Source organism: Poecilia reticulata, chromosome 6, assembly GCF_904066995.2.
Source record: "Poecilia reticulata chromosome 6, P_reticulata-male-v2, whole genome shotgun sequence".
Classification (NCBI taxonomy): Eukaryota; Metazoa; Chordata; class Actinopteri; order Cyprinodontiformes; family Poeciliidae; genus Poecilia; species Poecilia reticulata.
Window position 1 is genome coordinate 5,119,196 of NC_088835.1, and position 232,680 is coordinate 5,351,875.

The 232,680-nt window shown below is 40.0% G+C and overlaps 7 protein-coding genes and 1 long non-coding RNA gene across 23 annotated transcripts; 3 read left to right on the plus strand and 5 right to left on the minus strand.

Annotated features, from left to right (window-relative positions):
- Positions 1-3,970: 3,970 nt before the first annotated feature.
- On the minus strand, positions 3,971-13,812 carry alx1 (ALX homeobox 1). The gene is made up of 4 exons (XM_008410869.3): positions 11,561-13,812; positions 11,052-11,356; positions 10,713-10,841; positions 3,971-6,673 (listed from the first exon to the last, which is right to left on the minus strand). Exons 1-4 carry the CDS (start codon positions 11,748-11,750, stop codon positions 6,326-6,328), a joined length of 972 nt encoding a protein of 323 aa, XP_008409091.1. The 5' UTR covers positions 11,751-13,812; the 3' UTR covers positions 3,971-6,325.
- A 4,375-nt stretch (positions 13,813-18,187) lies between these two features.
- On the minus strand, positions 18,188-63,166 carry lrriq1 (leucine-rich repeats and IQ motif containing 1). 6 transcript variants are annotated; one of them, XM_008410866.3, is made up of 25 exons: positions 62,912-63,166; positions 62,299-62,389; positions 60,870-61,030; positions 60,624-60,698; positions 58,991-60,472; positions 58,708-58,860; positions 58,472-58,622; positions 58,142-58,335; positions 56,828-56,955; positions 56,598-56,671; positions 56,226-56,319; positions 51,210-51,365; positions 47,093-47,515; positions 44,512-44,671; positions 42,592-42,717; positions 41,488-41,577; positions 40,398-40,489; positions 39,016-39,099; positions 38,820-38,908; positions 37,836-37,925; positions 26,661-26,775; positions 25,411-25,471; positions 25,184-25,280; positions 20,739-20,868; positions 18,188-20,552 (listed from the first exon to the last, which is right to left on the minus strand). In XM_008410866.3, exons 1-25 carry the CDS (start codon positions 63,002-63,004, stop codon positions 20,546-20,548), a joined length of 4,416 nt encoding a protein of 1,471 aa, XP_008409088.2. In that variant the 5' UTR covers positions 63,005-63,166; the 3' UTR covers positions 18,188-20,545. The 6 variants fall into 6 exon arrangements, with proteins under 6 accessions (XP_008409088.2, XP_008409086.2, XP_008409089.2 ...); XM_008410864.3 differs by having other exon boundaries at positions 18,189-20,552; positions 39,016-39,102; XM_008410867.2 differs by lacking the exon at positions 18,188-20,552 and having other exon boundaries at positions 20,611-20,868.
- An 8,598-nt stretch (positions 63,167-71,764) lies between these two features.
- LOC103465742 (serine/threonine-protein kinase pim-1-like) lies at positions 71,765-83,586 on the minus strand. The gene is made up of 8 exons (XM_008410863.3): positions 83,284-83,586; positions 78,197-78,634; positions 75,872-75,966; positions 75,733-75,780; positions 75,439-75,645; positions 74,016-74,193; positions 72,026-72,196; positions 71,765-71,948 (listed from the first exon to the last, which is right to left on the minus strand). The coding sequence occupies exons 1-8, from the start codon at positions 83,402-83,404 to the stop codon at positions 71,803-71,805; spliced, it is 1,404 nt and encodes a 467-aa protein (XP_008409085.3). The 5' UTR covers positions 83,405-83,586; the 3' UTR covers positions 71,765-71,802.
- Positions 83,587-86,805: 3,219 nt separating this feature from the next.
- slc6a15 (solute carrier family 6 member 15) lies at positions 86,806-115,725 on the plus strand. The gene is made up of 12 exons (XM_008410862.3): positions 86,806-86,941; positions 90,866-91,397; positions 101,551-101,708; positions 102,544-102,670; positions 103,539-103,720; positions 108,345-108,455; positions 109,628-109,869; positions 109,980-110,178; positions 111,434-111,626; positions 112,979-113,138; positions 113,251-113,413; positions 114,522-115,725. The coding sequence occupies exons 2-12, from the start codon at positions 91,097-91,099 to the stop codon at positions 114,903-114,905; spliced, it is 2,220 nt and encodes a 739-aa protein (XP_008409084.1). The 5' UTR covers positions 86,806-86,941; positions 90,866-91,096; the 3' UTR covers positions 114,906-115,725.
- Positions 115,726-116,222: 497 nt separating this feature from the next.
- Positions 116,223-155,282, minus strand: lrrk2 (leucine-rich repeat kinase 2). The gene is made up of 52 exons (XM_008410860.3): positions 154,624-155,282; positions 152,967-153,052; positions 152,476-152,585; positions 150,218-150,306; positions 148,849-148,983; positions 148,451-148,585; positions 146,857-146,988; positions 146,215-146,334; positions 145,509-145,657; positions 145,351-145,430; positions 145,162-145,268; positions 144,194-144,323; positions 141,070-141,194; positions 138,878-139,005; positions 138,608-138,752; positions 137,895-138,034; positions 137,422-137,547; positions 136,709-136,879; positions 136,344-136,605; positions 136,030-136,218; positions 135,212-135,327; positions 135,036-135,105; positions 133,762-133,958; positions 133,419-133,669; positions 132,747-132,895; positions 131,828-131,921; positions 131,547-131,733; positions 131,291-131,472; positions 130,182-130,396; positions 129,095-129,222; positions 128,792-129,010; positions 127,989-128,190; positions 127,715-127,803; positions 126,620-126,807; positions 126,379-126,533; positions 125,616-125,762; positions 125,228-125,419; positions 124,890-125,036; positions 124,688-124,800; positions 124,323-124,513; positions 122,956-123,116; positions 122,700-122,870; positions 122,490-122,590; positions 121,156-121,380; positions 120,874-121,067; positions 120,004-120,076; positions 119,739-119,929; positions 119,260-119,412; positions 118,988-119,193; positions 118,039-118,107; positions 117,781-117,912; positions 116,223-116,938 (listed from the first exon to the last, which is right to left on the minus strand). Exons 1-51 carry the CDS (start codon positions 154,757-154,759, stop codon positions 117,788-117,790), a joined length of 7,596 nt encoding a protein of 2,531 aa, XP_008409082.1. The 5' UTR covers positions 154,760-155,282; the 3' UTR covers positions 116,223-116,938; positions 117,781-117,787.
- Positions 155,283-156,878: 1,596 nt separating this feature from the next.
- On the minus strand, positions 156,879-158,124 carry LOC103465737 (uncharacterized). The gene is made up of 2 exons (XR_533835.2): positions 158,034-158,124; positions 156,879-157,138 (listed from the first exon to the last, which is right to left on the minus strand). It is a non-coding gene; the product is annotated as an uncharacterized LOC103465737 (long non-coding RNA).
- Positions 157,019-166,958, plus strand: slc2a13b (solute carrier family 2 member 13b). Of its 6 annotated transcripts, none has more exons than XR_533837.3 (13): positions 157,019-157,147; positions 158,325-158,784; positions 159,468-159,627; positions 159,713-159,921; positions 161,008-161,116; positions 161,198-161,361; positions 161,953-162,067; positions 163,371-163,496; positions 163,598-163,716; positions 164,613-164,765; positions 164,961-166,233; positions 166,325-166,393; positions 166,479-166,958. XR_533837.3 is itself a non-coding variant. In XM_081607701.1 (13 exons), exons 2-13 carry the CDS (start codon positions 158,340-158,342, stop codon positions 166,485-166,487), a joined length of 1,851 nt encoding a protein of 616 aa, XP_081463827.1. In that variant the 5' UTR covers positions 157,019-157,147; positions 158,325-158,339; the 3' UTR covers positions 166,488-166,958. The 6 variants fall into 6 exon arrangements, 4 of the variants coding, with proteins under 4 accessions (XP_081463827.1, XP_008409081.1, XP_017161029.1 ...); XR_533838.3 differs by having other exon boundaries at positions 166,328-166,393; XM_081607701.1 differs by having other exon boundaries at positions 164,961-165,133.
- Positions 166,959-168,952: 1,994 nt separating this feature from the next.
- Positions 168,953-226,246, plus strand: kif21a (kinesin family member 21A). 6 transcript variants are annotated; one of them, XM_008410847.3, is made up of 35 exons: positions 168,953-169,417; positions 190,469-190,691; positions 193,089-193,271; positions 194,387-194,527; positions 195,089-195,220; positions 195,342-195,512; positions 196,829-196,944; positions 197,640-197,835; positions 197,919-198,108; positions 198,182-198,248; positions 199,043-199,246; positions 200,171-200,239; positions 201,749-201,824; positions 201,916-202,030; positions 203,184-203,372; positions 204,296-204,495; positions 204,571-204,678; positions 204,798-204,866; positions 207,714-207,859; positions 208,153-208,297; positions 209,317-209,511; positions 209,717-209,818; positions 210,204-210,369; positions 210,800-210,820; positions 213,245-213,302; positions 213,560-213,614; positions 213,699-213,901; positions 215,345-215,470; positions 218,236-218,372; positions 218,796-218,970; positions 219,840-220,004; positions 221,257-221,374; positions 221,523-221,693; positions 221,813-222,012; positions 222,758-226,246. In XM_008410847.3, the coding sequence occupies exons 1-35, from the start codon at positions 169,374-169,376 to the stop codon at positions 222,846-222,848; spliced, it is 4,767 nt and encodes a 1,588-aa protein (XP_008409069.1). In that variant the 5' UTR covers positions 168,953-169,373; the 3' UTR covers positions 222,849-226,246. The 6 variants fall into 6 exon arrangements, with proteins under 6 accessions (XP_008409069.1, XP_008409074.1, XP_008409070.1 ...); XM_008410852.3 differs by lacking the exon at positions 215,345-215,470; XM_008410848.3 differs by lacking the exon at positions 210,800-210,820.
- The last annotated feature ends 6,434 nt before the right edge of the window (positions 226,247-232,680 follow it).

Here is a 232,680-nt window from a genome sequence, read left to right on the forward strand (position 1 = left end):
TTTTTCACCAGTTTTTCGCAAACAGAAGATTCTAAATCTGATTCTAAATTACTGCTTACTTGGGTCTGTTGTTCATAAATTTGTCTTTGCCAAAGTGGGAACAAGTCCTGTAATAGATGGCCATTTAATAAAAGTGACATGCCTGTGAAGCAGAGAGAAATGGTGAAGGCTTGTGAGAAATGTCTGCTTTCATAGCTGCCGGCTCCATTCCAGAGCAGAGGAAGAAGCGGAACATCGGCGGTGAGTGATTAGAATAACAAGGCCGCGCGGACACCGAGCGTAGATCTCCACCGTGGAACGCACGTGACCGTCGACACCATTTTTCAGGCTCCTGGTCAGCAGGACGTTTGATCTACTTCTATTTCTTCCTCGTGAATGGCAGTGTTTGTGTGTGTGTGTGTGTGTGTGTGTGTGTGTGTGTGTGTGTGTGTGTGTGTGTGTGTGTGTGTGTGTGTGTGTGCGTGCGTGCATGTGCGTGTGTGTGTGTGTGTGCGCGCGTGCTCACTCACTCCCCCACGTGAGGGTTGTGTGGGAAGTAGGGAGGCGAAGGAGGGAATCTCTTGTATTAATGGTTGCGGTTAACCTGGAGGGGTCAAACCCATTGGAGTTGTTGATGGATCTGGTCTGCAGGAGCTCTCACTCTTTCCCTTTCTCTTACACACACACACACACGCATATGCACACACTGCAGACCTGGCTGCACAATCACCATTCGGACTGCGATGATCCTGGCCGGGCAGAGATAAAGGATGATCCAGAGGAGCAGGGAGCAGGAACGAAGAGGGCGGGGGAGAAGACGTGATGCATGGAGGAGAAGATCAGACCGGACCTTAAAGTTCCAGCTGTCTGACAGAGATTGAAGAGATCTGAAGAAGTGAGAAAGCTGGAGTCTCTTCTCTGAGGTAACAGAAAAAAATGTAGCACATAACATGGTATTTTAGTGGCAACCAGGTGATTCCCAAAAAGCCGTTAGCTAACAACGTTTCATAAAGTAAATAATTCATCGGGGCGTGGTATATAGGCAGTATAGGGAAATGCTGAGGGCGCCAGCTGTCCAGGGGCGCCATAATAGGGAGGAGCGAAAAGTACATTTATTCTTTTAAAATCTTGCAGGTAAAAATATAACTTTTTAAAATCAAAGATTCCACAGTAGCCTAGTTGCACAGGAAATAACATTAAATGCTACATTTAAAAATAATAAAATCACCTCCACTGGTATAGGGTTCATACCTTCATGCCTGATCAGATCAGAGTATTTTCAACATTTTCTGAGTATTTATAACTTATGCTTAGGTGAACAAATGGTTTCCTAAACTGAAAAAAAGTATTTAGTGTAGGCCTAAGTAAATTGGTGATATAATGGGGCAGGCACTAATTACAATCTCGCAGAGAGCCCCAAAGTTGCTAGGGCCGGCCCTGTAATCAACTGACCATAATGGACCTGGATTTTATTATTATTATTGTTGTTGTTGTTGTTGCTATTATTTCTTACCTGCAGTGCCAAACCAATATATTCATGTCTCTTGAACCTTTTACACACGATAATATGCAGCAGCCATAAACTTCAACATATTTATTTGGCACTGCTTGAGTCATCATGCGTAAACGGGAAAAATGTAACCAATAAAACATGGGCATCCACCTGAATGGACTGGCTGGACATGGAGAGCATTATTTAGGTCTGGTCTTTATGAAAGAATAGCAGTAGAAAAAGTCATTGTTGAAAGGAAGCAACAGAAAGTTTGCTACAGGGAACATTTGCCCTGACACCACCCCTGAACACACCGTCTCCACTGTAAGAGTGATGGCAGCATCATGTTGTGGGTAAATTGATTGGAGTTGAAGATGGATGGAGAAAAAAAATCCAGGAAGGCTGCCAGAAAACACGGGATTCAGCTTCCTCTTATGACCAGAGCGACACTGGATCGGTTAAAATCCAAGCATGGTCATGTGTTGCATGGCCCAGTCAAAGTCCAGGCCTAAATTCAATTGAGAATTCTGCCCATCCGTTGTCTAAGTCTGCGCTGACATTTTCTGTCTGCAGATATACAAAGCTTGTAAAGAAACATCCACAAAGAATCACAACTTCAAAGCAGCATAACGCAGTTCTACAAAGAAAAGGCTTAGGAAATTATCACAGATGCATGCCACACATTTCAGATTTGTATAAAGACAAAAACTGTGGACCTTTTCATTCGGCCTTCTGATTATCCTCATAGTTATTACTTTGTGTTGGTCTGCCATTAAAATACCCTGAAGTTTATGGTTACAATGTGTCAAAAAGTGAAAATATTCAAGGGGATTGAATACTTTTCTGCATGGCACTTTGTTTTACACAGCGCTGTACATTGTCCAAATAAAATAAAAAGTCATCAGATTTTTTATTTTAGAACTGTAAAACTCAGAACTCACTGCATGCATGAGTGAGTTGAAAAGGACAGAGTGTAATGGAAGGATCAATCACTTATAAAGGCGTCTTGACGTTTATAACCCTTTCACAGATTAAATTAAGCTATCCACCAAACTGTACAATTTTCTCCAAGTCAACTATTTTAATGGCGAAGCTAAATTCAAAATGTCCACTGAGAAATCCTCACATTGCTGTTGTGGGTTTGTGTTGACCAGAACCCGTTCTGCCCCGGTTCCACCGGAACGTCCCGATCAAAGCCCGAGTGTTGTGATGCATGCAGATGGAGCGCCTGGTGTTGCGGGTTAAAATGGCAGCAAGCAGGAAGAACCTAAGGAAACAAGGTCGTCTCCAATCCGAGGCATCTGATCCAAGTTACGGCACTAATTGAATCAAGCCCGTCGCTTCCACGGACAGGGTTTCCCTCATAGTGCTTTCCTCTGAGACAAAAGCATGACGTCAGAGAAGACAGGCAAGGAGACGTGCTCTCAATTACAGGGCAACGTGATCAACTGCAGAACCCGAACAGCAGTTTCTATCAGAGACGACACTTCATAAGACTGACTGTTTAAATGCTTCCATTTCCAATATATTCAGTCTTTTCTACGTTGCTGCACGCCGCTGGGCAGTGAGAGTCTGTACAGTTTCACTCCACACTTTTACAAAACTTCAAAAAAATATTACAAACAGTGTAGTACGTATTGACAAAACTACCCATTAATAAACTGTCTTGATATTAATAGATATCTGCCTCTGGGTTCCATGAGTACTCCTTTAAATTAATTAATATTGAACACATTTTCAAGTGGAAAACTCCTTTGATTTGATTGATAAAATGGTTTATTTTGAAATTTATGTTCACATAAGTTTTATGTGGCCCTCTAGACAAATAAGCATACATTTATTTGTCCAAATGCCCCCCAGGCCTTGAGTTTGACACATGGTATAACGTTTTAAAAGATTTTATTATAGTATTATTATTATTATTATTATTATTAACAAAGCAAACACCTTTTTTGACCTGATCACATAATCGAAGGGTATGGGGTTTTGGTCGTCACTTGGTTTTGTATGTGGATTATTTTGTGTTGCTGATTCTTGTCGTTAATGTTGTTCCGTACATGGTTAACCTGCTTTGTTCAGATTGTGCCCGGTTCTTTGTGTGCTAGTTTAGATTCTCATTCTCATGTTAGTTTTTAGATTTTATTTCAGTTTGACCCTTTTTCATCCTCACTAATCAAAACTTCTGACCGATCCCATCATTTAAAAAATGAAGAGTTATGAAAACATGTCAGCTGTTTTTATTTGATAGCAATTGTGGCTAACTCTTCTTCTTTGATTGTTTCTTAATGTAGTATTTTCTCCCCTATTATAAAATATATATCACCTGCGTGTAATTTTTAATATCAGTCAACCCTTGAGCCTGTTTAGTCCAGAAAAATGCAAATGTTTTTTTCTAAGCCCTTATGTTATTTAGCCTTTTCTGTCCATTTTTGTGGTTTAATTTATTTCAGCTTGTGGAAATTTGTATCCTTTAAAACAAAAAAAAGAACAGTTCCAACATGTAGTGACATTCATTTATTACACCTCCACAAACATATTAAACACAAATACAGTTCCAGAACCTGCCTGCGTGGCCTGCACTGCGCCATGCAGACCGAAGGCAGACGATAGGGATTCAGAGCTTTGCTACAAAGCACACAGACACGTTAGTACGAACAGTCGGTTCGCTTCGCTCCCAGTCCGGACCTCAGAGTCAAACAGGAACTCATAAGAAAGCTCTGGAAAGTTTCGGAAAGTTTTTCAGTCCGGGTCCAAAAAGCGATCGAATGCTCACAAATTCTTTAAAGAGCCTTTGGGATTTTGTTTCTCTTTTTTACTGCTTCCTGTCGTCCTTCTTTACGTGTCGGTCGTGAGGAAGTGACTCCATGACCTCGGCGGAGGAAGACTTCACAGCGGCTCTCACCTCTGCAGATCACGAGAGGGCAAGAAATGTTTGTTCTGACCGGGAACTCAAACACGGACAGAACATTAACACGGGAACCGTTGAAAAAGAAAAAAAATATCCATGCCTGTTGAGCTTTTTCACATTTTTTCCCCCACAAGAACATCAACAAACTTCAATGTTTTCCACTGGGGATTTTATGTGATAGACCAACACAAAGTGGTGATGTGTCCGTAGACTGTCTCCACATTTTTCCCAAATGAAACGATCGGAAAGGTGTGTGTTTGTGTTCTGCCCCTTTAACTCGATAACCCTAAATAGAATCCAGTGCACCCAATGTTTAGAAGACCTGAAATAATGAAAGAAAGTGGCAACAAAACCTGCAGATGCAGTGACATCAAAGAGGGCGATGTGGTAAAATGAAACTAAAACTCACAACATGCAAAATCACTTTTTAAAGTTTTAGATCTACAATGAATATTATAACACCCAAACTGTTAAGAAAGAATTATTAATATTTATCTAATTATTATTGGACAAGTCTTAATATTTTTCAAGTCTTGAAGAAAACTTAATTTTCAAAGAGAAGGTCTCCTCACCCCACAGCATGCCTTATAAAAAGCCTAAACTGTTTCATATGGTTTAATAAAATGTGGAATTAATAATTATATGAAAACCCTAACCACAATAACAGATATGAAAATAGCATCAGGTAAGATAGTGGTGTTCTAACTTTTTGGCCAAATTTGTCACCTTGAAATCACAAAAATAATTTCTTGTGACCTTTTTTTATTGCACTGCAGGTCCGATTGATTCCTTCACCCAAATCTACAGTAAAACTTGCTGGATGTTTATGGTTAGATTTACTGCATAATCAAGATGAACGCATAAACTTTAAATAAATAATAATAATAATAATAATCAATTTTATTTATCATGTGTGAAAATTGTTGTTTTTGCTGCAGTGTGAACATTCGGTGACCCAATGTCATGTCTGCCTCTGCTTTCCCAACCCTCCATTCTTTTAAACGTTTCTGCTGAACACATAAACATCCCAAAGATTTTCTTTAAAAAGTTGTTATCTCTCCACTTTAGAAAATGCATGACTTGGTGTTGATCTGTCACATGGAATTACGGTAAAATGCATCAGAGTTTAAGGTTCAGATGGAAGAAAATGTGAAAAAGATCAAGGTTGTGTATGTATGGTCTCTTTAAAGGGGCAGTATTATGTGCTTTCCAGGCACATAGTCACATTTTATAGCACAATCGAGTAACTATCTTGCCTTCAGTTGTCATAAATTGCTATATTTATGAAATATGACTTGAAATTTGACATTATATTTTAATGCCTTGAAAATGAGCTTCTGTCTCTTTAAAAACTCCTCTTTCTGAAACATAACCTTCAGGAAGTCATCAGAACATGGCTCCTCTATTAACCCCTTAAGCAACGTTTTTACCAGCATTGCACTGAGAGAAAGCTTATATAATGAGCTCAGCAGATGCTCAATTCCACGAGGTGTTTACTAATTGCTGCTGACTAGTCTGAAGGAGCTGAGTGAGGGAGGGCTGATCTGTGAGGCAGAAGCTCGGAAAACTGCGGCTCAGAGGAGGAGCTTCGTCTAGAAGGCATTGCTAGGTCCACCCAGGCATTCTGCACAGCTCAATGGTTGCTACGGTGACTAAAGGATTCCTCAAACACACATGTAAGAATCAAAGCAATACTCCAGGTATGTCATTATAACATGAAGTAAAGCTCAAAAAAGTCAATGTTACATAATACTGCCCCTTTAAACAGTCCTTCTGTCGTTTGCTAACAACTTTCCTCGTTGCCATTTCCTCTTCAGTCAAACTTGAGCTGAAGTTTCGCCCATGAGTTAAGGCGTATTTTCCACGTTCTTCGGGAAGCTGGAAACTCCAGAAACAGTCCGTACCCTGCCTCTGCAGGCGTTCCGGTTTCAGAACGTCCGGCAGGTTCACATGGCCCAGGAGATGTTGGCCGCGTGCTCCTTGGCCTTCATGCGCAGCACGGCGATGCTGGACGAGCGCCTCTCGAACTCGGGCTTGGCCTCGAAGGCTGGGTGGCCGTTGGTGGCCGGCGTGAGGAGGGAGTCGGCGCCGAAGAAGTTGTTGAGGGAGACGTGTCCGAACTGGTTCTGCTGGCCGGCGAAGCCCACGTAGCCGTGGTCGGCGGCGGTAGAGGCGGCGGCGGCGCGGGGGGAGTGGGAGTAGGAGGTGACACACGGAGGGGACCCCCGGGGCAGCATGCAGGAGGACACCACGGAGCCGCCGGGGGCCGCGCTCGGCCACAGGTTGTTGGGGATCTGATGGGAACAGTTTCACATTAAATCCACTCAATGTTGACCCTTTTTCTAAGGACAACAAAACAAAAAAATATGCTAAATTGGAAAAATTACAGCTTTTCAAACACTTAAAGTTCAAAAAACACAAACTATATTTTTAGTTTATTTTAATCTGAGATCTTTACATATAAAAATCCACACTGCAATAAAAACATGTTCAATGATGAAGTTTGAGACTTTTGTTGTTAAAGAAGAACTAGGGGAGCACTGGTAAGTTGGAGCGGATCTTTCCTTAGCAAAATTCTAAAAATGAAGCACCGTCCTCTGCTGCTCTGCATTAACAGATGTCTGACTGACCACCAGACAGATGTCAGACATGACCGCCCACCAGGTCATGGCTGCACATATGCAGTTAACAAAAGTCACCCCACGGTTACCAACTCAACGATTTTCTTGCTATATTTAGCAACATTTCAGACAAAAAAATTGGTATTGGTTAGAATCAGAATCAGCAGGTCAGGCTTTTTAAAGATCAGTGATCAGCAATCGGCCAAAAAACTGTGTGAACCTCTTAGAAAAACCAAGAGCAATTCATTAAGAAAAACGGTGATATTTGGTCATTTGGTCCAAGTTCGATGTTGACATTCCTCATTTTTATTTCACATTTCCTAATACAAACAGGAAAATCTTAAAAGTTTTAAAATGCTATTCACTTATTTACATTTTCCACTTAATATGTGTGAATTTACCACAAAAATGCTGTTTAAGTGGAGAGTTGTAATCTTTTTTTATTATCTTTTTTGAGTGCAAACATTTATTTTTTAATTTATTTATTTATTTTGTAGGAATATGACGAGAAATAAAATGACTGAATCCTTGTATTTTCACAAAACTGTGAAAATATGTTTTAAATCTGGTCTCTACAGGCCAGGATGATGAAATGTATGAAGATGAGATCTTGAAAAGTTCCAGTTATTAACAGATATGTTAAAAGTCTTAAAATTAACTCATATATTGTAGCAGCAGCTCAATCTTACATTGTTACAAAATATTTATTTGAGAACATTTCTTAAGAAAAGGAAACAAAATCTATGTTCAGCATTACCTTCCTTTTTTTATTATTAAATCTCAGATTTCTTTAACTCCTATAAGATAAAAGAAACCGCAGCATTTTTAAACCCATCCCTAACAAAGGTTGATCAGTGTTGAAGAGTTTTAATAAGTAATCAGTGGCATCCTAAAGTATTAATATAAAATACAATCCTGAGGGTGATTTAATCTAACCATGTTTTAAAACGGGAAATTCAGAAGAATATGCTATTTAGTTAAGGGACCTGCTTCTTTATCTGCAGAAAGATGGGAAGCTAAGAGAAATTAGCCTCACATAAAAAGCTGCAAAAAACAAGGAGTTAAAACATTAACGGATATAAACACAGCTGTATGTTTGATTCTGCTACTGCAATAACATCTGAAATTAGTATTATAATTTTTTGTTTATACATACGTTCACCAGGTGTACTAATAAATGTGGAGCATGCAGTAATTAAAAATACAAGTTATCACATTCTAGAAGGTTACAACTGGGCAAACCGCCGTCCAACAGATAAAAACCAGACTCTACCTGAGCATTCTGTACTGTCTGATAAATGGGAACAACTGGAATGTGCGTGATTGAATTGAAATGATTTTCTTTTTTTGTAAAGCACCTTGAGACAGTATTTGTTGTGAATTGACTCTATAGACATAAACTGAATTGAATTAAAAGACGACGCTGATTTTTACTGTCAGACCAGCTCACATTTGCATGCTTATGGTACAAAATTCGGACCCAGGTCCAGGTTTAAAAAGCCTAATAAATACAAAAATTCATTATAAATATAAGAGTATAAATCTGAAGTATAAAAAAGATATCAGCTGAAGAGTGAAATATGAAAACAGACCCAGATAAAGACTTCTACAGATGTCTAAATAAGGTGGAAGGCGGTTGATGTTGATCAGATGAGCAAACTGAGCCTGACTTGCAACGAGCCTGGACCAATGGAGTAACGGTTTGGTGAGCGAAATCTACCTGCATGACTTCCTCCAATGTCCAGATTATTGACCAGAAAAGCTGAATAGGAAGTGAAATACCTTCCATTTCTGGGTTTAAAGGTGTTAAAGGGGAAAAAGCCATAAGACGAACTCAACTGGAAATCTAAGGTTACAGAAAAGTTGAGCGTTCAGTGACCATTTCTAAGTTTAACGCAGAGAACAAAGAAGACATTTAGCGAGACCTAAGGCAGGATCTCTGACTCGAGGCAACTTGGGTGTACCTATTCGATGTTACTCTGCCCGATTCGATGAGATGACGGCCGAAATAAGACGACACAATCATGCATTTATTCCTGGTTATATTGAGTCTAAATCAGGTCTTTTAAATACGCAAACTTTCTTACGGTGAAGACGAAAATGGATGTAAAGAAACACCTAAACTGAAGGTTGTTTACTGCACCTTTTGCCCGAGTGCGGTTTTCAGAAAACAGAGGCAAAGAACACGAGCTAACCACTGTTTGAGACAGAGTGAAAGTCCACTTTGACAGTGAGACTAACTTGTTTCTGCAGGAACAATATGTGGTCGCACCAGAGGAATAATCCTGGGTAGTTAAAAGTCTTCTAAAGAGGCCAGTTGAAAACATGCGTCACATTTGGTGAAAAAAAGCACCAACAGAAGACCGGTCTAACGTCTAAAAGCTACAAGAACTCAGGATGGGTTTTAAAAGCAGATCCATAATTGGCTTCAGCTGTGCTAGTAAGGCTGGTATGTAAGGAAGCCCTTCAGGAACATTTGGGAAGAAAATGCGAGGCAGCCCAGGCAGATTTTCTTCTTTTCCAGTTTCATTTCAGAGCATCTTCATTTTAAAAACCCGTAACATGCAGCTTCCATTTCTTTCTTAGAAAAAAAAAAAAGAGAGAGAGAAAAAAGCTCCACAACACTTGGAACTTTTTTGGAGACTGTGTCAGTTTGTGAGAGGGGAACGCCTAACCAAAGGACAGACTGACAACCCGCGTCTCCTCTCACCTCATCTTGTACCTGACCTTTGCTTAAACTGAAAGATTAATGGTCGGCAGACATGAAATCTGATATGAGGGCCATTCATTCTGACGTGACACCTCGCGGGGGCTCTAATCAGCGTTCCGGGGCTCTTATCTGAAGATGGCTTTCACTGGAAGTGATTCATGGCGAACGAGCCGTTGACGCAAGTTGTTGTGCATTTTTGTCCAAAGTGAGCAAACCGAAGAAAGATCAGAGGCCAAGTTAGAGGATTACACACAAAATAGGTCCAGGGAAGAAAAAATGAGTTTTGGAGATAATTAAACTTTAATCTTTTTTCATTATTATTACTTTGATTAAGCATATTAGTTTGTACATTCAATGTTTACTAAAACATTACATATAGGTTTTGTTCACCACATCTCTCATTAGAATTTAATGTTTTTTGTTGGGTTTTTTGGGGGCTCAGAAAAGCATCATGTTCCTGTCTGACAGAGAACATGAAGAATGATTCATATGAGTCATATTAGGAATTAATATATCGAGCTCATACAAGGTAAGAACTGTCATTCATTTTGCAGTAGAGAAAGTTCAAATTAGCTGCAGCGACTTTTACCTTGGCTGTAAGCTGAGTTTTATTAAAGCCTGAGGCAGACTTAGCTACACATGCCACCTTGTTAGTTTTCCTCTATTTGCTTGTATGCCTTAATCCAAGCAAGTTGTTATTTTATTTATTTACTTTGTATGTGTAGACAAAATAACGGTACAATTCAACTAATTTTGTTGAGAACGTGGGTTCAAATCGCTTCAATATATTTTATGTGGTATACTGATATAATTTCGGCTCGGAAATAAAGATTCAAATATATCCCGAAAGATGTCTCCAAAAGTCTTCAATTGTAAATGTTGGTTTTATCAGAGCAGCCGACGGCATTTATTTCACTTCCAGTCCAAAATATAAAATTAACACACACAAAAAAATTTAAAATTAAAAACTGATTTATGAGAGTAAATATAGTAGAAGCTCGCCTGTGTGTAGCTGTCGGACCGAGGTAACACTGATAGATCGTAGGTGGTTGCGAAGTGACTCTTGGCCTGTTGGATCTGACCGTAGCGCTCCCTCTTCCTCCACTTTGCCCTTCTGTTCTGGAACCAAACCTAGCAGAAAGAAATTGGGAAAAACTAAACATAACGCAGTTTAAATCCAGAAACTAAACACTTTTGGTTAGGAAAATATTTGACTTAAAGTTAACCGACAAATTTAATGTTTATGTTTGCTTCTTTGTTTTTAAAATGAGCGTATCTTGAAATTTTTCTTAAAACAAACAAATAAAAAAAAAACTAAAGGTAAGCTAGGTTGTACCGTACCTGTACCCTGGCCTCCGTTAGCTCCGTCCTCATAGCCAGCTGCTCCCGCACATAAACATCTGGGTAGTGGGTTTTCTGGAACACCTTCTCCAGCTCCTCCAGCTGCGCGCTCGTGAAGGTGGTCCGGTGTCTCCTCTTCTTGCTGCTGGACACGTTGCTGTCGCACTTGTCCCCCACGTCTTCCAGCTCGGTCTTTTCCGGGCCGCTCGCGACCGGAGACGCCCGCAGGGAGCAGCAGCTGTCGATGGACCTCGCGAGATCCGAGCGCAGAGAATCCTCGTCCGTTTTCGGCACGCCGTAACTGGCTGATGGGAGAAAAAAATATTATATTATATTATATTATATTATATTATATTATATTATATTATATTATATTATATTATATTATATTATATTATATTATATTATATTATCAAAACGTAAAATTGGAAGAAAAAAAATTTCTCTGTAATGTGCACACAGATGCGCACCACGCCATTCACAGGAGCGCAAAAAAAGTTCCGACTCACAGCTCTGATCTCCGCAGGGCGATGAGCGGTGCTCGGCGCCCTGCAGTCCGAAGGCCTGCGCGCACTTCGGGGACGGCTTGTTGAAGTACTGCGCGCTGTCCAGACTCTCCATGACTTGGTCCATGTAGTACTCGCTGGCCTTCATCGCCTGGCTTTTCAAGGCGAACTTGTCCTCTATGTACTCCATCATAATTCCAATAAAGTGCTCCCTCTAATTAAATGTCAGCATCTATAAATATATATATAAAAAAGTGTGTGTGGGGGAGGGAGGGAAAACGCAAACAGAAAAGTGGAGAAGTGTCCTGTAATGCAATAAAGCGCCAATGGAGTTTTAATTTGCTGTGCGGCGAAGCCCCGACGTCTAATAGACCCGGAGAGCAGCTATGAGTTCCTTAAAGGTCCGGACGCAGCCCTCCTCCTCCTGAATACACTGACAAAACAGACGGTTAGAGCTTTGTCAATAAATTTACCCAAGCATTTTGTAAACATTTTTTGGATATACTTTACTCAATATTTCTGATAAGAAACTTAAGCAGTTTAAGAATAATTTAATTGGTTAATAAAAAAAATGTGTAGCTAATTAATTAAATTAGGTAAATTGTAACTAATCATTCAAAAAAAAAATTGGTAATCTTGTTTGTTCTCCCGCGTTGAGCTATAGTAACTGCGAATAAGGCATTAAAATAGTGAAACAGAGTCAAACAATTTAAATTTCTTCTCTGACAACCAGTGGTTAAAAACCTCACTGGCTAGCAAGTTTGACATTAGGATTACGTAGTGCTATTGCTAGGCTAATGCTAAGCTAATGCTGGATTTTGATCTTAGAAAACAAGAATCTAAGTCACAAGTCTTGATTTTATAATTTAATTAGTTAATATTCACTCAGATTCAGCATAAACATATCATGATAAACATATCAAGATGGAGAGTCTTCAGTCAGAGGCTTTTCATGGTATCACTGTGTCACAGACTGATACAGGAGATCCTTCCTGGTTACCGCCATCAGCTTCTACAACGAATCAATCGATGAGCTTGGATCATGTGAGTTACACCATTTAATTTCCCCTCTTGGATTTAAAAAAAATCTTTTAAGAATTGAGTAAACATATTGCTATCGAGACTGACTCGTATACCTCGACTAGCATGGACTCATGGGATTTTTTTTTCTTCCACTTTTAGATCAATTTAAATGGTCATATTTCAGTTTATATCAACATATCGGGGCTGCACAGTTGGTAGAGCTGTTGCCTTGCAGCAAGAAGGTTCTGGGTTCGATTCCCGGCCCTGGTCTTTCTGTCATGGAGTTTGCATGTTCTCCCTGTGCATGCGTGGGTTTTCTCCGGGTACTCCGGTTTCCTCCCACAGTCCAAAAACATGACTGTCAGGTTAATTGGTCTCTCCAAATTGTCCCTAGGTGTGAGTGTCCCTGTGTGCGTGCATGATTGTTTGTCCTGTTTGTCTGTGTTGCCCTGTCCAGGGTGACCCCGCCTCTCGCCCGGAACGTTGGCTGGAGATGGGCACCAGCAACCCTCCTGACCCCACTAATGGACAAGGGTGTAAAGAAGATGGATAGACTGATCAACATCGGACAGTGCTCATGACAAACCAATAAGGTCTTCAGTTAAATGCTGATATTAATAATTAATATTCCTGATTACGATTTAAAGTTGTGACGACTAAAACTCACCAACCTCCAGAGTGTCTTTTTTTTTTTTTTTTTTTTTTTTTTACAGTGCATGAAAGCAGCGCGCAACTCCTCCTATACGGCCCGAATCCAAAGCAAACAGCAGTTCGATGTGACTACAGACCCGCTAAGAGGAAGCAATCAAAAGTGACTTTAATTTACAACATGTTTAGACAGCCGAAATGAGGCAATAATTTATCCAAAGCTGCAGGTTGCGCTAGAAAATGAGTCTCAGTCGGGACCCGTCAGCCGCCCAGGAGCCCGCTGATCGCTGCGGTTAATCCGTTTCACGTCGGAGGATGGAAACCCAAACGAAATGAAGCCGACAGGAAAATGTTCTGATTAACATGAAGGCGTGTGGGACACGAGCCTGCGTGTAGGCGCTGCTTCGTCCTGGTCAGAGATTTGACTCGTCCAGCCTTGAGGTTAATGATCAAAATAGGTGTAAATATTGAGGGCGGCGTGGAGGGAGAGAGAACATTAGAAAATGGAATAAATCGAACATTTAATAATGCGCGTGCTTGAGTGCTTTTTGTCATTGTTTATTTGAGAAATGTTGACGATTAAAGTCAATTATTTGTAAAAAAAAAAAAAAAAAAAGAAAAAAAAAAGAGCTCTTTTATATTTTTGTTTTGTTTTGTTTGTTTTTTCTTTCTAGCTGCTCTTGCCCTGAACTTTAAAGAGTCACTTTTGAGGGGGTGGAGTCACAATATAATAAAATCTTTTTAAATGAATCTGATTTAATGTCAATTTATCTGTATTCTGTTTTATTTTTATTGAAGCAAAGGTCGCAGTTTTTGCAGTGAATTCCCGTTGCTTCTTTTTAAAGTAGGTTTTGACAGTTTTATGTTTTAAATGCTTCTATTTCATTAAAAAAATAAAAGTTTATTTCCTCTTTGTTTGTTTTTTTAATTATAGTTTTGTAAATTATTTTTAGCCAACTTCGTTCGTACTGAACAAAGTTTATTTGCTTTTAATTTCCATTGACAAAATATTAGCCTTAATGAACTGGTGTATCAATGTATTGGTTGAAAAACATATTTACAGCGTGCTGCCTTTTAAGCTTTTTGTGCTCAGTGAAAAGGAAAAAGCTGAACCAATTTTTTACACTTTTTAAATAATTGGTGACAACGATTAATAATAACATTGTATTCAGAAGAATGCCTTATAATTGCGACTTTTAATTCAAACTTTGTGTTTCGGAAGCTTGAACACATCGCTACTTTTTTCTGCTTTTTATACAAATCTTTTTTTTTCTTCTTTTACTTAAATGACTGCAATAATAATCACTGACTTGCTGAATTATGATAAGCCTTTTTTTTTTTTTTAAAGCACCAATTCTAATCTGTGGGAAGAACTTTAGGAGCACATTACTGTACACGGCGTCAAATTCAGGTTCTGCCTGAAATTCAACGGTTCCATAAGCGACAAGTTGAATTAATTAAAGAGCAAACATCCTCCTTCTTCATGTGGGAAAGTTGGATTCCGCCGAATCCCCCTGCAGGAGCAGCACACACTCCGGGCTCTGCGGGGAAACGGCAGTAAGGGTCCGTCTAAAATTCTCTCCTTATTGGAGGAATTATGTTACCGCCGGCACCACAGTGCATCTCCCGGCTCCACGTCTCCACGTCTCCGCCCTGCGAAGCCCAGCGGGCGCAGCTTCGGTTCGCTGTGGGGTCAGTGGCAGATACCTGGGGGCCGCTCGGTGCCACAGCAGAAGATTTCAAAACAAATACGAGGCGCTCTTAAGTAGCGGGAGGGATCTGTCACTACGGCCTTCTAAGGTGACCCCGCGCACTCGCCCATGCTGAGGAGAAAATGTGAAAAGTTCATTGTGGTTAGCTATAGGCCTTATGTCTGAAGAGGCCAGCCATAATAGAGAATAAGTCTGTGGTTGACTTTGGTCCAACAGGTTTATCAGTTGGACTAATTCTGCTACAGGCGGTAAGTAAGTCACGCGAGCCACCGGGAAAAAACTTAGTGAAAAAAAAAAATTAAAATAAAAACACTACACTCACCATAAAAGTGCGTAAAGTGAAATTACGAAAAATTATTACACGCCAACTTAAAACACACACACACACATTTTTCGAGAAATTTTTTTTCGGCAGTTTCAAAATAGATATACAGTTCGGAAAAACTGCGATGCAAACACTATTTTCTCATACCAGTCCAACCAGACCAACAACCAGACAGACGTTACGGCTGGCGTAAACGACGAAGAAGACGACAGGAAGTAGCTGAAGCTCCTGAATGAAACAAATGTCTCTCTATATATATGTAATTGTTTACGTTACATTCCTGCCATGATTTTAATGACTTATCCAGTGAACAAGTTGATTCAGGTGAAATATTAATTTAATTTATTTTTTATTGGCAATACGCAATTGCGAAATTGCGGTATTGCCAATAATTGCGATTGAATAATCGATGTAAGCAGAATATAGATAAAGATTTGCGGACATTTGTAATGGAAACGCAGAAACTTACTGAGTCCTACAGCGCTCAGCATCAAACTCCAGATAATGAATGGTCAGTGCTGTCAGTTCTAATGTGACCTAACACAGTTCAGCCTGACCGAACCCCGCGTGCCGACAGAGAGAAAGAGAGGGAGAGCGCGCGAGCATGACATCACTGCGCCCTAAGCCGCTCTTAAGCTCTAATTTAATCTTCTGAAATGTCTTCAAACGTTGGCTCGCCACAAAAACACAAAAATTCAGTTTGTTTTACCCCTAAAGCCCAAACTGCGCAGAGTTTACAAATGCTGCTTGAGAGACGGGAACATTTGACTCCGGGAGAAGGAGTTTCAAAAAAAAAAAGTGAAACCAGCACTTTGGCGCTTTGAACGATCTGTTTGTTTTGTTTGTCTGCCGTTTTTCCAGGAATCGAGCGATGCTCGATGCCAACTATCATCATCTCTCGTCCCCGATGCTCTCGTGCCATCTGGGTTGGTGTGAACACACAGCACGGGCCACAGAAAACCGACTCAACCCGGGGCGAAGGGCAACCTTAATGTAATGTTGACATATTTTGGAATGAGATATTTAATCTCATTCCAAAGGACTTTATCAATCCAAAAGGGAAATAAAATTTTGTTTTATCTCATGTTAATGTTGCTGTAACTCTTCAAAGAGTTACAGTAGATGCTGATGGCGGTGGGCAGGAAAGTCCTCCTGCAGCAGTCTGTACTGCAGCGAATCCGGAAAGGCATCTGACTCTGATTTTCTGACTCATTAAGAAAATCATTCCTGCCACACTGGTTGGCATCACAATATTTCAATCAAATACAGAAGCTTCCCCCCCCCCCTTTTTTTTTTTTTACAGAGATCCTAAACTCTAACATGTTATTAGTAAACCATGGCTTTTTGTTTTTCTAAATTGACTCAGAAACCACATTTTCTTAGCCAGTGTTCAAAATAGAAAAGTCAAGGAAGCAACATTTAGGTAAGGCAGGTATGTGCCGAGCCTCAGAAGAAGAAAAGGCTAAAAGAAAATGCTAATTGTTTAATCTTGCTCATATCAACAGTCATGATTCAAAAGCCTAAAACAAATCCAATACATAACTTTTGAAAAAATACATTGGGGTTTTTTTTCCAAATTTTTTTCCAGGCATGGACACTTACAGCGGGGTGGCGTGCGCTTACAGTGAGGATTCCAAACACCAATACGCACCAGGGTTGCCAGGGTTACCAGGGTTACTCATTTTAATTTAGTTTTAAGTTGTTGTGACTTTATGTTTGTCTAATTCAGTTAGTTTTAATTGGGTTTTAGAGTGTGATTGCTAGTTTTATTAGTTAAAACTGTCACGAGTGAAAAGATCAAACTCCTCCCTGAGCTGCTACTGCCTGAAGAAATACACCGCTCCCGACCAAAAACAACCAATCAGAGCCAGGAGGCGGGACTTAGCGCTGTCAATCAGTGCTGCTCAACGTGCTAATGTGTGAGCGTGCAAACCACCATGAATTTTTGAAGTGAAGTGAAAATTTTAATTAAAAGAGAATGGAGACTAACAGTAAACTTAGCATGGGTCATTTTTAAGTGTTTCAACAGAATTATGCTCTATTATTAATGGTCAATTCAAGAAAGAGAGTCTTTGAAAGACATAAAGTCCCTTTTTTTCTCCCCCACCTCATTCCCCAGAACTGAACTCTGAGGAAATCCTGTTGAGTAAGCGGGAGAAGAGAGGGAAGATGCTCCAAACTTGGGAAATGTTATCAGAGCTCTCAGTGCTGTTGTATCGGCGATGTTGGGGGGACATGAAGTATGGACAGGAAATAAATATAAAATTAAACTAATGAAATTCAAGTATAGGATTTTGTTTTAGTGTGAGATGATGAGCAAAATATAATTGGAAAATGTATTCATTGTTCATTCATCCTGACCCTGAGGAGCCAATAAACATGCAGGGTGATATAAATCTCTTCACTCTAAAACATTATACAACAGCCATCTGTTAAATATGTTTTAATTTCATGGACAGGTGAACATTTCTGGCAGTAAGACGCTTACATGCTAAAAAATACCAATACAATTATATGAAAAAAACTTAATATCTTCTTCTGAGACTGTTACTGTAAGACAGGTTTATATTTAGTTTTTTTTATTTATATTTTTTGTATTAATTTGAAAAACTTCTGATGTCATGAACCATGAAATAAGACCACCTCCAACTGGGTTAGTTTTCGAATCAATGAGTTTTCTCGTTTTAATGATTTCATTGGTGTCGTTAAACAAAATAAATCCGCAAAAGTAACATTTGAAAAACATGGTGCATGAAAAGGTTTTATATGTAGAAAATCCCGACTGTTTAAATGACAGAACATCTTTAAGTCATACATAATCCTGTATGCACACATCAGAGTTGCCCACTTATCCTCAACACAACGCACTATGTGTTGTCGTTCGATAAAAGTGTCTAAACTTAAACTTAAACTGAACTAACTTAAACTTAAAAACTTAAAATTTCAGCATTAATTTAGCAGCTGCAAGTACACAAATAAGAAGATAGAGCCAAAAGTCATTACATTTATTTCAGGGTTATATCCAACAATCCAAGGACAGAACACAAGTTTTGATTTAAAAAAAACAAGGTTTCAGGAATGTTTCTGGAAACCACAAAAAAAAGAGGGAAAAAAAAGAAGAATGGAATGAATTTGCAGCTGAAATTAAAACCTCACTGAGACGTCTTTTTATACATTTGGAGGTGTAACTTTGAGTAACTTGAATGCAAAGGCTTGAGGAGCTACACTTAAAAATATTATGCACTGCAGCGGATGATGGATTCAAAATATAATTCTGGGGACAGAAGCAAACCGTAGTGTTTCTGAGCTGATTTGGAACATAAACCGCCCTCTTCTTTCACCAATCTGCTATATTTGATGAAAATGTATCCGACACCAGCACAACAACCTGTAAAGACTTCAAACCAGTCCTCCCCCAGACCGAAGACAGAGCTCTTATGTTTCCAAAAACAGGACCACCACATCTCTGGCGTGTGCCGAAAATCCCCTCCAGCTCACGGCCCAAGCCCTCCCCACAGACGCTGGAAGATAGAAGGAAAATAAGCAGACAGGCACGCATTTCCTGCCAAGGAGCCACTCCTAAGAGCTCGCTGTTTGTTTTGACCTTCATTAACGTATGATTTTTTTTTTTTAGACGGCAGCTCAGGCGAGGAGCCTGAACGCCTGAGGTGAGACGCCTATAGCGGGGCGGCGTGCGCTTACACCGAGGATTCCAAACACCAATACACACCAGGGTTACCAGGGTTATTCATTTTAGTTTACTTTTAAGTTTTTGTGACTTTGTGTTTGTCTAATTCAGTTGGTTTTAATTGCTTTTCAGAGTGTGTTTGCTAGTTTTATTAGTTAAATGTGGTGTAGGTTAGTTTTTATTAGTTGTAGCAGGAGTTTTAGTTTTTTTTATACTTTTGTTCAATTTTAGGTGCAGAATTGAAAAAGGTCAAAATATGGTTTTGCGATTTTGTATACATCGATTCGGCAATGAGTACTCAGCAGAAAATAAAATTTTCAAAAAAATTGTTCAATTATTGAACAATCAACTAACTGGTGTTTACTCCCAAGCGGAAGTGGAGCGCCATAATCTGCCGACAGTTGACGTAAACTGCATGTGAGGGGGAAAAAAATCATTTCCACATCAAAGATTGACAAGTTCGAGCTAATAAAAAGATTTGTAAACACTTAGTCAAGGGATGTTATATATGTAATTTCAGTATGTTTCATAAATGCATAGGGTTTTAGTTAGCTATTTTTTCCCCCATAATTACAGCTTTTATTTATTTCAGTTCACAAAAATGTTCTGTTTGTTTTCATTATTTTTAGTTAACTTGACACACACAGGCCGGTTATAACCCATCAAATTTCAAATTCACATTTATATGAATGAATAAAACTGTATGTAACTTTGATATAAAAAAAATTATTTTTTAACAGATTTTTTTAAACTTATCATTATGTCCAGAGAGTATAAAACAAATAATCTGTAAATGAAATTAAGCTCATCTGCCTTCACTCAGTACAAACTACAGAAATAAACCACTCAGTCCAAAACAACCAATCAGAGCCAGGAGGAGGGTTTTAGCACTGTCAATCACTCTCTTGCTCTCTGCTTTGCACCTCAACAGAGCCTGCAAAAAATGCTAAAACTATTTAGCATTGCCACTGATGATGGCTTTACTGTAACTGTAAATTGTTTCTCCACCATTAGCACATTTAGCAGCAGGTACAGAAGGTTGACTGGCAGCGCTAAAATCCGCCTCCTGGCTCTGATTGGTTGTTTTTGACCGGGAGCGCTGCATTTTGTCAGACTGCAGTAGTAGTTGCTCAGGGAAAAGATGGAGGAGCTCAATTTTTTCTTAGATTTTGTCTCATACTATCAAGACATAACAATTTTAATAAATGTAGGAAAAACTGATTTTTTTTCTTGCCATATTTACATACTGCACCTTTAAATAAAACGGAAACAGTTTTATTTGAGTTCATTCTTGTGAGACTAACAAGAAGGGGTTTTTCACTGTCGAGGTCCGTATTTATAAAACATCACAGGAACAAAATAACAATAACAGTCCAGCGTTTTGAACCAACAGGTACTGAAGTATCCTGGTTTCCATTTCCTGCCATCATCTGCATGTGAAGCGAGTAATTTCCCAGAGTTTTGTGGCTTTCCTCCACGTGTTTTGATGCGAGTTGGCTGCCGCCAAGCGAAGGCACTGATAGCTCTGGAAACGCCTCGAGATATTTGGGCTGCTTCAGGTTCCTGTCCGTCTTCATTTCTAAGAGGCCCCGTTACTTTCTGTTTGAGTTGGGGAGGGGGAAAGACTTGTACAAGAGCAAAATACGAAGGAACAGGCCATTTTCTACCAATTTATTCTTATGTCTATTGACATCAACTGTAATCTTAACATCTGTCAATCTTTAAGAGGAATACATGTAAAAGCTTTAGAAAACATGAAGTAAAGAGATATTTTCAGGCGTTTACTTAGGCAGTCTGTCCCTCTTCTTGCCTCCGCCCCAGCCGCCGCTCAGCTGGACGGGGTTGTCCCGGAAAGAGATGCGCTCCTTTTTTACCACAGGGGATGTGACTTGTCTGGGGGGTAAAGCGTCTTTACCTGGGGAAAAGTGGAAAAGGATTATATCAACTTTTAAGATGAAAAATTAACAGGATTTAGGCTAGTGGTGTCTAAATGTTTAGGCATGGGGGTCAAAAACAGCGACTGGACGTTCACGGACGATCCGATTCTTTTCAACGGCTCTTTAACCTGAACGACAGGACTTGAGTCTTTCTTTCAAACACTTTGTCAACGTAAAGATATGCTATGAGTAAAATTTATTGTTCATAGAAAAATGTACATTTTTTAAAAAGGAATAATTTGTAGGGCTCTTTGAAGTGAACGGATAATGAAGATTCAGTTCCCTTCAAAGAGCCATAAGTGCCATCACTGCCCAAAAACGTCAAGTTGAAACTACTTATAATTTTTGTATTTTTCCTTCCTAATTATAGAAAAAAAATTGTTTTTTTTATTTTACCTGCTAAACAAACAGCAATGTAAACAGAACATTTTAATAAAAGAAGCAAAGAAATAAGATTTCTGCAGAGAAGCGATGTTCAAATCATTAGATAGAAAACAAAAGAGAGGAGGGGAGGTCTTGCAAGTTTGTCAAGCAAAACAGCAAACCATGGCCTACATTTTTCATTTTTTTTTCTAGATATTTCTTTGTTATGTTATAAGCAGCAACTCTTCCATTGTTTTGCTAAGTGTATTAAATGACTGAAACTGCACTTTCTGAAAAGTCACTGGATGTTTTTTGGTCCCTGATACTAAAAGTAAAAATCTGGATGGCTACTTTGTGTTACACCTTACATTTTACATTGTAATTATATTGTTTCTGAAGAGCCTGGCATCTGTAACATTTCACCCCAACATCAAGTGAAAGAACAAGTTATTTTGAACTGTGACCACGGACCGCCAGAAATTTTTTGGAGGGCTGCAAATGGTCCCTGGGCCTCACTTTGGACAACCCAGGTTTAAGTGATAAATCAAATGACATATTTGGTACTGAACTTTTTTTTTTATTATTATTCTCTATAATTGACAGAAGCTGACAGAATTTGACGCCAAAGTGTGCGGCGGGTAAGATCCGGTGTTTTTCTACCCGGCCCAGCAGAAGCTGGGTAAAGCTGCGTCAGAGGCCGCTCCATCTCAGCACAGGATCAGCACAAAGCTTTTCATACACACAGAACAAAGGCTGAGTTTTTACAGCATATGATGCGTTCCACGTGTAGAGCTCAGGCCCCGGGTCCCCACAGCTTCCCCACACAGGGAGACAAACATTTAAGATTGGGGAGGAGTTGGGTGTGATGGGGTCATATTTAGGTGGAGGGGGGGGCATTGTGAGCATTGATCCAACTCCAAAAAGCAGAGTAAAGTATGAAGTATCTATGCTCACAAGTCAAACCCAATAAAATCTCTTTAGGTTTGCTCTGTGTTTGTGTCAGTTTGGCGTTATTAGCCTTGTTTGAAATAGTTTAAAGGGACAGCACCGCGTTGTTCTGAGCTGAAACCTGGCAACATCCAGGCGGGTTGAGAGTGATTTATTAAAAGCCGTCATTGTGTTAGGTAATGTCCAATCATGTGTTTTCAATGACTTTAAAAACAAAACAAATCCTCCACTAGGTGTTGGAGTGAGCTCAGAGTTGGTGGGTCTAGTTGCTCAGCGGATCGCCTGCCGCTGCCAAACACTCGTAAAGTCCAGCTGACACCGTCCCACCTGAACGTACGCTGGTCAAACGGCACCAAGCGATTCATTCAAACCCACCGCTGCCTCAGAGCGACCCCTACTTTACGCCTGAATAGAAAAATTAGCTTCTGAATTAAAAATTGCTCCTGAATCAAATCTTGACCCTAAAAATGGGAATCGAAAGACAATGAAAGAATCACATCTCTACTGCTTACTGAGCCCATTTCATACCCTGCTCAGTTTATGAAGTAAGTAATTGGGTTTTTTTTTTATTTAGAATTGCTATTGCCTTAAACACACATTCATATTTCAATTTGCCTTGGACAGCTACGGCAAGTGGCGTCTTCATCGGTTCGGACAAAGAGAGCTTCTTCTTTCTCCTGCGGGGAGCAGCGTCTGTGTCTGCTGAGCAGCCGCTGCACCTCGTGGACATGATTCTGAAACCATCAGCCCAATTCAATTTGGCTTCATTAGAGGAGGGGACAGGGCTCTCCTTCACTTGAATTCCTGGGCTTGTTTAAAGCGGTCATCTGCTGCCAGTCTGTCAGTAGCATCTTTGTCACTCCAACTCCTGAGTCCCTCACTTGTCCTGACATAAGGGCCAGTCATTCTTCACTGAAAGGACAGTTTTTAGTTGTTTTTTTTCCTCCGTCTGTCTGTCCACTTCCTCTCAGGACAGATTTCACGGCATCTTGTCCCTTGTGCACCCCATCAATATCGCCACATACATGCAAAAAAGCAAGTTTGAATGTAGCTGCACTAAACCTCCCTTTATAACACTCGATTAGCACTCAATTAATAGTTAATGACGCATCCTTTTTCAAATTAAAAGCTTGTTTTTTTTCATACTGGCACATCTTTTTTCCGTCTAAACTAGCGGTTCTCAACGTGGGCGGTACTGCCCCCCAGGGGGCGTTCAGAGGACGGCAGGGGGCGCTGGCGGAAATTTTTACAAAAGGGGGACGCTGGGATTCCTTTGGGGGGCGTTTGGTCGAAGGTAAACTTTACACATTATATGCACAACAATACCAGTTTAGACTTTGAGCAACTTGCTAAAACTGTATTGTGTAACATTAAAACATGCTTGGCTGCAACTGTATCGATGGAAGCTCTTCTTCTACTCAGTGTTTGTAGCTTCTTGGTGCAGCTCCCTCCTGCTACTGGTAGCTTCACCACATCAGCTCAGCGTTACACTGGCTGATGACGTTGCTGTGATTCACTTTGTCTGGTTTTTTTGTACATATGTTTTGCCAGTTCTGTGATCATGTCAAAGCAGCAACTTATATTAAAAGTGTTTTATTTCCGTTTGAAGGCTGCCCGCTTCTTTGGAAGGCTAACAGAAAATCGTTCTTATAAACATGTAATTATTAAAATCACGGTACCCTGACTTTGTATCCCTCTGAAAAATGAACCCATTTAAATAAATAAATCCCTCGTTTGTTTTTAATTAGATTTGATATATTAATTTCTTCAATAATATTTTTCATGTCAGTGTTAATGTCATGAGGCTGATGACTCCATGACACTTTCAATTTGACTCATTAGGATTTGATTAAGAACCAGATTTGTTCTTTGTCATTTCTGTCCAGTAAAACTATTAATCTACAAATCAATAGACAGGTCTATATAAAGATATAATCCATATTTCTGTCTCATATTTGTATGGCATTAAAAGGACCTGGAACTTTTGTTTTTCCACTGAAAGCTCTGGTTTGCACAATAAATGCCTTGTGGGTGAAATTTTATGGATGATACTCTGATGTCCCATTCTCCTGAAGGCAGCACAGAGCTGCACCACCAGAAACTGACGAACACTGAAGAGAAGAAGAGCTATGATTAATGTAGTTACAGTTCTATCCATGTTTTAATGTTGCAGAGCTCAGTCATTTTGCAAATAGATCAAAGTTTAAACTGGCATGTTGTACATCTTTTATCTGGTCATTTTGTGGAATATTTAACAACTAGAAAATGGCACAAAATAAGAATATTTTTTCCACTCTGACTGGCTGCTGTTAGGCCTACCAATTTTAACTTGAATGTTCATTGCATTTTTTGTAGACACCTGTGAAAATAATTTCTATTCCCATGGCTTTTTTGTTCTCTGGGAAATTATTTTTGATGATAAATACAGAAACAAGCATAAAAATCAAAACATCTATAGTGATAGTAATATTAATAATAAAATAATTAAATAAAATAATTATCAGTGCAAAGTAGCCTACAAATTCTTTGGTAGGGGGCGGTGAGGGACCTGGATAAAGGCTGAGAAACACTGATCTAAACAGTTTATTTGTTGTCACTTTTGAAGGAACACAAACCTGAATGTTACTGCTTACAATTCATATAAACAGATTTGACCTGTTTATGTTTTAAATTAACAATGTGCCTTAAGCTTCTACATAAGCCCAAGTTCCAAAACAAAAGCTCAGTAAATGGTGTGGAGATTTAAATTCATTCATACAAAATCCACAGTGACTGTGAAACTGATAATCTTATGAATATTAATTTGGCCAATCATCAATATCTTACATTATTTAAAATCTTAATGACGTGAATTGTAAAAATAAATGTTCAAAGTGTGCCCAGTTTATCAAATCATTTCTGAATTTGATTGACTTTAATTAGTTAAAAAACTGAATACTTTTTTTTAAATTAATGTGGTTAAAATATAACAATTTGACTGACCTGCACAAGTCACATTGCTTCTGTTCACTTTGCCGAGCGGGGCGATCGAACTGCTGCTGGAGCAGAGTCTTGTGGCGTTGGGTTGAGCTCCACATGCCTGCAACACCATAAAGAATCATTAACTAACAAAGTTTGGGTCAGTTTCTGACTTAAGAAACCTAAAGAACCTGTGCTGATAACAATTCACTGTCAACCAGGCAGGATCCAGGAGACAGGATGCCACTCACCGCGACCTGAACTGTACCTCTGCTCAGGATGGATGATCTTATCTCTGGTAAAAATTGACCCCTGGGGATAAAAATAACAAAAGTTTATTTCATTCGTTTAAACTTGGAACTCAAGAGAACTCACTCTGAAGAGTTCTCTTCAGTTCCAGCTGCAGCAGAAACAAAATCCATATGAAGACGGGTAGGAAGGCGGTAGCTCTGCTTCCAGCCTTGATTTTCACAGTTCCACTTGTTTAAAACTTTTAGTTCTGAATGTAGCTAAGGGCAAGTTTAGGCAAGGAGAGTCTTACTTGTTGTCAGTTTTTGAATTGCGAAGGCCAACACAAACGCCTTCAATATGGCAATATTGAATCGTAGAAGAAATGGGGCTCTTTTCCATATCGTATTTACTAGCTGCATTTCCATTAATTATAAAATTGTGAAAATTGAAATCACAAAAATAAATTTCTTTAATGGGAACACGGCGATTTAAAAAAAAAAAAAACTCACCTTTTCCCCAAAAAATGTTGCGCTAGGATGAAGTGAGCTTTTGACCGAATCAAAATAAATGTGTTTTGCAAAGTTGCGATGGAAGCACTTTTTTCTCATCACATGAGGATGTTACTACTGGCAGAAACAACAAAGAAGGCAACATGAAGTAGTAGGAGAATGATGATTTGTTTTTGGGGGGTTTTCAGACAATGTGCAGCTGGCTCCACCCGAACTTTGACTCACAGCATCAGACAGTTCATCAAAAGTTGTGTCATTCCAGCATGTTGAATCCATAGCTCTTCTGTAAAATCACTGACTACAATTTCCCCAAAACGTCCGTACGTAACCGCTGAAGGCTGATAGACGATGAGTGCTAGTACCATGGCTGAAATACTAATATATTCATGTTACATCCGTCGCTTCCATGATTTTTAATGATTTATGACGTGAACAAGCTTATTCATGTGTGATTTTAATTTAATTTCTTATTTAATGGAAACACTGCAATTGTGAAATTGTGTTTTTCGACACCTGCAGAATATTGACGAAGGTTTATACACATTTGTAATGGAAATGCAGCTAATAAGATCAACATAAGGACATACAACACAAATCTCACGTTGGATTATTAGGTATGAGAGTAAGTGTGGTAAAAGGGATTTTATAAAAACAAAAGAAAAATCTTTTTTTTCTCTTGTGAGATCATATTGCTACGATAAAAGATGAATTTATTTGAAGGCTTTATGAAACACATCCAGCAGCAACATGAAGCCCCTCACCTCTCTGAGTGCTGCTCACGCAGAGCGACCTGCGTCTTCGGCTGTTGCTCATCTTGTTGCCGCCTCATCTGCTCCGGTCGCTCTGCTCTCCGAAGACCCACCTGGGCCTCGCCGACTGCACCCGACAGAACCCAGAAAATAAACGTGAAAAGCCTGTATTTTGTTCACTCTTATTTAGGAGACTATCTAAATTGTATACACAGAGCAAGCTCATCATTGGAAATGCTAGTAACAGTTAGTCAGGTTTGTCCACTCGACATGTGTGTTCCGTTAATTTGATCATCATAAAATATCCAAATGATGCTAACGGAAGCCTCTTTGTGATTTCTCTTGCAGCTCTGTGAAGGCCTGCAGTCCTTTGTGAAACCCAATCAAAGCAACACGTAGCAGTTTGTTGCGGAGGGAGATCTGAAAGGGCTCCTGATTTATGAGTTGTGCTGAAATCCCATAATAAGGCCATAATTCAAAGTAAACATTTATGCTGCAGTGACAGTAAAGCCGCAGTGGATGGGTGTAAACTGATAATGAATTTTGACAGTCCGGCGCTGGAACTAATGACGCATTTATTTAAGCGATTTACTCGCTTTTGTGGAGCTGTAAAACAGAAAGAGAAAAAAAAAACGAAAAGAAAAGAGGAGAAAGGCTTTACAGTTTTCATGGGTTAATTGAAAGGCCCCACTAAAAATGTCAAGTGATGGATGCCTCCCCCCGGGGCAACAAAGGCCAGGAAATGGCTGTACGCAGTTCCGAAATTTGAGAGAGAAAGGCAGCATTTGCAGCCCAAATTGCTACAGATTCTTCAATTTTTTTATTTTGCAGCTGCTTTCTCTTAAAACAGGACAATTAAAGTAATTAAACAATTACCAATAATTCACAGAATGACTCAAAAATTGCCCATAAACTGTTTTATATGCACTAATTATATCAGGGTTTTATATGTATGGTTTTAAAGCAGCTAATGATAATTTACAATCACTGTGATTCTCATTGTGTGGAGGTAATCCAAGATGAATTCGGTGATATACAGTCTGCATTAATGCTACTCTCATGTAACATTCACCCCCCCAAACCAACTCCCGCCCTTCCTTCCAGCTCCCGTCCTGTCTCTCTTTTCCTTTTCCCTTCAGAAGACCCAGAGCTCCTCCCTGACCTCCTCCAACCTCCTGAAGCTACTCCCCCGCTGGACATCAAGACAGGGTCTGTAGGAGTCACGCCTATTTAACGGGGCTCATAGGCACATCAAGTGATCTAATGTCTACTGAAAGAACTCTGAATAAGAAAGTTAGGGAGGAAGTTGGAGGCTTTAGCCCCCCTGGCTAACCGAAGACAATTAAAGGGGCAGCATTATGCACTTTCCAGGCATATGACGCCTTTCTATAGCAAAATCAAGTAACTATGTTAACTTCAGTTGTTATAAAAATGCTATAGATATGAAATATGACTTAAAAGAAATTTGACTTTGATATTTAACGCCTTGACATAGGGCCTCTGTCTCTTTAAGAAACTCCTGTTCTTTCTGAGACCCCGCCTCCAGGAAGTCGTCATAACATGACTCCTCTATTAACCTATTAACAACGTTTTCACCAGCGTTGCAGTGAGAAGTAGCTCCTACAATGTGCTCAGCAGATGTGCAGTTTCATCATGTGCCTGCTAATTGCTGTTGGCTAGTCTGAAGGAGCTTAAAAAGTTCCTCCCCCCCCTCAGTCAGAAGCTTGGGAACTGCAATGCTGAGGAGGAGCAGCTTCCAAAGGCGGACCTTGCGTGATAGAATCAAAGCAACACTCCAGGTGTGTTTTTGTTGATGGAATAACATTACAACATAACGTAGAGCTCAAAAACGTCAATTTTACATAACGCTGCCCCTTTAAGGAACTGGTTGGATACCGCAGAACCTCGTCCGATTTATTCTCACTGGGACAAATGGATCAGAAATAGTTCACATAATAAACTATTTTCCTCTGATTTGCTCTGATTGCTGAGCTGGCGTCAAAAGGTCAAATATTTAAACAACTTTCATTTTCCATGTCATCACCTTCCTGAAATAATGGTCATTTTTTGCCTAAATTGCTTTTGGCAAAAAATGACTTTGGCCATTATTTTAGGAAGGTGATGATATTTATGTTAGAAATTTAGAATCAAAACTTTATACTTCCAAAGTTCATTTGTCCCTATTCATCAAATTAATCAAAACGAAAAAAATCTCATTATTTTTGGTCTCTAAGCACATGTACCAACAACATTTTTGTTTGTTTAACAAAAAAAGAAAAAGCTTTAGGATCACCTTATGACTCCATAATTCTCTGTTAGTTTAGGTAATCCTAACCCTGAATCAGACCGTAATCCATACACTCTAAACCACTACCTCTGTGAAAGGAGCTGCCAAATATTTGTTTGTCTTCAATGTTTTATAGTTCTTAAATGAATCAGACTCCGTCAGGGATCAGAACTGGCAGGTTCAACCTCAGTATCTGCCAGAGAAAACGGAATTTGAGCAATTCTACGAAACAGTAAATCGAGTGGTACCATAGAGTTTTGCACATTATAAACCTGTTGTCACTAAAAAAAAAAGAAAAGAAAAGAAAAAAAAAGGTTGAATTAACAAAAGATCCAATGTGCTTGGCATTCATACATTTGGATATCTAAAGCGAATACAGTCACACGTCGTAAAGTCACGTTATACTCTTTTTAGTTTCTGTCAGGAAGCGGTGTTTACCGATGAGTGAAGACGCAGGCAGGACCCAGGATGTAGCGGTAAATGATGAATTTAATGATAAGGACTTCTCAAAAGGAACAACAGGGAGACAGCACGAGGAAACTGATAGCACGGAGAAGGTGACATCAACCAACAAGGAATAGACATTCAGTAGACAAACTATGACAAGCGATAGACAAGGACCCGACGAAGAATACAGACAACAGGGGAGACTAAATACACACGGGGCAATCACGGGAACGAGACACACCTGGGAGACAATCAACGGGGAAAGACGCAGAGACAGGACCAACAGGGAACAGAATCACACAGAAACTAGAAAATAAACACATAGAACCACGGATCATGACAGTACCCCCTCCTCAAGGGGCGACTACCAGGCGCCCAACAAAAAGAGTCCAAAAAACAAAAAACAACCCAACAGGGTGGGCGGAGGGGCGACGGCAGGAGGGCCAGAGTCCAGAAACAAAAACCAGATCCCAACAGGGAGGGCGGAGGGGCGACGGTAGGAGGGCCAGAGTCCAGAAAAACAAAAAACAAATCCAAAACGAAATAAGCACCGCAAAACCCTCCGGGGGCCGACCACGGCACAGGAGGCAGACCTCTCGTGGGAGGTCCGGCGGGCGGCGACGCAGGAGGCGGAGCTTGAGCCGCGGTGGGCGGCGACGCAGGAGGCGGAGCTTGAGCCGCGGTGGGCGGCGACGCAGGAGGCGGAGCTTGAGCCGCGGTGGGCGGCGACGCAGGAGGCGGAGCTTGAGCCGCGGTGGGCGGCGACGCTGGAGGCGGAGCTTGAGCCGCGGTGGGCGGCGACGCTGGAGGCGGAGCTTGAGCCGCGGTGGGCGGCGACGCTGGAGGCGGAGCTTGAGCCGCGGTGGGCGGCGACGCTGGAGGCGGAGCTTGAGCCGCGGTGGGCGGCGACGCTGGAGGCGGAGCTTGAGCCGCGGTGGGCGGCGACGCTGGAGGCGGAGCTTGTGCCGCGGTGGGCCGGTCGGAGCGCCGGCTGCTGCAGGCGCTGGAGACTGGGGTCCGGGCGGAGCAGAGACCGTGGGCTCGGGCGGAGCAGAGGCCGTGGGCTCGGGCGGAGCAGAGGCCGGGGAACCGGCAGGACGGCCGGGCGGAGCAGAGGCCGGGAAACCGGCAGGACGGCCGGGCGGAGCAGAGGCCGGGAAACCGGCAGGACGGCCGGGCGGAGCAGAGGCCGGGAAACCGGCAGGACGGCCGGGCGGAGCAGAGGCCGGGAAACCGGCAGGACGGCCGGGCGGAGTCTCGGGCGGAACGCCGGGGAGCTGCGCACCGGCAGCGGACTCAGGGAGCTCTGGCGGAGCGCCGGCTGCTGCAGGCGCTGGGAGCTCGGGCGGAGCCGAGGCTGTGGAACCGGCAGGACGGCCGGCTGGATTCTCGGGAGGTTCACCGGGGAGCTGCTCACCGGCAGCGGACTCGGAGAGCTCAGGCGGAGCGCCGGCTGCTCCGGGCGCTGGGAGCTCTGGCGGAGCGCCATCTGCTGCGGGCGCTGGGAGCTCTGGCGGAGCGCCGGCTGCTGCGGGCGCTGGGAGCTCTGGAGCTGGGAGCTCTGGCGGAGCGCCGGCTGCTGCGGGCGCTGGGAGCTCGGGAAGGACACTAGGGAACTCGGGAAGGACGCTAGGAAGCTCTGGGAGGACGCTAGGGGACTCGGGAAGGGCGCTAGGAAGCTCTGGGAGGACGCTAGGGGACTCGAGAAGGACGCTAGGGGACTCGAGAAGGACGCTAGGGGACTCTGGAGGGACGCTAGGGGACTCTGGAGGGACGCTAGGGGACTCTGGAGGGACGCTAGGGGACTCTGGAGGGACGCTAGGGGACTCTGGAGGGACACTAGGGGACTCTGGAGGGACACTAGGGGACTCTGGAGGACACTAGGGGATCTGGAGGGACACTAGGGACTCTGGAGGGACACTAGGGACTCTGGAGGGCACTAGGGGACTCTGGAGGGACACTAGGGGACTCTGGAGGGACACTAGGGGACTCTGGAGGGACACTAGGGACTCTGGAGGGACACTAGGGGACTCGGGAGGGACACTAGGGGACTCTGGAGGGACACTAGGGGACTCTGGAGGGACACTAGGGGACTCTGGAGGGACACTAGGGGACTCTGGAGGGACACTAGGGGACTCTGGAGGGACACTAGGGGACTCTGGAGGGACACTAGGGGACTCTGGAGGGACACTAGGGGACTCTGGAGGGACACTAGGGGACTCTGGAGGGACACTAGGCGACTCTGGAGGGACACTAGGGGACTCTGGAGGGACACTAGGGGACTCTGGAGGACACTAGGGACTCTGGAGGGACACTAGGGACTCTGGAGGGACACTAGGGGACTCTGGAGGGACACTAGGGGACTCTGGAGGGACACTAGGGGACTCTGGAGGACACTAGGGGACTCTGGAGGGACACTAGGGGACTCTGGAGGGACACTAGGGGACTCTGGAGGGACACTAGGGGACTCTGGAGGGACACTAGGGGACTCTGGAGGGACACTAGGGGACTCTGGAGGGACACTAGGGGACTCTGGAGGGACACTAGGGGACTCTGGAGGGACACTAGGGGGATCTGGAGGACACTAGGGACTCTGGAGGGACACTAGGGGACTCTGGAGGGACACAGGGGACTCTGGAGGACACTAGGGGACTCTGGAGGACACTAGGGACTCTGGAGGGACACTAGGGGACTCTGGAGGGACACTAGGGGACTCTGGCGGCTGCTCACCGGCAGCGGGCACGGGAAACTCCGGTGGTCGAGGGCGGCGGCGACGTCGATGCCCCGGGGCCGGGACCTCCGGCGGCTCAGAGCGATGGTATCGCCGTGGCCCGACACCTGGTGGGCAGATCGCCATACGAGTCCCCCACCAGGGACTCATCCGGTCGTCGGCAGCGGGCGCAGGAAACTCGGGGAGCTGCACGCCGGCAGTGGGTGCAGGAAGCTCGGGGAGCTGCACGCCGGCAGCGGGTGCAGGACAGGGTGACCAGGCTGTGGCGGCTGGAGACGGGTAGGCTGGGCGAAGAGACGGAGCTGGCTTGGGTCTCGCTGCCAGCACAGCCTTTACCGTCTCCAGCTCCCGTTTTACCTCCTGGTAAAAATCCTCCAAGCCCAACCCAGGAAGGAGCTGGATCCACCTGTCTAGGTGGATCACCATCCGAATGGCGGCGTTGAGGCGGGTGAACGGAGAATATGGTTTCTTACATTCCTCGTCGTATCTCCTGATCTCCCTAAACAGGGAACGACGGTCTGCTGGGTCCATGATGAAAGGTAGCGTTCCTCACCGTTAGTGGTCGTGGTCGGGTCCTTCTGTCAGGAAGCGGTGTTTACCGATGAGTGAAGACGCAGGCAGGACCCAGGATGTAGCGGTAAATGATGAATTTAATGATAAGGACTTCTCAAAAGGAACAACAGGGAGACAGCACGAGGAAACTGATAGCACGGAGAAGGTGACATCAACCAACAAGGAATAGACATTCAGTAGACAAACTATGACAAGCGATAGACAAGGACCCGACGAAGAATACAGACAACAGGGGAGACTAAATACACACGGGGCAATCACGGGAACGAGACACACCTGGGAGACAATCAACGGGGAAAGACGCAGAGACAGGACCAACAGGGAACAGAATCACACAGAAACTAGAAAATAAACACATAGAACCACGGATCATGACAGTTTCCACCTATCAGGATTTAATAGAAATGATTTTCTCTTTATTGAACTAAATAAATGAAAAAAACAGTACACAGTAAAACTGGAAACAAAATTGCTGCTTTCAGAAGTTCTAGGAGGGAAAGTAGCAATTGATTTAATTCATCATCATCAAGTCCGACCACCCTGAAAAATGCAGTGGGTTTTGGCAGTTTGCTTTCCAACATGAGGCATGTTGGGTCAATCCCAAGGAGGAAAAACATCAGAAGAAGTCTTTAAGAAGAAATTGTTAGAAAACCAATTCTAGAGTCCAGCATTCAACAGTGAAAAAGATTATTCACAAGTAAAAAATAATTTAAGACAATTAAAGAGGCAGTATTATGCTTTTTCCAGCCACATAGAATCATTTCATAGCACAATCAAGTAACTATGTTACCTTCACTTAGTATATCAAAAATTACTTTAAAATCTTAAAATTATAATTTACACATTCAAATTGGGCCTCTGTCCCTTTAAGAAACTCTTGCTTTTTCCTATGTTCCATCTTCAGGAAGTCATCACAACATCGCTCCTCTATTAACCTTTTAACAACATTTTCACCAGCGTTGCAGTGAGAAGTAGCTCCTACAATGATCTCAGCAAATGCTCAGTTCCACCAGGTGTATGCTAATTGCCGCTGGCTAGTCTGAAGGAGTAGAGTGGGAGAGCCGCGGGGGAGGGATGCTCTGTGAGGCAGAAGCTTGGAAACTGCTGCCCTGAGGAGGAACTTTGTCCTAGAAGGCGGTGCTAGGACCAATGAGGCGTTTTGCCCAGTTGAATGGTTGTCAAGGGAGATTAAAAGATTTCTCACACATGCATGAAATAATCAAAGCAGAATGTTGATGAGGGAATGACATCACAACATGATGTAAAGCTTGAAAAAGTCGATTTTACATAATACTGTCCCTGTAAGAGAGCCAGGAACAGAACAGTCAATATCCATAGAATTTACAAAACCCCAAGCATGCCAGCTGGCTCAAAATAGAGGTATTTAGGTATACTTTAATCAGGTTTGGCAGAAATCAATTAACATACCAGACCAAAGGCCTCATCAATTATAACGCTCAAGCATTTTGAAAGCAGGTCTATGATTCAGGTTTGTCTGCAGCCAAAGGCCTTGTGATTCAACCCTGAACTGCTCAGTAAACGAACATATTCCAGAGTCAAATGTGAAGCGAAAGCTTAGCCAAATGTTGCATAAAGTGGGAAAATAAGTCCCAAATAATGCAGTCAATCTGCAACAGAATGCCTCAAAAAATCAAGGTGTAATGGACCAAACAAAGTCAGTACCTTAACCTGTGGTTTTGAAGAATATTGCTGCAAAGTTTTTCCAAAAATAATATGAGTGAAAACTGCATTAAATTTAAACAGACTGACAATCAGCTAATCAAAAGTTTAAAACCAAATCTGCATTTTGTTTCATTTTCATTTTCTTGTTTTTTGATTCTTGTTTTTAATGCTGTTGTACTCTGAAAAACAACACAGTTATGACCAAAAAATATCTTTCAACATCCACAACTAAGGGGGTGGAGTGGGTACATTGTGCTCACCAAAATCAAAATACATCACAGACTTGTTTACAACATTTTGCCTGAGATAAACCAGAAAAGTATGACCTCCAACTACATCTAAAAATCTAAACGTGGTCCTGCCTGTACTCTCCGCTTGAATTGAGACATTTCAAAGTGTATTACAAGCAGTGTTTAAAGTTTAAATGACATGTGCAAAGTGGAAGATGAATTAGAGCATGTCTGAGACATGACTGAATTAGTGTTTTCAGTTGGACGTCTATCCATGTTAGTAGCTCAGACTGCTCTAACTGCTCTGCTCGCCTCTAAAGTGTGCCAACACTTCCTGAATAGAGAGAAGATTTGCTCCCTTAGACAGAGTATATAGGAGCTTGAGAACTGAATGCACATAAGAGGCGGCAAATGTTATGAGATTGAGGTATTTTGGAGGATTGGAGTTAAACACAGTGGTTGAGTTTCAGCTCGACTTTGTTGATGACATGAAGTGTGAAACCGAGTTAAGTGTTCAAGAGGTAGGGGTCCGCGGCTGAAATAAAAACACAGAACCGTCAGGCGCTGTGACTTGAGGACAGATGTGTGATGAAGTTGAAGTTCGGCTGGAACAGAGTGGAAGTGTGTGCCTCCAGGCGACGAGTGGAAGGTGTCAGTGGAAAAGTAAGAGTGGAAATTAGCAGAAGCGCTCGGAGGCATGAAACATCTCCGTCCCACGGAGCATTCTCACACTGAAAGACACAAATTAAATAAAACGGGGAAATGTATATCTCGGTTTGCTGCTCTTAAAAAAGAAGATTTTTCAAGGTCTTTGCACCGTCGTCTCTCTCTTGTGTCTCTCTTTGCACGTGTAAGCCGATACCCATTTCAAGTGGGTTACTCATGTCCAGCACATCCACACAACGAGCCCGGATAAAATAAACATGCCGCGTCAGATATCTCGGAAAGAATCTGTCATGGGTTTGGGGCTAATCACCTCCAGAAGGGGCTTGAGTCAAAGCCTGAAACGTTAGCCCCTGCCGGGGAGTGCTGGCGGAGCCGGGCTGGGTTGGGGCTGCCGAGGCCCCGGGCACTGGGAAAGGATCCGGAGGAGGCGGGGGGGAGCCTTCCACAGGTCAGGAGAGGAGTGTAACCACAACACTACAAGGGAGACCCACCACCTCTATCATTTATGTCAGCTCATGGTCATCCTTAAATCAATCAAGTTTATTGGTATAGCACTTTTCAACAACAATGCATCATCATACAGTCACCAGAAAGAAACATTACATTCTCTCAGCATCAAAATCATCAATTCACATCTAGTACGTTGGTCAATGTTCCAGTGATCATGGGTCAAAGACAACACTAAACAGGTGGGTATTTAGTTTTCATTTAACGGAACTCAGTGTTTCGGCCATTTTGCGGATGTAGAGTAGGTCAGAACCAAAAGACCTGAGTGGTCTGGAAGGTAGAGACAACAACAACAGGCCATTAACTTGAACCTGAGATCAAAGACTTGAGTTGACCTGGATTTGAGATCAAAGAATTGAGATCAAAGACTTGGGGCTAGGCTTAGACCTGAGATCAAAAATGTAAGAGTTGACTCGGACTTGCAAAAAATCACTTGTGAACTAGTCATAAATGCCTGGTGATACGACCAGCTAATGGAGTTGTTTAAATTGATTCAACAGCTTAATATGCACTGGAAAACTCCAGTTCATTTAGATGGCTTATGTAAACAAGGGTGGAAAGGACAGATAATAAAAAGAGCTGGAAATCTTGTTGTGATGTAATACATCCTTCAGATAGAAACAGTCTTCTTCTGCCAGTTGGCTGAGAGCATATCAACAGAGGTGTTGCACTCAGATATGATTCCAGTGCTAGCATTGAAAAGTTGATATAATTCAACAAAGCCATTCAGTCTGTGTTGGCCTTGCTTCCAGACATTAAACAAATGACATCTGAGCAACAGGAATGTTCAAGACATTTCACTGGTAAAGATGTTGTGGCCCTATTCCCCCCGGTGTTGTTTAGAACCTACACGGTGACGGGTAAGCTTCATTGAGCTGGGGCATCTAATAACGTCTCAGCTAAATGTTAGCAATTGGGTAAAATCAAATCAAATTATTTCAAACTTCAACATGCCTCCAGGAAGAACATGTTTCTCAAGTGCTGAGGGTCCAGACCCTCTAAACTTGTAAGAACAACTGGCTGGGTTGTAAAACAACCCAGCCAGTTGTCTTACACTTTGCTTCCTTTAGAGTCTAGAGGAAGCAAAGTGTAAGACAACTGGCTGGGTTGATAGTTGATTCTTACTTTTGCTGTTTGAACAATTTTTCTACCGTTAATCACCAATGAATGCTGCATTTACATTTTGAAATGTGGTTAAAAACTGTGTCCTGTTTGGTAGAACAATTCCTCAACTGCTCAAGTGAAGTATTACTTTGGATAATTAGCTTTAGTTCATTGTTTATTGTTGTGAGGCTCTTCTGACTGTGAGGTTATACAAATTTAAATCTGGAACCTAGTCATTTTATTATAACTTTTATTATAACTGCAACAGTGGATTCCTGCCTGTTCGTGGTTTAGTATTCACAGAGTTTTCTGTGGAGCATAACTCTGAATTATTTTCAGATAAATTCACCTATTTGCAGACTTTTTCATAGCTCATATTCTAAAGAAAAGGCAGCTTGGGAAGGATAGATAACTAAATGCAATGCTTCTTGACAAGCTACTAGCTGTTGTTTGCAAATCAACGGGATTGCCATTTATTTTCCTTGCCTGTAGAAAATAGTTTCTGCTATTTCTTCCAATGTGCATATTAATGCATATGAAGGTGAATTTGGTGTTTGAGCTAATAAAATATGCAGCTATAAATATTATTAGAGGGTGTCCCAAGTATCTCTGGATTTTAGCTGTTCACAGGTGGCTGTGGTCCTGAACCCCTGTGAATACCAGGAGTCCACAGAAAATGCTACAAGCTCTTCTCGATAGCTGAAATGTTTCAAAATCCCCGTGCTGGAGTTTGGTTTATGCCCTGCAGGGTAATACGTATATTGCATATGTATTACATTACGTTGCATGCCATTACATGAAACTACATTTTGCCATACCCTTGGGTAAAAAAATAAAAAATCTTTGATCTGTAAAGGGCTTAGTATGGGAAAAATGGAAGACATATAAGTTTCTTAACAAACATAAGAAAACACAACAAAGACTTAAAAATCTGGACTGTAACATATCCTAAGTCCTACCTCCAAAAGTTTGTCTGCCGCGTCGTGAAATTCTGTTCCTCGCCTCCGCTGGGCTTATTTGGTAATTGCACCCACTGAAGGCAAAGGGATCTAAGAGGAACCAAAAGAGAGCATCAATGAGGGATATAGCAGGCTTAAAACCAGAAGCAAAAACAAGAAGAACAAGAAAGGAAAAAAAACAAAAAACAAGATGAAAGATTCGGAAAGTATTAGAGCAGAGCTCTGGTTTCACTGAGGGACATGCCATTAGGAGTTACAGTCGACATAGACCTGTGTGTTGGTGGCACAAGATGACAAGAGAGCCGCAATTTCAGTCATGCATTTGCAATTATGATCAAAGAGCAGCCTCCCTGTACATGACCTACATGCATGATATCCGTGTCAGGAGCAGTGTGTCTCGGAGCAGAGCAGAGCAGAGGTGAGGTCAACTTTCACAGCGGCTACGCTGAGCCCTTACAACGAGGTGGACTGAAAGTCGTCACGAGACGACTCGCCAGAAGCTCTCCTGACAATTATTATTTATTTAGCTGGCTTTTAAAAAAACGGGCCAATGAGAGGCGACAGGCCCCGCTTCTGCTGCCTGTTATGGCTCATTAGTGTACATTGGCTGGAAAGGGTCACCGCTGCTGAGGCAAGACTGGAAGAAAAACACATGAGAATGAAAAAAAAAACAGGCCGAGGTATTTACGTGTGATTTTTTTTTTTTTTTTTTTTTTTTTACAAAATAAGTTGTATAGGAAGCAGATCTTCCTCATAACACAAGAACATTTTTACAAAACAATCAAACCATCAATTTCTTCAACCAGTAAACAAAACAGGGACTACAGGTAGAGCAGTAGTCACATCCCTGGGATTTTTCCAAGTTTTCTTGCATTATAAATGCAAACTTCAACTTATTTGTAGTGAAAAGCAATAGTTACAAAGTGGAAGAACAAACTTTAGCTGTAGTTATGGTCTCTACAGTGTGTAGGGTTACACACTCACTTCTGTGTTTTTTCCGCTGCTTTTTGGTCGTCTTCATCTTCTGAGCTCTTTTCAGCATCAGAAAAGCTGTGCGGCTGTTGGTGAAGCCCCTGCAGACGGCGAGACAGAGACGATTATCTAAAACTTCTGTTGTATTGAATTCACACATTATATCGATAAAGGACAATGCAACAGCGTATGAGATATAATGAGTTACCATTCTTGTAGAATTTTTTCTGATCTTTCAGAAAAAGAGAGCATACTCTGACCACTCTGAATACAGGTTGAAGCTTTAGTCTTGCTACTGAAAATAAAGAATTCACAATATTTAAAAAAATTTCACGTTAAAAAAAATTTATTTTTATTATCACAAAAAAGTGAACATGTTATAATATTTTAGTATTTAGTATAATTTTTGCTCACTTTAACACATATGGCTATCTCTAGCTTAACTGTGCCATAATGTCGAGATTTGGTAACCTAATTGATGTTAGAAGTTAATGTTTTTTATTATTTTTTTAAAACATACACATTATAAAAATTAATCAAAACTATCAGAGATACATGAGGATACTAGTTAGGAACAGAAACTCCCAAGTTTTTCACTTGACCAGCCCAAACTGGTCAGTTGTTAGCACAATCTGGTCACATGCTATCTGCTAGCATGTGACCAGATCATGCTAACAATATTCCTCGGAATAATACTTAATAATTTACTACTTTCTGTAGCAAATGAGTGTTCATAAAAGAAGTCAGAGGAAGCGCAAACACTGTAAGCTATATTTTTTATATACATCTATGTCAGGTTTTTTCAAGCTGCCACCTAATTTAAACAAACATTTCCACAAAGTCTAACACTTAAAAAAAAATAAAATCTATGACTTTTTTTAAACAAAGGAACATGCCAGATGCAGAAATGTTGGCATTATTTTGGAAATTTCAGTTAGGGTAAAGTAATTTTACAAAAAATCGTACATTTCTTTCATGACTGAAATGTTCAGAAAGAATCTAACTTCACTTAAATGTGAAATGAACTCTGTTTTATTTCCTTTTTTAGTGCAACTGGTTTGGATCTCTGTGCCAAGTTCAATGATCAAAATTTCCTGATAAGGAGATTAGGCAATTCCACCCATCATATCAACAGAAGCTGCAAATGTGGGTAAAACTTTGTCAATATTCCAATAATGTCGAAAAAACACAATGTCTCAATAACAGTGTTTCCATTAAATAAGAAGCTTGATTAAAATCAAACGTGAATGAATTTGTTCACATGATAAGTCATTCAAAAACATGCTGCGCCATCATCCTCCAACTACTTCCTGTTGTCGTCTTCTTTGTGGTTTGCACCAGTGGCAACATCCGGTTGTTGATGACGTGACCCGTGTGATACAAAGAAAGTGTTTTTATTGCAGTTTTGTGGGGAAAAAAAACAATTACGATATGGCAAAAAGCCCCACCTCACCCTGGCACCAATTTCTTTTTTATCATAAAATGATTTGTTTTTTCAAAATTGCCACGTTTTCATTTAACAAATTTATTTTAGAAATGTGCAATTGTGTAATTATATGGTCAATGGAGTGAGTCATTGCATTTTATTACCTAGTAGAACTCCATAATGAATCTTGTTCTTCTTCTTTCACTTCTTCTTCTTTCTCATCAGCCTCCCAGGGCTGCCTTGGCTGAAGTTCAACCTGGGAGTGACATTACCGACATTACATGAATTTAACAAGTTCTTAGGCGATCTTGCTGCCAGTTGCCAGTGTGGGAGCGAGGATGCTAACATGACTATGTTCTGGTAATTGCCAGGATAGGTTCCTGGACTGCTGGGTTCAGGGGGTGAGGGGGGCTCTGCGCTCTTTGTGTTTTGCCTCAGAAACCCCTAGAAGCTTTTATCCTTCTCACCACTCTAATTGTGTGGCAGATACACACACACGCATCGACGAGGATTTTACAGATCTTAACCGGAGGTCTAAATAATTGTGGTAGGTACCTTAATATGCTGCACTGTTACCTTACATTACACACAATAACAGGCAATTACATTTAAATCAAAAGTTTGTTTTCATGTTAAATATTTAACGGATACATTTCACCCTCAGTAAGTTTTCCTACTCATGAAACTCTCAAGTGTAATTCAGACGAACAGCTTAACAGCTTCAGGTCCCGTTTTCTCTCCATCCGAGTGCGGAATTGTTCATCATCGCCTTTTGATGTGCACCTCAGCTCAGCGTCAACAGACTGGAGCCGACCACACCGGCAGCTGCAGCACATCAGCTGGCCCGACTGGGCTACCATGATGTACTGTGCTGAGCATGCTCCAAAGAAAAGATCCAACAAGAGGTAAGAGGAGGGGGGAGAAAAGAAAAAAACAGGACGACATTTCAGCCAGTGTGATAAATGACATCTGCTGGTGCTGAGCAACCTTCAGTCCCTCAGGGAAATAATCCTGGTTTTTAAAAGAATAAATTTAAAGATCAATCAGGGAGGGGGAGTGTAAGCTCTGAGGAAAAGGAGGGAGGTAGTGTGGGTTAAGTAAGATGTAAAAGGAACAGGTCTAAGAAAGTGGCTTTTAAATTTTCATTGACAGATAATATAGGCTGGTAAATCATTGTTTTTACCTACCAGTCGGCTACAAAACACAACAGGCCATTTTCACAATTAAAGTGGATTTGGGAAAACTACAGTTTACCTGTGGAGGTAAGTGTTGCTCTGTCACAGGATGACGCATAGGAGGAGAATCCTCAGAGAAGGTCATTGTCCAGAGTTCCTCCAGTGCTGACTTTGAGCAGAAAATGGTCAACAAATATATATGCATAATGCAGTACATAGTAACAAACATAACTTGCCTATCTGTAGTGTGGGTTCTATTCATTTGGAACTTATAAATAAGTTTTTCCCACACAGGAAAGCTGGTGAATCAATAGAGAAATTAAATATTTAACTCCATTTGAAAGCTTGCACTTGAATTTAATGCAGATTTTTTTTCTTATCTACACAAATTCAAAATACACCTCGAAGTTACATGTATGCTAAGGGCGCACCGATTACGATTTTCTAGCTGACTTTAGAAAGCCTGACCTGCTGATTCTGAATTTTTTTGGTCTGAAAAGTTGTTAAACAGTGACAAAATTTTTGAGTTCTAAATAGCAGAGTGACATGCAAAAAATTGTATGTATATTTTCCTGCCATTTGTGACGTCAATGGGAAACGTTTCTTATGCATTTCGCTTTGAGAGAGTTCCAACCAAGCCTCCCTGTTTCCATCTGGGCTGTCGTTTTTATATTTAACCATATTTTGTATTTCAGCTTGTTGACGGAGCTGCAGCACATGGTGATTGCATAACGTAATCAACCAGATGGTTTGAGTCCTTTGCGGCAGCCTATGGTTTACCTCTTCATCCCATTTAAAGCCCAAGTAATCTTAAATATGCAACTTTGTATTTTTTGGCAACTTGTTCCTACATTTTTGGACAGACGTTTGTGTTCTAAATTGGCAAATCAGTGGATGCATGTTTACATTGTTTCATCCACCCAAAAAAAGTCCAAAATGTTACCTGCGCAAATATATCATCATTTGTTGGACTGACGAATATATATTGGGAAAAATCTGACATATCGCCGAACCTTAGTATCGGCCGGTCACCGATCTAGAAAATGTAACAAAATCGGGGGCAATTAACCGGTGTACCTTATGGTGTAAATGTGGCTGGGTTTTTGACCAGTCGTCAGACCTGAATTCTTAAGCACGGTTCAGAGTCTATGTACAGGTCAGAGGTAAACACAAACTTGCGTACCTCATCGACGACAAATTCCTCCACGTCCAGCTCCTCTAAGGTGTCGTCCTCTCCTGAGTCAGGGCGCGTGAAGGCAGCGAGGGTGGATGCAAGCCTCCTCCTCAGAGCGCAGCCCCTCCAAAACGCCTAGAGGTACACACAGAAAAGGGGGAAAAAAAAGTCTGAACACTGTCTATGAATCACGGCCCCAAACGTAAATACTGCATGTTATCCCATTAGAGAGATAAAACATGTTAGACCCTATTTTAATTGCTGAACGTTCTGCTTTCTGAACTCTGCATGACTCCATGTTGCTCTGAGACAAATGGAGCTCCAGCGCTCCCCTAAATCCTCCAATTCCCAACAGAGCTGGGGAGGCAAGGGGTGGTAGGAGGGGGGGCACGCTTCGCTTTAAGCCGAACCTCGCAGGAATTCTAGAGCTCTTACTACCGCACGTCGCTGGAATCTGATTAATCACTCCGTACCCATCCAACACACACACACCCCTAAATACTGTTCCTTTACCTCTCCTACCCCCGCTTTCTCCTCTGGAGAATCCTAAAGGACTCATCAAACACTTCTTGTGCTGAGAGAGGATATCAGAGAGGTGGCGAGTAGCATGTTTTTTCAGATCGGCAGCGCTCAGTTAAGTGAAGAGGATTAGCCAAGTAAACGTCCCGAACACACTGGGGGCCAGCAGATTGATGATCGAGGATGTGTAGGTATAGATTCATAAATCCAAAGTGTGAAAGTGGCTTCAGAGCCGGCCATTATTTACAAATCCACAGGTCTCTTTATACCCTCCTAAAACATTTCAGAGGCTTTGCAGGTTGGTTGAGTTTGATTGAAAATATATCGCCTCACAAAAGTGCTCTTGGATATCCACAAACTTATTGAACTCAAAGTGTGTTTTCTTGGAGTTTTATGTAGTGGACAAACACAAAGCAGAAGGAAAATCAGTCATTGCTGTCACTGTTTTAATTAAAAGCTGACCAACGAAGACCGAGGGCGGACATAAAGATATGGAGACATTTTAACTAGATGCATTATAAAACACAATGTCGAGCTGAGTCAGAGCACTGTGCGATCCGTCATCTGAAATTATGGCACATCTGCTAACCCATCATCCACGTAGACCTACAGGCAGAGGAGCCAAGAAGGCAAAGTAACTCTGCAGAGATTCGCAACAAATACCAATCAATATCAGTATCTAGATCGATATCTAGTCCTAATGAAGAAATATTAAGAAATGTAGATAGCAGGTGGACTATGGGGCTATCTGCACAGAAGGGACCAACACTGACATTGTGCAGAAAACGTCACGCTTTGTGGAAGTTTTCTTCGGCAGGGACAGAACTTTTGGGAAGATGGATGGAACTGTGGGACTTATGGATGTTATTTTTTCCTCCTCGTGATGCATTAACAAATAATTCATACTGGCAGACATGAACCAAGGACTAAACGTGAAAAAAGCTAAACATGGACTGAAATCGAGAAGGCCAGAGCTGAAGGAACAAGTCAGCAGTTGGGTACATAAAGAACGTTCTGCTGGTGTCCTGATAATCTGCTTTGCCTTGTCAGATCTTCCTACCATACTGCGTCTAGATAGCTGCGTCTATCAGTCGGTACTACCTTAGGAAACTGCTGAAACTGTTGAGGCTTGTGAACGGTGGTTAAATCTCCACGTCCTGGTAGTTGCCAAGGAGATGAATGATGGTTAATGGTTTAGCTATTTGTGGGCGGTTTTACTTAACTCAATTGAAGTTTGAATGCAAATATAGAGTGCAAGAAGCAAGAATACTTATGCATGGCACTACTCACTTTCTCAAATGAGGCTGACATCACAAAATCTTCAGGGGGACTAACATTTCGTTTGTGGTCCTAAAGTTTAAAAATGATTCCGTGAAGCTACACTTTGACTCTTGGCCAGGAAGGTTTTACCTGTATAACAGTTGCTGCGTGGTTTTCACAAGTGGCGTTCATGTTATTAACGGAAAGCTCAAACAACGGCTTTTCTGCTTCTCCTCTAATATCCGAGGCTTCGGCATGTCCACATTTCTCCCCGGATGTCCTCTGCATTCTCTGAACCACAGTGGAAACACTGCTCAAATGACAATAGAAACAACACACAAGGTAAGTAACATCGCACTGACCACCTTTCAAAACTGATTTTTCTTTTGGTTTGAAGCAGAAATATGGAGTGAAGAACTCATGAGAGACTAGGCTTGTCCTGAGCCAGGGCTCATACCAAAGATATATTACCCTCGCAAAGATAGCAGAGTGTTAATGATAAGGCGGTGTGTTAAAATGAAGGAGATCTTCAACATCTCTCACTGTAAATCAACTAGAAGAGGCTCCAATGATGACAAATGGCCTGCAGCAGAAACTAATAAAAAGGTTCAGCTGCAATGAAGCAAATGAGATAAAAATGTGATGTGTTTGCTTTGTTCCAGCTGTGTTCAGTTTTGTACCATTAAAGTAAATCACATACGGTCATGTAAAAAAATTCTAACACCCTGCAGCAGCCTGTGTGGTTTTATTCACTTTTTTGAACATATGGATATTTAAGTTAGACTTTAGTGACACGGAATTGTCATGAAAGTAAGTCATGTAGATGAACAGCCAAAACACAGAGAAATATATTTCAAAGGGCCCCATTGTGATTCCTTTTAAAAACGTTAGGGTGGGTCTATGGGTTACACAAAATATGTTCAACTTTTTTTTTTTTTTTACACAAAATCATTCTGAGATAATGAGGTTTCATTATCAATTCTTCTTATTTTGAGCTTCTTTCAGAATGAGTGTTGCTGGCCACGCCCCCCCCCCAACTCAATATTTCTACTTTATACACATCAAAATAGAAGCAGATTGATGCGCAGATTGATGCGCAATTGATCCGACCATAAATCTTTGACCTGGAGTCAAAATCTACTAATAATAAAGATGAGTGCTTTGCAGTAACAAAGCCGGCTGGCTGGTTGTGATGTCATAATCGGGAGGTTTTTGAAACAGCACGATTTCCAGACATGTTGACTTATTGCCACAAAATGGCTGGATACATATTTTTAGCTCTTGGATTGTTTCTAGAATCAACAGAGACCCAAACTGAAGTACAAACACGATCAAAAAGTAAATTTTGTTTAACAGTTCCCCTTTAAAAAATATATATTTATTATTTATATATTTCTTTTCGGCTGCACAGTGGCGCAGTTGGTAGAGCTGTTGCCTTGCAGCACGAAGGTTCTGGGTTCGATTCCCGGCCCCGGTCTTTCTGCATGGAGTTTGCATGTTCTCCCTGTGTATGCGTGGGTTTTCTCCGGGTACTCCGGTTTCCTCCCACAGTCCAAAAACATGACTGTTAGGTTAATTGGCCTTTCCAAATTGCCCCTAGGTGTGAGTGTGTGTGTGCATGGTTGTGTGTCTCTGTGTTGCCCTGCAACATACTGGCGACCTGACAAGGGTGAACCCCGCCTCTCGCCCGGAACGTTAGCTGGAGATAGGCACCAGCAACCCTCCCGACCCCACTGAGGGACAAGAGTGAAAGAAAATGGATGGATGGATATTTCTTTTCAAGTTTGGATTAATACCCATTTTAATTTTCCACTCAAAGTAGCAGAAATTACATACTGGAATTCAGACCAGGAACGCATAATAAGAACATGGTTACTCATTATTTTTGATGGAGTGTTGCCCTCAGACTTTTGGTCTGCTCTTGGCTGTCGATGTAAGAATGGCAAGACTGATGGAAAACTCTCTCAGTTTCACCATGGTAAAACTGAACAAGTTTCCTTAAGCCTTTAGAGAGGAGATTGTAGCAGAGTATGACTGGTAAGGAATTTCAAGATGTCTCAAAAAAGTTTGAGCTGGAGCGTAACGTAAAGGTAGACCATGAAAGCAGACCAGAAGATGCCGGAGGAACTCTCCAAAAGCATTCCGTGCTACTGTCGATACAAAAGTGTATGCCTACTCAGGCATCATGGGTGTAATGTGCAAGATGGACACCAGAGATGATGGCATATTTGCCATAAACTAAATACTAAATAACTAAAACTAAATTCCATGTAAAAGAACCCTATGCTACCTGTGAAGCACGGAGCTGTAAGAGTCATGGATTGGAGAAGCTTTGTGGCTGTCTCACCATTTGATATAACACTCAATCAAATCTATTGTGTTTTACAGTGTTCTTGAGGAAACCTGAGACAATTTCCACCAAACAAATTCAATCTGAAGGAGTACTGTACCCTACACTTAGCAGCACATACCCAAGATTGATTGACAGCACTAAGGCCATTCTCCTGGCTCTGATTGGTTGTTTCTGACCATGACCGGTTGCTTTTCTTAAGACGGAAATAATAGCTCAGATTACCTGTCTTGTATTATGGTGTAACAATATAGTGATATTAACAAATATGTAAAAAACTTTTTCTTTTTATAAATGTTACATCCTGCAGCTTTAAATCAAATGGTTTTTGGTAAACTGGGTAGAACTTCCTTAAACAGATGTAAACATTAGGTAAATTACTTTTTACTGTCCAGGTCGTCTGGTCCCATGTCCAAACTGGTGGAGGTTCTTTCTCCATTTGTAGGGAGAAAGTCAACAAAACCTCTGGCAACATTTGACTCCGTTGTCGACCTCTGACCTGTTGTAACACTTCCAAATGTATCCTGTGGGCTCTTTTCATCTGGCGTGTCCTCAGTACATCCGGGTTCGTTTCTGCTCAGGTTGTCAGGAGGTCGTATGGCAGCAGACTCGGTTTTCAAGGAATCTGTGAGCTTTCCCTGACTTCTACCATCCATGCCCGGGGGTTTCTCGGGCCTTGCTTGGCCTGCAGACACAGTGATGCCACCGTATTCATGAGCAAATCTCTGGTCCTCGGCTAGCTGCAAAGCCTGAGTAAAGTGATGGCAGCAGTTTTTCATAGCATCCAGAGAAGATGAAGCCTTTCTGTAAAAAAAACAACAACACACAAACAAAGGAAAACATTTTAAAATGTATATAAATGTATGTTTATTTTAGCTTCTAAGAAAAACCCTCTGAATTTCACTTAGATATTTTAGTAAATCTTATTGCTCAAGTCATTTATTAAAGTGTAAAAACATAACCTTACCTTCCTTTTATTACATTTAAAGCAGTCCTTCACTATTTCGATTTAGCATGATTTAGTGGATGCAAGCGTACCAGAGACGGCTCCAGAAACAGGAAGCGGATTATAGCGCAAGGCATTCTGGGTCGATAGAACCAAAACAAACGTGTGAGTCTAGCACTAGAGGGAGAAAATGCTCGTGGACTTTTCCAAAGACAAAAGAGAAACCCTACAACTGCTAAAATCTGAAACCACTCCATTTTTTGTTTACGTTTTATGAAATGTCTTCTTCAGAGGTTTTCATGTCATTTCATTCAGTAGTTCTTGGTATAGCGCCACCACAGGCGAGGAGGGGAACAGTTTTTTCAATTAGTTTGGATCCTTTGACTGAGTGCAGTAAGAAAGAGAACATTAGCTGAAAATGTAACAATATGCCACCCTTTCACCTTACCATCATATGACCTAACAATGATGTACTACATTATTCAAACACTCTTTCTGCGCTAGTGAAGAGCCACTCACTTCAGTGTGCTGAATGTTGGAATCCACCATGCTTATTTTAGACCCACATAAAAAATTTCTGATACGGAATAAATCCAGTAATGAATTTATTACATGTTTGTAGCATTGTAGTGACGTGTAAATCACTCTTTTAAAAGCTTCTTCCGCCAGTAATGTGAGGTTAAATGTGTGATCACATTCACAGGTAAGTGTGGGTGTATTTCAGAGAAGACAAAAGACTTTCCTGCCTGCTCTGCATGAGTTCCGGTTGAGAATGTTTCTTTCATTGAGAGGATTAACCTTCTACAAAGCCTCCTCAATGGAAACGTAATGAATCTATTAGCAATGCTTTGCTCTGTTGCTCCACTCCCCTCCCCTGAATTCAACCCCGAGGCGGCAGACACACTCTCTGTCTGGAAGGTCGTTGGTGTTAAGGCGGATAGCTTCTTCTCTACAAAGGTTTGGCTCTTCATTCCCAGTTGGACAAGCGAGAACAGAGTCAGGGGGTCGTGGAAGACTGTGACCCCAAAGAGCCTTCTTCCTTGTACCTGCTGGTTCACTCCAAGGTCACCATTGGGGACACACAACATGGATAGCAAGAAAGCAGAATACTGGAAAAAATTAAGAGACCACTGGAAAATGAGTTTCTCTGATTTTACTTTTTCTACTATAGGTATATGTTTGAGTAAAATTTATATTGTTCTTTTATTCTATGAACTACTGACAACATCTCTCTGAAATTCCAAGCAAAATTGTAGTATTTATTAGCAGAAAATGAGAAATGGTCAAAATAAAACAATTAAAAATGCAGTGCTTTCAGACCTCAAATAATGCAAAGAAAACAAGTTCACATTCATCTAGAAATAACCATACTAACGTTTTAACTCAGGAAGAGTTCAGATATTAATATTTGGTGGAATAACCAGGAGATTTTCAATAGGCTTTATTTTTTTCCAGAGCTATATATACAAAAAAATGTCCAGTTCTTTACCTGGACATTTTTATATATTGAAAGGTATATTGAAATCCTTTCACCTGACAGCACCTTGCAACATTATTCATACCACTTTGCCATGTGTTGCCATGCTACAAAACTAGAGAGAGTTTGAAATGTATCTGAAAATTTTAACGCGTTAATATTACAAAACGCAGATTAATCGCACTTCCTATTTTGACCTAAAAGTCTCTCTCCAGCGGACGGTTACCCAGTTCCCGGCAGCGCTTTATGGCTCACTGGGAGCGACGAATGACAGAGAGAGGTGGAAGTTTTCCGCAACAGCAGACAGCAACAAAAGTTGAACAATTTTCAACTTTCTTGTGTACGTGTACGAGCTCCAAGTTTTATAGGCACAAATTCTGTCAGTTGCTTGGCTGGATGAGGACAAGCAACTGTTGCCTCATCATACAAGTTAAAAAAATGAATGGAAAGGGCCCCTTCTAAATGAACATTTACAACAAAACGAATTCCTTTAAACTTTCCTGAACATAAAAACCTGGAAAACAGAGACTTTTCAGACAAGTTTGGTTAGCGACAGTAAAACTTTTTTTAATGTCCCATACAGTGGTGGTTTTTGATATGGGCTTTATGTTGCAGTTGCCCAGGGTGGCATGAAAAAGGGTGGGACACCCAAGAAGTAGCAAAAAAAAAAAAATATATATATATATATATATATATATATATATATATATATATATATATATATATATATATATATATATATATATATATATACATACACACACATACATATATAAATCTTTCAGTGAAGGTAACTGAAAGATTTCAGTTACCTTCAGGTAACTGTTCCAAGCTTGAACTTTGAAATAAATCCCTGCAAACAAGAACTCTCACAATTTGATCCATACTGTGTTGTTTGTGAATTACAAAAAAATGTACCACTGCTGAAACTATTATTATTACAAACTCAACATCGTAACACAAGCTGTATTCAACTCAATCGAAGATATACCACAGCTTCATACCTTACAGTCACCATTGAACTGGCGTGTGGCACCGCTCTCACCTCCCCTAAGCTTCAGTCTGACACAAGGTCAGGTCAGAGGTTAAATGGCTGTGTCGGCTCATGCAAAGCCCCCCAAAATGGCTCATTGTTCAGAGGCCAGAGGGGTAGAGAGTACCCAGTGAGGGGTGGATATGTGGGGGGAGAACCACACTGCCCCCCCGAGCCATAGGAGTCCTCGGCGTGACCCGTTCCAGTGGTCGCTGCCACGTTTCATCTTTTGAGCGACATAATTCAGAGAGGTCAAGAAGATAAGCAGAAAGCTGACCGCCGCTTTAAGTGCTGGTGGTCCCCGTGGCGCAAGGGGCTTCAACACTGAAGGACTTGTGAAAATAGATGGACGTTGTCTTTAGGCTCACCACGCCTTGTGTATCAGACATAACAAGGAGAGAGGAAGCATTGCTCGCTGCTTGATGTCAGACGGGTTGATCGGCTCAAGATAAAACAAAGTGGTGTGCAAATGCCTGTCAACAGACGAGACAACTGTTGTGTATTATCTTTTGTTATTTGATCATTTTTTTCCACTTTAATTCTATTTGCATATGACTAGTCAAACTAAATGCTCTGGCTGGTAAAGAAAAGTATATGCTTGATTTGGGACTGGGACTGAACTGGAACACACTATGAATAATACAACTTTAATTAGCCGTTAGTCCGTAAAACACGGGAAAAGCATCACCACCAAAGTACATCACTAATAAAAAAGGGTTAGTGTTAGTCTTGTGGTTTATTCAGACCAAACTTTGCATCTTACAAAGTCCTGAGGTCAAATTTTTCATAAATCAAAGAAGGCCTTGAATAAATTTAGGATGTACTTTCTTTTTAGCCAAAACTTCATTCCTATAAACAGCTTTCAGCTGTATTCTGACAATCCAGTACTATCAAAAGCAAATGAGCAATTTCTATTTTACTTAATGAATTGTTTAGCTAAATCTCTGCATCAAAAACAGTAAAATGGTAACTGATGGGAAATGGATTGTAGCATCACATGGACAGTGTCAACTTCGTGTCAAACGGTCTCGTCTGCTCTTACCTGAACTCCCTGCTGAGTCGCTGTTGTAAATCCTGAGTTTGTTGAAGCTGCAGCTGACAGAGCATGAGGAAGCTGTCGGTGGCCAAGCTAAGAGAGGAGAGTGTCTGCTGGCCGTCCGCGGCCTTCAGGCCAGCAACTGCTTTCTGCAATCTGAACCTGAAAAGAAAAACAAAACATGTCAGCTTTACTCTGCTTTCAAGCTGCTTTCAACTTCTACGTTCATCAGGAAGATTTTTAATATTATTTTATAGTTGTTTGACTAAGAAAAAAGAACATTCTCTTTCTCAAGGGAGTCCTGGTCAAGTGGCAGCAACAAAAGGGACAAAAGAAGCACCGAATGATGTGAGTGAAAAGCATAAGAAGCTGCATTTCCATTACAAGTGTGTGCAAAACCTTTCCAATATTCCGATAAAGTCTAAAAAACTACATTTTTCGCAATTGTGGCATTTCCATTAAATAATAAACGCAATTAAAATCGCACCTGATTAAGTTGGTTCACTCGAAAAACATTCCACGCTCTGATCCTCCAACCACTTCCTGTCATCTTCTTTGTCTTTTCTGCCAGTAGTAACATCTAGTTGTTGATCATGTGACTCATGTGATGCAAAAAAAAGTGTTTCCATTGCAGTTTTGCGAAATAACACAAATTTTGATCCGGCTGAAATAACACCTCATGCAAGAGCCAAAAAGTTTTATTGAAAAAAATTAATTGAATAGGCGTGTTTCCATTTAGCAAATGTATTTTCAGAATGGTCAATGGAAAAGCAGCTACTGGTGAACCTCAGAGAAGAGAGGCAGGCTGAGTCAAACATCTCAAAAATCTTTTGTATACAATTGCTCCCTCACAAACAAGAGTAAGCTTAGGTTTATACACTTTTCTCATTCCAGATTTGAAAAAATTATATATAAATTACATAAACATGTAGCATTGTCCTTAGACTAGAGGGAGGAATCGCATGTGAAAGAGGTAACTGTAGCCTGAGGCAAAGGATGTGCAGGCAGAACAGAAATCTCTAGAATCTGCCCAAGAAGTAGGCTCAGAGCTCAAAGCAACTAAAAACTGACCAAATGTGGTCAGTGATCAGTGGGAAAATACAGAGCTGGGAACGCTGCAGGACACCGGGGAATAGCAACAATAAAACCTGCACAAAAAATGCACTAAAATATTTTACTGCATCAGGACTTGAGCTCTTGCCAAAATGATTATCAACAGCACCACACAACTTTAAGTCTTCCCTCGTCTCTCGGTGACAGATGACAAAATACTTGATCTACATGTTTAGACGTGTAGATGAGTTTATCCCAAAGGGCAAATAAATGTTATCGTAACTCATGGCATCCAAGTATTTTCAAAAAAGTTGCTATGGATGGTGATGCTGTAGGCAGGAAGGACTTCTGGCAGCAGTCAGTCTTGCAACGAATCTGAATAGGCCTGACTGAAGACTGCTGCTGTATGAAGCAACATGTCCTGAATGACATCAGTGGTTGAATTTTATGGAGCATCATGTTTAAAGGGACTTTTTGAGTTCCTAGTATACAGTAAACTGCCTGCAGTAGATGACTTTGGTGGTGTTATTTAACATTAATCCAGATTAGCAGGCTGCTAAAGCTCACAGCTGCTCTGAGAGGAGCCAAGAGTAAAGTGGACGTCTACTGTCTTTAAAGGCCAGCTCTAAAAACAAAACTGCTCACAATCCCGCCTTCTTCTCTGCTACGATACATCTTCTTCCAGTCAGCAGAGCCTGTCAAGAAAGCTGACGGGCCTCTAGATAAATCGGTTTCCTGAAGAAGTAAGTTGCTTTTTCTTTTCGCCGTTAGCACATTTAGCAGAGCATACGCAAGGTTGATTGACAGTGTCAAGACCCTCCACCTGGGTTTGATTGGTTGTCTGTGGTCAGGAGATGGCAATAGCAGCTCAGGGAGAAGGTGGAGGACATCGACCTTTTTACAGATTATCTGTCTCAAACACTGTCATGACACGGTAACAGTTTTAACAAATATTTAAAAAATATATATATAAAAGTTACATACTGGAACTTTACGAACTCATGATCAACTAAGATATGAGGGAGTATTTATGCTAGACAAATGTAATAATTATTGAATAGTGAATTAAAGTAAGAAAAAACAAACATTCAAAAAGTCAGCGTTGTATATATTTTGTAGCATTATCAGTGGGTTTGCAAAGGGGGTCCCAAACCCAGAAGCTAATGCTGTTTGGGGTTGCCATGACATGGAAAAGTTTGGGAATCCCTGAACTAACCTTTAGCTTCCTCTGCACATTATTTGTCAGGTTCAAGTCAGGATTCTGGTCAGGCCATTTCTAAACGTTAGTATGACATTAGAAATATGTTAGCAAAAGTGAAAGGCAAGTCAAAACATAAATCTGCCAGGGGTGTAAATAATTACAGGCCTAACTGTAGAGTAGATCAGCAGGAGATTCTATGATCTTGACATTTTAAGCTCAAGCACAGACAGTGAGCATGTGCTATTTTAGCAACGCTCCCACACAACTCTGACAGAAAGACGAGACCGCAGAAGACGAGATGTGTGTTTACTGTCAGGGAAGTTCCAGTGTGTATGAGGTCCGCTGGGTCTCTCTCTTCGTAAAAACGGGGATTAGATTCCAGCCCTGCGGGCATGTAGTCTGGGCCGTTGTCGTCAAACAAAGCCTCAAACCCAAAATATGACCTTTCGGGTTGTTTCATGACCTCATTAGGGTAAGGGATTGTAATTTGATCAGAAATGTACACCTCTGTTTCACACTGGTGAGAAAAATATGGAAGAGACTGTAAGTTCTAACGCAGTTTGCTCTCGTTCTTTCGTGGTTTTTCCCCAGCAAATTTGGGCAACAAGACTGTACTTCATTCAGTGAAGACTTCCTCCAAATGTTTCTTAAAGTGCTGCTGATTAATCAGTGTTTTCATCATCATCATCTACATCTCCTACACCCTGGGCTGCCAACAGGGTCTGTAACTCTTAGCGCCTGCCTTTTGCTGCTTTAATTTAGCTAATGTTATCACTGGCTTGCGATGAAAGGGTGAAGGTTTGGGAGAGGAAATTCTGAGGTTTACTATCTTAGATGGCAGGTAAGGTTAAGCAAAGTTCACATTAATGTAACTTTACATTAATGTAAAGTTTAAGTTAGGTGTTAAGAAGGAAAAGTTTGAGGGTTACTCTGGTCAGAGAAATACTGAAGTATAACCTACAAATACTAAAGTACAATTTATTTAAAATGATCAGGACTTGAGACAACTGACATGTTCATGTCATTTTTATTAAATTCAAGTCAAGTTTCAAGTCTTTCACCCAAAAGACTTGAAACTAGACGTCTTAGACTAGACGTAAGACTGTCTGAGTCAGTCAATAATACTGGATCGCTGTAGGTTCAGAGTTCAGCTGTTCAATTGTCATGAAGTTCTTTAACTTATTCATAATGTGTCAAATAATATAAAAGTGCTTTTTACTTTATTATTGTTATTCGTTGTTAATAGTTCTTGTGATCATTTTGTCCGTTTACTGCACCGTAAGCAGCTTGACAACTTTCTTCTCTCCTCTGAATCAAAACATTTTGAAGATTATTTTATATATTTTTATAAATTTATACTTTTTTTTTTTTTTTTTTGCTTTGCCACCCCTATGTAAAAAAAATTTTAGGGGGTGCGCCACTGAGATAAATTACAGCATAATGAGAAACATGCCATGTAGCGAGTCAATTACACAAAAGGTGTAATAAACTTGACAGGACGTTATTTTATTATATTTAATAAGACAAAATTGTCTTTATTATGAAGCAGGAAGCCTAACGATGGAAGAAAAATATGCTGGAGATATATGAAAGAGATTTTGTTGTGAGATGACCAGAAGGCATTAAATACAGCATTTAGTTAGAGATATTTTAGAAGCAATGATTCCATTGACCATATAATTGCACAATATGACTTTAAAAAAATTAATTCCCTTAATAGAAACATGCCAATAAAAAAAAAACACCAAACTTTTTATGCAATTAAATGCAATTAAACATGAAACCAGATAGAATGCGATGGAAACACTTTTTGTAACACACAAGAAGACAACAGGAAGTAGTTTCAGGATGATGACACTGCATGTTTTTTAATGACTTATTGTGTGACCAAACTTATTCACTTGTGATGTTGACAAAGTTTTGCGCACATTTGTAGTGGAAACATAGCTAGTCTGCTCATTGTTAAGAAGCTACTGCTAATGCGAACAAATCGCTAAGGACCATTATAAACCAGCAGTCCGCAACAGACTGGTAAATCAAACGCACCTAAAGGCCTAATGAACATTTAACACTGGAACTGGAAGACATTCTAAGTATCCAAAATAAACATATTCTAATTAGTAATATTCATATCATTTTGGCACATCAGTATAACTCTCCATAACTAACACACAAAGACATTTTCATTTTAAATCAACTCCTTGAAACTGTTGTAAACATCTGTAAAATATTTAGCAGCTGTAAATTAATGAACAAATTAATGATCAAAGATAATTGACCTGTCTGTTGTACCAACGTTTTGGGAATTATACACACTTGGTGTGGGGCTTCACTACACACAGATGTGTGTGTGTGTGTGAGGGGAACCTCACAGTAATCTAATGGGGCAGGCGGGATCACATGTTTAATCCTGGGAAGAGAACAGGAAGGCCTATGTTCTCCTGGAATGTTTACACTAAATCAGCCAATAGAAGAATTTGATAGACAAATATCGGCTTTTCGGTGGCACGCTCTTTGGACGCCGTTCAAGGCAACTGGCGTTTCAGAGAACAGGAAGCTGGAACTTTTTCTCAAAGAATTCATTTAAATGCGAGAGCAAAAAAATGTGACACAGTATGCAGCAAAAACAGCTATTGAGTCAATACATTTAGCTTAAGAGACCAGCAGTGGTTGGTGTGTTTAATGTTGTAAAGTATAAACTATGAGACATACTGACACATAAAAAAAACAACATCTCTTTCTATCCATCTATTAAAACTTCAGCTTACTTCCAATCAGTCTCCTGCTGAAGAGGATTCCCTGTCAAGTGAACTTCCTGTAGAAACACACATCCCTCCAGATTTTCACACACATTTTGTAACTCTGAGGAGGAAAAACACGGACATTTACATTTAAATTTAAACACAATGTTAACATTACATACACACATCATGGGAATTCACAATTCTCAATATTTAGCAGATCCTCAAGGGAACTTCCCGACTCTGATCAAGCACACCAGAACAACTTAACAAGTAGATATTTGAAAAACAACTAAGGATTGCAATGCCATCATTTTTAAATAACCGAATCAGTACAGTAACCAAACTAAAAAATGACACAAACAACACACTCACTGTTTACCCAAGAAAAAGTTTTACCTGACAGGCAGTTGAATCTCAGATCCAAATGTTTCAGAGACACAAAGTCAGTCACGGAGGGCAGCTGGGTTATTCTACAAAACATAGAGAATTACAGTCATTTCACAATAGATTCCTTCCATAAGTGCATGTATGTTTAAAGGCTTCGTGTCCAGTGTAGATATTACATGCGACAAAGGAGTTGCAGCAGAACAAATACGAGTTAGAAATGAAGAAAACAAACGATGAACCTGTTTTGTGCGACAGAGAGATGCAGGAGCAGAGGAAGCCAGCAGCCAGCGAGGTCGTGCAGGGAAGAGATGTTGTTATCGTCCAGAAGCAGCTCTCTGAGGAGAACCTGGTTGTTCAGGCTGGGGGGCTGACAGAGAAACAAGCTGTCAGTTCACTCCAGCTACACTGCGAGGTTAGACTAACTTTACACTGCTGCTGCTGCTGGTCCAGCAGCGACTGGCCGACCCCATCCATCAATGTCAGTTGCTTTAGTCCTGCTGTGGTTACTGTCATCGGCACAGGCTCCAACTGAGGAGGCTCTCCCAGTCCGTCTGCTGAAAGGCAGGCTAGGTCTTTATTTTTGGCACTTTACTTTCCTGTAACTGCCGTGGATTTAACCTCAATTACAGAGAAAAAACCTGTTAATGAAAAAGCTTCCCATCCCCAATTTTCATGTCTAGTCAAAGGGACCTTCCCTTAAATGTGTATACTTTAAAAAATGTGGAGCTGTACACCACTTATTTTATATAATATGGCCAATTGGAGGAGCATATGTTCATGTATACTCGCCTAATTGGCCAGATCATTAACTTCAGATTCAGTTTTATGCAGATAACATTCAGCTGTACTGCTCCTTTCTGTTTTTCAAAATACATTTTCTCAGCACCTACAAGAAGTAACAAGCAGGTCAGACTCTTTAACTTGGCCATCAAGCCAAATTTAAGTTTTTTTTAACAATCTGTGTCTCTTGAAAGTCATTTAAAACAAAATTGTCCAAAACAGTCAAGAACTATTTCCAAATTTAAAAGGTTGGTTTCAAACAGGAATTTTAGATGTTGATTTATGGATTTATTTCCACTCCTCTCTTCTACTGTATCACCTGTATCAATTTTTTTTTTTTTTTTTAAAGGCCCTTTATCACCTTCAGCTTGTCCAACAACTCGGCAGCAAGAGTCTAAACCAGAACAAACAGAAGAGCACACACTCTTGTTTTAACATATTTGCACTGTTTACCTTTTCATTTTAGAATCCATTTTAAAGACTAATACTGGTTTTAACATCCAGGGCCCTGCTAAGTTACTGAATTGTTAAAAAAGACTAAGACTTGAGCTGCAAGTCTTGTGGACTTGGCCCACAAGCAAAAAACTACTCATGCTCCCGAGGAACGGGTTTATAAGTCGGAGGAGGCCGCTCTTTCCAGACCTCCTCTTTTTTAAAGTTGTCTTCAAAATCTTGACTTTTTAAAAAAGCAGCTGAGGACATTTTTATTCAAAAGTGCCTTCTCTTGAGATTTTTTATCACTTATTTTGATCACCTGGGGGTTTTTTTTTTACCTCAGTAAGGCTGTTAGACCTTAGATCCAGAGTGTGGAGAAGAGCATTGTTCTCCAGACCCTCAACGTTCGCCAGATGGTTGTGGGAACAGTCCAGGTGGTGGAGAGTATAAACATCCTTAAGGCCTTTGGTACTAATCAGCTGGTTGTGGTCCACTAACAGCCTCTGCAGCCTCCTCATAGACTCCAGACCAGCTAGAAAAAAAAAATTAGAAGCTAATTGTGCAGGCAGAAGCTCAGGAAGAGCGAAAAGAACCTGACTTTCCCGTCTTCGGGGCAGTGTAAAAGAAGGGAAATCCTGCCCTCTTGTGGAAGTTTCTCTTGTTCTCACCGATGCGAGTGATGGAGTTGTGAGACAAGTCGAGAACATCCAAACTATGAGCGTCGTTTAAACCGCGGATGGAAGTCAGCTTGTTGTGGGCGAGCCGGAGAACTCTCAAACTGCCCATGTTTTCAAAGTCCAAGAAGGAGATCTCATTTTCCTGCAATCAAATGGTCAAACACAGCTTTTACACAAAACGCTTGACTCATTTGGTGTGTATTTTGATGACTAGAGTCTATGTTCACCCCTAAATCCATATAGCAGAGCTCCTGCAGCTGGCTGATGCCCTCCAAAGACCGGAGACCGCAGCGTCTGAGGGTGAGGGACTGCAGTCGGTCACACTGGGCGAGAGTAGACAGGCTGCAGGACGCCAGGTCTTCTAAAGTCACTGTGGTGACCTGACAGAGAGGATGACACATTTCAGGGCTTCAGCTAGCATAAACTTCAGCGCACATCTGCTAAAGCCTGAAGCATGCACTTGGATATTAATTGGTCCTATTTGACTTAAGATGTCAGCATCACTGTTACCTCTAGGAGGGACTTTGTGCCTGTGGACTCAAGCAGGATGTGTGGACAAAGAGGGACCAGCGCGCTAAGTCCATCTGCCCTCCTCGTCGTCCTCTGGCTCTGGGAGGAACCTCTCTCCTTCCTCTTGTTCTGGAGGGACAATTCGGACCAGGACACACAGTGTTCCATCCAAGACAACCTTTTCAGCTCCGTGTGCTCAGGAAGGGAAGCGGGCAGAGAGCAGGAAGAGGCAGAAGGCTGTGACTCTGGATGTATTTGGCCAACAGTTTGTAATGCGGAGGTGTCTGAGATGTTGTCGTCTGGGTGACGGAGCGGGGCGGCTTCACAGATGCTGCGTTTTGCTGTGGCCTCACTAGGTATTGGATCAGGTATTAGGGAGGCCCGCTGACCAGTTCTGCCTGACTTCTGTGATTCTGAAACGTAATTTTCTCCTTTGTTCTCTTCCAGACAATTGCCACTAATCGGCTGCAGATCTGTTTTTGCATCAACGTCTCCTACATCTTCAGTTGTTTTCACCTGTTGGTCTTTTTCAGCTCTGTCCACTTCCTCACCTTTTGTCCCATGGTCTTTCATCAGGTTGTCATCTTTCTCCACAGGATCCTTCAACTCTTCCTGTATCTTCTCTTCATCCTCTGTTTTTTCCAAATCTTCTTCTCTGTTCTCTCGTTCATATTCTTTCCTTCCCTTCATTTCTTGCTGAACTTTGGTTTCATGTTCTGTGTTTCTTTGCTCCTCTCCTCCGCTCTGTGTAAAGGTCTCTAACCTCTGTACGATCTCTTTGCCTCTTCCCGTCTCCTCTTTCTTTCTTAAAAGGAGCTCACTTTCTAAACAAAGACTCTTCCAGTTATCCATCTTTCTCTTATCTTCACTTTCTCTGTGTGGCATTTCATTCTCTAAAATTTTCCTGTCTTCTCTTTCTTGGTCTTCCTCTTCCTTCCTCATTTCTTCTTGATTCACCCCAACGTCATAAAGGGAACTAATTCTTAAATCTTCCTCTAGTCTCGTTTCTTCATCGTCCTTCTCTTGTATTGTGTTCAGTTCATCCTTACATGTTACCTGATCCCTGTTTCTCTCTTCCTCCTCCGTTATCTTCTTTCCAATTACCATAAAACATCTCTTCTCTTCCGTTTTTGTTTCCTCTTCCTTCTTTTCCCTCTGTCCCTGTGCTTCCAGTTGTCTCATTTCTTCCTTCTCCCTCCTTCTTCTGTCTTCCTCAGTGTTTTTGTCCTGTTTCCGTTTTCTGTTTTCAGCTTCCTCATGTTTCCTCGTCTCTTCCGCCACTCTCCTCTCTCTTTCTTTTTGAAGCCTCACTTCGATGCCTCTTTGGTTTTCCTCTCGTCTTTTCCTTTGGTCCTCCTCTTCCTTTTTTCTCCTCTCTTCCTTCTCCCTTATCTTTGCTTCCTCGTCCAATTTTCCTCTTTTCTCTTCTACAATCATCATCCTCTCTTTCTCCACTTGCTTTTTGAAGTTACAGAGGAGCTCCTGGTAAAGAAGCAGTGGTTATTCAATTTGCAAAGTGAATGGTGAGGTTTAGGTTAGTTGAATTAAACTACATTCTTTGGCACCTTGGTACACATAAAAAACCTTAAAATAAAATCTTCAAAACAGCAGCATGTGTGTCCTGCAGACTGACCTGGTGAAGCTGCAGCTCCTGTTCAAGTTTCTCCTGAACGTTTCTCTTCCTGAGCTCAAGTTCCATCTGCTGAAACTGTGGACACCAGGCGTTATTAAAAAAATATCAAACATCCGTTTGCTAATGTCAAAGTCAAAAACCAACAATCTGCATCAGGTTACAGATTTTCTACACTGGCAGTGTTACCAACATCCATCTTTACTCTACATGATGAGACTGAAGCTGAGCGTGTCCGCTGTGGCTTACCTGTTCAGCCTCTGTGATCCTCCTCAGCTCTTCCTGGAAGTCCATCTCTCTCTGCTGCCTTTGCTCTGTTTCCTGCAGCTGCTCTTGGTGAGGTTTCTCCCGCTCTGGCCGACAGGCGCCGACGTTCAATGGAAAATCTTTCTCAGTCTCTGTTTTATCGTCTGTGAAAAGTCCATTAAATGTTCAGTGTTGTAAAAATAAATTTAATAGATTCCCTTTTGTGCATTTTTTTTTGTCACGTGTACATGCTTCAGTTCATCACAGCAAATGTTTTAAATCAAAGATCACATCCCGAAAAATATCTGCATAATCTGTAAAATCAGGGGGTTTTTTTGTTGTTTTTATTACATATGCATGGATTAAATGGTGAAAACCAAACCAACTTGCCCCCTAAGCCTAATTAACTAGCTGTGCCACAAACCATCATTTGCAATAACTGACCAACAGTCTTGTACAAGAGGAACTTAGTCTTCTGTGCAGAACTGTTGTAATTCAGCAGCATGGAATGAATTTTCCACATGGCCACCCAAAACCAAAGCCTAAGAAATGGAGTGGGAATCCTTTCCTTTCGTTAATGCCTTTATTTCTCATCTGCTTTTGAAGGTCTGTAGATGTGCTGCTTTCTGAGACGCTTCTGTTTACTTGTTGTCAGAGAAGCTCTGTTTGTGGGATTTCTTGCTTCTAACAGGGGTGGCAACAATCAAAACAGCAGTAAACTGGCTTGTAAAATATTGTTCTCATGATCAACTGGATCAATGTATATAGATATTCTTATTTATGTTTTGCTTTGTGTAATAAGTATGGAAAAGGATTAGGGCCACTGAGAATAAAATAAACTTGACTCACAACATTCTAACACTAATCCTTTTTTTTGTTGAAAATTGTAACTTTTTTCTCAGAATTCTGAGAAAAAAGGTTAAACTTTTTTTTTTTTGGCCCTAATTCTCTTCTGTACATCGGGAATATACAGCTTCATCTAGGAAATGCACTGCACTGTATCCAATTTTGTAAAATGTTGTCTGTCTGCAGATGGTGAAGATTAATAGTTTTAGCCCATCAGCTCAAATATATATTATATCAAATATGTACATTTCCATAATATCTGGATGCTCTGATAAAGATTCAATCTTCGTTTTAGGCCTGCTGGTTCTGTACAGTCTGACATCAGTAAGGGAGCTAAAAAAAGGACATTGGTGACCTCTTGTGGACAATTGTGTTAATCGTTCACAAGATTATTAACTGAACCAAAAATGCACATTATAATTTGATCAGGAATAAGTGCTTCTGATTTTTCCGCCTTGTCCGGATCGTAATACCTCATCTGAAATATATTAAATATGAGGGTTTACTGAAAAACCATGTCTGCCACAACATTACAGTAAGTCTTCCCCCAAAAAAAGACCATTAATGAATTTCTTCCTAACTATACCTTGGAGCTCATCGAGGATCAGTTTCTCACAGGCTGCTGCTCGGCTTTTTGAAGTCTCAAAGTAGCTGATCAGGGAAGGTGGAATATCATCCTGGAATCAAATAGCTTGTTTAGTCGCATGCTGTCTTCTCTTCACAATGTGTAAATCTGACTGGGTTCAAAGTCAACTTGACAGATATTTCTAACAAAAACTCATCTGCTGTTGAAAACTTCTGCACTTCAGTACTGATTTTTTATTATCCCACTTTAAGTTTAACTTATTTGAACTGTATCTGATAGACTAATGTAGTGTAAGGAAAATAACAAATGGCTTAGCGTTTTTATTTCTTTCTTACAAATGGAAATCTGAAGATGCAAGAGAATTAATACTGCCCATATATATAAATGCCAGAAAATTAATGTCCATGCCACCTTTTCATGGACATTAAAGGTCCATGAAAAGGTCCAATATTTGAAATATTTGAAATATTTTAAGATTTCAAAATATCACATGAAATCTTAAAAAGTATCTTGTGTCAGAAAAGCGAACAATTTCAAGGGGTGTGAATACTTTAGCGAGTTTCTTCACTTAGGTAAACATTCAACAAGCCTGCTGTGCCCATATCAGACTCACCAGCTCGCTGTTGTAGTTGCCCGGATTTCCTTTAGTTTTATTCGTATTAAGCCTTAGTAAGTTAGCTTCACATACGTCCTTGTTCTCCGTCATAGTAATAAAATGGCCTTACGTAATTACCACTTTTCGTACTTGTCTTGTGTACAGTTAGTAGTAAGCTATCGAAAAATAGTCCCCAGCTATACTACGAAGAAGATAGCTGAACGAACATGACCTGCATTCAGTGTTGAGGCGGTTTCCATGGAAATGACGCTGCGAGCTGCGTCGCTTCACGTTACGGTCCAAAGTGGAAGTGGAAATGGTCTTGAAAATAGCTTGAGGGGAAATGTATACTTGTCCTGCAACAAATATCTGAACATGCTGCTTTAGTATATAGTGAATTACAGGTGGGCACCTTAATAACGGAGACGGGCTTGAGGCGTATTATTTTATTCATGTTTGCTTGCTTGTTTCCCTTTCCATCCAGTGATTTAGATTTTTGCATTGTTTGTTTGTTATTGGGGTTTTTTATTGCTTCCTGGCAACAAGAATTACAATAAGCATAAACGGGTTTTTTATTATTATTTGAGTGGTAATATTTTTAAGGGGATTAAATTGTCAAAGCTTGATGATGAACATTTTTAATGTTTTAATTTGGTACTTTGAATGTTATGTGGACTGACCACAAAGGAGCTCGAAAGCTTGACTCCATTAATCAACACCAGAGGTAGTTGTTTGACTACCTCTGGTTACTTGATGTTTGGAGAGTTTCAGTGCAAACAAAAAGTCTTTACTATGTGAAGGAAATAATTGTTTCAGGGTCGCTTTAGTGAGAAAAAAATGATTTTGGAAGCTGACTGAGGTAGAATCACATTTTCCAGAGATAATTTAAATGAAAGAGAGAACATACAGTTAGTAGAGAAATTGCTGTTTGGATTTACACAATTAATTTTAACTGAAGTAGGTCAGCGTTTCACATTACTTTAGCTTTGTATTTCTTTGTTTAATATTCATTGATCATTGAACATAAAAGGTAAAAGGATATATGTAATAAACATTCTCCAGGTTGAATGTCAGAAGAAGATTGTAATCATTCCTCGGTTTTCACCCTCAACCCATGATAAAGATATAATCTTTAACTGCAATAGCATTCTCTTACACTGAATATTTTGTTAATTAATTTTTTTTTTTTTTTTTTTTTTAAGTCCCAGAATCCTTACAAAATCACTCATGGCATGCCTACTGGAACTACAGTGGTTAATACTTTGACCATGCAACCTTTTTATGCCAGTACAACAGCTACTTTTCTAACATTCCATAAAGTTGGAGCACACAGAGGGAGGGGTCATTTCCTGTGGATCATTCAGTCTTAGGTTCTCTCTTAAGCTTTATTCTCTTCCACTCACCTCACAGGTTCCTGACGGACCTAGGTCTGACAGTCATCGCAAAAGGTTGCCTGTGTGTGTTTGGTCATCTGACATTCTGCCACAATACTTAACAGAGGACATGGTCTGCTTTGCCACATATTCGTCTGTTATTGGTGTTTAGTAAACTCGACATGGTTATGTTTGTGATAGAAGTACAGAAAATGCTTTTTCTTGGCATGCCTCCCAAAAAAACTGCTTGGTGTGTGGATAGTGTCTAATACTTGCTATGGACAACTGCATGGTTACGCAGTTAGTAGGACTGTTGCCTTGCAGCAAGAAGCTCCACTGGCAATGGAGTTTGCAGGTTCACCATGTGTACATGTAGGTTCTCTCAAGGTACTCCATCTTCCTCCTACAGTCCAAAAACATAACTGTGAGGTTACACACTCCTAATTCTCCTTAGTTATGAGTAGATGCATGGTTGTTTGTCCTGTGTGTCGCTGGGGTGGGCTGGCAATCTGTGTACACTACCTCTCTCATAATGACTGCTGGAGATTGGCACCAACCAATCTCCAGCAATCTCCCTGATAACAGGGTATAGACAATATAGCTGACTGGATAAATTTGTGGCTACTTCAGTGACCCCAAGATGGCAGTCTTTGCTACATTTTTCTGCCATTCCTTACCATGCTTGCTAAGCATGGTGGCTAAACAAACTTTGGTTCTCATTCAGTCTTACTTCTCACTATTGCTACGACTGTAAATATCGACACATTAAGACTGGTTGGTATTTTCTTGAAGCCATCTACTGTAACATGAAGATTTGAACACGTGTTTACTTTGACATCTCCATTTCTCTTTCTCATTTTTAAGAGAAGTTGAAAGAAATCGCTAATTTTACTACACAAGATTTTTGTGCTGGGCACTAGTGTGGATCAGTAGGCAGAGAAGTAATCTTGCAATTGGAAGTTTGTGGATTGTATTCCAGCTTCCTTCGCATCTTGGTGCATCCTTAAGCAAGGCACTTAATCCAAAGTTGCCTAATGAATGTGCGTGTTAGTGAGTGCAATTGGGTACTGTGACTATTAAGTACTTTGAGTTGTATGTATGACTAGAAAATTGCTGTAACTATTACATTGAGGATGCTGTGTTCAAGCAAAACAAGCAATGTGACTTGGTCAAGTTACTTAGTGACAATAAAATGCAGTGTCAGCGACTTGTGTGGGCATTTTTGTGAGGCTCGAGCAAGGTCAGAGAGGCTAAGTCTTTGTGGGTGAATCACAGGAACAGAAGCACAAAAATCCAGTAGAGTGGGAACAATGCGGACGTTTTTTCCATGGTATTTGTGATCACAAAGACCTGGTGCTCTCCTGTGGTGAGAACTCTGCGCTGGTTCTCCAGTCATTCACTTTGAGGCGATTCCATCGGCCCACACAGGTTATACCATCCACAGTTGTCGTGGCTCTCTAAAAGGGACTCAGTCTCCTTTCTCAGAGTTAAAAAAGAAAAGAAAAGAACAGATTGTTCTTTCCGGAGCGTTTGGTCTGGAAACAAAAAAAGCCCTTTTCCTGGGCTTGTGACATTCCTGGATGAAAGCGACACAGCAGAAGAGAGTCGAAAGCTCAAACTCACGTTTGCCTTCAAAGCCTGAGTCAAAATTCTCTATGACAGCAAGATGAGCATCTCCAATCCTTATGTCCCCCCAATGTCAACACTTTCAGAGTCTTCAAAGGTTCAGCACAGGGATTATTTTTGCTAAAGGGCGATACGGGTCAAAGCACAACTTCTGTCCTGCAGTTGATGGGCAGATACAGGACAGTTTGGTGCTGCTGCTGTTGTTGGAGTCAAAACTGTGTGTCTCTTATGTTTCATCAGATCCTCTAAGAATTATTGAACAAGTTCAGTTGCCTAAAAAGCCTCCATCAGCAAGCCTTGTCTGCTCCAATTAGAGCCGGGGCCTTTGTCGGTGAGCAAGGTGTCCGTCACTTTTGTCCAAGTGCACAGGACTCAGACAGCGACCAGACAGGGCCAAACTGCAGATTTAGACAGCAGATTACACCAGTCAATGACTTCTCGAGCCGAAACGCAGCGGTGGTTTGGACAGCAGCCGTGTGTTGACTCTACCAAGGATTTTCTGTTACTCATCTGTAGCCACTTTCATTGGGCATATTAAGCCCATCATTTCCATCTGAAGGGTTTGACGAAAGAGAGAAGTGGGAGTCGACATTTTACTAGAATGTATACCTCCATCTTTGGGTTTCTGCACAATGTGCAGTACTTTGCATGCTCTGTGGATACAAAGTGTGCAGATGTCAATGATCCATAAAAGTAATTACAAAAAATTGAATGCCTTAACATATAGAGTCCCTGGAATGCTTTTGGAGTTTTTGTCCAACTTGCAACTTCAAACTGCACTGTATTTTACTGGGATTTTAGGTCATATAACTAATGCAAACTATTTAATTCAGTTTAGTGGAGCAGAAAAGTCTGGCCCCTTGTAATTTCGTACCCCTAAATAAACAACCAATAGCTTTCTGAGCTTTTATGAAAATTAAAAATCAGACTTCTTCCAAATCACCATTATACATAACTTCTATCACGGAAAAGCCCACTAAAATAATGAAAAATGTGAAGCAGTTCAGATGGCATGGATAGTTTTGAAAGGTGCTACAGTCTCTTTTGCAACCTCAGCCTGATTCAGTCAGTCAGGTAGGTGATTGTAATTACAAGCTGGCATTTTAAACTCTCAATGCACTGATCCACATTACATGCTTCTGAGAACAAAAGAGATCACATTCGACCTGATTTACACACATTACGTGCATGAGATGAGAAGGGCGGAACCTGGGGAAATGGTACGTGATTCACATTATTTGTTTAATTAGTCAGATCTTTTCTTGCATTTTCTTTATGGTTTTTATTCACTCTTTAAAACTTTCCAAAGCTTTAGATCAGACTCATATGTCATATTGTTCATCCAGTTCAACTTCAACGTCTCCAGTAAGATTACTGGTCCCGCAGTGGGCTGACGAAAGAGGTTACTCAGCTGGACATGAACGCAGATTTGGATTGTCTTGTAAAGTTAGCGCTAAGCTGCTAGATTGCTCTTAGAACATCTAAATCTGATTTAAATGACTGTGGGATTGATGTGATTAGAGGTTCTCTTCAGAGGGAGTGTCTAGATTTTTTTTTACTTAGGGGGGGCAGGCAGGGGCACACATTGTAGAAGGGTGAGAGAAGGGTGAGACACTGAAGTTGCAATGTCGTCTAAATGCACTGCAGTCATAGATTACAATGAACAACGGGCCAAAACTATTTATTTACCCCTCAAAGAAGCACATGAATCCATTTAACATGCAAAGTGATACAGTAGATTTATTTGTTATAGTTAGGCCACAGGATAATTTTACTAGTCACACATTTAGCCTGTTTAGCTAATTAGCATGCTTAGCTAATTGTGTCACCCAACTAAACTAACTGTACTCTACCTCTTAGTTAGCATTATATTGTTGCCAACTTATGGTAAATATTATATCCACACCTCCAAATACTTACAGCAAAAGTCTAATTTCCAGATTCCATTGTCTTCTATTAATATTTACATTGAATCCATATGCTCAAAAGCTACAGCCATTGAGATAATAACTACCCTTGAAGAACTGCAAGTTAATGCACCAGTTTGATATTAACACTGTAAACTATTGCTCTATGTTCTGTAATGCCCATGGAAGTTGTATTTAGTGTTCTATTTTGTCCTTGTAGGTTCCTTGTGTAAAATAAAAAAACCTGTCAGCTAGCATAACTTTTGGCTAACTTAACTAACTGTATGCTAACTGTACTCTACCAAATGACTGTACGCTATGTTTAACTGTATACAGTTCTTTCTTCTTTTTTTGCTGCCGTTATAGACTACAAATTGCAGTTTAATTACCCTCTTTTCTCCTTTATGAAGAATTATTTTTGTGAAGCTGTCTGAGGCTCCTTTGTTTTCATAATTATTACTAAATATCACACACATCAACCTGCCAAATGAGATGGAAATTAGCCACATGGCTAAAATCTCATGTACACTGCTCAAAAAAATAAATGGAACAATTAAAAACTTAAGTGAACACTTAAGTGTTCCCTTTATTTTTTTGAGCAGTATATTTACATGCAAAAGTTAATTAATATGTAATGTTGCAACTTGAAACAATCAACAAAAATGCATGAATGGAGATTGTAAAACAGCAAAATCTACTGGCATACAGTGCAGACAAAATGTTAATCTATGTACCACATGACATGAACAAACTGATTGATGCTTATGTATTAGAAACATTTTTATTCTTTGTACCATAATATTTGCTTTATTTTATGCCTAAGTCCATAATCATATGCAGGATTCCCACCCCCAGCCCTCTGAACTCAGCCTATCAATGGTAACACTGATCACCAGGGGCCAAGTTAAATGTGGCCTTGTTCGTATTCTTCACAAAAGGACTGAGTTGTGCAAGTCTACAAATAATGTCACAAGCTCTACAGGGTGTTTATGCGGCGACCCAGTGAACAGAAAATCCACTGTACAGAATGGGAATGAGTGTCAGTGAGCAGAGGCAAACTACGCAGATCCAGCTCTCCCACAACAGTCGCCGCAGCATCAAACTCTTAAACAAAAGTGCTGACCAGAGCAACAGATAATAAAATCTTACTTTAGAACCCTCAGTCAGCCAGCTGTCACGAAAACACCAACACAAAGTTTCAGTGCCATGACCTCGGGATTATTAGTTGGTTCATTTCATGACTGTAGAACACTGACAAGTGTCTTCAGTCAGATGTTTCTTCAAAGCCGCTGTAATACGGACCACTACAGGAGATCCTTCCCATAGCTCTCACCAGCTGCAAGAAGTCTGAAGAATCTTGTTTATATGAGACAGTTTAGTGATTTTTAAACATTATTATTATTATTATTGGAATTTATTGTGACAAGAATAAATAAACATTTTATCATAAGAAATTTATTGCGATAAATGATAAACCACCCCTCAGTAAAACCCTGATTGAAGCTTTTTTTCTTTTTCAAAAGAGAAATTAATTAAATAAGAAATTAAATAAGAAACAAAAAAGTCAGAATAAACCGGAACAAGGCTCCACAAAGGTAGAAGGAGATAAATTATCAAGCAGTGTTTTCCTCCTTTTGCACATCACATATCTAGCAGCACTCAGTGTGGCCTTGGGGTCTCACTCTGAATACACAACACGCCACGGAGGCTCCCACAGCCAACGTCACTGTTACCTCAGCATCCACTGTTTTCTTTTGTTTAATCAAATCAGGTCGGAGCTGCACATTGCCTTTCACAGAACACAGTGTTATCTCGTTTTCAAAGCAGGTCTTGGGCACGACATGCAATGAATTTTCCTTTGGGTGCAACAGGAGGTTTTTGAGATGATAACAAAAAAAAGACGTTTGATCCTGGAGGCTGCAGTCGAAAAGAAAACGAGGGATGCTTATGTTACCTTTGCTACTTCTTAATTATGAGAACTAGTTAGTCTTCAGAAAGCTGTTTGAGGTAGTTCCTCATTCGCTGTTGAGGTGTTGCCCTCGTGACAGTGAAAACCAATATTCCTCCACTTTCCATGAGATGCGAAGGAGGAGGGTAGGGGAGAGGTCACGACGGTTTGGCGTCACGTTACTGAAGTCAGTGTCGGTTCATGAAGAATTCAACAGCTACATAAGCCGCCATCTAGCCACCATCTGTGTGTGACCGGCTGACGGACCAAATCATTTTATCAAACTGCTGCAAAACACATCATGCTAAATGATCACAAATATGTTGAGAAAATATATATGAAGCAAAGTTAGAGTGGCTCACAGGAAAAGGGAAGTTTTCCTGTTGATGGTCAAGACAAAACTTACCTCAAGAGTCTCAAACTTTCAAACAGATTTTTACCAACGCACCTCCAATAAACCTTTCAACTGTTGTCGTGTTTTCAGTACAGTTTTAGCATAAAACGTTGATGACTATATATAAGAATGACTGGTTTTATATGTGAAAAGAGATGGTTACGTACCCGCCCTAACAAAAGATATACAGTAGGTTTGATCATCTTAACCCTCTGATGAGTTAACTGGGTCCTTTTTGACCCGGTAAGGTCATCTTTTTGCAATATTTTTGTAATGAAAAGTTTTCATCACTTCATATTCCAGGTATTTCTCAAGAAACATGTTACTGATATCATGCAATTCAAATTTTTTTTTTTTTTTAATTTACCTTTTATACATTTTAAGAAATGGCATGTTTTATAGCACTACCCCATTCTTCCGTGAGTGGGTCCAAAATGACCCGCATTCATTTCCTATGGAATTTAATGGAGATCTTTGTTTATTACCAACTGTGACTGTCAGGAAAACATTTTTTTGTGAACCAAACACAGAGACTTAAGTGTCACCCCTGAATAATATTATGTCACACAGCAAGAACTCTTACATATAAGTATTATCTTTATTTTTTTTCTCACAAATGTGTTTGTGTGTGTGTTAATCATGAATACTGTGACAGTGTTATTGTCACAAATCAACATATTAGCCTTCTTCAAAGTTAGCCAACACTAGTTATCTAACCAACTAGCTAACATTACCACCTATACTTTATTGAACATGTGTATTATTTGTGTGTGTGTGGGTGTGTGTGTGCGTGCGCGCGTGTGAGTGAGTGAGTGCGTGCGTGTGTGTGTGTGTGTGTGTGTGTGGGTGTGTGTGTGTGTGGGTGTGTATCTGCGTGTGTCTGACACATTGGATGAGAAAACCAAGTGAGAGAGAATGTGTTTTATGACATACAAAACATTCCTATGCAGCATCAGGAATGTTGATCGAGCTTATCAAAGTTCCAGCTCGACGTCCTCGGCTGGGACCTGAACACCAAAGGACTTTAATGTTTATTTGTGATTAAACTTTTTTAATCGCTTTCTTTCTCTGTCTGAGTCTCTCCAGATTGAAGTGTTATTATAACCTTTCAGCTTTCAAATGTTGAAGGAAGTCCTGATCATTCATGAAACTTCTTTGACAAAAAAATCCTTTAGAAATGTGATTTGTGGACACTGACATTGTGCTGCTGCATCATGTTTAGCGTTGAGATGCTATTTTAGGCTTGAATAGCTTCAGTGTTAGGCTAATTCCTTTTAGCGCAACTTGATCACAACAGTCTTTTCCAGCGTGCCATCAAATTGTTTTTGAAGTAAAAATGAACACCCAGTGGGCCAAGAGAAGTGGCTTTGTCATCCATCGCTGCTATTATCAGATGCTGCTTGTGCATCAGATTTATGGGTGTACCAGAAACACACAAATACAAAGGTTCCAGCTTGGGACTTTTGCAAAGGAAAAAAAAAAAAGATTGAATCTGTTAAATGTTTAATGCGTTAAATTCTATATTCTTAATTAAAAAAAATTAGTGCATTAAAGTCACACGCCCTCTGTTTATGCCTCTCCTCCTAGTTCACATAACACATACATATACAAAACAGTCAGAGACCAATTAAAATACAACTTTATTATATTTTCCATGGAAATTAAGTCTCAAATGTTGGCAGAAGCATTGCGGACCCCTGAGGCGCGGGTTTCAGTCCGCTGAGCCAGGCATGAGTACGAAGCCGCTCCAAGGTGGCTCGCTTCTTACACTCCTCCTCCAAACAGAGATGGAGGAAACTGAGGCACTCTAGAATAAACACAAGGAGAGAATTTTGCTCCAGAAAATAGGCAGACTGTAATTGTTGCTGCTGGTTATGTACCCACCTCGGGAGAGGTTGCTGCTAAAGTGAATCCAGTCCATGGAGAAAACCCTGGTGTCAAACTGACAGCGGTGCAACATGCAGTAAAGCATTACTCCCAACTGCCAAACTGTGGTGGGAATAGGTTTGTACGTTTTATGTTTGAACCACTCTGGGGGAGCATATTGAAGAGTACCTGGAAAACACGCATAGTCAAAGTGGACCGGATTTTTTTTTTTGGCTTGCTTTCAGTTTTCTTTTCCTGTGGAAGCTTCATGAGATCATTGGTACAGTTTCGTACATCCTGGGAGATAAATACTGTTGAAACCATTTACATACGCAAAATAAAAAGATACAACCATTTATTTTCTGACAGAAGTTAAATCAGACCAAACTTTTCTTCTGTTAACTTAGTTAGAATTAGCTAAATTATTTCTACTTGCTAAATGCCAGAAAAGATTTTTTTTGTAACTGAACTCGAATTCAGAAGTTTAGCTTGACTTAGGTTAACCTGATTGGAGTCTCACTAACCTATCAGAAGTTTGTAGATGGAAGCCCAAAAGGTTTGACCCAAGTCGTACAGTTTAAGACAGTTATCTACCGAATATATGTAAACTTTTGTATTCGAGGAAAGTTGCAATAAAATTTCCAAAAAATATTCTTGCTAAGTTTAAGAAATAATTTTGGTAATCCTAACTAAGCCAAAGAAAAATGTATGTGTAAATATTAGAGGTGTGCCGATCGATCGGCCACCGATCATAATCGGCCAATTTCCGTGAAAAAGTGTATGATCGGTGATCGCCGATCACTGTCTCTTGTTGCCGATGACACAAACCGATCACCTGCATCTCATTTCGCAGCCTGCCTGTGCAGCTGGTCTCCTCTTTCCTTCACACTGCACAAAGGGACAGCAACAAATCCTAAGTGATGTGGAACTATAACGCACTGAGTTATAGTTCACTGGGGAAGTTTGCGTGTTGCGGCGGAAAATTGAAGCACGTCAAAATGCATCAACACGACGAATCTAATATGGCATAAAAACAATGCCATACTTGAGGAGTTTGGCTACATCGAGGCTCACTGCAGTAAAAAAAGACATATGGAGGATCAGACAGCAGGTAAAGCAGCGCACAGCTACAAACACTCACCTGGATTAGCATGACGGTCAGAAAGCTAAACAAATAACCCGCAAAATTATTTTAAGTCTTCGAGCTGCGATGTGGTTCTGTTCTCGCTGTTGAACCGCTGCTACGCGCTACAGGTAGTAATATTTGACAGACTGAGCGCCGCTTCTGCTCCACCTGGTAGTGACTCTCACACCGAACCTCTGCTTAAAGCTGCAGTATCTAACTTAAAAAAATAAATTTTACATACGTATTAAAACTTTCGCTGTCCTAACATGAGACAGATAATCTCTGAAAAAATAATCGATCTCCTCCCTGTTCTGCATAATTACTCCGCTAAGTCAGAAACAGCCAATCAGAACTAGCAGTAATCAGCTAGCCGCCATGCTATCAGGAAGTTTTCATTCAGTAACTCTGGATTGTTTATTGTAATGGAACCTGTATTTGCCTTTGAATGTTAAGTTTTATACTTGAATTTTTTGGCAATGTTGAGAGGTTTTATTTTGACTCTTTGCATTATTTAGCCTCTTCAGAGCCTTCATATGTTATCAGTCTGTTAAAGATAGTATTAGCGATAGCAGTACAATTTGCACAATGCCTGTTTTTTTCTTGGAAAAAGTTATTAAAAACAAATTTTTTGTCTACATTAAGGTGAATTCATTATGTGGTTCTTTTTTCCACATAATGTAACCGGTAGTGCTTTTGATTAAAAAAATAATAATTATGTGATCGGTATCGGTGATCGGCCCTCATGGGTGATCGGAATCGTTATTGGCAGGAAAAAACCTGATCGGCACATCTCTAGTAAATATAAATATCTGGTTTCAACTGGGAAAGGACTCAAATTCGATCTCAAAGCTACGCTAAATGTTTAATAAAGTTAAGTTATACCCCGGAAATAGCGGAAATTTTTCTTCAGCTCATAACTGCCACAGCCAAAGTCAATAATACGGAGCCGCGGCCCTGCGGAGCCAATTTCTACCAGCGTGTTCTCCAACTTCAAGTCCCGGTGGAAAACGCCTCTATTGTACATTTCCATGGCGGCGTTCACCAATTGGTTCATGAGAGGCTGAAGTAAAACAACAAACAAAATGTCTCCTTTGCTTAAATAAATGATGCATGTTGACTTTTTTTGACACAGAATAAAATGTAGTGTTGTGAAAATATATTTGTCACCTTTAAAGATGCAGTATGCAAATGTTATAATATGCTTTTTACATATTTGTTATAACTGTCACGAAGTTGTGACAATATAACATGAGACAGACGATCTGTGAAAACAGGAACTACAGTTTGATTCTCTTTCTGTATTTAAAAGGTATTACAAAATCATTATGATGAAGTGATATGGATAATAAGTGGATGTTTTTTGTGTATTTGAAACATGTCAGTAATAGTCTAAAGAGTTGAATGACTAATTTTCTTTGTATGTGAATAGAAGCCAGATATAAATTTATTAATTCTTTCTGCTCCTTTTCATCCATGATTTATTTTAGCTGCTACATAAACTATTCATTATTGAGTGACTGAAATAAAAATGAAATGAAATTAGTGAAAATTAAATAAAAATGTCTATATTTCAAATATAGTTATTAAAGCTGCAGTATACAACTTTTATGAAAAAATAATTGTTTTTTTTTTGTTTGTTTTTTTTACGTATTTGTTGAAACTGTCACTGCGTCATGACAGCATGGTATGTGGAAAAAAAATACTGAGCTCCTCTGACTTCTCACAGTACTCTCAGTGCCAACAAGAAGGAACCAATCAGAGCTCGGAGGCGGGTCTTAGAGCTCTAAATCACAATCTAGTGTTCTGCTGTTGATCCCTGTCTTGCTCTCCTCTTGCTCTTTGGTACCGCTACACCTTTTAAACTCCTGTCAGCAGAGTCAGTTGTGAATGCTAAGCTAGTTACCATGCCCACCGACGATGGCGGTTTTCCTGTAACATTGAGTTGTTTCTCCGCAATTAGCACATTTAGCAGTGAGTACATGAGCATGATTGACAGTGCTAAGACCCGCCTCCTGGTTGTGATTGGTTGTTTTTGCATTTCTTCAGACTGCACTAGTAGCTCAGGGAGAAGGTGAAGGAGATCGATCTATTCACATATTATCCGTCTCATAATACACTGTCACAACATGGTGACAGTTTCAACAAATATGTAAAAAAAAACAAAAAAAAACATATTCTTTATAAGAGTTACATACTGCAGCTGCTACATCTTTAAAAGTTAGACCAATCAAAACAAATCTGAGGCAGCCAGAGGTGCCCTTAGACCCCTGAGGGGATAGAAACACCAGCCGTCTGGCTTCCCTACCTTAGCCTCATCTTCCTGCAGACGACCTCCCCGGAAGTGGATGTACTGCGCAAGATCCAAGGAGAATGGCGGTCTTTCCATAACAAGGACGAGCTTTTGATCCAGACAGTACCAGTCCAGCAGAGTGACGGTGGCAAGCTTCCCGATTGCTTCCGGGCTCCCTCCGGCCTTCTGCATCAGCACCACCTCCAGGGGGACGCAGCCCACCTAAAATACCCAGACGTCTGGTTTGTATAATGGAAAGTGAAAGACGAATTCTAAGCACGGTGGTGGGTACCAAACTAGTTCACTCACTCTCAATTCACCTTGCACTCTCTTGCTGTCAGCGTACTTGATGGCCACCTGTTAGACATGAGCACAAGTCTTTATTTCTTCCGTAGAATGCTTGTGTTTAGCCGGAGACGTAGCGTCAAGGACAAAATGCAAAACCAACCTGTAAGGAGTCGGCAAGGCGCAGGCCAGCGTAGACGGAACCGAAGCCCCCTTTTCCAATGAGTCCCAGCTGCTTGTACTTTCTTTCAAAATCAGCTGTATATTTACAAAGATGATACTTTTAATAAAACAATTACTACTGTCAGATAATTATTGTTAATAATGTGCAACAATAAAAGGTAAAGTCGTAATGTCCATTGTTTGTTTTCGTCTGGGTTTTTCAAGGCTCAGGAACATTTTGCAGTTCTTTTTGTTTGATAGAATTTACCATAGACAGGAGGTTGTCATTAGCCTCAGCAGAAACAAAATGGCCGCTTTGTGTCTGCATGATCTGTTCCAGAATCACGACCCATATAGCATCAGCTAGCTTGTGCATGTGCTAATATAAATACTTCCAGGTAAGGTATTTTTCTTTTATTTAATTTCGTTTTAATTGTAAAAAATAGTGAACAACAGATCACCTCCAAAATACAGGACAACACCGCTTGGGGCGTCCACTGTGACTCCAACTCGCAACATTTCCCGTTTCCCAAACAATTGAGTTACAGCCCCCTAAACAAGATTTAATGTTGTTTCTGTTACTTCTAACATGATAGATTAAAAGATGGATTTAATCAACACAATTATTTTTTTACACTTTTTTTAGCATTAGTCTTTAGACCAAAACTGCAACTTCAAGGAGACATTACTATGCAAATATAATTAAAAACTAATGCAATACCGATCTGAAAAATATTTTACTTATCATTAAACTTAATTAACTTCAGAGTCCAATTGAAAACTTCCAGCGGCATGAACTGAATCACATCCCCTTTGACACGTTTAACCCACGGATTCTTTTGTAGATCTAGAGTCTCTTTTTCTTTGCAGATTTCTCAATATGTTCATAAAATAAATTGTTGCTCTATCTAGCTGTGATTTCTGACTGGAAGACCATAGACATAATATAAAAATAGACGCCTCATGGACCGCTCTCGCCTATTGTCGCTGACGAGATTTAGGGCTGCCATCTTGGAAGGGTCGACCGCTCCACTCATCTATCAAAGCTACATTTATAAACAATTGTATTTTTTATTATATTGATACATAGTTCAGCATATTTAATATGCTTAGAGGGGAAAACAATAGAATAGGAATAGAATATTCTTATATTGATGTATGATGAGCATTTTACAAAGCACACAGCCGTTCATAATTTATTTAATAAATTATTTTGTAATATCAATACATATTTATATACAAACACAAATAATGATTAATAATGACACAGATAAATAATAATTAATACTGAATAATATATATTAGATATATGTTTATATGTGTACATATACATATAAACATGTACAGCCTAATATATATTATCTGTCGGCTGTTATCCAGTCGACGAGTTCTAGCTTCAGAGAGATTCAGGAGCTGAGATTGAGTCCAAAATCCGATGCGAGATTCATCTGTGCTGTGCAGTGAATCCGTCTCTCTTCAAAGATATCTGCCTCTTCTTCCTCACATCGTGTCGTTATGAAACCTTCAAAACAAAAACGGAAGAATTGGAAGGTATCTTACGTTTGACAGAGTGAAAACATTACATTAGTCTTTACCACCTGTGTAAACTTTGCTGATGAATGTTATAACAAATAATATAACTGTTATAATATATGTTACATTGTCACATTTCTAATGTGACAATATAACATTGTCACATTAGAAAGATAATCTAAGACAATGTTAGAGAATAATACATTTTTTAGATTTACGGAATCTCGGTTAGCCTTCATAGCGGGGCTGAACCCCTGTATCACACCAAGCACTGTAGCTAATATTAGCTGGTATATCACCGGTGGACATAAATACAGTAAAGTAATATTCTAATCACAATATATACACAATAATATGTCCATCTTACTTGTGAAATGTTGTCTGTCGAGCTCTCACATCAATAGTCCATCGATCCGAACAACAATATCCCTCAGTGCTGAGACATATTCTGCTATTTTGGTTGAGCAAAGTAGGAGGGACGACCCTTCCAAGATGGCCGCCGTATTTCCTGCGCCGGAGCAGCCAATGCGGGGTCTACTCTGATATTACTATGTCTATGTGGAAGACTAATGCAAATGTTCGCGCTTTCTACTTCGACAATAATTCTTAATAGGTCATGTTACTTAAGCAGAGGAGTGCCATCTAGTGTTCGTTACAACAAATTGCAAACTGAGTCAAAACACGCGAGTAAGAGCGTACCGCACGGGACACTTCAATTTGACTAACAACCCAGCTAATACGGGATAATTGGCATCCTTTGCTGACTTATAATTATTTCAAAGTGTGGACTCACATTCGCTTGTGCGAAGGTCACTGAGTGAGTTGTTGGCGCCATGTACTGGCAGAGAGACCCTTTGTATCTTCTCAGAGGGCTCTGCATTAGCACTGACTGTCCTCTTCCTCAGCATATTCAACAACTCTTCATTTGTACCGCTGTTGTGGCTGCTGTTGCTGCTGTTGCTGCTAATCACAATTATGCTGGGCAGCAGATTGGTGCTTCTAGGTCTTTTTTCTGGTTCCCTTTTAACAGAGCTTCTTTTTCTAATTCTCCATTCCTTGACAAACTTTATGGTCACCTTGTGAGGTTCACCAGCATTGTGGCTGTTGAAGTTGTTGCATCTTACATTCCACAACTTCTTGTTGTCCGACTCAGTGACAACATTAGCCTTTCTATTCCTGCACCCCGATTCATTCATGTTGCTCCTGTATTCATTGGAGAGACTCTTGTTATCTGAAAAAGGAAGGAGTTCATTAGAGAAAATGCTTACTCTCTTTAGCCCACAAACTTGTATTTAGACGGGAAAAGTGTGCTGACACAGCAAAGTCTAAAACCATATAACAGAAATGCTTAGAATTATAACATGGAGATAAACACTTTAACAAATATTCCTGTATTGGTCAAAAGATATTGTTGAACATAAGTAGGAATCAGTTGATCAGCTGGATCATCAAACATTTTCCTGTAAATGTTTTTTTTTTTTCTTAGAAATAAAGTTTGTCAGTTTTTGAACTGAAATGTGGTGTTGAATTTATTATAACAGCTTTCCACTATTACCAATCACTCAAAACACTTTACATCACATCACTCATTTGCACATACATTCATACACATACTAAGATTGGAAGCCAACTTATGCGCCTTAAGCTGGAATTGAACCTGCAACCTTCAGATCATGAGACGACTCCACCACCAAGCTACAGCCAACATAGCTGTAGTAAGTATATAGCTGTAATATGATGCTACATATTACAGCTATATAATATGTAGCTGTAATACATATTATTACAGCGACATAATATGTAGGGCTGCCACCTTGGGGAAGCCCAAGGTGGCAGCCCTCTCCTTGGGCTGCCACCTTATCGTGGTGGAGGGGTTTGAGTGTCCCAATGATCCTAGGAGCTATGCTGTCTGGGGCTATTGCCCTTGGTAGGGTCACCCAAGGCAGACAGGTCCTAGGTGAGGAACCAGACAAAGCGCAGTCCGAAGACCCCTTATGATGAACACAAACTTTGGACTTCGTTTTCCCTCGCCCGGACGCGGGTCACCGGGGCCCCACTCTGGAGCCAGGCCTGGAGGTGGGGCACGATGGCAAGCGCCTGGTGGCCGGGCTTTTACCCACGGAGCTCAGCCCGAAGAGGAGACATGGGTCCCCCTTCCGATGGGCTCACCACCTGTCCGAGGGGACAAAGGGGTCGGGTGCATTGTGCTATGGGCGGCAGCCGAGGGAGGGGACCCTGGCGGTCTGATCCTCGGCTGCAGAAGCTGGCTCTTGGGACGTGGAACGTCACCTCTCTGGTGGGGAAGGAACCGGAGCTAGTGTGCGAGGCTGAGAGGTTCCGGCTAGAAATCGTCGGCCTCACCTCGACACATGGCTCTGGTTCTGGAACCAGTCTCCTTGAGAGGGGCTGGACGTACTTCCACTCTGGAGTTGCCCACGGTGAGAGGCGCCGGGCAGGAGTGGGCAATCTTGTTGCCCCCCATTTGGGCACCTGTACGTTGGGGTTCACCACGGTGAACGAGAGGGTAGCCTCCCTCCGCCTACGGGTGGGGGGACGGGTTCTGACTGTTGTTTGTGCTTACGGGCCAAACAACAGTTCAGATTACCCACCCTTCTTGGAGTCCTTAGAGGGGGTACTGGAGAGTGCCCCTCCTGGGGACTCCCTTGTTCTACTGGGAGACTTCAACGCTCACGTGGGCTATGACAGTGAGACCTGGAGAGGCGTGGTTGGGAGGAACGGCCCCCCCTATCTGAACCCAAGCGGTGTTCTGTTGTTGGACTTCTGTGCTCGTCACGGATTGTCCATCACAAACACCATGTTCAGGCATAAGGGCGTCCATATGTGCACTTGGCACATATGGACGCATATATGCGGCCGCAAGGTTGTTGGTGCCTGTTGTGGCGGCAACCCTCGAACCCGTTGGTGGACACCTTCGGAGAGGGATGCTGTCAAGCTGAAGAAGGAGTCCTACTGGGCCTTTTTGGCCTGTGGGACTCCAGAAGCAGCTAATGGGTACCGGCGGGCAAAACGGCATGCGGCTCGGGTTGTCGCTGAGGCAAAAACTCGGGCGTGGGAGGAGTTTGGAGAGGCTATGGAGACAGACTTCCGTACGGCTTCGAGGCGATTCTGGTCCACCATCCGGCATCTCAGGAGGGGGAAGCAGTGCAGCACCAACACTGTTTATAGTGGGGATGGTGCGCTACTGACCTCAACTCGGGACATTGTGGGCCGGTGGGCGAAATACTTCGAAGACCTCCTCAATCCCACCAACATGCCTTCTGTTGAGGAAGCTGAGCATGGGGACTCTGGGTTGGGCTCTCCAATCTCTGGGGACGAGGTCGCCGAGGAGGTCAAAAAGCTCCTCGGTGGCAGGGCCCCGGGGGTGGATGTGATCCGCCCGGAGTTCCTTAAGGCTCTGGATGTTGCAGGGTTGTGTTGGCTTACACGACTCTGCAATATCGCTTGGACATCCGGTCCCCCTGTTTAAAAAGGGGGACCGGAGGGTGTGCTCCAATTACAGGGGGATCACACTCTTAAGCCTCCCTGGTAAGGTCTATTCAGGGGTCCTGGAGAGGAGGGTCCGTCGGATAGTCGAACCTCGGATTCAGGAAGAGCAGTGTGGTTTTTTCGTCCTGGTCGTGGAACACTGGACCAGCTCTACACCCTCAGCAGGGTCCTGGAGGGTGCATGGGAGTTTGCCCAACCAGTCTACATGTGTTTTGTGGACTTGGAGAAGGCGTTCGACCGTGTCCCTCGGGGGGCCATGTGGGGGGTACTCCGGGAGTATGGGGTACCGGGCCCTTTGATACGGGCTGTCAGGTCCCTGTATGACCGGTGTCAGAGTCTGGTCCGCATTGCCGGCAGTAAGTCGGGCTTGTTTCCGGTGAGAGTTGGACTCCGCCAAGGCTGCCCTTTGTCACCGATTCTGTTCATTACTTTTATGGACAGAATTTCTAGGCACAGCCGAGGTGTTGAGGGGATCTGTTTTGGTGGCCTTAGGATCGCATCTCTGCTTTTTGCGGATGATGTGGTCCTGTTGGCTTCATCGGAACGTGATCTGCAGCTCTCACTGGAGCGGTTCGTAGCCGAGTGTGAAGCGGCCGGGATGAGGCTCACTGCCTCCAAATCCGAGGCCATGGTCTTGAGCCGGAAAAGGGTAGAGTGCCTTCTCCGGGTCAGGGGGTTCGTCCTGCCTCAAGTGGAGGAGTTTAAGTATCTGGGGATCTTGTTCACGAATGAGGGAAGAAGGGAGCGGGAGATCGACAGGCGGATTGGGGCAGCGTCTACTGTGAAGCGGGCGCTGTACCGGTCCGTCGTGGCGAAGAGAGAGCTGAGCCAATAAGCGAAGCTCTCGATTTACCGGTCGATCTACGTTCCCACCCTCATCTATGGTCATGAGCTTTGGGTCATGACCGAAAGAACGAGATCACGGGTACAAGTGGCCGAAATGGGCTTCCTCCGCAAGGTGGCTTGGCTCTCCCTTAGAGATAGGGTGAGAAGCTCGGTCATCCGGGAGGGACTCAGAGTAGAGCCGCTGCTCCTCCACGTCGAGAGGAGTCAGTTGAGGTGGCTCAGGCATCTGGTAAGGATGCCTCCTGGACGCCTCCCTGGTGAGGTGCTCCGGTCACGTCCCACCGGGAGGAGGCCTTGGGGAAGACCCAGGACATGCTGGAGGGATTACGTCTCTCGGCTGGCCTGGGAACGCCTTGGGTTTCCCCCGGAGGAGCTGGAAGAAGTGGCTGGGGAGAGAGAAGTCTGGGCCTCCCTTCTGAAGCTGCTGCCCCCGCGACCCGACCCCGGATAAGCGGAAGAAAATGGATGGATGATGCTACAAATATGCAAATTAGCATATTTATCTTATATACAAGTATTGTTCTAGTGAATTTAAGCCAAATAAATATATGTATGTATGTTTGTGTATATATGTATATAATTGAGAATAATATACTGTACTGAGGTTATCACAAATAACATACTATGAGCCAAATGAAAGTGTAACTGTGTAGGATGATTTCTAAAAAAATATATAAAATGGGCATGTGTATTTGCGCATTAAAATTCAACAGACTGTTTACAATATGAAAATAAAAACTCTGTCAACAGTGATGTCATTTTAGCTAAAGTTCTTCTGTCTCCCACCACTTACATGCCCAATTCACATTGGCATGTCAGTGTCAATGTGAATTGACACTTACATGCCAATTATTATTATTGTACTTATGTACAATAATAATACAAGATAATGATATTACAATTTTTTTTATCTTCATAAAACGATCATCTTATCCGCATCAGACAATTCCTTTTGGACGCATTGTGTGGTCAATATGGCAAAAATATGGAACACTGTTTTCAGAAATATATCTAAATTATAAGGACATGAGAAATAAACTGCATTTTTTAGCATGCACTGATTTAGTGGATTGTTGTCTTTTGTCCCTCTAAACTCTTTTTATTATATCCTCCTGACTACCAGTAGTTCATTTTTGTCCTCTGTAGAGGACATTTCTAAACTTGAATATCTCCCGCCCCCTGCATTCTATTGAATTAATTCCTTTTGGTATCTGTAGAGGACATTTAGGGCTTTTCAATGATACCACATGTGAAGGGGTGGGACTTTTGTACGTACCTTTTTCTAATTCATAAAAATGGTATTTATCAGTAATAGCACATTTTATGGGAAGAGACAAGTTAGGTGCATAAAACATTTTATTACCTTACAAAGACTGTGGGATTTTAAAAAAAAAAGGTGATTGGACAATTTTTTTTTTCTGGTAGTCAGGAGGATAACCTATTTGAGATAAATGGCGCAGTTACTTTTAATAAATGGAATTTCTTGATGTTTAGATTGTTCTTCCTTTACAAACCTTTTAACCTTACCTTGTTGTTTTCCAGACTTAGAAGCAGACGTCGCCATTTTGCTGAAGAAGCTTAAAGATAGTTTCTGTGCAACATCAAATAACAACGTCTGTCGATAGATGTGATGTGTACTCGTACACATTGGAGTGAAATCATTACCAATGTTCTAGAGTCGTCACAATGAGGAGATGTTCCATTCCAAAGGCGTTGACATTTGAAAATGTACCAAAGTTGAAATTACGCCCTGTTCTGGATCATATTCCAACAATTTATAAAGTACAAGCATCTGTAATAAAGTTTGAATCAGCAATCAGGCTTTACTGTTTTTTTCTTTCATAATGTGCCTGGAGATTACAATTGTTGTGACTTGGTGCTAAGTAAATAAACTGTATTAAACTGAATATTCTGAGGCTGTAGATACTAGCTAACATAATAAACTAATTCACACATTTGTGTAAGCTAGCTTACACAAAGCTAGCTTACACAAAGTACTCCTGTAGAGAATTATTTCTCTACAGCAGTAGAGTTTTCTTAAAAACTTTAGAACTTAATCTTCCAGCTACAATGAAACATACCGCCACAAACGAAATATTCACTAAGACCAACACTTTGTAGGTTTATTTGGTCTGACCTCTACAAACAGTTCAATGGCTGGGTCCAGACCAACATCCTCTTTCACTTCCTATTTTTGGTTTTCAGGAACCCAAAGTTGTATGTCTTTACTACAATGGTTTAAGTTTTTAACTGCAGATATGTTGGACTCTTGAAAAAGTATTCACATCTCTTAAATACAAACACCTCAACAGGACCTGGAGAGATCCACCAACTCAAGTAGAAGAATCTGAGGAGAGGAGATGCACTCCGCAAATTTAGCCTACATGAAAGTGTAAAAACAAAGATAGAAATTCTTACGTAGGAATAAGAAATCCTACTTAAAGTTTCTTTCTGGTTACACTTAAACCAGAAGTTTACATACAGTGAAATAAAAGGTATACACCTTTTTATCCCATTGTCTGTAGTTAAATCAGACCAAACGCCTCCTGTTTTAGGTCAGTTAGAACTACCAAAATTATTTATTTTTTGCTAAATTCCACAATAATGATAGAATATGTCAGGTGTTTTTAAAATAAGACTTTTATATGCATTTGGTCAAGTATTTGTTAGTACTACCTTTGTATGACTTGAGTCAAACATTTTGGGTTTTCTTCCACTAAATTCTTGCAATAATTTGCTGGAATTCTGACCCATTCCTCAAGGCAGAACCGGTATGACTGGGTCAGGTTGGTACACACACACATTTTCAGATATACCAATAAATTCTCAGGGCTTTGTCTCATTTTGGCCTTCAGAACACCTACAATTTCTCTTTCTAAACTCTTAACAAACTTGTACTAATAGCAATCACTCCTTGAACATAATGACTAACCTACAAAGTGCCACTAGAACATGAATGTCCAACTTTCGGGCAAACCACACAGCACCACAATCTGATCTGAAGTGTCATCAGCGAAACAAAATGCAATCACACTAATAGTTTTAACACATGCGATCGGTTTCCTTCTCTGCTCTGAGTTTCTGTGCTGCCTTGCTGAGGAGATGGAGACCATTAGCAGCAATCAATGGGACTGCTACTTAGTCAGCCTTTACAGAGAGAGAAAAGTGCTGTGAGCAAGCAGAATTGTAGTATTTTGTACAAAAAAAGAAAAAAAAAGGGAAATAATGACGAACTTTGGTCATGTCAGGACTGCAGAGATGCAAGTGGCTGCTAAAATTATGATGGGAGTCAATCATCTGGAAATAATCTGTGAGGTGTGATGACAGAGCACAGAAGATTTAGCTCTGATGACTAAAACAACTACAGGTATGGCAGGAGCTAGTGTTATTTCAACTTACTTATTGCAAATTACTTCAACGGTGACATATAATAAACACAAATGTTTAAATGTTTAAATTCATACACTCAGGTGGCATTGTTCAGAGGTGATATTGCCACCTCTGGACAATGTCGGCATTGTTAATAATAATTAGTTTTCAGTCAACTAACCTGAGGTTAAAAAAATAAATAAATAATGATCAACATTGTTCTTATGATACAAGTGACAAAAGAAAAGGTAAATCACATATTGTGAATTTGGGAAATTAAAATTCTGCTCTAAAAGCAAAACTGTATGAAAGAGCTGGTGGAGGCAAATCTTTTTCACAACAAAGCTATCTTTTGCCATAAAATAAATAAATTAAATAATATTTGTCAGTTTAGTTTGCTTTAATTTGAAATTTCACCTTGGGGCCCAACATGACATTTTGGTAAGGGCCTCCAAAAAAACTGTAAGCTGTGCACAATGGCCATAGAAACATAACAGGTTTTGTTTTGGTTAACATAATTTTGCCTTGTCCAATCTCAAGATAATTTTCAAAATGTATTTATTTGATGTCTTTTGTCCATCTGAATTTGTTTCATGATAAAAAAAAGTGAGCTGGAAAAGAAGTAGAAAGCTTTAGATTCCTGTCTAGAAACAAAACTGAGGCCTGTTTTTTTGTTTAACTTTGCCCACCGTTTTTTAAAATTATTTTCAAAGAATGTTAAATAAAATGTAAACGCCTGTTAATCCATTTCAGCTACAAAACGAAAAATGGTTTATAAAACATAAAAAAATCATTTTTGTTGTTTTCCATAATTTATTATGAAAACATTTACAGTAATCACCAAAACATATAACCCTCTCCATTATCTGCTAAACTGTTAAATTATAACTAATTTTAGTATTCTACCAAAGCATAGAATATAGAACATACCAGATAAAAACGGTATAATATATATTTTTCATTTTTAGCATGTAATGTCCTTCAAAATCCATTTTTGGGGGGTTGTCAAATATATTATTTGATCTTAAAATTATATTGATTCATAAAAAGAGTGCACTTTAAGCTTCCTGGTACTTTAGTGCATGTCTGTGTTATTATGTCTGATTTAAACGCATCATTTCATATGAAATGGAGTCCATTTGTCAGGGCTTTATGTAATTGTTTTTATCGCGACACCCTGGGAGATTGAGCTCGTGGATGACGGATTGAATTCCGACAATAAGCAAAATAAAACATAGAGAACAAAACGCTCCCCCCCCCCCCCCCCTTCCTGAATGAACCCCGAACGACAGTTTTTATAAATTCTAATCAACACGTAAAGATAATCCCCAGAATATCCAACGGAATCCGCAGCCATTGTGGAGGATAAAGCGTTTATAAACAGAGGCACATTGCATGTCGTGAGCCAGCCCACTTCCAAGTAGTAGGGTATTCTCGTGGGTTGAACCAATTCACCTCGCAGAACGGGGGGGTACCGGATGAAGAAGCTGCTCGTTTTCTTGAAATGTAAAGAGGAAACTTGTGAGAATGGCGTGTGTTGTGAAATAAACCACCAGCATATAGTGGATAAAAATAAAGGAATTAAGAATGGAGGGTGGGTTAGCTTCGTTGTTCGGGGGTAAAAGGGCGGAGATCCCCTCGAGATGATGCCACCACTTGGGGCGGCGAGCTATAGAGAAATAGAGCGCTGAAGTCGGATGAACCCACATAAACCGGTCGGACCGAAGCGAGTGATGATGTCTTCCCCGTGCATGTCTTCTCACAACTTCATCCCTTGAAACATATCCTGTCGGGAAAATTCTGCTGTTACGCTCAGGTGAGATGAGACGTTTAAGCTAAATAGCTTCTCCAGCGTGTAGGAGGGAGGTTGTTGAGGACAAAGGCATCTGAGGATGAGAGTGTGTGTGTGTATGTGCGTGTGTGTGTGTGTGTGTGTGTGTGTGTGTGTGTGTGTGCGTATGAGGCTGAGAGGTGCCAAGTGCAGCAGGATGGAGCTGAAGGCCGGGGAATGATGAAACATCTCACATGGATGTCAAGAAGCGCGCGCAGCTCTAATTTATGCCAATTCGGAACAAATTGTGCCGGAGTGGATAAAAAATGGCATCACAATGACTTATACTTATATTGCTATTAATTTTTAAAAATTGTCTTTTTCTGATCGCATTTCTTTGCTGTTAGGTAAAAAAAAAAAAAAGAAATTGGGCGTTTTCTATTAATTTCTTTCTTCGTGTGTTGAATTCTTACCTTAAACCCTATTTGTTTGCTTAGCTAGCGTTTTAACATCCTGGTTCTGTTATTTAATAAATCATCTCCGCTCCCATTTTTTGGCTGCTTTAGATAACCGGCTCCTTTTTGCTCCTCATTCAACAGCTAATCTGAAAGCGCTAATCTAATCAGCATTTAATCCTGCTGTAGGTAGGCGGGAAGCGTGCTCTCCTCAGGAGGACCCCCCATGACATTTTATTTAGAAGAAGCTTGAAACGGGTGGAAATAAACGGACGTGTATTAATGAGCAGAAGTGGCGGCATTTTCGCTAGCTGGACTGGAGCAGACAGGGAGGCTGCGCACCTTGCCCGAGCGTGGATGGCTGCATGGCCGGGGCTGTACACACCCTGGAAGGCTCTCTTAGTCTGCAATGGTCGTAAATTACGGTCGTTCGGAGAAATGGGAAAAAGTGGAGAGAAAAATCAGAGTAAATAAAAACATTGAAGGGATTTTCGTCATCATCTGTCGGAAAATAGTTTTGGGTTTGGATGCAGCTTCGTCTCCTCAAATATTCAGGAGGCTGAAAACGTGAGAACTCCACCTGTCCCAGTCGGATTCGCTCCCAGGCCTTGAGTTTCTCAGAACAGTGACTAAAAGAACAACACGATCCCCATTCATTGATGCCCATGCCAGCCATGTGATTCCCATGTGAGGGCATAAGGCTGCATCCTTTATATCTCACTGTCTTAGATTAATGCTTCAGCTATGATCATCTTCATTAAAAAGAAAAGATTTTCGTAATACACAACATGACCTAATTTATTTTTATATGAACAGAAAAGCTACAATTATTTCTATTGCTGCTAAATTAATACTGTTTATTACACTTCAAGTAATGTTTTCTATTGCATTAAGGTTTTGATACGTAGGCTTGAGAATTATAAAATTAATTTAAGTTGTGCTTTCACATGCCTACTGGGCAATATCATATCTGTTAGCCATTTTGATTTCTATTGAGTAGCATAAGTATAACAAATTGCTAATTAGCTTAGTTATTAGTCAGGATGTTTGCATATGTGCAGCTACCTTAACAGACATGCAGCATTAGCTTAATAAGAAAAATAGTTAGCGCTCTTTTCCCTTAAGCACTTTGTCTTTAGTGATCTTATGATGAAATCTGAATTTATGTTTGTTTTTTCTAATGCACACTGGGTCAAAATTCTACATTCAGGATCAAAAATTCACATGGAATCTAATACTTATCTAGATGTCCCGCAGCAAGTTGCAGCCACCAGCTACTACTTGGCTACTATCTTGTAGCCACCAGCATGCTTCTGATATAATTTTAACTGGAAACTTTTACAAATTCTTATCAGAAATAGTGGGCCTCAATTAAATTGATTGCTTTTTTGACATTTACCTGGATTTTAAAACATAGACAAAATTTTCAATACAGTTGAGGTCAAAGCTCAGAGGTTATCCAGGCGCTTAATGTAAGCTTGCTTTATACATTCTAAAAACAGTTTTGATTTGTGTTTATTGGAACACCCAGTTTTATTTTTTAAACTCTCCAGATGTTAATTTGAACTAAGTTGAAGAACTTGAGGCCTCCTTCATTTTTTCATCGACTCTCGCTGCGCAGCTAGTTTAGCGCTTCTAGGTTGAAAAGTTTCACCTTGATTCCTCCAAACATTCTTGTAATGTATGATTGATTAGCCTGGCCATTGACTTCAAACATAATTCCGCTTGATTCTCATCTCTCTTCAGTGTCCTGTCTGGGACTTCACCCATTTACTTAAATTTCTTTGGTAGAATTTCAACCAGGCCACTCAGCGAACAAGGATTTTCTTCACTTCTTCTAGGATGGTAGCTTGCCTATGGTTTTGGTTTGACAATGGCAGCGGAGGAAGTGTTGGCTGCACATCCAAATGTTGAGTAATTAAAGTTGGAGCAAGAAGAATGTTTAAGACATTTTATTGATGGCGTTGATATTGAATGATTGTTTACAGCACACAAAACTTTTGGTAAACTTCATAGTGTGGCTTTCTTCACTGTCGAGCTGGAACGTTAAGTATGTCAAAGTCAAAGATTAGCAACCAATCGTTTGTCAGTACGTGACCTCCGTTATGCAATAAAGTGCAGAACAAGGGGCTGGTTTTTACCAGGATATGTATGATAGACTTGACTTGGTGGATCTTGCAATGTTCTTGAACAACTTGACCAAGAATTCCTTTAATTAGAGGTTACTAGAGGTGTGCCGATCAATCGGCCACCGATCATAATCGGCCGATTTCCGTGAAAAAGTGTATGATCGATGATCCCCGATCACGGTCTCTTGTTGCCGATCACACAAACCGATCATCTGCATCTCATTTCGGAGCCTGCCTGTGCAGCTGGTCTCCTCTTTCTTTCACAATGCGCAAACGCGCAGCAACAAATCCTAAGCGATGTTGTGTGGAACTATATCGCACTGAGTGAATGGGGAAGTTTGCGTGTTGCAGCAGAAAATTGAAGCACGTAGGGTGAAGCACGTCAAAATGCATCAACATGACGAATCTAATATGGCATAAAAACAATGCCATATTGTAGCCAAACGGGGGATACATCCCCCGTTTAGCTACGGGGGATGTAGCCAAACTTGACGGAGTTTGGCTACATCGAGGCTCACTGCAGTAAAAAAGACATATGGAGCGATCACGTAGCAGGTAAAGCAACGCACAGCTACAAACACTCACCCGGATTAGCATGACGGTCAGAAAGCTAAACAAATAACCCGCAAAATTATTTAAGTCTTTGAGCTGCGGTGTAAGACGCTGGTACTGCTCTCGCTGTTGAACCGCAGAGAGCAGTCAAATATTACTACAGGCAGTAATATTTGACAGACGGAGCGCCGCTTCTGCTCCACCGGGTAATGACTCTCACACCAAACTTCTGCTTAAAGCTGCAGCATCTAACTTAAAAAAATACATGCTATCAGGAAGTTTTCATGCGGTAACTCAGGATTGTTTATTATAATGGATCCTGTACTTGCCTTTGAATGTTAAGTTTTATACTTGAATTTTTGCATTATAATTGATTATTTATAATTGCTTGCATTATTTAGCCACTTCAGAGCCTCCGTATGTTTTCAGTCTGTTAAAGATAGTATTACCGATAGCAGTACAATTTGTGCAATGCCTGTTTTGTTTTTTTCTTGGAAAAAGTTATTAAAAACAAGTTTTTGTCTAAATTAAGGTGAATTTTTTCATATAATGTAACTGGTAGTGCTTATGATTAAAAAAAATAATGATTATGTGATCGGTATCGGTGATCGGTATCGGTGATAGGCCCTCATGGGTGATCGGAATCGGCAGGAAAAAACCTGATCGGCACATCTCTAGAGGTTACGACTTGAGTCTGACGAGGAATCCAAATCAGGCTCAGAGATTTGTGCCAGACAACCAACCAATGGTAGAAGTATAGACGCCAAAGGAATGAGTGCTATATTTTCACTGTTATGTATACTGTTCATACTTTTTCTTTTTCTGCTCCACAGACATTTGGTGATAATGAAGAAATAAAGCACTTACTAACCACTCAACCTTCACAGACTTTTTGAATCCCCCTGGGTTGTTGAACGCCCACCCTCCCCTTGAACTCAGTGTTTTTCACAAGGTGACTTTCACCTGCTGCAGGCCCCGCCTTTAAAATCCACCCTCCAAGACTTAAAAAAAAAACAACAACAAAAAAGACGTTCCACCCTCCCCGCCCGCGTTTGCTTTATCAAATGCCCAAAAACAGCAAGGCCGTCAAGAGAGAGCTTGACGACGATGTCACGGAGTCTGTCAGGGACCTGCTTTCCAATGAGGACGCCTGCGACGATTCCTTCAAGAAGAGCTCGCTGATTGTCGACAACCCCGAAGGCGAAGGCAAGGAGTGCGATGTGGAGGAAGGGGCCTCGGACGGCGAGGAGGAGGAGCGCCCGGCCTGGAACAGCAAGCTCCAGTATATCCTGGCCCAGGTTGGCTTCTCTGTAGGCCTGGGCAACGTGTGGCGGTTCCCCTACCTGTGTCAGAAGAACGGAGGCGGTGAGTTACTCTCAGCAGGCCCCGTTTACAGTTTTACTGTGGGCAGTTATAGCTTCCTCCCATTCAGACTGAACAGCAATAATAGAAACACATTATAAACTTAACAACTGAGAGGTAATATTTGTTCACAGCTGGAAAATATTTGAAAATAAGTTTATTCACTTAAATGTTGACTGTGTTATGGCCCCTGACTGTGCACCGTTCCTTCACACATTTATCTGTCCCTTAGCTATGCTTTAATGTTGACTCAGGCTAACTACTCACTTCTACACATGTAAACCTTGCATTGGATAACAGGGTGTCTGGCTGTGCATCCTTAAAAAGTCTTAAATTTCATGTATCTAAAATTAAGGCCATAAAATGTCTTGATTTAAAAAAAAGCGTAATTTGGCGTTAAACATGTTGTTCACGGGTCTTATTTTTTTATCTTTAATTTAATTTTTACATTCTCGCGTGCAAACATCTATGGCGTCTTGTGAATTGAGCCAGTTGAATCGATTGCTAACTAGTTGCTAATATACCCTTGCTAGATATCTAGCAAGCTATTTGCATGGCAGGACTATTTAATGTTGTATATTATATGTAGGGTTTTATTTTCTTTTTCATTATTTTTCTGTCAGGCAAAAGTTTGAGTCGCGTGCTGTGTTTTATGACTCGAGGCAGTTGAGGCTATAGCTAACTAGTTGCTAATATGCCTTTGCTAGCTAGCCAGCAAGCGATTCCCACCTATAATGGGTAAGTGCAAATTAAAAATATATATACTTGGCACTACGGGGGATAAGGGATAGAGTGTGAAAAGCACAAATCTGTTGTCAAGAGACTCCAGAAATGTCACAGTTTTGAAGTGGTGTAGCTAAAGCTCCCCAGAAATGGTCACCACTGATATCACAGTAACACTAATCCAGCAGAGCAGCATTTGGTGGACATGAACGCTGAAGTTTAGTGGGTTTTAAACACAGTCAAGCACTAGTCCTACAAGAATGATCTGAAAAAAAAAAGTCTTAAAAAGTCCAAAAATTAGGTGAAACCTGCACAAACCCTTGATAAAATGTTCCTAATTCTTTGCATCTTCTCTATCATCCTTGCATGCCTCCCTGTCTGAAATTTACCAGAATAAAAGTATTGTTTTATTATTTTCATCAATCCTTTGCTTATACAGGGAAATCTCTTGAGACTCATTGTCTCATTTACAAGAGACTTGTTACATACATCATCAGCAAATGTATGTGACATGAAATGTTTGCGGTTGCTTTGAAAAGGCCAAAGTCCAACTTACATGTTACTTCAGCTGACGTCATGCACACATCAAGCATGTGTGGCTTTAGAAATAGAAGGTTCTCTGTTGGAAAATCATCTTTGATTAGAAAATAATGGTGTTGAACTGAAGCCACACGTCTCCACCAAAATCCAGCTGGGAAATATAATGATGAGTAAGTATAATGTAAGTCAGACAACAGATTAGCTAAATTAGACACTTAAAGGTGTTATTTGGCAACAGTGGTAAGTCTGTGATTATTGCCTGTTTACAGGATGGCCGAGGCTAAAGGTTCAAACATGACACTGACTTGTTGGTTTTCTAGCTTGTTGTCCGCAAATATGTTGATTTTTATGATCGGGCAGCGGTTTTGTAAAACAGCAGTAGTGAATGGAAGCAGCTGAAAGTATCAATTTTCATATGATTTCAGATGATAAGTTTGTGTTTTTACTCAAACTCATTTAAAAGACAACCCTGTTATTGTTAGGCCTGTCACAACTACACATTTTGAAGGACAATACATTTTCCCAGAAGTTATTGCAGTAAACAACAACATTGACTATTTTCAAGTAACATAATGGTAATGGCACAATAATGCAAACTCTCAAAGATCAACACAATTTAATTTGTAACAAACATTTAACACTGGAACTGGAAGACATTGAAAATATCCAAAATAAATAAACAAAACAACAAATACCGAATTCTCTGTAAACAATTTGCCCTTTGAAAAAGGGAATAGTGGAAACCAAAGCACCAGACTAAAGCTTTTTTGACATCTGGTCTTAGGTATAAAGACGTAGAGACACAAGAAAAACAAACATGCAAATGGAAATGATCAAGTTTGTTTTCATTTATGATGTGATTAATTGATTTATTACATATTCCGACAGTCTTAGTTTGAACTCTGAACAGTATTATTGCTATCGAAACATTAGTCTGATGACAATCTGTCATATCTTAAAACAGCATTTTTGGCCCTAAATAGTCACTTGAAGCTAATGTGAAATATTGGCAACTTTATTTGTGAGGGAAAAAACCCTATAAGGCAATAAGTTGCTTTATCTTAAATTTTATTGTTGCTGCTGTTCACTACATCAGTAGTTTCTGCGAGAGCGATCTGTCAACTCTATTGAATAAACTGTTGTGTCCTCGTCCCATGAGCTTGGGTTGCTCCTTCCCTTAAAGCAGAAAATCCAATTATTTTATAACCCTTATTACGGTGTGACTGTTTTTGGTGGGGAAGGAGACTGGTTTCGATAGGTGACAGAAAGTCCACCCTGTTCACTTTGATCAATTTCACCCATGTTTCCTGCATAGAGGACATGTGGGGAAAGTAAGAGGGCTCCCTCAAATCTTTTCCATATTCTCATTGTAACTTTTCTGTTGCGTAAATAAAAACAAATTCATGTTTTGTTTTCAACAGCAGGTTTTCTGTGGTTCTAGTCAACACATGACCATGTAAGGTTGAAGCCTATTTGTTTCAGAAAGGTGTATGTTGAAATGAGCAATTAGCTATGACCACGAGTTTAGGCTGATAATGATTTATTTGTGTATATATTTATTTTGTGCATAGGTACATACCTTCATACAAAAAGTAGATATTTCAACTCTAATGTTTGCTCCATTAAACTGAAAAATGGTGGAGAATAAGTTAATAAAATTAGAATTTAACTTTAAAGGTTGAGGTTTTCTTTCATTTTAACATTTTTATTTGGTTAGCTGGCATTGCTGAAGAAAAGCACAACCTTATATTCCAAATTCAAATTTTCTAAGGCATTTAAATAGGCGCAAGTCATAAAAAGCCTTTTTTCAGTCTGGTTTTCACACCAAATGTTACAAAATGTTCCCACAAACTACAAAGAGCGCAAGAGGCTGTCAGACTCAGCTGGAGCTTAAGAGAAATAAACCAAGAACAAACATGTTCACCTCATCGCAGCTTGTGATTTTATTTCTGTGTGCTAGCCTTCTGTGAGAGGTGCACTTCTGTTTTTGCTTTATTAAATATATTCCAACTCCAAACCTATGAAAAGATCGTGCATCTCTTTTGTAATAACACAAAAGAGATGCACAATGCTCTGTGTTTACAATCAGTGCTGCACAATCTTGTTCAGTATTAAAATTCATCTCTGACTGAGGAAGAGATGTTCTACAGCATATCTACTATATCTTTTCAAGATATATCAGCTAAGTCCATATTATTAACCACTAGTCTGTCCCGACAAGACAGTCTGCTTACTTTTTGACTAATAAGTGTCACATGACCTCCTGAGAACCAATATGCCGTAATAACCTGTGAAGTCGTTTGGAAATCAGCCGTGTTTGTCTAACAGTAACCACACGGGAACGCGGTGGTATCAGGAACACATTAGGCGTTCTGAGGATGCTCTGGTGATAATACCCTACACGTATGTGTCCTAGAAAGGTGGGAACGAGCTGCAGGCGCTTCCCACCCGGAGATTATACAAAGCTGTCGCCTGCTTCATGAAAGCAGATTAAATGCAACTGAGACGGACGGGTTCGTCTGGAAGGAGGCCGACTCTCAATCTGGGTGTTTTATTGTTGAGAAATGATGAGTTGTCGGTGAGCTTTCCACACCAAGAGAACAACAGTTACTAATGTAGTCGAATGAGATTCCTGTTACACTCTATACATAGTCATATGAAAAAAAGAAAAACTTCTCACACATTTGAACATTTAGAAATGCACTATTGAGTTTAACGATGCAAAAATCTGTCAATCTAAAAAAATAAGAACATAATTTATTTTTTTTTAATAAAAAAAGCTGTTTTATTCCTTTTAAAAATGGCGATTTGGGTCACTAACTTGAAAACTAGGGCTCCAATATATACATATATATATATATATATATATATATTGTTTGACTAAAACAAGTTTAATTTTATTGTTTGTAGGCAGCTACATCACGTTTTTTCCCCATAACAGACCAAATTAGACTTAGATATAGGAACATGAGGAGCTGAATATTTTGTTTGGTGATGTAATTTTTTCAGAACTATAAACTGATGGAATGCAAAATCCAATAAGGCTTGTTTTGGTAACAAATGCACCAACAGCAAGACATCGCTTTGATCAAATAGGACAAAGCATTAGTCTACTAAAAAGTTTAATATACCACATATTCCATCTATAAAACCTCAATGTAATCTATAATAATTCTGGGACTTCCAGCGGTCATTGGGCCAGAGGCGGGGTACATCCTGGACAGTTTGCCAAATGTTTTTAGTTCAGGTTCGGTGCATCTTTCTGCCTCTGCTTCTCTGTCATGTTTTCAAGCCTGCTTTAAGCAACTCCTTGAACCCTACTGTGTTCATTTATAATTTGATTAAAATGGCAGATCTGGGGCTTGGAGCAGGTCACTGTGAGAGTCCTTCTACTCCTATTTCACTCAGGACCTTAGTGAGTTGTTAACAATGTTTTAAGAGAACTTCCTTACCTCTGTCTCCCTCCCATTGCAGGGGAGGGTTAACACTTGGTTCAAAGGTTGAGTATACTGAGAAAAAAACTACACGGTATTGCTTTCTATTTACAGTCTAACCATTAATAGATAGAGCTAATAAAGAGGTTGGATATATATATATATATATATATATATATATATATATATATATATATATACACATATATAAACGTATCCAAGCTAGCTTGCTAAAAGCTAAGATAGGAGCAAAAGTTGAAACTTTAAGAGTAGATATATATCTTTTATTAGTTCTCTAATAAAGTTTAGCAAAGAAAATTGTTGGATATATATGATGATGTATTTTTTAGTTTTTGTATCCATTTAATCATGTTCTTACATATTGTGCCTACGGCATGTATGCAAACTAGCTTCCTAAAAGCTAAGACAGGAGAGACATTTGGAAGTTTAAGAGTAGATACATATACCTTTCCCTATCTGTTTAATACTTTTTAGCCAAGAAAGTAGAGGTGTGCCTATCGATCGGTCACCAATCATAATCGGGCCGATTTTCTTGAAAAAGTGCATGATCGGTGATCATTGGCTCTTGTTGCCGATACCGATCACCTGCATCTCATTTCGCAGCCTGCCTGTGCAGCTGGTCTCCTCTTTCCTTCACACTGCGCAAACACGCAGCAACAAATCCTAAGCGATGTGGAACTATAACGCACTGAGTGACTGTGGAAGTTTGCGTGTTGCGGTGGAAAATTCAAGCACGTCAAAATGCATCAACACAACGAAGCTAATACGCCATAAAAACAATGGCATACTTGACGGAGTTTGGCTACATCGAGGCTCACTGCAGTAAAAAAGACATATGGAGGATCAGATAGCAGGTAAAGCAGCGCACAGCTACAAACACTCACCCGGATTAGCATGACGGTCAGAAAGCTAAACAAATAACCCGCAAAATTATTTAAGTCTTTGAGCTGCGATGTAAGACGCTGGTTCTGCGCTCGCTGTTGAATCGCTGCTACACTACAGGCTTCGTCTATTTCACAGACGAAGCCGCTTCTGCTCCACCTGGTAGTGACTCTCACACCGAACCTCTGCTTAAAGCTGCAGCATCTAACTTAAAAAAATTAATTTTACATACGTATTAAAACTTTTGCTGTCCTAACATGAGACAGATAATCTCTAAAAAAAAAATCGATCTCCTCCCTGCTCTGCATAATTACTCCGCTCAGTCAGAAACAGCCACTCAGAACTAGCAGTAATCAGCTAGCCGCCATGCTATCAGGAAGTTTCCATGCAGTAACTCTGGATTGTTTATTGTAATGGATCCTGTATTTGCCTTTGAATGTTAAGTTTTATACTTGAATTTTTTGGGCAACGTTGAGAGGTTTTATTTTGACTCTTTGCATTATTTAGCCTCTTCAGAGCCTTCATATGTTATCAGTCTGTTAAAGATAGTATTATCAACAGCAGGACAATTTGCAGAATGCCTGTATTGTTTAGTTTTCTTCTTGGAAAAAATTATTAAAAACACGTTTTTGTCTAAATGAAGGTGAATTCATGGTTCCTTTTTCCACATAATGTAACCGTTAGTGTTTATGATAAAAAATAAAATAAAAATGGTATCGGTGATCGGTATCGGTGATAAATACTCTGGTAGCACAGACAAGCTACCAGATTCTGAAATATCTTATTGGTCAAAAGACACTTGATTATTGGTCAAAATGCATTGATATAAACTGACTGGTAATTGAATTGGTTCTACCTCTTTCTAAAACCAAAGTAGAAAACAGCTCATAAAATAGGACTCTGCAGTTTTAAACTCAATACAGCAGTTTGACCAACAAAAAAATCTAAAAAACAAGTTTTGTTCTTCTTGAACAACTGTCTACATCAGTGCAACAGTTTGATCTACAAAATAAATAAAAATAATACTTTTCACGTCTAACAGACCTTTAGCTCCTCACTGTTAGCTCAGTCTCACTTTCCAGCTCTGCATTCAATAACTTACCAAACATGAGCCATAAAAACACTGAGGCAAAAAGCCTAAATGTTTTTTTCCTGTCATTTTCAGCCGCAAACATTTAACTGAAATATCTACAGATATGTGTTTCTGTCTCTGCCTTCCTCTGACTCTCTGCAACCTGGTGTTCCTGCATGGATTCATAACAGACACTACAGTACTGTACAGTGTCAGAATGTGCACTAAAGATAAAAAGTATGTTTTTATCATACAGAATGAGAATTTAAACAACTTAATTTTCAGATGTATACATTATTATACATCTCAACTCTATTTACTGTGTAGCAAAAATTTTCACAAATTCATTTTTAAACCTCTCAAGCACTTTTCTTATCGTCTCCTAATCATTAACCTTATAGTGTGGAAATAATGAAAAAATATTGAAACGTTGAAAGAAATCAATCTGACATCAGTCTTCACCTGTTCTCCTTTCTGGTTTTATTGAAATTAATATAATTTTTATATCTTCACACTCTGAAACTCCACCTGACTCTCCTATGCCTTCACTGACGTGCTCCTCTCATAATAAAATAGTCTAGTTTATTTCAAAATTAAAAACAGTTAATACATATTTCAATAAACTAAACGAAAACCTCACCAGAGCTTCTTCACCTTTCTTTGTCATTCTAGCACTGCTGTTCTCCTAAATATCTATATAATATAATATAATATAATATAATATAATATAATATAATATAATATAATATAATATAATATAATATAATATAATATAAATACATGTTAAGTGGTCAGTATGATCAGGTGTTGCTCACTTTAAATAATAAAAAGGCTAATTTTGTTGCTGTTTCAGTCTCATTCTAAATCATTCTGACTAGACTAGCTAACTTTTAAACAGCAGTAACATTTTGAACATGTGACGATCCCAGAATTAAAACCGCTTAACCAAAAATATTTAGTTCTATATATAAAAGTAAACTGACAACAATATGTTATAAACGAGCGATATTCATGGCAACATCCTGACAGACAGTTTACCTCATTCAAACGGAGTTTCTCTGACTGTCTGCTGCTGCCTTTACTCTGAGCCGTTCAGAGGGGGATGGTGGGAGGGGGAGCAAGCGCTCTGCTGAATGCGCTGTTGTGCGCCTTCAAAATAAAAGCATGCGAGTGGAAGATTTAAAAATTCTTCGCAACTGTGGTGAAATTATTGGGGGGGGACAAATGTGACTGTCTCCAATATTGGGGGGGGACATGTCCCCAAGGCGTTCCCAGGCCAGCCGAGAGACATAGTCCCTCCAGCGTGTCCTGGGTTTTACCCGAGGCCTCCTCCCGGTGGGACATGCCCGGAACACCTCACCAGGGAGGCGTCAAGAAGGCATCCTGACCAGATGCCCGAGCCACCTCAACTGGCTCCTCTCGACGTGGAGGAGCAGCGGCTCTACTCTGAGTCCCTCCCGGATGACCGAGCTTCTCACCCTATGTCTAAGGGAGAGCCCAGCCACCCTGCGGAGGAAACCCATTTCGGCCACTTGTATCCGTGATCTCGTTCTTTAAAGAGAATGCAACGTTGTGTTAATCCATTTGAGGAGCAGGCAGTTTATCTTGAGGAAATAAATGACGATGCAGAAGTTATTTCACCGATGGGTGAGTGATCGGTATCGGCAGGAAAAAACCTGATCGGCACATCTCTACAAGAAAGTATTTATATGTGAACAATAAACTAATTGTTCACATTTATTGTTTATTTATTTCCAACACATGATTCAATTTTAAAAGAGGATACATTAAAATTTTGCTTTGAGGCTCAAGAACTGTAAAAGAATTCAAAAGGACTGGTGGTTTATTCCAGGAATGAAGTAGAAAATTACGATCAAATCAAAACACAGCCGTATAGACCGTTGACTTTGTTGGAAGCTGTTGAGTTTCTTTTTCGAGAACAATAGAAACCAGAGTTTCCCCTCCAAGAATCAGTTGTATGTGAGCAAACCAGAATTAGCCGTTTTGATATTAAAAGCAGGTCATACATAGCACATCCTAAGAACAACACATAGAAGGGACACTCATGCTGATTTTCCTTTGTATTGCCACTCCCACCTAGGTCAAATCTGGGAGGGACAGCGGAACCCAGGAAAAAAATTTCAATAAACGCCCGGCCATATGGAACAATAAGATCTGTTGAAACAGACATAATACCACCAACCCACCAGAGTTCACATCTGTTGTTGTGGTTTGTCTACAAGACATGACGGGGCGGTTGTGGCTCAGCAGGAGAGACGCTGAGTTTGGTTCCAGACCCCCAACCTTTCAGTCCCCTGAAATCCAATCTGATTCTATCTGCAAATCGCTGTGTGAATATGTGACTTTTAACACTTTGAGGGGTCAGTCAGACTAGAACAAGCTTAACCCAACAGAATGTTTTATAGACAACTACAGAATGCAATGCTGAGAAAAAGAATTGCCACGTAGAAAATGGTGTCTCTAAATGTTTCAAATCATCAAACTAATTCCTGCCACAGCACGGCAATCAGATTTAAATCCAGACTTTAACTAGGTTAAACACTTCATTTAACAACCTTATGATTGGATATAGTATTTTGGGATTGTGTGCAATAGTGCAGAATTTGTTTTTATATTCTAAACTATGGCAAATTGTCCAGGACCCAAAGAGGTAAACCCACCACAAACCATCACACAACCACTTTGTTTGGCTGTATGTAGCTGCATTTCCGTCATTCATAAAATTGTGTAAAATCTTAATGCCACCTTTGGCATTAAGATGTACGGCCCAAATCAAAAGCTGTCAATGAACGTTTGGCTCATTTGGCTTTCTCCGACCATGGAATATTTTTCCAAAAGACTTGATGCTTATGTAGATGTTTTTTTGTTTTGTAAATGTCAGATGATCCTTTCCGTTTCTCTGGTGTTTTTTCTTTGGAACTCTCAAGTAGTTGCTTTTTCACTTGGTCTCATACAAGCACAGTGACCTTAACAAGGGTAAAGGGAAGGAACTTCACCACATTATCTAGTTTCCCCTGATTTGAGAGGAAAAGAGACAATATCTGATCTAAAAGCTCGTTGACTCTCTAAATCCCTTTAAAGTTGTGGTTTCCAATCTACACCTGCAAGAGTTCTGCCTTTACAGATGTGACTCTTTTTATCTTTCTCTACCACACCATTAAGGCCTGCTCTGATGTTGGTAAATCAGCCTCAACTCGTAAACTTATAATGCAGTTGTAGTCCGAGTTAATTTAAGACTTCGCCGTATTTTATAGCTTCCAGAATAGTTTTACTGCACCACACATCACAAGGGAGATGAAAACACACCAGATGTTTAGAAAGAGCACCGTGTGTCAGTCGTCCCATATGCATTGTTGCTTCGAGGAAATGAAACCTGCTGATGTCACGGTTATCTGATGCAATGGCTTCCTGCCCTTGCGTGTTGCTTCATCAAGCACGTGGTGCGCTCTGTTTTGATTGGCAGGAGCGTACCTGGTGCCCTATCTGATCCTGCTCGTCCTGATTGGCATCCCGCTGTTCTTCCTGGAGCTCGCCGTGGGCCAACGTATCCGCAGGGGCAGCATCGGCGTGTGGAACTACATCAGCCCTCGGCTGGGGGGCATCGGCTTTGCCAGCTGCGTGGTGAGTCAGACGGCAGGAAGTTTTCTGTTCCGCACTCACAAAGTGAAAGCTGACCCCACCAAAAAAAACAAAACATTGATCTTTCTGATGCAATGCCTCTGTAAGATGTCAAGTAGCATAAAGCATTAAAGGTCAAAGTGTTACAAAGTAGTGCTAAATGTTTTTCTTAAAAACATTTTTACACGAGAAATTGATTCATACAAAAAATGTATTTATTTCAGTTATTTAATCCTTGAATCGGAACAGAAGGAGGCTTATTTTTTACAAGAAACCTGCAAGTCTTTTTGAGAAAATAATACATTTTGTATTTAAAGGCCAACGTACAATCATTCAGTGTTCATTTTAGGTAATAAAATAACTCTTAACACTTAAAAAAAATTGTATAATAATACATTATTTCACTTTTTAAAAACAGGAAAAGGGATAGTTCTGCTGCTAAAATAAATTACTATGCCAGTTGTATTTTATATATTTAATTCTTAAAATGTATTTACTTTGATGCATGGATTAAAAAAAAAACAAGATTTAGTATAATTTATGATGCACATTGTGCATTTTACCATTTACATCCTTTTCAGTTAATCAATCAATCAATCTTTATTCCAGACCAAAAAGGTCCATAAAAAAGGAAGTTAGAAGACATGTTGCATTAATCAGGGTGATGGGCTGATTATTTATGTGTTATTTATGTTTCATAAGCTGAAATATTTACAAACAACCAAGTCTCAAATAACATGACAGAAGGTTTTAGTGGCTTTGAAATGGTAACTTGAAAACGTTGGTTAACCTTGATACCGGTAAGAAGATTATGCCTCATTTATTTGTTTGCTTGCAGGTGTGCTTCTTTGTGGCTCTCTACTACAATGTCATCATCAGCTGGAGTCTGTTCTACTTCTCCCAGTCCTTCCAGCAGCCGCTACCATGGCATGAATGTCCACTTGTCAAGAACAAGACCAGTACATGTAAGACACCAGTAACATGTAACATTTGGGTTTTTTTTCTCTTAAACTAGGTAACTAATGTCTAACTAAATCACTTTCTGGAATATCTTCTGTTTGGCTCCACAGTGTTGGTTGATATGATGAATATGTTTTATTACGATATTTTTTTAAACAGTAAAAAATTATGATCATGGTGTTATGATTTTCTACAAGCATTGCTCTGAAAGAATGAAAACATTTATGTTTATAAAGTAAATATTTTACTTTATTTAAAAAGTAAAATATTCAAATGAGTTTGTACAATTTTGTCAGTTTTTGTCCAGCACAGTTGATATTAAAGTTTCAAACTAATTTGCCTCACGAAAAACAATCGACTTTAATTTCAGTTTCATTTTTGCTTGATTGAAAATTTGGTATCAGGATTTTTTTGTTCTCTAATTCATTACAGTTATCAATTTAACCTCAACATCAATGTTACTATTATTCATCACTCTGTTACCAACGTACTCAGAATGTATTGAATAACATCGTTCAGGGATAAATTACAGCCTGAACACAAAATGCACCTGCATTGAGACATCTGATGCTACTGTTAACTGCTTTAATTAGCTTTATGCTATCAGAAGTGTTCATATGTGGTTAGGGCTCTTATTGTGAACGTTGCTGTAGTTACAAGGTAAATTGAGGCATTACTTGTAAAGAGTTAAACAGAGAAACTAGACCATAATTAGAATACGTAGTTCACACGTCTATATCAATAACTAACAAACCAACTTGTGTGACTGACCAACCGTGCATCTTGCTGGGGGTTTTTTCTTGCACGTCTCTTGGTGCAGAAATGACTCTTGCCATTCTCTGAACCTGACTGTTGTTTGGTTTGGAACCACAGATGTGGTGCCAGAGTGTGAGAAGAGCTCGGCCACCACCTATTACTGGTACCGTGAGGCCCTGGACATTTCCAACAACATCTCTGAGGGCGGAGGACTCAACTGGAAGATGACAGTGTGCCTGCTGGCCGCCTGGTCCATGGTGTGCCTCGCCATGATCAAGGGAATCCAGTCCTCAGGGAAGGTGCAGAGCCCTACTATTACTTCCAAGTTAAATATAGACATTTAGTGGCACCTTTTTATGAGAAGTAGAGGAAATGATGTGAGAATGGTTTCCAAGAGCAACCTAGTAGAGCAGAGAAAATGGGTTACTACAGCTGCCCTACAATCCTGCTAGTTGGCTCAGTTAACTTCTCAATCTGAAAGTGCTAATACAAAAAGTCTTCTTTTGCATTGTCAGTCTTCCCCGGTATAATTAGCTCACTTTAGCTCAATCTAAAGGGTCTAAAGTGACCGATTAGATGTGACTTCATAAATCTTTCTCATGAAATGTTTCTTAAACTGCTTATGATCTTTAAAGGACTTCTTGCTTCAGCTTAGTATAACAAAGCATCCGGAGGGATTAGCCCCACCAGCTAAAGGTTGCTCTCCCTGCTCGTCATCTCCTCTCTACATTGTGATCTTAATCGTTGCAAAGTTTCTCCAGTCATATGACCAGCATTAACCGTGTCCCTCTGAGTTCAAAGTCAGGCCTGTGCTTCTGGGTTTAATCTTTTATGGATACATTTTGATGCGGGATGTTGATTAACTTTGAACCGCAAGAATGTGCAACTGAAATGAACACAGTTCACTAAATGTCTTGGTCTTTAAAAGACGATGTTCTGGTTGAAGGTTTTAAGCAGGTCGTTTGACTGACCTTGGTCATCTTTTTGAATGTTACTTGTAGGGTTTTTTTAATAGGTTTTATTGGCTCTAGTGGCCTTTATTTGATAGTGAATTGACAGGAAAGTGGGTAATGGGCAAAGGTCACCAAGCTGGGAATCAAACCTGCGACTGCCAGACTGAGGCCTCTTTATGTAGGTTTTGCTTAACCCCTGCGCCACCACAGCACCCCACTTGTAAGGTTTTTGCCTGACTTCCACAGAAAACAGTGTCAAAAGATAATGTAGGCAAAGCTGGGAAGCATCTCTGAAAGCTCTGTCAGAGTTATGTAGGCGGAAGTTAGACTCCCAAAGTGAACTGGACAGGATGCAACACACCAGAGACAGAGGACACGCTGCTAAAAGCTAAACGAGATTTCCTACTTTCCATCTGGACATAAGCCGTTCCTCGAATCTCCCCCTCTACATCCGACCTGTGGCGAGACTTTTCAGAAGTGGAGTGGTTGAAACTTCCATTGCCATCAGAACATAAAGTCTGCGTGGTCTCTGGTTCCATCTGGTTTTGAAAAATCTCCACTTTGGAAAGGAATAAAAAAAACAGTCAGCTACATTATAATACAAAAGAAAATAGAAATATCCCTTAGTGGTGGACTTTCAGGTGTAGGCAAAGTGGAAATATATCGATTCACATAAGGACAGTAGAATAATAATAAATCTGAACAAATCTACTCTGGATATTTTATGAAGCGGATATTTTTTTGTCTGTTCTTGAAAAGACACCGTCTTTGTGATTCCAACTCATGATCCTGTAATAATTCAGAGACAGAGGAAGTTCAAACCATCTCTTTCATCGATCATAATGGGCATAGATCATATCCCCTAGTCCAACGTCTCTGTCCGGGTTTCTACCCCCACGACTGGATGGAAATTTGAAGAGAAACGACAAAAGCAAACAAGATAGATTAGCTGTTTGCCTACAACTTTATACTGCTGTGGAATATCCTTGACACAGTTAAACTTTTCTCAATTATACCACTTCTAGGAGCTTGTATTGGAAATTTATTGCAAGCAGAGTTGGCACAAACCAAACAAATGTGGATGAAAACCAATAAAACGGCTATTTTGTTTTGTTTGTTGTTTTTTTTACTGAAATAACCTGAATATCCAGTCTACACCTGTTTTTAAACAGACACAAACTTTTTGATTGTATTTTAAATCTGTTTATCCAAACCAAAACATATCCACACCACTGTGCATGACGTTTTCTTCCAGAGAGTTTTCCTGATCCGGTTATCTTACAAACGATTCTGTTCCCTGTGCTACAAAAGAATAGAAATAGAAATGCTCACACTTACCCAGCTTACACAAAAGCCTTTGCCAAAAAATTTCTGAGCCAAAATCAGTGTTTCTGTACCATGTGTGTGTGTGTGTGTGTGTGTGTGTGTGTGTGTGTGTGTGTGTGTGTGTGTGTGTGTGTGTGTGTGTGTGTATGTGTGAGTGTGGGCGTGAAAAGGGATCAGACCATTTGGTTACCATGGCAATGTGCGCCTTTTTGGCTTGGTTTAATTGCCAGGAGTTTGACAAAAAAATAAATAAAATTGGTCTTGTGGTGGTGATGGTGTATTTTGCCTACAATGTGATGTACTGGGGAACATAATCTGTAACTTTATGGATTAAGACAGATTATTAGACACATTAGACTTTAAAGAATCACACACTGTGTGTAATAAAAATGTTTACACATCATCGTGGAAAATCTTTGCGTTTGCACCTGTGCGTGAAGATAACAGTGGGATTTCCCAAAACTTGACCCTTTTTGCAGGATGCAGCTGCTTGTTATCCTGAAGCATACAGGTCTCTTCTTTACAAAACATAAAGTCGAGGATCTGAAGCCTAAAACTGTTTGGCTTTAGGATGAGTCCGATCAAGGTTTGAGACGAAAGCACAGCCTTGGATGAAGCCCAGACTGCTTGTCTTTGGACAAAATTGCTTTATCATCGGTCTTGTCCAAAGACAAGTCCTGACGAGAGCAGCAGCTGGAAAAAAGTGAAGAAAACAAATACATTTCTCAAATTGGACTTTTGACTTGTTGGTTCAAATTTTATTTTGAAACCGATTTTGCTTTTGTGTTGCTTTGAATAATCTTGAGTAAGAAAGCATGTATTATCATTAGCCTTGCCCAAAGAACTGAAAAAGGTCAGTAGAAGTTTGCGCCATACCTAAAGAGAACTCAGCTCAGAATTGCATATGGACCACCAAGCAGCAGGCATAATGTTTCTGATTCACCTAACCATGCTTATGACTCAACCGCAAACCACCTCAGAGAGTCTGCAGCCGCGCCCTCACAGCCCATCCTGTAAATCCACGTGTCACCGTGTCTTGGGCGGATGACTCAGGTCTTTTATCCCGCTCTCCGTCTTTGAGGCTCACCTTGTCTGATCAAACATGCCCGTCGGTTAATGATGGGTTTTGCATCTGGGTCAACAACTAGTCGTGGCCAAGAACCACAAAAGAAAATTCCACAGACTGCAGAAAAATTTGGATGCAAATCTCTCAATTACAAAAAAAAAGAAGCTATTGCCGACTTCCTCAATGATCCTACATCCAGCCTAAGAGACAAAATGATATATACACTACATTATCTGCCTTTCCTGCTATTCGCTATTCTTTTGTTACTTTGCAATACAGTTTGATCAGCACAAAAATCAGGTTGGCATACATATGGGAAAAAAATACTGGATACTTACGACGTTGTTACAGAATAAACAAAACCGTGACTCAAATTACTGGAACGACCCAATCTTAATCTCACTTAATCTATCAACGTATCACTCACCTGCCATGCGTCATCCTTGAAACTAAAAGTAAGTATAATTTTCTGACTAATTCAGGCATTCTGCATCTGAAGATGTTGAGGAGTCCTTAGAGAATCATGCCCAGAATATAAGATGATTATTAAATAACCAAAATAAGTAAAATACAATTTTCAAAGAGACTGTAGAAGTATGGCTTTCACACTCTTGATCCCAACACACATGCACTATTCCGAAAGGCAGCGCTTCAACAGCAGTGGATGTTTTATAAACCTGACAGGACTGACTGTGCCACAAAACCCTTTTTCTTTCTTCATGTATAGGCCATGTTAGCATGTCATGCTAACGTTTGACATGCTAACATATAAAACGTTAGTGTTATATATCAAATGTTAGTACGCATGCTAACGTTTGGCATGTTAGCATACATGCTAAGGTGAGAAACAGTGTGAAACGAGCTTTATAATCTCCATTTCTATGTTTCTACAAATAGAAAAAAAGCCTACAAAGTAGATGCTAGTTTTAGCATTACTAGTGGCTAACAGTTAGCCAGGGAGGGTATTATCACCTCATGGCTTACAGTTTGTTAATTTGCTCATTTCATCTATTATTATAAACTCTGAAAACATTGAAATGTTTTGAAGTATCTTGCCACATAAAGTTTTAAAGAAGTAGATAATGTTTACAACCTGGTTCCAGTGAGGCACCCATTCTTAGCAACTGTGTAAACACAGGGCATCTTAATAGTAATCTATGTTCTTCCTTAAAATAAAAGTCTGAAACAGCTCCATTATGACATGAAGCTTAAATGACTCACCATCATATGTGGGGCTCATAATATTAGTTTAGACTTCACCAGATGAAGTCACACGATGATGGCGACCAGGCCACGCTTCAGGAAACAGATGAGCAATATGGAGGTATTTTAACACACAGCTGCAAAGAACCAAACCACAGACTCAGCGCACGTCTCATCTTTATGTTGCAAACTGGAGTCTTTAATAATATTCTCAATTTGCATGAACGTAAAGAAGCTTTGCCCGTCGAGTGATTGTGACAGTCAGGAAGGAAGTTCAAAACAACATTTATTTTTAAGAGTTTTTTTCAAAGACTCATTTATTCTGACATCTTTTTTTTTTCTGAGGACTAAACGGGACTTCTCTCCTCGTTGCAGGTGATGTACTTCAGCTCCTTGTTTCCCTACGTCGTCCTGATCTGCTTCCTGGTTCGGGCCCTGCTGCTGAAGGGCTCCATCGACGGGATTCGACACATGTTCACGCCCAAGGTAGAGCATTCCTCCGTTCAGGAACAGAGTCACAGCTGCTCGCTCCCTTATTCTACACAGATTTAGAAATATTCCCTCTATTAACACCATTTATACTAGTAGTTGGTCAATATTCGCTCACACTCTTCGGTATTTTTTTTCTTTTTTCTTTTACACTTCCTTCACTTTACTCCCTGATAGTTTCCCTGCATGAGCTCAAAGAGTACATCTTCACATGATAGGCTGACTCCTCGGGAGCGAGCAGCCAATAGCATGGCAGGCCACAGAATCATGTCACCATGGAAACAACAGCTACACCGTCCTTATGTAACCAGCCAGCCCGAGACGGTGATTTTCAGCAGAGCACGTCTGTCTTTTGTGTCTGCTGCGTCTCGTCACCCGACGTCTCCAAGAGCCGGCGGACATCACAGCCGCTTAGCGCGTCCTGCTCCGAGCTTAACGGGCCGAGGGGGGGGATGTATGGAAAATATGAAATGTTATGGAGAAGGTTTACAGCTGTCGTCTGACAGGGTGGGATGGTAAATGTTCTGGAAAAGATCATTGTATTGTTGCCCTTTACAGGAGGAAAGGTCACAGGAGCTTCTGGGTGCTTCACTTTAAAACACATAGAAACAAATCTTTACATTTATTCTTACCTTCATGTGATTGCATTAAATTGGTTTTTAATAAATCATAAAAAATAAAAACAAATCACCTTATATTGACCAAATTATTGTAAGCTAATATCACTGACGTTTATGGAGCTTTAAAAGGAGCGTTTAAAGAATATTTTAAATACATCAGTTCCCTTGTATTCTTTGATGTATGAGATCTAATATTTATTCATATATTATTTATCATTTACAGTCTAAATTGAACATATTTTAACATAAACTAAAGTTTTGAATGAAAAGGAGCAGTTTGAAGGGGAAAAAATCTTATATTGCCTCCCCCTTATCTGAAAAGTCAATTTATTATATTATAATCATCTCAGCATCAATCAGTCCATCAATGTAAATGGCAATTTGCATAAATATCCTTAAAAGTAAAAATAAATCCACTCTGTTTTTCTTTTCTTCTTTTTTTAAAAAAATTCTTTCTGATCCTCTCAAATTATAAATGCCGTCTGGTTCTATAAATTTTTGTTTTGTTTTGCGAGCATTAACAGCCGGCCGTATCTGCTCTGACCTCAGCTGGAGATCATGCTGGAGGCCAAGGTGTGGCGGGAGGCTGCCACGCAGGTCTTCTTCGCGCTGGGCCTCGGCTTCGGCGGCGTGATCGCCTTCTCCAGCTACAACAAGCGCGACAACAACTGCCACTTCGACGCCGTCCTGGTGTCCTTCATCAACTTCTTCACCTCCGTGCTGGCCACCCTGGTGGTGTTCGCCGTGCTGGGCTTCAAAGCCAACATCATGAACAGCAAATGTGTCGCTCTGTAAGTGAGCGCTGTCCGACAGCAGACTGAGATCAGTTAAAAACAGACTTTTAGGGCTGAATGATTCGTTTTTGAAATGCTCAATCTTCTATTTTTTTTTTTTTTTTTAGAAACACTAATAAGATCGTGGCGCTGCTGGGGAGCAGCATTGAACCGAGCCTCATTCCCCACCACATCAACCTGACGCAGGTCAGTCAGGTCACTGCTGAGGACTACCATCAGATGATACAGATCATCAAGGGGGTGAAGGAGGATGAGTACCCGAAACTGGGGCTGGATTCCTGCAGCATCGAAGATGAGCTCAACCAGGTACATGAAAAAAAGAAAAAAAATCCACAAATTTTGAGTTTTTTCCTCTTAATACGTGTAAACTGTTAAAATAAAGTTATGACTCTGTGACTACCTGGTAGCTTTTTGATTATTTTACAAGGAGGATTCACTCATTTCTAGCCTCAGTGACCAGGCTAGCTAATACTAGCAACCAGGCTAGCTAATATTAGCAACACAAGCCGATAAAGTATTTCTCTCCATTTAAAGTTCCAGTTGAACTAGTTGTCAGTTTGATCACACTTTGCCTAAAATAAGGTTTCAAAATACATGAAGGTCTTTCAGTTATTAAATTATCATTTAGATTTGACCATTCTCTATCATCCATTTATTTGCTAAATTGTCTTTTTCTCTCATAAACTCTCATTCACATAGTAATAGTAATATCAACAGAATTTAACATTTGGATCAGAACACATTTACAATTATTATTTTATTTTATTTATTTACTTTTAATTTATTAACTTATTTCCCCGATACAAAGCAAATTAATTAGCATTGCTGTAAATGCGCCAGAATTGGCCAATTGGCTATTTTTCCATTTGTTGTCAATGGAAAATTGACCAAACTGTTAACTGTTATTGTACAGTTAAAATCCCAGAGTAATGGTAAAAAATAAAAATAAAAACAAACAAAAAACACAGACAGCTCAAAAATGAAAGTTGAAGTCGTCTTTGAATATTTTCAGGTAATCAGTGTAGAATTTTGGTGAGGAAATGTCAACCCTTCACAGAGTTCTCCTTTTATACCGATTCTGTTTAAGTGCATCAGTTTGCAGTAAAGAAGTTCTTCAGTGTAACTTCAAGGAGTGGAAAGTCTTTGAAATATGTTTAAATTACCCATATATGCAGCCATTCAGCAGTCACCAGGAACTCACCTTGAGGGAAAAGGCTGCAGCTCTTTCTTTATGAAATATACAAATGTTTGCCTCAAAAAATAAACTGCCATTAAACGAGCTGTGTTCCCATGATGCTCCACGCTTTAAAAAAATCCATTATTCAGTTCAAAGTTCTGAAAAATCTATGGCTATCACTACGTCTTATGTGTATTATATTGAATTTAGAACCAACAACTTTTCTAGTCTGAAATCAAAATTCAACGGGACATTTTGATAGCCTTCTGAACAGTTAGCTGAGTTTTCCTCTGAAACAGAGAATCCAATCTGCAAACATCCTAGAAACAGATTTAGGAAGACATGAAATACGTCTGATAACTGAATTTTCCTTCCCTCCACCAGGCTGTCCAAGGCACAGGCCTGGCCTTCATCGCCTTCACAGAAGCCATGACCCACTTCCCGGCCTCGCCTTTCTGGTCCGTCATGTTCTTCCTCATGCTGATCAACCTGGGCCTCGGCAGCATGTTCGGCACCATCGAGGGCATCCTCACCCCGCTGATCGACACGTTCAAAGTCCGCAAGGAGTTCCTTACAGGTCAGAGGGAGTGGTCACCTAGCAACAAGCTCTTTGACCAGAAATATTACCGCCGGCCATAAGAAATGTTTTAGCTTTTAGACACCAATATAATAGAGCTGAAGGAGAGATGAAGGGCAGATGAGGTGAGATTGTCACAGTTGAGTTTGTCATTGCTTTAACTAAACACATCACTATGTTGCTCTCCTGGAATCCAACAGGAGAGTGAAGGGTCGCTTTCAATTCCAAATAACAAAATTTCATGCAGAAATGTAAAACAGACCTGCTGAAGACAAAACCTCTCAAATCTAAAAGAATATTTTGAGTTTTAGACGTGACCTATTATGTCTCATTGAACAAGTTAGGATAGTTCTATACAAAACAAGGTCATTACATTATATTTTCTACAAAATCATTCTTAAATAATGAGATTTTAGTCTTCTTTGAGGTGCTTTAGGGCGTCTTGTCACTTTAAATTCAAATGAGCTGCTTCTGGCCACGCCCCCCTCCCCAACTCAACTTTTACACGCACATGTGAAAATGGCTGCAAACTGACGTGCAATTATACAACTATACATCTTTGAAAAGCAGAAGTAGGGCCTCCAGCACAGTCACTAAGAGTGTAACAAGTGGTTTCTGGATGGTAGATGAACAACAAAACACTCATCTTTTCCAGCAGCCATTGTAAGGCAGATACAGCGGTAAAACCACCTGACCAAACGTATTGAAGCTCCGCTTTAGTTGCTAGGTAACAGGCAGTGATGTTACTTTGCCGAAGATTTTTCAAGCGACTCATTTTTCAGACACCAGAAAAAGAATTAACTTATTGCCAAAAACCGGCTTGATGGGTTTTCTTTAGGCTTGGTGAAGAATTTGAATGTTCTTAAAGGGCCAGTTGTTCCAGAATGTATTGATAAAACCAATTCAGCTGTTAAAATGTCAAGAAATAGGTGTTGGTTTCAGTTATTTGTTGTTTGTTTCATGTGTTTTGTAAAATGAAATCACACTGATCAGTCTGTCCAGGATTTTGCAATGGTTTTTGTGAGGGTATTTTGTAATCAAAATAACATATTTTGTGGCACTAATTTAGAAATATTTGTAAGGAATTTTTAACAAATTTGTGCTAATGTATGTTGTTCTTGGCCAATTTTGAAAAAAAAAAAAAATTTACATTTAAAAATCTGAAAGAAATGTGGCAATCTGTTGAGTTTGTGTGAATTTGAGTGAGTTCTGTAGATTTGTTGGAAAACTGGAGGGACTTATTGGCGTAATTTGGAGTTCGGAGGGCCACGTAAAAACCTACGGCGGGCCAGATTTGACCCCCGGGCCTTAGGTTTGACACAGCCTGCTGAGTCCCTTCCTCTGTGTTGCAGTGGGATGCTGCGTGTTGGCCTTCTCCATCGGCCTCCTGTTCGTTCAGCGCTCAGGGAACTACTTTGTGACCATGTTCGACGACTACTCCGCCACGCTGCCTCTGCTCATCGTGGTGGTGCTGGAGAACGTGGCCATCGCTTGGTTCTACGGGATCGACAAGTAAGCAGCAGGCGACACAAACAAACCTCCCGGCACGATCCTTTGCGCTCGATTTCCAAGAAATGCTGTGTTTTCGGCGAAACAACAAAACACTCCTCCTGCTTCTCCCCAGATTCTTTGAAGACCTGAAGGACATGCTGGGCTTCACTCCGTACCGCTTCTACTACTACATGTGGAAGTACATCACGCCCATCCTGCTGCTGCTCCTGCTCTGCGCCAGCTTCATCCAGCTGACCATGACGCCTCCCAGCTACAGCGCCTGGATACAGGAAGAGGTAAGCGGAGGCCCCTGGCTTCAATGTCCCCGTCCGACACCCCCCCACCCCCCACCCGCCCCACTCTGTGACCCTGGAGTCGAATGAAAGCAGATTGAAGGGGGATCAGAGGGAAGCCGGGCGGTAGCGCGAAAGTACAAAAAACACTAAACTTCTTGGAAACAAACGTGTTTGAGCGGCGTTTCAGTCGAGAACAATAAACAGGATGTTTGGTCTGCTGTAGAAACACCAAAGCACCTGTGTGATTTTAGAACCAAGTGGAACAAAGACTAAACGAGTCAAAGTTCTAAACATAGTCTTCAGTTTTTTGAGGAAAGCCTTTTTTTTTTTTTGAGTTTCTTGCAAAAGTATTCACACGCTCTTTAGTCACAACACGGCCACAAACGCCAATGTGTCGTGAAACAATACCAAGTAGTGCAGATTAGCAGAATTTTTATTTATTTTTTTGCAAATAAAAATCTTAAAATTGTTGTTTTTATGTTAAGTTCTTTTTGGAAAATAAGCTCCGTCTCACTCACGCTGTATCCATTTTTAAGTCCTTGAACAGAGTCTCAGTTGGATTCAAGTCTGGACTTTGACTATACCATCCAAACAAACGAATATGCTTGTAATTAAAGCACGTCTTCTCTAGCAGGTTTTCTAGCAGGACTAGCTTGTTCCCTCTGTGTTCAGGAGGCTGTGCAGAGCAAATTGAAATTGAAACAAAAGTTTCATTCTTGGAATCCCTCATTTTATGTTCAGTTGTACAAAAAAAAATTGTATTTGCTGTTTTGCTGTCAGTCCGTTGTTTAATTGCTAAGAATATAGGTGTGATGCTAATTCAATCCACTAGGCACTTAAGGAATGAAACAAACTTTTCAATCTCCGAATGTTGATTGTTTCATTGATGATGCTTTTGCTCAAACAAGACTTTGAAATTGAATCTTGATCAAGCACTGATTTTGCAGCATTACACTACAAACCCAGTTCAAATACACAGTCTCATGAGCTCCAACTCTCCCTTTCTGCTATTTCGTGTTGCTCTAATCCTATAGAATCCCCAAAAAACACCTTGATGTCTGTGGTTGTATCATCACCTGGTCACATATCTCACCTCTGCCCCCTTCAGGCCGTAGAGAAGACGCTCCACTTCCCCCCATGGGGCATCGCGGTTTGCATCTCTCTGGTGGTGATGGCCATGATGCCCGTACCCGTGGTCTTCTGCCTGCGCTACTTCAACATCATCGACGAGAACACCAGCGGCCTCTCCACCGTCTCCTACAAGAAGGGCCGCGTCATCAAGGAGAGCCCCCGGCCGGAGGACGACGACGACGCCAGCCTGATCCACGGCAAGACCCCCAGCGAGGCGCCCTCGCCGATGCCGGGGAAAAGCATCTACCGCAAGCAGAGCGGTGGCGGCGGCGGCACCGAGGTGGACACGGCTCCCAACGGCCGCTACGGGATCGGTTACCTGATGGCGGACATGCCAGATATGCCCGAGTCGGACCTGTAGACTGACTGCAATAGTTGGCCCCGCCCCGGCCATTTCTCTCCTCCACCCTTCTGCGTGCGTTTAGTCAGCCATCGTCATTGTTGTACATTGTTACTGCAATGTATATTCTTTGTAGATATAAGGTAGCTGCTCTGTTGTTTGTTGTCTCTGAACCTTATGTGACTGTAAGCCTAAAAACAAACGGTTTTGGAAGAGAGATTATTCTTCTCCAACTTATTTGCTTGAATTCACCCCTAAACTCTGACGCCCCTCAGTTTTGGCCCCTCTTAGTGAACCTGTAGAGCTCACAGAGTCCTGATGGTCTTTTTGGGGTTTAGGCCTGTTTGCAGCAATACCCCTGCTGTATGAAAAGGCTGTCTACATTTAGGTCCATATATTAAAGCATTTGTCCCAGTGTATACACTATGGATGATGTAAAGACACAAGATGGAACGCGTTATTATTTCTGGCTAAAGTTCACGTCAGCATCAAAACAGTGAGAGGACGGCGCTTGTATCCCACTCCTATGATTGTCTGCGACTGAAGTGTGCCTAAGTCATTTATATTTGTTTATAGAATACATGGCTGTACATTTGAGGTATTCTGTAAATACAATATAAATATTATAAATATATTTATCCTGATAGTTTGGATATCAGAGCAGTGTTTTTAAGGTTCAGAGGTACTTAACTCTCATGTCTTTGTTTTTTTACTAATGTTCTGTCAGTGTTGGTGAGGACTGCGTCCTCTTTGTAAATATTTTTTTCATGAAATGCTTAAATTGCGATGTCTCTTTCCCCCCCTCCTCCAGTTCAAGAATAAAAGTGGAAAACGATCCATACTTTAAGACTCATTTCATTTTTGACTGTTTTATGTTCGATTACAATATTGTGCCAGACGCATTTATTAGCACTTCAGTTTTTATTGCACTCGTATAATCCCTCTGATTATACGAGGGATTTTTTTTTACAGTTCAGAACAGCACTAAGTCTTCTGCTGTATTTTTTTATTATACTAATTATAAAACCAGACTTTACAGAAATGTTGTGTAGAGTCAGCATTTCAATATGGCTGCCTTTTGTAAGTTTAGCTGAAATATGTTGAAGACCCGGTAATGTACAACCTCCTGAAGCAAACATGTTGCTACAGTATTTGGCAGAGCTATAGTAGCCAGATCATTTGTAGCTAGGTAACTAGATAAACATAAATGAGAATAATATAACCCACATGACATACCAGGTTGGAAACCTGATTGGTTGAAAAGCACAGATGACGATGATGTATCCAGACTCTGGACTTCAGTGGCAATTAAAACACAGCAATTAAAAAAATATTCAGTTTGAGGCATTTTACACACTTTACTTTGTGGACAGTACTGTACACATTGTAGCAATATACACAAAGTAACAATTTTATTATATAGATATTATTGTTTGCATGCAAAATAAAGAAACCAGACCAAATGCATGACCCTTAAGTGTAAAGGACGCAGACCATAGAACCGTAAACAAAATGTCACAATGACTTCAGCTATAAGAATGTATGTAAAAATAAAACTCCACAACATGTGCAGAGCGGGCAGCATTAGAAGAGCTAATTTCCCCATCTATGTTGAGTGGCTTACCATACTGATAAATATGCATCACAGACACAAATAAATAATCAACTTGACACTTTTTTATGGCTTTGTGCTTTTTTTTTTTTCAGTTTCCACTTTACCCATTGCACACCGGGTGAAAATCCATATCCGTTTATTGGAAGCGGGATTGTTTTTAACATCTCCTCTGCTGTCAGACTTGACACACACAAGTTAAACAAACTGTGTCCCTTTACAAAAATCTCCTGAAAGTTAAAAGTCAGCCATTATCTGATGAAATAGGTGAGCTTTGCCGAAGAAAAAACAAAGATAAATCTATGATGCGATTCTTCGGGGAGCCGCTCCGCTCTTTCCTTACTGAACATCAGAGTCCTGAAAAGTGCAGCTGGTTGTCAGGCGCTGAGGTAAAACATCCTCTTCAGTGCAGCTGAAGAGTTCATCCCTTTGGCTGATTCCTCTGTTCAAAACAAAACACTGAGGTGAGATTTCAGTCACTATTATCGCTGTTGCTACATCAACAGCCAGAAGCAAACAAAACATTCACAATAACTGCTTTTCTATAGTAAGAAAGATACTTTTGAGTACTTTTACATCAACAAACCAGGGGCAGCAATATCATGTTTTGGGCTTTTAATAATAATTTTACATTAGCGGTGTCCGGTCGTCTATGGTGGAGTATTAGGGCCAGGTTAAGACTTGTTTTTCATTTCAAAATACAAAAAAAAATTATACAAGAATAACTGAATAAAGTCATACAACAATGAATTCCTAACAATGAGAATAAAGTTGTAATTATACAAGAATAATGTCATATTACTGGAATGAGGTCAGAATAAAACGAGAATTAAGTCAATATCAGGATAAAGTGATAATACTAGAACACAGTCATAATATTATCAGAATGACATCATAATATTAAAAGCATAAGGTTGTATATTATGAGAATAAAGTAGTGATTATATGATCATTCTTCCAGGAAAAATGAATCAAACACAAAATGCGGATTGTTGAGTATCTTGTATTGCTTTTAAAAAAATTATTATTATGTTTTTTGTTTTTTTCTTTTAAGCTCAGACGAGACGGCCTTTATTCGAGAGTAGCCAGACAGGAAAGTCAGTAATAAAAGTGGGAGAGGACATGCGGTAAAGGTCAGCAGGTTGGGGCACAAAGCCATGACCAAGGTCGAGCTCCACGCCTGCAACCCAGTATCGGTTTTTAGAAATAAGGATATATTTGATCTGAGCTCAAATTCACCAAATCTTCAGATGAAACATGTGAAGAGGTTAGAACAACGAGAACCTGTCGCTCAGGCGAGGTGGAGCTGCTCCCTCATCCTGGCCGCGGCGCGCTCCCTCTTCTCACAGTGCTTCTTCAGGTCTTTGACCTCCAGAGGGAGCATGCTGCTCCACGCCATCAGCACCGACTCCTCATCTAAGAGATGGCAAACAAACACACACAGACACGTGTCACGTTCTGCAGAGAGAGCTGCGCAGCGAGGCCACTGTTTTTTGTTTTTTTTTTTACAGAGAAGCGGCGGGGCCTAACAAGGACGCTCACCGTCCCGGTTCCTGTCTCGTGGGAGCCTCCGGCCCAAAACCAGCACCGCGTTCTTCCACTTCGTCGACTCTGATTGTAGGAAAGAAAAAAGAAAAGAAACATTTGTGCAAACACCGTTACACACGGACAAAACTCCCAGCGTGTGGCTGGTCGACTCATCTGCACGCAAACGCTCAGAGAGACAGTGAATCTAAAAGCCAAACAAAAAGCCAGCTGCTTAATAATGTTTTTTTTTTTTTGTTTGTTTTATTTTTTTCACCATTTTGTTCTCACGCTCTCCTTGCTGCACAGCAGATAGGAGCTGCTCTGACTCGGAGGTGGTGGTGAGTTAACCTTCACAAAGCTTCAGGAAACATCGTGTTCTTGTTGGAAGTTTGAAAGGCAAAACTTGGCAAACTTCCTACGTGATGTTAAACTCTGTCCTGATTAACCCCAAAAGTTTTATTTTCAGTTTATTTCAGATGAGGGTCTAATGTTGCTTCGTATTCCAAATAGAAGATAACAGAATACACATTGTTCCCAAAGAATAAATCTACACTGTAAAAACACAAAATCTTAAAAGTAGTTTTTTTTGGGTCTAGTTTTTAGTAAAGTTATCTCAGTACACTTGAAATAAGACAAAACTAACTAAAAAGTCACTTTTCAGCAAAGGTATAGGAGCTTGTTTGAAGTAAATAATTATGTAATATTGATCAAAAAGTATCACTTTTTCCCCATGTTACAAGTGAAATGATCTACTTGTATTTTTTTTAATCAACATTAAGGAATTGTTTACTTCAAACAAGTAAATAATTCCTATGTCTTGCTGAAAAGTTACTTCTGAGTTAGTTTTGTGTTATTTCAAATGTACCAAGATATTTGCACAAGAAACTAGACCAAAAACACTCGGTAAGATTTTGGATTTTTGCAGTGCGTGCAGTGAAATCCATGTAAAAATTCGATGACCCACGTATGACTGCAGAGACGATGGCGCGGATGGAGTCGCACGACGACGGTGCCACCACCTGCAGAGCCTGGTGCTTGGAGAGCTCCAGCAGGAGCAAGTAGCCCCCTCTAGTGCCGATCCAGAGCGCTGCGGTGTTCTGCATCATCAAGGTCTTCACCGTGGCCCAGGAGGGCGAAGCCTCGGAGGGCGGCTCCGCCCCGCCGGCCCGCCTGTGAGGGACGGCCCGGTTACTGTCCGATTCACAACGGATTCAATCAAAGTGCAACGGAGCGTACCGGATTATCTGAGCGCAATCGATGCAGTCCACCATCCTCTCGCTCTTCTTGTCCCACACCTCCAGGGTCGGAGTGCTGGCTTTGCTGAGATACACGTATCTGTCCACCACCATGCGGGAGACGCACGCCTCGCTGCTCTGACCCCGCTGCTGACTGGAGGAGGTACATGCAGCACCACTGTTACTCCAGCTTACATGAGTGTGAATGTCTTTTAAACCCTTTAAATTGACACTGAGGCCGTTATGATGACATAATTTTCTGGATGATAAATCGTTCCAGAAGTTATTGCGATAAACAATAATATTGTTGTTTTGAGACTGTTTTGAAGTTATGTAATGGTAGTGGCATAATGATGCAAGAACACATTCTCAAAGACCGTTTAACCTAATTCTAATAAACATCAACACTGGAACTGGAAGACATTTTAAATGTCCAGAATAAATAAACTAAATATTGTTTGGTCCAGACATGACACTCACCGGAAGATGAGGTTCAGTTTCGTGTCAATGGACTTGCAGACGTCATAGTCGGCTGAGAAGCAAAGGATCTTGGTCCCGCAGCCGGCCCAGACCGACCTGCTGTCCAGCGAGTGAGTTGACTGACCCAAACACATGAGCGGAGTGCTGGCGTTTCCAACGGTGACGCTTTTCACTGGCTGGCCATTCTCCTGCTGGAAGGAGGAGAGCAGACAGCTGTGATCACCATACAACACACTGGACCCGACGGTTCTGAGTGAACGGTTACCATGAGCACAGACTCCTCATAAACACTCAGAACGCCATCTGCGGTGCCGACCAGTAAGTAATTCGTCCTTTGGCTGTAAAGGAATCAAAAATGAAGAATAGAAAGCATTATTCCCACAACAATATCATTTTAAACACATTTGCCTATTTCTAATATAGATGTATATATTCTAAATAATCAGGTTTGAGATTGATGAGCTAATTATACTGCTGCTTTGAAATTTTTTATCAATGAATAATTTTCTTTTTCTCATGATAACCCGTTTGACAATCAGAATGATCGTTTTGATATTTTGGAAACAGCTGCAACGTTTCAGTAGAAACGTTTCTGAGTAGGCACGTTGATTATTGTGTCATTGTATAAGATGAATACAAGACGAGTTTTTAAGTCAAAATGTTCTCTAGAGCACACAGGTATACAAACATAAACACACATCCTTGTATTTCTATCCAACTGAGGCATTTGTGTTGACTTCCTTTCATTTTAGCAATGGCTTTAGTCCTAACAAGGACATTTTTCTAAAACTATTCATTACTAATATATTTCTAACTTATTTCACACCTACCTAGCAGAGCGCATTCATATTACCTGATCCCAAACCTAGCCCTTATCAGTACATACCTAACCAATTCACACCTTAGTCCTAAACCTAAGCCATAACCCAAAAACAAAACTTCTTCTTATGGGGCCCATAAGTAGCAGACAGTCTCCACAACATGGTATGCGTTAGAGAAATGATCGTATAATGTATCAAATGCAAGACCACACACATACACGCACACACAGCGTGCTCTTAAATTGTCTGGAGCAGCAGACAATGATTTCCACTACAGTATCAGCTGGAGCTTCAGTGGTTCTGTAAGGACTTACGTGCGCCGAGGGTGTACATGGAAGTACAGCGAGGTGACGGCATCGGTGACACTCTGCAGGTGGTGATAAGTGCACACATCCTGGGTGCTGATGACCAGTAAGGAGCCAGACTGCATGCCTGCCACCAGCCAATCAGATTCCTCATTTGGGATTTGAACCGTGACGAGGCAAAGGACAGGGCTGGTATCGACCTCCTGTTCACAAGGACAGGAAAGAGTTAAAATACTTTAGCTTAAAAGAAGTCAAACATGAGTCATCAAGTTTTGGGACCTGTATTCGTACCTGTGTGGTGACTGCGTTGGTCTGCAGGTCCACAGCTGTGACGAAGCCCTTCCTCTTAGAGCTGCTGCCCCCACCGAGCCAGGCTGTGTGGCTTGATGTCTTCTGGTCGCCGCCGGTGGCAGTGCTGCCGCTGCTCATTGTGATGCACTGAGCAGTAAACATGCTAGAAAACTTCACTTCACTTATTAAGCTCAGCATTTCCCCTGAATTTAGCCGTTCAAACACCTGGACACATCACAGAAGAAAAATGAATAAATAAAGATGGTAAAAAAGGTTATGATCTATAAAATTGTTTCCTTGTGCTTGGGATTCAAAAACCTAACTGGTACCGGCAGATCCTTTAAAAAAAATCTAAATATAGCTAAAATTAAGGCCTTAAAATGTCTTAAATTCATTTTTTTTAAAAAAATAACTGGACCCTAAATACTCTGTCAGGGAAAAGTTTAAGTCAGCTGCTGACATCTTCATTGCTTCCTGTGACTCTAGGCAGTTGGAGCTACAGCTAACTACCTGCTAACATCCCCCTGCTAGTTAACCAGCTGGCTTTTTTGTGCCTACCATAGATAAATTTGCTGGACGATGTTTGTCTTCGCCTCACTTCTGTTGCTAACCTATACAATGCTACATGCACTCTGTGCAAAAAAGCTTGGTCTGTGAGGGTTAAGGAGAGAGAGCCATATCCACTGTGAAATCCACAAAGCTGCTGTCAAGAGCAAAAAACAGACCTCAGAAATTTAAGTTTTTCTCTCCTGGTCTGGCTAAAGCTTCCCAGAAAACTGCACAGGGATCACTAACCGTAGCACTGATTTAAGAGGAGCATGGGGTGCAACACTGAAGTTAGAGGTTTGGTGGACTTTAAACAAGGTGATCAAACACCAGTCTTATTTTATTTCAACAAAGTTGTCACCATGGAGGGAATTACAACTGAAAAGGATGAGAAAAGGAAATGCATAGAGCATGGAACAAAAAGAGAATAGAGAAAGAAGAATAAAGGGTAATTGTAACTGTAATTAATGTCTAAAGTATGAATATGACAATATCTATAGGTGTCACAAGTAGTGCCATTTATTCCTCAATAGTTTCCCCATTTACATACACATATAGATATAAAATATAAAATTTCCTTTTGTACATATTTGTCATAATACAGGTCTTAAATTTAATTCCTAATGTCCTTAAAGACCTTAAATAGTCTTAAATTTGAGTTGGTGAAACCTTCATAAACCCTGCAGTTTCCATGAGGATCTGAATCAACCTACATCCTGGTTCTACTATAGATTATTTTTACTATCAAAGACAACTGAAGAACAGGGAACAGCTGTTCAACACCTCACCTGAGCAGAGGTGGGTCGATCCTGTGGGCTTTCCTTCAGACAGTCCATCATCAGAGCCTGGAAGCTGAGCCAAGGTGAGCAATTATAGTGCTTTACTGGGTCTGTGTAAAAAAATAAAATGAAATAATAAAATAAAATATTAAAAAGGTCATTTTTAAAATTATTTTTCGTAAATCTCAGAAGTGAACCCAGAGTCAGACTTTTTTTCACCTGGCAGCTTTCCCTGCACCGCCACTTCATCAAACTCGCTGGGGAACCTCATGCCTTCTAAAATGCGCTCGCCTCTCGTCAGCAAGTCGTACAGCAGCAGGCCGAACGAGAACACGTCCGCCTGCTGGTTGTAGATCACGTTACCCCGGGCGACCTCGGGCGCTCGGAAACCTGCCAGACGGAGGAGGAGGAGACCCGTCAGAGCTCTTGTTTCCAGTCAGCCTAAATCGGCCACAGAAAAGAAACTCTGACTGACCTGGAGTCCCCTCGGAGCTCCTCACACCCATGCTACAGCAATACTGAGCGATCCCGTAGTCAGTGATTTTGGCGATGATCTCCGAGTCGCTCTTCAGGTTGAACAGGAGCACGTTGTGGGGCTTCAGGTCCCGATAGATGATCATGGCGGAATGGAGGTACCTGATCATAAAGATCAATCACTGACTGAATGGATATTACATTAAGTCATTCTACGTCAAATTCTACGTTCATATGGAACCAAGACAGCAAAAACTAAATCTGTACTATGAATGAACCTTCTTAAAATAAGCAAAATTACATAACGTGATTTTCAGGGGATAAAAAAAAGGATCAAATTAAATCTATAGACTTACGTTACACCTTTACCTATTTAAGTCAAGTTTATTTGTATAGCATATTTCAGCATAAAGGCAGTCCAAAGTGCTATACACCATGCAAACATAATTCTGTCTCCAATTATGAAACAAGCAACTAAACATGTAATGTTGACAACCAGAAGACTTGAGTGGTCCAGAAGGAGAATCATACAGACTACACAGTGTTTAAATCTAGTATGGAGGAAGAACAGATACAGATTCCTCAGGGAGTAGCAAGGGGTTTCCTTTGATCTCAAATGGTTAAAGCACATACAACAAAGGACGGCTGATGCAACACTATGGTAATCATGTTTCAATTTGATGGAAGCTTCAAATTTGAGATTTGTCTGTATTTTTTGCACACAGAAAAGGCAGGAAGAAATGAAGCACATTTTGTGAAAAATCAAGTTCTACCATGTCTAGAAACTGTCTGCGTCTTTCCTGTTGTGTTTATTTTGATATTAAGGTGTAAAATTTATGTTGCTTCTGCGTAGAGAAAGAGTTCCTTTTTCCAGTGATGTCATGGCTTCCTTTTTCCTTTTCCATTAATTAATGATAACATGATCTGGGGCTAAAAGTTAAAATACTTTCCAATCCTTTTCAATCAAAGAGTTCCCAAAAGTTGTAAAGTAATTATTTACTGAATAGGTAAGAAAACAAGCCTAAACATGCGGGACATATTAGGACAGAGGTTGAGTTTTAGACGTTAGCCGAGGTAGGTGAGATTGGTGGACAAGATCAGCTTCACATGCAAGTATTGGTCGATCACCACTCTCCCAAAATTAAGGAAATTGGGGCTGATTTATCGACTGGTTGATTTATCAGTGTACCCTAAAATTAACCAAATCAAAAAATGTACATGCTCGATATTATACAATGTCCTGATTTTTGGAAACTGAACACCTTCACTTCCACTTTAACTCTGTAATATTTTAATATGATTAGGGAAACTTCAAATACAGACTGCAGAAGCTGGTCCTCATATTCCAGTTTTTTTCTAACTTTGTACCTGAGGCCATCTGCCACATGCAGGGCGATCCTGTGCTGCAGCTTCCGGTTCAGGCTGCCATTCTCGTGGTTAAAGAGGGAGTCCAGAGAGCCTCTGTGAGCGAGCTCCATCACCAGGACCGGCGGAGCGGAGCTGGCGGCCAGCAGGCTCACCAGGCTGGGATGTCGGAGACGACCTAGGACCGCCAGTTCCTGGAAAAAACAGCAAGGGGTTTTATCTGTGAAAGAAAATGTGTTTTTTTTTCTACTTTTATGAAACAGTTTTTATTTTAAAAAAAACAACAAAAAACCAGCCAATCATCGACTTCTACAAATGTCTGAAACCCAACAGCATCCATTGCTGCGGCAGAACCCTTCCAGCAGTACCTGTCTGAGGAGTCTGTGGACGTAAAGATCAGAAGTATGCTTGTTGAAAACCTTCACAGCAACTTCTTCGTTTTTATAAATTCCTCGATAAACTGTTCCAAAGCCTCCGTCCCCTTTAAAATATAAGATTTACAAATATTAAATTGTTATAGGACAAATGATTTCAGGAGACTTATTTTACAGAAAAACCAAAAAGCTGTACCTAGACTATGTTCTTTGGAGAGGTCTACTTCTAATTCCTCGCCATCCAGTGAAATCCCTGCAGGCTGGTCACTCAGCACCAGGTCCGGGGCAATCTGAGAGATCGGAAGCTTGCAGCGCGGATTCTCTGGGTTCACCATCAAGAAATCTAGGATCAACACGGTCATTAGGTTTGTTTGAGTAATGCTGGGACTATGCACTGGGAGTTTTAGAATCACTTTTAGGAAGTCAACTCATAATTGGCAACCAAATATCATCGGAAGAGAAAACCAAAAAGAAGACGATGTCATCGGCATATATGCTGAATTTACCATTGGGAATTAAAAGGATGTACTGTACCTTCATCAAAATGGTTACATAGGTCTTCTAGTAGAATCTTGCTCCACTCCTGGCCATCTTCAAAACTGTAGAGAGCCCACTTCTTTAGCAAAGCTTCTCCATTGCCATGCATGTCGGTGTTGAGCAGACCAGAAAACCATTCCTCCAGTACGGAGTCAACATGGTCCACCACTTGACCCAGTAACACTCGGCCTGGACAGAAGGAGAAAATGGGGAAAACAGGAAGTAATGCTGTCAGGGATGGAATTATGTGGATTATCTTTAGAGACAGTCCAGAAAAATAAAAAGTAAGAGGCATCAAATGGAATACATTGCTGATGCAAATAACCATCTGGATTTACAATTCTTTTATCATGTTTGAGACCATACAGTTTGCACCCTTTGGTACCTTTTTGAGATGAGGGAACGGTTATCCTCACAAAGCTGGAGGGACTCTGCTCCTCTGAAGTAGCCTCCATTAGACAGTACGCGTCAGGGGACCAGTTCAGGTAAATACCTCGCCTCCAGTAAATGCGGTTGGGTCGAAGCACCTTTTCTGGAGAGAGAAAAAAAAAAGTGACAAAGTTAATATCCGCTGTCTTTCTTTCCTGGAAATCTTAAGCTGCTATTGCTGATTCCCAACATTTGACATTTTTGAAGTGGGTCTACGCTAAAGGAATACTAAAGGAATACTAAATGAATTGAAGTGGAGTTTGAGGAACATCAGAACCTGTATTTGTGACACTTCTGTCGTGAACGGGGTGTGTCAACTGAAATCAGTAGTATGGTATTCACAGTGTTCTGCTATGTCATTCCCCAGGTGCGTTACTATTTTTAATGTTCTTGTGTCGTTTACTTTATTCTTTTATTTTAAAAGGTCAACTAACCATCCAGGAATTAAATGTCAATGTTCACGCAGTGCCCTCAGGAGCTCATATCAATATTAGACTATTTTTTTACTTTCAGTTTCAGGCATCCAACATCCAAAGGTGAGTAAAGCATCTGTACAGTATAGGACTGAACGGCGGCAACCAGGCTTACCATATGTGATGATCAAATTGTGTGTGCTGCAACGTCAAATGTGTATTACAAAGATGGGGGAGCATTATGTTCCAACATTCAGACAAAATGTAGTAAGCAGCACTGATGCTAGCAGCCATTGTTGGATTTACCTCTTCCACAGAGCAAATACGAGGAGACCTCTAACAGGCGACTGATCTGCCTAGACCAGAAGTCCATGGGGAAGTAGGGCATCTCATACAGACGCACAATCATCTCAGAATTCTCACAGTGAGGTAGTTCTATAACTGGTCTGTGTTTGGACAAACTGTTTAAAACAAAACGAATCAGAGAAAATCACAAACTTGGCAGCGCTACATGGATGTATTTCCACATGAAGAAATCTTAACATACCTGCTGGGTACCAGTAGCTGGTCCTCACCAAAGGGAAGGGCAATCTGAAACTTCTCCAAAAGTTTAAAAAACTGAAGCATGTGGCTCTTGGGGAAACATTTTTTCTCCAACAGAAACCTTTCCACAACAGAACGCTGAACCACTCCCTTTGGTTGCTCCAAGAGGCCACAGCTCTTCAAGGTCAGTTTCTGCACAGAGGACAGACACGGCATGTGTCCCACAGTTTTCAGTGTTTAGATACGACTCAAGCACAAACTCAAAGATTTTATTAAGTAGGACACAAATTTTCAGCCTGAGGAGAGGGATGACTATGAAAATGTCAATGAAGCTGAAGACTTTAAGTCCAGTTTATTTTTCTCATTGTTGAATGAACTGAGCTCTAGGGAAAAGCTTTGTTTGCATATAAACACTGACTGGTAAAATAGAACTTTCCTGAAAATAGAACTATAGTGAAGTAATTCTTGTATAAAAATAAATAGAAAAGGCCAGAGGTTTGGAACACCAATTCCACTGGTAGGCACTCATCTGCTAATCCGCTAATAGCAGAACTAATTTTTAGTTCAACGCTTTAGCAGTTTTTGCAAACTTTGATCATGTTTAGCACACTTAGCTTCCTCTAAATTAATTTTTCTGCCAACTACCATGTTGTCATAGTACTTTAGTGTCAACAGAACTAATGTTTATGATTAGTGCATTAGGGCTAGCACAACAAAATCTGTTAGATTTGGACCTGCCACTGCCCAAATCTAACAAAGCCACAAAATATATCAAAATTTGCCATTGCAATATCAATACAATATCAGTGTTTCAATTACAAATAACTGCTTGGATGCAATATCCTTGAGTTCCCTGAATTCACTTTGTATGCCAATATTATATTTAGTCTGTTGTATGCAGTTGATGCTCACATTTGCTTTAGATTTTATGTTACAAAAAATAACTGTATTGATTAAAAATAGTATTAAGTAAAATATGAATTAATCACAATCTATATATAACTTATTCCACATAATACTGCGTACCCGCTGTTGATAAAAGACGATTTCAGTGTTATAATGTACTGAGGGGGAAAAGTTATATACTTCACATGCTTACCTGAGACAGAATGTTACACAACCACTGTGGGTAGATAAAGTAAAGTTCTTGAAGTTGGAGAGCAGGGTCGTCAAAATGTAATAAAATTCCTTATATGAAAAATAAATTACAAGCTGTTAGAGTGAGGGCTTATATTTCATTAAAGCACAAAATATTGCTGTACAAAAACTGATTTTACCTCAACAGGAACACGGGATTTAAACAGACTTTAAACAGTCATTATATGTTGGAAACTAGTGTTAGTGTCAGAATTAAAGTTCAGTTCTCAACTGACCCACTTCACTGAGGAAATGGATGGCGTGGGGGAGTTCGGTTTCCTCCAGCTGCAGCTGACTCTCCTGGATAAGCTGCAGAAGCTTGTCGTACCTGAGGACAGGAAACTCTGGCGGGACTCTGCTCCTCTCTTGGAGAATTCTGCGCTCCAGCTCCACGTAGCAGTCTGGCACCAACTGACCCATAACCTGCTGGCCTTGGATCTGGACAAACAGATGAGGTGTGTGTTAAAGGGGCAGTGTTACGTGTTTTCCAGGCATGGAGTGCCACTTTATTGCACAATAAATTAATTATGTTGCCTTCAGTTGTTATAAAAATGCTATATATCAAATATGACTAAAGAAATTTGACTGTGTTTTGCACAGCTGAATGGTTGCCATGAGAGATTAAAGGAGTTTTCAAACATGCATGAAAGAATCAAAGCAACACTCCAGATATGGTTTTGATGAGGGAATAACATTATAAAAACTATTAAAATTACTATACGGGGAGCTGAGGTGGCATGGGGTAAAGCAAAACCCACGTATTGAGGCCTTAGTCCTCAACCTGAACGTCACAGGTTCGAATCCCGACCTGGTGGTCTTCGCCGCATGTCTTCCCAATCTCTCATTAACCACTTTCCTGTCTGACCTCTCAAGTAAAGGCCACAAGAGTCAATACAACTTAAAAAAATGTGCTAAACAAGTGTGATATAATTTAATTTCCTATTACATGATGTACAGCTCAAAAAAGTTGATTTTACATAACAATGTAAGTAGTGGGGTGGCTGCTCAGATGCCCGGTTTCAGGTTTCTTTGCGTTTACCTTGAAGTTGGTGACCTCTCTGATGACCGCCTTGCGGAGTTTGGCGATGGAGTCAGAGTCCTCGCAGAGCGAGACCATGTGACAGTCTCTGATGGCCGGGAAGCCTTGATGGCTCAGCAGCTCCTCTCTGATTTTACTCAGGCATGACTGAATCTGCAGCTCCTCGCTCACATCGGTGTGGGTTCCAGCAAGGATGACTGGAGACAGTGGAGCCACTGCCTGAGGAAAAAACACAAAACAAATGGACGTGTTGGGGAAACCGTGATAAAATTAAATGCATTGTGCATTTAGTGTGTGGCTCACTTTAATGTTAAAGAGCCAGGGCTTAAGAGCGTCCACCTGACTGGGTCCCTTACTGAGGTCGTAGACGACCAGATAGAGCGCTCTGGATGTGAGGAAGAGAGGGTGAGAGCCAGTGAGCTCCTCTCCACCTGTGGAGCAAACAAGATTAGAACTGATGTGCTTCTAAATGCCTTTTACTTGTGGTAAAATGGCAAGTTTTTGTGAAATGAAAACATGAACCCACAAATAAACACTTTAATGTGGCTGAAAAAGGTGTAATAGCCTGCTTGCATAAATGTGCACACCCTTACACTAACATATTTTAAAGAACTTAGATTCAGTTTAAGCATTCTGTCTTCTTTGGTAAGAGTCACCTTCCCATAGTTTTACTTGGGAACATTGTCCATTCTGTTTTGCACAGGTGAAATTATTCCATTCTTGACTTTTAAGTGAGTTCTCAGGCTCCATGTGACGCTAAAACACTAAAACTCTGTTTAATCTGAAAGTGGAGATTTGGGGTCAAAACTGACTGGCTTGTGAAACATTTCATGATTTCATTCACCTTAACAAAATACTCAATTCCATCTGATGTCAAAGCAATCCCACGCCTTGATGGCACCACAGCACCAACGTGTTGTTTTAGTTTTTTTTGTGCAGCCAAAAAATATTAGTTTGCCTTGATTACACCACAAGATGTTTTCTAACAAGTTTTTAATGTACCACAGGCTTCTTAAGGAAGAAAAGGATTTTGTCTGACTCTTCTTCTTAGCCCAGACATTGAAAAGAAGACAAGAGATTGTTGTCACAAAGAAAGAGTACAGAAACAGCATCATGCAAATGAGCAAATGTCACAAAAATCCTTCCAGGACAGATGAACTGTACTTTAAGTTAGTTTCATTATAAGTTTCATGTTATATTCCCAAGAAGAGTAACTGTTTAAACTCGATTTTTGATCCATTTTCAAAAACATACGAGTAAGCACACTTATTGGATTCAGGTTACTGCACCTTTATATGTTTTTTCCCCATCCAACTTGTTAGACAAGCAGCACTTCCACCGTTTTTTGCCCACACATATTTCTCGAGTCACATTTGCGATGTGAGCCAACCTGAGAAGTCCCAGACGTTCAGCAACATTTTCTTGTCCCGTTCCTTGACGGTCCAGTCGAAAACGTCCACAGCGCTCTGCTTTGAGTTCAGCTGGGACCGCTTCATCTTCATCAGCTGCCTGACGAGGGTGGTCTTCCCGCAGCTGGTGGTCCCCACCACGATGAGCTTCATGCGGTGGTACGGCACTGCCTTCTTCAGGCGCTGCTGCAGGAACCTGGGAAACGGGACAGACTACTTGATTTTCTGAGAGTGACTTAGTGCAAGGTGCAAATATCTTTGTACACTTCAAATAAGACAAAACTAACTTACAATTAACTTTTCAGCATAACAGCTTGTTTTAAAGTGGCAATATTATGTGAAATCAACGTTTTTGAGCTTTACATCATGTTATAAAGTTAGTCCCTCATCAAAAACAAACATGGAGTTCGCTCCGTCTCCTTGCAGCTGTAGTTTCCAAGCTTCTGTCTCACAGAGCTGGCCTCTCCCACGACTCCACCACTCAGCTTCTTCAGACTAGCCACCAGCAATTAGCAAACACCTGATGGAACTGAGCATCTGCTTATTAAACAAGCTTCTTCTCTGTGTTATGTTTAACGTTGTTAAAGGGTTAATAGAGGAGCCATGTTGTGGTGACTTTCTGAAAGCGGAGCTTCAGAAAAAGCAAGTGTTTTTAAAAAACACAGATTTCCAATTCCAAGGCGTTAAATTACAAAGTAACATTTCTTTTAAGTCATGTTTGTTATAGTCTTTTTAAAAAAAAGGAAACAAAAAAAACTGAAGGTAACATAGTTACTTGACTGTGCTATAACATGGTTCTATGTGCCTGGAAAGCACATAATAGTGCATAAGAGCGAAATAATCTACCACTGGAACTTGGCTTCTAATATAAGAAAAATACCTTGTTCCACTAGCAGATTAATTCACTTATAACTAGTACTGGTGGTAGTAAGATCCTCCTCACCAGTCTTAAGTCTTCTAATGAGCCATCAATTGATCCAGGTGTGCTAAACCAGGGAGAGAACTGAAACATGCAGGATGCCGGCCATCGAGGACCAACTTTGGACACAACTGGTGTGAGTTTATATTTAAAAATAACAATGCTGCTGACCTAACTATGTCTTTGGTCTTGTTGCCAATAAGTTTCAGATCCAGGTCCAGTTGAAGGCCGTCCAGAGGCAGGTCCCACAGTCTGCCCAGCTTTCCCATTTCATCCGGGAACGACCTCAGTCTGGCGTTCCGACTCACATCCAGAGAGTTCAGGCCTTCCAACATGCCGATCTGCGGCGGGATCTGCAAGGAAACAACACAACAGTGTTTAAACGATATTCTCCTGCCACAGACATTCTTCATTTCTGCAGCTTCACCTCTTTAAGCTTGTTGTCACTCAGATGGAGCTTCTCCACTCTGGACCATCTGTAGATCGGTCCACTCAGATCCAAACCTTTGATGCCATTCTGACTGAACATCAGCTCCCGGATGTTATGGGACACCCAGCACCCCGGACCAGGTAGAACGTCGATGCTGTTGGTCCTCATGTCCACTGAACGTAAGCTGGACAGAGAGAATGAGGCCTTACGTACTGCAGAATCCGCTCATCTGACTATGAGACACGAAAAGGTGTATTGTTTTATTTTTCAGGACGTACTTTGGTAGAATCAGTATGGCCTCGGGAATGTGAGTGAACTTGTTGTTAGCCAGTTTCAACGTTGTGACCTTGGCTGGCAGCTGGGAAAGGGAACCTGGACAGGCATAGGTAACATTGATTTATTTAGATCGAATAATATGAATGTAAAGTGAGTGCAACTGAATAACTAAGGGACTTAAACCCAGACCCAGAAAAATTATCTTCACTTATCAGAAGATGTATGGCATCTGTGTTGAAGCTGTGATTGTCGACTTAAAAAGATTCTTCAAGTAGTTAGACGTTTACATTCATGCTCTTATTTTGAAATAAGTGAAGACTTTTTACACATCAATTCTGTTTCCTCTCCTCTCTATTTTTCCAAATAACTATTTCAAACAAGAATTATACAAGGGCAAAAACACAGACAGTAGAGAACAATATTTAAGCAAATAAACAGAACATGCAAATTATGATGATTGAAAATAAAAATTGGTGCTCAAGGGTTGTAGTCTTTCAAGGGCATATATAATTTGAATTGAAGTTAGCTTTTAGCATTAGCTTCTACTAACTACCTTGTTGGTGTATTGCTTTAGCGTTAGCCAAACTAATGTTTACGATTAGTGCTCTGGGGTTAGCGCAATTAACTTTTTAGCTTAATGTCAGTAGTAGTTCCTCACTTTAAAGGTTCTGCCAACTTGGAAAGGTTTCCTGTAGAAATACAACTTCATCTGAATTTCTACAGATCATGTTTCCACTTAAATAGCTAACTGAATAAAACATACTGATGGCATAACTAAGCATCTGCAAATGTCTTCACCGTACTGTTGATTGCACCTTCCACTTTCACATAATTTCTGCTTGAATCAGGTCAGTGTCTGTCTACGTTCCCAGAAAGTATCAGTCATTCTTGACAAAATATCCATCTCACATTAGTACTGACATATTTTGTTGTTTGAAGCACTCAAAGTTTCCAGTTTAGGGCAGCTGGTCAGAAAGTCAGGAGAAATATTCTCCACGTTATTCTTGCTCACATCCAGCAGCTTGACTTCCGGGAGATAGAGAGCCGAGCACAGCTCAGTTAAACCGTTACTGGAAAATAAAAGAAAAGAAAAGCATGTTTCCAGGCAGCAATTTTTTTATATAATCACCTTCCTAAATTAATAGAAAAAAGTGTGTTTTTTTTGTTGCCAAAATCATTTTTGGCAAAAAATAAAAAAAAGACAAAAATGATGTCTGTCCACAATAACTGTGCTTAAGTTATTTTTTGCCAAAAGTGCAAGAGGAAACGTTTAATAAAATATCAGCATCATCAACTTTATTTGTAACACCGCTACAACTGAAACAAAGTGTTGTACATCAGTAACAAGTAAGATAAAACAAATCATAAAAACAAACTGACTAAATTAATTGAAAACTGTGTTAAAATGTTAAAACAACAAAGTTAAACAGATAAAATCAAAACCAAATATGGAAAACATTTAAGGATAAAACACTTTTGTCCTTTTGAAGAAATTTAAAATTTGAAACTCCATAAAGTCATTGTAAAGTTTGAAATATAATAAGTATTTTGGTTTTGAACTCTGTAAAATGACCGGTTTGCCAGACAGCTCACCCGTCCATAAACAGCTCCTCCAGCTTGCCCATAGTCCGGCCCAGCTCGTAGGGGAATGTGGTGATTTTATTGAACGACAGATTGATCTGTATCAGTGAGTGGCAGGTGACAGCGGGGTCGAAGGTCAGCATGGGCCCGATGCAGTTACGGGAGACGTTGAGTGTGCTCAGCGAGGGCAGAGCCAGCAGGTCGTCTGGCAACGACCGAAGCTGGTTACCCTGCAGATCTAGACGGGTCAGACTCTTCAAACTCTGCGCCAAAACCAAAACGAGAAACAAGAGCCAAAAGTCAAACTCTCCTCTGTTATACAACCTAATTATCATATTTGGCTGAACTGCATTACCTGGCAGATGGCAGAGGGGAACTCCAGCAGAACGTTGCTGCTCAGGTCCAGGCGATGGACGTGCCACAGCTGCTGCTGGACAAGAGCATCGTCAAGGAAACAGGACAGGGAGTCCAGCTCGTTCCCTGACAGGTCCAGCAGGCGGATCCTCTCCTTTTCTTTGAAAAGAGCAGCGGAGTTCTCACCAGAGCCCAGCACTGAGGACGATGAGCCAGAATACAATTACACTAGGGCTGAAATGATTGATTGTGATTAATCAATTTTTGAGATAACCGTCAACTAATTTAGTAATCGATTAGTCATTAACTAAAAAAAATTATAATTTGCTAGAAAAACCCCCAACATATTCAGAGCAGTCCATTCATCCATCCATTTTCTTACACCCTTGTCCCTCAGTGGGGTCGGGAGGGTTGCTGGTGCCTATCTCCAGCTAACGTTCCGGGCGAGAGGCGGGGTTCACCCTGCACAGGTCGCCAGTCTGTCGCAGGGCAACACAGAGACACACAGGACACACACATAACCATGCACACACACACTCACACCTAGGGGCAATTTGGAGAGGCCAATTAACCTGACAGTCATGTATATGGACTGTGGGAGGAAACCGGAGTACCCGGAGAAAACCCACGCATGCACAGGGAGAACATGCAAACTCCATGCAGAAAGACCCCAGGCCGGGAATCAAACCCAGAACCTTCTTGCTGCAAGGCAACAGTTCTACCAACTGCGCCACTGTGCAGCCCCTAATCAGAGCAGTAATTAAGTAATTATTCCAAGATATATACATACATATTGGAGTTCAAATTCAGTAAAGGCATGCTTTGTAATTGCAGTTTTTGCAATAAAATATTAACTTTCTTATTTTAAAAAATAGTTGCATTATTTACTTAGTGTGTTTTAATATTGCATAAAAAATATTCAAGTGGTTAAACGGAAAATCTGAAGAGTGCCAATTGGATTATTTTAGTAATCCAATTACTAAAATAATCGTTATTTGCAGCCCTAAATTACACATTAATATTTGCAACGATGACAGATAATTTTTTATGCTGTTTTTTTAAGCTCCGTTGTTTTGTCTGGTCAAATGAAACAACCAGACAAAACAAATTAAATGAATAAATAAGACACAGAAATAATTCAGAGTATTGTGCTTCTTGGCCAGAGGCACAATACTCTGAATTATTGTTCAGAGTATTATGGCACAATACTCCAGCCAATACTCCAGCCAAGAAAAGATATTTTTAATTTCTTTCTTTTCCTTTGGAGAGACTTACCCGGCTTAGAGTTTCTCCGTACGTATCTTCTATTAATCGATTCATTATTTTCATTTTCAGGTTGAGGACTCTGCATATGTATCAAACAGATGAAAAAGAACATCCTGAATCCGATGTTGCACAAAGTAAACCAAGCAAGGAAACTGAACCGTAATGAGTTTGAAAGAATAAACAACCTCTGCACTGGAGTGCCTGTGACGTCCCTGCTTCCTTTTGAAGGAGTCTCCCCTCAGCTCCTCCACAGAGTTGTTCTTTGACTTTGGAGACAGAGCCCCCGACACCGAATCACTTCCTAAACCGAGTAAAGAACAAAAGAAAGAAGGAATTGAGCAAAATCAACACAAACAGTTTCCATTCATACCAAACAGTGGAATGAACAAGTATACAGGATCATTTTGTTTCTAGTCTTTGGTGTGCTAAGGGGTTTCAGATCATCAAGCAAATGTTAGTATTAAACAAACAGAAGTAAATAGAAAAAGCCCATTTATATCTTCAATATTATTATATTACATATATGTGAAATGGTTGCTTATATATATATATATATATATATATATATATATATATATATATATATATATATATATATATATATATATATATATATATATATATATGCATACAGTAATATATTATAATATATAATATATTTTATAATATATTATAAAACCTTTTTTGTTTGGCGACCCAAGAAATTTTTCTTGGGTCGCCACTTCTTAAAAATCTTCATATATGTCTGTTTAAAACAATTTTGCAATAAAGATTTGACCAATATTCTTTCATATCAATGTAAAAGACTCACTTCCAATAATGCCACAACCAGTTATTATATTTAGGGGCAAAGACTTTTCAGGAATTGTCAGTTTGGTTTGGATAGGTTTTCTTTTTCTTCTTAAGAAATTACAAACATAATTTGAAAACAGCTTTTTGTATTTACTCGAGTTATCTTTATGTGATACAGAGAAACAAAAAAGCAGAAGCAGAAGGAATTTACCATCACTCTCTATTTCATCATTCATAAACAAGTTGTCATCCATCGACACAGTGCTGAAGCTGGAGTCATCGCTCTCATCTGAAATGTAGCCGGAAGTCAGACACTGGTCTGACATGGGTCTGGAAAAGCCGCCAACGCTCTTGGACCTCTGCAGGGACTGAATGTACCTGGCCAAACTCACACCTTTACCTATAAGAGTGACAACAGAACAAGCATATAGAAGCTGTACTGCTAATTTCAACAATATAATCATTTTTCAAAGCTGTGAGATAACAGGAAGCACCACTAAGACAGAATCTGCGAATGCTTCTCACTGCTGTATCGCAGACTGTATGCCCTGCCCCGTTCGGCCAGCAGGGGGCTCAGCCAAGCGGCGTCCAATCTGCCCAGTCTGAAGCCTCCCAGACAGAGGGCGCTGTTGTTGAAGTCCAGACCGAGCCGGCCGAGCAGCAGGATGATGATGGGCCCGTCAGCCCTCTTCACGCTCACAGCCAGAGCCCTGCGGAGCTGCTGCTCCGGAGTGCCTCTGCTCAGCAGGAGCTCCACCAGCTCCAGAGGACCTCCTTTCTCACACACCTCAAAAATTCATAAAACCGCATCATCACCACATATTACATCTATCAAAACTGACCAGAACCTACGGAAAAACAGTTTTATGTTAACATTTTCAGGGGCTAACCTGATAGATGAGAGACTCTGTTTTTGCCTTCCTGTTGATGTCGGCGCCCAGCTCGATGAGGCACTCTGCCATCAGCGTGTTGCCGTCCATGCAGGCTTTTTCCAGCATGCTGTAGTGTAGCTCCGAGTCGTTCCACATTTTGGACAAAGCCAGACACACAGCTTTTTGCAGCTGGTGGGAGACAAAAAGACAGTCATGGGTAGAAGAAGGAACTTGTTTCAGCTACATAGGGTTTTATGGCTTTGCGGTAAAGATGCCCAGCCGTTGTTTTATTGGAGGTTTTACTCTACAACGTCATCTCACAATACAACACAAACTGCCTAAGGGAAGGCATTTGGGTCAAGCTTGCAGCATTCACCTGATTTATGAGAAACACAACAAACTGCTGCATGGAAGGAAAAAGAAGGAGGATAAGATTTTGAGTAAAAAGTTCATGAGGAAGTAACTGCATATTGCTAAAGTTTGGATTGACGGTTCACGTTCAAACTCTAAACAAACTGCTCGGAAGTTTGTTTGGAACCACACAGACACCGTTTGGAGTAGGTGATCTCTTAACGTAGTACTGTAATAAAGCAATTGCTTTAACACAAACAAACCACACTTATTGTGAAATGAACCAAAGTTTGTTTCGAATGTACGGTACTAAATACCTCAGGCGTGGGAAAAAAAACCCTATGACACTGCACTCAAAACATAGCTGTACATAAACTTACTGGGCTGACGCTCTGCTCCCTCCCCTCCATAAGGTGCTGGAAGATCTGCCTGTCAAAGTCTTCTCTTTGCAGTTCAGCTGCTGCCCCCGAGCAGGCGTCCAGCATCCGCAGGGCCACCTGAAAACACTGGAAGAGCCACATTTTTGGTCTGGTCTCCGTTCACACATGCATTCGAATCTCATCAGAGTTCACCTCAACCAACCCGAGGCCAAGTTTTGTAGGCGGACCAGAGTTCGCTTTTTTGGTCCACATCTCCCCAAGAGCGTCAGTAACTGCATTTCCATTACAAATGTATGCAAAACTTTGTTAACATTCAGCTCATGTCAATCGTCATCTAATATTCAATAATATATAGAGTTTGATTCCTTCCTGCATTGAACCCTAATTCATTAAGACCTATTGTACATTTTATTTGAGCGTTTCAGTTACCAGACAGCTAATTAACATGATGTCTATTGATCTAAATGGCTCACCTTCAGCACCATCTCAGAGTCTTCTTTGTACTGACTTAGGGAGGCGACCACAACGGAGGCCAGGACTGGTACAATCATCCTGGAGAGCTTCTTCTTCATCACGAGGTAGTTAAGCAGGGTTAGACCCCAATAGTGTATGTCTGGGAGGAATTGGAAACATCAGAATTAATCTTATAACAGCTTCCTTTAGTTATCCTCTCCTAGTTGGAAGGCTTCATAAACAGAATTAATGAGGAGCTTAGAGACTAGTTGTTGACCATTTACTGGATTTATCTAGCATGTAGCAAGCTGAAGAGCTCGCGGTTGACAATGAAAATAAGCAACACTTCTGTTTAAACATAGTTTAAAACGTCACTCTTACTCCTACCTTCCAGTGCTAAGATTTGATTAGCCAGAACTATTTTCTGGCTATGTATGAACTGAAAAAAAAAAAACATAGACTGTTATTCATAGTTACTAGAGAGAAGTATTAGTTAGCTAATACAAGACCAGAAATTAGAAATCTGCTTGCAAAAAAATACAAAAACCAGAGTAAATCCAACTGTGTATCAAAACCTTCACAGACCTGTCCATGACTATAGAATTAGTACAATTTATCTTAGTTTGTGGTGTCAAGTTAATAATGATTTTTTTTCTTTTAAAATGCATTTTAAACCATGACAAAAGTTTGTTTTAGTTCATTCTGACTGATTTTGTCAAAGGCAATGATATACCTCGATCCTTTGGGAACGCATGTAGTGTATGAAGTACGGTGTCTATCGCCCCCTGCTGGCACATCAGATCCACTGCACCTGAGCAATCAGCCAGGGATGATAGCACCTTCAGGCCGCACTGCTGTATCGCGGGTCTGCTGATAAACTACACACACATACACACACAAAGAAATAAATACTTATTCCAAGTACTAAGTAAATGCTTGATTTAAAAATGTAAAAAATATTGAGAATATTCCGAGAATAATGAGAGAAAATTATGCTGCACACCCTGTTGAGGGCTTCCAGGTAGAGTGTGTGAGCCCCTTCCACCACACACTGGTTCTTCAGGACTCTCAGCGACACGTCGGCCATGTCGGGATCCGCAATGGAGGAACCGTTCTCCCTTAAACTCCTGTCTGGGAATTCCCAAACAGTAAGGAAACAAGTTCAGACAAAATAAAGGCAAGAAAACATACAAAGTCAGAGGGAGAGAAAAAAACTCACTGTGCTCAATGACTAATCTAATTAAAACAGCACTGTGGATGGCTTTCTTAAGCAGAGGCAGAGAAAAACAAAGCTGCAGCACTGAATCAGCTTTGCATTCCTCCTCCAAACAGAGACCATGCTGTAAAAGCATGTTTCTGATGTTTTTACAGCAAAAGAAACATGTACAGAGACTTCTTTTGTCTTATTTGCAGAAAAATAAAAGCATAAAGCAGCTTTCAAGAGCACAAAATATCACACATTCATTATATCCTCTTAAGACTGAGTGACCTGATCCTGGTCCATGTTTAGTGTATGTTGTGTCTTTGGACTATATTAAGACCATTTTCATGAAATACAACTATCAGAATTGCAGTTAAGACATGCTATATACAAAATTGTAGAAATCCAGAAAACAAAACATAGCGTTCTCCATTTAAAAAAGTGCATCTTACAATCTATCCTTCCACACATGGACATGAAAAAAAAACATTGCCATTTATATGGATTTAGTGGCTGTCATTTCAGTATTTAGTAATTTGGATATTTGCTCCTTTTTATCTAATTGTTTCATTGCTTTGTTTTATATTACAACAACAATACAGTTGTGTTGGGATGGGCAACAACCATTCATCCATTTTCTTCCGCTTATCCGGGGTCGGGTCGCGGGGGCAGCAGCTTCAGAAGGGAGGCCCAGACTTCCCTCTCCCCAGACACTTCTTCCTCAACTGGCTCCTCAGGACGACCCCCCTGACCTGGAGAAGGACTCTCCAGGTCTCACTGTCATTGCCCAGATGAGCGTTGAAGTCCCCCAGTAGAACAAGGGAGTCCCCAGGAGGGGCACTCTCCAGTACCCCCTCTAAGGACTCCAAGAAGGGTGGGTAATCTGAACTGCCGTTTGGCCCGTAAGCACAAACAACAGTCAGAACCCGTCCCCCCACCTGTAGGCGGAGGGAGGCTACCCTCTCGTTCACCGGGGTGAACCCCAACGTACAGGCGCCCAAATGGGGGGCAACAAGTATGCCCACTCCAGCCCGGCGCCTCTCACCGTGGGCAACTCTCTTCACCCGAGTGTCCAAGACATACGGCCGCAAATCCGATGAGACGATGACAAAGTCAATCATCGAACTGCGGCCTAGGGCATCCTGGTGCCAAGTGCACATATGGACGCCCTTATGCCTGAACATGGTGTTCGTGATGGACAGTCCGTGACGAGCACAGAAGTCCAACAACAGAATACCGCTTGGGTTCAGATCGGGGGGGCCGTTCCTCCCAACCCACGCCCCAAGAGCCAGCTTCTGCAGCCGAGGATCAGACCGCCAGGGTCCCCTCCCTCGGCTGCCGCCCATAGCACAATGCACCCGACCCTTTTGGTCCCTCGGACAGGTGGTGAGCCCATCGGAAGGGGGACCCACGTCTCCTCTTCGGGCTGAGCCCGGCCGGGCTCCGTGGGTAAAAGCCCGGCCACCAGGCGCTCGCCATCGTGCCCCACCTCCAGGCCTGGCTCCAGAGTGGGGCCCCGGTGACCCGCATCCGGGCGAGGGAAAACGAAGTCCAAAGTTTGTGTTCATCATAAGGGATGTTGGGATGGGCAACAGTTGCTGTTAAATTAGTTGTTGGTGCAATTTTATCGTAATTTTTTAGTACAGCTGTCTCATTTAAGTTCTTTGAGAGAGCGAACTTGCATTATCTCATTATCAATATATTGCTTGAAAATTGGTCTCAAAACAACATTATTGTTTATCGCAATCATTTCTGGGACAATTCATCATCCAGTAAAATTTGTTAGTGTGACAGGCCTAGTCTCATTTTCCTGAAATTTGACTACGCTGTGATGTCCTGTATTTTTGTAATGAGTTTGTACATTTTGCTGTGGTTGTCCCACCAACAGCAATAAATTTCCCTTAGGGAACAATAAAGTATATCTTACCTTATCGGATAATCTTTAAAGTAGCACCTGAGCAGTGGAAAAACCTGCCAGCAGAGTGGCAGCTTACCTGGGCAGAGGAAGATCAGACTGGCCTCCAGGGCTGCCAGCTGGACCTCCGATTGGAAGTTGTGGCTCTTCATGGTGGCGAGGATCTGACTCATGGCCATGTTCAGTTCATCCAAGCTGGCCGTCCTACAAACACAAGGACAGTTTTCACTAACAAACCAATCAGAACTCATGGAAACTCTACACCCGGCACACAATTCCGATCCTCCGCAAATGTCAATGCAATTAACAAACTGCACAGATAAAACGTAACGAAAAGTAAAAATAGAAAATGTTTACTTGTTTAATTCTATTCAGAAATATTTTATTTAACAGCCACTTTGAGAAACACAGGTGAATGACTGATTTTTGTTCGTTATGATTGTTTCTGTTACCACTGAGGATGTTTGTATAAGCAAATCTTCTATGAAACTTTTACATTATTATTTTAAGACGAGCGCTGACCTGGCCGTTTTATTTTTTGTTAATTGTTAAGATTATTTTTGTTCTGAAACTAAGAAAAAACTTTTTATACCAACAGGAAGTGAGATGTTGTACCTCATATCAGTGTTGTGGTCAAGACCACCTAACCCAAGACCAAGACAAGACCAAGACCAGAGTGTATCGAGACCGAGACAAGACCAAGACTTTTAGGGTCCGAGACAAAGTCAAGACCAAGACCGAGGGAAGTCGAGACCAAGTCAAGACCAGCGGCCCGCGCTACATGACATGATAAAATTTAAAATATAATCAAAACTGCTTCTCAAATTGATCTGAAAGATCCATATTCCCATAAAAACACGTAGATATTAAATACTTAATACATTTTACCCATATTAAATATTCCATCTTTGTGCTACAATCAGTGGTGGTCTCGTGCCAGCCCTACAAAGATATCGCCCTGGGCGTTTGCCCATATTGCTCATGTCAGAAACCACCACTGTCTACATCATTAAACATAGCAATTGAGGCAATGCCCTGATGGTAAATAAGGCTCAACTATAAACACTGACCTAGGAGCAACAAGCAAGAAGTAACCAAGCCCAAGACACTTATCATGACTGTTCTCGCCCTCTCTTCTGCTACATGAAGCCAGGCAGTCTGACACCATGGCACACATTACAGCTGCCACTTTGAAAGAAAACAATCAAAGAGCAATTTGCATGCTCTTTCGTTCTTGTGCTTTAGTTATTTGTTAATTTGAAAAATATCAAAGTACATAATTAAATAAAAATAATGATAGCAACTTCAGTGTACACAAAGCATTACAAGAACAAAAAACTGGTGTTCTGTCAGGTCAGATCGTCATACGCTTAGCACAAACTCACGGCTATATCTGTCAGACACGTCATTACCATAAGATTTCATTTAATCAGCAACATAGAATCATGACGTAGATCGTCATACACTTTGTTATTAACAGTTGTATGGCATCCTGACTTAGTGGTTAAGTAGGTTAATGAGTTTTACACGGGCGTGTGTTGTAGCTGACTCCAGCTGCAACCAGACCCTGCTTTAAATACACTTTGAAACCACGACAATGCATGTATATCTATACAGTTATCATTGGAAACAATTTAATGACTTATTTTCGTCATAACTTGTTGTGTATGGTGAACTGACAACTCCTCTGACGGTCGGACTTCTTAATGCGCATGCAAGCATGGTACTCACTGCATGTATGCTATTCTGACAGCGTATGGTAATCTGATAGAACAACAGCTCTCAGTGACACGCCAGTCCTATTTTCTAAGTAAAGAGCCGTTCAGAAGAATCGGACTGTTTCTGAATGTCACATCACTATATTGCAGACTTTTGGACACAGCGTTGTCCCATATTTGCGACAAGTCAGTCAACACCTTCACACAATAATTCAGCGCAGTGAGTGACTTTTTTTCATCACAAATGCTTATGTGTCTCTATACAACTAGCTTTGCTAACATCACGTCAACGTAGCTTATCTTTCTTTGAGCTACTTCTCTAAGTGACGAAAAAAGTTAGACGTTGTCCCCACTGTCTGTGAAAGTGAAGTGATGCCGAGTTAGCTGTAGCATCGGATCTTATGATTTATGCAGCGCTATTCTATTACTGACGATTAGACAGACATCTTCTGCCGCTCAGAGAATACCACTGCGCATGTGTTGGAGCGCCACGTGCGAGTGAAAGGTGGGGAGGGGCAGGGGGAGTAACAGAAACATGTAATTGCTTGGATTTTAATCAGTGCGTTTTGCATCCACCGTAAACAAAGATGTTAACAAATAAACTGGATAGTATGCTGCATGTTTAGTCATATTTTCACAGTTGCGGTCTCGACTGGTCTTGAAATAAAATGCCAAGTCCTCAGCGCCAGAGACCGAGACAAGACCAAGACCAAATGCGGTCGAGTCCGAGACGAGACCGAGACCAACAAAAATGCTCTTGAGATCGGTCTCGAGACCAAGACTGATCTTGAGTACTACAACACTGCCTCATATTGCTCTTTAGTGGAATCTGTTCTTTGGTTGTCAATTTAATAAACATAAATTTGGTGTACTGATGTATTTTTTTCATCACAAAAATTGGCTAAGCAAAGAAATGAGCTCTATTTCTTTATTTTAAATAATAGTTCATTATTTTAAAAAAGGGAGACAGACACGAACTCTTGATCTTGTAAAATGTTACACAAAGTTTCAGTCACAGACCTTCAACAAGGAAACAGTCCAAGGATAAAATGTCTGACCAATCACATCATCAAAACGTACAAAATTATAGATGCCAATTTAAAATCAAATCCCATTACCTTATAATTGTATAATTTCAAATCAACTTTAAACTTTCCTAATAATATTACATAAGCAATATTATTATGTATACATAAGGAATATTATAATAGACCCCAATGTAAAAGATAACATTTTATAAACAATCTTTCAAAAATAATTGAACACTAAAAACAATTTCAAACAGCAGGCTAACCCATCTTTATGGCTTTTTATTTATTATAATTGTTTTTTGAAAGCACTGATATTTCAAAGTCTGATCCTGAACTCTTCCACCTAAGAACAATGACTTTACTCAAACATTGTAAGGCTTTTTTTTATGCATTTCCTTTTAAACTTTGGCTTTTGGTAATATTTCTAAAAAACGGAATATTTTTGGGTCCAAACCTTCCGTGGAAAAGCAGCTTTAACAACTTGCAGGCGCTGATGGAAACTTCTGCTGAGCTTGCATGTCTCTTCATCATCTCTACCAAATTGACATGGAGGCCACCAGACAACAGCAAGAAGCTCATTTTACCTGCAAGCAAAGCGGACAGTTTCTATTGAAGTAGCCGAAGTAGCAACTGGTTTTGAAGTCTTTCGCCAAAGATTGAAGATAAAAACCAAATGAGGCAGATGTGGCGAGCTGAGTCAAAAAGCAAATCTTTGAATTTACTGGTCTGTCTACATTCTGGACTTCCCCTGTGGAAGGAAGTGATTTTGCATTCCTCGAGGGCCAGAGTCCTAAAATACTGAGGAGTGTCCTTTGTCTTACACATTTGAATTAAATGATGAAACTGCCTAACTAGCATGTAGTCAAGCACTGCAGAGCTCAGCTCATGAGCTAATATTAGAGTCTTGTTTGCTGAAGCAGAGAGACATCTGGTAGTTGCAGGAAACTGGGCCTTGAGTAATGTAGTTTGAGTCCATTGTACCATTTGAGAGCATTAAATATGGACTATAACCCAAAAATATGAGATCCCAGATACGATGCTGGCACACAAAAATGCCCTGAGGTCGTCTATAGCTAGTCTTCAGATTAGCTCAAGGCCAGTGGAGAGAGCTTAATGTCCTTAATCTGACCTTCACATTTCACCAATACAAACCAAACCTCTACTCCCTGACCATTTTCTCTCTTGTTAACATGGACTCAGCAACACTTTGCCATATCTCCATGGTTTGACTCATTGACTCAATGCCTCTGTACTTAGTCACCCTGGAGTCTTTTTGTTGTTGTTGTTTTAAGTAATAACTAAAACTTGATATTTGATCCCAATAATATATACTGCATATATAATGTGAATGTCTGTAAGTATGCAACAACTAGATGCATACCTCAGCACATACGGAGTAAATATGTGTTTCTGAAGACTCACTGTTGTTGGTAATGAGCGTGGCGATGGCACTGGTAGCAGCAATGAACACACTGGAAGAGGAGGAGTGAACCAGCATGGCAGCCATTAACTGTCTGTGAACGGGAGTCCTGGAAAAACAGTCATCGAGCTTCCATGAAACAGTGTTTAACTCATTCAGAAGGCTTTTTTCCCCTTTAAACTTCTACATACCTGTCCTCCTGCTCCTCTTCTGATGGGTTAACTTGGGCTCCATGCAGTAACAGACTGTGAATGGCCCAGCTCGCAGCTTCCTGAGATGGGAAAAATCTAGTTAAATGGTTACTTTAAGAGTTTCTAAAGTGCCAGCGGCTAGGAGCTGCAGGACTGACCTGAACAGTCGGCTCAGCTGCATGGAGGTCCAGCGCCGTGCAGCAGTCCTCCATCCAGTCAAGGCCCAGGTCCTCCACCTCCTCTGGGCCCCTCTCCTCTTCCTTTTGCCCTTCCTCCGCCACCGCTTTGCTCTGCACGATGGTTGCAGCTGCAGTGTGGCAAGCGGATAACACAATGCAATACATCCATTAAGAAAAAGCAGAAGAAATATCATCTTGTTTAGATGTATGCAACACCAGCTGTGTTTCCATTACAAATGTGTGCAAAACTTTATCATAAATTCCGCCGATGTAAAAAAAACAAAAAAACACAACTTTGCAATTGCGCCGTCATCCTCTAACTACTTCCTGTAGCCGTCTTCTCTGTGGTCTGCAACAGTGGCAACATCCAGTTTACGATTATGTGATGCAAATAAAAAAAGTGTTTCCATTACAGTTTTGTGAAATAAACCAATTCTAAATAAATAAACCAACAAAAAAAAAATCAAACTTGTCCTAGCGCAAAAACATTTGATCAAAAATCAAGCTTTTTTTTGTATTATTATCGTGTTGCCATTAAATACATTTATTTCCAATATATCAAACTGTGCATTTCTGTCACCAATGGAAACTCGACTATTTTCAGTAACGTTTTTCTACTACGTTGTGTCGACTAACTTCCAGGACGTTATTGACTCAAGCCCAACTTGTGAAGGTGTGTGCTCACTAAGTTCAGCCAGGCAGGAGAGAGCAGCAGCTTGCAGGACAGGGTTGTTGGGAAAACTCTGACAGGCTCTCCGAGCGACTCTCTGGACGCCGTTCTGTACCAGGATGTTGTAGAAGCTCTCTGCAGGAAAATGAAAGAAGAAAAAAAAAGTCAGCTGAGTTACACAGAAGCTTCTCTTAACCTTATCAGCTTTAAATAGCACATTAGCTTATCAAAGTGGATCAAATTCAAGCAGAAGTGTATTGATTTCACAAGCAATGTTATCTTCATCTGTCAATATGTGAGCAGATACTGCAGTTATTTATTGAAAGGAATCTCAATGATTGCTTAGCTGTTTTACTCTGGTTTCCTTTCTTAGTGTATGCAAACTTCTGAATTTGAATCAAATTAGAGAAAAACAGCTCTATACCGAATAGAAATAATTTTAGTGATCTGAACTAGAAATGTTCATCTGATTTGATCTTAGTTCAAGTGTCTTTTTCATGAGTTATCTTATTGAAACTCATAAAAAATATAACATTTTTGGATAGAGGCAAACCACTTACAAACAAATATGAAATGAAATCAGACTATTACTGAAGAGGAGGAGGAGGATTAGAACAGGACAAACATCATGTCTTCCTCCTGAGTTGGAGCTCTGACCTGATGTGAACCTCCTGAACAGCAGGCAGGCCGTCTCCTGCAGCTCCTCCACGCCAAGGAAGGCATCCATGGCCGCGATGATGACAGTGTAACACTGAGTGCCTCTCGACATCAACACCTCCACGTTACTGCCTGCAGGAGAAAAGCATGTCGACCTCATCATGAGATTTTGGTCATGCAAGGCAGAGCTGATACGTCTAAGAAAGCATTTCTTCACAAACTAATGAGGCATGGACAAAGACAGTAAAAACAAAAATAGAAATGTGGTAATTTCCCCATGATTTTACATATTAAAATAAAAAATACCTCCGCTTCAGAGACGCACCAATCCAATAGTAATATCTGCATCGGTCCCAATATTTAAAAACATTATAGAACGGGTACCGTGACAATGTACCTGATCTATAAAGGCAGATCTATAATTCTTTGTTTTGTGCTCTGAGCCATGTCATGCTTTATTTATTTTACATTATGTTTACATGTTCTGGACAATCTGAAAGAAGGTTTGTAGCCATTTATATTTTCATGTTTGACAAAGGTAGTCAACTTATTGTTTTTGTCAGTTTCTTTATCATTTATTTTACCTTGGCTGTTCTACTCCTAATTACACTGACTGAACTAATTAAAGTTGTTTTTGACCAAGCTTGTGAAGCTATTGGTGTATTTTAGTACAGAGTCATCAAATACATTTATAATTCAGTACATTTATGTCTGTGTTTGAAAACACATTTTAAGTCAATTCAACTGTTTTTTTCTATCGGATCGGTATCGGCCGATATTAGACCTCAGATATCGGTATCGGAAGTGAAAAAAGTGGATCGGTGAATCCCTGCTCCTCTTTATTGATTTGATTTAATTCAGGGTTTACAGAAAATGTGGTTAATTATAGTTAATTTATTATTTAACAAAAGGTAGTGATTACTTTTACATACATAGTCAAGTTGTTAGACGAATGAAATTATCATTCATCTAAATCTTGGAAGACTTGATTTTGTGTTCATTCAAGATATCTTCATCCGCTGCTAAGACCAGTTTGACGATCTGAAACTTTTAATTGTGATTAAAATGAAAGCAAAACATAAAAATCTGTAAGTAATTTTACACCCTCTCTCTTTGGGTACTCCATAAATATAAACTTTGACAAGTCTGCAACGTAAAGCAGCACCTGTCAGAATTTGGACATGTTTGCGATTTCCACAAAATTATTTTATGTAAAAAGATAAGAAGAAAACTTCCTTGAAAAGGCCTTAAATCAGTTAGCTGGCAAATAAATGTCAAATAGCTTTTACAGGACTCACTCCTATTTTTTTTTTTGTTTGTTTTGTTTTGGGGGGGTTTTTTTGCCATGGGGGAATTTCTAAATAGATCTGTTTTCTGCAATGGGGCAGAATAACATCATTCATGTTACCATGCAGCCTAATTTACATCAGGACAGCCAAACAAGCTTTACAGGTTTACAGTGAAAATGTGCTCACAGCTGCTTAATGGCCTTTTAGAGATAAAAACCTCTTTCTTGTAAGATCAGTGTAACCCATGCTTCAATTCAGAGAACAACTCATAGAGTCAGACATTAGGGGATGTATTGGCGGCGTACCTGTGCGAGCTAAGGGCAGTAACACCTTCATGGCCTGAGTGAGAAGCTTAGGGCTGGCAGAGAACATCTGCAGAACTGAGAGAACCACAACATGGTCTTGGTTTTCCACAAACTCTCCCAGATGGTCGTCACTTACTATAAAGAGAAAAAAAAGGACAAGGAAGTTGTGATACAGCTAAGTAACATCAGTCCTCCACTACCAACTTTACAAAAACTGCTTTCTACTGGTATCCACTGTGCAATACAGCCAAACATTTCCACATTGGACATAGTTACAGAACTGTTGTGATTGGTTTCGATGTATGTAACTGAACCACCAGATTGTTTTATTTTCTTTTAAACAAGAACAAGTTTTTACTCTTCTAACACCATTAAACAAGAAAAGGTTGTCAGCCCACCTCTATCCAGCAGCAGCTGCAGAGCTATACAACCTTGGAGTTGAACTTCCTCGATGGTGGGAAATGTCTTCATCGCCTGCACAACCAAGCTAAACACGTCCTCTTCTTCTTCCAGCACCCGCAGAGGAATCGGATCTGTCCAAAATTGTAGGTAAACATGAATAAACAGAGAGAAATTAGAGAAACGAAACAACAGGATTAGAAAAGTTATTTAGAAATCGGTGTGTATGTTATGTTACAGAATCCTGGGTAAAGATAATAATATAATGCTGTGTCACATAAGGTTCAGTATTGGGAGCTAACAATTTTTTCATTGATTTAAAAGCTGATTGTATTAAAAGTCAAGGCAGTGCCTTAAGGTCAAAGGCTATGTGGGTTTTTTTGTCACTTTTGTATTGATTATATCAATGACCATGATTCATTTTAATTAAACATGTTATTATAATTAACATATTTAAATAAGCATGAGTGGAGTTATGGCACTTTCAAAACCTATACTGTATTGGATCTACATTTATTTTGTTCAGGGATAGAAATCAGATCAAGTTCAGGAATAAACACACTTATCCATGTCTCTATTGGCCTTGTTTTGTGCAAATTCATGTTGGAGCATATTATTATCCCCAGAATGTTTCCTTGATGTTGAAAGCCAGAACTTGTCCAAAATGTGTGGTCATGTTAAAGTTTCTTACTTGAAACTTACTACGAAACCAAGTCCAACTCCTGAAAATCCCACAACCAGTCGTGTGTACACTTTCACTAATCTGCTAATAGTGGAGCAAATTTTTCTTTTTGCGCTTTCGTGCATTTGCTGACTTTAAAAACCTTTGGCACACTTCACTTCCTCTAAAGGATTTTTTTTCCAGATATAAATAAAGCGTTAATACACTTGTCATTCTAGGGTAAGTACAAGTTGAATCAGTGTTAGTGCCAGCATTAGCTTCTGTCAAATATCATATTGGTGTAGTGCTTTAGCGTTAGCATGCCTAACATTTATGATTAAGGCTTTAGGGTTAGCACAACTATATTTTTAGTTAGCGGTGCCCACCACTGTCCAAACGTAATCCATCCTGGAACAAACATAACACAGTGATGTCAAAAAATTATTGTTGTCCTGGCAATTGCTAAGCCTACATTCATCCACAGAACTGATAGAGAGGTATAATCAATTTTTCCACTTTTACACGGTTTTAGAGTCCATGGAAGGCTTATTTTACACCACAGCATCAGACACGTCGAAATTTACACATCTGTCACCATGGAAGTGATTGAAATACTTGACCTTAATAATTTGGGTCAGTAAGCGAGTTATTTTGGTTATATAGTGCATGTATGCAGGAGTTCTTTCCTACACATAGACATAATGTACCTGATGTGAGCAGAAGCGCCAGGGCTCTGAGTCCAACAATGGTTACTTGATGGTCTGCAAGAAACTGCGATAAGGCCCTCAGGATATGCCTGAAAACAAAATCAGAATGAGAAATCGTGTTAACAGAGCCGCATGATGTTGGTGAAATCATGCAGCGGCAAAATTATTGGAGAAATTGTTTAATATAGGTATCTGCTGTGACAAATACAAATTGTTCTTAGTTCTCCCTTTTTCAGTTGTTCTTCCGACACACCCTTAGCATCTTGGGTATTGTAGCCCGAGCAAGACAAACACCAATTCTTACTGGCAAAATGGGAAAGACGAGAGAGCATACCGATCAAGTAAGGCAGTAAGTTAGGAAATAGCTTCATGCCTAAATGTAGTCATTTCTACTTTTGAAGCGATAAGAAAAAGGTTAAAACAATTGGGACATTAAGGAACAAGGCTGAACAAGCCGCTGATCTTATCCCGATACGATCAAAGTAAGCTCCATGGTAAGAGAAATAAAAATGTCTAAAAGGCACGTCTTTATCACGAGTGCAAATAACTGTGGAAGGTGTACTGTGAGAGGAAAATCCCCAACGGCAGATTGTATGTTTGGTCGTGTTGTTAAAATAATCTTGGGTAACTTGAAAACGGACAAAATTTGCATTATGTGAACTAATTATAAAATTCATAGATGGTTATTCAAAGCATGTAAACAAAGGAGAGGAAACCAATGGGTTCAATGTCTGAGGAAGGGAAGGGCAACATGTTTGCCCAGAGGGCTGCGATCTGTATAATACTGCATCATAATTATAGCGCCACATGTTGGACATTTGACTACGAACAGAAAAGTGTCATAGTTTGTCATCAGGCAATGTTTGTTTTGTTCACTTCCTGTGTTTTCATGACAGCTAGATTGCACATTTGTGGATGGTTGTCTGCTTTGTAAAATATCAATGTAGCTACACTTGAGTGGATTTCATTTCTTTTTATGTTGACGGAAGAGATTAAAGGTTCCTCACAATAAGAGGAGTGGAGTCAACTTTCCTTATTGTTAAAGCATTTTTCTCTCAGTGGCAGATGACAGGGCAGAGCAGACGCTAAACATTGTTAGCTAACAATGACCCACTGGTACATAACCTACTTGAATGATTTCATACTATTTGAACATTACTGGTATGCGGCATTTCATTATCTCTTGTCTATGCCTTTTCATACAGGACCGTTGATCAAGTATCATGAACCAGCTTTGGCTTTTATTTGCTCTCCTGCCCACTTTCGATGTTTTTTGTGGTTTAGCCAAAACAAGGTAAATACAGCTAGTTTCAAAAAGATAACTACTACATTACAGGGTTTTTTTTTTTCAAAACTGTTGTTGCACCATTCTGTGCACATTCTCTCATTTGCACTAAGGAAGTCCAAATTTGTCAATGTGACATTTCCCCCAAGCAATTTCTCATTTTAGTTATAACAAAGTATTGATTTTGATTGGCTGATCCGTACCTCACGAAGACTCCTCTGCCAGGAACTTTTGTCATCTTGGAAGATACAGACTAAATTGACCTCTCAAGAAAGCTTTTGACCGTCAAAGAAGCTGGACCTGACCCAGTTACAAGGCCTTCAGTGATCAACCTCTGTGGAATGCCGTTGTGTTGAACAATTCTTTACACTGTATGCTACAATAAGGCTACATACACACAGCAGGTATTGATGCTCAATTCAGATTTTTTGCTGAAATCCATTTTACAACCCCAAAGTGACTCACGTGCGCAACGGGAGCAGACAGTAACGTCATAAGATCATAACACAAAGGAAGATAAAAACAACAAAAAAAGGCATGTCTAATAGCAACTGCCTTTTGTGGAGTACTGACTGTACCTTCTAAGGAGAAGTGTGTCTACATACGATGTTGGAACTAAGAGAGGTGGGATGGTGAGGTGAAGCGCTTCATAGACACAGAATCCTTTCGTAATTCTTATAATTTTTCAGCCATTGTTTATGTCCGGGTTTATATTAGTTTGTCTGAAATTGTGTTCCTTTGACATTAGCGGAATATCGACAGAGATTTACGCACCTGTGTAATGGAAACGCAGCTAATATATGGGAGAAAATATCTCACTTGCATTAACGGTGCGAGTACATGGCAAACATTCCAGCCCACCAAACACAGGGACTATTGCACACACCGATGTTAAGATTGTGAGTTGAAATATTTTACAGATCTGTAAAAAGATATGAATCCCTAACCAATAAATAGGTTTGTCTTCACTTACTGGTGCACTGCCAGTACCTCCCAGTCCCTGCTGGCCTGCAGAGGTCTGCAAAGCTCCTCCAGCGTTTTCGGACGTATTTCAATGAGCCGGCACAGCAGTGACAAGCCCACCTGAGGTAACAACAGGTGAAAGAGGAATCATATCAGACAACTTTTTTTTTTCTCTAAATGACTAAAGTGGTTTCAGTTTCAGGACCTCTTGGGAAAGGCAGGCGAGTGTGTCACATCTGTGCTTATATTGTCTCACAATCATACTTTCAGTTTGCGTTGTACTGCATTTCTTAGCCTGGTAAGCAAAGGTACACCTGATGCCATAAATTGGCTGGATCAGACAGAGAAAAGTCGCTCACAGATTAGTCATTTTCTAACAGAGCCCACACCCTGTAAAGTAAGTTTGTAACTTCACATTTCTGTTGCTTTTTACACAAAAAAAACTGTCCAAACAGAAGCTAAAGGTGAAGCCGTTTGACAGGTCAAGATGTGAAGGGTTACCTCCTGGACTTTTTTGCTGTTTGCATAAGATGAAAGCACCACTGTGAGGGGAACATGGACATCTTTGTCTTCAAACAGGTCAGCTGCTGCAATAACATAGACATACAACAACAAAAATCATACCTGACAAGTTAGCTTTAAACACATGACTGCTTCTATTTTCAATGTGATTGGAAAGAGGTCACATTAAAAATAGAATTCAAATTTGAATTCCAAAAAAAGACCAGTGTTACAGCAAGAACAAGTCAAAGGAAGCAGTAATCTACTTGGGCAGGATTTTTATTGCAGCTTTTTAATTGTACTTAGCTTTAAGTGTGGGTGAGTTTAGCTTTTAAAACATCACATATTTTAAGAATAAACCTGGAAATGTTAAACATTATAGCGACAGAGATACAACACCCTCCGACTGAAATGCAGGATTGACAACAATCCTAAGGAATTTTGAATGAGGTTGGCATCTCCTTCAGCAGCTATGAGGTGAAGTATTTATAATTTAATGAGGTCATATACATTGTCAGGAACAAGAACGCCTGCACAGTTAGAAAAACTAAAATCTGACCTGAATTTGGAGTAAGCTTGCTGAAAACATGTTAAAACTTTCCCAAAATGACATAATGTGATTTGTTGGAAATGTGATTCTAATTGACAGTTTGCAAAATTTGCCTCTCAAATATCTTTCTTCTTGGGATCACATACACTGGTAATCAGCACACTGTGAAAACTCCTGTTTTTACTAAAGGTGGTCGTATTTGCTGATAATCATCTCATCAGGGAAACGTTACGTTTTCCCCCTGACTGTAAGAGTAAGTGGGTTAAAAGGTAACGCCGTTTTCTAATTCAGATTTTTCTGTGGTTTTTGTTGTTGGCAAATGGGATCTCCCCCCAGGGCAGCAAACTCTTGGGGGCGGTGGGGAGTGGTAAGAAAATGAAAGTAAAAATCCATGCCAGTTGTGTTCCAAACTAGTTTCCTATTGCTTGCTGCATTGACGATAAATGGGAAGTGTGCACCAACTGTAAAGCATTTTCTTAACATCCTGGTTGTTTCTGGTTGATTCCACTATATATTTTTTTTATGTCTATATATATATATATATATATATATATATATATATATATATATATATATATATACACTGCATTCAATAGTTGCTTTCTTGCACAGTGATTCTGAGTGAAGTTCAAATTCATTTCAAGTGAACAAAACTTGGTTGGGTTTCGCAGCTTCTAATTTATTGGCAAAAATAGGACTACTGCCATGTTTTACTTAGTATGATTTTTTTACATATATGTTAAAAAAAATACTGAGATTGATCCTTTATACTGCTCAACTATTTGCTTAAACATGGTTTGACAATAATCAAATATTTGTTCCACTTATTTAAAAAAAGATGAAGGGTTTAAGGATGCATAAGGATGCATAATTGGCATTCTGCCAATAAACCCCACTTCCTGTGATTTTTGTAACAATTGCATAAAGTTTACTACGCACTACATCTTACATCATGCAACAACTAACTGGACTGTAGGTTTTTGCATGGAGTCGTTACCGTTCAAAACATAACAAATGTCCTCAATCTACTGCAGCATGTATGCTTAAAGGTTTTCCTGTTTGTTACCAGTTTGGTGAACATGCAGGGAACAATGGGGGGTTTCCTACCATGTTCCGTTGCCGTCAGGGACCGCAGATCCTGCAGGATTTGGATCAGCGTGGACAGCTGCCTGTCCTCCTGCGGGCTTTTCAGCCGCACCAGCAGCTTCTTTAGCCTTCCTTCCAGCTCTTCTCTGTTAACCATGGTCTTTGAAGAGTTGTTTTCCTGCTGAAGGCTTGACGTGCATTTAGGTCAATCAGTGCACTCTCTCGCAGTGAGAACCGAGAACGTGTTCCGTGAGCCCAAGCTGGCTGTTACACCAAACTTCCCCGACAGCCACATGTATCATAACACCATATTATTATGTGTTACCTTGTTTGCGTAATATTACAGTAGCTACAGTAGAGCTACAACTTGTTATAGGGGGAAGCTGTCAGTGACGAGGAGTTTCGGTCCCAGCGTTGACATCAGATTCCTCTCATAACTTTCCTTCGCGTGTTCCCCATTTTTTGTCCAGTCGGACACGTTCCGGTGTTTCTGTGGGAGACGCCGCTGGTTCCTCTCTGACTGTTCCTGCTTCTCCACGGTCACATCATATGACTCGAGCGAGACAGAAAAAAAACTTCCCGTTTAGAGAAGAAGAGGCTGGAAAGGAAAGGGACACCGCGCGGCGGCGCAGCACGAGGGCGCAGCTGTCACACGGACACAAGTTTGGAACCAAGTTTGTCTCGTGAGGAATGTTTTGGAGCTATGGCAACATTGGCTGATAAGTGACACAACCCTAAAAATAGTCAACCTCTAAAACTTTTTTAATTTGTATGATAGTTTGCTAATTTATAAATACTCAACACTGATTTATGCCGTGTTCCATTGACAGCACTTCCCAATCTGCGTTACTCAAACACAAAGCAAATTAGTCTATGGTTGAAGAACAAGCGTTAGACATGTTTTTATATGTCTGAAAACATTTTTAATACAACATATATTTCGTTAATAATCCTGAATGAAGAGGGAAAACAAAATTTTCAACGTACTCTAATCTCACCGTCAAACGAGTTGGATTTTGCGGCGCATTCACAAGTTTTACGGTAATCAGAATGCGTCTCAGAATCCCTGCGTCACTAAAGACAAAAACTAATCCAAAAACAAAATGCAAAACAAAATTGAAAATAGCTATTTATGGCTTGTTTTTCATTTTAGGACAACAAATCTTTGTATTTTAGGGAAGAAAATGTGCAAGTACATAATTATTTTATATTTATTACCTTCTTTGAAATTCCGTGTTAAACAGTTTTTAAACATATTTAGAGACATTTTTTTATAACGTCGTATATTAAAAACAACAACAAAACCAAAACAATTGTCAACCGTGTCTCCCGTCTCAAACGTGTTTAATTCTTTGGCGCGCAAATAGAAGTGTTACGGTAGTTGGAATGTATGGAAGGCTCGAACGCCTTAAAATAATTAGATAGTTTTAAAAACTGAGAAAAAATAGCTCAAATTAAACATTTTGACAAAACCTAATAAAGGAAAACTTAATCAAGATATTTTTTCTGTCCTATAACCTATAACTGTAATTATGTAAGACATCTGCATTCTGCTGGAAGCTGAACTTCAGGGTTTACCTTATCTAAAACATTCAACCTTTTCAGTCTGAGTTTAATGTCAGCATTAACATAAACATTGCATTAAATGACATTGGGTTGTTTCAGAGCAAAATAAACATTAATTTTATCAAAATAAAAGCATTGCCTGTTCTGTCTGTGTCTGGAATAAAGATGATGATGATGATGATGATGATGATGATGATGATGATGATGATGATGATGATGATGATGATGAAAATGTCATCATGGCAACTTTCAACATTCTCATGTATTTATTATCTTGTGTAACTCATAGCCTACCTTGGGACTTGCTTACTGTTTAGAGTTGTAAAGGATTGTTTCTCTAAGCACAAAAAAGTCCTAACAGATGTTATTCTCTATATTTTAAATGTTTTTTGCATAGTTGTGTTTATTAATGAAACAAGCATTACCCTTTATCTTTTTTTTTCAAAACACAGGTATTTGCATTTAGTCTTGGACGTGGGGAAAAGCACATGTGCATATCTCACTGAACAATAGTGAATTACTTCATTTTTTTCTCATTTTCTTCACGTTTCATATTCATGTTTTATGGCACTACGGTGAACCCATACATTCTGAACATTGTAAAAAGAAAAAAGAAGACAAAAAACTTTTGTGGAACTAATTAATGAGCACATAAAGTTTGTGCTATGACAAATAAAATACGAAAAAACATGATGTCTTGAAACTGAAACTAAGTGAGTGCAATTTAAAAAAATCAACTCAGTAATGTATGATTAGTCGAAGTCCATCGGTCTTTGGAAACTACCATCTTTAAACCTTGTTGCGTCTCTCTCGCTGAACATCCAGATGAACAGGTTACGACCATGGTTACGACATGACCTGGACTGCCGCCGCCTTCCTGCTGTCCCTTTAATCGGCAATATCATATGATCCCACAGAAAGCTTCCTGTTCGCCGAAGAAGAAATGCTGTGCAGCAGAGCGTTGGAAGTTCTTTAGGAGGTAAGTGGATATAAGTAATACAATTATAACGAGAAAGCAAAAAATAGATATAAAATAATAACTAAAGCAAAGCAAATCATTCGTCTGAGTCAAAGAAACAGTTTGAGGATTGAAAATTTTATGTTAAACGAATTTGGATCTATTAAATTAGTCTATAAGCTCTCTATAAATTAAGATATGCTTAAATGCATTCATCTAAGCAAATGTTCAGAGCAAATAGTTTTCTATTTAATGCGCTTATGAAAACAACCAGCGAGAGAAAATTGATCGAGTCGACGTTTGCGGATGTTGACTTACAGTGTCAGCAAATTTATTTTGTTTAATGAAACGCTCCGATTTCCAATGAAAGCAGCGATTTCCAACTGTGACACAGTCATTGCATTGAGCCTGACGGTGGTTGTACATAACCACGGTCAGGCTCCCCCTCCGCTTTGATTGTACTCGAAAAAAAGACGAGCAACGAGCCTCCAGAGGTTGTGCGTCAATATCTCCGCCATACTGTGAGGGGCATGAAAATCGTAAAACGTAGTTCGGCTTAAATTTTTTAACTAAAAGTTGTGTAAATAACAGTAAGATAGAATTGCTTTAGTTAAATTCTTTAGACAAGCTATTTTAACATTCACTAACTGTAGCTAGCTGTTAACCACAAAAACACGATACTAACACATGTTAAATCAAAAACTTCCTATCAATAATGAAAATGTCAGATTTTTTTTTTACGTCGTTATTCCCTAAAGAAAAAATATATATTTTCAGGGAGAAAGAATGTTATCATGTATTTGTAATTCAACCGTAATAATGGATTAACGGATGACTGGAATTCAGTCTGACTACATGTTAAAACGGCCCCAACTTTAAAACGTGTTTCTTCCTCTTTTTCACTCACATGCCTATGTAGACTGCCTACGTCACACAAACATGGCCGCCCCGAGCGCTTAGCAGTCTCCTTATCAGATGGGTAAACAAACAGATGTTCCCTACCAGCTTACTGCCAAAGTGCAGTTTGGACTTTTGTTTTTTCTTACGACGTTGCTACTGTCGTCGCTGCGGTGACAGAATATTAAGCAGAAATAGCAAACGCTACCTAATCGCCTGTTGTTAACCAACTTGGTGCTGTCATGCCCCCTCAAAAGCGCAGGTTGTTTAACTAACTAACCCCGGCTTTTCCTGTGTACAGCAGCTTCAATGACAGATGAGTAACCGCACAGGCAGCAGGAGGCAGAAAGCTGCAGAGGATGGAGAGCGGAGTCTCATTGGACCTCCGGCCGGACACGCCGGGGAGAGCGTCCGGGATCAAGAAGCCTCAACGACCCCGTTTTTCGTCTACTTGCTGGCGTTTTTCTCCGCCCTGGGTGGATTTCTCTTCGGGTATGACACGGGGGTGGTTTCTGGAGCGATGCTGCTCCTGAAGAAGGAGATGCACCTGAGCACCCTGTGGCAGGAGCTGCTGGTGTCCAGCACCGTCGGAGCCGCGGCGCTCTCCGCCCTCAGCGGGGGCTTCCTGAATGGGTGGCTGGGGCGCAGGATTTGTATCCTCATCGCCAGCTTCATCTTCTGTGGCGGTGGGATTGTTATGACTGTCGCCCTGAGCAAAGTGGTCCTCCTTGTTGGTCGCATCACAGTGGGTTTGGGCATCGGTGAGTAACTCCAGTTGGTGAAGTGAAGAGTATAAATCAGTGGCGACCCCAAAGGGGGTATGTAGGTGCCATGCCACCCCTGGAAAAACTCTGTCCCTCCCAGATAATCATGTACATTTCACACAAAGGCATACAGAGTTATCTTCTTTAATCAAAACGTAAATGTAATACTCAATACATAAAGAAATACATATATTCTATAGAAATTTGCATACATTTTTATTTAAATACACATAATCTATTTATTATTTTCTGTTTTTAACTATTCCACCCCCCCAAAATTTTACTTGCAATATATAATAAAACACATTAGTACATTAAGACCACTTGTTGCTGCAATTAAATTTTGGGTTATTTTTACCAGTTTTTCACACATCAGCAAGAACTTAATAATTTTCAAATAAGTGGATGTTGTTTTTCTTCATGCACATCGCAATACAATTCACTTGATGTTGGCTTATGAGTTTGATATGAAGTACAACATTTGAAAAATATGCTTTGATTTAAAAAAAAGAAAAAGTCTCCCTGATGTTAAGGATTGACGCTTCCCTTGAACGTCATTCTCCACCTTAGTCTCAAGTCTTTTGCTTGATGCTGCCACTCTTTGCTTTAAGGCAGAGATTACATGTGCAAAATGCAAAAACTGAAGTTATGACTTACAAAAAAACTCTTCTTCCCAACAGGCATTGCTTCTATGACCGTCCCCGTATACATTGCAGAGGTTTCCCCTCCGCACCTTCGAGGCCAGCTGGTCACCATAAACTCTCTCTTCATCACTGGTGGCCAGTTTATTGCCAGTGTGGTGGACGGGGCGTTCAGCTACCTGAGTCACGACGGCTGGAGGTATTTGACCCGAAATGTCGCCTTTCCTCTCTGGTAATTTCTGTTCAGCAGTGTCCTCCTCCAACTATTTCCCGATCGATCCCAGGTACATGCTGGGTCTGTCCATCCTGCCTGCTGTGCTGCAGTTCTTCGGCTTCATCTTCCTGCCAGAGAGCCCCCGCTGGCTTCTGCAGAAAGGCCGGAGTCAGGAGGCACGCCAAGTCCTGGGCCGGATCCGGGGGGGCCGGAACATCGAGGAGGAGTACGACACCATCAGGACCAGCATCGAGGAGGAGGAGAACGAAACGGGATCAGGTCTGAGAGATGTGTCCAACTCAAGGCTTCCGCAGCTTTTTATGTGGCTGTCTAGACCAGTGTTTTTCAAAATGGTGGCCACCATGGGGAGTCAGGGGCCCTCAGAAAGATGGAGAAAAAAATAAAACAACATGAGGGGGAAAAAAATAAAACAACTGAATCTAGTTATTTTTTAAATTACTTTTTAGATAATAAAAAGACCAAAGGAACTGTCCTCGTACAAATAACCCCTAATAGCTCCTGGCTGACTAAAATAAGGAAGGATTTGTTACCTAAAACAAATGTAATAATCATTAAATAGTGAAGTAAAGTAAGGCAAAACATTCTAAAAGCTGATGTTTCTTTACATATTAGCATTGTCTCTAGGTTTGAAAGGGGTTCCCAGCCAGAAACTAATGCACTTTAGGGGGCCATGGCATGGAAAAGGTTAGGAACCCTGCGCTCTAAGCCATTTGTTGCCTTTGACAAGACTTTCTTTGACCTCTGACCCCTAAACATCTGGCAAATAAAATAGAAAACAGTTGATGATCCAAAAAGTAAAGTGTGAAAAATGTGGAAATTGTCAATTTTTCTTTTACTAAGGCAAAAGTCCTTTTTATGTTTTGGGTATACACATTTCATAAACATTTTGTTTATTATTGAGCTAGTAAAACAAAAACAACAACAACAAAAAGAAAAATCACAACAAACTAATTTTTGGATTTTTAATTTAATTAATTTTGTGCCCCCCACCCACTCCTGTCCTCTCCCTGCCAATACTTTAAATGAGCTATTATTGAATGCCAAACCATCTTTCAATCAGCTATAAACATGAGGTTGAGTGACAGCGCTAAGCCCCGCCTCCTGGCTCTGATTGGTTGTAAGAAATGATTGGTGCATTTCTTCAGACGGCTACAGCAGCTCGGTGAGGACGTGGAGGAGATTGATCTTTTCACAAATTGTCTGTCTCATATTATACTGTCATGACATAGGGACAGCTTTAACAAATATGTAAAAAAAAACACACCAAAAAAACCCCTATTTTTCATAAAAGTTACATACTGCAGCTTTAATGTCATGTTGGAAACTCTAACTCTTGGTTTTCAGGAGGCGTCGTCATTTTGCGCATCCTCAGCTACGGACCGACTCGCAGGGCTCTCATCGTCGGGTGTGGCCTCCAGATGTTCCAGCAGCTGTCTGGGATCAACACAGTCATGTACGCCCTGCTTGTCCTGTCGCATCTGACACGTTTTTACCTCTCTCTGCTAACCTCATCGCTCTGTTTGTTCGTGTCCAGGTACTACAGTGCCACCATCCTGCAGATGGCCGGGGTGCGGGAAGACAAACAGGCGATCTGGCTGGCTGCTGCAACCTCAGCTACCAACTTCGTGTTCACTTTGGTGGGAGTGTGGCTCGTGGAGCGGGTGGGCCGCAGGAAGCTGACGCTGGGCAGTCTTTTAGGTTCGTAACTGCTCAGATGATCAAATTTTAGCTTGAAAGGCAGTTTGAACGGCAGGAGGACTTCTTAAAGGGGAAGTGTTGTGTGAAAACAGCTTTTTTGAGCTGTGCATCATGTTATAATGTTATTCTCTCTTCATAAACATACCTGGAGTGTTGTCTCAAAGAGCAACCCTCCACTCCCCCACTCAGCTCCTTCAGACTAGCTAGCAGCAATTAGCAAACATCTGGTGGAACTCAGCATCTGATGAGCTCATTACAGGAGCTACTTCTCAGTGAAAGGCTGGTAAAAACAATATCAAAGAGTTAATAGAGGATCCATGTTATGATGACTTTCTGAAAGTAGAGTTTCAGAAAGAGCAGGAGTTTCTTAAAGAGACAGAGACCTAATTTCAAGGCGTTAAATTACAAAGCAAAATTTCTTTAAAGTCATATTTGATAGAGCATTTTTATAATAACTGAAGGGTAACATAGTTACTTGATTGTGGTGTAAAAAGCCTATATTTGCCTAGAAAACACATAATACTGCCCCTTTAAATTTCAGAAAGGTTTGTCTCAAAGCTTTATTTAGTGGTTTTATTTACTCTAACGCAGGAACTGGACTGAGTCTGACTTTGTTGGCCGTCGGGTTCCTGCTGTCGGCCCAACACTCTCCTCCTGTCACGCTCCACCCCGTCGACTTTCACAATTCCACCTGCAGACTTTATGGGTGAGAAAACCAAATTCACAAAGGAGTCACTTCCCTTTTTTCTTTTCCCATTAGAGAAACCGACTGCTCAAAGATGGGCGTCTTCTCAAGTTCCACTGCTGCACTAAACGAAACTGTCGCCGTCCCTCAGAAGGCAAAATGTTTGTTCTCACTTTTGGTTTTACCCACAAATTAATTTCAGCCGTTTTCTGGTTCTCTTGAGAATGAAAGTAAAATCATACTCTCAGCATTTAACGTGGCATATTTACAGGAATTGATTTAAGGGAAGCTGCTCCTCTGAGTCTGTAAACCTGCCTGCCTGCCTGGGATTCCTGTTTACACGTGTGTTTATTTGAAATTCCAACTTCCCATTTGCAGTAAAAAGACACACTGACTTTAAGGACAAGCGAAGCAAGTCAAAACGTTTTTATGCCGCATATTTTTCGTAAAGAGCAATGCACTAAGATTGTAAGTTGACACAAATTACAAATGCAGGTGACTCACAATTTACCTTTCATAAAGCATGGCTTCAAACGATGCCTCTAAAAAGTATTCACGCCCTTGGAAGTTTTACCCTTTTTTTGCCTTTTGAAATTAATTATAAGCAACAAAGTTAGGCATTTTTGGCCCAAAAAAAGTACTAAAAAGCACTGATTTCTTCAAAAATAATGACAATCAAATTAAATAAGTAACATAAAATAAGTGACTGCATAAATTTTCACCCAATTCGGGTCAGTGTTTATTTGGGTCAGTGCATCTTTGAATGCAATCACAAACCACCTTCTACCTTTACAGTATTCTGTCTCTCAGAGTAGTTCTTCCCCATCCCTCCCCCGCTCAGCTCCTTCAGACTAGCCAGCAGCAATTAGCAAACACCTGAGCTCGTAATAGGAGCTACTTCTCAGGTAAAAACGTTGTTAAAGGGTTAATGGAGGAGCCGTGTTGTGATGACTTCCTGAAGGCAGTTTCAGACAAAACAGGAGAAAGACACGGAGGCCCAATATCAAGGCATCAAATTACTTTTAAGTTAAATTTCCTTTCATCATGTTTGAAGTATATGGCATTTTTTTAACATTGAAGGTAACATAAGTACATGATCATGCTATAAAATGGCACTATGTTTGTGTAAATAATACTGCCCGTTTAAATATGAGATGATACTTACTGTTATACGACCTGACTGGACTTTTGTCTTGTTTCATCTCAAACATTTTCCATAGTTCAAATTACTTGGCTGGCTTTTTTTTAATGACCATTTAATTTCTTATGAGAGCCTTTCTTTTCTGCAGGCATGTTTAGGTTAAACCATGTTTCCTTCTGCCAGGTCCTGTGAACCGTGTATGTTGGATCCAGACTGTGGATTCTGTTACCTCGAAAACAACGCCGGCGTGTTCAACTCTTCCTGCGTTCCTGTCAGTCCGGCATCGACCGACAGCGCAGCCTGGGGAAGGTCAGAACGCCGTCTGCATGTGCTTTGAGTTGGAAGTGTAGAGTTTGTTGACATCTAAAACCAGTCTGCTTTCTTCCTTCTTTTTTTCCTTTTTCATCCAGATGTTCTAATCAGACGGAAGAATCTTTCAGCCCATATTGGGCTTACAACTACTGTCCCACATCGTACTCCTGGGTTGTTCTTTTGGGCCTCATCCTCTACCTCGCATCATTTGCTCCAGGTCAGATCACCTCTTTCCCTTTCAAAAACATAACAAATTGCTTATCAACTTGATGATGAGTCTTTTCTTTTTGTTTTTTATGACATTTGTTTAATAGGAATTATTTACAAAACTTTGATTTATCACAAAATGGGACAAATTATCATAACATTAACTGAGAAAAAAATGAAAAAAATTTAAATTTTTTCCTGCAGTGAAACACCAACAACTAGCAAATACAGCAATTCATAATTTTAGTGATAGATTATTCCATTGATTATTATGACGGATTAATCTGATAGAAATATTGGCAGATTCTGCAGATTTTTTGTTTAAACACTTAAGCCACTTAAACACTTAAGTTTTATGTTAGACAAGAAATGTGGAAACCCCCACCCCAAATAATTCCATTTCTTTTTTTTAAAGTAAGAAAATAAAAATGTTATTGCCTAAAATGCAACCACATAACTTTCTCTTAGTGTGCACTTGATAATTTGTAGCTTGTGTTGCTGAAAGAATGCATCTTAATTCTACAGTAGTGGGTTTCTGTTGTGGTTTTAATTTTGGAAGAACCAATTAATAATTGGATAGCAACATATGCTTAACAGGAGATATTTTTTTAACAGAATTTGAATTGGGTGAAACTAAAAATAGGCCCTTTGAGGAGCAGAACGTCTTTACAAAGTTTTTTATTAATCTTAATCCCAGATGCAAAATGTATCTGTATATTTTCTCATACATTTTTGGCTCTGAGTTTGCTGTTCATTCAGCACTTGCCCTTTTTATTCAGTCTGTGTCCAGTTAATCGATTACAGATTAAGTTGACAATTATTTTTAAAATTCATCGATTCATCGCAATTAATCTGATTAATTGTTTCCGCCATATAGAATTAATAGAGACGCTATGTGTGTTGCAGGTATGGGCACGATGCCCTGGACGGTGAACTCAGAGATCTACCCGCTGTGGGCACGCAGCACCGGAAACGCCTGCTCTGCTGGCATCAACTGGATCTTCAATGTGCTGGTGTCTTTGACGTTTCTCCATGTTGCAGAGTATCTGACGTATTACGGTAAGGGTAATGCTCAGGACACTTGCACATCGGTCTGGTAAACTGTAACTCGTTTGTCTTCATTTAAAACGTATCCACAAGAGTATTTACTCTCTGCTCTAGTGTGTACATGCTAATCGTGGCTAATCCGTTGAGGGTTTCCAAAATAAAACAACAACACGACCAGAGACCCTCGCTTGACTTCCTGTCTCCCAGGTGCGTTCTTCATGTACGCGGGCCTGGTGGTGTTGGGGCTCCTCTTCGTCCTCTGCTGCCTCCCGGAGACGAAGGGCTTACAGCTGGAGGAAATCGAGAACCTGTTCGCCAGGCGGCTCTGCTCTTGTGGAGATTTTCCAGCGAGCGACGACCACCACGTCCACTACATCCGGGTAAAAGGCAACAACTACCTCCATTCTGACAACGAAGCCTCAGATGTAGAGTAGAGCGGGTTGGCTTTTAATCTTTGGTTGCTTTTTTATTATTTTTTTTATTTTAACTTTCTCCACTATTTTGATTCTGCTTTCTGTTCTGTTTGAAGACTGCTCATGCAGGGAGGAAAGACAGCCATGCTGCCTTAGAAAACAGAACACTGACTGCGTTTCCATTGGCGGTACAATTGCACAAATTGGAATTACAAAAATAAATTTGCTTAATGGAAGCACAGCAATTTCGACAAAAACGTTTTTTGATTAAATGGCTTATTCCCTAGGATGAGGTGGTTTATTTGCTCTGTCAGAGTTGGTGGATTTCTCAAAACTGAAACTTTTTTGCATTGTACAAGTTAGATGATCAACAACTAGAGGTTACTACTGTCAGAAATGACAAAGACACTAGGAAGTGGCAGAAGGATGTTTTTTAATCATTTGTGTGTGATTTTAATTGCGTTTCCTATTTAATGCAAACACAGCAATAATTGTGCTTATTCAACATTAGCAGAATATGGACCAAGTTTTGCACACATTTGTAATGGAAACGCAGATAACGGCTGACTATTGCTCAAGGTATTAATACGTTAGCTGTTGTTTTCCACCTAAAAAGGGAAACAAACCTCTCCAGGTGACAGAAGCAGATCATTGTTGTGCCGCAGAAAACTCTCTTTCCTATGAATTGAACCATCATCTGGCTGCAGAAATTTTACAAAAAAAATAAAAAAATAAATAAAAAGAAAGATCAGAGGGACCAAACCTTCAGTTCTCCTCAGCCATTCTGGAGCGTAAAGAGACGTGGATTTACACCTCCTGCAAACTCTGCATGATTTCAGTCTGACACCTCCTTCTGTGGTTTAGCCTGGGAGAGTTCAAACATGGGACAGTGGTAAGAATGTGATTTTGCTCTTAAGATCCACGAAGATTCCCAGCGATTTCCGTCACGTCGCAAAACACATTCTTGTCAAATTCACTAACGTGGTTTTATTCTCCTAATCTGGGCTGGTGGGGGAAGAAAACAACCGATTGTGGTTTGCTGTTTTCGTGGTGGGAGTCTGCACTATGTAAGCCAAATGTTTTGTTTGGGTTTTTTTTTACTGTTTTTTACATTTTAGAAAGTGTACGTGTTCCTACATTGTTATTATTTTTTTATAGCAGTCTTCAGATTACAGGCCAGCACATTATGGAGCAGTGGAGTCAGACTGTGCCATAGCCTATATCACTGTAAGTACAGCCTCATGGTGAAGTGCTATAAGCTTTACCTTTATTTTGTAACATTGTTATGAATCATATGTCTTTGTTGTTGCAGCTCAGATAATCGTGGCCACGTGTCCTGAAGACCATAAAAACAGGAGTCGTTTTTTTACAGTCATTTTGTGCTCATTTGATTTTGAGTTACTGTGGGCATTTTCAAACTATACAGGATTTCTTACTTAAACCGTTGTTATGTTGTTGATTTTATTTGTACTCAAGCTGTTTGCAAATTGCACAAAATGTCCAACACACTGGAAGACCTTTGTATCTGTGTGTTTTATGGCGGCAACTGTTTTCTATGAACTATGAACGCATTCGGACGCTTCGCGATGTAAAACGACGCAAACTCTGTCCCAAGTGCAAAAATGAAAGATTATGTTCTGCCACCAGATGTTGACAAAGTTTCCCTTTTCTGCTAGAATAATTGTGTCTGAGGTATAAATGTACTTGCTGCTACAAAAAGTACATGCATTTGATCAATTTTTAATTTTTTGTCTTTGTGACAATGAATTTTGCCAGTAAATCTCACACTGTTTGGAAAGTCTCTTTATTTTCTCTAAAATGTTGCCGCATTTGTGTTACGGCCACTCTGAGAAAAATCTAAATTATACACTCTAAGAAAATAAAAATTAAAAAATTACGAGAATAAAGTTGTAATCCATCCATTTTCTTGCACCCTTTTTCCCTCAGTGGGGTCGGGAGGGGTGCTGGTGCCCATCTCCAGCCAACGTTTCGGGCGAGAGGCGGGGTACACCCTGGACAGGTTGCCAGTCTGTCACAGGGCAACACAGAGACACACAGGACAAACAACCACACACACACACACACACACTCACACCTAGGGGCAATTTGGAGAGGCCAATTAACCTGACAGTCATGTTTTAGGACTGTGGGAGGAAACCGGAGTACCCGGAGAAAACCCACGCATGCACAGGGAGAACATGCAAACTCCATGCAGAAAGACCCCAGGCTGGGAACCGAACCCAGAACCTTCTTGCTGCAAGGCAACAGCTCTACCAACTGCGCCACTGTGCAGCTAAAGTTGTAATATTACAAAAATAAAGTAGCATGAAGAAGAAGTGCCAGGCTGGGTGCAGTCCGCCCATTCACAAAATAATGGTATGCTGTGTTTCTCCAACTGTCAATGATCCAATTCAGTAAACAACCAAACAAGAGTTAATTACAGAATGTGATATTTAGCATTATCAGAGAGGATTTCAGTCAAATTTTGACATATAATATATTATTATGCTTCCATTAGAACACAATTATTGGGCTGTAGTGGTAGAGGAAGCCTCATGATGTACGGGAATGTACGTAAGATAATTAATCTCGTAACGTAAGTGGCCGTCAACACAAATCTTTGTGTCATTGTTTTTTCCCTCTGAAGCCACAAGATGGCACCATTGGTTTGGTCTGTTGAAAAGTGGCTCCATTTTTGGCTCTTCTTATATGATCTTCTGATATTGAACAGTAGCGGAGCACAAGTCAAGATCAACCTCAGCTTGAAAATAAATATTAGAATTATGTCCACTGTATATTCTCAATTGAGAATACCAAATGTGTAAAAAAGAAAGAAAAAAGCATGCTTTATAAAAATCAATCGGCATTAATGAGTCATATGAGATTATACAGTAAAATCTCTATTTTTTTTTTCCTTGAAAATGTCAATATCTCACCTTGCTCTGAGTTTGCAGCTGGATCGGATTTTCATGAATAAATTTAGTTTGATTTGCTTTTAATGTTTAAACAGATAATAAAATGACTGACAACTAAAAAAACATAAGTGATCTGTTTCTTATAATTCTGACATTCTCCACATAACTCCTGCTGTGAATCATCAAAATGTTTGATATAATGTAAGATATTCTATCTTGTTCATCTATATTTATTTTATAGTGGGACAAATATTCTTGTATGATTGTTTTTATTTTTACAAGGAAATCTAACTCGTTACTTTTCTACTTATTGTGTTTTACCACAAAAGGAAAAATTACGTATTTTGTCTTAATATGCAAAAAAATAAAAAATAAAAATAAAAAAATAAAACATGTGAACTGATAGTGTTTTTAATAAATATTTTTAAGGACCGCTTGTTTTATTTGTGATAAGAAAATCAACTTATTAAAGTTTTAATTTGGTGTAATAATAAAAATAGGTGTTCACATTTATGCTTTTCTATAGAACATGGCAAATAAATGGATTAAAAACGTGCTTCTGTTGATTTATACAAAGCACGAGAAATAGGAAAAAAAATAAAACAATGTACATTTCAAACTATCAAAAATTGCAATTAAAACAGTTGTGATGATCTAATATAATAAATAAAGTGTCTTACAGTGCTAATATTTAGGTAAAGCGAAGAGGAAGGTGTGAATAATAAAGCTGCATGGAATAAACTCCTTCAAACACCTGTATTTGTTTTTTTTTTCCCTCAAAGTCGTTCTATGACGTCATTCCGCCGGCAATTTTTCCAAGTAAGAGAGGGCGTGGCTTGCTGACGCATTGCGGCTCCCTCCCGGTGTGTACCGAGCAGAAAAAAAGGAACGGCAGCGCGCGGATGCGTTTTTTTTAACGTGCGTTTCTGTGCGCGCGCATGGCTTTCCCCGTAGCTAAAGCCGTAGCGGCTCTCTCTCAGTGTGCATGTCGAGCTTCAGCCGAAGCTGAAGCACCCGGCCAGAGCGGCACAAAGATGCGGTACAACACCTAACTTCTAGCTCATACCATGGTTTGAACACCTTCAAGGTTATTTTTCAGCTAGTCTCAAAATGACGACGCTGAACTCGAGGTGAGAAGCGCCGTCTGCCTGTACCGAGGAGAGAGTGCGCACTGGTTTCTTGCCTTTTTTTTTTTTTTTTTAATCCAAAGGGAAATAAGCCAAGATACATTTCTTGTTGTTGCTGCAATACTATAGTTTTTCGACAGTTTTTTCTTTTAATTTTACGGAGCAATGACGACGGGACAGGATGAAAGTTCAGTCCGCGTGGCACTGAGGTAAGTCTGAACGTCTCCATCATTTTACTAAATGCGTAGCTGTCTTAATTGCCCTGTGCCACCTGTCAGTCAGTGCCGTGGGCCTAGCAAACATCTGCAGGTCATCAGCAGCGGATGCTGCTCCAGAGACGTCCTCTGCCTCCAATCATTTTATTGCGAGGGAGGCATTTCTTTTAGACATTATGGTTTAAGTTTAGATTTTTAGGCTTTATGTGGGATGTAGCAAAACAAAGAAGCACTTTTCGCTCAGCTCAGGTGCGCACGCACAAGCTCCATCCCCTTGCACGCAGCATCATGCGCTGGGAGGAGTGATATTTATCTGTTGTAGCGGCTCAGCTTCCAGACACGGTGAGACAAAGAGAATGAGTCCGTTTGTCCAGCAGCCTGGTCTGGCCTGGTCTGTCCTCAGGGCCGCCCGCAGAGAGACAGATAATCGTTGAAAGAAGAGCTTCACGGTCAGCCACGTTTCAGGAGGAGGGGCGGTGGAGCATTCAGTTCATCTGTCAACTCTACTTTTTGTCTGTACTCTTTCAGTAGAGAATCCAGTGATGGATCTCGCTGTTAAGCCTTATTCCAATCAGATCCGACATGCGAGCTTGCTTTACAAGGAAATGTAGAGATTAGGGAATGATTACATTACAGTGTGCTGTCATGTTGAAAAGAGCCACTCCCACCCATCTGGTAAGGAGGCAGAGATGGACTTGTTAAGGAGAAGCCAGTCTCTCTTTGTTTCTGTTCTGGTCATCATAAAAACGATGGATTGTTGATTTCTTCTTCTCCTTTCTTGTTGTTTTCTTCTTCTCCTTTCTTGTTGTTTTCTTCTTCTCCTTTCTTGTTGTTTTCTTCTTCTCCTTTCTTGTTGTTTTGAATACAATCTTTGTCATGCTTGCACTTGATCACTCTCCCATCATGTCTGTCTGTACTTTCTCATAAAAGTGCATCATCATTGCTCATTAAAAGATGCTTTATGGGGAATTTTGTGTTTTTTGAAAATGGGGAAAGTCCACTTCAGGATGCTGCTAAAAAAATTGTTTTGTGGTAATTAATCTGTATGTTTTGGACCTTTTCATTGGATTTTCTTTTAGAAAGGAAGAGACAGATTGAGGCCTGCTCCACTAGCCAATAAATCAGTTAATCACATGATATACATTATTAAGACTAGCTTAATAATTTTCATTTAGCGTTTTTTCCTATTTCTACCAAAAGCTGGATGACAAAAGTCTTCACTTTGGACTCAATTAACTTTTTTTTTTTTTGAAGGACAATTTTGTTTAGAGTCTTAAATAAATCATTTTAAATCATTTAATTTGTTCTTTCGGTTTTGTTGATTTATTTTGCATATTTAAAATGTCCCAGTGTTAAATGTTCATTGGACCTTAAAATTTAATGATCTCTGAGAATGTGTTCTTGCATCATTCGGACATTACATCATTATTACTTGAAAATGATCTCACAACAACAATATTATCATTTATTACAATAACTTCTGGGACAATTTGTCATCCAGCAAAATGTGTTGCTGTGACAGGCCTAACTGAAGCTAAAGTAAATTGGGGTGTTGACATTCTATTGATGAGTTGTTGGTTTCTGTTCACCTGAACAAATCAGAAAAATACACTGCAGAAGAAGTCAGCTACTAGTTGTGTTTTTTTCTGGTGCAAAAGAAATGACGTAAAAGTTAGATAAAATGCATCATGACCGTTCTGTCTGCAGACATTTTGAAAAGTATACATATCGATTTAGTACCATGCATAGAAGCGGCACAAATTGGATTGTTTTTTTGAGTGAAAATATCGGAATTGCTCCGTTCAGGCTGCCATGAAAAAGACAAAAAAAATAATTCATACAGCACTAAAAAACCACGTAAGTTGCATTTGCAGTCTACATTACATTAGAAAGGCTGGTCTTGGTGGGTCCTGCTAGCTGATGGTTTAAGATAGCTTACTTAAAAGAAGACAGTCTTTCAAACCTGCACTGTGGAATTAAAAAAACAAACCATTAGCTGTATATATCTGCATCAGGATCGTATGCTCTACCCTTACATTAAAACAGATGGTTGTGAAACTCTGAGGCAATATAAAATGGATTTTAGTTGGTGTGTTAGCACACACAAGCATGTTCCAATGGTTTTAGTGGGAGGTGTAGCTGGAGGGAAGGAGGACCTGCTAAACCTGCCTGCTGGGCGCCTACTACAGAACAAACATTAAGTATCATTTCTTTTCTTGGTGGTGATAGGAGCAGCATAGATCAAAGCAGAAGGGAGTAACTTCAGCTTTGTTTATATGTGGTGAAACTACTTAGTGTGCTACTGTTGCCGAGCTTATTAACCATGAAGCAACCCACAAGATTTAAAGAAACATCTCCCGTTAGTCACTTTTTTTGTTCTCCTGTGTTGGGGCTTGTTGATACCGTCTCTCCTCTTGAGGCAATCAAATAGATAATAATGAAATTAAATAGATCCTTAAACCTCTTAAGGCTTAGGTTGCAGGTGTGCTTACATGTAATGGTGTTGAGGCATGCAGCAACTGGTATAAGTGGCTCAGTCTAAGTCTCTGGTTGGAGTTCACAAGCCAACAGCAGAGACAACTGTGGTTTAAAAATCTTGTTAAAAAGAGCTCCAAGATTAGAGCTGATACTGGCTGATATCCAGTGACCAGAATGGACTTCATGTGTGTTGACAAGAGACAACAGCTGATGAAAGCTGTGAGGGGGGGTTACAGAGCAAACAGAGATTAGGGACCCCTAGTTGAGAGGATAAGTGAGGTGCAGATTTGTAAACTGCTTAAAATATGGCAAAACAGCCATGAGAATTCCCAAATATCTGTTTTAAAGTTGTCACAACAATATTGTTTGGAACATAACAGTTTTTAGTTTTGAACTACTTTACCAAAACCTGTATGTTTTTATCCTGAAAGACCAATCTGGGAGGGTTAAGATTACAAAATAACTTCCCGGGAAAGTAGACAGTAGAACCCTAGAAACCAGGCTGAGCTTCAGTGCAGGATGTTTGGATGAGTGTTGGTCACCCATGGCAGCGCCACACAAACATAAAACCTCCAGACAGACTTAAAGTGTCTCTTGGCCTCATGCTTTGTTTGCATCCATTGAGCCGAAGCAGTCTGTCAGGAGGTGTCGAGGTGATTCTGTAAATGCTTTAAGTGCATCATTATCAAGATGTTCTGTAAGTTCCTTAAACGCAGCTACCAAGGGCCTCTTGGCTTCTTCTTTGAGGAATTGTTCTCAGGTTTAGTGGAGTACTCCATGAGTTTCTAGGTGCTTTCACACTTAATAGTCCAGTAGATTCGGTTCTATTGGGGGCTAAAATTGCTACATTTGTTATATTTTGAGCTACTGTAGTTCCCTGTCAGTACACATTGTATCAAATGATCCAACCCCTTTGAAAAAATCCTATTCTCCCCCTGACCTGTGGTGGCGCCAAGAACCACTGAAGGAAACAACACAACTTTGGTGCAGTTCGAATACCAAGTGGAGCGGAGACCACTCCAAAAGCAGGAAGCGGGCTATACTGCAGAGCATTCTGGGTAAATGCAAGCAAACCAAACACGCTTTTCTAACACTAGTGGGAGAAAAGGCTCATGATCTTTTGCCAAAGACAAAAGAGAAATCCTACAAACCCTAAAATCTGATGCCACTTCATTTTTAGTTACATTTAGTGAAGGAGGAAGTTCCACTCAATGTCTTCTAAGGTTTTTGAGTCATTTTCTTCAGTGGTTCTTGGTGCAGTGCCACCACAGGCGAAAAGGTGAACAGGGTTTTCCAAAGGGTTTGGATCATTTGACTCTGTGAACCACACCAGCTTGAAAACAAAACAAAAATGCTGCAGATTTGGCCTCAAATCAAACCAAATCTACAGGACTATCAGGTGAGTAGCCACCTTTAAACTTCTTTGTCTTTTTTCTGAACTGTGTGCTGCTTTTACTTGTTTGTTCATAAATGATTTTTAACAAACCTCTCATGGCTTTGTAGAACAGGTGGATTTTCACTGACACAGGTAAACTCTATTAGGCAACATCTGAAGGCACTAGTTTACCCTGAACTTCATTTACAAGATGGGAAAAACCCTCCCCAGATTTTTGTGCCGACTTTCCCAACTTCCTCTTCTCAGTTATGCACCACTTTTCATTCTCACATGAAATTCAAACAAACCTTGTGAGATTTGTTTTTAATGTGACAACGTGAAAAAGTTCAATGGGTATGAATGCTTTTCCAAGGCACTGTACCTCATTCTAATGTTCATAACTTTTTAAATACATCAACCGAATTACAATATAAACATAATATGCAAATTGTGTTTTACAAGAGTGATGTATAGATATGTGTCCCTGGTGAGTTCTTGAATTTGACCCACATGATGGATCGAGAAGGACATGTCAGTTTATAGAAGGAAACCACTAAAAGGCTGTCTTGGCATGCATGTGGAGGCTACTTGGTGTGAAAATGCAGCTATTTGTGGCCATCTGCATACTATTTGTGACCTATTTTCATACTTTGTGAAGGATATGAAGTTGCAACCGTGTCTTATTTGTGGCAACAGATCCACATTTAAGCCTCGTCCACTTTAGCTGAACCTTTAACTGGATAGGTGTCGGCGTCAAGCAGCTGGAGATTACAGGGGGGCAAACAAATATAGTAGAAAACGACTATAAAAAGAGGAAATGCTTAACACTGAAGTAATATAGACCTAACATGAGAGGAAACAACATATTTTGAAGGGTGTGGTGTACATAAAGCTGCTCTGTAATTACATCCAATTCATTGACCATGAGCTGCTGGCTTCTTAAGTGGTGCACAATTGTGGAGGAAGAGGATGTGTGAAAGTGCTTTTTTTTTTTTTGTCAAGCCAACGTCCACATGTGGGGACCGCACAGCTGAAGGCTCCCTGCATTGGTGCAGATGCAAACAGGCAGAAATGTGCTGACTCTTTAGGTGGTGATATAGATAACTGAGGTCCTCCAGCAATGCTGCGGCCAGTCGGGAGTCTATTTTGAGGCGAGTTGACTTTAAGTGTAGGCTATGGTTAGCGTCATAGAAGGGAAGAGCCGGTCATCGTGACCAAACACTGTAAATGTTTTAGGGTCACACTCAAATTACTGTCTTACTAGGCGGCTTGAGACCATAAAAACGTCGATGGCTAAAGATGAGGAACCAGGAGAAAATTTTCTGCCGAAGAACAAGCTTTGAGATCAATCATGGGTAAAATGGAGAGCTAACTTCCCACTCCCAAAGAGTTAAAAAGAGAATGTAGTAGTGATGTTCACGTACAATCCGATTCTTTTAAACAGCTGGTTACCATGAACGTTAGGACTTGAGTCTCAGTGAGTGAAACTTTTTTAAAAAATGTTTGACTTTCTTACAATGCTCTGCTTACACTGCAATAACTCTTATTATTTTATTTAATATAAAAGTGTATTTATTTAGTCTGCAAACAAATAAAATAGAAGAGCAGAAAATGAAATCTGAACATCATAAAAAAAATTATTTACCAATAAAATTATTCTGTTTTCTTTTGGATGCTAACTTCCTGTGTTTTTGCAGTGAAAGTTGTTTTAATATCTGAACTTTGACTACTTGCTTGGTTTCCAAATACCTCACTGTCAAATGGTGTTGCACCTAACCGGAAGTTGTGAATTAAACAATGCTAAAGCAAAGTTGGAAATTAACTCTTCCCACCTGCTGGCATCATGTGGCAGCTGTCTGAATTTCCATATTTATGAGGCGGTAGTTATTCTCCAGGCGAGTGTGAACAGTTCACGTGTCTGTTGTTATATCTTGTGTTAATTGGCCACATGTTGGACGAAGAAATATCTGATATTAAACAGTTCATTGAATGCCTAACTAACTCCACTCTTTTTAGCTATTCCGGTACCTTCTGTCTCTTCTAGCTCAGAAGCAGCAGATAGCTGATGTTGCTCTTTCCCACTCAAAACCCACAGAGACATGCACACTCAGTGTTTTCAGGGCTGGCCTTTGTGTCGCTGGCCTGTAGTTGACACAGAGATGTGTGTTGTGTCAACAGAACGTGGTTCAGTGACGAGGCAATCTAGGTTTAACTGTGTAGTTGGTTGAAATCCCCCCTACATCTACATATGGAAAGCTACACACCCTTTCCTGCTTTAACCCAAACATTATTCATGGAAAAGCAGGCACACAACACGACAGTAGTAATTTTATGATTTCAACATAAAGTCACGATAATGTTTCTTTAGTACAAAAGCAGTGATGATTTTTGATACACACATGCTATGGCATATTGGGAGTGTGCCAAAAAATAAGTACATTTCTGCCAAAAAGTTTGAGTTTGGAAAGTAAAAAATTTGCTAGAAAAACCTCAGAAATTGTGAGCTTCATCTCTCAAGTTTTTTTTCCTCAAATTTCTATAGTTTCTTTTTAATCAAAAACTTACAAAAGAAACATTTTTTGCTGCAATTTATTTACACAAAATATGACCTCAAAAACAAAGATTCTTTCATTTGTTATCTAGATTATTCAACCATCAGATTGGTGCAAAGTGTCATTATACCCATTCAGCTTTATACTTGAAAACCTTTGGTGATGGCAGGCACAGTGGCATGGGTGGGCATTGAGGGGCATTGCCCGCCGAAGGAGTCAACTGTGCCCCCCCCGGGACTGGATGCTGTTTGTTGTTTTTCCTATATCGATTTGATACAGTAGGAGCTTCCGCACTTCCAATATCTGTGCCTTCTGTCACTTTTTTAGCCATTAAAACTGTTTAATCGTTGTTAACACCTTGACGCAAATAAAATTCCTGACTCCAATGGAGTCAATGGAGAAAACACAAGGTCAGTTTCAGAATTCAAAACAGCATAAAAAATATTATTAAAATTGTCCTATATCAAAGCTGCAGCTGGTAAAATTTCTCAAAAATGAAGTGATTAATTGGTCTCTCTACATTGTCCTAAGGTGTTAATGTGTGTGCGCAAGGATAAGTGTGTTAGATCAGTGTTTCCCAACCCTGGTCCTCAAGGCACATATGTTTTAAAGATTTCCCTGCTTTAATGTGCCTAATTCAACTGATTGCAGTTCAGTAAACGCCTGTTAATCAGTCATCTATTTAAATTAGCTGGACTGAAGCAAGGAAATACCTGAGATTTTTATTAATGAAAAGTGCATTATAAATTAAATTTATTATTATTATTACCTAAAACATGCAGGGCAGTGTGCCTTGAGGACCAGGGTTGGGAAACACTGTGTTAGATGATGGACGGATGAATATTTGTTAAAAGTGTCTGACAGTAGAATATGAAACAGAATCTGTGAAAATTCCTCTGACTTTGCTACTGTCCAGATACAACCAATCAGAACCAAAAGGCAAACCTTTGGTTCTGATTGGTTTCTAATGATTGGAACATTTGACTCGTTAAGCGCGTCCAACGCTCCACATAGACTTTGAAGGTAAACCAGATTCAGCCCAGTACCGGTTCACATTCTCAGGTGAGACTCACCTGGTATAAAGTCAATTTTTTGGTACTGGAATTACACTGAAGATTAATTCGTTTAATCAACGCACATCATAAATATGTGTTCATGTATTCCATCTTAAGTTCAGAGCATACTAGTTTTTTTGTTACTTTTGCCACTACTAGATGATATTCATGTAGGATATAACATAAACGGCACTATTCAGAGATGCAGTGAGTTTAACAGATATTGAGGACAACAGTAAATAAAACACAAAAGGACTTTATTGATGGGCCAACTTCTTCTGTAAACTTGAATACAACAATAATCTTTTCCAGATCATATTTTGAAGCAAAAAGTAATCCCCAATGGGCTAAGATGAGAAGCTTGGTTGAGCACTGATGGCTGTTTGCTGACGGCAGACAATGGCCATCAGCAAACAGCCATCAGTGCTTGTAAGTTATATGTACTTTGTAAAAAGTATGTTGAAAACAAAAAGAGTTTAATTAAATTTTTTAACCTCTTTGTGATAAAGGTCCTGCACTACTTTATGTTATGTATAATTATATCTAATACTCGGTGTGTGGCGGCAACCTCATCCACCCCTCTGTGATTTTTGGCACACAGCCGTTATGCAGGAGGAACCCCAGGTTGGGAGTCACCAAGTTAGATGATCCAAATGTAACTAAACCCTTCTCATAATAGGTCCAAGAGTTTGGTTTCCAATTTCCACTCCTGAAAAGGATGCATCAGTCATAGCACTCTGGTGTGTCCATATGAAGTGAATCAACAAGTCAATAATAGGAAGTTTTAAAAATAACCACTTGGAATAATTTTATGTTATTGTGGTCAGTAAGAAGACAAATTATTTCTTTGGTGTCACATAACATTATAATGTATCAACGTCTCAGACAGCTCATGTTTCAGTCCTGTGCCCCAGCAGGCTTTGGATCTCTTTATTGTAAATTGAAATGGTTTCAAAGCTCAAGAACAATGAGAAAACTCTTGGCTGTGTGGTTTACTGAGCTGTCCACCAGAACCTGAGTACTGCTCAAGGCACAAATTTAATCAAGTTGGGAAGGTACATAACACTTCCTGCCACATGATGTTGTATCTTCTAATTGGGAATACTACAAGTGCACCTAAATAAATATCACTGAAAACTTTATTTTAGTAGCTTAATGAAAAACTGACGAAATGGAATAATTTAACAAAGTGTGGCACGTTTAAGTTCTTATTATGGCTAAAGAAAACCACACACTTTAAGAATTTTACATAAGATTTTTTGAAAAAAATAACCAAAGATTTCTTTGTACACAAATTTCTTCACCTACTAAAGAGGGCTCCCATACTGATTTACTGTGCAGTATATGCACTCAATACTTAGTCAGAGTTCCTTTATACATGAATTCATCAGCGCAGCGTAGCCTGTTGATCGCAGCCTGTAGCTCATGTGCATCATTAGCTCTGGTGTGTTCCTCTTAGCTGCATAAATTATCTGTTTGGTTATGCTAGTTTACTAGGGTTCTAAGAAACTGTAACGCTCTGCTCTATAAATGAGGCATTGTTAGTATTTTCTTTGCAACATTTTTGACGTTTGTTCAAAACTTGTATGTCAATTGATTAGAAACGGCTATTGAAACTGGAAACTTCACACAGCGCCTAAACACCTTGCATTCTGTGCGTTTCCATGACTTCCAAATGAAATGCAACATTTCTGTAAAGAAGAGTTTTTGAACCACTGAGCAAAAAGTTCAGCTCAGTTTTTTCCTTGGTTTAGGTGAGACAACAATTTTTGTCTTCTGTAATTGATTTATTGAGAAATTGTTCAATTAACCTTAGAAATATTTCTTTTTGAGGAGTTTTACTTTCTGAATTCAATTCTCAAAACCACCTTTTCCAAAGATTTTCTAAGTTGATGAGTACCTGTAGTTCATGTTGCCTATAACTGGAACCCATCTGACGCTGGCAGTTTTCATATCTAACTTTGTACAACCTCCTGCAAACTCCTCCTATTGGCCAACCTTTCCCTCCCTGCTTATTATAAGGGGTGGTCCGCTCCCTGACCTCTGACCTACAGGAACCAGTGAAATAGTTATCAGCATGCTGCAGCATTTCAGGATGCCCCCATTGTGTTTTTTAAAGGGCATTTCCCTTTAAGTTCTCAAAACTGTGGAATTGCTGTGCATTTGAGGCGCATTAGAGGAAAACAAACAAAGTGAGGTCAGGATGGCGTCGGCCTTCATGCCCCTGCCATGCAGATTAAACAAGTCCCTGTGTCCTGGAAGAGGCCTGGGACTGTGACCTGTTTTTGTAAGCTCTGCCCTTGTGTAAAATATGTGGTGATTTTGTTCTGTCTTATCCTACTGCACTGGTAAGCACCTCAACATGAGGTCATGTTATTAAAACAAAAGGTACTTTAATACACATTCTGTCCAGAAATAAGGAATCACTGCTGTCGGATAACATTCAGTGGAAAATGGCTTAACTGCAATTCATTTGTAGAAATTGAGTTTAGCTGATTTTTTTTTTTTAAACAGTGAGATTCTGCAACTTTTCCAAATTAATTTTGGGAAAAAAAAAATCATTAAACGTTGAAAGAAATGTCTTTTAAAGACCAGTTTCTGGATAAAATGTGAAATTCCCATCAACATTCTCATTAGTGGATTTACTGGAAGGTTTTCAATCATTGTCATTTTATAGATTTTTTTTCTTTTTTTACATTTAATTTACATTGTGGTTTCTAAAATCTGATTTTTTTTATTGCACTCCTAATGGTTTTGTCTGAAGGGTACAGTCAGTTTCCTGGTGGTAAATATAGTTTTACTGTAATATAAAAATAATCATAGTTATTTTGGTTCATTTCAAAATTATATTTAACACAGCTACTCATTCAGTTTGCAGTGCATTTATGGATCATAAAATAATAGAGATACATGAATCTAAAAATTTGGGTTAATATTAATTTTGTTGTGATGAGCAATATTTGATATTTAGCAATATTATAAACATTTCCCCTACCCTTTGAACACTATGTGGGGGGAAAAAACTAACCACACCATTGTCCTAAGGTGTTAATGTGTGTGTGCAAGGATAAGTGTGTTAGATCAGTGTTTCCCAACCCTGGTCCTCAAGGCACACTGTCCTATATGTTAATTTTCCCCTACTTCAGTTAAATTTCCTCAAATCTTGTGCTGTGTCACTGTTATGATCAAATACCACATGATCAACCCCTTCTTGCTCCAAGAAGCCGTGCACAAACGGTAATAAGATGGAAATAAATATCAGTTATTAATATTGGCACATTCTTACTTATCAAACTGATGCTGTTAATATGTAAAAAAAAAAAGACCAACATAGGTCAATTACGATGTTAATGCTGATATATCTTGCATCTCTATTAGGGGTGCACTGATTTATCAGCCAGCAGATTTATCAGTGCCTGTTCCCTAATTTTGTGAGATCAGTGATCCGCTGACTTTTACATGTGAAGCTAATCTTATCCACTAATCTTATCTTGCTTGGCGAAGGACAAAGACCACTGTCCTCTTTTGCTCTCTAGTGAGAATTTGATTGACAGTCCAGCCCACCAAGTTATGTCTGCATGCTTACAATTAACAATAGTTACCCCACTGTTGCCAACTCTATAACTTTCTTGCTACATTGAGACCAAAAAAATTGGTATCGGCCAAAATCGGAATCGGCAGGTTAAGCTTTTTAAAAGATCTATAATTGACGATTGGCCAGAAAACTGCAATTGGTGCACCACTAATCTTTATACAATAGGAGTATACTTGCAAAGTGGAATATACCTGATTTTATTGTTTATGTTTTACTAATATGCTTTTAATACGCCATTGTTTTTAGTTGTGATTGTTTGAAATCTAGTGGAACAGGGTTATGCAATACATCTGAGACATAACATCTTTCTCCTCCACTCACACTTCTGCTAATTATGATGCAACAGCTTCTTGACTGTCTAGTTTTCCTGTCTGTGCTTGGAATTCACATACATACATTTTCTCCTTTAAGAAAAAATGTATCCTTATATGTAACAGATGAATAATTTTGCTCGTGTTTTGAGCCTCATGTTGTCTGATCTGTTGGGTCAGCAGCAGATGAACTTCATCTCTTCAGTCTGATTGGTGGCAGAATGCTGACTGCTTTCCTCTCCCTGATGCCCTTCCCCTTGGCATCTCCTAGACAGCCAGAGCAGCATTATATCCTGCTGGGATCGGATTAACACTTTAATTCAGTCATTCTGTTATGGGTTGTCATGGCAACCTTCCTCTTTTGTGTCGCACTCTGAGTAAATGTGCACCGGACACACAGACATGCAGGATGATTATAACTTGATGAATCTTTTGGCACGAAGGGCGATAGTTTGAGTCAGCCAGTGGTTTCCTGTTCTAATGTTTTTTTTTTTTGTTTGTTTTTTTTATGCTCGTTTCTGTTTTTGTGCCAGCTTGTCATCTGAGCTCTTTGTCCACTGTGGTGGTCCTGCTGGCTGCACAGACAAAGCACCAAAGCCAATGTGTTTTTACTTTGCATTTGCCATGCATTTTTGTTGCATTGGATCGACAGATTTCTGTCCCCTTTGACTCCAAGATCCAACCCATTGTTTCAGCAATAGCAGAAATGGAGCTACAGCTGAAGTCAGTGAGTCTGACTGCTCTCTGGGTAGATCATGATGAAACTGAACTGTTCCGGTTGAGTTTTAGAGCAGGTTTTTTGTTTGTATATATATATAAGAATTCCTGCAAAAGTATTGGCTGCACTAGATTAGTTGTGTGATCAGCAGGAACCAGCTGTGCTCTATTTCTGTAATGTCTGCAGAAATATTACCTGGTGTTTTTTAACAGCTGTCCAATTCCAGCATATGCATTATTTGTCGTAATATGACATTTATTTATCTTTAGTATTTCAAACATTTGGTACATTTTGGTAAATTTTCTTTCAGTTCATTTCCAAGCATTGAACAGAGGTTTGAACAAACCAAAGTGACGGTTTGGTGTGATCAGTGGTGGAGAAAGTACTCAAAAAATTTACTTAAGTAAAAGTACAAATACACAGACAAAAATGTACTCAAGTAAAAGTAAAATTACCACATTAACATTTGTACTTAAGTAAAAGTAAAAAAGTACTGGCTTTTAAAAATACTTAAGTATTAAAAGTAAAAGTACTTGCTGAATGCATTACCTAATTGCTAATATCATTAAGTGAACGGATTGTATTTAATTTTAATACATCAGAAATGTGCCATTTTAATGAACAATGACACAGACAAAGCATATTTTTATTGTGTTTACTCTCTGTAACATAGTTTAGACTTAGATGTTTGATTCTATGCATCATAATTTCAGGGATGGAAACATCTTGTCTCCTGTCCTAACATAGCATGAACTTCACTTTTTTTGCCACTAGTGGCTTTTATTTTTAAAGAAATCCAACAGAAAGGGGATGGAAAGAAGGTGGGTGGGGAAGGACATGCAACCGAGGAGCCACGTAGCAGAGACCAGTACCCCGCGCTACATGACACAAAAGAATTTAGTTTTACCTATCAAAATTGCTTCTCAAATTTATCTGAAAGATCCACATTCCCATAAAACACCTAGATATTAAATACTTAGTGCTGAAATAAATATAATCAGTAAAGATCCGTCCAGAAGAGTCAGATCGTTCCTGAATGTCTTATAACTATATTGCACTTTGGTACCAGCATTGTCCCATAAATGCGACACCTCAGTCAACACCTCCACACAATAATTCAGCGAATGAGTGACAACTTTTTTTCATCGCAGATGCAACATGTGTCTCTGTGCACATGAACAAACCAAAGTGACGGTTTGGTGTGATCAGTGGTGGCGAAAGTACTCAAAAAACTACTTGATGATGCTAGCTTTGCTAGCATCACGTCCACAGATCTTACCTTTCTTTAAGCTTTCCTTCCAAGTGACGCTAAAAGTTGGACGAAGTCCCCACCGTCTGTGAAAGCGAAGCGCTGCTGATTTTACATGTCGCCATATCTGATGATTAATGCAGCGCTATTATATTACTGACGATTAAACAGACATCTTCTCCCGCTCAGAGGAAACCACTGCGGATGTCTGGAGCTCAGCGTGCAAGTAAAGGTGGAGGCGATGGGTGACAACAGACGTAAGTCACATTATTGTTCGGATTTTACGGCCCCACCTTAAGTCCCTGAACTTCACATTTTAATGGACAAAAAACGCAACGCGACTTGGATGTAACGAGTAATGCGACAGTTTTGTAGAAATGTAGTGAAGTAGAAAGTACAGATACTTACTGTAAAATGTAGTGGAGTAAAAGTAGAAGGTATCCATTATTAAATCTACTTAAGTACAGATACATGAAAATTGTACTTAAGTACAGTAACGAAGTACTTGTACTTTGTTACTTCCCACCACTGGGTGTGATTCTTCAGAGAGTTAATATAAAGTAAAAGCTCCACATTTTGTGGTTGAAATTCTTATATGTACACAGTTTTACAAAACTATTCATACCCCTTTTGACCTTTTCTACACTTTGTCACGTTAGAACAACAAACTTCAATGTGTCTAATTGGGATGTAATGCAACAGACCAACACAGAGTAGTATGTAATTATGAAGTAATAGGAAAATAAAATGGTTTTTGTATCAAAATCTGAACAGTGTTGCAAGCATTTGTTTTTCAGTCCACCTGTGTCTATTTCGTAGCTCCACTTACAAACCACAAAAGGTTTGTAGGTTTGGATGTTTTTTATTTTTTACAGAACTTTAATTATTTTCTTCACTTCATTCCTTATCTCCGGTGTTCTTATACTAAATGGTGAAGTTTGTTTTCTAACAAACCAAGATTTAATTACACAGAAATAAACTCTAGTTAATTGGAGAGTACCAATTACAGTTTTCTAGCATATCACTGAATTTTTAAAAACCTGACTGCCTAATTCCAATTTTGGCTGATATGATATATATACATTGTTTTGTCTGAAAAATATAGACAAAATATAATGGTCACAAAGTTGGCAACAGTTGGGTAACTATTGTTTAACCACCCACATGCAGACATGACCTGGTATGCGGGTGTGTCAGTCATCCATCTCTCAAAACAGAACAAAAGGTCACAGCAGCTGATTTTCAGACTTTGAAGTTGGATAAGATCGATTTTACATACAAGTATTGGCCAATCTGCGATCTTCCAAAGTGAAAGAAATCAGGGCTGGATTAACCGCCAGCCAGTTTTTTTTTATTGGTACACCATAACTTAGTTTCTATCTTGGTTATGTCTGAGGGGTTTTCCTTGATTTATTTGAATTAGGCTAATGAGAAACATAAATTGACCTTAAATATGTTAATCACAGGACAAAACTTTCATTTGTATGTGGAAATATTTTGTCGCGTTCTGTGATTCAAGACTTTTGAGGCTACCGATAACTATCAAGCCAGTTTTTTTTTTTCTGCATCTGTCATGGATAAAGTAAAAATTAATCATCAGAAGTCGGACAAAGTTTGTACTTTTCTGTGTGTAGGTCTTGTATTTAATTTGAAATGGTCTTATAACACCTTAAATTTGAGATGGTGAAACCTGCAGAAACTGTGTGTTCTATCCATGTCGTCTTACCCAGCCCTTTCACAGCCCATTGTGTTTTTAAGGACAACTTTAAAAACACAAGGGAGGAAATTTTGATTGCCTGACAGAGAGATTAACATAAGTGACAGCAAGAGGCTGAAGCGGCATTTCACTTTGTTTTTCAGTAATTAACATCCTGTTTAACTGGATATACTGAAAGCTAAGCTCCTCCCTCCTGGCACGCATCCAGTTAGGAATGATTTTTAAGGTAAAAAAATAATAATAATAATAATAAGCAGTTACTTCTTCCTCATTGCTTACACGAGGACAAGGAATGTAAACTGGCCTGCAGTGGCTGGTGATGAGTCGAAGTATGACAAATTTTGTTGTAATTGCTACCTTCTCTGTCCTTCCCCCAGACCTGATGTATTCCTCTGTGAAGGACAGAGTGACGTAGCGCTGTCTTTTCAAGGTGCTGCAGTCCTCTACTCAGCAAATCCCTTCTTAAAGTCCAGGCCTGTTTACTCTGCAGTGACCACTGGGAGTAGAGCTGCAGCTTTTGTGTACTTGCTGTAGATTGTTGGCTACAGGGCAGGAATTGTTTTTCCTTCCTCCTTTATCACCCCCACAGTCATCTGCACTGCAGCTCTCTTGTTTAGATAAAAAAAAACAACAAAAAACATACATTTTGCCTGAACATGGTAATTGTGTTGGCCATAGATTAAAAAACATCAATATTTCTGATCCTTTTCATGCTGGTCAGCAATAATCCTATAGATTCATGTCTTGCTACTTGGAATTTCTTTTTTTTAATGATTTGTTAAATATATATATATATGACTAACTTCTTTAATCTTGAAAACTATTAACACCGGTCCGCCAGTGATTTCTAGAACCGTGGGCCATCTGGGACAGGTTTGGGCATGCTCTAGTGTTAACATCTGAACACAGGTGACTCAAGTCAAATAAGGCCAGAGGTGAAGGAAGGTGCACCCTTTATAAATTATGAGTGTTTACACATCAAGAAATCATAAAATTATCAGATTTCCAGTTAATAAAATTTATACCGCCTACAGGTTACATAAAAAACAAACACAACAGATTCCTCATTCTTATTATGTACTTTACACGATGCAACCAAAATGAAAAATCTGTGTGAAAACGTACACCTTCTGTCATCTACAGGATTTAGGTGATCAAGTGCACTTGTGAGCAAATGTGCATAGAAGTGGGTGATACAGACTTTAAATCTGATCACTCTTTAGGTATTTATGGTAATAATGATAAAAGTGATGGTGAAGTATTTGCAAATCCATTGTAGACAGTATACAATCGTAGCCCAGGGCCAAATTTAGATTTTGCAATGCATAGAAAAATTGAATCTTCCTCACTCGTAATGTTACTATTGAAGTTCATATGACAGTAAAATTGGAAAAAGACAATTATTGGTTGCTTGGTAGAGTCAAGACCAAGTCTCATCTCACTAAAAACAAAATGGTGAGCTGATGTAAAATTGCGATCTTGTTAATGGTCAATTACCCAGGACATTGCAATCCTGGGTGCTTAAACGGATGACAAATATCTCATGCCAGCAGTCAAGCAAGGTAGTGGAGAAGTACTGGGTTTTCCTTTTACAACCACCCTACAGCGTTTGAGTCAACTATGAACTTGACATATTTAAAAACCATCATAAGCTTGGCCCAAACTTATTCAGTTACTCCCCATTTTTTTGAAACCACCTCAAGGGTGGTAAAAACTGGTCCTAGCCAGGTACTACGCTCATGTGATTTGACTGTCAGCATACTGCATTTGTTGATTAGCATGAAAAGTCTGTGACAAGACTGTGGCACTTAGTGAGATGGCGAGGCGCAAATTGCTAGATGATCAAATCTTGAGGTCCAACGCTTTAATCAGTTGTGGCTCCCCCATCCTTTTGATGCTGTATGCGTCAACTGGAGCCCAAGACGGACAAATATACCTAGAGATTTTAAAGATAATGGCCACCTAACATTACACACACAAAACAATGTTATCGGAGCATCAACCTCGGCTCCTGGGCATTCACTGCACGCCCACGTTACTAGCCATATTTATGTCCACTTTGGTGAGGAACTCATTGCCAGTGGAGACAATGAACTGAAGCAATGTTGTAAATCAGAGTGAAACAAAACTCTTATACACTAATATGAGAGACTGAAGATCAAAAAGAAAACTTTATTGTTGCTACTAGAGGTGTGCCGATCGATCGGCCACCGATCATAATCGGCCGATTTTCGTGAAAAGTGTATGATCGGTGATCGCCGATCATTGTCTCTTGTCGCCGATCACACAAATCGATCACCTGCTTCTCATTTCGCAGCCTGCCTGTGCAGCTGGTCTCCTCTTTCCTTCACACCGCACAAACGTGCAGCAACAAATCCTAAGCGATGTGGAACTATAACGCACTGAGTGAATGGGGAAGTTTGCGTGCTGCGGCGGAAAATTGAAGTACGTCAAAATGCATCAACACAACGAAGCTAATACCACATAAAAACAATGCCATACTTGACGGAGTTCGGCTACATCGAGGCTCACTGCAGTAAAAAAGACATACAGAGCGATCAGATAGCAGGTAAAGCAGCGCACAGCTACAAACACTCACCCGGATTAGCATGACGGTCAGAAAGCTAAACAAATAACCCGCAAAATTATTTAAGTCTTCGAGCTGCGATGTGGTTCTGTTCTCGCTGTTGAACCACTGCTAAGCGCTACAGGTAGTAATATTTGACAGACAGAGCGCCGCTTCTGCTCCACCTGGTAGTGACTCTCACACCTAACCTCTGTTTAAAGCTGCAGCATCTAACTTAAAAAAATACATTTTACATACGTATTAAAACTTTCGCTGTCCTAACATGAGACAAATAATCTCTGAAAAAATAATCTATCTCCTCCCTGTTCTGCATAATTACTCCGCTCAGTCAGACGACGACGACGACGACAAAACTGAAACTGTTGACTTTAACATTAAATACATCTTTCTCAACAGGTGAGGGCGCACTTTTTCCATCTATAATCAGACATTTAAGCAACTTGAAACCATTCCTCCCTCCCTGGCACATCCAGACCCGGGCCCCCATCCGGCCCGGTTCGGGGGGCAGCCGCCCCCCCAGCCTCCCCTATAGCTCCGCCCCTGACACAATACCTGTTTTGTTTAGTTTTCTTCTTGGAAAAAGTTATTAAAAACAAGTTTTTGTCTAAATTAAGGTGAATTCATGGTTCCTTTTTCTACATAATGTAACCGGTAGTGTTTATGATAAAAAAAAAAAATTATTATTATGTGATCAGTATCGGGTATCGGTGATCGGCCCTGATGGGTGATTGGTATCAGTATCGGCAGGAAAAAACCTGATCAGCACATCTCTAGTTGCTACAGACTGTTCTACATGATATGGAGTCATGGACTGTAGTCAGCTGGATGAATTTATCCTCTTGAGGCATTGAAATTCATATGTCTCTTCTTATTGTTGTTTTTTATTTAGTGGATTTTAATGTGGCTAACATTACAGCAATGAAGTCAAATTCTGACCCTCAGCTGACCTGTGACCTCTGCACTCAACTCTGAAATAGGCTAGGCCCTCATTGATGCAGTCAGGATGCCTTTCCCCTTCATTTTTACCAACATAACTCTAAACTCATTTATGAAACGTTTGCTTTATAGACGCTAAAAAGCAAACTGCGCAACAAAAGTGTAGAGATAACTTGCAGATGAGAAGCAAAAAACGGAAGAAATGTGTTCAGATCCCAGGGTGTGAAGGCACTCTGGGAGAGACAGAAAAGCGGGATTACAAACTCAATTAGTGAGTTAAATGGTGTGAAACAAAGACACCCCCGCAGGCCTATGTGTGGACTGAATGGGATTACACTTCCAAAAGCACTCTTAAAGGCCAAGGAAACATGTAATTGGTTAAATATGCCATGAAAGCCAATTAAAATACTTTTACGGGTTCATGATTGTTGATCTGCTCAATAACTCAAACAGCTCGTCTTCTCCAAGGTCTCCGTCACCAAGTAGTTTTTAGGTAATGAATCGACTCTAAAATCCTCCATGGTAGCTAGTAACATAAAAATAAAATTTTGAGTCTTGGTTTTAACGAAAACATCTCTGACCATATCATGTGTAACTAAATGTCACAACCTCCTCGCAGGTCGTTACCTCTCGTCCCTCGCCTCCGTCCAGTTGAGGCGTTGGTGTCAGTGCTGGGATCCAGTATCACACAGGCGAACACAATGGCGGCTCTGTAGTCCACTGGCCGTATTGTTCTTTCCTGAATTTGGAGGCACAATGAGGCCCTTATCCACACTGCTGAGAGAGACTCCCTGTCAGGTGCTTTTCTTTCCAGCTTGTTTGGAGGCTGAAGCCTTGAAGAGAATGTGTTTGAAAAGCAGAAAAGGATCAAAATTGGTTGTGTGGTTGCAAATAAAGCGTAAGCTAGGAGTAAATGGAGAAATTATCATTGTCCTAATACTTTCCTCTATTGGCAAAACTGTTATGGTCTATGATCTGCTTTGATGAGATGAATAAAAATCAACCTGACAAGCGATAAAATTATGGTGAAAGGTTGGTGGAGATGATCTTCAGATCTGGAGTGTGCTTAACAAATGAGACAAGCATGATGCTAAACGTAGATCGTGATGTTCTGCTCCTTCGTTCACACTCTTTTCTAAAACTTTTAGTCATGCTTGCAGATGTAATGGAAATGATTTACTGTTTCAGGGATGCTAAGCACCATGAATAGATTTTCCTGCAGCTGGTGTTTGTTGCTACAATCTAGTCCAGATTTCATGAATTAATTCCATTTTGATCTGCATTTCGCACAGTCAGAGATGAGTAGTAACTACTTTCATTTACTTGAGTAACATTTTAGAAAAAAAATTTACTTTTTACTGCACTGTACTTTTTACATTTACTTAAATAAATGTACTTATAATATTATGAATATTATTATTTTTGCTGCGACAGACTGGCGACCTGTCCAGGGTGTACCCTGCCTCTCGCCCGAAACGTTAGCTGGAGATGGGCACCAGCAAACCCTCCCGACCCCATTAAGGGACAAGGGTGCAAGAAAATGGATGGATGGATGGATTATTATTTTTGCTACTTGAGCAAAATTTCTGGATTCTCCATCCAATACAAGTAACTTCAATGAAGAAAGAACCAACATACACCAGTTTTGTTCTTCTGTTATGTAACATACAGTAAACACTATATATCGTCACTGAAAGCCAATACCCTGTTCTAATATACACATATACAAGCATTCATTTTATGTAAATCACTTTTTTCCACAAATAAAGGTTTCACATTTTGGCGATGGTTAAAAAAAGATAGATACTTGTTTTAGGCAAACCCCTGATATTTCGTGGAATATTTTACACGTTTTTGGTTAATGGTTCAAATTAAAGCATCAGACTGACTGGAATGAACAGAGAGAGTTTAGTTATGTTATGACGAGCTACATATGATGGAAAAGGAAGAGTCATTTGAAAGACTGGAATGTGGACTCTGAGCTTCTCCAAGGTGATGCTTGTCCTGTTCATCTGTCTTCAGTGCATCTCAACAGACCTGAAGCCTTTTAAACGATTGAAGCCAACAAAATGTTAAACAAATGTGCTTTTCATGACGATAAAACTTGGAATACACAAAAAGCTTGCTTTGGGAAAGGAGACTCAAGCAGCACAGGGAGAAATTATTTATGCTCCCAGAATCATACTTTTACATTGTTTTTTTGACATTTCAATTGGATTCGTTAATGTAAGATTTGTCACCTTTTATATGATTGTTGGATTAAACTGATTCCATTTAAATTCAGTGATGCCTTTAATAAATCCATGAAGTTATAAATTATATTTTGATGTCGTTTGCTCTTGAGAAGTCAGTAGTTGCGTCCCAAGACTTGATAAATCTCAATAAAAGTACAGGCCGTTTTCATATTCCCGTCCTAAACATTCGGCACTAATAAAACAATCCCATTTAAACCATTTGTGTCTTTGTCCACAGGATCCGTCCTCAGCTGCCCAGGGAGAAGATCGAGGGATGCCACATCTGTACGTACGTGATGCCTGGAGAGCCTCAGGTCATCCTGGGGAAGGACAAGTCCTTTACGTACGACTTTGTGTTCGACATGGACTCCCAGCAGGACGCCATCTACTCCACCTGCACCGAGAAGCTGATCGAGGGCTGCTTCGAGGGCTACAACGCCACAGTGTTTGCATACGGACAGGCAAGCCTTTGTGTTCCAGCCCGCTGCAGCTGCAGCACCGACGACGCTTTTAGCCTCGCTGGTGGAACATATTTCTGTCTGAGCTCATCTCTTTGTGAGGAAAATGAGGATAAGAGGTTGCTGGGGAATCTGTAAAAGAATGTTTGACATTTTAAGCAAAAAAACTGAAAATTTACATTTTAGTTTCTGACTGGATAGCGATAGTTTTACAAGGGATGTAAATTTGGAACATAAAATTCGGATTATGAGATTATTATACACAATTGGTGACACTGATTATCTCTTTAGTTTTAAGGTGTCACTATGGAAACCAGTAGGTTCAAATGTGAGGGAGTTCAAGCTTATTTTAGAGTTAAGTTGATTTGTTTGTGCTGCACATACATGTACATATTAAAAAATTTGAATATTGTGGAAAAAAATATTTTTCTCATTTCAGAAAGAAAAGCTCATATTTAATACACTTAAAAATATATTTTCAACTTTTAATTCTTGAAATTTTTGAGGACTCTGGCTTATAGACAATAACACAAACTCCCTTGTCTCAGAAAGTACACAACACCTATTTAGAAAATCATTTTTTACACAATCATGGATAAAACTGCTGACTGAACAGATGTACACAAGACAACCATTGGCATCATCAACATGGAGAGGAAGCCACAATAAATCAGTGGTAAAGAAGCTGGAGTTTCAAAGTACTTTATCCAAGTATGTTCATAGAAAGTTGAGTGGAAGGAAAAAGTGTTGGATTCCTTTTGTCAGAGCACTCCTGAACCAGACGTCAGAATCACCTGGGCTAAAGAGAAAAAAAACTGAATTGTTCCTCAGCGGACCAAATTCTGACACTAATTTGTCAGAACTTTAAACTTTAAAATAACTATTTATTTTATTGAAGTGTTCGTAAAATAAATAAAATTAAAAAATTTATAAAATAATTATAAAAACTTACCAAACCAACCAACAATAATAACACGACAAAAATGTGAAGCCCAAGTTACAAAACAAAAAATGGAAAAAAAAATAAATAAATTTAATATTTTTTGTTGTTTTTTCTTCCAGTCACTGAAAATATTTTTACGAACCCCACTTTATGTTTCTCTTGTATGGTCATGCTGATATTAGAAAGCTCCTATTAACAACAGCTTGTAGCTAATATCTGCTCATCCAGTCCACCTTTAGTCATAACAGCGTGAAGTCCATCACATCTCTCTTCTCCTACTACTCAGGTTGCCATAGATACAGAGCTCCTGATGGATGGCACTCAGAACATTAACATTCATGTCTAAACCATGCATCTTCAGTGTGTGGCAGCGTAAAGTTGTGTTGCTGCTGGCCTACTTCTTACTGGAGCTCATGTTCACACAGAGAGGATGGTCTGGCCCAGATCGGCCCGTTTGCCCCCCATGTGTCCCTCTTTACAGGGACTTATCTAGATTTAGAGCAACCCACTCGGCTGCATCACAAGATCTCAGCCCTGCTGGGCTGCAGATATAAACAGACATTAACGACATGGCCGAGCAGAGTAAATCTGTCTCATCCAAAGATCACCGGGTTGTTTAAGCCTCAGTTTGGCAGATCGAATGCAGCCCAAAATCCAGAGCAAACTCTGCTTTGACTGAGAAAAAGTGGTTTACCCTGTTGCTTGAATGTAAATTTGCTGTCCATTTTAAAAGGAACAAACGGTGGAGAAAATAATAAAAGTAGATTTTCTGATCAATTTTTTATATTTTTTTAAATATTAATTGAAATTTATCAAGACAATAAATCAAATTATCCTGATTAGAAATGTTTCATTATAAATGACAAATGCTCACCATTTTTTCACAGTGTAATAGACTTATGTGAAAATATATGAAATACATTTGAATTGGAATATAAATATTAAAATGTCATTAAAATGTTTTTTTTTTCAATTAAAAACAGAAAAAGCAACTTCTGCGAAATGAACCCATTAAGCCATTAACCCAATCAAGTTATCGTCATAACATTTTTTGTCTAGATTGAGATGTGTACACTTTTGTAGAAATGTGTAAAACAAATTAAATTAGATTTTCAAGTGGTTATTGGACAGAAAAGTATCAGTTTTTACTGTTCTGCTCTTTATTTGTAGCACAAATGTACTGTGACGTTAGCTAGTTATTCAGGTAGCTTGCCTGCAGTGAGTTGCTTTTCAGACTTAGCATGCTAGCTGTAGCTTTAAAACAGAGCTGCTGTAATAGGAGTTATTGGTGCTTCTTTAGTTTTCACATAACTGCTTGTATTTTTGCAAACAAGATTGTTTTCAAACCACCAACTTTAGTTTTTTTGTCAAAAAAAGAAAAGTAGGAGAGTCATGTTTTAGCTAACTGAGCTCATATGACATTAGCTCATGCTGAACATGTCTTCTTTCCCATCCAGACAGGATCGGGGAAGACGTACACGATGGGGACCGGCTTCGACGTCAACATAATGGAGGATGAGCTGGGGATCATTCCTCGTGCTGTCCATCATCTCTTCAAGGGCATTGAGGAGCGCCGGCAGGTGGCCCAGGAGCAGGGACGTCCGGTACCAGAGTTCAAGATCAACGCACAGTTCCTCGAGGTACACACCCCATGAATACAACTTGTAGAGATTCAGTATTTCTGAACCAACAGTGACAGCAGGACTCAGTCACTTCAAAATCTCTGACAGTTCCTGTGCTACAGCTGCTGCTAAGGGATTAGCCTGGAGTTGGGAGAGGTTGAATCTTTGTATCGAGGAGTTGAAATAAATACAAAAAAAAGATCATAATTTGTATTGACACATAATACTTTGGCACCCTTTGCACACTTTATAGATGACTGTAGTACTTATTTCGTTTTAGGGGTAAATTCTAAAACCTCCAAAGCTCAGCATTTCCTTCTGTTATTAGTTTATTCTTTCAGGCGTTCGTCGGCTGCCACAAGTCACTGTTAAAGTCTGTTTAGTCAGTGTTTCAGTACATCACTTAGGAGCTGTTTTCTTTACTAATTACTTTTCAGATTACAATTCTTCTTAATAGATGCCCTAATCATTTTTATTGCACATTTAAATTCCGTTTACATCATGGTAGATGATTACAGCAATTGCTCTTGAAAGCTACACATAGACATAATCAAAGTAGATGTGAGTTTGTATTATTTCATTCATCACTGAAAGGGGTGAGCAGTGCCTACTGTATTGACTTTTTTTTTTTTTACCTAAATGTATCAGAAAGGAAAAACATTGATTTTAGGCTAAACACAACCAACCCTAAACCCAGCGTCATGGAATGCTACATGGTGAGGATGTAGAAATAATTGCCCAGTACATAAGATTGCCTGGTGACAGCTTAAAATTAGATTAAAATACTGAAACAATTGTCAGAGTCACCAGAAGATGTATTTATTTCTGTGTTTATCATCCTTTGGTGTCAGTGGTAGAATCTTAGACATTTGTTTTCTTTGGTTGAAAGTCTTTTGCTAATGCTAGTTGGACCTTTTCTCTGTTAGAAGTCTAGGACAGTCTCATCTGCATAATTAAAGTAAGCTCAAAACTACTTGCTAATAACTGCAACAGTCTCTACAGTGGTTACTCTGTTTTTATTTCTATACTTGAAATGTCTCAGATGATATTTTGTGAATTGATGCAATATAAGTAAACTGAATTGACTTGATTAGATTTTTTTTCTGTCTTTTGCCTTTACTTTGTGCTTGTAGCTTTACAATGAGGAGGTCCTGGACCTGTTTGACTCCACACGAGACATGAAGCAGAAATCTCACATTAAGATCCACGAAGACGCCAACGGGGGCATCTATACGGTTGGAGTGACCACACGGACTGTTTCTTCAGAGGCTGAGGTGAAATACAAAAACATCAAGTACTTGTATGAAGGACTATTTTAACTTGGCCAGAATCTGGACATTAATGGCATCAAAACACTTGGATCACTGTTCAGTGAATGTCTTAGGTTTTTGGGTCACCTTTTGGTGCAAAAGCAACAATAATTACTAATTGCAAAAAGTTTTATTAGGTTCAAAACTTGCTTTAGTTTGGTGTTATCTGCCTTAGATGGCAGCTTACTTAATGCTAAACAATAAAAGTGCATGTTTCCTGGTTAGAGTTGGGATTACCCATAACTGATGTATATATCTGACCAGAAATCTGTGTGTAGTATTGACACCGTGATGTTTAATTGACAATAAATGAATCACTTTCATTCAATACATTCCTCAGTTAAGCACCTCAAGGTTTAAAGTAATAAAGTTTTATTTATTCATCTTTGGAATGTTTGCTTTGTAGAATTCAGAATTATTTCCCCTTGTTCAATCAACAAAATGTTTCTATTTCTAATCATTCCTATTCGTGTCTGTGTGTGCGCGTGTGCGTTCGTGTGTGCACGTGTGTGTGTGTGTGTGCAGATGATGCAGTGCCTGAAGCTGGGCGCTCTGTCTCGTACGACAGCCAGCACTCAGATGAATGTCCAGAGCTCCCGATCCCACGCCATCTTCACCATCCACCTGTGCCAAGTTCGCGTCTGTGCCTCTGACAATGTTAGTGAGCGACGATGATCATGTATTGAAAACACAAACTGATTGGTTAGATTTAGTTTGGGAAATTTGATTAGTTTTGGCACTTATTAAATTTGTACATAAAAAATAATTTATCTTTCAGCAAGAAGGTGAGAATGATAACAAGGTGTCTAATGGAAACGGGGAGATGGATGAATATGAGACCCTGACCGCCAAGTTTCACTTTGTGGACCTGGCTGGTTCTGAGAGACTGAAGAGAACCGGAGCGACAGGCGACCGGGCCAAAGAGGGCATCTCCATCAACTGTGGACTGGTACGGTTCTCCTTCACTTCCTCACCAGTTTCCTGAGCTGTGCTCTTTATTATCCTGAAGTAGACTGCCACCTAGTGGTTCAGTATGTAATTGCTACCCTGAAAGGTATCAAAAAGAAAAAAAATAGCACTTTTTCTCCCCCCCCAAACACTATATTCTGCCCTATAATTATTCTCATTGATGGTTTTATAAAAGCTGCTGAAAGTTGAAGGGCTAAGTAGTGTGTGTGCTTATTTTATTGAGAACCAAACCCTCTAGTTGCATTTTTTCTGAGTTTTGCTGAAATTGAAAGACTATTAAACTCATAAGCTGAATATTTTGGTATTTGTGGCTCTTCTTCCTCATAGAGGGATTCTGTGAAGGGATGCTGCCCTGCTTAACTGAACTTGTATTGTGCTTTTCCAGTCATACTGACCGCTTAAAGCATTTTACACCAAAACCACATTTACACTCACAAATGATCAGTAGGGATGGGAATTCATTGCATCGTTTATCATTTATATTGCAAAATGTCTTGATTTATTGTCGTTTTAATAAACTTTACTTTTTTTGCATACTCCTTATAATTGCACTTTTTATATATTTATTTATCTATATTTACTAATTTATTAGGCTTCTTAAACTGGGATCTGAATATTGTACCATAAACATGCAAATATGAGCAGGAATAACAATAGAGATTCTTGAATGTTTCAATATGATTTAAGAAAAGAACAAACAGTTTTCTGAGATGTTTTTACAATCTTCTCCACTGTTTGTTCTATGAGAGCATCAATAAATATCAATCATTTAGAAAATGTGCTTAAATGTAGTTAGTGTGAGCAGATTAGTGATATAAATCACACTTTCAGTATGTGACGTCCTGAAGAAGCCCGTTTCAAAAGTGAATGTTTTTCATCTACAACAGCTTGTGGTGCTATGACTGTGATGTCATGCAGTCATAGACATACAGTTACCTGAAAAAGACAATAGTTTTTTAAATCATAATTTATCACAATAGTACTACAAAATATTGTGATAAAATTTGAAGTAGATGAACGACGTGCATACATTTATACACCAACATGCACATCGTTAAGCGTTGTGTCTAGGGACAGAAACAACAGCTCCATATGATACTGTTTTTGTTCCTGACCTCTATTGGGAAGGAGGCTGTGTTTGAGTTGGGGTTATTTCCTGATTTTTATTTTGTAATGAAATTACAGCGCTGTTGCTAATTCCTGTAAAGTTTTTATCTTACTAGTACACGAAACATGTTGGTAACAATCAAGACTGGAAGAAATGACTGTTCTTCTGGCTCCCCTGGTGTGTTTCAGCTGGCGCTGGGGAATGTAATCAGTGCTCTAGGAGACCGAAGCAAGCGGGCTTCTCATGTGCCTTACAGAGACTCCAAACTGACCCGACTGCTGCAGGACTCGCTGGGAGGAAACAGGTTGGTGGATCACTCATTATGTCAATCAGAGCAAGTAGTGCAAGTTATGTTTGTCAAATCTGCTTTTTAATTGGCACAGAGTTATGTCTTGGGTGACTAAAAGGTATGATAGTAAAGTTGTTCAAGCGTATCACCCAGAAATGTATTTTTTCTTTTAAAATTTAGGACTTTTACTTTCATTTGTTACATAATGTTAATCTTCTAAATGTTTAACTCCATCTAAATATTTAGAACATGTATAAAAACAGAACAGAGTGACGGGTGACAACATATTACAATCTTCAGCTTTTGCTTTTTGTTGACTTAGAGTGCATGTAAATCTCTCCATGTTGTGAATTTCCTCCACTGTGTCCATCCAGTTGGTTACGATGGAAATGGGGTACAACTTACCCATTTCCATGTGATGGCTTTCTTTGTCACTGCAAAGAAAAAAAATTAAAAAGGACAAAATTATGTCGACTTTTTTGAGCTTTACATCGTGTTATAATGTTATTCCCACATTAAAAACCTACCTGGAGTGTTTTGATTCTTTCATGCATGTTTGAGAAACCCTCAAGTCTCCCATGGCTTGGTTGGACCCAGCGCCCCCTCGAATCTCCAGTTTCCAAGCTTTTGAGCTTGCGCCTCACCCTCCCCTATGAATCCCCTTTAGCTATCAGTCTTATAACCAAGAAACTCTTCCACTCTCTTTTCAGCCAAACGGTTATGATTGCATGCATTAGTCCGTCCGATCGTGACTTCATGGAAACCCTGAACACGTTAAAGTACGCCAACCGAGCCCGCAACATCAAGAACAAGGTGATGGTGAACCAGGACAAGGCCAGCCAGCAGATCAGTGCGCTGAGGACCGAGATCGCCCGACTGCAGATGGAGCTGATGGAGTACAAGACGGTGAGAGGGAACTGGGGCGAGGCCCTCCTGGGCTTCCATAGGCTCCCGCTGTGGGGATGTAACGGAGCCATTCTCTCCTGCAGGGTAAACGCATGGTGGGCGAGGACGGCGTGGAGAGCTTCAGCGACATGTTCCATGAGAACTCCATGCTGCAGACTGAGAACAGCAACCTGAGGGTTAGGGTGAAAGCCATGCAGGAGACCATCGACGCCCAGAGGGCTCGCCTCACCCAGCTGCTCAGCGATCAGGCCAACCAGGCTCTGGCCAGGGCAGGTAGGACCCAAGGCGCCTGTCAGCATTCCACTCGCTGGTCAAACACCTCAACAGGAATCTGTTTCTCACCCAGGTGAAGGAGGAACGGAGGAAATCGGAAACATGATACAGAGTTACATCAAAGAAATTGAAGATCTTCGGTAAATGACTGGATGCGTGTCTTCATACTTTTTATATGTGTAGTGCAACATAAGCTCTAGTATTAGAATTATGATGATATTAACATTTTGCTCATATCAAATGGGGTGACTGGGGCTGAGTGGATAGAGCAGCCGTCTGTACTTGTGGGTCGTGGATTCGATTCCAACTTCCACATGTCGATGTGCCCCTGAGCAAGGCACTTAATCCCAATTAGCCTACTGATCTGTGTATAAATGTGTGAGCATTTGTGAGTGTGAAGAGTTGATTGTGACTCTGATGTAAATCACTTTAATGGTGAAAATGCCTGGAAAAACCCTGTTTAAGTTCAGTCCATTTACCTAAACCAAGTAAAATACTCACTTTATTTTCAAAACTGTGGGGAAATTAAAGGCACAGGGATCTTTCTAAAGCTAAAGTTAGAGAAACAATTTTTTTTTTCTCACTCTAATTAGTGCACAACCAACATGAAGGACTTGGGTCATCAGCAGCTATCTAAATAAAATCACATGATGAAATTATACACCAAAGAAGAAAGAAAGATGCTACTGGTGTAACTGTTTTTCTTCGATGAAGTATAGACCTTGCATTCAGTTCAAAGCCAGGAGGAGCCTGATTTTATTTTATTTTTTCACCGATTATTTGTTATACTGTTAAGACATAGTGATAGTTTTAACGAATACATTTAAAAAAAACCATATTGTTTCTAAAAGTTACAAAGTGGAGCTTTAAGTGGGCTGGACTTTAGTTTTATTGGTTTAAATTGAGTTTTCTGTTCCCTGGATGTTTTTCTCAGGGCTAAACTGCTGGAGAGTGAAGCGGTGAATGAGAACCTGAGGAAGAATCTGTCGCGCGCCTCCACCCGTCAGTCATTCTACGGAGGGCCCGGCTCCTTCTCCAACGCTCTGATGGCCCCCGAGAAAGAGACCGCCGACATCATTGAGCTTGCTAAAAAAGACCTGGAGAAACTGAAGAAGCGAGAGAAAAAGAAAAAGAAAAGGTAACGAGAGAAGAATGTGGGTCAACTGAACTAAACTCCTTTGTATTTAGATTTACAAAGGAGTTGATCATTTTGTCTTCAGTTAGTTTTATACAAAAGTATTCACGATTTTCAAAAATATAACCGTAAAGGGTTTTCTTTTTTTTTTTATCTGACTCTGAATTTTTTTTTTTCAGAACTTGCAACTACATTGCTGTCAAAACCATATTGTGCCCAATCTTTACACAGCTAATGTTGCAATATATCATTGTTGTTTGGTCTTTGTGGATTTTGGTGTCATAACAGTATTGTTTCAAGTTTTTTTAAGTATTCTATTTGTAAGAAGAATACAAAACTTAAAGCTCTTTCCAGAAAGGCCAGAGAATGCCAAAAGTGTGAATTTGCTCTAATTCTATCAGATAAATGTATTTTGACACCGTCGTACACTAAAGGCTTGTTCACAGCAGTGGGTTTGTATCCTAACTGATTCCTTGAAGCTTTGGCTTCTGCGTTTCTAGTTCATTCCTGCAAATCTAGTTTTTTAGTCAGCCTGGTCTCTGCCTAAAGTATTTTTTGTTTTTTGTAATATGTAAAAATCTGTTTTTACAAATACATTTCTTTTATGGACAGAATTCACAGCGATTGTTGCTTTTACCACAATCTCCATAAAACTTAGGTTGACCAGGAAGTAACTGAACATGGCATACCTTTAATTGTTAAGAATTGTAGCAGGTTGGCTGCTAGTAGAACCTTAAATTGAAAATATTGTTTGGAAAACTTTTACTAGCAGAGCAGCTGTGGCCACGACACTTTGCTGACGTCTAAAGTGAAAGACGTGGATTGCTGTGAAGCTGTTGGACTCAAAAGTGTAGCGCTTCACTTGACCGTTCTTCCTTCCATTCTTTTTCTATCTCTCTTTTTTTTACCCTTCTCTCCTCCCTGAAGACTCCAGCAGCTGTTGGAGGAGAGAGAGAGGGAGGAAAGGGAGGAGGTGGTGGAGGAGGTGGATGCCAGGTTTGTTCAAGCTTCCACCTTCCTTTTCCTGCCCCAAATCGTCTGCTTCCATCTTGATTTCATGCCACTGATCTATTTATTTTGGATTGATATCAGTTCCTTACTAAAGTATTCACATTCTTTGACCTTTTTTACATATTTGTCACACTACAATTGTAAGCGTTTTATGTATTTTTTCAAAACTTCAAGTTGTTCATCAGGTTAAATGGATGTAGAGATGCATAGTTTTTAAAATGTTTTTACAAATGCATTTCTCTGAGAGTCCAGGTATCTCTTCCCAAAAGGGAAAGTTAAAAACATTGAGTGACGAGGACGTTTCTGGCTTTACAGTGGTGATGTCAGCAAATTTAATAGTGGTGTAGGTGAGAAATATGTGGGAACAGTGTTGGGTGAAAAGAGAGAAGAGGAGTCGGCCGAGGACACACCCCTGTGGTGCACCAGTGTTCAGGATGAAAGTGGAGAATGTCCACTCTTCCATCTTTGTGTTGAAAATGAGGAATTCCTGTTAAACAGCTGGGATGGCAGCCATGATGTGAGGAAATTGGACACATTTTTCAGACCGTAGTTTGTCAAAATTTTGAAAATATGTAGTTTTTCCATGAATGACAAATATAAATTACAGTATAATCAAAATATTTTTATTTGTTTTACCGCATAAAGTCCCATTAGGAAGTATTAAACATTATGGTAGTGATGAGACAGAAGATGAAGTTCAGGAGTATGAATACTTTAGCAAAGCAAACGCTGCTCCTTTTGGACGGTTATTTTAAATTATTTTAAAACTCAAACCTTTGTTTTCTCACTACCTGCTGTGCTACATTTTTTCATTTTTAGTTTTTTTTATTTAATGTCTGGACTCCACACAGCAGAACCCAGTCACAAACTATTCTAGGGAGCTCTACATTTGGCTGAAAACGAGTCCAAACTAATCCCCTTTTCTTTTTTACTAAGCTGATCTTTCATTTCACATTTTTATTTTACCTCACAGGTTAGCTGATCTCTGATTGGATAAAACAATTATCCAATTGATGAATTTGGTTTGCGTGTGTATTTTTTGTGTTGCACTCGTCCCAAAATGCTGCTTTACTGTTTAATTTTGTTCAGAGTTGAAAACCTCCTCATTTTAACATCATGCACTGTCTTTTCCACAATAAGGCTACGGAAAACAGAACAGTGTCAAACGATGTGTTTCCTCTGCTCATTCTAGCATTCTTGTGTAGAAATAAATGTGATTGGAAATCTTAAATATGCGTCAACATTTTCTGCTGTTTTAGTAGTTTTTTTATTTTAAAAGCTTATTTGTCAAAAAGACAGTGTAAACCCTCAATAACAGATGTGCTTTGCATATTTCTGTTCACCACTGTGCCTCTGAAACATTGAAAAAAAGGGCTTTGTTTTGTAGATGATCCTTGCTTACTTGAAGTTGCAATTTCAGGTTGTTTGCTACCAGTTTCTTTTCTTCAGTTTGTCATTAATGAACATCTTTTCACTGTCGTCTGTGTCTCTCAGCGTAAACAAAGAAGAAGTTCCTGACAACGAACAGGAGAAACCAAATGAGAAGGAAATGAACGAAGAGACTGAAATGGTGAGATCAAGATCAGGCTGTAATATACAGAGACATTAATATTCTTGTGGATGCTGCTAACAAAAAACAATTATTGATTTTGATGCTTTAGGATGTACAAGACACCAGTGATCATGAAGATGGAGAGGATGAGGAGGAAGAGGAGGAAGAGGAGATGGATGTGGAGGAGACCTCTGACGATTCTGACTCTGAGTCGGATGAAAAAGGTGTGAAGATCATTAAATAGTTAAAAGTGCTCGATATATCTCCAGAAGGTGGAGCTGTTCCCTTACAGTCAGAAAACATTAATGCAGGTCAACCTGCTGTGATGTCTTCCTTATTTCTTTTTCTCCACATTTGTCTGTTTAATCAGTTTGGATGTGGATGGAGGTGTTGGTCTCCTCTTGCTGCACATTACTGATGACGATGTTAGGTAGAGAAAATACATTATGTCAACAAATGTTATAGGATTAACATGCAGTTCAGGTTTTGTGTACCAGCTAAGAAAAAGTATTACAGAAAGGATAAATTGGTAAAGGTGATCAACACAGAGAGCTTTCTGAGTGAGTATCAGAAGCAAATATGTTTCAAAATTAATATACTATACAGTAAAGGCAAAATGACAACATAATAGGCTGTGCTGTTATCAAAAACGGCATACTTTGAGACAAAGGAATGTGCAACAGAGTATGATATATATATATTTTTAGATAGACAAAGTGTAAAAAGCTGAATTCAACCACAAAGTTTACCTTTTTAAAACCTCAGAATCTGCTACTTAAAGCAGGGAGGACTTTCTTCTTCTAGTGTACCGTCATCTTCCGAAAATAATAAGCTAAGTCTTTTTTCTCTCTCTCTTTTTCCACCCGCAATCACTTTTGGCAAAAAAAGAAATAAAAAAATAAAAATTAAGTTTTTCCTTTATTTTAGGAATATTTAGCAAAAAATAAATAAAAATAAAATTTTCTCAGAAATTGGTATTTTTTTGTTTTTCTCTACGATTCTGCTCTAGCGACATGTTCCTAGATTTCTCATGACAAATTTAGCTACGATGCTGTTACTGATAATTGTAATTACAATTTTGATTAACACACATTTTTGCTAACTAATTTTCTTCAGCACAACTGTCCACTTTCAACACCTCTCTTTGCAACATTTAGCATCCAAGCTACTAAAAATATACATTAGATTCTGGGGAGCAAACTCACCAAATACATCAGTAGCTTTGCTGCTATATGTGTTGAAATACTTTATTTCAAATGCCAATCATGCAGAGTCTGCATACCGACAGTATATTTGGGTTGTTAGATAGATGCAAGATATTAAAGTCCTGCAAACTTCTTAACCTTTCAAAAGGCTGAAATATGTCTGTGGCTGCAGAGAACTACCAGGCCGATCTGGCCAACATCACATGTGAGATCGCCATCAAGCAGAAGCTGATCGACGAGCTGGAGAACAGCCAGCGGCGTCTGCACACGCTCAAGCAGCAGTACGAGCAGAAGCTGATGATGCTGCAGTGCAAGATCAGGGACACCCAGCTGGAGCGCGACCGCGTCCTTCAGAACATGAGTAAGACCCAAAGATCATCCACTAGGTGGCGCATGTGATCTTGTTTTCAGATGGTGACAGTAATGAATAAAAATATACATGTTTGATCTGCTCAGAAAAACCCAAATTTAACTTGTTTTGTTCTCCAAATAGACTATAATGAAGCCAGTGTCTGTCATAAGATGGAAACGACTTATATTTAGGCTTATAAACAGTAATAGATCAAACATTTTTCTAGGAATTATTAAAGGGGCAGTATCATGTGTTTTTCAGGCATACAGTGCCATTTTAAATCACAATAAAGTAACTATTGTACCGTCGGTTGTTATAAATATGTTGTATATATCAAATATGACTTAAAAAAATTTAAATTCTTAATTTAACACATTGAAATAGGGCCTCTATCTGTTTAAGATACTCCTGTTCTTTCTGACACTCCAGCTTCAGGAAGTAATCACAACATGGCTCCTCTATTAACCCTTTAATAACGTTTTTACCAGCATTGCACTGAGAAGTAGCTCCTATAATGAGCTCTTATTCTCCACATCACAGCTCCACCAGGTGTTTGCTAATTGCTGCTAGCTAGTCTGAAGGAGCTTTGTGGAGGAAAGGTACTCTGTAACACAGAGCTTGGAAACTGCGGCTCTGAGGAGGAGCTTCATCCTCAAAGGCGGGGCTAGGTCTACCCAGGTGTTTGCACAGCTGAATGGTTGCCATGGAGATTAAAATATTTGTCAAACATGCATAATAAAAAAATCTAATCAACACCCTGGGTATGTTTTTGATGAGGGAATAAGATTATAACATGATATAAAACTAAATAACTGTTTATTTTACATAATACATCAACTTTAAAATAAGAGATTGTGTAATGCACCTTTGAAAAGCTTGTCAGCCTGTCTTTTTTGTAATCCACCTTTCTTGTTTGTGCTGGACGTTTAAAGACTCTGTGGAAAGTGGCACAGAGGACAAGGCTCGTAAAATCAAGACTGAATATGAGAAGAAGCTGAGCGTCATGAACAAGGAGCTTCAGAAGCTCCAGTCGGCTCAGAAGGAACACGCCCGCCTGCTGAAGAACCAATCACAGTACGAGAAGCAACTGAAGAAGCTCCAGATGGATGTGACTGAAATGAAAAAGACAAAGGTACAGCTTTTTTTCTCAGGTGTAGATCTTCTTGTCATGCATTATGCAAACTTTAGTGTGTTGTGATATCTTCAGGTTCGTCTTATGAAGCAAATGAAGGAGCAGCAGGAGAAAAATCGACTGAATGAGTCACGCAGGAACAGAGAAATTGCCTCTTTGAAGAAGGACCAGCGAAAGCAAGAGGTCAGCGTTCTCACTTCTGTGTTTTAATGCAACTCTGCTGCAGCAACATGAAACAATGTAGGAAATGCTTCAGTTTATTTTAACCACTTCTGATGATAACGACACTGTTTCTCCTTCAGCATCAACTAAAGCTACTGGAGGCTCAGAAAAGACAGCAGGAGCTGATTCTGAGGAGGAAGACTGAGGAGGTGAGGAGAGAGAGAATAAAAGGTGGAAGATTAACAGGCTGGCGGGGGGGTTCTCCCCTGCTGTGATTGGTTAAGTATCAAGCATGTAGTTGGTTAACTTTTCAAAGAGGTTTGCATATGATTTAGAAAATGCACTCCCACCAAATCTTTATAAAAGCTTTACAGACCAAAATCCAGTTTTAATTTAATGGCATAATCTTATATTGACATATGATAAAAAAAAAAAATCCAACTATTTAGCATAGCAGTTCTCAACGTGGGCGGTACCGCCCCCCCAGGGGGCGTTCAGAGGACGGCAGGGGGCGCTGGCGGACATTTTTACTAAAGGGGGGCGCTGGGATGCCTTTGGGGGGCGTTTGGTCGAAGGTAAACTTTACACCTTAAATGCGCAACAATGCCAGTTTAGACTTTGAGCAACTTGGTAAAACTGTATTGTGTAACATTAAACCATGCTTGGCTGCAACTGTATTGATGGCAGCTCTTCTTCTATTCAGTGTTTGTTAGCTTCTGTTAGCTTCTTGGCGCAGCTCCATTCTCCTGCTACTGGTAGCTAAAATCACGATACCGTCACTTTGTATCACTCTGAAAAATGAACCCATTTAAATAAAGAAATCAAGAAATCCCTCCATGGGTGATACCACGATAGAGAGCGTTCATTTTATAGCGTTAACATGGTGCTGCAAGTGGTCCGGTATGAAACGGGGGTGATAGAACAACACAGCACTTTTAAATTTCAATAATCAGAATGCAGAAATTGTTTCCATTGTTTTAAAACGTTTATGTCGGTCTGCCTTTTCCCCATCGATACGCTTCCCGACCGCCCTGCACCTTAGAGGCTTAAAAAAAAGACGAGCACATTGCGCAAAACTCTGAAACAGGAGAAGCGGGACATAAAACGGAGCGACAAACTAGATGTGAATTATGGCATTAAAACAGAGAATCCGACGCTGAACAGTGAAAAAATCAACACATGATGTGAAACACATGACGATTAGGCGGCGCAGCAGGTGATGAGTGAAGATTACTGATGGTGAGCGACAATAAACGATAAAATAAATCTAGCAACAGGAAAGAAACTAATGTGGACATAGCAATAAACCGAGAGGATAATACCAATCAAAGGAAACTAAATGGAAATGAATGAAGAACAAAATGCAAGAATAAACCAAGAAACTAAAGTAAATACAGAGGAATAAACTTGTATGGCAAGACCTTTCGAGCAATAATTGATACAGAGGACTGTATGGCAAGAATAAACAGGCAATATTTCCAGATAAAAGGTAAAATAATATTGTTAAAGTGCCATGGGTTTGTTGAGACCACATCTAGTACTAATTAGATTTGATATATTTATTTCTTCAATATTATTTTTCATGTCAGTGTTAATGTCATGAGTCTGATGACTCCATGACACTTTCAATTTGACTCATTAGGATTTGATTAAGAACCAGATTTGTTCTTTGTCATTTCTGTCCAGTAAAACTATTAATCTATAAATTAATAGACAGGTCTATATAAAGATATAATCCATGTTTCTGTCTCATATTTGTATGGCATTTAAAGGACCTGGAACTTTTGTCTTACCACTGAAAGCTCTGGTTTGCACAATAAATGCCATGTGGGTGAAATTTTATGGATGATACTCTGATGTCCCAATCTCTTGAAGGCAGCACAGAGCTGCACTACCAGAAACTGACAAACACTGAAGAGAAGAAGAGCTATGATTAATGTAGTTACAGTTCTATCCATGTTTTAATGTTGCAGAGCTCAGTCTTTTTGCAAATAGTTCAGAGTTTAAACTGGCATGTTGTACATCTTTTATCTGGTCATTTTGTGCAACATTTAACAACAAGAAAATGGCACAAAATAAGAATATATTTTTTCCACTCTGGTTGGCTGCTACCGATTTTAAATTGAATGTTCATTGCATTTTTCTTAGACACCACTGAAAATAATTTCTATTCCCATGACTTTTTTGTTCTCTGGGAAATTATCTTGATGATAAATACAGAAACAAGTATAAAAATTAAAACATCTACAATAGTGATAGTAATATTAATGATAAAATAATGGTCAGTGCAAAGTAGCCTGCAAATTCTTTGGTGGGTGCGTTGAGGGACCTGGATAAAGGCTAGGGGGGTGCTGGCCCAAAAAAGGTTGAGAAACACTGATTTAGCAGGAAAAAAAATACCTCTGTAAAAATGTTTATTCATATCAAGGCCAACAATGCTGCTAATACTTGGTGAATGTGCCAGACTTAAAGGGGCAGTAGCCCAGGGCGCCAACTTTTAAGGAGAGTCCCTAAAAAAATTTTTTTCACCTGTTTTTTATGAATGCATATTTTGCAAACACTGCACTTTGTGTAAAACTCATAGGCCCAAATCATGAGTTGTATCATTTTGATATTTTATTAATATAAACAATGATCAAATATTTCAAAACCATGAAGTTATAATAATAGTTTATTTACGTAAAACCTTTTTAAGCAAATGTTGCAAAGTGCTTGTCATTCAGATAAATCTATTAAAACAGCATCATAAATCATTCAAGAAACACAAAATGTATACCAAATCAATATTATAGTCAGTTTCTTTTGAGAATAACATAGATTTATTGGCTAGAAGACATATTAAACCAACAATGTATCAGTTCATACCTACTGATTTATAGAATTATATATTCATATACTGTAATTTACATTTATAAGTGGATAGGGCACCAAAACTGTCTCCAGCCCAGGGGCCCACATCCTTTTAAATCTGGCCCTGCTTAGTATTGTCCTCTTCTGCCAAGTTGTTGCGATCCCATGTTGCATCAGCTCATATCTGGCATGTGTGTGTTTGTCAGGTGACCGCTCTGAGAAGGCAGGTGAGGCCCACCTCAGGTAAAGTGGTTCGGAAAGTCAACCTTCCGGAGGCGGTTCAGGACTCCAGCCACCGCCCGCCCACCGGACGCCTTTACTCCTCCAGCAGCACGGCTGCCAACGGCACATGGTGAGGCTACAAATGGTTCTTAGGTTCCTACTAACAAGATTTAACTGAACCTGAATATGATTTCATCTCATCAATACAGTACCCTCTTTTAACTTTTTAATATATTATCATGTTACAACCACAAATTACATTCAACACATTTCCACCAAATAGTGCATTATCATGACGTTTAAGGAAAATGATTCACATTTCTTCTCTTTTTAAAAGAATTTCAAGCTTCAAATTGAAGTGTGCCTTTATACTGTATGTACTACTTGAGCCTGAATGACTGACAACTGATGTCGTGTGTTAAGGTCCTCCTACAGGCGCACAGCTGGTGTTTATTCCACCAGAGTCGCTCGTAACAAATGGCAGACCCTGGAGCGGCGCATCTCAGACGTCATAATGCAGAGGATGACCATCTCTAACATGGAGGCCGACATGAACCGTCTCCTCAAGGTGAAGTCATGATGCACCTAGTGGGATGTTTTATTTCAGCTTTGGTTTTAAATGAAGCTGACAAGAGCCAGAACACCACCTGTGGGTTGTTGAAAGTTTAATTCATCTTTTAAAAGTCTTAAATTCATGTATCTAAAATCAAAATCTCATGTCTGAAATTCATTTAAAAAGTTGGCCTTAAAAACGTTGATCTTAAATTTTGTCATGCCAGGACTATTTAATCCAGTATATTCCATGTATTTCTTTTTGTTTTTTTCTTGAATTTTTTTTTTTTCAGGCAAAGGTTTGAGTCACACTCAACCTCAAAACTGTTGCGTTTACTGGTAACTCACTGCTATCAGACCCTTGCTAGCTACTTAGCTTTTTTTTTTTTTTTTTTACATCTGGTGACAATTTATCACCAGATGAATCTTAAATTCACTCATAATGGTCTTTAAAAATCTTAAATTTAAGTTGGTGAAACCAACAGAAAGCCTGTAATAGCTTTGCTATCTTTGTTGTTAATAAAGTAAAAGAGGACATGATGCATTACATTAGGTTGAAGGTTATTATAAGACTGTGTAAAAGTTCTCTTAATATAGCAGGTACATCAAAGCCCCACTCACTGATGCAGTCCTGTTAATTTTTCTTTTTAAAGCATATGTTTAAATACACTTGGTATGTGTTGGTGACAACTCAAGACACATCCGTTTCAAAGTTATGCTATTTGTAATAGCCAGACTGATTCATGTGAATTTTGTACAATTTTTCTTGTTTTCAGGTCCGTGTAGTAAAAAATAGTCTTAAAACATATTAGCACTCTGCTAATTTGCACTTTGGCTAACTTTCAAAATGCTTTAGCCTTAGCACAACTAATGCTTAGTGCATTGTGGTTTAAAAATAGAATGAAAGGTAAAAAATAAACAGCTGAATCATCTGATATCTTTCATTTCTGCTCTTCCCCATCAATTCCAACATTGATCACATTCAGAAGTTGTTCTATAAAGAGACTTAAATAACTGTTAATATTTTCAACACAGCAACGAGAGGAGCTGACGAAACGAAAGGAGAAGGTGATCAGGAAGAGGGACCGGCTGTTGAGAGAGGGTCTGGAGGCAGAGAAGACCATGCTCCCCCTCAACGAGGAAGTGGATGCTCTGACCGCCAACATTGATTACATTAATGACAGCATAGCCGACTGTCAGGCCAACATTATGCAGATGGAGGAAACCAAGGTAAGGAGGGCTGCTGGCTCTGAAGTACGTTTGGAGGAGTTGAGTCGAGGCTTTTGAATACCCCGAGTATCTACATTGGAGGCTTTATTATGCCAAACTGTACTTAACTATCCACATAAATACTAAAGCCTGCTTAGGACTTATTTGCTAAAGTATCAATAATTCAAAATAATAAAAATAAATAAATAACTAAGTTTTTTTGCAGGAGGAGGGTGACACAGTGGACGTCTCTGCTGTGATTGGTTCTTGCACTCTGGTTGAAGCTCGTTTCCTACTGGATCATTTCATGTCCATGGCAATTAACAAGGTACCACCCCTCACCTTAACAGGAGACACCAACACTGCTCTGTTAGCTGTAACTATATGTAAAAATAGTTGATCTTAATGTGGTGATTTAAGACATTCAAGTATAATAATGTCAGGCCAATATGCTTTATAATCTATAATTTTGCATATGCTGGTGGAGATTTTAAGATATTTAGGACATGATGGTCCTCTTTAGACGTTGAAGTTTTTTAGATCTTCTAGTAACAAGTGAAATCGTCCAGTTGGTTTCTAGATTTATGATTTAGCTGGATACAAATGTGTGCCTACAATACAACCAGTGATTTCTAAGGACAAATCAATAGGTTTTTATTTTATATAAGGGTAAATAAAAAACTGTGTTAATGTAAAGGGTATGACCTTTCCAGGGTCTGCAGGCGGCTCAGCGGGAGTCTCAGGTGAAGGTGATGGAGGGCCGCCTGAAGCAGACTGAAATCACCAGCGCCACACAGAACCAGCTGCTGTATCACATGCTGAAGGAGAAGGCCGAGTTCAACCCGGAGCTGGACGCGCTGCTGGGAAACGCTCTGCAAGGTACAACAAGCCCTCACCTTTAATCTGACTAGCTCCAATTTCATCTTAGAAAGTAGGACGGTGACATGTTTGTTCATTTCTCAGGTTAGTTTTAGAAAGGCTTTTGTTCTTTCAGGAAGAGGATTGGGTTGCTGGTCAGTTGCATGTTTGAACCGTTGGAGAGGTGCTCTTGCCTGTTGCCATCTGCTGAACAGAAGCTGGCCTTATTAGTTTCTTTCTACAGCAGAAAAAAAAACATTTCTGCACTGCTCTACCTATGGATTTTTTCATGTTTGTATTTTGCCAGCCTGTTCAGTAGTATGCTATATTTAGTCTAGCCACTTTTACTCCTGAATTTTCCTTTTGTTTTTTTACTGGGGGATTGTTTTTTGATTTGTGCACTTTTGTTTTCCCCCATGTTTTTCTTTTTTGCTTTCTCATGTTTTCACAGAGCTAGGTAACTTCCCAGTTGGTAAGTGAAATCACATTAGACCCTAATGCTCCTTATGAATGCATGGTTCCTACTTTTGGCACTTTTTTTTTTTGAACTAACTAAACTTAACAGAAGCAGGTGCATGAGGTGCAGTGCAGCCAAGCTTCCCTACAGTTGCCAGCTGACCCTCCTCCCCCTGTTCCTTAATTCAGACACACTCCTCCTCCCCTCTGTCTCCCTTCCAGCTGATATGTGCTACGGCCTCCATGCTTTAGCACCTGCTAACCCCAGTGCAGACACGTTTTACAGGAATAACTACGTGGATCGTTTCAGATCTCTCCAGTCTCAACAGGAGAGACAACCTAATAATTTCTCACACTTTTTTGACCTCTTACCTCCATCCCAGCCCTCACACACCGGGTCACATTCTGACACCCGACCTCGCATCTTTTCCTGCTCGTTGATCCCAGTGGATCCAGCAAGGAACAAGGTTGACTATCAAAAAAAGCATGGCAATTATTTCTTTTTTCACATTTTGCTGGTAAATCTCAATAAATTAAAATATTATTAAAAGTTGATTTATTTCAGTAAAAAAAAATGTATTTCAGATCTTAAATTCATTGTAATAAGAGTGATATATTTCAAGTATTACTGCAGTTAATAATGTCACCTTCCTAAAATATTGGTCTTAATAAATTATTCTAATAGTGATTTTTATTATTATTATTATTATTATTATTATTATTATTATTATTATTATTATTGCCTAAATATATCTGTTGGCAAGAAAGATGTGATTCTTTTTTTTTCTTTTTTTTTGCCCAGACAACTTTAGGCAAAAAATGATTTAGGCCATTATTTTTGGAAGGTGACAAAATAGTAATAACTTGTATAAAATCAAAATCAAAATTTCAGTTTACCAGAAATTGTTATGCATACAAACAATTTTAAAACAAAATTTTTTAATATAGAAATGTCGGCCTACTGAATGTATGTCTATGTATTATACAGTACATGCTGCCATTACGTGTTTGGGGCCACTTCCTGATAACCTGACAGATGATTAATGGATGGTTCTGTTTGCATGTGACGTGGCATGGCGACAGTTATCCTGTGCCACAGCTATGGTGAAAGTTCCTAGTGTTGTCACAAGGAAGGTGACTGCTGAGGCCCATTTTTCAGATACATCTGTGTGTGGTGTTTTCCTGAAGCACGGGCTCCATCCTCCGTCCGCAACCCCTTCAAACTGTTGACTGTCTTTTGTTTCATAAACCTGTGAAAGCTGCTGATATTTTTGTTGTTTGTGCATTTTTTTGAACAACTACCTTTTTCAATTCAGAAATATTCCTTTAATCCCAGACAAAAATAAAATGTTACAATACTTGGGGAAATATAGAATGCCGTACGGTTTGTCGTAGTGTTTGTTATTGGAAAATCATCTCACTGTTCTAGTGGGGAGGGTGTTATCCAGACAGAACTTTAGATAGTCACACACTCAGTCTTGGTGTCATCCTCTCCATGTGGCTGGCACAGCGCATCCCAATCCGTAACCTCAAAACAACCCTACAGGGCTTCTTCAGCTTCCCATGACCTCCTTCTTAAACTTCTTTTCATTACCTCTAAACAAGGGGCTTACAGTCCAAGCAAAGACACAAAAGATGGTCATTTTATTTGCTAGGAAAAGGTCTTGCTTTGGAGATGCTTGAATCCTTGAGATTTGCGTGAAAGAAATCCAATATCTTACTTTCCCTAATGGAGCAGCTGACAAACTTTTGAAACGTGGAAAGTTTGGCAAAGAGTGAGGCATTGTTACAATCGCCAGATATTGTAACAAACTTACTGGGGGCATCATGTCTGTTGTTTAGCAACAACTGAACTGATGACGTCATATCCAGTAAGACTAGTGGACAACATCCAACACCAGAGGGAACAATCGCCTAAAAAAGCTATTTTTCAGAGTCACCTTGAGCGAATTGAAGATTTTTAGAATATTTTGTGACTTCCATCCTTGTTGAAGTTGTCTAGTTACTCTCTGCTGGACAGCTGCCAAGTTGTCACCAGTCTTCAACATGACCGTGTAGAACACAACATGGCTCTAGGATTTCTTAGGATTTTTTAAAATTGGTAATATTCATATTTTGGGCCTACATTAAAAGCATAATCCACAAAGTCAACAGAAACAAACACTTGAAATATATCGCTATGCGCAAAATGAATCTCTGTAACAAGTTTTACTCTTCAAGTACTGAAATGAGTGAACTTTAATATTCTAATCTGCTGACATGCTTAGAAGCCTAATTCAGCAGCTGCAACACAAAAAGCAGAAAAAAATGGAAAACTCAATAAGTAATGCAATGTTAATGAAGATAAGCAGGAATCTTATTTTTACCAAGAAAGACTGTCATCACAGTTGATGATGGTTATCACTGAGCTCTGAAGTTCTTCACTGATCTCATTTGACAGAAAACGGGGATGATAGCAGCAGCGATGAGTCAGCCCAGAGTCCCTCAGCAGAAGGAACGTGAGTTGATGCTTCAAGGAAAACAGCTTCTTGTTTCTTTTTTTTTCTTTAAAGATGCTTCTATTATTGTGGGTTGTTTTGAGGGTTGTCATGTCTCTTGTGTTTTTTTTCTATTTTACGTTATTGTGGCAGTGTGTGCTGTAATTGATTTTCGATGTTGGAGTTTCTCCTGGTTTATTTTGTATGAGTTCCTTTTTTGCTTTACTTGCAGTGAACCTTAAGTGCATTTGTTGATGCTCATTGCATTTCCTCTGTAGCACATTGGCGTCGGACCTTATGAAACTTTGTGGGGAGTCCAAAACAAGGAGCAAGGTACATTTCAATTATAGTTATAATGCCTGATTGATTATAAATGTTAGCTAGGCTTAATTTTTTTGGGTGGATTTTTCCACACAGGCCCGCAGGAGGACCACCACTCAGATGGAGCTTCTGTATGCAAACAGTGAATCTGCTGGTGATGCGCCCGCTGACTTCTCCGGCCCCATGCTGTCTTTGGCTGAAACCCCAGATGGAGGTGGAGTGGACATGGACTTGTCGGGCCCATCAGTCAGAGACTACACAGCTCTTTCCCCTGGCTTTTCCTCTAAAATGGGCAGCATGTAAGTCCAGGCCCAGCTCTCTTCCACATACAGGTTCAGCTCTACAGTTCTCTATGCTGCTGCATGGTGGAGAATGCAGCTTTATTAGTTTGGTTGCCTTTTTTTTTTCTCTTTTTAAAACACCATCTCTTAACCCAGCAGATATGAAAAGATTTATAAATCAAAAAGAATGCATGGCTTTCTTAAAGTCCCCTGCAAAAACGAGCTCCTTACGGCTTTATCAGAACTAAAAATAGAGATGCACCGGTCAGAGATTTTTAAGCCGATTTCCAATAAAGGGAAGAGCGGAAAATACTCAATAACCTGGTGATATAATGTGTCCCATTGTCACGACATATACACTTTTTATTGTAAGATAATTTAAAAATATTTAACAACTTACGTTTTATTTTGTCATCTCTTCCATTACAGGAGCCTGAGCCTTTCCATCATGATTGATCAATAATTATTTTTTATTAGGACCAGAGGCTTGCCACCATTCTGGGTTTGAATAATATTTGAAAACGATGATAATTAAATCCTTGACATCTTAGATATTTTGTCTTTAGCTGTGTTTATTAGCATTTAGCATAGTTAGTATTACCAACAGCAATCCTTTTGTGTATTTCCTTTGCTGTGTAGTTTTTTCTTTTTTTTTCTTTAAATTTATTTTTAAACACCTCACTGATACAGATAATGAACTTATACAAGACTTCTCTGCTCCATAAGCAGGAAGTGGACTACGTACAATGCAGGGCATTGTGGATGAATGCAACCAAAACAAACTAGCGCTCGCAGGGAAAATGCCTTATGGTCTTTTTGAGAAATCCTACAACCGCTAAAATCTGACATTAAGCCATTTTTGTTTACGTTTCATGAAGAAGGAAGTTGTGCTCTGTGTCGTCTTTGTTTTCTTCTGTGGTTCTTGATTTAGCGCCAACACAGGCGAGGAGGGGAACAGGTTTTTTACAAGGTTTGAATCATTTAATGTAGTGGTGTGAAAGAGAAACACACCAGTTGGAAATGTAACAAATGTTGCCAATTTGGTCGCCAATCTAGCCAAATCTGCCTGTCTATCAGGTGTGAAAACACCAACTTATCTCTCGGTGCATCTCTTGTAAAAATACTAACCAGTCTGCTTTCTCCTTTTTTTAAATCCCTGCTTCAAACCAGTTGCACATTTACTTCACAACACTTTCTAAAGATGCATCCCCACTCAAATTACTAGTTCCATTTTTGACTGCTAGAGCATAACAAAAACCTGAAGTGTCTTTATCAGTAAACACGGGCTTGGCCAGGAACACCCCCTCTGTTGGGCCTTACAGTACCAGGTAACTGTGTTTCTGCGTCCACTGCTGCATGCTCCATTTCTACGGCATTTTGCTTGGATTGAAGTGTCCCAACTGCTGCTTTGTAAATATTCTTGTTTGTGTTTCTGAACAATTGGTCCAACCGAACACTCAGCTCTGGCTCCAGAACTGTGTCAGGTTTGGAGAAGCGAACCCCAGAGCCGTCCCCACTCTCTCGCAGGAAGACCTATGACAAGACACAAGCAGCGGCTGACAGGGCAAAGGTCAAGGAGAATAAACAGTAAGAGCTTGTTGCCAGCATTTTGGCTGGAAAGCTGTAAGAAGGTGAAGCTACAGTACCTTAACTCTACTAATACTCCTGTCAATTTCCTGCTGTTGAGAGGCATGAAGCGTTTCCTAAACCAGTTGGGCTCTGACCTCAACATGATTTTGCTCCCTAACCTTGAAATTATGACTCTTCCTTGAGTCATAATGACTCTTCATTCCTGCTGGCTCTGACTTTGGCCTATCACTCTGCATCTGATGCTCCTTGGATCTATATTTTGTTACGAATTCACTTTTGTTTAAAAATTTCCATTTTAAACATTACTGCTGGCTGAGAGCCCATCCTAGCAGTAGATCTTTTTTAGCTTTACATCATGTTATAATGTTATGTCTTCACCGGTAGTGTTGCTTTGATTTTTTTCATGCATCTTTAAGAAATTCTTTAATCTCCTGTAGCAGCCATTCAGCTGTGTAAAACGCCTGGGTGGACCTAGCTCCTCCTTCCTGAATGAAGCTCCCTCCTCTGAACTGCAGTATCCAAAATTATGAGTTCCACCTCACAGAGCGCCTCTCCCCCTCTGAGCTCCTTCAGACTAGCCAGCAACAATTAGCAAACACCTGGTGGAACTGAGCATCTGCTGAGCTCATTATAGGAGATACTTATCAGTGCAATGTTGGTAAAAACGTTGTTAAAGGGTTAATGGAGGAGCCATGTTGTGATAACTTCCGGAAGGTGGAGTTTCAGAAAGGACAGGAGTTTTTAAAGAGACAGAGGCCCAATTTCAATGTGTCAAATTACACATTCATATTTCTTCTAAGCCATTTTTGAAATCTATATAATTATAACAACCATTTCAAAATAGTTACATGATTGTGCTCTAAAATGACACTAACATGTCTAGAAAATTACATAATACTGCCCCTTTATAAATGTTTTGATTCAATGTTTTCTGACTTCCAGAAATGTGATCCAATAATCACACGGATATAAATAACCACTCCTGAGGTTCTTGCCGTGGAACAGAAGCGGTTTAACAATTTGTGTTTTGACCACTAAGCTAGCAGGACACCAACCAAAAAAAAGCCTAAAGACTGCAACATGACATTTACGCTGGCACCAGCCTGAAGCTATCGCTGACATTTCATATGGCAAATCTTATTTGTCATCATTAATCATTTTCTTAGTGTGTAACAAACATTAGAGCTTCAGATAGGTTTTGGATAGGTTTCAGATTTTCATTTCACATCTGAAAACATCCGATAAGATCATGAGACGTTGCAGACCACCATTCAGGTATGCAAGATGGATTTATTTGAAGTTGACCTCATGTTTTTGCTGGACCCAGACTGTCCGCCCCCCACCTCGTTCACCTTAAATAAAACATATAGTGTGTTGTAGACAGACACTGCTGGCCGAGGGCCCATCCTGACAGTGACGTTATTGTTTCATGTGTCTTCCCTCTTTCCTCCTGAGTTGAAAACAGATTTGCACACCCTTCAATGATGCAGCAGCTGAACTGGGAAGTGTTGCTGACCTTTCCAACTCTGTTTTGGTGCCTAATTTCCCATTCAATTGTGAATGTTTTTAACAGATTTAACTGGAGTGTGCAAATATCAAGTCAAATGTAACATATGTATGTTGCATAACAAATTATGAAGTAGACATGGAACAGCATGACTATAGGACCTTGAAAAAGTATTTTTTTTTTTTTATGGGAATATTTGCAAAAAATAATGTAGAACATTATCTAATAGCTTTGACTTAAAACAGATTGGCAACAATTTCATTTAAACTGTTAAAATTATATATTATTACAGTAATAGTGTAGGACATTATTTTTATTTTATTTTGCTATAATTGACAACCAGATGGATAGTTGGAGAACACGTGTTGAGTCGCTCTGTTTCGTACTAATTAATTTCTATTCATTAAACATTTTTAGACAAATCAAGGATGGAATTCAGCAAGTACTGAAATTAATTTCAAGATTGTTTTAGGTGATGGAGAATGTTCTAAAAGGTTTACTGTTGTTTTTTTGTACAGATTTGGCTAACTAAAGTAATATATATAAAAAAACCTCAGATGAATTTACTAGATTTTTGAGTAAATCACACAGAATAGTTCCGCTTATTCTGCTCTTAGAGACTTGAACGAGCTGATCATAACAATTTTTTTTTTTAAAGTGCGACTATCGTGAAGACCTGTCTTATAATGGAGAATCAGCGTTATTTAATTAGAAACAAAGAATTTGACTATAAAAATAATAAGGCAGCCAATCACGTCTCAGGAATGCTGGACTCTCTTCCTTTCCAGGATGCATGAAAGCCCCACCCTGCTCTCCAACAGAATCCTCCACCTTCTTCCTTCCCTTCTCCATCAGCCCACAAAAGTACTGCCTTTTTTAAAAGAAAAAGAAAAGTAAACTTCTAGTAAAGTTTGACCCTTTGTCAAACTTTACTAGGGCAGTCTGTGGATTTGAACACAGACTGCCCTCTTTGGGGTTTCCATTCTCACTGCTGTGGTGTCTTTCTATCACAGTGACACACTAAACCAGATAATGCGATTAACGTCATTTATCCCGTTCTGCTTAGGTGTGTTTCAATCGTTTTTCCACTCGGCACAGCAAAGATTTGTCCTCCAGTTGTGTGTTAATTAGCTCTGAGAGCTCGGTACCTTGCATGTCTTTGGGTGTGTTTTCTTTCACTTCTCCTCTCTGATAATTGGGCTGCACGGTGACCAGTTAGCTGATCGCTATAGTGATGTGCGTATGTGTTTTTCAGGGGCGTCATCAACCCAGTGCCGTCCACTAAGAGCAGCCGCTCGGCGACGTTGCAGTGTGTTCACGTGGCAGAGGGACACAGCAAGGCCGTGCTGTGCGTAGACTGCACCGACGACCTTTTGTTCACCGGATCCAAAGGTTAATGCTTCCAGTTCTCACTCCTCTTGGTTGTAACTGTCACATCTCTCATCAGGACTCCATTCATGTCTCCATGTTGCTCCCCTGTTCGTCTATTAGTGCTTGACTCCTTGTTAAGCTGTTATATAAAGGCTGACAGGGCTGAAGGCTGTGGATAAATGAAGTAATAAAACAAAATTACTTTCTGTGTAAAAGGAAAATTCTCATCCTGAAGAGGCTTTTCAACATAATAAAAAGAGACTCATGTTATTCTAGAACAGCTCACTCTGTTCCCACTAGTTATTAATAGTGAAAGAGTTGAATGTTTTGATCATTTAACGGTTTTAACATCTATATTTGCTGCTTTTAAAAAATAAAAAAAAATCCCATAGTTCCGATGATCTAAAACGGTGGCAGCATTAACAGATCTGGATCCTCTTGCAGACCGGACCTGTAAAGTGTGGAACCTGGTGACGGGTCAGGAGATAATGTCCCTGGGAGGCCACCCTAACAACGTGGTGTCTGTCCGCTACAGCTCCAGTCTAGTCTTCACCGTCTCCACTTCATACATCAAAGTGTGGGACATCAGGGACTCGGCCAAATGCATCAGAACTCTAACGTAAGCAGGATCGTCGATGTGTTCAATTCCCGCTAAAGCGCCAATACTGGAGCTAACTTTGAAAACATTTAGTGCACTTAGCTTCCCCTAAATAAAATTTTCCAGATAAATTACAAGACTGTAATTTACATTCAGCTGAAGAAAGTTTGACATCTGTCTTGAAATCTCGGTTATCAGCTGTTGACAATGGTTAAAGTAGTTAGACTTTTACTTTCATGTTCCTATTTTAAAGTGGGTGGAAACTGTTTACTGAGCAGTTTTGTTTCCCCTCCTCAGTGTTTGTTTTTTCCTGGAAAAAACTTTATTAAGCAAATGGCATGTAGTATATAACAAATGAATGGATGAGCTATACAGAAGAAAACAACACTTACATGAACAAACATCCATCGCTAATAATTAAACTAATACATGCATAAATTCATATTTGAATTGTTTTGAGAGTTTCCTCACGTTCTCCTCATGGCAAATGGTTCAATTTAGCGCTTTAGCTTTAGCTTCTGCAAAATACTGTCAACATAGCCGTTTAGTGTTGGTGGAGCTAAGGTTTATGATGAGTGTTTTAGGGTTAGTGCAGCTATATTTTTAGTCGGCAGTGCCCAACACTCTCCCTTGTGCTGCTTGAAAAAATTTGAACATGTTTGTCAGCTAAAGGTTTTAAGAAATTATCCAAGAAACTTGGCTAATTTGAGTTAGAGCAACATTTAATTTAGCCTTGAGGTTAAGAAATTATTTCTGAATTGAATGTAATATCAACCATCTCACATGACAATCCCATGTTAGAAGGTTGGGGCAAAATATGACAGAACCTGTTCAGTGAGCTGAAAATGTTCTGGTCACAGATATTCATCAGTTCCCATCTGTGTGTCCAGGTCCTCTGGTCAGGTCAACGTTGGGGATATATGTGCATCTAACACCAGTCGGACGGTCACCATCCCGTCAGGGGAAAACCAGATCAACCAAATTGCTCTCAATCCCAATGGGATGGTCCTCTATGCTGCTGCTGGAAACTCAGTTCGGGTATGGGATCTGAGGAGGTGAGCTGCCTTTACACTTCTCTTCTATTCCACTGTTGTATGTTGAATTACCTTCTCAGGATGTCCACATGCATTTGTGTATCTGAAATGAAGGCCTTAAAATGTCTTGCATTTATTTTGTAAAACTCTAATTTGGCCTTGAGTCCCAGTAATCCTAGCTTTTAAATGTTATGGTGGCCGGACTATTTAATCTTGTATATTCTATGTTTTTATTTTTCTTTCCGGTCTTGTCTGTCAAACGTTTGCGTCTTTATTCTGCTCTGTGTTTTGAGGCTCAAACAATTTCCTTCTGTAGATGAGACTCACCCCAAAAGACTTGCACCTGGAATTGTAAAGCTTTCTCAATACAAATAGATGTCACATTTTCCAGATTTTCTTTCCAAAAATTAAGATTGGAATCAATTTCTAACCACTTCAATTATACATTCTCTATTGGTCTGTAACACAAAATCCCAATAAAGTACTCTAAGGCAGAGGTTCCCAAACTGTGGGGCGCGCCCCCTAGGGGCTACAGCAAGTAGTATTAACAAGTAGCTTGTAGACTACTAGTGTTGTTGTCTGTGTTCAGCTACGATTCATTTTGCCCCCCAAAAAATTTATTTCCCCCTTGTTCGTCTGGAGCCGGGGCTGAGTATAACAGGGAGTCTCTAAGAGTCAACCCCCCACCCCCTTCGCTCACACACATCGTTCAACCAGACAGCTATTTGTAAGCCATAGAGGGGGCACAGAAATAGTTTGGAAACCACTGGGGGGCCCAGAAGAAAACGTTTGGGAACCACTGATCTAAAGTTTTGGGTGGTAGGGTGAGAAAACATGGAGATGTTTAAGAGATTTGAAGTTTGATTGTTTTCGCCGTTTAACAACTTAATTCAGACTGAAAACCAGACAGAATCCAATCTCCAGCCTCCATCAGTTATTGTCCGCCGCCTGCTGTTGGCTTTGATGGATTGCCTGTTTATCCATTGTTGGAAAATAAATCTGTTAATAGCCGTCACCCTGGATGAGTAAAACAACATGAGATGGAAATATGCTGTCATTTTCTGAGCGCAAATAGCCAAACTTGTTCTCTGAACTTTAGGAACAAAATTGTAAAATGTAGCTTTATACTCAGCTGTATAAACCTCCTGCTGAGTTGGTGACATTTTCCCCTTTTTTATACGATGAATAATAATGTAATCAGATTTTCTGTTGGCTGTCTCCTTGTGGTTCTGGGAGAAACAGTTGAGTGGCAATGCGTTTAATTTTTGCTCAGGTTCGTTTCCACCGGAAAGCTAACGGGTCACCTGGGTCCTGTCATGTGTCTGACTGTGGATCAGTCTGGAAACAACCAAGACCTGGTGATCACTGGGTCCAAGGATCATTACATTAAGGTGCGTTTCTTTGCTTGTAACATAATTCAGTCTGACTCAGCCTTCTGATGGGCATTTGTTTTCTTACTGACAATTAGCATTTGATAGAAAAAACCCAGTAAAAATCCAAAACAGCAGCCAGTTGTTCAGACGTCTGTTGCTGTTGCAGCTGTTCGATGTAAGTGAAGGCTCTCTGGGGAGCGTCAGCCCTGCGCACAACTTTGAGCCTCCCCACTATGACGGTATCGAGTCACTGGTGGTCCAGGGAGACATTTTCTTTAGCGGTTCCCGCGACAATGGAATCAAAAAGTGGGATCTGGATCGCAAAGACTTGCTGCAGGTACACAATGCCAATCCCTCAAACAGTCTGTTCAAGAGGCTACTTTAAGATAGCTGCCTGAATGCTGTTATTATGAATTGCACCGTTAGAATAATAAAATGTGTTATTGTCATTCATAGCAAGTCCCAAATGCTCACCGTGACTGGGTTTGCGCCCTGGGCATCGTCCCCTGCTCCCCGGCCCTGCTGAGTGGCTGCAGAGGAGGGGTGCTCAAGCTCTGGCACACAGACACACTGGGGCCTCTGGGGGAGCTCAAGGGTCATGAGAGCCCCATAAACAGCATCGCTGCGAACAGCAGCCACCTGTTTACAGCCTCCGAGTAAGTCCAACACATACACACACACACTCCAACACATGCTTTGGCTGCAGTGAGCTTGGAGAGTCAGTTTTCTGTGAAAGAGTTTGGGCCAGTTTGTGTGGAATACAACTGAAGCTGCCACAGAATGGCTCAATTTTAGATTCTGATACTTTTGATTGCGTCACTTTTTTTAACCACTTTTTTAACATCTATTGAGCTACAAAGTGAGGGATGGGGCGGGGGGAAATCAAACTAATCAGGTTTTGTTTCATGTTACAGAATCCAACTCATGAACTTGTTGCATATGTTATTATTATAAAGTTATTATAAAGTTATCTAAAAGGCTACAGGATAAAAATTTAGCTCAGCTGTTAGCTGGTCTGCAAGCTAATAGTGATTTCTCTGCATTTCATGTAAGCAACATGTTAGCTTAAGGCGGTTATATGGGTCTGAGTGTATGATAGACTGTGTGTTACAATAAGGAAGCCATATTGGATTGTGAGGTCAGAACAGGTGAAAAACCTCAATTTTTTTATGTCAGAATTCCAGATTCAGTTGTGTTCATTTTTACCTCTTCAAACTTAAAATGGTAGTTACACCACATCCACTGATTAAGTAGAGCTAGTAGATAAGACCTTTCTTTTTGTGGTTTTATGGCAAAATATAAGACATGGAGCTGTAGCAGGTTAACATAAACTTTGACATTCTTTCCATTTGTCTGAAATGTTTAACTCCATCTATGCTTATTTGCTTTCTTGCGTCATAGCGACCGCACAGTGAAGATCTGGCGCGCCCGCGGTGGACTGGACAGCACCTTAGAGGGCGCGGACAATGCAGACGAGGTGGCCAGTAACTGAGCACAGAGCCCCCTGCCTGTGTTGACTCCAGAAGGACGTAACTGCATTCTGTGACGCTGCTGCTCTTGCACTTTGCCCTCAACATCTTAACCCAGCGCTGACTCTGAATATGCTCACTGTCTTGGCCATACGATTGTTGACTCAGCCCAAACTCGCTCAGTAATCTCAAAATCTCTTAAGGTATTTTTTTCATTTCAATGTTCGGTACGGCACCATTTTAGGTTTTCCGCTGTGCGAACTGCAGCATTGTGAGTTTCTCCTGATTGTCAGTTGAAATGACAAGTTCATTCCAAATCTTGAAAGTGTGCGCTGACACACACACACACACGCACACACACACACACACACACACACACACACACTCTCGAAAGGGGTTTGTTTCTGTGTCCAAGACGGTGCAGAGACGAGCAGCTGATCCCTGCCTGCATCGAGAGGATTCTGAACCACAGAGAAAACCCAAGCATGAACTGCGCCATGCCACGCAACGGAAACATGCCATAGACTGACTCTGTCCACTCTCTATTACAGTTTCTAGGAAAAACGCCTTTTCTGCTTGTGCCGTAGAAGAGTAATCATAGGAGCTTGTACTTTGAGAACAGACACAACGATACAGTTTCTAGAGTAACTGTTCAGCTCAGCATAGTAAATCCTGATCTAGGAGACAAAACGGATAAACTCTTACCCAGAAACAAAAGATTGTTTTCAGATTTGGGAAGAACTGATTGGAAGTCTGTTGTAGGAGGAAAACTTGGTAGATTTAGAGTTGATAGCGATCACTTCTGAGTTCATTTAATAGATTTCTTTCACATCAGAACCAACTTCTCACATGGCCATTCCTGAGGGGAAACTAACAGGACACTGTTTCATCTCAGCTCTGCTGTTGGATAATAACTTTAGTTCACCAAGCAAATCTGTGCAACTTATACGAAGTTAAGATGTTACCACTAATATGAATGAAACTACATCAACCTTTTTTTAAAGTTATTAATTTAAAACAAGTCATTATGTCTTGTACAATTTTGGAATTTTCAGGATTTTATGCGTCGATTTCTTTGGTTGTTTCTTTTTCTTCCTTTGTTTTTAAATCCCATTTTTACAGAATGCTTCCCCACCGGGAAAGTTCAGAGTTTTGTGGCCAATTTTAAGTCTTAAATTTTTCTAAAGCTTCGATCTGCCGGTCCAGATTTTAGCTAACTCGAATTTCTTCCTTAAGGATTGCAAAACAAGAACGTACAAAACAGCGTGTTTTTTTGTTTTTTTTTGTCTTTGTTTCTTTCTTGTAAAAAAGAAAGAAACAAAAAGCAAAATCATTTTAAACTGGACTTAGTATCATGTATTGGCAACATCACTGTTAGCTTGATAGCATTTCTAAAACCAGTCTCTGTGGATACATCCTAGAGAATGTAAATATTTATGTTTACGGAGATTTCCAAAAGGCTGCCAACAGTTTCTAAATCCAGCATGTTCTGACTCACGGTACACATAAAACAATATGTTTTAGGAAATTGTCAGCCTTCCGATTATCTACTGAAACTTCTCCTTTCCCACAGCCTGAATGAAAAGTAGATATAGTATATTCAGTTTTATCTAAAAAAAATTTTTTTCACCTCTTTCCTTCCTCTCGCTTTAAACATAACTATTTGGAAAAACTGCTAACTTTGAGTCTTCTCACATTTGCAGCATCCAAAATTGTCCAGTTCCAGTCAGCCCCTCATTTTTCTGAGCCTCTCTAAGTAACTGCAGATCGTTTAAAGGGCAAAGCTCTTAGTTTTAGCCTCTTAATGTAATGAGAAGAGTGGAAATCTCCTTCAACTTTGTGGAACTATTCCTTTAACACTTGAGCACTTGTTAAAAAAAACAAACAAAAAAAAAACAAAAAAAAAACAGTAACACAGTTAAGCTTTGAGGCTAATGTAATCTTTAAATATGAACAGGTTTGAACTATAAACACACCACCTGTTCTTGTGTCATTGTGTGACAATCTGTGAATCCCGCACTACTAGATTTCTTTCCCCTTGCTGCTCACTTTCTTTAACCTTATGAGTGTTCATCTCGTTGCTACAGGTGAGCTCCACCTGAAATCACAGCTCCACTTTCTCTAGATACCTAACTGTATGTTTTTGTTTTCGTTAGGAGAAAAGAGGCCTTCAGTATGATGGCGTGTTAGGGGTCATTGTAGAAAAGAAAAATGAGCAAATTACTGCCAAAAAACTCAGAACTTTTTAGATTAATTTCAGAAATTTTCCAGGAAAAACAAAGAAATTTCTGTTTCAAAAGTAAAAAAATTTGTTGGGGGGAAAAAAACTCAAATTTTGAGATTCTCATAAATAAAAAAAAGCACCTACAAGGACAGTTGAGTTTCAAAATTGTAATATTCGCTGCAAAAAAAAACTGAAGTTCTGAGTTTAATCTCAGAAATTTTGTAGAAAAAACAAGGTAAAATTTCTGAGATATAAAGGTTGAAATTTTCTTTTAAAAACTCTGAAATTTTGAGGTTAATCAGAAATATTCCAGAAAAAACAAGTAGTTGTCTTATTTTCAAAAGTCGAAACATTTTAGGGGTGTGCTGTGGTGGCGCAGGGGTTAAGCACAACCCACATATGGAGGCCTTAGTCCTCGACGGTGCCGTCGCCGGTTTGCTTCCCGGCCTGGCGACCTTTGCCGCATGTCTTCCCCTTCTCTCAATACCCACTTTCCTGTCAATTAACTTTCAAATAAAGGCCACTAAAGCCGATAAAACCTAAAAAAAAAATTTTTTAAAAAGTCGAAACATTTTAGACTTTTTTTCTAGAAAATTTTGGAAATGAATCTAAATTTCTGAATTTCTCTAGCATTTTTTGACTTCTCGTGCTCAGAAATGTCCCTGTTTTTCTAGATAGTTTGAGATTGTTTTGGCAGAAATGTCCTTTTTTTCCCCGCTTCATCTACAGTGGCCCTAACACACCATCGTACTTCAGAGTCTGTGTCGTTCATCTCTCCCAGTTCTGATCCTTGTGGCTGAAGACTTCTGGTCTCTCTGTTGTAATCTCTCTGTCTGTCTCGACTGTATGCTGTTACTTATGAATGTTCGGTGGAAAAACAGCTGTATGAATTGTTGCATTTCATATCTGATGTTTGTGAAACTTGCATATATAAAAATGTGACTGAATGTTGGCTTTGTGAGACTGCTGATCTGAATCCAGTCTCATAGCAGAACCAAGAGGACCAGACTTAGCAGGAAGACCAACAGGCAGCATTAGCGGGCGTTTTCCCTCCAACGAGTTATTTTCCATTTTTATTTTATTCTGCTTTTCGTTCCTTAAATGGAGGTTTAGTAGCCATTTCCCAAATGGCAAACTGTAGCAATTCTAATGTCAGATGCCTGATGAGAATAAATGCCATCTGTCGAAAACACCAAAGCATGTGTGACTTTTCTGCTTGCTTAATTTAAGGCTTAAAAACACATTAAACATCTTGTATAGATTTAAAACTTGGTATAACATTTTATTTCTCAAAGTGCTGTAATAAAATTTTGTAACCAGGATGTTTTCACGGATCCATGGAAAAGTCTGGGGGATGTGAGTTGACCTAGAAGGGAGTGTGGTGGTTCCACTTCCTGGAATATTGTAACTTGTTCATTGTGATTGGTTCTTTATGATCCCAGGAATACACTGATTGGATGAAAACAATCTGTCATTTGCTGGACGTGTGGTTCATTTACATACACTTTAAGCTGTAAACTTACTGCCTGTAAACTAACTCTGTAAACTTGAGTTGTAAGCTTAACCAAATCATTAACTTAAATTTGCTGTGTTAACTTAAAGTTGTTTGTTTTTAACTTACTTTATATTAACAAAAAGAAACTAAGTTGATTGCATTAATTTAAAGTTGCTTGTGTTAACATAAAGTTAAGTTGCTTATGTATTACCGGCGTACTTTGTGTATGATGGATGTGAAATTCCACGTTTTTGGCCTTCTCGGTGTTCCATACATGAGGAGTAGGAACGAGGATGTTATCCATTTTACCAATAAATGACTGAGACATACAACACAATATGCCCTTATGCAAATGAAATAAATGCCGCTGGCATGTAGACATTTTGTCTTTAGTACCTTATCAACTTTTGAATAAATTGTCTGTCCACCATGGAAAACCCCCATCAACAACAACAACAGACGTGACCAGGAACCAATGGAACTGAATTGTGTTTTCTGTCAGATCCCACAGATGGTTGAGTGTGTTATTTACCTTGGGCTCATGTACATTAGCTGGTAGAGGCAGTGTGATGCTTTGGGCTGTGTTTTACTGGGAAAGCATGGTTATAGTCACGGATGATGCTTGACATGCGGAACAGTCGTGTCAGTGACTTTTGGGATGTGACAGTTGTCGAGACAACCTACCAACAATGAGATATCATTGTTCACTTCACCTTACTGAGATATTTGGAGGTAACCATAACAACCACAAGAGGACAATGATTTTTAAGCATATGGACCTATTTCTTAGAGGTACATCAATCTCAGTAGATTGATGCAGACATTACATTAGGACTGAAAGTACTATGCTTATTTACTTATTTCAATAATCCAGTGAAAATGAACTTTAAGCTATGAAAGCTAGCTACAGATCAGTAATGTGAATCTCATCTCTGCAGCGAAGGCTTGATCTGCATTCTGTCTGAACTGATAAAAGAAGTGGACACAAGGTGGCAGTAGCAGCATCTACATAGCTAACCTGGAACAGAACTACAAAATAAATGTATTTTTATACTTCTGCCCATCAGAAGGCCAAAAAACAAAATCGCCAACCATCCCTCATACCCCTCTGACTAGCTTCTACTCGCATGTGAAGCAGAAGTAGACACTGGACCTATACTGACAAAACATTTGGCACTAAACATTCAGTCTGAAACTGAAACACGCAGAGTCAGAGATGAATAATTAACTTGATTTCAACTTCCAGTCAGTGGAATGAAACATTCCAGTCTTTAAATCCTCGTTTAAAAGCTTTACATAAGCCAAGTTATTTTGTAGTAAACGTTTCATAATTATGAAGTAAAAGATAACTTGAGCCAATATCAAGGTAAATGAGAAGCTTTAAAATATACACTGCTCAAAAAAATAAAGGGAACACTTTAACATTTAAGTGAACACTGAAGTGTTCCCTTTATTTTTTTTTAGCAGTATATTTGAAACGGGTTCATGTGACGCTGATGCACAGTGATTGTAAACTCTTAGAAACATGTCTCAGGGTTATATAGGTTCATAGTTAATGAACCTATAACCCTGGTCTTCTGTGCATTTGGTCTTTGTGCAGGTTGTTTGCACTGTCCGTGGTAGTAAAAAGAAAGTACACCCTCTCTAAAATTAAGGGTGTTGCATATCAAAACGGGCTGCACAGTGGCGCAGTTGGTAGAGCTGTTGCCTTGCAGCAAGAAGGTTCTGGGTTTGATTCCCGGCCTGGGGTCTTTCTGCATGGAGTTTGCATGTTCTCCCTGTGCGTGCGTGGGTTCTCTCTGGGTACTCCGGTTTCCTCCCACAGTCCAAAAACATGACTGTCAGGTTAATTGGCCTCTCCAAATTGCCCCTAGGTGTGAGTGTGTGTGTGCATGGTTGTGTGTCCTGTGTGTCTCTGTGTTGCCCTGCGACAGACTGGCGACCTGTCCAGGGTGTACCCCGCCCCTCGCCCGAAACGTTGGCTGGAGATAGGCACCAGCAACCCTCCCGACCCCACTGAGGGAAAAAGGGTGCAAGAAAATGGATGGATGGATGCATATCAAAACATGGTCTAAACTAAAGACTTAGTTTCACTGGAGAACAAAAAAATAAAGGAAAATATGTACACACTGTTCGATCAGTGTTTATTTTGGGTGACTGGCCGATGTGCAACTGATCTTATCAATCTCTGCAAAGCAACTCTTCAAGCCCCTCCTGTGACTTTTTTGTGACAAAACTATAAACTTTTTCAATCTCTTTGGAGTCTTTGTCAACAACATAAAAAAGCATTGATTATTGTTCAATGTTTTTGAGCAAAATAGGATTGGAATATTACAGGGGTATTGTGACCTTATAACACATGACAGAGTCAGTTACATATAAAAAGAAAATCGGTATCAGTCAAAATTGGAATTTAAATTTTAAAGATCTGTGACTGGCCAGAACATTGCAATCAGCGCATTCCTAAAGCGAAGCCAGTTAGTAATTTTAGTTTTGACAACAAACTCTGAAACTTTTCTCAAGCAATTGAAGGATTAGATATTTTGGTAGCTGAATCAACTAATATTATACTCTCAGGTCTTAAGGAGTAACTATCAATTCCAAACTATTTACTGCTTTTAAATTTAAGCAGTTTCCTTTCCTTCTCTGTTATTTTAATCATTTGACTTTTACCAGGTATATTTAGGATTTTGTTTATGGTCTGGGTCAAGTTAAAGTCATTTTCATATACAGTCACGGCCAAAAGTTTTGAGAATGATTCAAATGTTAATATTTACAAAGTCTACTGCTTCAGTTTTTATAATGGCAATTTGTATATACTCCAGAATGTTATAAAGAGTGATCAGCTTAACAGCAATTAATTGCAAAGTCAATATTTGCCTAGAAAATGAACTTTATCCCGCAAAACACATTTCAACTTCATTGCAGCCTTAAAAGGACCAGCTAACATCGTTTCAGTGATTGCTCCATTAACACAGGTGTGGGTGTTGATGAGGACAGGGCTGGAGATCAATCTGTCATGATTAAGTAAGAATGACACCACTGGACACTTTAAAAAGAGGCTGATGCTTGGCATCATTGTTTCTCTTCTGTGAACCATGGTTATCTCTAAAGAAACACGTAAAGTCATCATTGCACTGCACAAAAATGGCCTAACAGGGAAGAGTATCGCAGCTAGAAAGAGTATCGCAGCTAGAAAGAGTATCGCAGCTAGAAAGAGTATCGCAGCTAGAAAGAGTATCGCAGCTAGACAGATTGCACCTCAGTCAACAATCTATCGCATCATCAAGAACTTCAAGGAGAGATGTTCCATTGTTGCCAAAAAGGCTCCAGGGCGCCCAAGAAAGACCAACAAGCGCCAGGACCGTCTCTTAAAAGTGTTTCAGCTGCGGGATCGGGCTACCAGCAGTGCAGAGCTTGCTCAGGAATGGCAGCAGGCAGGTGTGAGTGCATCTGCACGCACTGTGAGGCGGAGACTCTTGAAGCAAGGCCTGGTCTCAAGGAGGCCAGCAAAGAAGCCACTTCTCTCCAGGAAAAACATCAGGGACAGACTGATATTCTGCAAAAGGTACAGGGAGTGGACTGCTGAGGACTGAGGTAAAGTCATTTTCTCTGATGAATCCCCTTTCCGATTGTTTGGAACATCTGGAAAACAGTTTGTTCGGAGAAGACAAGGTGAGCGCTACCACCAGTCTTGCCTCATGCCAACTGTAAAGCATCCTGAAACCATTCATGTGTGGGGTTGCTTCTCAGCCAAGGGAGTCGGCTCTCTCACAGGCTTGCCTAAAAACACAGCCATGAATAAAGAATGGTACCAGAATGTCCTCTGAGAGCAACTTCTCCCAACCGTCCAAGAGCAGTTTGGTGATGAACAATGCCTTTTCCAGCATGATGGAGCACCTTGCCATAAAGCAAATGTGATAACTAACTGGCTCAGGGAACAAAACATAGAGATGTTGGGTCCATGGCCTGGAAACTCCCCAGATCTTAATCCCATTGAAAACTTGTGGTCAATCATCAACAGACGGGTGGACAAACAAAAACCAAGGAATTCTGACAAAATGCAAGCATTGATTGTGCAAGAATGGACTGCTATCAGTCAGGATTTGGTCCAGAAGTTGATTGAGAGCATGCCAGGGAGAATTGCAGAGGTCCTGAAGAAGAGGGGTCAACACTGCAAATATTGACTTGCTGCATTAACTCATTCTAACTGTCAATAAAAGCTTTTGTTAGTCATAATTTGATTGCAATTGTATTTCTGTATGTGATGAAAACATCTGACATGCACACATGAAAACCAGAGGGCAGCAGATCATGTGAAAATATAATATTTGTGTTTTTCTCAACTTTTGGCCAGGATTGTATATTATTTTCCCTTTTTGTTTTTATAGTTTTATAATTAGGAGTTGAGGTGGCTCGGGCATCTGGTAAGGATGCCTCCTGGACGCCTCCCTGGTGAGGTGTTCCCGGCACGTCCCACCGGGAGGAGGCCTCGGGGAAGACCCAGGACACGCTGGAGGGACTATGTCTCTCGGCTGGCCTGGGAACGCCTTGGGGTTCCCCCGGAGGAGCTGGAAGAAGTGGCTGGGGAGAGGGAAGTCTGGGCCTCCCTTTTGAAGTTGCTGCCCCCGTGACCTGACCCTGGATAAGCGGCAGAAAATGGATGGATGATGGATGGATGGATGGATGGATGGATGGAGTTTTCCTCCCATTTGAGGAAGAAACTGGCTAATTTGGCTAATCTGGCTCTAAAATGTGCAGCAGAGTCTGAAGCTTAATGAACATCTCAGGAGGTCACCAGGATCTGCTCCATATACCTGCAGCTTTGTCTGGCAGACGGCACCAATCACCGGCCACCTGATGGGTTAAACACGTCGGAGGATCATTTCCCTCAACACGTTCACAAACACGGGTTGTGTTACACATTTATCTTGTTTATCAAGCCACTCCGCCCCTTATGGACACACATTACACAAATATCTGATGTTCTCAGCAATGACAAGCAATCTTTCTGAGATACAAGTCTATTTATATCTTTTTTTTCTCCAAAAAACAGCATAAGCTGCTTTTTCATAAGATGCAGAGATGTGCACATTTTACCTCCAGTCATGATGCTCACAGAGAGAGAGATGCTGAACTACCTCAGCAAAAACTGGAGTTGAAGAGGTCTTGACAGGGGAAACAGAACATCAGAGAAACTGTATTTAATTCTAGACTTTCCTTCCATTTCTAAAAGAATAAATACATTTAAATATCAATAGAACTGGCTTATACTTGGAACATAAAATAATGTTTGCGTTCCCAAAACTCGAAGCTCCAGGTTTCTCTAAATTTTTTTGTAAAGTCAAGTCGAGGTTTATTTGGCATTTTATGCTGTGTTTACTAAATTAGGTTTGTAACTTTGGAGAGCGCCATAACTTATCCATCGAAATTATTAAATGTTTAGCCAGTTAGCATAGTTTGTGAATGTAATGTAACTATCAAATTGTAACATTTGTAATTTTTGTGACATCCTAAAGATGCTAGTTAAGTAGCATCTTTAGTTCTGTCAGGTCATGTGAGGCAGAGAACGGTAAGCCGGATAAATCCTATGGGTTGTAATATAAATGAATATGTCAAATTAGAAAAAGTTGAGGACAGTTCTGAAAGTTGTGGTTTTGGAAAGTCTGTGTGTTGGAGTAAAAAAAGGAAGAGTTTATACGTTCTTAGCTTCAGCTAGTTGGATGCTAATGCTAAAGTTAAACATGCTAACTAGCTGAAGTTTTCAACCTCACCACGTAAGCTGTGGTTGTCAACGAGAATAGGTTTACATATCAACTTGTTAAAATAGATTTTATAAAGCTTAGTGCTTCGGTGGTATTATATTAGTTTACCACAAACAATGGAGGATAAACCAGGGAAGCAAAATTGTCTCCATTGCTTAATTTAGGCAAGTATATTTTCAAAATTGGTTGAAATTAAACTAACTTAAGTGTCTTCCAGCTATTAAATTTTAACCATTTGTACTCAAAAACCGATTTAAATGCACCAAAATAAAATAAGCAAAATATTATGCCACTTTTACATTCCAACAGTGTGTGTTTTATCAGTATAGTTTTTAAAGGTTTGGTATCTACACCTGAGTAAAGTCCTGCAG

What these genes read in the sequence shown, in the direction of transcription:
- LOC103465742 (XM_008410863.3), bottom strand. Translation starts at nt 83,404, where the DNA reads ATGTGTACGAGTACACATCACATCTATCGACAGACGTTGTTATTTGAT. An exon ending in TGACCTTCGCACAAGCGAAT is followed by an intron (nt 75,967 to 78,196) that starts GTGAGTCCACAC and finishes GTAAATATACAG; the next exon opens with CTGATTTTGAAAGAAAGTAC. An exon ending in TGCAGGAAGATGAGGCTAAG is followed by an intron (nt 74,194 to 75,438) that starts GTAGGGAAGCCA and finishes GTTTTACTTCAG; the next exon opens with CCTCTCATGAACCAATTGGT.
- slc2a13b (XM_017305540.2), top strand. Translation starts at nt 158,340, where the DNA reads ATGAGTAACCGCACAGGCAGCAGGAGGCAGAAAGCTGCAGAGGATGGA. An exon ending in GGAGAACGAAACGGGATCAG is followed by an intron (nt 159,922 to 161,007) that starts GTCTGAGAGATG and finishes CTTGGTTTTCAG; the next exon opens with GAGGCGTCGTCATTTTGCGC. An exon ending in GACAGCGCAGCCTGGGGAAG is followed by an intron (nt 163,497 to 163,597) that starts GTCAGAACGCCG and finishes TTTTTCATCCAG; the next exon opens with ATGTTCTAATCAGACGGAAG.
- slc6a15 (XM_008410862.3), top strand. Translation starts at nt 91,097, where the DNA reads ATGCCCAAAAACAGCAAGGCCGTCAAGAGAGAGCTTGACGACGATGTC. An exon ending in GAATCCAGTCCTCAGGGAAG is followed by an intron (nt 103,721 to 108,344) that starts GTGCAGAGCCCT and finishes TCCTCGTTGCAG; the next exon opens with GTGATGTACTTCAGCTCCTT. An exon ending in CCGCAAGGAGTTCCTTACAG is followed by an intron (nt 111,627 to 112,978) that starts GTCAGAGGGAGT and finishes TCTGTGTTGCAG; the next exon opens with TGGGATGCTGCGTGTTGGCC.
- lrrk2 (XM_008410860.3), bottom strand. Translation starts at nt 154,759, where the DNA reads ATGGTTAACAGAGAAGAGCTGGAAGGAAGGCTAAAGAAGCTGCTGGTG. An exon ending in ACAGGCACTCCAGTGCAGAG is followed by an intron (nt 135,106 to 135,211) that starts GTTGTTTATTCT and finishes ATACATATGCAG; the next exon opens with AGTCCTCAACCTGAAAATGA. An exon ending in ACGAGACAGGAACCGGGACG is followed by an intron (nt 117,913 to 118,038) that starts GTGAGCGTCCTT and finishes GCCATCTCTTAG; the next exon opens with ATGAGGAGTCGGTGCTGATG.
- lrriq1 (XM_008410864.3), bottom strand. Translation starts at nt 63,004, where the DNA reads ATGACGGAGAACAAGGACGTATGTGAAGCTAACTTACTAAGGCTTAAT. An exon ending in GGTCTAACAGCCTTACTGAG is followed by an intron (nt 56,956 to 58,141) that starts GTAAAAAAAAAA and finishes TTTCTCTGTCAG; the next exon opens with CCCCCCAGCCTGAACAACCA. An exon ending in GCAGCGGAAAAAACACAGAA is followed by an intron (nt 37,926 to 38,819) that starts GTGAGTGTGTAA and finishes GGTTCCTCTTAG; the next exon opens with ATCCCTTTGCCTTCAGTGGG.
- alx1 (XM_008410869.3), bottom strand. Translation starts at nt 11,750, where the DNA reads ATGATGGAGTACATAGAGGACAAGTTCGCCTTGAAAAGCCAGGCGATG. An exon ending in TAACGGAGGCCAGGGTACAG is followed by an intron (nt 10,842 to 11,051) that starts GTACGGTACAAC and finishes TCTTTCTGCTAG; the next exon opens with GTTTGGTTCCAGAACAGAAG. An exon ending in GGTCCGACAGCTACACACAG is followed by an intron (nt 6,674 to 10,712) that starts GCGAGCTTCTAC and finishes TGTTCCCATCAG; the next exon opens with ATCCCCAACAACCTGTGGCC.
- kif21a (XM_008410847.3), top strand. Translation starts at nt 169,374, where the DNA reads ATGACGACGGGACAGGATGAAAGTTCAGTCCGCGTGGCACTGAG. An exon ending in CAGTGTTTGCATACGGACAG is followed by an intron (nt 190,692 to 193,088) that starts GCAAGCCTTTGT and finishes TTTCCCATCCAG; the next exon opens with ACAGGATCGGGGAAGACGTA. An exon ending in CGGGTATGGGATCTGAGGAG is followed by an intron (nt 220,005 to 221,256) that starts GTGAGCTGCCTT and finishes ATTTTTGCTCAG; the next exon opens with GTTCGTTTCCACCGGAAAGC.